The sequence below is a fragment of the Delphinapterus leucas genome, chromosome 1 (genome assembly GCF_059928025.1).
Source record: "Delphinapterus leucas isolate spDelLeu-1000000601 "Yukka" chromosome 1, BTC_Dleu_Yukka2, whole genome shotgun sequence".
Taxonomy (NCBI): Eukaryota; Metazoa; Chordata; class Mammalia; order Artiodactyla; family Monodontidae; genus Delphinapterus; species Delphinapterus leucas.
The window spans coordinates 85,483,482-85,713,499 of record NC_143129.1 but is presented as its reverse complement, the minus strand read 5'-3'; the positions used below and the strand labels follow the sequence as shown (position 1 = coordinate 85,713,499).

Genomic DNA, 230,018 nt, shown 5'->3' with positions numbered 1-230,018 from the left:
CTTATTTTCCTGTTGAACGATTTCTAAGCGACTCTGGTTAAGGCAAAACGAAAGAAACAACAAGAAAGCCTCGTTACTATCCGAGGTCTTGTAATTGAAAATATAAAAATCGCTTCGTCCTTCCAGCTCTACCTGGCAGAGAAGGAGACTAGGCGCCCTCAAAGCGAGAGGGCTGCGGTGGGACACCCGGCTTACCGCGCGCTCCTCAGGCGGATCCCGACTGGGCCCGCACGCAGCAAATGCTCTCCTGCTGTTCGGCGTGGATGCTAAGCCGGGCTTCGCCTGCTTGGGGCGCTTGCTCTGGAGAACCCGCCGAGAGGGGCTGGGAGAGGGCAGCCAGGAACTTTGACAGTGGAGAAGGAGCTTTTTCAAAATTCCCTTTAAATCCGATCACCTCGGGAGCCCGGCTCTCCCCGCCCCACTGATCCTCCCTCCACCCTTCAAAAAAAAAAAAAAATCTTTCAGGACAGTGTGGTCGTCAGGGATTTCTAAGGAACTTAAACCCAACACTTCTGGCCATTCTGATTCCCCACACCCGCTACCGGTTTCGGGCTGCTGGAGACCCCGAGCTTAGCCCAGCACAGAGCAAGTTCAGAGGGGCCAAGAAGTTGATCCTGCCAAGCTGGAAAAAGGTCTCGGATTTCGCGGACGACGGCCGAGCCACAGCCCTATCGCCCCAACGCCCTGGTCCAGACGCTTCTATCCCAGCGCGAAGAGGCAGGAAAGAGCCAGCTCCCAGATGCCAACGACAGACCGACAGGCCCCTGCAGACAAGTCTTGCCGACACCCAGGCTCTGAGCAGGGTCTAAACTCGAAAGCCTAGGGCAGAGGAGCACACGGTGTGTCACAGACCCCCCAAGAACGAACACCCATTGGTCCTTCCACCTTGGGGTGAGAAGGGAGGGCCTGTTGGACCTCTGAAAGGCCACATTCCCCTCCCGACCACCGAGAAATCCATATAGTTCTTGCTATTACGGTTGGATGTGCTCTGGTGCTGGAGACAACCGCGGAGCGTCCTGAATGTACCTTGGGCCTCTTAGGAGGAGAGCAAGAAAGGCCAGTTTGGGAGCCCCCTCAAATGGGCCTCCAGCCTGGAGGAGAGGAAGCTATCCGCGCAGCAAATGCAGAAAGAATAATGAAAAGCCACCGGATGAGTATGATTCAGCTAGGCTTGGCCTCCCAGGCATTCCAGGAGCCTGAGTCTCAGGCTTGGGGGTCCCCCAGCAGCACTCCAAGAACCCTGGGATCGGGCACTGAGCTCTTCAGCCTCTCCCACCATGCTGCCGGGCAAAAGCCTGGGTGGCAAGGTGCAGGGTCTCCCACCTCAGTCACCACTCAGGGTTGCTTTCAGGCGACCTTGCTGAAAGTGATGGCGCATTCACCACTGCCAGGCTTCGGCAAAGGAGCTGGAGACAAGGCAGGTCAGGAAGGTGCAGTTACCTTCCCCCCTGGCTCAGACCTCTCTTTCGGCTCCCAATTCTGATATTACCACCCTTGGCCGGAGCCTGCCAGGCCCAGGCCCGATGGAGTAACAACGGGGCAGGCCTCTATTCTTTCCCAGCATTTCCCTCCTCCCCCAGCACCTGTATGTCCCATCTCCCTCTGGTAGACTCTTGCCTTCCTTTCTCTCACAGACCTTCCTGGGTTTGAGAAGTAGATGCACCATAGGCCACACACCCTCCCTGAGGTCATGAAAGTTTCTCAGAAAGAAGACATTTTGGTTACCCACCACCTAGATGCAGGTCCCGAAAGCCTGCCTGATGTAAGTGTCACTACCCATGTGTCCACGAGTCATACGTAGAAAAACCCTGAGCAGTGCCTTCAACATCCTGCATCTGCACCCCACCCCAAAACATATGCTCTGCACAGAGTTCTCAGAGGAGCTCCTACACCCTGCCTTCAGGTTGCACATAGGTTGCCGCCACCCCCATCCCACATACACATACATCCTAGAATTGTGGGTTAGTCCATTAAAACAAATCAGATGCTAACGAAGCCAGGCTGGTTTAAAATAGTCATGAAAATAGGAGTTTTCCTCTAGGTAAATGGAGGGGCAGGGAAGTTTTCTTTCTGTCACTATAGGGATCAATTTAAGTTTTTCGGTGTGTGACCTTGTGCTGACAGGGAAGAAGGTCTGGAGAAAGATTCATCAGGATGGTTTAACGTCCGTGACTTAGATACATAGTTTTATGCAACTGGAGAGACGAAGAAAAAGAGGGTTAGGGGGATTAAATGTGATTATCTGGGAGTACGGTATGCATTTTCCTTCTCCTCATTGCATCAAGGGGCTTTCAAAATTTCCTCTCATTACCACAGTTTCTCTCTCCTTTAACCTTCAGGAATGAGAGTGGGGTCTCCAATGTCTGAGGCCAATTCCTGAGGCAATCCCCAGGTTTCCCCGCCGTAGGCTCCACCCTTGGGTCCTGGGTGGAATCTACAGGTGGTAAGTCCAGTTCAGGTCTATTTCAGGCTTGAAGATGACTGACAAGGACCAAGCTGGAAACCCTACTCTACACCCTGCAGGGCCCCCAAAAGGATGAAAAGGTTGTTAAGCGCCTGAGATGTCAGAGCGATGGGGGAGGGAGAAGGAGAACTCACTAAACCCCTCAATAAGAGAAGTGGATGTCCAGGCCTAGCCTTGACCAGAGGAAAGCCAAGAAGAGAAGGGCAGCATAGTGACTGCTCACCTAAAACTGACTGCGTCCAGATAATTTGATTTTCCAAAGGAACATCAGAGTTCTGCAGGATAGGGACAAGAATCCTAGAAATGGAGCCCTGCATCCTCCACATAGCTGTCCTTTCCTTTTGTTTCTCCACACTAAATACCCCTAAATACCACCACTGCTAATGCCTCAATACCAAGGTGATCCGCCAGATGCTGTGACTTTGCAGTTTTGAGTAAGTAACTGAAAACAAAATTAAAAAAACAGGTGGTGGGGCTTCCCTGGTGACACAGTGGTTGAGAGTCTGTCTGCCGGTGCAGGGGACACGGGTTCGTGCCCCGGTCCGGGAAGATCCCTCATGCCGCGGAGCGGCTGGGCCCATGAGCCATGGCCGCTGAGCCTGCGCGTCCGGAGCCTGTGCTCCGCAACGGGAGAGGCCACAACAGTGAGAGGCCCGCGTACCGCAAAAATAACAAAACCAAAAACAGGTGGCCAGCAGGACATGTTAGGCTGCCCTTACATGCCTAGGAGGACACCCTAGAGAGGTGGGAAAATTACAATGAATTCGGCCTCTCTAAGCGGGTTTGACACATTATAAGGCGGCGGTGGGGTGCGAGGAAATTATCAGGACTCCAAGGCAGGTGGAGCCTGGCGACCAGGTCCCATTCAGCTCTAAACTATGGGAGCTTAGGCAAATCGATGAACGGCCCCGAGCCTCAGTTTCCCTGTCCGCAGTGAAGGGGTCTTAAATACTTTACAACTAAGCAAAGCAGGCAAGATAATCGGTGGGAGACTGGACAGACCTGAGGTTTTGTTCTTGCTGTGATAGAATCTTCCGGGAACGTGAGGCCAATGGACCCACTTTTCACTTCTTTTCCTAAATTAGCGCCCAGTTATGGGGTGGCACAACTGGCCTGGAGCCCTCGCGTGAGCGTGGGCTGGGAATTGGTTTCTGGAAAGGCCTGCCCAGTGCCGGTCCCGCGAACCAGCGCAGGCTCACTCCTGTGGGCCGCATCTCCAGTCTTTCCGCTGTGTCCAAGTTGCCGGGAGCTGTGGGTCCGTCGTGCGTCTTTGACTACTCAACCAACCCCTCTCACTTTTAAAAAAACAAAAGTCCGTGGGGGCGAAAGGGTCTTTAATGATGTGTTTTTGTTTGCGCGAAATAAAATCTTTTGTTTTTATTTTCAACCAGCAGCGTGCCCACAGCTCGGTCCTTCCAGATGTTTGCAATAAAATCGCAGGTTTTGCCTTTGGGACTGGAAATAAAATTTAACGGCCTTTACCCTGTAATTATTCTCTTAGCTCGCCCTTCATAAATTTATCTGCTTTATATCGGACTTGAGGTAGGGGGTGAGCGTAAAGGGAGAAAACCCCAATTTTATATTGGCGACTATAAAAAAGCGCCACCCGGTTTCCTTGCCTTCGGCGGCCGTGGTGTAGCCGGGAGAGCCTGGCCCGGCGGGCGGCAACATTGCGCTATTGTTCGCCGCCTTCGGTACGCGCCGGAGCCGGGCCCCTCCACAAAGGGGTCCTTGTGCGGCGGGGCCGAGCAGCCGCGCCCAGGAGGCGAGGAAATCGTGTTCCTCCAGGCCGGGCTCCTCTGTCCCCAGGGCGTCCCGTGCGAGCCGCAGCTGGCCCTCGGCCTTCGGTGTGCGCCCGCCGCGCCGAGCGCCGGCTTCGGCCCTGACAGACTTCGCAAGAAGCGAAACCCCGAGCCTGCGCTGAGCCCCCTGAGCGCGAGGGAGGAGCCAGCCTCTGTACCGAGGCCCTACTGAAGGCGGGCCTGGGGCTCCAGGGAAGGGGGCTTCCTGGAAGGCCCTCCAGCCTCTATCCTTCGCCTTGCTTGGTTTGGCCTGGAAGGTAGCGTTCCGCACCCTCAGGAGCTCAGGGTTGTTTGGCCACCCTAGGTAACCCAAACCAAAGAGGATTTTGAGGCCGCCAGCTAAATTTCTTGCACCCCGAAATAAATGCGGGCACATCAGTAACTGCTTCATACTTTTATAGGAATCTAGTAAATACAAAGTTCATGCATTATGTTGCGTGACAGCACAAAGCCATGGTTACAGCTGTCTGGTAGCACACACATGCCCGTACACACAGTGTACAGCTACACACGTGTAGCCACATGCCTTTCTAGAATCAAACATGCATGTAGGAACAACACGTGCTTGGGTACGCAGGTCACACACAGGCATACGGGGAAACATCTTACCCACACACTCAACTGACCCCAAAGGCTGCAAAAATCTACAAGCCTTTGGCCCTTGGGCAGTTCTTCCCACAGCAGTTCCCCACTCCACAGCTCCCCGGGGCTCTCCCTTGCCTCCTGAAGTTTAATTCAGGTGGCTGTTCCCCGACCCCCTCTTTTACATCTGCCCAGAGAGACCTTCGTGGTCAAGGTCTCTCAGGCAAGGAAAGAAGTTGGAAAAATGAGGAGTACCCAGTGTCAACCTCTGAGAGAGCCACGGAATGCCTGGGTGAGACCAGGGCACTCTCCAAAGCCCAGGAGCCCCAGCAGGGACTGAGAGACGGCAGCAAGAAGCAGTGGGACCAAGCAGGAGCAATAGGGTTTCGTCTTGTTTGGTTTTAATTGTGCGCACTCCCTTACACCTTTCAGCCAGCCGGCCTCCAGCCAGCCTCCCCAAACCCAGGGAGCCAGATGCTTCCTAGGCAGAGCATTTTTCAGGGTTCTTTCCGACCTGCCGACTCCCAGGTCTTCCAGGTCTGCCCCCTGACTGTGACTGCATCTCCCCCTTCCTGCTGAGTTTGCTGGTGCTTGGCTAAGCAAGGTTAAGAGTTCTCTTTGGTCTTTCCACTGAGAGGAAGGATTATCTAAAGCTTGTGGGGGCGAAGAGGCGAGAAGTGCCAGGCGCTACAGTCTATCACTGCCGGCAGGGACCCTGGAATCTAGAGAGGTTACCTGGGATTCCTGGGTGGGGTGGGGTGGGGGAGCTGAGGTTGTCAATAGCGAGGCAGGGGAGAGGGGCGCCTAGAACACTGAAATGGGGCCGCCCATGAGGACCAGCAGGTAAAAGCAAACGATTTGAGGCATTAGGGGCTTGATGTGATGGCTTTTTTGCCAGAATTGTTTGGATTTCACGTTTTACTAATAAAAATCGGCCACCCAGGAGCAAAATGTCCTCGATAGAGCTATGTGAGCCAGCTGCGGGACCCTGAGCCATTACCCATAAAGGAGGAAAAGTAGATTTTTCAGCCTCCTTACAGATCAATTTCTCCCTCTCCACAAGGAGAGAACGAATTGTCCATCATACAAGGAAGAGTGGAAAACAGTTATCTGACTGCGAAGCTATGAGTAGGGGCTGGGGAATTAGATTCTCAGGCGTATGGAGGTCGGGGTAGCTGGGGTGGCCAGAGGGGTGCTTGCCTCTGTCCTCAGAGTGCAGGAGGAGGAGCTGGGGAAAGGCATTAGCTAGATCATGAGAGGCTTTTCCTTAGTTTTGGTCCATAAGTCATAGGCCATCTCACTGACCCTTCTTGGACAAAACCAAACCACAGGCGGTAGAAGAGAATCTGGAACTCCTAGGTTATATGCATTGAGTCCCTGGTGACCCCAAAGTGGGTACGGAGATTACCAATGAGGAAAACCCTATTGTTGGGACAAATGAGCCTTCAAAATTGTTTTTTATATATTTAAAAAACCCATTTGATATGCATATAGTATATGACATATTATACATAGGGTATATATTATATGCATCATATTATATGTAATACACCATATAATATAAAACCATGTAATATATACATATACTATAAAACCAATTATGTATATTGTTTTATAACTAAACAAACTATATGCTTTTTAAAATAACTCAAAAGGTCTTTGGAACAAAGACACACGTTGGGTGTCTGTAGAGAGCCAGACGTGGCCAGAGTTCCAGGGCCTGCCGCTGGGGAAGAGGTGGGGGGACGGGGGCAGTCCCACTGCTGGCTGCATTCAAACAACTGCAGGAGGCATTGCTTTCTGGCCCACAGCCGCCTACTCCAGAGAGCCAGGGGTGAGGAAAGTTGTCTATCCCTACTTAGGAAAAATATTCACTTAACCTCACATGCTTTCCAAGGACCTCACAGGACAGTCAACAAATTCAGGTAAATGAAAGCATTCTCAGGACAGAACAACCCATGAATCCACATTCTCCTAATTCTCAATGGTGTCTGCAGCACCAGGGGCACAGGAGGTTTGAGGTTTCTAAGGGGCAAAGGCCAGAGGCACTAGGGTGGGCTGGAAGTGCACCACTGACACCTGCTCCCAGTACTGCTCTCCTTGGCTGCCTTCACTGGAAAAGAGAACTTTTGACCCAGCTCAATAAAACAGCAGAAGGCAATACCACCCATAGGCCCCTGCTCTCAGGAAAAGCAGAGAGAAAAAATGAGAAGTGTTGCAGCCTTTCTCTCTTGTCACCATGTCTCATTCTGTATCTCCTCTCTTTCTGGTCTGCACCGCTTATGAAGAGCTAATATTTATTGACCCTTTCACTCTGTGTCAGGCCCTGTGCTAAGTGTTTTACATGCACTAACTCATTCTACCCATTTCAAGCTCTATGAACCAAGAATAGTGTTATCAGTCCCATTCTACAGATCAGAAAACTGAGGTATGGAGGGGTTATATAACTTGGCAGGGGTTTCACAGCTTTTAGTGCAGGTAATCTAACTCTAGAGCTAGAATTCTTAATCTCTATACCCCCAAGCCTTTCTAGGTGCAAACACACATAAATACAACTTGTGCACCTAGGTTCCCTCTTCCTGCGACTCGGAGGTGGGGGTGGGTTCAAGAAAGGGACTTTGATGGAATTGTCTTCTACTAGTCAAAAAAAAAGTATATACTCTCATTTAAAATACAATTAGGAGGCTTTCCTGGCTAGAGAGCAGCATCCTTTCCAGCAAGCAGATAAAAGGGCAGGAGGGCGCCCGGTGCTGAGCAGAACCGGAAAGCTGTCGCCCCCAGCAGGGCTCAGCCAACTAAGGTCAGGTTAGGCTCCGGTGGCTCCACGGTACCAGCCTCAAGCCGGCCTTTGCCGGGGCAGACTTGCCAGCCCTGGGCCAGCTCTCCCGGCGCCTCCCAAATCGGTCTGGGCTGCTTTACTAAAGTGTTGGTTTCCCTGGCTCCAACCCGTTTTTCGTTCAAGTCCCCAACCACCTATTCCTTAATGGCTTTCTGCCTGCGCTGCCCCACTCCTCCCGCCCGCCCGCCCGCCCGCCCGCCCAAGTAGTCTCTAGACTGCCGATCCTCCACCCACTTCTGGGCTGGTAACTGAGCGATTAGGAGGCAACCTTGGAGCCCCCAACTCAGTTCCAAGCATCTGTCTTTCTCCAGTGGAACCTGGTCCACGCCATCCATCGTGGACGGTAGCCAGTGCCATGCAGACGGGCTCTGCCCTCAGACTGGGAGCTTCTTGAGCACAGGGTGTGTTAATCCAGCGTGGGAGCCATCTCCAGGACTCCATGGTCACTAGAGAAATTCTGCTCCCCATGGCGGTCTGTCAAATGTCTCCAAACTGAATTTCCCTCCGTCCTGCCGTCTGCCATACACACATTCAGAGGGCTCAACTCCGAGGTGATCGAGGTCCTCCGTATATTGTAGTCGTTATTTCTAAGGCTCAGATCCAGATGAAATGCAGATAAGGAACAGGTCTTGAGCACTGAGTGGTATCAGTCATTTATTCCTCAGAATAACTGAGGACTCAGAAATCAGGTTTGTCAGGGAAGCGGGGATAGAGAGGGAAAACTCCTAGGCTCTTGGGGCCACAACTCCAGAGTTCCCAAGAAAGACCTCAGTTAGGGAGAGAAAGCTTTTGGCTTAATTTGGCGAGAGAGGGGAGTACAGCAGAGGTCTTCGGTGCCCAAGGAGGGCCACCTGTGTTGGGCAGGAGACACCAACTCCCCATCAGAGTCCTCACATCAGAAGTGGTGCCCCGGAAGTCCCTTGTGACCTTTGAGCTCCCAGGCGGCTCAAACTGAGTTGGGTCATATTTTTCAGCGCCTGTGGCTTCAGCCACCTCCCCTCGTCCAGGCTGCAGGCCTAGGTCCTCCCTCCCACTCCCAGCATAAGGCTGGCCTGGGGAACTGGGGCTGCAGGTGCTAAGGGAGCTGCAGGGGAAGACAGTCCCTAGGAAGGCCCAGCCAGCCATTTCCTGCGGGACCCAGAGAGAGGGAAGTGGGTGAAACGCAAGAAGACCTTACCTCCTCCTTCTCCCCTTTTCCCGATTTCAATTTCTCGGTGGAATGTTGGCGGCCTCTCTTCTTAGGCTATTTTTTTTTTCTCTCCCCCGATGGCAAATCCAGTCTCGCTGGCGAACTTGCTCTGAGCAAACACTGCTTTAAAACTCCTGTGCAGGCAATGGAGCGTTGTGCCGGTTTCCTTGGTGTGCGTATGACACAAGGCTTGAGCTCTCCCTGTTCTTTAACCTCCCTCCTGCCCTCACCAGTAATCTTTACCCATGTCCCACCCACCAGGGAGTTTCCCTCGATGCCACAGAAGCATTTTTCCACCCAACAAGCTGGCCTGGCCACTCTCCTACCTGCCTGGGAAAACTCCTAGCCGTCTTTCCATCTATTTTCCCTGAACTTTTACATGATAACTGGAAGCTGAGCTTCCATGTGTCTTGTGGGGAAGACTGTGGGGAGAAATGTGGGTGAGTGGGAGTGCTGGTCAAACAAGTGAGAGGAAAGTTGTGTACAAGGAGGACCCGGCAGGCCCCTCTCCTGAGCCCTCCAGACGGTTGGCTTCTGTCGTGCTCCCAGTTTCCCACGCCACCCCCCTGCAGGCTCTATCTGGGTGTAACAGTCCGGGTGGGCAGGCTGGCCATTGGCCTCCTTAGAGCCTGAAAAACATGGACTGGGGCTTTTAAGACAGAGAGGCTGGATAAAGTAAAAGCCAGAGAAACATGAGAGGGAAAGGAAGGATAGAAGGAAAAGATAAAACTTAAAGAAGAAAAAGAGAAAGGAAAGGGAAAATAACGAAAGGAAAGAAAAGGAAAAAGAAAGCAAAGGGAAAGAAAAAGTGGGAAGAAAGAGGCTAGGACTGCTTCAGCTTCTGAAAACCTAGCCCCAGTAGTGGTCTGGCCATAAAATCAGGGTCCTGCACCCTGACCCATCTTCACAAGGTAGGATTTGGGGTGAGTCAGGGCAGAGCATTAGGGAAGGGGCCTGGAAAATCAGTCTTTCCAGCAAGCACACCGTGCACTGCAGAGCCCTGGTGGCCTAGGTTTTGAAGCCCTCAGGTAAGGGTTCTTAAACCAGACTCCTGCAGAGAACCTGGTGGCCTAGCAGGACCAGCTTGCAGATTGAAGGGCAGGGTGACCCCCCACCACCACCAAAACACACACACCCCTCTTCCTCAAGTACCGGATAGAGAGTCTCCTGGGACCAGAGAGAGGGAAGAGAAGAGATTTCAGGTAGAGTACAGAGAGCACAGTGATGGGGAGACAGGGCTGAGGACCGCATGCAATCAGAGACCCCAAGCAGACACTAGAGCTTTGGGAATTTGGCCAGGTCTGCCCAGTCAGAGGAGGGAGGGCTCTCCAGATGCGTGTGAGGATGGGGGGAGTCGGTGGGAAGCCCGCCGCGGCGTTAGATTGGCGCTTTCAGTAGTTGAATATTCTCCCGAATCTTAATCCAGTTTGAAGTTATTAGGCGAAATGCCGGGAAACGTTGCGTTGTTTTATTTCAGTAAATCCCCACAGCGGGAAAGACCTATGGGAACGGATTGGTATTGGCCCTCCACCCACTGAGTCTGCAGCTGCCCCCACTCCCTCCTTTCCTGGCAGGGAAGAGGGTGGAGGGCAGCGGGCACCGAGTTCTCCCCTGGAAGGCAGGAGGTACTTTTTCCTCTGAGCTCCTCCTTCCCTCCCTCCCAATTCAAGTCATCTAAGTGGAGCCTCCGTCTTAGCTTTTCCGACAGCACCTCCCCGCCCCGCACCCCCCCCCCCACACACACACTGGCAGCTTCTCTCTCAGCTTCTCTAGGTCGAAGACAAATAAAGCCCAGCTGCCCGCCTGGGGTGAGTCACAGGGACCGGTCCGCCGAGGAGGGGAAGAAGAAACTCTGGCGGAGAGGAATGCGCTGCAAAGCCGAGCGAACAGATGTGTGCCTGGCGCCTCGGGCCCAGCCTGGCCCGGCCCAGAAAGACTCTCCTCAGCCCTGCGCCCGCGGAATTACATTATTTTCTCCCGGGTCCAATCATCTTTTTACAGAAAAAAAAAAATAAAGAAATATAAATCGCTGCTTTGCAAGATCAAAGCACCGCTTTCTGGTGCATCTGGCCGAGCCGGGAGCTGGGGGAGGGAGAGCGGTGCAGTCACAGATACCCAACTTCGAAGTGTTCTCAACAGCGAATTTTGACCAGTGTACTTGAGATTCTCTGCCCCTCCAACTTGAGGGGTGCCCAGCGGGGTATCGGGTAAGCTGGTCCTGGGCGCTCGGAGAAACCTCTCCTTGACCAGCTCCACACCCGCGCTAGAATCAGAGCCCTGAGGCTCCTGCCAAGACACTGACTCCGAACAGCACGTGGGGGTGTGATGAGCGGGAGGGCGAGGGTAGCTAATCAGCGACAGGACGTCGGGTCATCAAATATCCGAGTAAACCGCGGAGACACCACCAAATCGCCTTGTCCCTCCCCACGTAGCTACCGGAGGCTCCTTGTCAGCCTCTTCTGCGCTCCGGCTGCAGGTCGCTTCTGCTCTGCCGGAAGGACTGGAGTGAACCAGGATAGGATTCGGATTATTCGGGGTACCCGGGTCAATCCCAGGCTCTCCGGGCAGAGGGGAGCGAGGATCTTGACTGTGGATTTGTTTCTTTGTGACAGGCCACCTGAGAGACTACGCAGGCCTGGTCGATTTGACTGGAGCTCCCTCGGGCCCTCAAGCGCTTTCCTTAAGCGAAGCGCGGGGCTGGCGCCCGCTTCGCGGACAGCTCGGAAGTGTGGCCCGGGTGCCCGCGCCGCAAGGCGCGCGGGGTGCACCGCGGGTTCTCAGGGCTTGGGAGTTTGGGCGGCCGAAGAAGCTGAATCCAGGTTGGGCTGAGTCCCGGGGAGGGGCCGACCGTCTCTCAGCTTTTGCTGCACGGTTATCGTGCAGCCAAGCGGCAGAGGGTTTTTTCTCGCGCGTCTGCGGGACCTAGTTCCCAAGCAAGAAGCGTAGGGGCACAACCACGTACCCACTGGGCTCCCTGCGCCCTTTGGGGCGGGCCCTGGGGGCAGGCCGGAAGACTCGGCTTCTCCCAAACCGCCAAAGTCTTTCCTTTGCTGGAAAGACCAAGAGTGCAATATCACCTCGATTGCACTTGACTTCAATTGTTCCTGCATGGCCATTTCTGATGTTTCAAATTTCAGATTTTCGTGCCACGGCAGGAAGGGTTAAAACAGCCGAGAGCGCGCCTGCTCTCTCCAGTTCTGGGTTCCGTGTCTCCCCAGTCGCCCGAGGGACCGCATCTCAGAAAAGAGAACTGTCATGTCCCGCGGGTGGGTGGGCAACACAGTGTTATTCTCATTTCTCTCTGAGAAAACCAAAGTCCCTAAAACTTCGTTGACTTTTTCTAGGCTCCTGAGTGGCAAAGTTAGGACCCGTTACCAGGTCACATAAAAATTCTTGTTCTTCCCGCTCCCTTGGGGGTGATTCCACCCGCCTCGCACTCCCTTCTCCCGCCCGTCACTCGAGGTCATCGCCCCAGCGGCTTGAGCAGCTCTGCGCGGGCTTGTGCGCACCGCCCTGACCTCGCGCCGGGCATCTCACCTCAGCCAGGCAGGTGCAGAGGTGGCGGCGCGGCAGCCGTGGCTCGTCCGGCCGAAGGGCAGGAGTAGGCTGGCCGCCTCTTTCTGCTGCCCCGTGGCTAAGGGGGGCAGAGAAGGGGGGGGAACAGGGCTGGGGAAACCGCCGTCAGCGGGTCCCGGCCCCGCCTCCGGAACACAACGCCCAGAAAACCTCGGAACTTTCCACTGTCTAAAGAGCTTTACTAAACACATTGTCCCTATAATTGTGGGGCCACTCAGGAGAGTGGATAACTGAGAGGTTAAGGAGGAGAGCGGGCCTGGGCTGGCCCTGGAGGAGCCCAGTGCCCGGAGCCTGCCTGCTGGGCTGTGTGACACAAGCCCTCCACCACCTCGGGCCCCGCGAGGAGGGAAGCCCACAGCACCTCAGTGCTTCCCCACGCTGCAGTCGGGGAGCTGAACATCTGGCGTCGAGGCCCGGGGAGTTCGGGGCGTCCAGGCCTGGCCTCCTGGTTTCCGGGTGGGCAAGGGGCCAGAGTCAGGCAGCGACAGGCTTCTGGGAGAGCCAGGGCACTTGTTGCTTGCAAGACACGGTGCCCAATAGCCGATTTCGAGCGCCAGGCTTTCCAGATATTGAATTTGTAATCACTCCCATCCCGGAGGGTGGCGGGTGGTAAAGCTTTCCCTTCCTTTCCTGCAGAGAAGTTACACTCTCCACCTTCAGAACACATGCTTTCCTATCTCTTCAAATCTCTAGTCCCACTTTTCCTGGCACACGCCTTCCCGCAGTGCACTACCCTTAACCCCACCCCACCTTTGGAGGTGGATTCCTAAGAGGGACTCTCCGAACGCAAATCTTCTATTCTTCTCACCACACCGGGGAAAACATCGTCAGCCTTCTCTCAGGAAACAGCCGCGTGTGGGCTCAGACCTGGCTCATTGGGCCGATGAGTCGTGAGCTAATCTTGCACAAGTCTCTAGATTACCAAGTCCACATTTCCCATTTGTAAAATTAGGATGATTGGGGCAGCCTAAAAGAGCGTTACGGTTTTCCCGAGACGCGTCAACCGTGGCGCCCATTCCCAGTACATCCGACACGCGTGCACGTCTACGTTTGAATCCCGCCACCTGAGCCCGCTGAACACCAGCGCACAGACCCACACTTTCTTTCTGTCCCTCTAGCTACTTTTCCTGCTTGCCGGGCTGGTTTCTGCTGGGTGATTAACGACCCCAGATAGTGTAAGGAATTTGGCTTCTCAAGCTCAGCATTTTCAATTCCTTAATTTGTCCCTAGGTGACCGTTAGCGATCACGGCTGTAGATCACATGGGGGCAGGTCAGGTAGAGTGAGCAGCTGATTCAACACTGTTGAATTGGGGTTTGGTTTCGATTTTTAAAAGCGGTTCAGAAAGCAGCCCCTGGAGAACTTCAAGAAGGCGGCAGGCAGCAGGCTGCGGAGGTCCCTGACTAGCCTTTGGGTTGTCACCACTCTCATTCTTTATAAACTGTAAGGTGCTAGCAAAGAGCAAACTCCCCTTGGGCCTTAGTCTCTGATGTGGGTGGGGCAGACACGTGAGCAAAGGGGAGATCACAAGTGTCCTGCCCCAAATCCAAGGCCTCACTGGGAGAACTGTGCTCTAGGTCAGGGCTGTTTCTGGAACCTATTCACCACAGAGCTGCTCCAGATGCAACCTCAGTCTGACGTTCAGGATAGAAACAAGTTAGACTCCCCTCCACTTCTATAGCGCCCCTCTTCCTCCACTCCAATGAGTCCAGATTGCTGTCATCTCATTTAAAGAAGGGATACTGTCACTCCTGAGGGGCTGGGAGTGGGTCTGAAACATACCAGGTTGTCCCAAAGAGCTGCCACAGTTTCCCTGGCAGTTTGGCTTTAGAGGAGCTTTAAAAATACTCCTTTCCTACCCCTGTCCCCCACTCCTTCCTGAAGAAGCAGGCAGCTGCCCTGGGGGCAGAGCCTTTAGAAACAGCTCCCTTCAAGGACCTCCTGGACTCCCAAATGCTAGGGGCAGTGTGAGGAGAGAGGTGGGAGATGAGGAAGGGGAAAGGGAAGGGGAAGAGTCTCTGTTCTTGTTTTCCTGGGCCTTTCAGGCTGGGGCAGACTATTTCTGTTCAGAGGGGTCAGAAATTAGCTCCTTGCCTCCCCCGTGGTGACTAGGGCACTGGTTGGCTGCTCCTTCCAGTCTGCTATCCCTCTGAAAGGGTCTGGGGGCAGTGGGAAGAAGAGGGTATCTGCACCCTCTAGGTGGTAGCAGGCTGCCACAGGGCAAGAGTGTGACCCACTGGACTCTCTTCTCCGAGGTACCAGGTTTGTAATATCTGAAGTCACACACCATTGTGATTAAATACACGTTTTTGTAAAACAAACCCAGAACATTAGACTAGCCTCAGCCAGATTGGGAACAGTGGCTTTCTTCTACCCTTCCTGGAACTGACAATCCTCTCCCAAATGAAGACCCCAAGCTTTCCTGAGCACTTCAGCCAGGCTGTGAAAATGCTGACTGAGCCTGGGTGGGTTAACAGGGACGACCGGTCTGTCTGCAGGCCTGTGAAACCCAAGCAGTATACCACCTAGAGAGGGTATAAAGGAATGTGGGTGTGTGCGGGGTGAAATCAGTCAAAGAACCTTTATAGAAACATGAGTGTGACCTGTAAGGGAAGTAAGGATGTGACCAAAGTAATGCATTTGATTTTACTGGTTGACTGACAGGCTTTGGTGGGGGTCGGATAAGTTTACCAAGTGGTTGCAGAGACCTGCGCCTCAGGCAGGGACACGGGGAAGGGGACTGCTCAGGAGAACTGGAAGGGAAAAGAGGCAAATACCAAAAAAAGTTATCCTACATTCTGGGATATATGACACAATTCTTTGTCACATATGTATTACATACACATATACAAGCTCATTTAGTTTAAAAAAAAAACAAACCTTAACTTGAAAATAATAATTAGTCACGAGTTCATTCATTCACTCAGCAAAAATATCATTGAATGTCTACAGTGTGCAGGGCATTTTACTATGCTCTCCTTTGTAAAAATGAGTGTGTGTCTGAGTACAAATTCATCCAGCAAACCATGAGCTGGCTTCATGGAAGGTTTCAGCTCAACAATCAGAGTGATGGGGCTCAGACTTCAGGACACACACACTTTGGGTCAATGCCAGAGGTGGTAACCAGTCTGCTGGCGCCCTTGGAGTTCACACTTTTCCTCCTGTGCAGTTGTGGAAGCGGGGGAGCTCCAACTTCCAGCCCTACTACCTTGGGGGGAAATGCTGAGAAGCAGAGTATGCTAAACACCTTTTAAATAATGCTTTCCATTCCTAAAGCCTGTTCTCCTAGGAGCGAGAGAGGAGCGGTCTAAGGGGCTTGGGAATCACAAACCCTGCAACCAAAGAAATTCTTTTCGATGCATATGCCATTGAAAAGGAGAGACTGATTTAGGGTAATTTCCACAGGTGCACACTTCAATAGCACGCTCACACACCCAAACACATGTATACACAAATACACACATTACTATACAAGTTCCTTTACACAGTGTATAATCATACCTACAAAAAAAGCAAAATGGGAGAAGAGTGCCTTCAGTTTCCCTGCTTCCCAAATTCAGAAACTCTACAAGTAGGTTCAAAATATCACTTAGCTTTTTAACAATCTTTTCCATAAGTTCTTATCACCTTATCTGCTTTATCGGTGCGTGACCAGCCCAGCAAACACTATCCTGAAAGGGCAGCAATAAATGGGCCAGTGGCTCGTGACTTCATGGCATAGTCGGTGAAAATCAGATTTACACTCCTTGGTATCAATGCTCAGACCCTCTGATATCTAACGGAGCTGGTGAATGAGGCTCAGCAGCCTTGGCGTAGGTTTCTGCTTGTACAAGCATATTCCTAGGCTGTGACTTTGAATTCTATGATCCAAGCCAAGCGGAGAGATACCAGGGTACGGATTCTGTCTCCAAATGCCTTTTTTTGGGGGTGGGGGTCCAACTGGGGAAGAGTGTGACAAAGGGGTGGAGAGGAAGGTAAGATGACCCCAAAATAGAAAAGCTGGCCACAAGCCGCAGTAGAAAATAATGCTGCTGGAGGGACTGGGGTCAAAGGCGGGGGTGGGAACCATACGCCGCCACGGGAACTCGTCCAGATCCTGCTGCGTTCAAGCATAGCCGCACCAACGGCCGAGGCGGGTACAATTCCCCCAACGCGAAGGTGGGGAGGTGAGGGTACTGCGAACCGAGCTTTTCCTTTTACGGATTCAGAGGACAGTGTAAACTGCACACGACCTCCCTAAGTGTCCATTCGCCTTAGCTGTGACTAGTGAAGTAGACAACGGAGAAAAACATCCAGCCCCATCAAGCTGAAAACATTTTCACTTTCACCCTAAACAAGTGAAATAAACGGCTTTTCTTTTTCTGAACATCGCTCTTATTTTGCCATCTAGATTTTGGAAACGTAGACTCGGAATTAAACGCGCACAATCACTTCCACTGCACCTGTACAGGTGAGACACGCGCACACCCCTGCTACGTCGGATCTCTAAATGACCGAGCCGGGCGGCTACCACCCAGAAGGAGTCCTGGCCGCGAGCTTCCCCCCAGCCCCGCGGCCCGGGTTCAGGGGCAGTGGTGCGGGCCGCCTGGGAGAGGCAGCGAGGCTGCCTGCGGGCCCACACTTCCACCGGCGCCGGAGCCAGGCGGGAAGAGTCCAGCCCCGGCCGCTCGGCGCAGGAAGCGGGCGGTGCCCTTAGCGGCTCTGCGCTTTCTCCCCGTCGCGGGGGCGAGTGGAGGCTTCTTCGACTCCGGCGTAACTGCGATATTCAGACGCAGGCCAGGGTGCTGCGCCTGCCTTTGTTCCAGGAGGGAAGCCGCAGCGCGGAGCTCGGGTGTGGCTGGGGGGGAAAACAAAAAGAAAAAAGGGGAGGAGGGAGCGGCCAGGACCCTCTAGGAAGCCTGCTCTGCATCCCACTGAGCCTGTCGGTCCCGCGGGCTACTTGTACCGGACGCTACCCCGGGTTTCACACGCGTAGGGACCTCGAGGAACTTGGATCCGGGCGCCCCGGCGCCCTGTGACCCCTTGGGAGGTTTCCTAGCGCCCCCCACCCAGCCTCGCCGCCCACCGATCCCCTCCCCCCCGCCCCCAAGCGAGCGGGCAGCGAGGGCGTGTACGGCAGTCCGCGAGGGGGCAAAAAGGAACCCCCGCCTTATTTCTAGGAGCTAGAGATGGGGAGGGCTGCAGCTCCTAATCTACCTTAACCCGGCATTGCCCTCTTCTCCGTCTTCAGCAGGAAAAAAAAAATGCCGTTTGGAGCTTTCACACACCGCCCCCACCCCCCCACCCCCCACCCCCGATTCTGAAAAGAGACTGCCTCTCCCTCTTTCCGAACAAGGGTCTGCCCCGCAGGGCACAACTTCCGGATAAATGGGCCCACGCGGTGAATTCCGTGGAGCCGGCGGGGGGGCCCCGACCGGCCAGTTGGCGCCGCGAGGCCCGGCATGGGGCCTGGGCCGGAGGAGGCCTCGGAGCGGGCTCGCGGTGAAAGCCGAGGCCCCAGCACGCGCGGAGCCCATTTGCTCCGAGTTCCCGGCCTGACATTTTGTCCCTCAGGAAACGTGACCCCTTCTTCTGCACGGTGGGCCCGCGGGGTAAGGAAGTAAAGCCTCGAGGAGGAAGTCCTCGCTCATAAACCCCGAATCCCCGCCGCGGTTTTGTGGAGCGGGAGTCTGGCTTTGTTTCGGGCTCGGTGCTCTGGGCTTGTATTTCACACTCTCGCGGCCCGCACGGCCGACTGCGCTCGTGCTCAGCCGGTTCTCGGGCCGCCCCAGACGCTGCACAGAGAACCAAGCCCCCCAGGCCCAGGCGCTGGCCCGTGGCTCCGCTTCCCTTTCACGGCCTTTACCCTCTGGCGCAGGAAGGTCTTAGGGGCTCTTGATGCTAAGACATTAACCCCCTTGCGTCGCGCACAGCACGAAGGTTGCAGACAGTCTTGTGCCCCGACTGCGAAGGGTGCGGCCGGTGAGGCTGGATCTCGTCCCGCCGCGTGGGAGGCGGGCGACCTGGGCCGGCTCTGCGTCCCGGGGGCCGGCTGCGGATGGCCAGGTTCGGGCCGAGAAACGCCCCCGGAGCAAACCGAGGAGCACACTCGCTCGTGAACCGGAACTTCCGACTTATGTGGCCGCAGCTCAACTTCAGGGCAGGCCTGGGGGCCGGAGCCGGTGTTTCCACGGTTAGAGTCCGCGAGCACTTCGCAGGGTCCGCGCCCCGCTCCTCCCTTTGCTAACAAGTTCCTGCGCAGTTGTGGGCTGGAGCCGGGGGTCTCGGAACCTGAGGGGCTAGCCCGGCGAGGAGGGGCGGGGGCGCAGGTGCGGGCTCCGGGGTGGGGGCCTCGGGAAAGGCCCCGAATCGGGCCTTTCGCCCTCGCCGTCCGCGCTGAGGTCGTTAGCATCCCAGGACCCGCTGTCTGCGTCCCCGCCCCGCCGCGTCCTCAGCTTTTGAGGCCTTTCCATTTCAAGGAACCAAAGGAAAACTGTTGTGACTCTTCTGCACATTCTCGTGGAATCACCTCCTGTCTGAGGAGGGTGGAATGCTCAGTTCCTAAGCTGTCTTCCCCATTGCCCTTTTTTCTCACTCCTCAACCTCGGATAAAGAATCTGAACACGTCGAAGGGAAAAATTAGTAAAATCCATACTAGAGTGAAGCAGAGGAAATTTAAGTCACAAGACTGCCACCAGGTGATGGTTTTCAGCAACAGCATTTCTGGGCGACTTTAGGTCGCTTTATCTCTCTGCTGAGCTAATGTCATCTGTGGTAGAAAAGTTACTGAATCCAAACGTTTACGTTAATCCCCCAAGAAAAGGAGAAATGGCCCCGAGAAACCTCTTTCCCACAGACGCTGAGAAATTGTTCAATTTGTCTTTCTAGCCTCACTACCATTAACATCTGATAACTGCACTTTCAAAATCGAACTCTCCCCTCCCCAAGGTGCAGCCCTGCTCCCAGCCATCCCCTTTTCTTCCCCCCACCCCTTCCTCGCTGTTTCCTCCTTCTGAAACAATAGCACGGGCTGCTGGAGTCAGTCTAATGATATAATCCTTAAGGCATTCACAGGCAGACCAAGGGCCAAGCTATCAAAGGGCTCAGCTTCTTCTTTTTTTAAAAGCTGTGTACTATTCAGGAAATTTGGTAATTATTTTTTTTCTCCATGTAGTGGTATTACCCTCTTCCTTTTGATATTAGATCCTCTATGGGCCCCTAGCTTCATGCTGTAGAGACAGGGGAAAGATGAAGGGGCTGAATTCTGCATCAGAATGTAATTTTCCTTTATGTCATCATTGCTGCTAAAGACCAGCTGAGGGCTTCCAAAAGAACAGGAACCCCCAGAGCAGGCGGAGAGTCCTCATGTTTCTAGGAGCAGAAGAGAATGCCGATTTCATTTATTCCTTTACATCACAAACTTGGTTTATTTTTGTACTTCACTCTACCAAAATAATTTCAGTACTTTTATAGTAGGATTGAAAAGTCACCTCAGTGGGAGAGCCAAGTTCAGGACTTGGTCCACCAGAGACCTCCCGGCTCCACGCAATATCAAATGGCAAAAGCTCTCCCAGAGATCTCAATCTCAACTCTAAGACCCAGCTCCACTCAACGAGCAGCAAGCTACAGTGCTGGACACCCCATGCCAAACAACTAGGAAGACAGGAACACAACCCCACCCATTAGCAGAGAGGCTGCCTAAAATCATAATAAGGTCACAGACACACCACCGGACATGGTCCTGCCCACCAGAAAGACAAGATCCAGCCTCATCCACCAGAACACAGGCACCAGTCCCCTCCACTAGGAAGCCTACACAACCCACTGAACCAACCTCACCCACTGGGGGCAGACACCAAAAACAACGGGAACTACGAACCTGCAGTCTGTGAAAAGGAGACCCCAAACACAGTAAGTTAAGCAAAATGAGAAGACAGAGAAACAGAGTAGATGAAGGAACAAGGTAAAAACCCACCACAACAAACAAATGAAGAGAAAACAGGCAGTCTACCTGAAAAAGAGTTCAGAGTAATGATAGTAAAGATGATCCAAAATCTTGGAAACAGAACAGAGAAAATACAAGAAATGTTTAATAAGGACCTAGAAGAACTAAAGAGCACATAAACAATGATGAACAGCACAATAAATGAAATCAAAAATTCTCTAGAAGGAATCAATAGCAGAATAACTGAGGCAGAAGAAGAACGAATAAGTGACCTGGAAGATAAAAGAGTGGAAATAACTACCACAGAGCAGAATAAAGAAAAAAGAATGAAAAGAATTGAGGACAGTCTAAGAGACCTCTGGGACAATATTAAATGCACCAATATTCAAATTATAGGGGTCCCAGAAGAAAGAGAAAAAGATAAGGGACTGAGAAAATATTTGAAGAGATTATAGTTGAAAACTTCCCTCATATGGGAAAGGAAATAGTCAATCAAGTCCAGGAAGCTCAGAGAGTCCCATACAGGGGAAGCTGAGAGAGTCCCATACAGGATAAATCCAAGGAGAAACATGCCAAGACACATATTAATCAAACTATCAAAAATTAAATACAAAGAAAAAATATTAAAAGCAGCAAGGGAAAAACAACAAATAACATACAAGGGAATCCCCATAAGGTTAAAAGGTGATCTTTCAGTGGAAACTCTGCAAGCCAGAAGGGAGCGGCAGGACATATTTAAAGTGATGAAAGGGAAAGACCTACAACCAAGGTTACTCTACTGAGCAAGGATCTCATTCAGATTCGACAGAGAAATCTAAACCTTTACAGAGAAGCAAAAGCTAAGAGAATTCAGCACCACCAAACCAGCTTTACAACAAATGCTAAAGGAACTTCTGTAGGCAGGAAACACAGGAGAAGGAAAAGACCTACAATAACAAACCCAAAACAATTAAGAAAATGGTAATAGGAACATACATATCAATAACTACCTTAAATGTAAATGGATTAAGTGCTCCAACCAAAAGACATAGAGTGACTGAATGGATACAAAAACAAGACCCATATATATGCTGTCTACAAGAGACCCATTTCAGACCTAGGGACACATACAGCCTGAAAGTGAGGGGGTGGAAATGGAAATCAAAAGAAAGCTGGAGTAGCAATTCTCATATCAGACAAAATAGACTTTAAAATAAAGACTATTACAAGAGACAAAGGACACTACATAATGATCAAGGGATCAATCCAAGAAGATATAACAATTGTAAATATTTATGAACCCAACATAGGAGCACCTCAGTACATAAGACACATGATAACAGCCATAAAAGGGGAAATCGACAGTAACAGAATCATAGAAGGGGACTTTAACACCCCACTTTCACCAATGAACAGATCATCCAAAATGAAAATAAATAAGGAAACACAAGCTTTAAATGATGCATTAAACACGATGGACTTAATTGATATTTATAGTACTTTCCATCCAAAAACAACAGAATACACTTTCTTCTCAAGTGCTCATGGAACATTCTCCAGAATAGATCATATCTTGGGTCACAAATCAAGCCTTGGTAAATTTAAGAAAATCGAAATTGTATCAAGTATCTTTTCTGACCAAAATGCTATGAGACTGGATATCAATTACAGGAAAAAAATCTGTAAAAAACACAAACACATGGAGGCTAAACAATACACTACCAAATAACCAAGAGATCACTGAAGAAATCAAAGAGGAAATTTAAAAATACCTAGAAACAAATGACAATGAAAACACGATGAACCAAAACCTATGGGATGCAGCAAAAGCAGTTCTAAGAGGGAAGTTTATAGCAATACAATCCTACCTCAATAAACAAGAAACATCTCAAATAAACAACCTAACCTTATACCTAAAGCAATTAGAGAGAGAAGAACAAAACCCCCCAAAATTAGCAGAAGGAAAGAAATCATAAAGATCAGATCAGAAATAAATGAAAAAGAAATTAAGGAAACAATAGCAAAGATCAATACAACCAAAAGCTGGTTCTTTGAGAAGATAAACAAAATTGATAAACCATCAGCCAGACTGATCAAGAAATACAGGGAGAAGACTCAAATCAATAGAATTAGAAATGAAAAAGGAGAAGTAACAACTGACACGGCAGAAATACAAAGGATCATGAGATATTACTACAAGCAACAATATGCCAAAAAAATGGACAACCTGGAAGAAATGGACAAATTCTTAGAAAAGCACAACCTTCCAAGACTGAACCAGGACGAAGTAGAAAATATAAACAGACCAATCACAAGCACTGAAACTAAGACTGTGATTAAAAATCTTCCAACAAACAAAAGCCCAGGACGAGATGGCTTCACAGCCGAATTCCATCAAACATTTAGAGAAGAGCTAACACCTATCCTTCTCAAACTCTTCCAAAATATAGCAGAGGGAGGAACACTCCCAAACTCATTCTACAAGGCCACCATCACCCTGATACCAAAACCAGACAAAGATGTCACAAAGAAAGAGAACTACAGGCCAATATCACTGATGAACATAGATGTGAAAATCCTCAACAGAATACTAGCAAACAGCATCCAACAGCGCATTAAAAGGATCATACACCATGATCAAGTGGGGTTTATCCCAGGAATGCAAGGATTCTTCAATATACGCAAATCAATCAACGTGATAAACCAAACTAAGAAACTGAAGGAGCAAAATCATATGATCATCTCAATAGATGCAGAAAAAAGCTTTCAACAAAATTCAACCCCCATTTATGATAAAAACCCTCCAGAAAGTAGGCATAGGGGGAACTTACCTCAACATAATAAAGGCCATATATGACAAACCCACAGCCAACATCGTTCTCAATGGTGAAAAACTGAAACCGTTTCCTCTAAGATCAGGAACAAAACAGGGTTGCCCACTCTCACCACTACTATTCAACATAGTTTTGGAAGTTTTAGCCACAGCAATCAGAGAAGAAAAGAAATAAAAGTAATCCAGATCAGAAAAGAAGAAGTAAAGCTGTCACTGTTTGCAGATGACATGATACTATACATAGAGAATCCTAAAGATGCTACCAGAAAACTACTAGAGCTAATCAATGAATTTGGTAAAGTAGCAGGATATAAAATTAATGCACAGAAATCTCTTGCATTCCTATACACTAATGATGAAAAATCTGAAAGAAAAGTTAAGAAAACACTCCCATTTACCATTGCAACAACAAGAAAAAAATATCTAGGAATAAACCTACCTAAGGAGAAAAAAGACTGTATGCAGAAAACTGTAATACACTAATGAAAGAAATTAAAGATGATACAAACAGATGGAGAGATATACCATGTTTTTGGATTGGAAGAATTAACTTGTGAAAATGACTATACTACCCAAGGCAACCTACAGATTCAATGCAATCCCTATCAAACTACCACTGGCATTTTTCACAAAACTAGAGCAAAAAATTTCACAATTTGTATGGAAAGCCAAAAGACCCCGAACAGCCAAAGCAATCTTGAGAACGAAAAATGGAGCTGGAGGAATCAGGCTCCCTGACTTCAGACTATACTACAAAGCTACAGTAATCAAGACAGTATGGTACTGGCACAAAACCAGAAATATAGATCAATGGAACAGGATAGAAAGCCCAGAGATAAACCCACACACATATGGTCACCTTATTTTTGATAAAGGAGGCAAGAATATACAATGGAGAGGGGCTTCCCTGGTGGTGCAGTGGTTCAGAGTCCGCCTTCCGATGCAGGGGACATGGGTTCGTGCCCCGGTCTGGGAAGATCCCACATGCCCTGGAGCGGCTAGGCCCGTGAGCCATGGCCGCTGAGCCTGCGCGTCCGGAGCCTGTGCTCCTCAGCAGGAGAGGCCACAACAGTAAGAGGCCCACATACCGCAAAAAAAAAAAAAGAATATACAATAGAGAAAAGACAGCCTCTTCAATAAGTGGTGCTGGGAAAACTGGACAGCTACCTGTAAAGTAATGAAATTAGAACACTCCCTAACACCATACACAAAAATAAACTCAAAATGGATTAAAGGCCTAAATGTAAGGCCAGATACTATCAAACTCTTAGAGGAAAACATAGGCAGAACACTCTGACATAAATCACAGCAAGATCCTTTTTGACCCACCTCCTAGAGAAATGGAAGTAAAAACAAATATAAACAAATGGGACCTAATGAAACTTCAAAGCTTTTGCATAGCAAAGGAAAACATAAACAAGATGAAAAGACAACCCTCAGAATGGTAGAAAATATTTGCAAATGAAACAACTGACAAAGGATTAATCTCCAAAATTTACAAGCAACTCAATAACAAAAAAACAAACGACCCAATCCAAAAATGGGTAGAAGACCTAAACAGACATTTCTCCAAGGAAGATATACAGATCGCCAACAAACGCATGAAAGGATGCTCAACATCACTAATCATTAGAAAATGCAAATCAAAACTACAATGAGGTATCACCTCACACCAGTCAGAATGGCCATCATCAAAAAATCTAGAAACAATAAATGCTGGAGAGGGTGTGGAGAAAAGGGAACCCACTTGCACTGTTGGTGGGAATGTAAATTGATAGAGCCACTATGGAGAACAGTATGGAGGTTCCTTAAAAAACTAAAAATGGAACTACCATACAACCCAGCAATTCCACTACTGGGCATATACCCTGAGAAAACCGTAATTCAAAAAGAGTCACGTACCACAATGTTCATTGCAGCTCTATTTACAATAGCCAGGACATGCAAGCAACCTAAGTGTCCATCAACAGATGAATGGATAAAGAAGATGTAGCATAGATATACAATGGAATATTACTCAGCCATAAAAAGAAATGAAATTGAGTTATTTGTAGTGAGGTGGATGGACCTAGAGTTTGTCATACAGAGTGAAGTCAGAAAGAGAAAAACAAATACCGTATGCTGACACATATATATGGAATCTTAAAAAAAAAAAGGTTCTGAAGAAACTAGGGGCAGGACAGGAATAAAGACACAGACGTAGAGAATGGACTTGAGGACATGGGTCAGGGTGGGGGGAGGGGAAGCTGGGATGAAGTGAGAGAGTGGCATGGACATATATACACTACCAAATGTAAAATAGATAGCTAGTGGGAAGCAGCCACATAGGACAGGGAGATCAGCTCTGTGCTTTGTGACCACCTAGAGGGGTGGGATAGGGAGGGTGGGAGGGAGACGCAAGAGTGAGGAGATATGGGGATATAGGTATATGTATAGCTGATTCACTTTGTTATAAAGCAGAAACTAACACACCATTGTAAAGCAATTATACTCCAATATAGATGTTAAAAAAAAAAAAAGAAAGAAAGAAAAGTTACCTCAGGAAGGGAAAGTGAAGATAATAACCAAGTTAAAAAAATAATTTGTTTAGAATGCATCACAATGAATCATGTTTTCTCGGGGGTGTTATTGATAGGTATTAAATCCGTAATATGTTATCACGTCTACCAAGGTTTTCCCTGTGCCCAGCATAGTGCCGTTCTCATAACAAGTGTCAATGAATATTTGTTGAATGAATGGACAAATGAAGAAGTATAAAGCAAAGGAGCACAAAAGGGATTGGATATTTAACTTCATTCAGTTAAAAACCCCTCTATGACACATTTCTTTTGTTTGTTTGTTTTAATAAATTTATTTATTTTGTTTATTTTTACTTTTGGCTGTGTTGGGTCTTCATTGCTGCACGTGGGCTTTCTCTAGTTGAGGTGAGTGGCGTCTACTCTTCGTTGCGGTGTGCGGGCTTCTCGTTGAGGTGGCGTCTCTTGTTGCAGAGCACAGGCTGTAGCCATGCAGGTTTCAGTAGTTGTGGCACGCGGGCTCAGTAGTTGTGGTGCACAGGCTTAGTTGCTCCGTGGCATGTGGGATCTTCCCGGAGCAGGTTTCGAACCCATGTCCCCTGCATTGGCAGGCGGATTCCTAACCACTGCACCACCAGGGAAGCCCTATGACACATTTTTTGAGTGAATGTGTCATATAAAGCAAAACTATTTTTGTTGGATTGTGAGGGACTGACCATGTTTAATGGGTTTAAGTTTTATTTCACTGACTAAACTGTAACGTACAAGATCAGAAACTCAGTGCTAACACTTTCCTTATATACAATGTCTTTCATATTTCTGGGCACATTATGAATCATCTTAAAGTATGGTGAAGGGGAAGACTCAAGATGAAAAATGTTAAGAGAAATTTAATGTGCAGGCATCCCTTTGGGCAGTGTCAGGCAGAGGGACAATAGTGGTTCAGGGGTAGGGAAATTTCGGTTGAGACTGCTTCTTCAATCGGGCCATATATTATCTTGCCCAGGTTCTCTCGAGAACCAATATCCTCTCCTCTGGTACCTTCCCACATTAGGCTATGAAAGCACAGAGAAGCGGATGTGTTGACCTGAGAATGACTCTTCTGTTTTACCTCCTACCTCACCCCCACCACCCATAGCTATTTTAGTTTCTCTGTTGTAAGCTCAATAGGTTTGTGTGAGTACTAATGAAACCATCACAAAGTTTCCATCCACTTGGGCCCTAGTTAGTTTGGCCTTTTCCAAGCACATCCATGATACCATTTCCTATAAATTCATGCTATCGGGCCAAAGGAAACTAGGAAAGTGCCACCCTTAATACATTCTTACAGGAGGTTTTGTTTGGAAAAGGTATGCCAATCAACTGGATTTTTCCCATAGGAGCCAAGGTATCACATAGGTTTATCTGCCTGTGTAACATTATGTAATAAAAAAAATATATATAAAACATACTTTCAAGGAGCTTTCTGTTTTTCACTTCTTTTTATATTTTTCATTTAAAATTTCTCCATGGCAAGCATAGGCACTCAAGGTCAAGTTGTCCATCATTCCTTGTGGCTTTCCAAATAGAAAGACTTTCTGCTTTCTTGAGGAGCCATCTCATTATCACCCTGCACTTAGACATAAAGCACAGCGCACAAACGTTTAAAATGCTGGCCTTCCTAACCATGAATAGTTCATCCTTTGATTTCTCACTGTGTTTCTGCTTTAGCATGTTCAAAAGTCTCAAATATTTGAATTGAATGTTGGCTAAATTGGAGGCCAAAAAGTGTTGAGTTTGACCCTAAATCTACCAAGTCAGAAGTATTTTCTGTCTCAGCCACAGGTCCTGCCTGTTATCTCATAATGGTGAATAGCAACTGTCACTAGGCAGGGCTCTTTCCTTGGATCAGTTAAATTTTTTCTAAAGGATTAAAGGATTGAAAGCTGACTAGAAAGCAATGAGACTGATATATTCTTTTAAGTACCAGAATTTATTTATTCAAATTGGAGTTGTCCTTCAAAGAAGTAACCCTGGGATTCTACACTGTATTCAAATGATTGTTCAAAACATTTTTGGAATGCCTCTCTTGGAAATGTCTTTAGGGATAGCTTACCAGCCACATGAAAGATGGCATCATCACTTACTCTGATACTATTTTCCTCCTTGCTGGCTAAGATGAGTACAAAAGCTAGGAGTGTCAAGTGCAAAGCAGCATCTTTGCCTAGAGAGAGTGTGTCACTTCGATGGTGTCCTTGTGACATACACAGCAAGCAAAGTGGTGGCATAAAGCAACTGTGGGCCAGTCCCAACTACATCCAGTGGCTCTAGACCTCCAGAACAAAGCAGCTGCAGGAAATTAGCAGATTCCTATGGGGGTGCCTGGATATTCCAGATATTTCAAGGGTCCCTTTATTTGAGAGAGAGCTTGTTCCAGGACAGCATCCCTATTTTGAATTATCCTAAGATGGTCTCAGAGGAATTGGACTAATTGACTGTCAGGCCCTTCACCTTACCAACCCCTCTAAACAAAAACAAGCAAAACAAAACAACAAAAACACAGCATTTAGACTAGGAATCAGACTAGTAGGGCCAAACAGCAGAATTACAGAAGTTTGCTGATGGCTTAAATGATAATGGATCATCTACAGGTTAAGAAATAACTGTCCAGTGGCCAACCACATGTTTCTGAATGTGCCCAGTATAATCTTCCAAAGTGCAGACTGAGGAAAAACTTCATGCTCACTATCCAGCCCAGGCCTCTTACCTAGGAGGTGCTGGAGTTACAGGAAATCTTGTGATACAAGCCTATATGCAATATTGGCAGCTGGAGGTGGAATAAGTATCCCCTTTGCTTCTCATAGATACTTCAAGATCGTTATCTCTCTCTCTTCCCCAACCCCCTGGTTTTGGAACTCATGTCATTAGCTTATAGCCTCCTAAGACCACTCTCCTTCATTTCTTAAAGATTTAATTCCTGGCTTACACTCACTATTTCCATGCTACTCTGGGCATAGTCTTTGTGGTTGCACAGTGAAGTAAATGATCTTTGCAATATTGCAGTTTTGACCTTCTCTTATGCAGAGATAATATTTTCCTCCCTATATCAACAATCATTCCTCAGGCCATACCTCAAACTTTGTCAGTGTCAAGAAGTGCTTGCCCATAATCGTGAATTCAAGCTCAGACCAACATCTCCTGTCTTTCCAGCTCACTCCCTCAATTCTTTGACATCACCGGGACCTTCAATCAATTGATCTTGCCCTCTTTTCACCGTCTCCACATCCCTCACACTCTCACTTTCACCTTTGCCCAATTTGGGTGCCATGGCTAATTGTTATACATACTTAGGTCCTTTGCCGCTATGCCCTATTTTTGCAATTACCTAGCAAAGCCCAGTTATAGGTTAATTCCAAGTTTTCCTACACCCCACCTATACCCACACAGTGGAATGAGGCTGGAGCAAAACAATCAACTATGTTGGCTGCTCTCATGAATTCATGTTCCCTAGTCTCAAGAGAGCCCTTACATATGGCCTGGCAATTCTATTACGTTTCTCTGGTCCATTCCCTTTCCTTTTGTCTATGTGACTATTTTACACCTCCCCCTTCTCTCTCCTCAAACCTCCAAGACATCCTCCTTCATCCTAATTTTCTGTTCCAGACCTTGATTCCTTTTACACTAAGAAAATTGAAGCAATGAAGAGACCTTCTACTTGCTTTTCTACCACATGTAAAATCCACCTTCATGTGCATCCAGATATTCTTCCTTCTCTTCTCTGTTCTCCCATCTAATTCCAACCCGGTCTCATGTGCTCTGGATCCCATCCCTTCTTACTCAAGGACTTCAGTAATTGTTCTCACTCACTCCTGTATCATCAAATTTTGTTCTTCCCTGGACCATTCTCAACAACATACACTCATGAAATTATCGCCCCCCACAATTAAAAAGTAACAAAATGCTCTCCTGAGTCCATATCAATATCATACTGTTCCATTTCCCTTTTCCTGTTACAGCATCGCTGCTTGCAAGGGCTGTCAAGATCACCATCTCTCATTTCTCTTTTGCCATTTCCTCTTAAACCTATTCAACTTTGACCTCACCATCCACACAAACAGCTTTGATCAAGGTCATCAATGACCCCCAAATTGTTAAATCCAGTGGTGTTTTTTCAGTCCTTACCTTACTTGACACAGATTAGTCCCTTTCCAGAAAACATCTCTTTCACTTGTCTTCCAAGGCAACACTCTCTCCTAGTTTTCCTTCTATCATATTGGTCTTTCTCGGTCCCATTGCTGCTTATTTTCTCATTTCCCTCTACCTTGAAATGGAGTCTGTCCTTTGACCTCCCCTTTTCTCTGTCCACACTTACTTGTTTAGAGATTTCATCAACACTCTTGGCTTTAAATGCTACCTGTATATTGAAGACTCCCAAATTAATATCTCTTGCCTGGACCTCTCCCTGACCTCTAGTTTTAAATATCTAACTGCCCACTAAACATCTCCACGTGTCCAAAACAAAATTCCTGATCCTTACAAATTTGTTCCTCCTACAGTCTGTCCCATCTCAGCAACCAGGGACTCCATCCTTCTAACTTCTTAGGTCAAAAATCTTGAAGTTACCCTTGACATTTTTCTCTCTCTCAAATATCACAACCAATCTATCAGCAAATCCTGTTAGCTATACTTTCACAAATATCGCAAATTTGACCATGTCTTACAACTTCGATCACTATTACCCTACTCCAAGCCTTCCCTCTTATAGGGATGATTAAAATACCCTCCTAACTGGTCTCCCCACTTCCATCTCTGACCCCTATAGTCTGTTTCCTAACATAGTAGCCAACATGAAACTTTTATAACTTAAACCTGCAATGGCTTCCCAATTCCATTGCCCTAAAGTAAAAGCCAAGATCCTTACGATGACCTGTGAGACCTTGACCGTGCTACAGTTTCGATCTCATCTACCCCTATCCCCTATCAAGGAGCCACACAGGTCTCCTTGCTATCCTTTAACACGTCAAGCAGGCTCCTGTATCAAGGCTTTTGGGTTTGATGTTCCCTCTGTCTGCACTGATTTTCCCCAGATGTTACATGGCTGTCTTCCTCACCTCATTCAGTTTTCTGCCTAAATTTAAGTCCAGCACAACCATCCTTTATAACCCTATTTAAAAGAAGTGTTCCATATTAGTTTGCTAGGGCTGTCATAACAAGATACCACAGACTGTTAAACAACAAAAATTAATTTTCTCATAGTGTGGAGGCTGGAAGTCCAAGATCAAGGTGTTGGTGGGTTTGGTTTCTTCTGAGGCCTCTCTCCTTGGCCTGCAGATGGACACCTTCCCCCTGCACAGTCCTCACATGGTCTTTTCTCTGTGTGTGAGCATCCCTGATTTTTTTTTTTTACATGTCCTAATCTCTTCTTCCTATAAAGACATCAGTCAGATTGGATTAGGACTCACTCTAACAGCCTCATTTTAACTTAATTACCTCTTTAAAGGCCCTATCTCCCAATAAAATCACATTCTTAGGTGCTGGGGGCTAGGGCTTCAACCTATGAATTTCAGGGGGTGGGGGAAAAGACACAATTCAATCCATAACACACTCCACCCCCATTTTCTTTATATATCTACATAGCACTCATCACCTTATGACCTACCATTTACTTTCCTTGTTGGTTCATTGTCTGTCTCTCTCTGCTACAATGTCAATTCAGAGAGGGTAGGGATTTTTGTTAATTTTATTCACCACTGTATCCTCAGTGTCTAGGGCAGTGCCTGGGACATAGCAAGTAAGGAAAAAATATTTGTCAAATTAGTTAATGAATTTACTTAGTTATCTGTCTCATGGAGCCATTGAACTTGGCAGCCCCTAAACTCTCTCTCTCTTCCCAGGGTTGTTTTCAATCAATAAGCATTTATTTAGCATCTACTCTATGCCCAGTACTGTGCTCCAAACTATGAGTAGTTTACAAGACAAAAACAATAATAAAAAAAAAACCAATATTTTTGCAATGGTATGCACTGAAAGGCACTTACAAACAAGTACATATAAGATAAAAATAATAGTAATTTATGGCACAAACTTCAAGTGCAGTAAATAGACTAGGGGGTGTCAAAGTACACAGGGAAAACTTATTTGTAAAATGGGGATAACAGTTCTTATGCTTGATACAGGTTTGTGAAGATGAAATATGGTTATAGTTTATCAAACACTTCTTCATATGGTAAATTTGGAAAAGACTGAAAACTCACAAGAAAAAAGAGACTTCTAGAGTCACATAAACTCTCTCTTCTGGATGAAGAAGGAGTTAACCTGCCTGGCAGTGCACAGGGGTCTGGTGGGTCTGGTCAGCCAATATAAGCAGATTATTGTGACGTAATTCTTGTAACATGAGTCCTTGCTGGGGTGCACCGGTGGGGCATGCTGGAGCCTCACAGAGGAGCCCCTCTCTAGCCTGCCCCATGCAGTTCAATAAACTCTCTATAAAAATGTAGTAAAAAGCTCACTTGCCTTCACACTGCTGAATGCTTTTGACTCCAAATTATTTGAAATAGAAATCCTGACTGACAGTATTTAGGGGAAGAAGATGGATGAAATATCCTTAAAGGGAAAAAGGAGGAAATGAAGGAAATAAAATGGCCGTACTTTACCAAACTGGATGGTCGTTGAAAGACACTGCAAGATTTTGAAAACGTATCAGCCAGGGTTAACGTAATTTCTAGCAGCAAATGATGTTGTGTTCCTAATAGTGGGTGGGGAGATTAAACCCTTTCTTCTAAAGATTCAAATAACTTTGGGGAGGCTGGGCAACGCTAACTGCCACCTCTTCATTATCACAAAGAGTCTAGAGTTCCTGAGTCTCAAGACTGGCTAGTGTGGGGACGTGCTCACACTTCTTCAATATCAGTGCATTATCCCGAGTGTTTAGCGCCTGCACCAAAAACATAAGATCAGTTTGCTTTGTATGGTGGTAATAATACTTTATTTAGCTTTTGGATTATCTACAGATTTATCTGGACTGTCCCCCTCCCTCTTTGTTTTTGGCTGCGTGGCTTGGTCTTGTGGGATCTTAGGCCCCCGACCAGAAATAGAACCCAGGCCCTCGGCAGTGAGAGCGCTGAGTCCTAACCACTGGCCTGCCAGGGAATTCCCATGGATTGTCCCTTATTAATAAGAATAATGTCAAACTGGCTTTCATCTGAAATCATAACAAATTCTTTTATGAACTACATCAATTGTCTCCCTTATCTCTTCCACCTTTATCACCCATCAGATCTGAAGTGTGTATGGGTTTTATACAAAACGCGCTAAGTACAGGAGTCCTTACTCTCAGGCGCTCGCCTTTCCAGCCCACCACCGATACCACAATGGCCTAGTCTGGTCTAGTCTAGCGTTCTGGACACGGATGATAGGATGATAAGAGTGGTGACGGCAAACACGGTAGTTTGCTTTTATGACACTGACGTCTGATACTTTCAGAAACAATTTAAACATTCCTAACCTGTGCTTAATGTAATTTTATGACTTTCTCACTCATAAATTTAATCCACACTCAACTGTTTTTATTTCTAGGCCATATAACCCTCTATAGGGTAATAAGTAGTGTGATTTTACTACCCACGGTGTAAAATAACTCCCTTTTCTTAGGTCTCTCTTGCCTTCAGGAGATTCTCATTGCTTCTAATATTGATGACCAATTCTCTGTTTACTCTACAGAGTAACTTATCTACACTTATCTACAAGTGTAACTTCAGTTATTTTCCCTTTTAGGGTTTGCATAGGCCCAAATGACCTAAATGTTTAGGCTGTCTATAAATAATCACATATATAAAAAAAATCATCTGAGTTAAATTATCTTGAGTTAATCTGATGAAAAAGGTGAGCAGACAGGAAATAGCAGAAAGTCAAGACAATAATTATGTTTTTATGGCTGACTATCTACTTGCACCCCTTTCACTCCAATGTAAACTCCTTGACTGAGGCCGGGTTTTATTCCTTTTTTATCCCCCCAGTACAGTGGTTCTCAAACATTAGTGTGCGTCCAGGTCACCTGGAGGGCTTGTTACAACCAATTGCTGAGTCTCACCCCCCAGAGTTTCTCATTCAGCAAACCTGGAATGGAGTCTGTGGACTATCTAATAAGTCAACATATTTAACAAGTTCCCAGGTGAGGATGACCCTGCTGGTCTAGGAGCCATACTTTGGAAACCACCGCCTCACCACACAGAAGGCTCACACAAAATGCTGGTTGAACTGAAGTAATCCAGTCAGAGGAAGACATTAGACAAACAGGCCAGTAAGAATTAGCGTATTAGTTGGGATAATAGCTAAGGCACTATTACAAAGAGATCTCAAGTTAAAGTGGCTTAAATATGATAAAAGTTTATTTCTCACATAACAGTCCTGAGGTAGGTGGGCAATCCAGGACAGAAAGGCAGGGCTGCTTGCCAAGTTCAGGGACCCAAGCTGGGGTTTGACCCTCCCCATGTTTCTCTTGTGGCTTTCATCAATGGGCTGTTCCAGGAAGTGGGAGGCGGAAGCAATTTCCTTTAAAAAAGATGTGACTTGGAAATTGCACATATCACTTTTGCCCACGTACCACTGGCTAGAACAAATTTATACCTTGCTACAGGGTGGGCTGGGAAATGTAGTTTCTACATTTGAGACTATGTGCTCTACTAAAATTAAGGGTGAGAGTTACATTCCAAAAGGGAAGAAGCAGAGATTGGATACTGGGGCATAGTTACCAGTCTCTGCCACAACTTTATGGCAAACCCACATATAAAGTGACAAAAATCTGAACCATAAATACAATAAGAGTTCTTTGTGTATCTGCACATATTGTTTTCTGGGAGGGGTGGTGGGACGGGGTGGGGTGGAGAAGCATTTATGCTTAATACAGAGGTTGTTACTTCGAAATTAAGATGAATCAAAAGGCAACAACTCTTCCATTTACCTTGACACGTCAATATGCCAGTACATCAAAGGGACACCAGAATGTTCTTTCCTCAAAGGAGGAATATGGAGGAACAGGTGGTTTGATGAATATGAAATTCTGGAAGGTGTGAGAACGGCATTGAAGTCATGATAGTGGCTGGTGCCGAAAGGAGAGTGGGGCTGAGAGTGGGTAGGAGTGATAACACAGCGGTAGTTATTGCAGAACAGCGGGAAGGAAATAAGAAGGAATACACAGATGCCCAGACACAATATGAACCAGCGGAGGTAGCTTATGTTGGCTGTCGTGGTGTGAGACATGGAGACTTGAAGAGAAATGAAACCTACACAGGCATCAGGGAAGATCTTGAAACAGCAGGGGTGGGAGTTGTGAAGCACTGAGCTAGAAGAATGCCAAAGTTGAAAGGTGCCTTGTTTCTTTGTTTCTCTAGAAAATAAGTAGAAACAATAGGTAAGAGAAGCAGCAGCAGTAGCTAGGTTGGGCGTCCATTTAGATATGGGGAGTGGGGAAGAGACACCCCAGAGCAAAAGCTCATGCCCATTCTGCATGATGTGGTGCACACGAATCACCAGGGCATTCTTCGTCTTCGTACTGAGCTTGCAGGGTTTTAAAGATGACTAGAAAATAGTGAGTAGAAAAGGCAAGCATGAAAACAATGTAATATAATAATCATTGAGGAGACACCAAGCTCAGAAATTCCACTATTTGTTAATCTCAGGAGAGGAATCCATCAGAGAGCAATTTCTGGCCTTGAATTCCCATGAGTACTCACCTCCCCTTCTAGTGTAGGAATAACGCCTTTCTTGCTCACTGGCTGGCTGGTTCATGGTGGGAACACTTCTCTCCCCAGATCTGGCTCCCATGGTCACATCCGGACAAGCCACACAGTTTTTAAAAAAAAAAAAATTATCACAGGAGCTCCTTTTTGTGGTGGAGGCTGCTGAAAACTCAAGCTAACTCTCTGGACAAACTATGTTGCTGTTTTTTTTTAATCATTCAGCTATTTATTGAGCATTTATTTCTTGCCAATGTACTAGATAGACAAAGGAGTTATAGCCACGCACAAAAATGACAAGGTCATTCTGATAGCCACAGGAATAAACAAACAGAAAGCATTCCAACAGTAGGGTCTAACTCAGAAGGTGGGGGTAGAGTGGAGAAATGAGGGCCTTCCTCTGTCTGGTCCTTGAACAGGCCTGGCTTCTTCTCAGATCAAGCACTCAAGGAAAGATTTCACCCTTATTCCTACTGATCCTCAAACTATGTGTTTGAACTAACCATTACTGTCAGTGAGCTTCCCCGTGGGCCAGGCAAGTGCAGGGAGATGTGGTGGTAAATGCCAGGCACACGTGTTTCTTCACCCTGCACTCACAGATAGGACATGGGACGTGACTTTCTTCCCAGGAAGACTCTGTATCTGAACGTCTTAACTGAAAAAGGGATTAAGGTGGATATGATGAGTAAGACAGTGACCAGGTAAAAGCAGATTACTTTATTACAGAGCCACACAAAGCCATGTCATCGTCTGCTTTCCAGAAACACCTTCTAGAAAAGGGCGGCCGTCATCCTGCTTTACCGTGTGTACGTGGTGGGTAGGAGCGGGGAAGGAACATTTAAAAGACACGAGTCGCATTCCACAGAGCCAACATGGCTGTACCCAACACTAAGTATTCTATTCGAGAGCCACTGAGCGCAACACTTAGAAGCCGTATTTCAAATAATTAGAGTGAATGCCTGAGCTGATTGAGGTATTCCGGGGAGGTACAAGACTCAGAAGATTTGGTTCTAGTTGCTACTCTACCTCTCACTGGCTTTCCATGTTCACCTCCACACAGGCAGGGAGGATTCTGAGGCTGGGGACTGTGTCTCATTTCTAATTCTTGGTGTTTAGATGGTGCCTGCAAAACAGGCACTCCACAAAATGCTTGTTCATTGGATGCATCAGGTGGATCCACATGGAACTGCCAGCTTTGTTGGTAAAAAAGTAATAATCAAATACTGACAGTTTCATATGCTTCCACCTAATATTTCCATTCTCAGTTTGCTCACATACTGTATGGATTTGCTTTGCCCTAAAGCAAATTTCATGTTTCTGTGTCCTAGTTTCTGATAGGAAAGCCCTTTCTCCTATCCTATATCTGTCTTATTCCTTCCCTAAACATCTTGGTTAATTGCTCATTCCTGTGCTCGACCAACATGTGCTAGCTAGTATCTCTGTGTGCTCTCCTCTAAGTTATAGGCATATCGCATTTCCCCTGTGCTTTTCACAAAGCAGGCCCTACGTAAACTTTTGTCATAATGCTGAATTACATATCTGAGGATAAGTCACTAATGCTCTGAGCCCCAGTTTCCTTCCTAGAGAAATAAGATAATCCCAGCCTAGCCAATATAACAGAACTGTTGAAAGTTAACATATGAGGGCTTAAATGATTAACGGTGAAGCCTCTAGCTTGTCTGTCTAGGGGGGTGTTTGAAAATGTTACGTGCTAGCAATAGGCAATCTGTTTTCAGCTCAATTTTAGAGAGGAATTGACTCTTCCCAGCCAAAAATATTTCAAAAGGCCCCTCCAGCTGACAGAGTGAAAAGGGAATGTTGGTCACACAGGGAAAACACAGAGTCGATGAGAACAGACACAGTCATCATGTTAAAGAGGAGACCAAGCGCTATCCCATGGCACAGTCCCATTACCTAGTAACACAGGCACACAGTGCTGGACAGAGTGAACCGCAGGAAACAAAGCCTGGGAGAAAGCAGCCTAAAGACTGTGCTGTGTGCACAAACCAAGACCTTTGGGGGAATAATTATAAGAGCATTGAAGGAAGACAGAAGGCAGGGAGGGGGATGTGAGGGCTAAGACAATGGGACGTGCAGGAGAGGAACAGAATCTAGACTAGTCAAGAAGGGGCACACCATTTCCTTGGGCACACTTATAGTTAAGAGATACCACTGGGTTCCTAACTAGCAGAAACTACAGACTAATAATAACGTGTGGCTTTAGGCAAGTTACTGAGTCTTTCTTTACTTTTTTGAAGAAATAGCACTAATAGTTTCTATCTTATGATATAAATAGTAAATGAGATATCACATATAAACACACAAAGTACCCGGCATATAGCAAGTATGTAATATGTGCTCTTATTATCTAAGAAACTACAGATACTAATTTTGGGAAACTATAAGGTCTGTCATTCTCAACTAATCCTTTTACTACCTTCATAAATTCTCCAGTTGAAGAATTCTCCAGGGAGGGCTTCCCTGGTGGCGCAGTGGTTGAGAGTCCGCCTGCCGATGCAGGGGACACGGGTTCGTGCCCCGGTCCGGGAAGATCCCACACGCCGCGGAGCGGCTGGGCCCGTGAGCCGTGGCCGCTGAGCCTGCGCGTCCGGAGCCTGGGCTCCGCAACGGGAGAGGTCACAACAGTGAGAGGCTCGCGTACCGCAAAAAAATAAAAAAAAGAATTCTCCAGGGAGATTCCTCAACTGTATGTGCTTGACCTATTATAAGCAAAATGAATAAGCTGAATGCCTTACATTTGTGATGACTGCAGTCCTCTCGTCTGTGCCGTCCAATACGCTAGTCAATAGCTACTGAGGCCACTGGGCACCTGAAAGTGCTGCTGAGGAAATGAGTTTTTAATTTAGTTTTAATTAATTCAAATTTAAATGGGCATAGACCATATTGGACAGTGCAGCTTCAGAGCATATTACCCCACATACAGCAGGAGACATTGTGCAGGAGCCACTGTGGCCTAGTGGGACTCTGGATCAGACGACCTGACTAGCTCTTGGAAGCTGAACTATCTTAGGCAAATTACTCACCACCCCCTCAGCCTTGGTTTCATCCTTAGTAACAAGAGATTGATAATAGTTTCACTTTATTGTGTTATGAGGACTAAATGAGAGAATATATATAAAAGCAGTGGCTCTTTAAATTTAGCATGCGTTAGAATTACCTGGACGGCTGTTAAAACGGATTGCTGGGTTCATCTGCAAAGTTTTGCTTCAGTAGGTCTGGGGTAGAGCCAGGGAATCTGCATCCTTAATGAGTTCCCAGGTGATGCTCATGTTGCTGGTCTGGAGACCACACTTTGAAAAACACTGTTATAAGATATTGAGTAATGGTGCCTGATACATAGTGAGGACTCAGGTGTTAGTTATTGTTTCATGATTGGCATCTTTATGGTCTGCATCAAGAAGGTTTCTTACAAAAAAAAATCCATACTTCATTAGGACTCTCTAGCCCATGTTCTGACATTATTTTGATAGATGTTTGTGAGGCACCTACAAAGGGCAAGATACCTCCGCTGTATTTTGAGTGACAGTCTGTCAAGGTGGGTTTGAAGTATGGTTTGTCAGTAGGTGGAGCTACAGAGCACCAAGTTACCTGAGCATTATTACCACCATCTAAGTGTCTTTCATTTCAACTCTCCACAAAACATACAGAAAAAAACAATTAAAATCACCTAGAAGGTAAGCCGCAAGTTGGATTTCTCTCCAATTTTTCATCTCAATAAGAAGATTGTGCTGAGTCCTGTAAATGGCAAGTGGAAGGGGTGTAAAAACAAATCTAGGTTCTAGCCTTGGCTCTTTTATCAGCTTCCTGAGATCAAGGGACACCTCTCTCAGTCATTATGGACTTGGATATTAGACTTGATGAGTCCTCAGGTCACTTTCATACAACAACAGGATTCTCACAAGCCAACCTCTTCTGTACAGGGATTTGCTCCTTAGAAGTTACCACAAGTCATCTGGTTTTCCTCCTCTGAGATTCTTTCCACGGTGCCTTTAGTTCTTCGGATGAAAGGTGTGGCAAGGGGGTAAAGAAAACACACGGACAGTTTGATAGATCCACCTTTAATTTAGTCATTTTCCAGTATTCATACTAGGGTTTCTTTGAAAGGAAAAAACCAACCAAACAACAAAAAAAAGAGGCTTGCAGAAAATATGCCAAAGGAGCTCCTTAGATAAGCCCACTCTAGACAACCCATTCCAAGAAAAGATCCAAAAAGGGTCTTTTAATTTGGATTCTGGGATGCAGTGTTAGGTGTATTTACATCTGTTCTGATAAAAGGACCACTCTACTTTCTTCTCTTAGGAAATGAGTAAAAATTCTTTGCCCAACATGCTCGTCACTCATATATAAATGGTGACGATTGGCAAAAAACTTACAAGTAATTTCTGTTACAAAATCAATCAGGCCCTGGTGTGCTGAGTCACAATTATCATTTCCGCTTTCAGGTGTGGGAAAGGGATGTGCAGAGAAGGTAGTTTTTAGAGTGACTTGCTACTACTTAGACTGAGGTAAAGGTAAGATGAGAAGCTCCCGCTCACTGGGAAAAGCTGACTTGTCAGGCCAACTACTCTTGCAGTCGGGCAGAATATACTTTGAAGTGTCTCTGAAATAAGCATAGGAGACAGGACTTGGGACCGGCCTTGGGGATTCTGAGTAACAAATGTGACCAAGGTTGGCTGAATCCAGGTTTAAAGCTGGCAGCTAGTGGTTGACTTGCTGATATAAACAGTGTCAGTAGTTCAGGTCTTATATTTCCAGTACCCACTTTCAAAACAAGAATGCTTGTAGTCTCAAACATGTGGCTTCTCTGACTTCTGACTTCTGTGCTGATGAAAAAAGCGCTATTCTTAGGAATAAGGAGTAAAGGTTTTGATCTTGGATTTGCTTCTTACTCACGGAGAGATATTGTACAAGCTAACTGTACTCTCTAAGCTTCATGCTCCTCAGGTGTAAAACGGCAATTCCTCTCCTACAGATTTCACAGTGGGTTGGTGATGTTAAACTGAGAGACAAATGCAAGGAAGTACTTATTAAGAACATAATGTATGGACTCGGGCTTTTGTACAATAAATAAATCAAGCTGAAATAATGCAACCTTCTCAGAAGGTCATACCATGTATCTCTGAATTTAAAAAACAAACGAAAAACCCAAATAATACTCGCTAGAATAGTCAGTGTGGTCTCTTGGGAGATAAATAGATTAAATACAATAAAGCAGGTACCATCTCAGTGACAAATGAATGATAATCATCAACCTATTTTTATGAGATCTGAACACAAATTGGTTCAAATGGCATCCCAAGGATTATAAGCCTAAAACTTCTACATATTACTTTTTAAAAGGGGTGGGATAGAGAAAGTGAGCACCTGTGACAGTAAGGACTTCAGAGACAAAAATGAAACACGCACTTGCCAAATTGCTACTTACCTCAATCACATTTGTGTGAATAAATAAGGCCGAGTGTGCCTCACATAATTGAGGATTCAGATAGCTATGCCTTCTTTGTTTGCTCTTTTTTTTTCCCCACAGAATTTCGCTGATGGGATTTAGAACATTGCTCTATTTGAAGGCTACAAATCATTATTCATCAAATGAAGCCAATGATCAGGTACACCAAACTGTGTGTCCCCGAACTATAATTGTTTGCTTGTGAGGAAAGCTGCCTTAATAGGAGTGCGTGGACCACAAGATAGAAAAGACTTTTTGTGACTCGTTGAAACTTCCTATAGAAACCCCACCAATTTCTTCACCTCCTGGCACACGGGATATGCTAATTCTTTGGCTTTTGCTGACCCAGCTTGTAAAACCTTCTCTAAGTGGTCCTTGTTCGTCTTCAGTTTTTCAATTTCACTCTTAATTGGAGCAAATTTCTCAATCACAGCATCTGCCACCACCAGCTTGTAGCGAGCGGTGTCGATGCCAGCGCTGCGGCAGACCACCTCCTCCACAGGGAGCCCTGTCACTGCTGCATGGATGGCCACCAGGTTGGACACGCCCCCTCGGCTGGCTGGCTCGTAGGTGACCTCCGAGGTGAAGTCCGTCACAGCCTTGCGGAACTTCTGCACTATCTCCTCCGGGCTGTCTGTTATTCTGACAGTGGCCAGTTTATCAGGGTCTGATTTTGACATCTTGGCAGACGGATCTCGCAGGGATTTTACCTTCTTCATTGACGCTAGGTAAAAACACCAACACACACGTACCAGAAACAAAAATCAAACAAAAAAACAAAACCATAAAACACCAATAGGAATGTCAGTGTCTAGATCTTAAAAAGTACCAAGAACACCAAATAACTTTATTATTTTTATCTGATTATACTCATTGTAATAAATTAGCAATTTCTATAAGCATGAAAGTAAAGGTGTCTGAAATGTGCAATAAAATGTTAATATTTTGATCATATTTTCATGCATCTGTTAATGCATATATAAACATAAAAACATATAATCTTACACAAATGAAATTGTATCAATCATACTGTTTTTGCTGTGCATACCTATTAAAAAAAATATTGTCTATTTCCTTCTTCTCTGCTCTTCCTTATTGGCTAATCACCCCCTGCCCACAACCACTGCCCTTCCTACCCCCATGCCAGTTTTCACAACCTGTGGCATCTTTCCATTTCTTTACGCATGATTATATAAGTAATTACCAACACACACACACACACACACACACACACACACACACACGCAAGAGTGAAAGAAGTGACTTGTTTATTGCTCTGATAGAATCAAGATGTTAAGCTGTGCTTCATAAAACCTGTGTTATTAATAATTGCCTAATTTATGGCTATTACAGAAACATATAAAGTTGAAATAGGTAAAATAACAGTTAGCCAAAGCATTAAAATAGTCCCCGTTGCTAAAAGAAGGTTGATTTCAAAGCATGGGGTGCCCTGAATTTATTTGTGTGAACTGTTGGAATAACTTAGTAATTTGTATCCACCTTATGTTTCTAAATTGACACTAGGCACATGTTATACTCTTTAAAATGCAGCCACCTGAATAAAGATGGGCAGAGCTTAGGTTCAGTGATCTCCGCCCCTGCCACAAGTTTACACTGCTACCAAAATGTTGATAGAGATTTACAGCTTTTTTTTCTCGAGAAGATTCCAGACGAGCATAGCCTTGCAAGCAGATGAGGTTTTGGATTCAGTAGGTAGATTGTACATTCTATCTCAGTTGTATATTTAAGAAGGCAAAGTGCGAGGATGATCAATGCCCTCTTGTTTTATCTAGATTATGATCCAGCAGTTCTCACTCTTATGACTTTTGTTCTACTGTGAATAGAGAAGGCAAGGTCAGCTGGCTTTGGAACCAGAAGAGCTCAATGTAGGGCCCAGCTTTGCCACCAGCTAGATACGCAACTTGGATACAAAGTCAGGCTTGCCAATCCTTAGTTTACTCATCTATGAAATAGGGAAAGATACCTGCTCTACCAAATGAGATATGTTTATATATATACATACATATATATATATATGATACTCTATAATGAAAATGATTATTTGTAGTTTCTAGTCTCTCCCATACTTTTCAAAATTTTGGTTATTTTAGTCAATAATCCAATGAGGTCTACTAGTCCTACATTACAGAAAAAGATGGGATTCTCATTATAAATCCTGAAATCTGTGCACGACGAAGCCAAGTTTAGTCCCAAGAAAGTCCCAAGCTTCTCAGTCCGTTATCCAATCCTCTCTTCAAAATGCATCCTGATTTAAAAACTGTATGTTTGTTACTTACTCAGAATGGACCTGGGTACGGGGAAGAACTCCCCGTACTTCTTGTTAAACCCCTGTGCTAGATCCTGAACTAGCTCCATGTGCTGGACTTGATCCTCCCCAACAGGAACGTGTGTGGACCTTTAATAAAAGACAGACAGAGAAACTCAGCAAGGCTCCTGCTTATACTAAAATGATATTGCAAGCAGCTGCATTTCCCATGCCTATTTCACTGCTCATGTTCAACAAATGTTCACCAGCTACGGAGGGAGTGTTGAGACCCAAGTCTTTATCTGTGTATCAGACAAATGGCAAGGAGACATTTGTCTACTCTAGTTCTGTTTCTTCCATAGCAGAAGAATACAGCTTTCAACAGCAGGGTGACAGGATCTTGCTGGGAGGGAGGAATGGTATCTTATATAGCATATGTTCCAAGCCTAAGTGTATTTTAAACCACTCCTCTTTCCCTCACCCAGTTAGCACATATTATCCCAGCTTTGACCAGATGCTTTTTACTTCAGAGCTTGCACTCACACTTGAAAGACACTCCAGCCCACTCTTCAAATCAAAGATGGCAGAAAGCTCTTTGGGCAAGAGTTTTCCTTCCCTGTCACACAGCGAGTAACTCAAGATCTTTTTGGAATATGCTCTTTCGTTTTCAAGTAAATTGTAATCACAGAACAATTAATATACTGCAGGGAACTTAAATGAACAACATCTATTAGTACAATGTTGATGGATCTCCAAAACAATGTTGAATGAAAAAAGCAAGTCGCAGAAGACATGTAGAGTACATGAACATTTATCTTCAAAGTACATATGACAATATTATATATTGTTTATAGATGCATACATAAGTATAAAAACATACTGGAAGCTCCTCTACAAATTCATGATCATAGCTGCCTCTAAAGAAGGAAAGAGAATGGGTCGGGGGAAAGGAACAAAGGAGACCTTGATTTTAGCTGCAATATTTTATTTTATTAAAAAATGAAGATGGGGCTTCCCTGGTGGCACAGTGGTTGGGAGTCTGCCTGCCGATGCAGGGGACGCAGGTTTGTGCCCCGGTCCGGGAGGATCCCACATGCCACAGAGCGGTTGGGCCCGTGAGCCATGGCCGCTGAGCCTGCGCATCCGGAGATTGTGCTCCGCAGGGGAGAGGCCCCAACGGTCAGAGGCCCGCGTACCGCAAAAAAAAAAAGAAAAAAAAAAATGAAGATGTAAAATGAAAATTATCAACATATAAGGACTTTATTTATAATTAGTTTAGTCCCATATATAAAGATTGCAGTGTTGGATCATGACGAGGTACATCAAACAAGGGAAGAATTAACCATTATAGAGAAGTCTTGACGGGGAAAATGTTATACTGAAATATTAGTGGGGAAGGAGACAGGTGACTTTAAGTATTTAATGTTTGGCTGGGAGTTGACATTTGATAGTATAGTTAATAAAGTGCTGTAGTATCTTGATCAAGGAAGTTTAATATTCTGCCTGTGAAAGCAGCAGCCTTAAAGTAAACTTGAATATTTAAATGACAATTGTACATATGAGGAGAATAGCAACTTTTCAAAACAACCACAGAAAAGAAAAACTGCTAGAAAACTATGGTACTTTGTTATAGAGAGAACTTCCTAGCCTCGTGGTTAATTAGTGGTCCTTGAAAAACTGGAAGAGATATTATTTTCCTTGGGAATTACTGTCCACAGGCTACTGGTTTATTGAAAATAGTTGTGTAGAGCATGAGGAAGTGGAGATAGTTTTGACTATCATAAAGACTAGCTACTTTATCCCTGATTTAAAGCTATACTACAAAGCTACAACCATCAAAGCAGATTATACTGGCAGAAAAACAGACACACAGATCAATGGAACAGAATAGAGAGCCCAGAAATAAACACATGCATGTACAGTTAATTAATCTATGACAAAGGAGGCAAGAATATACAATTGAAAAAAAAAACTCTCCTCAATAAATGGTGTTGGGAAAAATGGATGACTACATGCAAAAGAATGAAACTGGACCAATAACTTACACCATATACAAAAATTAACTCAAAATGGGATTAAAGACTTGAATGTATGACTTGAAACCATAAAATTCCTAGAAGAAAACATAGGTGGTGATCTTCTTTACATTGGTCTTAGGGATATTTATTTTGGATCTGATTCCACGGGCAAGGACAACAAAAGCAAAAATAAACAAATGGGACTGCATCAAACTAAAAGGCTTCTTTTTCATTGACTTTCTTTTTTTTGTTGTTTTTTTGCGGTACGCGGGCCTTTCACTGCTGTGGCCTCTCCCCTGCGGAGCACAATCTCCGGACACGCAGGCTCAGCGGCCATGGCTCACGGGCCCAGCCGCTCCGCGGCATGTGGGATCTTCCCGGACCGGGGCACGAACCTGTGTTCCCTGCATCGGCAGGCGGACTCTCAACCACTGCGCCACCAGGGAAGCCCCCTAAAAGGCTTCTTTGTGAAAGAATTAAAAAGTAAAGTGCTGAAGGTGAGAGAATGAAGCAGGATGAGACATGGTAGCAGTGTATCCTGGTGACTATTCTTTTTCATGTGATACATCTGCTCAGAGAATGAAAGAGCCAGGCAGACAGGAGTAAGAGAAAATCTAAGGCAGAAATACTAACCTTAGATAGTATTGTTGCTAGTATTGTTGTGTTGCTTAGTTGAGCAACACAAACAATTGCGCTAGGTGCACAGTGCACCATTCTGCTCTCCTGTTGAATTCTGAGCAGGGAATTCAACTAGCGTCCAGGTAGACAGAAGGTGGACACAAGGGCCTTTCATAGATTTTGTCTATGGGCAGACACTATTTGAATATAGTTTTCTTGTTCCAATATGGATTTAAAAAACCCAACACATAAAAATCAATTGATCAAACAGACAAGTAAAAGGCCCCAATAACAGGGCCTATGAAAAATATCGTGGAACAAAGGAAGGGGAACTTTACCCTTCAGACCCTGAGGAAGGTCAAACATTTGAAAAGCACTTTTACAAGAAACAGTTCTGTCTTGTTTTTTTTTTTTTGTGGTATGCGGGCCTCTCACTGCTGTGGCCTCTCCCGTTGCGGAGCACAGGCTCTGGATGCGCAGGCCCAGCAGCCATGGCTCACGGGCCCAGCTGCTCCGCGGCATGTGGGATCCTCCCGGACTGGGGCACGAACCCGTGTCCCCTGCATCGGCAGGCGGACTCTCAACCACTGCGCCACCAGGGAAGCCCCTAGTTCTGTCTTGTTTTTTAAAGAAAATTGCTGGGTAACCTCAATAGGATTAAAAGACGCATGGCTGTTATGAGACATGAGCAAGAAATCACAAAAGGGGAAAAACATACGTGGTGATAGAACACAATAAAATGAAGGGAAAGTGAAATGATGAAATAAAACCAAACACATAATAGAAGAATTGGGAGAAGTAGGAGCAGAATCCTAAGGACAGGTCATATCAGTGACATGGATAAGAAACTTGAGGCTCTTCAGGAACTCAGAGCAAGAGGAAAAAAAGAAGTGTGATGAGCAAATGACAGGTTGGAGGACCATCCTCTGATCTAAGATTATGGTCCTCCTCAGGAAGACATCAAGATCATATGAACAAAGCAATAACCTCAAACAGAAGGAGGATTTACTGAATTAAGAATAAACAAGTAAGCAAACAAAACTGAGTATTGAAGGAACTCAACAAGTTTTAGGAAAAAAACACTGGAGAATCACACCAAAACACAACCCAGAAGAAATTTTAAATGACAAGTTAAAGAAAAAAATCCTATATGCCACAGTCAGAAAATAAAGACAAAAATAAGAGAAATCAGGTTGATAATACAATGGAACAATGTTTATAGGGCTGTGAGAAAAAAGTATTAAAAACCTAGCCAAGCTGTGTTTTATATATGAACTATAATAATAATTATGATGACGATAATGAAGTAGCTAATAGCTACTGAACACTTCCTATATGCTGTACACTTTGTTAAGCACTTTTAATGTATTATTATTGTACTTAATCCCATTTTACTGATGAGGCAAACTGAACAGAAAGAAATTCTCAGGCATGTAAAGGACTGGAAAAAAATTTGAAGCAAATCTACTGACTGAAGAACTCAGAAATGGAGATGCCAAGGTATAAGGACTGGCTGTAAAGACTAAAAACATAAAGTCTAAATTTTGGTTACAATTTGAAATAGAAAATGATGTAGTCTAAAATCAAGCCATTTAAATAAAAACAATCTATTGAAAATCCCAGGTTAGTTTACAAAATCAAAACGAAGTGTGAGTAGAGACTGAGGATCTACAAGTGTGATTAATAACCCATCTTACCACATGATATCACGATAACATTTATTTGGAATGATTAGCAAAAGATTCAAAAACACATTTTTGAAAAGAGAGAAACTGGCATATAAATGGACAATGGCCAGACATTATATGGCCAAAAAACTGACCCCAAACCTCTGGAGCAACTAGCTCAGGACCAAACCACAGTCTCTGCAGCAATGGGCCCAGCATGGTCAATGACTGCCAATGTCCCAGTTCTTTGTCCTAGCTTTGTCCAACTCAGGACCAACCAGAGAAAGTCAAATATGCTTCCCAAACCAATCACATAAGATGCCCCATTTCTAGTTAGTCAGCCTCCAGCTTCCCCGTGGCAACAACCTCTAAACAGAGCATCCCTGAAGACTTTCTTTCCTATAAGGCCTCTGTACTCCCCTGCTTGCCAGCAGAACACAAGTGATGGTGGCTGAGTCTCTTGCTGTGACAAGTTCTGAAAGGCTGTTTTCTCATTTGGGTGGTCTTTGTTTAAAGATGGTCACTGCTAGAACTAAAAACAGAAAGCACACCTTCCAAACATTGGAATACATAAAAGCAAAAAAACCACAATCTATATAGCAAAAGGCAGAAAACAAAGAAAACATTAAAATCAATAAAAACAGAAAACATTTAATGATGTGGGAAAATATAAGCCAAAAAAAATAAACAAAAACCCAGGATGCAAGTTTTTTGGAAAATACATATAATGTACATTCAGATAAAGGAGAGGCCACAGCGGTTAGAGGGGGCGCTCTGCTGTCAGGCAGTTCTGGGGTCAGATTCCTGCTCTGCCACTCACCAGTTGCGTGTTCCTGGGAGAGGTATTCAACCTAAATCTGTTTCATTTTTAAAGCTGACTAATAATAAGTTCCTACTCATGGGGTTGCTTGATGAGTGAGTAAAATAATGCATGCAAAGCTCACAGTTTGGTGCCTGGTAAACAGTGTGCAAACAAGGAATGTTAACTTCAAAAACTGGTTTGGAGGAAATGCACCAATATGTTAAAAAGAACAGAAATAGTAGCAGTGATTTTTAATTTTTTCCTGTTGAATAGAGAATGCTTAAATTATAATAGAACATTGAAATGAACCTGTGAGAGACTGTTGACTCTCCTACTACTAGACCCTATAAAGACAGAAAACAAAATGGTGTATCCTGGAAAGTTTACAATTCAAATGTTTAAGGCAGGGAGCTGGATCTATTGAACATATTGCTCTTCTATCCTACCAGAATGTTCCTCCCTTAAATCCTGCCTATTGTTGCCTTGATTTCAGGTCTAAGCTTAAATATCACCTCTTTGGAGAAGACTTTCCTAACTACCATCTCCACAGTTGGCTTTCCCCTCTTATTCTTTTTCACAGTATCTTATTTATTTTCTTTATAGTATTAACCCTAGTCTAATTATTTTACTTCATTTGTTTGTTTATTTAATTGTATGTTGTTTTCTCCCCTGCTATCAAATAAGCTTTTTGAGAACTTGTCTTGCTTTTCAATCTATTTCTAACACCTACTAGATTTGCCTGGTAGGTAGGAGAAGCTCAACAAATATTTCTTCAATAAATGAATGATCTTAAGAGGAAGTAAGTATAATGTATATAGTTATATACCACGAGAAAAATTATAATAAAATAAGCTTATGATCAGACTGAATCTAAATCATAGCTCCAACAGCTACTAGCGAGTTACCATAGCCAAGTGTCTTACTGTTCCTAAACCTCCATTTCCTCGACAAAATGAGGATCATAATGGTGCTTACCTCTTACTGTTGTTTCAAAGATTAGATGAGCTAACCAAGCATAGCACAATATTTGATAGTAAGAGCTCAATCAACACTGGCTATAACATATATTCATTAACATCTGATACCATGAAGGACAAAATGATACAAGAAAGGTATATTAGGGACCTTGATGGGAGGTACCTTGTGGCTTTTTTCAAACCAGGACCATTTTCCTTTTTGATAGCTGACTCATACCACGAACATAAATATCAACATAAAATCCCAGAGACAGTCACAGACCTGGGCAGCAATCCTGATTTGGGAAGAAGAAATATTTCAAACTGATAGTTCATATATCTGATTAGGTTATACCCCAATACAAATGGTATGTTATAGAATTCTAAGGAGTCTTTTAATTTAAGGAAAACAGAGACAGGATAATGAAGGCAAAGGGAAAATCCAGGGACCATGACAAAGGATCAGGAAGTAGTTTCTCTTCTTCTAAGGTCAGTAAATGAATTTAGGAAATTCTACAAAATGATTGTTAGTCCATGTCCAGTGCTCTCTTCCACACAGCCTGGAGAAGAAAGTCACTGGCTTGACAAGTGGCAAAAACAAAAATGTTCCTTTTTATGTTTCCCTCCTGTCCACAACCCTGTACGTGCTCCCCTCTGAGATGTATGTGCACACGCCCACCTTCCTAAATTCCTGTCCTTTGACTGGACTTTGCACTCCTGTCTTGTAATTATAGTGAGGCTGACACACAGAGGTTACCTTGACTCCCCCAAACCAAATTAGTCAACAGGGCAGGTTAAAAAGCAATTACAGTAGCCCATAGGAAATCACAATGGACTGCAACTAACACAGAAAAAACAATTACCATAATCAATACACTTTAAGCACATCAAAATGAATATTTCCACATGTCAAAATGGTTCCAGATTCACCAAGCAACCAAACTAAACAGAAAACACATTTAGTTTTCATAATGACTCTGCATGTGTCTTTTCCTTATGTCGGATCCTAGCCTCTTTTCTTACAATTCTGTGAGGTTTTGCTTTTTCAAAAAAGGATTAAAAAAATTTTAATTTTTTTCACCTGGACCTATTGCTCCACTTGGCTTTTTCATCTGATTTTAGTTTGTTTGTTTCTAGTCTTTCCTCCCCCTGCTCCAGCTGGTCCTTTCACCTCCTGTAATTTATCTTGGCCCTTACTTCTCATCCATTGAGTTTACACTCTACATTAATTCAGTCTGTCTTTGATTCTGCTCACTTATGGGGCTGATTCTCTTCACATTTCAACCTCTCTACTCACACTCTTCCTCTCACTTCAAATAATTTAGTGCTGTTCTTTTAAAATTTATACCCTACATAATGATCTCCATATTAATATGTCTTCTCTTTTTCCCCATTTTCTTTTTTTTTTTTACTTATCCTGACTGTACTTTCTTAGACACAACATAAAACAAAAGTCTTTCATAATTTTGATTGTTACAACTTCTGTCACACAATAATGCGTCTGATCATCTTCCTTGGTGACTAAACCATTTTTCTTTTGCTTAGTTCCTTGTGGCATCTACGTTTACTTGGGATCCACCCCACCCCTCTGGCAGAATTAGTGTCCAGATGAATAATCATTGCCTACAAATATCTGCTCACAGAGATTTGTTCTCTTATTTTTTTTCCTACTACTTTGGCTGTGTTTATGCATTTTCGGCGCTACTGCCTTTAGCCAGCCTGGCTGCGATAGGAGTTTGGTGCCGTTTTTCCTTTTGTAAAGGATGAATTCACCACCACTGGTTGCTTGTTGGCTATTCTGTAATGACTCTTTAATTTAGCAATTATTTATTGAAGACCTATGCTATGCAAGGCCTGGTGCCAGTACTATGAGAGATATAAAGAAGGTTTTAACTTCTAGGGAGTTAGCTTCCAAGAGGAGAGAGAACACCAACTGAAGCTATAAATTCTTCTGGCTAGTCCTCTTACAGTATTCCCTATCTCAATGAATGGCAACACCATCAATCTAGCTGCATAAGTCATAAGGAACCTGGGGACATCCCTGATAGCTCTTTCTCATACACATCCAATCCATTATGAAATCTTATCCACTTTACATCCTAAAATCTCTTAAATTTGTCTCTTCTCTTCATCTTCACTGTCACCATCATGGTCTAAATAGGCTAACGAAAGAGCCTCTTAATAGACTACCCTGGCTGCTCTTGTGCCCCTATAACTCATTCTGTGTATTTTAATTATTTCTTTTAAAAGTACAAATCAAATCATTTCACTCTGTCCTTAAAAGTGCACAAATAGCTTCCCCCTGCTTTTAGGAGAGTGTACTGGATTGTCTCTTGATCTCTCAGCATCATTGTTTCCTTCTACGTTATTTCTTGATTTTCAGGGGCTAGCAGCCTGTAAGCTACATTTCTCAGACTGCTTTCCAGTAGGGTTCTGGTTTACTGTAGGCGCTTGTCTGATAGCTCAAAAGTGAAAGAGAAAGAGAAGAAATGATTGCTTTGGCTGTTGTTGGGTAAGTATGTGAACCTCAGCAGAGTACTGAAATGACATTTGGCCAGCAGCTTTCAGAATCTCATAAACATTCAGGACACACTGACTTCGCAAAGAAAGAATGTAATGCAAAAACTAGATGTCTCCAAAGCAGTTTTAGGAGTGAATTATCTCAGCTGTTCTCAATGGCAGTGGTCTGATCCCCAGACATTACAGCAACTCAGCTTCTCTCTGGAATTACCAAGTCTGACGTTTCCGACCAATCATCTCACTCTCTGTACTCTTGGCTTGGGGTTGGTTTTGGTTCTGCTTACTCATAGTTCCTTGAGGCCTCTGTTTCCACATTTTCCTTTGTCATTTCAGCTTTTGCTTTCACTATCTTCTTATCCTCTTCCTGTATTTCTCTGTTCTAGTTCTTGAGAAAGAGAACCTGAGTAGCCCAGGTAATCACTCTCATCTCTAGTTGAGCAGACTTAGTGGTACCTCTCTAAAACTTCTTCTTTTTTTTTTTTTTGCGGTACGCGGGCCTCTCACTGTTGTGGTCTCTCCCGTTGCGGAGCACAGGCTCCGGACGCGCAGGCTCAGTGGGCATGGCTCACGGGCCCAGCCGCTCCGCGCCATGTGGGATCCTCCCGGACCGGGGCACGAACCCGCGTCCCCTGCATCGGCAGGCGAACTCTCAACCACTGCACCACCACGGAAGCCCAAACTTCATTTTTTTATCTGTAAAATGGGAATAACACCACTTAACTGTCTTGCAGAGCTGTTGTGAGAATCTGAATAGATAATGTATGTGTAGCAGCCAGTATGGCACCTAGCAAATAATGCTCACGTGTGAATTCCTTCTTCCCTTTCCCTCAAGTCCATGCATAGTGCATTTTTCTAGATTAGTGGCCTTACAGTTACTTAACAAGTATTTGCTGTATGTTAATAAAAACTATGTATGTGTGTATATATATGTGTGTGTGTGTGTATATATATATATATATATATATAGAGAGAGAGAGAGAGAGAGAGAGAGAGAAATATTTACTTAATATATATATCTAGCTATTAGAACTTAGATATTCAGAATAATAATGTAGATATAAAATAAAAAATTATAAACCCTTGTTATTTTTGAGTATTTTGTCTCTCTTCATATACCTGCTATTTTATTTAAATGCTCTCAAGCTTAAGATGGTCTCAGGTCTCCATTCCTGGGTTCCTTACGAAGTTCTGCCAAAACAATTACATTAATCTCTCATACACTTATCTGGAAGGCTCCTCTTCCATTCCCTTCCCTCTTGTTTGTTCTCCACCCCACCATGTACCACTCAATTCTAATGCTGATTTTGACAAAAGCAAACATGAAATCTATAACTGCCCTGCACATCAACATTTTATGAAGACGCCACATACACATTTTCTGGTGAGAGAAAATATGAATGTTTTTTGTATCTATTTTTATTTTTTGTATTTATCTATGTTTATAATGTATATATTCATAGACATTCTAGTTATGATATTTTTCAAAATCCAGAAATATCTGAAACAAAACCAAACAAAAAGTAACCCCAAGTGCTTGAGCTCTGTTATAGGCAAAACAATGGTACAGGCTAAAAATCAGACCTGGGTTTGAGTCCTGCCTCTGCTACTTATTTTCAAGCAATTAGGAAATTTCTAAACTTGGAAGGAAGCACAGTGATACAGATGAGAACTGTATGTTAGCCGAATAAATGTTGTAGTAGACAGAGCTGATTTTATTGTACTTGTCTGCACACTTTGCAGGGGTCCAAATGACACATATGCCCTGGTGTGGCAATGGCGCCCCGGGGAATAGTCTGAAGGAAGATGGCAGGAGGAAAAAGCTCAAAGGAACAGAGTCTATGGGATGGAGCATGGTGGCTGGTAGCAGTATGTCCAGCCTGAGACCAGACAGGAAAGAAACGTAGGGCTATCTCTCTTTAGAAAAGGAGCGTGCAGGTACCAGCTCCACATCTTTGATCTAATCGTGGCATTACAGGGAGATAGTTTCTAGTTTCTAGGCTAAGGTAGGAGACAATCATCTTGAATACTGATAATTACCTAGTTTTGTAGAAAAATACTTTTGTCTGTTTAACAAGTTATATATAAAATATCAGAAGCCTGATGGGGATAGAAAAACATATGTCATGAAAATTTTCTTTTCAGAAAATAGGAAAAAGAAAGGCATCTTATGGCATTCTTAGTACATATTCTAACCACCAAATAGATCAGTAAGCATTAAAGAAGGAATATTTATAGTATGGGAATTTTTTTGCTACTGGGAGTAGGCTGGGGTTACTGAGGCTGGAGAAGTACTGCTTATCCTTGGAAGCCTTAACCGACTGTGAGAACCTGCTGATGTTGGGCAGAGTAAGACAGACAGGAAGCTATCGGAAAGCTCTTGGTGTTTACCTGCCCCCTCTGAAATAATTATTGTTTTGTGTAAGAAAAGAGGACATTCTCAACTTCAGGCTTGGGTTGAAAGAAAGGTAGATGATACGACCGATTTGGGGATGTTAAGGAGATATTTCTGCCAATATCAGCCTTTTAAAATGTTGCTTGCACTCTTAAAATGTTTGTATTTATATACTAGGTGATATCAATTCATACATAATCTGTTTAATAACCCCCTGAGCTATGTCCCATTAATGCACTTTATGAATGAAAGAAACTGCATTCTGACAATTGTATTTTCGGGCACGTGATAAAAATAAATTCATCATCACTTTGTTATATATTATCTATATTGCTCTGGTTGTTCATGTGATGATCTTGTTTCCTAACACAACGACTGGCTCCTTAAGGAAGGTGAGCACTGGCCTCGGGAGACCATAATCACGCTCTGAGGCTCCTCTGTCCACTGTCTGGCTGCGTGGGTTGGGCAGATTGCTTAACCTGCCTGGGCCGCATTTGTAAAGCAAGGGAGTCGAAGAAGAGGCCCTTTAAAGCTCCTTCCCACTCTGTGCTCCATGGTATCACAGAGGGCAGTCATTCTTGTTCAAGTTTACTCTTTTTCACAGCCCTGAACTCAGAGAACTCCCCCATTATAGCTCTTGAACTGTTGAAGAAATCTGTTGTGCTTGTGTGCTTCCAAATCCTGGTGCTGAAAAATCAGCCTTTGGTTCTATGAAGAAGTAGCCCTTGAAAACGAAACTAGACATAAGATTGTAATAGTCAAAGACATCATCATCAATCATAGCCAAGTGACAGATTTCATTTTAATCCTTTAATAATGATTTTTCTCATCTTTACAGGTGACAAAATCAAAGTTCTTTACAGAACCTTTCTAAGTAAATATGCTACTTCACTGGGAAATATATTATTAGACCCTCATTAGACTTTCATTTGCTGCTCCTGGAGAAAAGTGTTCTAGATTTCCCAGGATAAGTCAAAAGTTACTTATTATAAATAATAAATGCTATCAGGGGTCCAGCATTCAAGTTAATATATCAAACAGACACATAATCCTAACACATAAGTTTGAATCAGAATTAAAGATAGATTGCATGTACTAATGGACATTCCTTATATGTAAAGTTAAGCAGCTATTCTTCTAGCTGTTTCCATCATAATTGCACGAGGGCTCTGAGGTCATGTCACAAGGTACATATACTGTCATCTCCATGCTATTATCACATTTACATGCAAAGAATTCTAGTTTTCCCACAGAAGAATCACTATTTTGTTTTTATAAATTTATTTTATTTTTATTTATTTTTGGCTGTGTTGGGTCTTTGTTGCTGCGCGCGGGCCTTCTCTAGCTGCGGTGAGCAGGGTCTACTCTTCGTTGTAGTGCATGGGCTTCTCATTGTGGTGGCTCCTCTTGTTGCGGAGCACAGGCTCTAGGCACGCGGGCTTCAGTAGTTGTGACTCACGGGCTCTAGAGTACAGGCTCAGTAGTTGTGGCACACGGGCTTAGTTGCTTCGCGGCACATGGGATCTTCCCGGACCAGGGCTCGAACCCGTGTCCCCTGCATTGGCAGGCGGATTCTTAACCACTGCATCACCAGGGAAGCCCAGAAGAATCACTTTTATGGGGTCAAGGTTTTAGGGGAAAGGGGTAAAAAAGACCCATATAGTTTCTCTTTTTCCTCAGAAGCTTTCACAGTAGCAAGGTTTGGCCATGACTGTATGCTGACTGGGAGGCTTTATCTCTAAAAGGCCAAATGGGGGCCGAGGGAGGTGATGTGGGGATAGGAGGGAAGAATCGGGAGAGGAATGGGGTCAGAAGCCCTGGCCAGCCCTCCAGAGAGTGCACGTATCCTCTAGCTGTGTAGTTTTGAGACCTGTAAGTAGCAGCAGTAGCTGGCTTACAGATTATGGGTCCGAGAAAAGTGAGGGCACCCTAAACCATGTTGAAAAACTTGATCTCAACCTGCAGGTCCAATATAGCAGCCACTACAGCAGGCAGCTATTTAAATCGAAATTAATGAAAGTTAAATGCAAGTTAAAATTCAGTTCCTCCGTCAACATTTCAAGTGCTCAATAGCCACATGTGACTACCGGCTATGGTTTTAACGCAGGTAGAGAACATTTCCGTAACTGCAGCAAGTTCTATGGGACAGCATTGCTTGAGAGTCTAGATTATACGAGAAATCAACATTTAAAACTCTTGAAGTGTAATTATTACTAGGGAAGGATATATTCTATAGTGGTTAAGAGCACAGATTTTGTACCCAAACTTTCTAGAGTCAGATCCTGGGGCCAAGCCTCGCTAGCACATGACCTCGAGCAAGTTACTAACCACTCTGAGCCTAAGTTTGCATATCTGTAAACTAAGGATGACGATGGTATAGTTTTATAAGGTTGTTGTGAGGATTAAATGGGTTAATGTATGTAAAGCACTTATAATTGTTTCCAACACATGGCAAGTGCTATTTAAGGGCTACTTCTCTTTTTTTTTTTGCGGTACGCGGGCCTCTCACTGTTGTGGCCTCTCCCGTTGCGGAGCACAGGCTCCGGACGCGCAGGCTCAGCGGCCATGGCTCACGGGCCCAGCCGCTCCGTGGCATGTGGGATCTTCCCGGACCGGGGCACGAACCCGTGTCCCCTGCAGTGGCAGGCGGACTCTCAACCACTGCACCACCAGGGAAGCCCTAAGGGCTACTTCTTAATATTATTAGTTTCACATTAAAACATACTTCTATAATTTAGTATTATTACCAGGGAATAGACACAAAGAGATTCATGTGTCTGATCCTTTCTGTACCCATCTTTCCCTGTGAACCAAATCTTTTTGAGATAGGTGAGACATTCTCTTGTCAGCATGACTACATCTAGGACGAGGGGTGAACTCTGCTCCTTACTTGTACAGCAGAACGTCAGCTGCCTGGAGTACTGGGTAGGTGAGCAGGCCCATGGTTCCATTCTGCTTCTCCTTGGCAGTCTTTGCCTGCGGGGGTGGAAAGAGAGGAGGGAAACAAATCCGACATGAACCTAATTATAATGCTAAATTAGGAAATCTTTAAAGCAAGCAAGGGGTGATTTGAAGCCACCTGTAACAACATTCTATCTCAGTTCCTGTTAGTAACTCTGGCCATCTTCTGGCTGGCTTGTCTCCACGCTCCAGCCTTGGGCAGGAATAAGGTGAATCCGCTTCCCCACTGCCCCTTGAAACGATCCTGCACTGCCACTATATCTTTTTCATTTTATTAAAGTAAGGACATAAGATTTTCTAGGTTCCAAATCAGATAGATTCTAGATTTCACAGGGAAGGTCAGAAAATACCATGAAATCAAATTTCTATAAATTAACATTAGTTAACATCAAATTGTTTGTGGAAACTTCCCAGAAAGTCTCACGCTCTGCTATTGACAAAACTGTAATGTTCCCTTAAAATCACATTAAAACAAAACAAAAAACCAGAAAATCATGGCATTAAAAACAATGAAGCTAGGAGAAAATTTCATCTAACCAATCCTAATTATCTGTCCTGAGAGTAAAGTGATCCAATAAACAGTACAGGTGGTATAAATCAAAATATTTCCTTAACAGGGAAGCTGATGGAAACACTGGAGGTGATACTAGAAATATTTAACAACTGGCGAGCACTGGGTGCTGAATGTGAGCCCTAGTGATACTAACTCCCTTGCTGCAGGGAATCTGGCTTTCTGAGCAGAGCTACTTATTAGCAGGGACTATTGTGTGCAGTTCACTGGTAATTGCTTCTAAGGCCTAGGTATATCATATCTTGTAAAATGATAAATGGATATTTTGGTATATTTTGGTGTGTAGATAAGTTTTATTTGTTGAGTTAATATGAATCACTTCCCTGAAATCCAAAGATTCCTGAATGAAATGAACAACTCAATTTATAAATTTGCATGATTCTGAGGACCAAACTCACATGCTCACAACTCGGGGTTCCCCAACCAAAATGCAGACACACCCTTTGAGACTGGGTCTGAAAACAACAGCTTCTCTCTTTAATCATCTTAATGTTCCATAATTTAGTTACAAATTTTTCTAGTTACTTCAAGTAGTTTCTGGCTTACAGCACTACTAATGCTATAGGCCATTCATAGGAAATTTGAAAGTTTGATCATACAATTCCTTCAGTACACCTTATTACTACGTTCATGATAAAGGCCAGTTTGCAATGATCGTAGGGTAATTATAATAAAAATTTAATTTGGGGGGCTTCCCTGGTGGCGCAGTGGTTGAGAGTCTGCCTGCCAATGCAGAGGACACGGGTTTGAGCCCTGGTCTTGGAAGATCCCACATGCTGTGGAGCAACTAGGCCCATGAGCCACAACTACTGAGCCTGCACATCTGGAGCCTGTGCTGCGCAACAAGAGAGGTCGCGATAGTGAGAGGCCTGCGATGAAGAGTGGCCACCGCTTGCTGCAGCTAGAGAAAGCCCTTGCACAGAAACGAAGACCCAACACAGCCATAAATAAATAAATAAAAATAAAGGAATTCCCTTAAAAAATTTTTAATTTGGAAATGAGCAAATGGGAAAAGAACCCAGTCTTTAAAAATTGCTACTGTCGGGCTTCCCTGGTGGTGCAGTGGTTGAGAGTCTGCCTGCCGATGCAGGGGACACGGGTTCGTGTCCTGGTCCGGGAAGATCCCACATGCCATGGAGCGGCTAGGCCCGTGAGCCATGGCCGCTGAGCCTGCGTGTCCGGAGCCTGTGCTCCACAACGGGAGAGGCCACAACAGTGAGAGGCCCGCATACCTCAAAAAAAAAAAAAAAAATTGCTACTGTATTAGATTTATAGTCTTTTTATATTAGAATACTGGACCTTGAAACTACAAAGGAAGTGGGGAGGTGTGGAGAGCTCTATTACTTATTGGATGCCTATTATGGGCCCCAGGTGCCTCACAACTGTGCTATCTCATCAATCCTCCAAATAACCCTGACCTCTCCAGCCCTGACCCTACCCTTCCTCCCCACTGTTTTGTCCCTCACTGCCCCAATCAAAACCAACCTAGGGGTTCTTATCTCTTCCCATAGAACTGGAACCTTTCCCTCCTAAAACTTTTTACACTTTGATTGTTTGTTTAACTGTCTGTTCCCAAATAAACTATAAGCCTCATGAAAGGGGCTGCATCCATCCATCTTGGTAACTGTAATACCTCCAGCCCTTAGTGTGATATGAGACTAGCAGAAGGCATCACCAGTATTTGTTAATGAAGGAATGACCACAGAAGGCAGTATACCATGCTCTACAGTTAAGACTGGCTTTGAAATCCATGTTTTCCCCAAAGATAAGAAATCACGGACTAGTAGAAGCCTTCTTCAGAATCATTCACTAGTAACGTGTTACCAGGAGGTCCTCAGACACTATTTTAAAGTGGGAGGGACTTCTCTGGTGGTGCAGTGGTTAGGAACCCACCTGCCAATGCAGGGAATACAGGTTCGATCCCTGGTCCAGGAAGATCCCACATGCCGCGGAGCAGCTAAGCCCGTGCGCCACAACTACTGAGCCCACGAGCCACAATTACTGAGCCTAGGTGCCTACAGCCCGTGCTCCACAAGAGAAGCCACCACAATGAGAAGCCCGCAAACCACAACGAGGAGTAGCCCCTGCTTGCCCCAACTAGAGAAAGCCTGTGTGCAGCAACGAAGACCTAACGCAGCCAATTAAAAAAAAAAAAAAAAGTGGGAGCATTTCCCATTAAATCAGTTCTTATAAAAGGATTTCAGCGTTCAGTGTTCAGCTTAGCATTACCATATTACGATAAAATGGGAAAGTCTTGCCCCAAACCAAAATACGGTAGAGAACATTACAAAATTTTGTTTCTAACTCCTGGCAGGTAACGATTCTGCAGCATCACCAGTACCTCCTATTTAGACACTGCCACATTAAAGCTCTGTCTGTTTCTCTCTGCAGCATATGTGAAGCCTTCTAAATAGGAAATCAAAGGCTTTTGAGGAAATCAATGGCCCTGAGAATATGCTGGAAATACGCTTGATACTGATATCAGTGTTGACATAGTGGCGGGCCACCTACCCTCAGGTTATCCAATTGCAAAAATACATGGGAGTAAAGTACTTTGAATTACCCAATTTATATTTCTCTGCTGAACTTCTTAGAAAAAGAATAGGCTTAATTTTTCTGTGGGTTTGAATTGTTGCTTGGACTCAACTTGTTTAAATATTAAATAAAATATGTTGTCTCTTCTCCCCACAATGAAAACATTCTGGCCTTAATGCCAGTTAATTCCGGTGGAGGCAACTTCAGAGTCCAGTAATCCAGAAATGGTGATTGTTTGTTAATTAGAATGTGGCACGTTCAAAGTCATTTACCAAGTCTATGTAAAGGTCACCCAGGACCGACCATGCACAGATAAAATCAAATAATTAATAAGCTGGATATTTTCATCCAGTTTTTCAGTTGGAAAGAATCTTAGAGAACCCTCTTACTATCTGTTTCATACCCTGAGGCGGTGAGGTTAAAGATGCTGGTCTAGCTAGCTGCTAGAGTAACAGACCAGGGAGGCCAGCAAACTCAGGATTCCCAGAGCCTAACACAAAAATAAACAGAAAGAGGAAAAATAGCTGCACTGGGAACTGAACTTCTTTCTGTTTATTAATCAGATCACTGGCATTTACCTTCCACTGGTGTAAATGTTGTAATCGGGGTAGTCTGACCATGCAGGTAAGGATCCAACTTAATTGTGTGTGTTCAGACACCTGAAGAAATAAAATAGAACATTAACAAAGGTGGTCAATATCTTCTTGCATATAAGGCAAAACCAAACAGACAACAGGTATTACCTTGGCTAAAAATACCCCAAATGAGGGTAATTAAAAAAATTAAGGGGGCTAATTCATAATGCATAGAATTTTAGATGAAGAAGACATCTTCAAAACTACCCAATACCATTACTATTCTAGTGTTTAAATCCTCTTCACAACATCCCTAGCAAGCAGCTGACAGTGAGAGGGTTTCATTATGTCCTGAGGCATCTATTTCAGCACAGGGCATCTAGTCAATATTTTATAATAACTTTGTATGATGTGTAATCTATAAAAGTATTGAATCACTATGTTGTACACCTGAAACTAATATAATATTATATGTAATATATGTCAATTTAAAAAGCCAATGTAATTAAGAAGACACACACATGCACACACACACACACACATGCACGCATGCACACTGGTCAAACCCTCTCTAAACGAATTCTAAATATATGAAAGCAGCTGTAATATCTTACATGTAAATGGCAAACAAGGGTACTGGACTTAAAGACTGAGTCCTTTAGACCCAGAGAAATTTGAAATTTAGGAATCACTTTATCATCTGAAAGCATGTTTTTAGATAGTTTCTATTTCTTCCTTTTTTTTTTTTCTTTTAAGAAGAGGTTTAGTCAACAAGAAAATATAACCTTTTCCCAATTTGTTTTTGTTTTAACCAAATTCAATCAAGTCACCAAATCTGGCAACAATTGGGATGATTCTTGGGTCCAGGCCAGGTTCTAATTGGTGACCTAGAATTTAAGGCCTATGCATCCTGTTTTTGGACCCTGGGGATTCCGAGCCCTTCATCCATTGTGGCTTTTTGTGTGTGTGCCCATCTGATTTCCTTAAAAAGCAGAGGCTGTTGCCAGCTCTGAAAAGTGGCCCCAAATGTGTTCTTTGTGGGTTTTGCAAATGGAACATAAAGGAATGAAGCTGAATCAGCCCAGGCCTATTTTACTAGCAAGGAATCGCCATCTGGCATAAGACAATTTCTCGTTTTTTTCCCTCAAGTCATGGAGAGGGAAGAGCTGTTTTTCACATGTTTGACAAGGAATCGCTTTTAAAGTTTTGCAAGTCGCTGGGTTGAATCTGTCATCTTTCTTCCAAGAGGCGTTTGGGATTCATTGAGGGCAGTGACTTTGACAGCACTGTCCATGCAAATTGCTAACTGCTGCTGTAAACAAACAGCTATCAGACAGAAACAGTAACCCTGGATGGAAGCAAGAGGATTATAGTTGCTTCCAATCACCAAGCAAAACACATTCCCATTAGAACTAATAAAACAAGAGCTGTTTTTTGACATGAAGAAGTATGAGAGATTTTTTTTGCTTCTTTACTGAATTGGGGAAAGGAATAAAAACACAGAATATAACCATGGACATGTGGAAAGAGACAAGATGATTCCTTTCCTTCAACTAGGGCTCAAGAGCTCAGCTTTGGTGATATGCAAACAGCTACCATGATGTCTCCATGAAGTCAAGTATTTTCCAGTAGCTTTTTATTTGGCTATATGGAATGAAACTTATTGAATATTCTGCAGAGATCTTCCTTGTGTTTCCAAATAATGTGGCATTAATTAATTCAATTATCCTTATTTGGAAAAAGTAAGTAAAAGGTCAAAGGCAATTAATTTTCACAATTTATCTATAATATTATAATTTATAACATAAATTAATGTATCATTAATAATTACACAAGAAAGTAGTATACTTTAGGATTTAGCTCTCTTAATTTATTCATATTCATGGCAACTGCTTGGAAAAGGTCAGATTTCTATCTGGAGAAAAGTGAAAATGGTATTAAATATAGTACATTCTGCCTTATGTTGTAAAATCACAAACAAAATAACAATATAATCTGGCTTAGCCACAGAGAAACAAAAGCATGGAACAATAAGGTGGTCTGTTGACCATCCACAAATAAGTCAGCAGTGATTAAAGGTTTCTGACCTCCTAATTATAACAAGTAAAGACATATGTATTCTTCAGTTAACAGCAGTTTTGCCCATCTTGTTCACTGTTGTAAAACAAGAATCTGGCACACTGGAGGTGCTCAATAAATATCTGTTGAATGTATGAACAATAACAAAGGCTGCAGAAAGAATGGTTAGGACCAAAAAGAATCCATTAGATTTAGCAATGGACTTGTTGGTGATCCAGGCAAAAGCAGGTTCAGGGGAGTGATTGGGATGAATGCTAAATCTATTATAGAGGGGTGGGTTGAAGCGTGACTAGGAGGCAGAATATGAAGGCAGACGTACAAGAAGTATAGCAGAGTGGATAAGAACTCTCTCTCTGAGCTTAGGCTACCAGATCTGAATGCTAGTTCTGCCACTCAGTAGCTGGGTAACCCTGTGTAAATGACTTAACCTCTCTGTGCCTCAGTTTCATCATTTATAAAATTTATAAAATGAGCACACAGTAAGCACTCAATAAATGGTAGTTATTATGACTATAGATAACTTTTAGAAAGACTCTTTTAACTTTTTATTCTGAGATAATTATAGATTTGCATATAGTTGTAAGAAATAATACTGAGAGATCCAGTAAACCCTTCACCCAGGTTCCCCCAGTGGCAGCACCTTGCATAAATATAGTGCAATATCACAACCAGGAAATTGAATTTGATACAATCCATCCACCCTATTTAGATTTTACCAGTTTTACATGTACTCATTGTGTGGGTGTATTTAGTTCAATGCAATTTTATCACATGTGTAAGACATTTCTTTTTTAAGGAGTACAGAAATGAAGGTAACTAGTAAGGATTAAGAATAAAAATTTTGTTTTGTTTTGCGGTACGCGGGCCTCTCACTGTTGTGGCCTCTCCCGTTGCGGAGCCCCGTTGCGGAGCACAGGCTCCGGACGCGCAGGCCCAGCGGCCATGGCTCACGGGCCCAGCCGCTCCGCGGCAGGTGGGATCCTCCCGGACCGGGGCATGAACCCGTGTCCCCTGCATCAGCAGGCGGACTCTCAACCACTGCGCCACCAGGGAAGCCCTTGTTTTGTTTTTTAAGGTGGGATAGACCTACATCTTCCACTGAAATAGGAGGAGGAGAAATAAATATAGATGAGGATCTATCTTGTGGGATAGGAGTGGAGAGCAGAAAGTGAGAGAACTTCAACTCTAATGAGTTCTGTTATCTCTGAAAACAGAAGACAGGGTGATTAGAAGAAATAAATGAGGTAAGAAATATACTCAGTGGAATTGCTGGGTTTGAAAGGAAGGAATAAAAGATATTTTGGAATAGAGCTGTCTAAGACTTGATGCTTTGCTGGTGTTTTTGTGAATGAAAGAGGACAATCATCTGTAAAATACACTCATGGGGAAATACTGGTATTCTTCAGGGTAGACTAAAATGTTCTGCCTAAATATTTAAAAATTTTTAAAAATTTGCAGAAAAAATTAAATCAGTTGATTCCATCTTTCCTTTGGTCAGTAAGGATTTTTAATACGATCTAAAAAGTACTAAACATAAAGCAAAAATCTTGATAAATGAAACTACATTAAAATTAATGATGTCTCTTTATCAAACACCACCATTAAAAGAGGGAAAAAAGGCAAGTCAGAGTGGGAGGAGCTATGTGCAAACCTATACAGAGTATACTGGTACACAGACTATGTAAAGAATTACCTACAGGGCTTCCCTGGTGGCGCAGTGGTTGAGAGTCCGCCTACCGATGCAGGGGACACAGGTTCGTGCCCCGGTCTGGGAAGATCCCACATGCCGCGGAGCGGCTGGGCCCGTGAGTCATGGCCGCTGAGCCTGCGCGTCCGGAGCCTGTGCTCCGCAACGGGAGAGGCCACAACTGTGAGAGGCCCGCGTACCTCAAAAAAAAAAAAAAAAAAAAAGAATACCTACAAATTAATAAGAAAAAAAGCAGATAACCTTACACAAATTGGCCAAGTGCATTAAATGCAAATTAAAGTCATACTGAGATACCACTACACTCTCACCAGAATGATTAAAATGAAAAACCCAAAATACTACCAAGTATGGCAAGGATATTGAGTAAACAGAACTCTTATACAGTGCTGTGGGAATGTAAATTGGTCCACCAACTTTGAAAACTGACTGTATCCACTAATGCTCAGCATTCATATAACATATGACCCAGGTATTCCATGTCTAGGTATATACCTAACAGAAATGTTTACATATGTTCACAAAAATACCTGTGCAAGAGTATGCTGTAACAGCACCATATTGTAAGTAATCCAAATGTCTACCTACAGAGAATGTATAAATTGTGGTATATTCACTCAACGGAATACTACAGCAATGAGGAAGACTGAATTACATTTAACAGGAAAGAATCTCACAAACTTAATTTTGAATGAAAGAAGACAGACATAAAAGAGTGTATACTAAATGGTTCAAATTATATTAAGTTTAAAACCAGGCTATCTTAGGGAAGGGATGTTTAGTGATTGGAAAGGGGCATAAAGAGCAATGCAAGTTACCCATGTAACTTGTACATGGGTGTGATCAGTTTGTGAAAATAGGTAAAAGGCTTGTAAATCTAACTATACTTGGCCTTGAATAAAAGTTAAAACATTTCTGGTGTTTAAAATAAGGTGGAGGGACTTCTGGAATAGCAGAGCAACAACCTCTGAAAATCTGTTCTTCCATAAAAGCAATGAGAACACAAGCAAAAATTGTCAAAGTCAACTTTTACAAAACTCTGGAAAATTAGCCAAAGGCTTGCAATAAGCTGAAGAGTATTTATTTAAGAAAAACATCCAAATCCCAGTAAAAACAGAGAGCTTTGTGGCATTTTAACTTGCCCGATTCCCATTAGCCTCTCCCCATATCTGTGGTAGCCATGAAAACAGCAGCCTAGCAGCCACTGGAAGGGAATGTGAGGGTTTGGAGCTCCTCATAAAGATCCAGCCCCAGAGAATCATCACTACTCGACCTGACAGCTCTCCATTTGGAAAATGGGGAAAAGCCCCATTTGCAGGGCTGGCTATTATCTGACCTGATTAGCGCTCACTCAGTGGGAAAAGCCCCAGCCCTAAGACACTTTTCAAACATATCATCAGCAATGATTTAATATTACAGTTGCCTGAGGTGCTGATACCAGTAGGAGAAAACAAGAGGCTGTCTAGAAAACTTAAGGAGAAAAGCTGGGAAATGATATGCTTACAGAGTACTTTTGAAAGACCTGACACATTCCTGGGCCTCCAGCAGGCCACAAGTATGTGCAGGGCTGTGCACACGTCCAGGAAAGATCTAAGAAGACCCTAATCTCTTACCTCTAGCTCACCTTGAGGCCCTGTGTAAGCCAGAAGTACATCCTTACCTTTATGGTCAACTGGTTTTCAACAAAGACGCCAAGACAATTCATTGGGGGAAAGAATAGTCTCTTCGGGCTTCCCTGGTGGCACAGTGGTTGAGAGTCTGCCTGCCGATGCAGGGGACACGGGTTCGTGCCCCAGTCCGGGAAGATCCCACACGCTGTGGAGCGGCTAGGCCCGTGAGCCATGGCTGCCGAGCCTGCGCATCCGGAGCCTGTGCTCCGCAACGGGAGAGGCCACAACGGTGAGAGGCCCGTGTACCGCAAAAAAAAAAAAAAAAGAATAGTCTCTTCAACAAATAATGCTACGGCAACTGAACATCTACAGGCACATATCTACAAGCAAAAGCATGATGTTGTAGCCCTACCTCTCACTATACATAAAACTTAACTCAAGATGGATCACAGACCTCAGTATAAAAGCCAAAACTATAAACTGCTTAGAAAAAAAATAGGAGTAGGTATTCATGACCTTGGTTAAGCAGTGATTTGTTAGTACATATGACACCAATAGTACAAGCAACGAAAGGAAAAAACAGATAAACTGGTCTTCATCAAAATTTTAAAATGTTGTGTTTCACAATAAATGCTGGAGAGGGTGTGGAGAAAAGGGAACACTCTTGCACTGTTGGTGGGAATGTAAATTGATACAGCCACTATGGAGAACAGTATGGAGGTTCCTTAAAAAACTACAAACAGAACTACCATACAGCCCAGCAATCCCACTACTGGGCATATACCCTGAGAAAACCATAATTCAAAAAGAGTCATGTACCAAAATGTTCATTGCAGCTCTATTTACAATAGCCCAGAGATGGAAACAACCTAAGTGCCCATCAACAGATGAATGGATAAAGAAGATGTGGCACATATATACAATGGACTATTACTCAGCCATAAAAAGAAATGAAATTGAGTTATTTGTAGTGAGGTGGATGGACCTAGAGTCTGTCATACAGAGTAAGTAAGTCAGAAAGAGAAAAACAAATACCGTATGCTAACACATATATATGGAGTCTAAGGAAAAAAAAAAAAAGGTCATGAAGTACCTAGGGGTAAGATGGGGATAAAGAAACAGACCTACTAGAGCATGGACTTGAGGATATGGGGAGGGGGAAGGGTAAGCTGTGACAAAGTGAGAGAGTGGCTTGGAAATATATACACTACCAAATGTAAAATAGATAGCTAGTGGGAAGCAGCCGCATAGCACAGGGAGACCAGCTAGGTGGTTTGTGACCACCTAGATGGGTGGGATAGGGAGGGTGGGAGGGAGGGAGACGCAAGAGGGAAGAGATATGGGAACATATGTATATGTATAACTGATTCACTTTGTTATAAAGCAGAAACTTACACATCATTGTAAAGCAATTATACTCCAATAAAGATGTTAAAAAAATTTTTTTTAAATGTTGTGTTTCAAAGGACACCACCAAGAAAGTGAAAGACTTTTCACAAAATAGGAGAAGTTACTTGCAAATCATGTCTGATAAGGTAGCTGTATCCAGACTACGTAAAAACTCATAATTCAACAATGAAAAGACAGATAATCCAATTTAAAATGGGCAAAGGATTTGAAAAGACACTTCTTCAAAGAAGATATACAAATGACTAATAAGCACATGAAAAAATGCTCAACATCATTAGTCATTAGGAAATTGCAAATCAAAACCACATTGAGAAAAACAACACATTGAGATACCACTTTACACTCATTAGGATACTTAAAAAAAGACTGACAACAAAAAAATTTGGGGAAAGAAATGAAAAACTTGGAATCCTTATACAGATCTTTCTCAACTTACAATGGGGTTACTTCCTGATAAACCCATCATTGAGTTGAAAATATCCTAAGTTGAAAATGCATTTAATACATCTAACATACACAACATCATAGCTTAGCCTAGCCTACCTTAAACATGCTCAAAACACTTACCTTAGCTACAGTTGGGCAAAATTAGCACAGAGTCTGTTTTATAATAAAGTGTTGAACATCTCATGTAATTTATTGAATACTGTACTAAAAGCGAAAAACAGACTGGTTGTATGGGCAACTGTCGTAAGTGTGTCTGTCAGTTGTCTGCCCTCGTAATCTTGTGGCTGACTGGGAGATGTGGCTCGCCGCTGATGCCCAGCATCATTAGAGAGTATCAAACTGCGTATCGCTAGCCCAGGAAAATAAAAAAGAAAATTCAAAGTTCGAAGTACCGTTTCTGCTGAATGTTTATTGCTCTTGCACCATTGTAAAGTCGAAAAATCGTATGTTTGAACCATCCTAAGTTAGGGACCCTCTGTACATTGGTGGTAGAACTCTCATACAAAGTAGTGCAGCCACTTTCAAAACCCTTTAACAGTCCTTCAAAATGTTAAATATAGAGTCACCATATAACCCAGCAGTCCCATTCCTAGATGTATACCAAGATAACCAAAAACACGTAACTATACAAAAACTTTATACACAAGTTCAGAGTAGCATTTTCATGTGGAAAACATCTGGAAAAGTGGAAACAACCCAAATGTTCACTGACTCATCCTGAATGAATGAACAAAATGTGGTATAGCCATACAATGGAATACTACTCCACAATAAAAACAAATGAAGTACTGATAAATATTACAACATAGACAAACCTTGAAAACGTTACGTTAAGTGAAAGAAGCCAATCACAAAATCCACTTGTATGAAATGTTCAGAAAAGGTAAACCCATAGGAGACAAAGTGGATTGGAGGTTGCCACGGAGAGGGGAGAGGGGCAATGGGTACTGGGTTTCATCACGGAGCGATGAAAATGCTCTAAACTTGATTATGGCGATGGATGCACGACTCTGTGAATACACCAAAAGTCATTAAATTGTACACTTTAAATGAGTGAATTGTATGGTGTATGAATTTTATCTCAATAAGGCTGTTTAAAAAACTATGCAGGTGGAATTCATCACAACTGTTCTTTGGTGCATCATCCATTACTTATTCCGTGGCAATAAAGATAATGTAGTTTGAGTAGTCCTGATTTTCTGATCTTTGGCATGATCTCCACTTTCCTCCAGACAGGAATTTTTCTCCCCACAGGAAAACATGGCCCTCAAATCAAAGCCAACTCCAGATCCTTTCAAAACGTGAGTGGGGAGAATGGGTTCTCATCAATGAAGAAAAAGAGGCCAGAGCTGCTGCTGTGTTTGACGAGCCTCCCCTTCTCACTTAAGCCCACTCCAATCAGGTTTCACCTCCACTGCTCCACTACAACCGCTCACCAGTCAGCAATGCTAATGGTTAAGATAAAGTTGTTATCTTACTGACATACTAAACAGCATTTGACACAACTAGTTACTTCTTCCACCTTGATTCACTTTCTTCACTTGGCTCCCCAGACACTGCATTATTGTAGTTTTTCTCCCAGTTTCAATACTTTTTCTTCTGTCTCTGTGTGGTTCCTTCTCTTCTCCCTGACCTTAATATTGCAGACACCCAGGTTTTAGTCCTTGTTTCTTTATTTACATTCTTTTTTACACTCACTCTCTTTGCAATTTCATCTCATCTCATGGCTTTAACTACGATCTGTGTAACTGATGACTTCTAAATGTATAACTCTAGCCAGACCTCTTTGCTGAACTCCAGATTCATATATCCAACTCTCCATTCGGCATATTTGTGTGGATATCCAATGGACATCTCAAACTCAGTCTACCCAGAACTGAGCTCCTGACCCTTCCTTCCCAAACCTGCTCTACCACAGCTGTCCTTTCTGTTGGTGGCAACTCTACCCTTGCAGTTACTTAGGCAAAAAACCTTGGAGTCATTCTTCGCTCCTCTATTTCTCTCATACTCTATGCCTAATCCATCTGCAAATCTTGTTGCTTCTACCTTCAAAATATATTCAGAATCTCTTAGCACTTTCACCTCTTCTGCTGCTACCACTCTGGTCTGAGGCACGATCAACTCTCACCTGGATTGCTAACTGGTCTCCCTGCTTCCAACCTAGCTACAATGCGGTCTATTCTTAACAATAGCCAAAGTGACCCTTTTAAAACATAGACTGTGGGCTTCCCTGGTGGCGCAGTGGTTGAGAGCCCGCCTGCCAATGCAGGGGACGCGGGTTCATGCCCCGGTCTGGGAAGATCCCACAGGCCGCGGAGTGGCTGGGCCTGTGAGCCATGGCCGCTGAGCCTGAGTGTCCGGAGCCTGTGCTCCGCAACGGGAGAGGCCACAACACTGAGAGGCCTGCGTACCGCAAAAACCCCCCCAAAAAACAACACAAAAAACCAAACATAGACTGCGTCACTTCTCTGCTCCAAATCCTGCACTTCCCATTTTCTCAGAGTAAAAGCCGAAGTCCTTACAATGGCCTATCATGATCATCTCCTCCCTTTCAACCCTGTGACGTCTGGATTCCAACCCTCCTCCTCACCCGCTTTGTTCCCTCTTCTCCAGACATGCTGACTTCCTTGTGTTCCCTGAATACACCAGGCATACTCCCACCTTAGGGGCTTTGCACTAACTCTTTTCTCTGATAGGAATTCTCTTCCCCCAGATATTCAGGTCACTAACTCCCTCACATTAAGTCTTTGCTCTAATATCATCTTATCAAGGGGGTTCACCAAACCATGCTGTTTACAATAGCAACATGTTTCCCTCAGTGCCACTCCCAATTCCCCTTAATCTTTTTCTATATAACCTATCACCTTCTAATATACTTTATGTTTGGCTTATTCATTATAGTTATTATTTATGTTGTGTTACCCCAACAGAATGTAAGTACTATGGTGGCAAAGATTTTTGTCTGTTTTCTTCACTGATGTAACGTGAGTACATAACACAGGACCTAGGACATGGTAAGTGCTCAATAAATATGTATTAAATGAATGCATGAATGAAATTAAAGGTTTATTAATAGGGTGATGTCTAAATAAAGTGTGGCCTATTTATATAATGGCACACTATACAGCAAATAGAAGAAATGAACTAGATTTAGATGTATGAACATGAGATCACAAAAACATACCGCTGTGTGAAAAAAGAAAATTGCCGAAAGGTTCTACAATACGGCACCACTTGTATCATTTTTTTTTTAAACCACACAATTAAAAATATTATATTTACTCATGGGATTACACATGAAAACAAGTGTGAAAAACTGGCTGGATTGATACAGGTCAAGTCCAAGATTTGGTTGCCTGGGGATAGAGAAAAGGGATGTAGGGAGGAGGGGTGAAAGGAGCGGGCAAGGAAAGAATTAAAGGGTCCTTCAACTTTGTTTAATATAGGAAGTCAAGCAAATATGACAAAATGTCAACAATATTCATCCTTGGTGTTGGGAACATGAATGTCTGTTATATTAGCCCCTGTGTTTTGCTGAATTTAAACTTTTTTCAGAAACATTTAATTAGCAAGGAGAGTACAGGATAGCATGATTCCAAAAAAATACAGCTGCTAGGTATCAATCAAAGCCATTCAAGCAATTAGCTGATTCAGTAAATCTTAGATCAAATGTCTAAGTGTCCCTTAGGATTTTACTACTTCCTATATAAATGTTATCTTCCCAGGAATCAGGTACTATAAGTTTTGGTTAGGACACCTGGAAGACTATTCAGACTCACAAATTCCCATTGATCATTTCCTCTCGAAAACTAGCAATTTCATGCTGAGTTATTTTTATTAGACTCTGATCATCCTCATCACAAATCCCCTTAACAGGAACCTTGTTTGGGGATCAATTTAAATTAAAAGAACTCTGTTATCAATGATAAACTCTCACTCACTCTTTTCAACTGGTCTGCCTCCTGTCAGTATTATGTTTGCCAATGAATATCTATCTGTACACGTTTGGATTCTTCTATGCTTTTTCTTAGTTCAATATTTCCAAAGCTAAATAAGTAGCTTCTATAAGCCTGCTCCAGACTTAAAAGTCACCTCCATCTAAGTCCTATTGCTTAGTGTGTATATGTGTGTGTATGTGTACACATATGTACCTCTTTACCTATAGCAGTATATTAGTCAGCTTTTTCTAGGCTATGCTGGGTAACAACCCTAAATAAGCGGCCCACAGCAATGGTTTCTTGCTCATTCACATCACATATTAGTAGCTGTAGGCTGGCTTTTCCTCTGCTTTACATACCTTCTCATTCCAGGACCCAAACTGAAGGAGTTAGAAGGAAGGAAGAGCAAGAGAGTTAGAACATGGAATGGCTTGTAAAGATCCTGCTTGGGCATGGTGTATAACATGCTCACTGACTTTCCATTGGGTAAAGCAAGTCACGTGGACAAGCCCAACATGAGTGGAGTAGGAACAGATGCTTCTCCTATCGAAGGCACTGTCAGTCATGTGGCAATGGATGAGGACATATAATCTTCATACATATGGGTTAGCAAACTGCTGCTCACAGGCCAAATCTGACCTGTGGATTGTTTTTATTCAGCCCATGGGTTAAGAATGGTTTTTACATTTTTAAAGGGTAGTCAAATATAAAAAAAGAGAAGAAGGAGAAGGAAAAAGAATAGGAGGAGGAGGAGAGGTGGTGGTGAAGAGGGTGACAGCACATGTGGCCTGCAAAGCCTAAACTATTTACTATCTATGCTCTTGCAGAAAAAAGTTTGCTGATCATTGACCTTACAGGAAATGAACATGAATAATTAGGAATGATAACAATCTACCATAAACACGCGCCCCCCCCCCCCCCAGCAATTCCTACCTTGAGGAAGAATAAGAGAGCTATCCTGTAGAGGACGAGATGGCAGACAGTTTATTGTTGTTTTTATAAAATTTATTTCTTGAGTAAATTTTATGTTAAATTTTCATGTGTGTATATATGATAGACCCCAAAACTTAGGTCCTAAAAAATAATGAAGATTTTGGGGACTACATTAAATTAAATACTGTTGTTCATCAAAGGACATAACAAAGTGAAAAGGCAACCTGTGAAGTGGGAGAAAATAAAGAACTAACTACCACAACTCAACAACAACAAAAACAACCTGATTAAAAAATGGGCAAAGGACTTGAAGAGTCATTTCTCCAAGGAAGTTATACAAATGGTCAACAAGCATATGAAAAGATGCTCAACATCACTAGTGATTAGGGAAATGCAAATTAAAACTATAAAATGAGATATTGCCTCATATCCATTAGGAAGGCTACTATTACAAAAATCCCACAAAACCCAAGAAAACCCACACATACAAAAAAGAAAATAACAACTGTTGATGAGGATGGAGAAACTGGAACCCTTGTGCACTGTTGGTCAGAAAGTAAAATGGTCCAACTGCTATGGAAAACAGTACGGTGATTCCTAAAAAAATTAAAAATAGAATTACCATGTGATCCAGCAATATCACTTCTGGGTTTATACACAAAAGAAACAACAGGAATTCACTGTATAGCACAGGGAACTATATTCAATAACTTGTAATAAACTATAATGGAAAAGAATTAATATAACTGAATCATTTTGCTGTACACCTGAAACTAACACAATAGTGTAAATCAACTATACTTTGATTAAAAAAAAAAAAGAATACAAAGCAGGATCTTAAAGAGCTATTTGTATACTCATGTTCACAACAGCATTATTAAACATAGCCAAAAGGGAGAAGCAACCCGAATAGCCATTGACAGACGAATGAATGGATAAACAAAATGTGATATATATACACAATGGAATATTATTCAGCTTTAAAAAAGAAGGCAATTAAGACACATGCTATAGCATAGATGAACCTGGAGGACAGTATGTTAGGTGAAATGAGCCCAGTCACAAAAAGACAAATACTGTATGATTTTACTCATATGAATTATCTAGAACAGTCAGACTCATAGAGACAGAAAGCAGAATGGTGGTTGCCAGGGTCTGGAGGTTGGGGGGAGGGGAGGAAATAGCTGTTTAATGGGTACAGAATTTCAGTTTCGCAAGATGAAACAGTTCTGGAGATTGGTTGCACAGTAACATGAATATATTTAACACAACTGAATTGTACACTTAAAAAATGGTTAAGATGGTACATTTTATATTCATGTATTTTACCTCAGTTTAAAAAAAAACGTCTGTGTAAAGAAAAACTATAAACATATATCTAAGGTTGGGAAAAAGTAGTTAATGTTATGTTATGTGAATTTCATCCCAAATTATTTTAAAAATTCAAGTGGAGGGGCTGGTTAGAGGTAAAAAGGAAAGATCTGGTTTCAGATATGTTGAAATTGAGATTTTGGAAAGATATCCAGAGAGAGAAGTCTAGAAGACTGCTAGAAACACAAAAAACTAGGAAGAAAGGTCAGGGAAAGAGACAAGATTTGAGAGAAAATGGCTGAAAGTTATAGAAGTAGATGAGACTTCAAGAGGGCAGAAAAAATAAAAAATATGGAATAGATCTATCTATGTATCTATCTATGTATCTGTCTATCTACCTATCTATCTACCTACCTACCTACCTACCTCAGGACAGAATTCTGGAGATTAAAAGGAATGAGCAGTTAATATATCAATGAATCAGAGTAGTAAAGAAGTATAAGAAGAAAAGACTAAGCACAGGTAAATTAGAGGTCACATTGTGTTTCATTAAAAAAAAAAACACAGCACAACCCTGGGTTGTGTTCTTTATCCTGTAGTATATAACAAATAAGTACAAAATATGTTTGTAAATGATGTCTCTCCCTACATATATTTGTTATTGTTTTGATTTGGATAAATAATGTTTAAACAAGGAAAAACATGAATTAAAAAATCATCTAAAAACAAACAAAAATGATGAAAGTCTTAAATCATAAGATGATTTTCATATTCTTAAACTCTTTTCAACTGTTGACTAAAATTCCCTAAAATTCTTGGCAGTAAAGATCCCTTCAGTCTAATTCAAAGCACTATCCTCGGCAAAGCTGCTCTCTTTATTTAAAAAATTAATTTATTTTTATTTTCGGCTGCGTTGTGTCTTTGTTGCTGTGCACAGGCTTTCTCTAGTTGTGGCAAGCGGGGGCTACTCTTCATTGTGGTGCGCGGGCTTCTCATTGCGGTGGCTTCTCTTGTTGTGGAGCATGGGCTCTAGGCACGTGGGCTTCAGTAGTTGTGGCACACGGGCTCAGTAGTTGTGGCACACGGGCTTAGTTGCTCCGTGGTATGTGGGATCTTCCCGGACCAGGGCTCGAACCCATGTCCCCTGCATTGGCAGGCAGATTCTTAACACTGTGCCACCAGGGAAGTCCCAGAGCTACTCTTTTTTAATACTTTCCTTGGAGCAGGGTCAACAGTTGCAACACTTGGTTTCATGGGGCTTTTTGCTGGTTTTACAAGTTTAGGGAACATGTTACAACAGCAAACAAATTATTAGTTTACTGACTAAACTTGTGAGCAGGTTGTTTCTTGGTTTCACTGTGAATGGGTGACTCAAAGCTCAGATGAAATTTTTATGCCATATTTATTTTGCCTTTGTATTTTAAATGCTTGAATGACAACTATATTGAAATACCTGTAGCGTTCTCACACAGTTCTGTGGGTTCTTCTTTTCTTTTGACTTATATATCCTAAGTGCCTACTCATTAAAAAAATTTTTTTAATACTAAGTCAACTTTAGTGAGGCATAAAGTGCAAACAATAAGATGGACCCATTTTAGCTGCTCAGTCCATGGAGTTCTGACAAATCTATACATGTGTAACCATCACACCAGTCAAGATATAGAACAGTTCAATGTCCCCCAAAAGTTCCCTCACACAGTTTTGCAGTTTATTCCTCACCCTTCCCTCATCCCTGCTCCTGGAAACCACTGATCTGTTTTTTGTTATTATGGATTAGTTCTGCCTGTTCTAGAATATCATATAAATGTCAGTATATAATATGAATTCTTCTGTTCTTGGCTTCTTTCAGCATAATGTTTCTGCTATTCTTTCATGTTGTTACAGACTCCTTTTCACTGTTTAATAATATTCCATTGATTGAATATTCTACAATTATTTATTCATTCATTGATGGACGTTTGGGTTGTTTTTAGTTTGGAACTATTGTGAGCAAAAACACTATGAACACTTACGTATAAGTCATTTTGCAGGCAATGTTTGCATTTTTCTTTGGTAAATACCTAGGAGTGAAACTGCTGTGTCACTTGGTAAGTGTATGTTTAATTTTATAAGAAATTGTCATTTTATACTCTTAACAGCAATGTATGAGTTCATGTTGTTCCACATCCTTACCAAAACTTAGCACTATCAGTATTTTTAATTTTAGTCATTCAAGTGGGTAAAATGGGTTTTAGAAAAAGAGTCATGCATTTGGAAATTAAAACACATATTTCTAAATAAATCACAGATCAGACAAGAAATAACAGAAATTAGAAATCATTTACAAATGAGTTATAGTGAAAATACTACATATCACAACTTTGTAGATGCTGATAAAACAGTACTTAGAAGGAAATGAGTATTTATAATTATATTAGAAAAGAAGAATGGCTAAAAATTAATGAGGTCCACTTAAGAAGTTAGAAAAATAACAACAAAGTAATTTCAAAGAAAACAGAAGCAAGAGAGGAAACAATGAAACTAATGAAATAGAAAAGAAAGGTATGATAGAGAGGCTCACAAAACCAAAAATGCAAATTAAAACAAGATAGCATATTCTATCCTTTATAATGGCAAAAGTAAAATGTCTAATTATACCAAATATTGCCATAGACCAAAAGGAACTCTTCACTTGTTGGGAATGTAAATTGGAATACCAATTTGGAGAGCAATCTAGCAATATCCACTAACACTGATGATATATATACATGTCATATATCCTCATGATTCCACTCTTATGTATGTACACCTAGAAAAGCCTTTCAGATGTACACAAAAAGCATATAGAAGTATGCCCACTGTAGTATTATTTGCAGTAACAAAAAAGTTGGAAAAAATCTAAATACGCTTTGCCAGGAAAATAGATAAATAAATTGTGATAGAGCCAGACAATAGAATATTGTAGAGCAGTCAAAATGAATAAATCTCGAACACATAACTAATGTTGCACACAAAAATATAGATGCAGGAAGATTTGTGCAGCATGATGCTATTTACATAAAGTTTTTAAACGTACAAAATAAATGATATGGATTGTTATGGCCAAATTATATGCAATACAAATAGAAACACGTACATGGGAATGATGAGTATTAAATTCAGTATAGTGGTTACCTCTGGGGAGGCAGGAAACATAATGGGGTTAGAGAGAGCTAAACAGAAAGTTTCGACTGTACTTGTAACGTTTCACAGACACATATACACTACTGACACTATGCATAAAACAGATAACTAATGAGAACCTACTGTATAGCACAGGGAACTCTACTCAGTGCTCTGTGGTGACCTAAATGGGAAGGAAATCCAAAAAAGAGGGGATATATGTATACGTATAGCTGATTCACTTTGCTATACAGCAGAAACTAACACAACATTGTAAAGCAACTGTACTCCAATAAAAATTAATTTTAAAAAACCCCAGAAACTACATGCAGCAACTATGCCAAAAGGTTAGCATTTCAAAAAGCAGCCATTTGCCTTCATACTTTTCTGAATGTCTGAAATATTTCTTAAAAAGTCCTGAAAAACCTTTGATAACAAACGCCTGTGAAAATAGTTTGTTATTGAGTATAAAGACAGGCACTGTCATTAATTTGATCTCCACCTTCGAAATCCGCTCTACCCTTAAACAAATCAAGGAGCCTGGGGTGGGGATAATATGTGTGTGGTGATGTAGGGTGAGAGAGAAAGTTAACATCTGCCAGGAATTATACATCATATTATTTAAATATCCCTATTATAGACATTAAAAAGGGGGTTCAGAGAGCTTCAGTAACTTGCCCAGTGTGTCACTACAAGAAGAGATCACAGTGAGATTCAAACTGTATGTGGCTTCAAAGCCCATACTCTTTCCACTACTGCCCTGATAGTAAAAAATAACTCTTCTTGGAGGTGTCATTAAGATATGGCCTAACCCTGTAGTCCAGGATGCAAGCAGCACAAATACTACAGCTTCTCATCAAGTCACACATGAGTATAGATCTAGGCAAGGAAGTGGTACTAGTGGAAACTTTTTAGAGAAGGAAATATAACATGAGGAGTTTGAGTTATATAATAATTTTCCTAACTTCTCTTTATTATTTATGCCATGGGCCATTTAGAACTTTTGTCTCTCCCTGGAAACTTTGGAAGTGACACCAATTTTACAAATAGATTCCTCAAGACCATTAACCTATATAGAGGTCTGTTTGCTTCCTTCCTATTACGAGTTGAATGTACACCTGTTGTTGGTAGCCTAACAACTTGAGAGTTTAACAAATACAAATATGTACTCAAATATGCTTCCAAAATTACTAGAATAAGTGAAAACACAAAAGATTCTCTGTCCTAGTTTAGGCTTTGGCTTTTTACCTCTAAGATAAGGGACAATGAGGGCTTCCCTGGTGGCGCAGTGGTTGAGAGTCTGCCTGCCGATGCAGGGGACATGGGTTCGTGCCCCGGTCTGGGAAGATCCCACATGCCGCGGAGCGGCTGAGCCTGCGCGTCCGGAGCCTGTGCTCCGCAACAGTGAGAGGCCCGCGTACCGCAAAAAAAAAAAAAAAAAAAAAAAAAATAAGATAAGGGACAATGAATGGGTCAGGTACAACTTTTGTTTGTATTCAGTGAGCCAAGATTCATGTAGTCAGTTCCTTTGGCCCTTATTCGGAAATTGGTTCCTCCATAGCCCCCTTTCCTTTATTGTTATTATTGATTTTAGTTTCCTGGGAAACAAAACCTACCTCTAATTAGAGAATGAGGCCACATTCCAAAGCTGCAGATTCCATTCTTCTCCCTCAACTCTTCCCTGGACTGTTTTGGACCCTCTGTAACATGATGTCTGATGGTCGAAAACTGTCCTTTTCTCCCAGCCTTGGCATAAAGCCAGTGCCTAAAGCTATGAACTCCAGCTTTTATCTTCCACCTGCAGGGTGATTCAATCCCAAGCAAAGTAACAACTAAAGATGTGGAAACATGCACCTCAGAGGCAGCTGTGGGAATCAGACTGGATCTGCACTCGGGCCTGCTAGAAATAAGAGACCACTGACTTTGGTATTGGCATGGAAACCTCTGCCAAGCACACACATAAGCAGGCAATCCCGCTCCCTCTCCCTCCCACTCTCTCTTTCTCTCACTCACACACACACACATGCGCACGTGCACACACACACCTTTCAGAGGAGAGGCTCTGTAAAATTCCCCACATATGGCAAACATACTGTAGGGGAAGCACCATGACTAGAGGCCGGTGGGAAAGAAAGAAAAAGAAAATAATGAGAAAAATCTTCAGTAAGTCTAAATCGTTCCAGTCAGACCGCTGAGAAAGAATGCAAAGGACTGGATAAAAATTATTGGTAAAATCAGCATTATAACATAGCTAAACTCTTTCCCTATTTCAAATAATTACTAGAACTTACTCTGGTGTCCAACAATGGCACCTGGGGAACTAGTCTTTATATTTATCTGTAAGTACTTTGCTTAACACAGTGGATATACATGAAAAGAGTCCTTACATAATATAAAAAGTATTTTTCTCTAACTCACAATTTCAAAAATTCTTCATTTTACTTGGAAATAATTGTCTGTGAGGAGATGTAGTTATAACTAATTTTAACTGGTATTGGCTCCCAACATTTTAATTCTAATTATTTTCTAAATTCCTATCATATTCAGTGATCAACTAAATGCTTAAATGTACTGCAAAATTCCCAATATAAAGAAATTAACAAAAAAACCTTGTTAAAATTACACAAATAACCTCTAATTTATGTTTTGTAAGTTAAGAATTGATTTATCAAATTTTCTCAAAATAAAACCAGAAGAGGGGCTTCCCTGGTGGCACAGTGGTTAGGAATCTGCCTGCCAATGCAGGGGACACAGGTTTGAGCCCTGGTCCGGGAAGATCCCACATGCCACGGAGCAACTAAGCCCATGCACCTAGAGCCCGTGCTCCGCAACAAGAGAAGCCACTGCAATGAGAAGCCCGCGCACTGCAACAAAGAGTAGCCCCTGCTCGCTGCAACTAGAGAAAGCCCACGCGCAGCAACGAAGATCCAATGCAGCCAAAAATAAATAAATAAAATAAATATATAAAAACAAACAAACAAACAAAAAACCCAGAAGAAAATACTCTAACTTCTGCTTTAAAGAATTATTGGTAAAAGTTAATCAGATCATTTGAACACAAAATAACCTGTGATAAAAAGTGGTGGAGTGGAAGAAACACTGACCTGATGTTCTCAGTGGCCTCATGCTTGAAGGGCTTTCTAGAAACTGAGTTTAAATTTTTACCTTGAGGGTAGGAGAGAGGTGCTGATGTATTTTAAGTAGAAAGATGACCGTGGCTACAATGTGGGGAATGGACCATCGATTTGTGAGACTGAAGCAGGAGTGAGAGGGTAATTTAGTAGTCCAGGGTCTTCAGGTCAGCTCTGGCTCTGCACTGCCCCTCTGCCATCAGCTCCTGAGGCAAAGGCATGGTGGGAGACCGAAAAATATTCTCTCCCCATGAGTACAGATCTTCCTCAACTTACAGTGGGGTTACGTCTTGATAAACACATGGTTAAGCTGAAAATATTCTAAGTTGAAAATGCATATAATACACCTAACCTACCGAACATCATAGCTTCACCGTGCTCAGAACACTTACATTAGCCCTATAGTTGGGCAAAATCATCCAGCACAAAGCCTATATTATAATAAAGTGTTCAATATCTCATGTAATTTATTGAATACTGTACTGAAAGTGAAAAACAGAATGGTTGTAAGTGTCTCGGTTGTTTACCGTGGTGATCTCGCGGCTGACCTGGAGCTGCAGCTCCCTGCTGCTGCCCAGTACCACAAGAGAATATCGTACTACATATTGCCAGCCTGGAAAAAGATCAACATCCAAAATTCAAAGTACAGCTTCTACTGAATGCATATTGCTTTCAAACCATCATAAGTTGAACCACTGTAAGTCAGAAACTGTCTATATAGCTTCTAAAAGTAGTGCCTTTTAGAAGAAGAAAGAGTCCTGGATTTGCCACCTACAAGCTGTTATGACCTCAGGTAGCTAATTAAGAAGATATTATTAAGCATTTACTAAGTACCAGGCACCTCTCAGATTTTCTGATTACTTAATCTCTTTATACCTTAATTTATTCATCTGTGAAAAAACAGTAATGCCTAACTCATGCACTGTTTTGAAGATTAAAAGAGAGGTCATATACATGAAACGGCTGGTAAATCTTACACGTTTAAAGATGCTCTATTTTCTTTTCAATCCTCCCTCTACTGAAAACTCCACAGGTTGATAAAGACAGTTGTTAATTAATTAACTTTTGGAAAGCAAGACATAAAATACAAACACCATGATGATTCTTTCACCTACTAGAACATGGCAAATATGGGGCCAGGTCTTTAAAATAATAATAGTTTCAAGGCGACTAGCTTAGTTAATATACTTCTACTTGAGAATGGTCCTAAGAAGCAAAAGCCAATACATGCCTTCACAGTTTCAAGATAAAGCATCAGGAAGAACTTCCCATCATCCTCCATGAACCGCTTGAAGCTTTACAGCATTCTAGAGGAACTGATATCTAGGCACTCCTTTCTAGGCACTCCATAGGCACTAAGTAAGCATCGTTTCTAGTCAAACTATTATAAATGGTGATAAGCAACTATGTAGGATGGCAGTTTATAGCCATTAAACATCAGCTAACACAGATTAGTGAAAAGAGGAAGCACAAAAAATTAAGGTTTACTTTTATGTCCAAAAGAGCTAATTTTATAGCAAATAAATGAAAACCTGATTAACATATCAAAGGCATGAAAAAAGTGGGAGCATACAAATGAACTTATCTACAAAACAGAGACAGACTCACAGTCACAGAGAACAGACTTGTGGTTGCCAATGGGGAAGGGGAGTGGGGGAGGGATGGAGTGAGAGTTTGGGGTTAGCAGATGCAAACTAGTATATATAGAATGCATAAACAACAAGGTGCTATGGTACAGCACAGGGAACTATATTCAATATTTATGTAATAAACCATAATGGAAAATAATATAAAAAAGAATGTATATATATGTATAACTGAATCACTTTGCTGTACAGCAGATATTAACACAACACTGTAAATCAACTATACTTCAATTAAAAAAATACATACCACATCAGGAAATAAAAAAAAAGAAAAAAGTGGGAGCATAAAAACCAAAGTTTAAAATTTTTTCTTAAGTGCATAAGGGTTAACTTTCCAGGAAATAAAACTTGATAAACAAATCAAAAGGCATGAAATAAAAAGAGACTTTAAGATCCATAATCAAATGTGATGCATAGACCTTGGTTGGATCATCATTCCAACAAGACAACATTTTGGAAGACATTTTGGAAGAATCAGCATAATTTGAACATGGACTGGGTATTAGAAGATAATATGGAATTATCATTAACTTGTTAGGTGTGATGACAGTATTGTGGTTATGTAAGAAAATTTCCTTAGTTTATAGAGAGGCATGCTGAAATATTTAGGGCATGAAATGTCATGATGTGTGGTATCTGCTATAAAATACTTCAACAAAGAAAACAACATTGGCGAGACAAATCACAAAATGTGAGTAAATGATGGGGGTAGAGTATACTCTTCTCTCTACTCTTCTGCATATATTTAAAGTTTTCTTTATTAAATATTTTAAAAAGGAAAGAAAATCTGATAAAATATCCAGTCCATCCGCTGAGTTGTAATAAGGTTGGTTGCCCGAGTTAAAGAAGGAAATGGCCCAGACCAAGCATGTCTTGAGGACAGAAAGACACCTGAGGAAGTCTTTAATACTGTCTTTGTGGGACAAATTGTGGAATGTGGGCTGATGAGTACTTCCTTCAAATTTTACTGGCAAACTATCGAAATTCCCCCAAGGGAGCTGAAGTCAGGGATGGTAGGAGGGGGAACTGGGAGCCAATTTAGAGGCCACTGAGGAAACAGGCAACACCAATTGCCTCCACTCTCTGACCTAGACCCACATAATGAGCTCACTAGTTTGGGAACCAGTGAGCTCATTTTGTAACATAAAAAAACCAAAGGGAAGGTGAATTTTTTTATCCCTCACTTATGAGAACGTGCTTACAAAGTCTCCCATATTGTGGGTTACTCTTTCAATTGCTATTTTGAACAACAATGTACCATGTGGAAGAAGATACCTCAATTACTGCAAATTTTATACATTTATGGAGGTCACAAAAATCCTTCACAAAGGAGAACAGTTTTAGAATATGGTAATCATTTCTGGGGCTATGAGCTCAAAGTGCAAGTACTGGATGTGACTGTAAATAAGCCTTTAATTTTAAAGGTCACTTTAAAAAGCAACTGACAAGTGGTTACTTTGTGGAGATTAGACATTTTCACCTACAAGAAGTATGGAAATAAGTACTGAGAATACAATTTTTAAAAAGAATATCACATAAGGATCAAAAAGAGCTTGTATCAAAAACAGCTAAGATGGAGTGAAGATGGTATGCTTTGGAAAATGCATTAGGTGACTCCAAAACTGGCTCTAAAGATGACCAGCATTATAATTTCAGAGATGGATGTGAAGAGTTTAGATAAACATTGCTTCAGGAAATATGAGAGGCACCTTCCTTTCAGAGAGAAGGTAGGAGTGCTTCTGAGGTAGGACAACCAAGAGGGTGAGAGATCTAGGGTAAGCTAATTTGAAGAAGGTAAGGCCTGTGGAACAAGGACCTGGAGGGTAAGGATGGTGCACAATTAATGTCTCCAAGTTTGGAAGAGCAGTCATGTGGAAGACAGAGTTGATTTATTATGTATTTTTAGCGAGGAGTTAAATGAGTGGCTAGAAGTTACAGGGAGGCGGGTGTTTGCTCAATATAAGCAAGTACTTGATAACAATTACATCTGTCCAAGATTGAATCTGAAAAGCCATACCTAAGGAAATGCTTCCTGACCAACTGTAAAAAAGGAAATTGAGGTAAATTGCTTTTATGGTCATTTTAATGATTAGATTCTATTATTCTATCACATTATCTCTAAGCTGGTAACAAGTTTAAGTTGATAACTGCATTTATTTTTTGAAGATACTCTTTTCATTGATTACATATTTTTAAATGGTTGCTCTGTGTGAATCATTACATTAAGTTCTGTGGGTGATTAAATAGATACAAAAATAATGATTGTCAGAAGTTTATGATCAAGAAAGGAGTTGTACACATGTATAACATGTTCCATACATGCATACATGTTAACACGTGCCAAAACATGTATAACATACCATTCCTTGGCTGGGGCTTTGTCACCAGGTTAAAGCAGACGTGTAATAAGGGCATGATCCAGTTAAAATTTTCACCTTCTTTGCTAGGGAGTCTCTTAAGCACCTTGTCTCTAGTCCAGGTTATCTGCCTGTCCAAGAGTAAACTGATTCATCCATAGTAAAGATATGAGTCAAATATTTTGGCTTTGTTCTAAAGCCTTTCTTGGCTTGGACTCAAGACACTGGACATTGTCTTCCAATTTCCCAGCTAGTTCTCTCAAATCTTCTCAAAAGTTATTATACGAAGAATGAACAATGGGAATTATCCAATAGGCCTTCCAAATGCAATACCCAATAAAGCAACATCGGAGTTACGTAAAACCATCAGTCGCTAAATTCTATCCCTCATCACCAGGAGACTAGTCAACAGCATGAATTCATCTGTTTGAATGCAACCCAGTACAGAAAAACAATTCCAGGGCTAGAAGTACTAATGGGATACAACTTTTCGGTTTATGAAGCATTATAAACTTACCTAGTACAGTGGAGGGAAAGTTGAAAATACTATTGCATTATACTAATACTCAATGATATGAATATAGGGAAAACATGAAAATGAAACAGTCGCACTTGATGAAGTCACACTTGAAGGGTCAAAAAAAAAATCAAAAACAGGAGTTATATAAACCATTCGATTTTTTTCCTCAATCTGAAAATAAATGTTTTCTCGGTTCTAATCTGAGAAGCTGACCTGAGATTGCTGGAAAAGGATGCTCTTCTCTGGGTTTATGCCGCAGGCGAGAAGAGCAGCCGTCATGTCCAAGATGCTCTGCCGGAGGACGGCTGGGTCTTGGGGGACAGTGATGGAATGTAGGTCAACGATGCTGTACAGCACGGAGTCATGCTCATCCTGTAATCTCACCCAGCTCTCAATGGCTCCCAGGTAATTGCCGAGGTGGGGGATTCCTGTAGGCTGAATGCCAGAAAATATTCGCTTCACGGAATCTTTCTGGAACAAAGGAAAACAAAACAACATTGCTTTTGAAGCAGAATCCATGAATCCTATGCCCATGTTTGATGGCTACGCAATTTTTTTAACTGCAATCTGACAGTCATCATCCTTAAATGCATTTATTTTGTAAAGCACTATGTTAGGTGCTATTAGGAGACGGAAATGATATTAAAAAAATCTTTTTTTGCACTCAAAAGCTTATAAACACAAAGGCACGTAAGAAAAGGTCTGTATCTCCAATCTAACTAGAGATAGAGGATATGCTTATGAAAATAAAAGTAACCGTACAGTATTACAACACAATTGTGACTGGTTTGGAAAGGTAAATAGTGGGGTACAGAAAAGAGTTCCCAAGAGGAAAAGATGACTGTGGTTCTGGTGGTCAGTTGCAGAGACTTCAGACATAGAATCAAATTTCACTGGAGATTAAAGGGGCTCCAGGGGTTTTTCACATGACTTCATTCATTTTGCAGTTAAGGCAATGAAGGCCTTAGCATTAGGGCTAAAGGCTACTCTTACTTAATTCAGTTTTCTTTAAAAATAAAAGAATTTGAAAAAGAAGAGATACATGTATATGTATAACTGAATCACTACGCTGTACACCTGAAACTAACACAACATTGTTAATCAACTGTACTCCAATATAAAATAAAAAAATAAAAATAATTGCTGATATTATAATTTAATGTGCAGGATCTGGGCTAAAAATTAGGAAACCTATACTCTATTTCTGATATTGCCTCTTGATAAAGTTATTTAACTTTTTCACGCTTCAGTATCCATTTACTTTTGATAAAATCACAGTTGGTTTCTTATTTCTTCAAACGAAGTTTTTAATTCTGCATAATTTTTTAAATTATAAAATCATTTTTGACATGGTCATGCTATCCCATTGGTCTATACTGTCTATTATTGAAGTTATAATAGAAAATGAGAAGAAAAAAAAATGTGCCTCTGTATTTGTAAGCTTTTGAGCACAACAAATTTTTTTTTTGTGTGTGGTACGCGGGCCTCTCACTGTTGTGGCCTCTCCCCTTGCGGAGCACAGGCTCCAGACGCGCAGGCTCAGCGGCCATGGCTCACGGGCCCAGCCTCTCCGTGGCATGTGGGATCCTCCCGGACCGGGGCATGAACCCGCGTCCCCTGCATCAGCAGGCGGACTCAACCACTGCGCCACCAGGGAAGCCCAGTGCAACAAATTTTTAAAAAATATTTTCTGTCTTTAATACAGATAAATGATAAAATACATCATTATCATTTTTAACAATAATAAAAAATTACTAATAACAACCATAATTTACTGGACAACTACTATGTTTCAGGCATTTATGCTCAGTGCTTTAATGCATTAATGTATTTATTCCTTATAATATATAATATGGTAGGCATATGATTACCTCTAATTTACAGATGAGAAAACTGAGGCTCACAAATATTAATAGATTGCCTTTGGCCACACAACTAATAGGTGGAACTGAAATTTCAAGTCAGGTATTACTGACTTCAAAGCTCATGTATGCTCCTTTCACTAGCTACCATGTTTTGCTTAAACACCATCTATTAAGACTTCATTACATTCATTGCATTATTTTAAAAAAAAAGTTATGGGGGAAGAAAAAGAATATTCTCTACACGTATATTTGTGTATTAAGTGCCAAGTCTCTCCAGCGTACGTAGCTAGGAGTTGAATTGCTGGATCATAAGGTATGCATATGCACCTTCAATTGTACTACAGCGTGCTAAACTATTCCCAAGTATCAGTACGTAACAACTTGCAGTTTCTACCACCAATTCCTATTGTTCCACATCCTCACCAACACTTTGCCAGTAGTTCTATTTTTAGCTAACTGAGGATATAGGGTAGAATCTCATTATGGTTTAACTGCATTTCTCTGATTATTTATTAGAGAAGTTGAGAACTCATGGTTTTTGGTATTTTTATTTCCTCTTCTGTGGAGAGGCTATTCAAGTTATTTTGCCTATTTTTCTCAGCTTGGATTATCTTTTCATTGATTTAAGAATTTTTGTATATTCTGGATCCTAATATTTTGTCAGTTACAGGTGTGGCCAATATATTCTCTCATTATGTGGCTATTTGCCTTTATGTTACCTTTTGGTGAAGAGATGTTCTTCAAATATATAATTTTTGACCAGATTTTTATGTCATAGAAGAAATCTTTTAATATCCTGAGTTCAGGAAGATATGTGTGTGTATATACATACATACATATATAAAGCATATGTATGTGCATGCTTTAAAGTTTTATCTTTCACATTTAAGTCTGTATCCATTTGGAGTTTTTTGCATATGGTGTGAGGTAGACATCTACTTTATTTTCTCTCCTTTTTTTCCCCCTATATGGATACCTAATTTTTCCATCGCCATTTATTGAAAAGATCCTTTCCCCACTGCTCTCTGGAATGCCACTTCAGCATAAACCAATTATCCCTATATGTCTGAGTCTGTATCTGGTCTTTCTATTCTGTCTCATTGGTTCATGGTCTATTTGTCTATGTCTGCACCAGTACCGCAGCTGCCTTTTTAATAAGTCTTGGGACCTGGTGGAGCAAGTCTTCCTACCTTCTTCTTCTTCTTCAAGAGTATCTAACCCACCCTTGGTCCTTTATACTTCTCAATACATTTTAGAGTCATCTTGCCAAGTTCCAAGAGAAAAAAAAAAGCAACCTGTTGGGGTTTTTGAATTGGGATTACATTGAGTCCATAGATTGCTTTGGGGAGAACCAACATCTTTATAATACTGGGTCCTCTCATCTAGAAAACCATATAGTTTATGAGGATCTAATGTAAAACACGATGACTATAGGATAACACTACATTGTATAATTGAAATTTGCTAAGAGAGTAGAACTCAAATGCTCTCTCACACACACAAAGACAAATATGTGAGGTGTTGGTTGTGTTAATAATTAACTAGGTGGGGGGGATCTTTTCACAATGTATATCAAATCACCATGGTATATGTACACTTTAAATATCTTACAATTTATTTGTCGATTATACATCAATAAAGTTGATTTTTTTTAAAAAAAGAATGTAACATTTAAAAAAGTCTTTATCTTTATATCTAATATTAGCTCCTAAGAGCTAATCTACTTTAGATGTGTGAGTGCCAAGACTACTTATATTTTGCCCTTCCCTTTTCCCTAGAATTTCAAATCCTACAGTCTATTTTCCTATATCTGCTTATTTTCCTCTCTATTACTGAGATAACAGCCCTAAAATAGAATGCTACATCATAGTTCCATGATCTAGAATTGTACTTGATATAAGCACTCAGGAGACCTAAGAGGTTTGTGGCTCTGAGAATATGAAAAATACCTTTTAAGTAACTGAGAACAAATATAATATTACCACTTAAAATCATACACATGTACATACACACATATGAGGCTCTCAAATGACTAACTCCCCAAATCATAATTCAGAGACATTACTCTAAAAATAGTTTGTAGCTGAGAACTGAGGCTGAGGGAGAGAGAGAGAGAGAAAGAGAAAGAAAGGGAGAGAGAAGAGTTAGCATAGAATAAGTACATATCAGTGAGGCTTCCTTCAGTACCTTAGGACCTTAACCAGCCCTGGGTTCCTGATATGGGAATAAGCAAAGGAGCTTTCAGTGAGGTAAAAAATGATTAATGGGCTTTTGGGACTGATTGATGAAGAGAGAAAGCAAAGCAGAAAAACAAGCTCTGAACTTAATAAATGAAGAGGAAAAAAAATGCCATCCAGAAATGCTTGACCTAGGATGAAAGGGGACTGTTTATGGTCATATAAAGGATTATAAGGGCCAATAATATCAAGCTGAGAAAAAAATATGAATATTTCCACACAAATTCCTCCATGTTCAAACTAAGGAATTATTCCCTGAGAGAAATGGAGAAACTAATTCTTGGGAAAACTAGAAGAGAAAAGCACTAGAGGACAGACTATGAGAAAAAAGAATTGTGACCGGTGGGAATGAACTAGACATGATCTAATACATCTTTTTCGTTCTCTAGTTTCTGTGATTCTATATATCCAGGCAGAGGGAATGATGTTATCAAGAAGTAAGAGCAACAAGAAATGTTTTGTTCAATTTTCAAGGAGCTATTAAAAAAATACAGGATCTAAATGAGAACTGGATTCCTGGTCTTAAAAATATACAGAGAGTGTCTTGCACTTCTGCGGTGAGTTTATGTTCCCGTCTGTTCCCCCTGCAAGAGTCAGCAGGCAGCCTGACAGCATGGCAGGGGAGATATGCCTGGTACCATGAAATCATGGGGCTGGAATGTGGAGTTTGGGTGGTGGGAGGATGGGGGTTCTGTGTTCAAAAGCACTAGAGTTGGAAAAGAATGAAAATGAAAGGAGCGTGGGCTTCCCAGTGGACAGGAGGCAAACCACAAAGAAAACAGCTTCAAGACTAGCCCACAGGCATTCGCTCATGGGGAAGTCTAGAGCATCAACCTTGAATCCCATCGCAACGCACAGAGAATAAAAAAAGGTGCATTTTACAAAATAGGTCTTCATTTTTATTTCAGGTGTATTTCCTTAGCAAACGCCACTTCCAATCAATACATGCATTGGCTCAATTTGTAACAGAATCAGCATTACCAATGGACAGCTTCAGCCCTGGGATTTGATATATTCCAGAAGACAGGGTGGGAGTTTGTATCAAAGAGAGAACAAATTTATCAATCTGACAGATGTAGCTAAAAGTGCTCCTGTCATAAGGTACTGAGCATATCCCAAGTTCATAATTATCATAATTTCAATTATTGCACCCAAAAGCAATTAAAAACTCCCAAGCTGCTAATCATGGCAAAAGATATTTTTTGTGATTAACTAAAGAGAGCTTCTGATTTTAATCCCAAGTGAATAAAAATACATCAAAAGAAGGCTGCCTACTAGCTTTGAAACACTTTCAACTTTGGTATGGTGGTGGGAACCAAAGACTTCAACTAAAGATTTCAAGATTCTTATTACAAAGTCCTGCTTGTGTCCAGCTGTAGCATCAATTGTGCATTCATCACACCTGTTTTAACTATAGTCGACGGCAGACCAAAAACTTGGCTGAGCAAGCACTATGTCTAATTGGTTCCATGAAAGGCATGTTATCATGGATTGCAATAAAAAAGGAATCAACAACATTAACAACTAATTTGGTTGAAAATTTCTTTTTGTAAGTCTATTTATTCTTCTAAATAAAAAATACAGCTTAAGAAGCTCTCTGTTGGTGCTTCTCAATTCTATCATGTATGTCACCCTACTATTTCAATCCTAGGCCCCTCGCATCTGTCTTCAACACTTTCTTGAAAATGTCTATACCACCAGTTAGTGATATAAGAGCTGAAACATAGGAGACCCGGCATAGAAAAATAGTACTTCGGTCCTGGCTGGGAGGATCCAGGTGCTTCTCTGAAGCTTTCTTTGGCCACAGCTCAGCATTGTTCTGCTACAGTCAGCTCTTTCTTCCAGAAAGTACAGAGGGCTCTGGGTCTGGAGAGAAAAAGCTGACTCAGCACCAAGAAAAAAAAAAAACTGGGTTCATTTCTGGTTAGAAATGAAACCAGATGCTCAGACCTAGGAATCAACATAGTAAATATTAATTCAATGTAAGAGAAAGCAGGTCTTATGTCACCCTCAAACAAGAAGCAATACGTCGGCCAACAATTAAAACTGCAGGAAAAAATTATTTTTAAAAAGAAAAAAGGAGAAAGGAGTGACTAATCCACTAGACTGTGAGTTCCATAAAAGCATAGATGAGAAGTACTTAGCAACGTATTATTAGGTCAGTGAAATAATTTGAAAGGAATAAACTTGGTTTTTTAAAAATGTTTTTTACAGACTTATTTAAGCCACTTCCAGATTTTAAGAGCTGTGCATCTATTTTCCTTCGGTGCACTGAGCTATCCTTCTATCCTGCAGTAGAATGCTTTTGCAGATGGATTTTCATTCTTGTGCTGAACTTTAGCTATCAGAAACATTCCCTGGCACTTGCATGGACCTCATCGGATGTGAAGGAGGTAGGAATTACTGGCCTTACTTTCCAGGAAAGGACACTGCAAGGTTAAGTAACCCTCACAAGATCACAGGCAGGTGGTTAGATTTGGAACCCAGCTCTCAGCCCTGGACACCGAGCTCTGTCCCCTTCCTGTGCACAGGGCTGCATCCAGTTTAGAACTTCCTGACCTCATGGTTGGTCTGGCCTTTAAGCATCCTCACTCCCACCCGCACCTCCCCTCCACACACACACGCTCTCAGAAAGGGAAGGTGTGCCACAGAGTCGTTTCCTGGAAGGCCCAGGCACACAGCTGGTGGCACACCTGGGACCAGAATCCAGACCTCCAGAGCTCTGCTCACCAGACCACATGACGCTTTTGCATATTTATCACGTTCTTTTCTTCTGCAGCTATTTCTTTTGTACCTCAGCATCTCTGTGGGCTTCTTTTCTTCAGGCCTTTTTTTCCGGTTTTCTTTCTTACTTGTCAAATATCACCTCAGTGAATGTCTCCCCATCACACAGAGATGATGAAATACAAAATCTGGGGACTTTGCCTCCTAGGAAAGACTGCATTGTCACCTCAGGGCAGCTAAGTTATGTTTAAATGCAAAGCTTATATGTAGGTACAGAATAAACTGGCAAGTCCTTTTAGTTTTTATTGGAAAAGTGACTAAAACTAGATTAATATATTATCTAAACACAACATAAATAATTATAATATGATATGTAGTGAGAAACACTTTTAATTTCTAATGACAATACTGCTTCCTAAACCAAACCATCCAGGGTCAAATTCTTGACATAAACATCTTAACCACCACTACATAATTTATTTTTTATATTGGATGGAACAGTAAATACAGGCAAGAGATCAAGAAGTACTAAAATTTTTAAAGTATAAAGAATGATCTGAAATGCTTATGAAAATACTAGTTTTTCCTCATAAGAAAATATGAACATTGATCTTAAAGTGTTAGAGAGATCATGCTGGAAAGATATGATTTTATCATTGCCTTTTGTGGCCAAATAAAGGTGTATCCTACCCATTATCTTTGGTCACAGATCCATGCCTGTCTGGCGGTCCCATCTTCAGCTGACTATCTGAGAACATTTATCCTTTTACAGCCGCTGAGAGATTTGGCTCTCCACACCTAAGTCCTCAGACTGTTACTAAATGTGTGGTTTTAAGATGTCTCTTTTTTAGTTACATGCCCATTTTCAAATGTAATATTCTTACCAGACATGTTTAATATGTAGAAGAGCCCAAAGAAATGCTTGGTGTATGGATAACAGGAGAGTCAGTGAGGGAGCCCCAGTAGGCAGCCCCCTGCGGGCTTGTCTGCCCTCACCCCTGCCAGCCTCTGAGGGGCTTCCTGGAGCACAGGTTTGAAAACAACTTGATTCAGGACATTTAAAAAATATTAATAGTTTGTTGAAAAAAAAAATGTTCTTCCTCAGGGTAGTGGGAAATATACAGAAGAAAGTTCTCAAAAAAAAAGTCTGGGACAAAAATGCACATACCACACACACAGACTTAGCTCTATGCATTAAGTCTTCTCATTTCTTCCTCTGGGTTAGGGTTCAAAGTTTATGTGGCAGTTAATCCCCTTCCCAGCTGTCCTCCATCATCCTCCACGAGAAGCTGACCTAGTTACTTGCCATTCTTGTATCGCTCATTCCCCTCTGCACTCAGACTGTTCCCTCATCCTGGATGTCCTTTGCCCCCTTCTCTGCCTGGAGAACTCCCCGTGGTCTTCAAGGCCTAACAATCTCTCCTTGATTCTAAACCTCTTAAACATACCTTCTCCCTACCAAACACACACACACACACACACACACACACACACACACACACACTGAGTCAGTCTCTCTCTCCAAGCAGAACAGATCCCTCTTTCATCGGTTCTTCATTATTGCACATATCACACGGGTAACTTGGTAAATATTTTCTTATTTGCTTAGGAAATATTTTCCCACCTAGAATATGAGCTCTCTAGGGCTGCGACTGCCTTTTTCATCTTTATATCCCCAGTATTTAGCAGTGTCAGGTACATTGTGAGGATCTAATAAATGTTAGTGGAATAAATGACAAATCTCCCACTCCTACTCCCCACTTTGGCTCCATGTAAAGGGCGAAATAACTATACACAAAATGAACCAGATGTTCCAGTTATAGGCAGTTCCTAAACAAGTTATGTTCTGAGAGCTCGTTTGAAAATTGGTTTTCTGAAACTCAGACACTCAATTCTTTAAATGGCAGTTACGGTCCTGGAAGGCTGCCCGTGGAAGCCTCACTGAACCCACAGTATTTCTGAAGAATGGTTTTAACAGCACCATTTCAGCTGCACCTAAACACCATTCATAAAATTGTTTCTGTGGGAAAGTGAAATCCAAGTTCTATTTTGGGACACTAGAGAATTACCTGCCCTGTGGTGGCTCTGATTTTAAAGCAGAAAGTGCTTAAGGGGAGCAATCTGGTAGGAAGAGCAGCTTGTATTTGCATACAGACTTTTAAAATTAGATGTATGATAATCTGGAGGTGGGGCAACATGTGGGCACTTCCTTCAGCATGATTAGCACTCCTAACACCGAAGTGTGTGTATATGGACTGTCCTGGAGGCGGCTGCCCCAGCCGCCATTGTTGGCAACAAAGGCGCAGAAGGAAGGTGGAAGGAAGGCATTGGAGCAGGGGTTCCCACAGTGTGTCTCCGTACCTGCAACATCACCAGAACAAGGACCTTGTTAGGAATGCAGATTCCTGGGCCCCAACCCAGACCTACTGACTCAGAAATTCTATGGGTGGACTTATCCCAGGACAAGAAATGACAAGAGTTTTGCAATCTGTCCTTTGACAAGCCTTCCAGGGGGTTCTGATGCCTGCTCCAGTTTGAGACGGGCTTTGGGACACCAATATCTAGTCTTAAAGTTCACTTCAACTATATAAAATGAGGTACAGATGAAAACCCTATGAATACAAAATAGAAGATACCTTCTAAGCCACCAGTTCTCAATCTTATCTGTACAGCGATCACCTGGGAGCTTTAAAAAAATACCGATGCCTGGGTCCCATCCTCAGAAATTCTGATTTAATCAGTTTGGGATTTGGCATGAGCATCGGGATTTTTTGTGTGTCCAGGACTGAAAAACCACTGTTCCAAGCCAACTACTACATAATTATTCTCCCAAACTGCCAATCTGACTGGAAACATGGGAACACACACACACACACACACACACACACACACACACACACACACGCAAATAGAGTGTAAAAATTTGAAAAGTTCACTTGCTTATAATTTATATTTCAAGGTAATAAAATCCCTGAGCATTTATGTATTAATGCATGGTCAGAGGCCCCTTTGACTTCAGGCAGTTCTAGTATCACATGAAGGTCAGCAGATTATTATGGTCAACAGCTTATGAAGATGTGGCTAGTGTGTCTACATTGGTGAGAAAAGACACCTGCGACAAGTAAGCACACCATCTTCCACCGTTAGGTAAATTGACTTAACAATGCCCAGTTCCATAAATCCTCATGGCTCAGACAGCACTAAGAAAATGATCCCACTAAGAAGGTTTTGACATCAGAATTGTCATGGATAAAATACAAAATTCTCTCTGCATAGGATGCTCTTTTCTACCCATCTCCCTGTGTGGCAAACTCTCTAACTCCCTCCAATCCCTACAGAGAGTCTGAATTCAACACTCAAGCAGCTGTAGGCAGGTCTCACGGTCAGCTCAGCTGGTTGAGGAAAGCCTGGACTAACAACTGATGGCCTTGGCTAAGCAAAGCTGAGATGCCAGAAATTTTTTTTTTTTTTGCGGTACACGGGCCTCTCACTGTTGTGGCCTCTCCCGTTGCGGAGCACAGGCTCCGGACGCGCAGGCCCAGCGGCCATGGCTCACGGGCCCAGCCACTCCGTGGTATGTGGGATCTTCCCGGACCGGGGCACGAACCCGTGTCCCCTGCATCGGCAGGCAGACTCTCAACCACTGCGCCACCAGGGAAGCCCTGCCAGAAATTTTTATACCCAACAAATGAAATAACTCCATGACTTCTCAAGTGTTCTGAACCTTTGAGAGAGACACAGTGTGAATTTCTTACAAGGTACTAATACTAAAAACAGAGAAAAAGTTTCTAAAGTTATTTTCCAGGCATAAAGATATTTCACCAAAAAAATCTTGTTGACTATCCTGACCACTACTAGGAGAAAGAAGTCTCATTTTCCAGTGAACCATGGCTCCCTTTCTCATCATCCAACCTGTAGACTGACACAACCCCCAGGGTTGTTTCAGCTGAAGCATTTGCTTCTGTTCAGACCCTCCTGTCAGCTCATATTGTTAAGTCAACTTTAGAATAAGTTAGAAAAATGACAAAGTCAAGCAGTAAAATATGACTGTGATAACTTGTCTGGTTATTTACCATGTTTAAGCAGCAGGATTTAGCACAGGTTGCCTGGGTTGAAGTCCTGGCTCTATTACTTATATGTTCTTGAGCATCTACAAAATGGGGATAATAATATACCAATCTCACAGGGTAGATGGGGGGGTATTGTGATGAGTTTATTCGTGTAAAGTGCTTAGTGCCTAGCATGTTCTCCATAAGTTATCTGATCATTTATGGGGGTCAAAATTTTAAGTGCTTAAATATTGTGACCCAACCATCCAACATACAGAAATCTGTCCTACAGAAATAATCATACTAGAATGTAAGGACACCTGGCATTCCCCATATGACTCTTTAACAACAAAAGAACTACAAGCAACTAAATGTCCATTAGTAGGGAACATATAAAATAAATAGTAATTTTATTTTTTATATGATGGAATACCATGCAGCAGATAAGAAGACTGTAAGTAGTGAGAGCAGAGTGGAGGTGAAGAGTCCCAGCTCTGGAGTCAGAGCACCAAGTCCAATACCAGCTCTGCACATACTAGCTGTGTTTCCTTGTGCAAGTCACAGAACCTCCTTATCTGTAAAATGGGTATAATAATAGCACCCTCCTCAAGGCCTGAGAACAATGCTTAGCCCACAGTGGTTCTATATAAACATTTGTTAAACAGATGACTGCTGACAAGGAAGAAGAATACACATTTAACTTACCCCAAGGATTGGGAATACACAATGACTACCTTTTCGACACTTTTGTACTATTTAACTTTTTTTTAAGGGCATGAACATTTTTTGCAGCCAAACTTAAAAAATATGCCTAGTTTTACTGCATATGACTTGATGATAATTAACTGACATATAATTACAAGAGTCTCATACCAGCAGGAATGTCAGTCAGTTATTATCATTTTCATTTTACATAATGGGAAATAAAGACATGAATAAAGTGAAGTGATTTATTAAGCTCACACATGAAGTTATTTGTAAGATGGAACTAGAACGGAAACAATATAGTGTAATAGAAAAGACATCCGTTTTGCGGATCAGACAGTGCTAGGTTCAAATTCCTTCTACATCTCCTAGCACCTTGCACAAATTATTTAATCTCTCTGAACCTCAGTTTTATTATATGAACAATGAGGTTAACAATAGTAATGGCTAATATTTATTGAGTGCTTACTATGTACAAAGTACTCTAGCAAGAGCTATGAATGCATTATCTCATTTAATCCTCTCAAAAAGCCTTATAAGGTAGGTAGTAGTATCAACTCTGCTTTATAGATGAGGAAACTGAGGCACAGAGGGGTTCAGTGAGTAGTGCATGGCTAATAAATAGTGGGGTCAGGACTTGAACATAAATAGATCAAATTCAGCTGTATATACTTCATTTGGTCCAGAGACCTGGTGTGGGTGAGTGAAGGCAAGGGATCCACTGCAGGACAGAGTGGACGCCTGGAGCCAGCATCCAGCCTCCCCTAGAAGCCAGACTCTCTGTAGATACTTCAGAGGGAGACTATGAGAATACAGCAAGGCACTCAAGAAATTATTTGCTTTTACCCCTCTGATCTAATAAATGATGCTACCTCCTAGAATGTACGACCTCAAATCTGCTTTAATTTTGTTATAATGAACTTCTAAGGAGACATGTGATTCTTTCTCTTGCACCATTCACAGTAAAGATAATTGCCCTGTGTACTTCTTATTTTCATTTAGAAGTGGTAGCCCGTACAGGGCAGGTGACAGGGACAGTGGTTCTTATTCATCTGGGCAGCAGCTTCAGTGCTAATTCTAAACACAGGTGGTGAGAGAGACAGCCAACAGGAAGGCGGAAAGAATCACTGCTGACATGTGCAACTGGGAAGATTGATGGTTTCCCTCTCTCTTTTTCCCCAATGCGTCGGCCTGGGGGCAGAGACGCAGGAGCTGCTGTGCTGGGGACAGTAAAATACACAGCACAATGTCTACCTTGCTGCAACGCTGATTAATGAGACTGAAATGACACAGAAAACAGGCAGTGCTTCGGAAGGAGAACTCACAGGCCTTTCTTTCTTTAATGATTTCAACAAAAGCAGTTCCCATAAACTGCTGGGTTTGAACTGGAATATCCCGTGGTTAGAGCAGGCAGGGGTGTATTTGGTGGAATGTGTGGAGCAAAGGGTGAGAGGGTAAGGGGAGTTTGTAATGAAGTAAATTCACTTGTGATCGGTGGGTACAAATCATAACAAATGAATTCCTCTCCTCTTTCTGCTTGGCTGAAAAATGCCATAAAATTTCAGGTAAAATAGCTATTTACTTACCTAACAGTGTAAAAAGGACATGAGAATACACCCAAAAAGATTTTTCACCCGGATAAAAGCACTCATTTAGTTTTTTAGAGCTCGGAGATCATATCACCAATTTTTCATGTTTTACCGCAGCTGCACGATGTATACATTAAAACACAGTATTTTCTTTTTGAGAAAAGATAAATTTTAACACTAAATATTATTTCTAGTACTTATTATTAACTACTTACAAGGCATATCCATTTGGATTTCCCACCAGCAGCTCTTCAAACTTAATACTATATCCAAAACCAAATCTATTGACTCATAACCTTCCAGTCTGCTCCCCACAAACCTGCTGGTCTGTATTTTCAATCCTGGCTAATGAGAGAACCATCCACAGTCTCCCAACTGTAGGAGTCACCCCAGATTCTTTCCTTACCCTCACCAGATTCTGTGAGTTAAAATCCTGCCTCCTTCAATCACTAGATATGTGATCTTTGGCAAGTATTTGTGCTTCAGTTTCTTCATCTGAAATCAACATTTTAATAGTACTATTTCATAGGATTATTATAAGAATGAAATACAGTAAGTCCCCTACATACGAACCTGCAAGTCTGAACTTTCAAAGATGTGAACATGCGTTTGCGTGTCCAATCACATAAGTTAGTTTGTGTGTCTGGAGTAGTCACGTGCGTGCATCCTCTACAAGTGGTTGTGCTTTTGTGTACTTTATTGTACAGTACTGTATAGATTACAGTACTGTACAGTATCTTTATTTCAAGCCCAGGATGTCTGGAAGCAAGCGTAAAAGCAGCTGTGATAGAGCTGGTACTACTGTACTTTTCAAGGTATTGTACTGTAAGATTTAAAATGTTTTCTTTATTTTGTGTGTCTGTCTTTTATATATTATTTGTGTGAAAAGTATTATAAACCTACTACAGTACAGTACTACATAGATGATTGTGTTAGTTGGGTACCTAGGCTAACTTTGTTGGACTTAAAAACCAATTGGACTTAGCACGCTCTCAGAACGGGATTCGTTCCTATGTAGGGGACTTACTGTATATTAGTACATAAAAAGTGCTTAGAGTAGTGCCTGGCACGTAAAAAGTGCTCAATAAATATTAGCTAAGATTGATCTTAAATGTGCTCACCATATATATATACACACACACATATATACAAATATATATATATATATAATTATATGGGGTGGTGGCTGTGTTAACTAACTTCATTGAGGTAACCACTTCACAATACACACATGTAACAAACCATTAGGTTGTTCACTTTAAATGTACAAAATGTCAATTATATCTTAAGCTGGAAAAAAATTAGCTATTATTATTAACATTATCTAATCAATTGCTAAATCTTCAGGGATGTTATCCAACAAAACTTCACTTCTCCCTCTCTATCAACATAGTCTAATCCCCAATCACCTCACCTGTGCTGTATCAGTAGCTTCTATCTGCCTTCTATATCCTCCATACCACTACCTGAACTATCTTTTTTTTTTTTTTTTGGTACGCGGGCCTCTCACTGTTGTGGCCTCTCCCGTTGCGGAGCACAGGCTCCGGATGCACAGGCTCAGCGGCCATGGCTCACGGGCCCAGCTGCTCCGCGGCATGTGGGATCTTCCCGGACCGGGGCACGAACCCGTGTCCCCTGCATTGGCAGGCGGACTCTCAAGCGCTGCGCAACCAGGGAAGCCCCTTATGTTTAATATTTTATAACATGCTATTTTTCATTCATCATCCTAGCATTAGAGCCAATATCATATTCAACTGAAACCACAAGTTATCTTTAGGATCTATAATTTAAAACCCAAAATGTAAAGAATATTTATGTATCAACTGATATTATTCTAGGTCAGATTAAATTTACAGCATTTCCATTGCTGGGTATAGTGGCTTGAATATGTGCCCCCAAAATTCATGTCTATCTAGAACCTCAGAGTGCGACCTTACTTGGAAATGGGGTCTTTGCAGATGTAATCAGTTAAGATGAGGTCATACTCGATCAGAGTGGGCCCTAAATCCAGTGACTAGTGTCTTTATACGGAGAGGAGAAGACACAATAGAGACATAGAGGGAAAAAAGGTCATGCCGAAGGAAGCAGAGATTGGAGTGACGTAGCTACGAGTCAAGGAATGCCAATGTTTGCAAGGAGTCACCAGAATCTAGAAAGAATCCAGGAAGGATTCTTCCTTAGAGCCCCTGCAGAAGAGCATGGACTTGCTGACACCTTGATTTCAGACTCCTAGCCACCAGAAATGTGAGAGAATAAATTTCTGTTGTTTTAAGCCATCTGGTTTGTGGTACTTAGTTATGGCAGCCTTAGAGAATACACTTGGCTAACGTGGTAAACTGATATGGTGAGTCTTTCAGGATCTGTAACTTGCCAGGTTACTGAGCATCTTCTCCAGAGCGGCACAAGCCCATGCTGGGGCAAGGCAGAGTAGAACATGAGCATTCTGCATTGGCTATGATGACTGGCCAAACCACAACCACATATATAATACATAGGTAGTGTGCTGAGGTGCAGGAAGCATTATTGGCTAGAGCACATCAAATAAACAAACAGCTAAGATCAACTACAGGGATGTAATCCTAAATGAGATGCTGTTACTTTGTTCTGGGAGAAACAAAATTCTAGGATCATATTTGCACTGATTCCATAAAATTACTGTACATAGCTAGCTTTGCTCCATTTATTCCTTCCATTTAAAAAGTACCTCTGAAATTTTCCCTGTGCTGTAATCACTCAGAAAAATGTAAATTTACACTCAGCAAATACCATTTCCTTTGGTCAAAAAAATATTGATTGTGCACCATTTTTCTGATGAAGTAGTATGATACACACTATTTGAACTGCCGTGATCTATTGTTGTTCTCCTCTGAAAGGACTTTTTTTCTTTGAAACCTTAAGAGATTATTTTTTGGCATAATTACTCCAGTCCAAATGGTTTTGAGATATAGGTTTTCTTAGATAATAAACTGAACTATTTATTTTAAAAACCAAGAAAACGTGTCTATAATTTTTCTTTGAAGCTGTTTAGAAATAATTTTTTTGGGGGGGGCGGGCTGTGCCGCACGGCTTGTGGGATCTCAGTTCCCCGACCAGTGATTGAACCCAGGCCCTTGGCAGTGAAAGCGTGGAGTCCGAACCACTGGACTACCAGGGAATTCCCTAGAAAGAATTCTTATAATGCTTTGTATGAAATAAGCCTGGGGGAAAAAAGGGAAAAATTCACATTGGGAAACCAGTGTCAGCCGATCATTAATTCACCATCCCTCTTTATATCTGAAAGATCTCTGGAAGTTATAGATGATAGCCCACAATGTCAGAGAACAAACAGTTCAACATATTTTTGACATGCCACACAGTTTTCTGCTTGTCACATCTTTGGGCCTCTTATATAAGTTCTGAAAAAACTGGTAACTTATGTAGATGCAGAGATTGTTGTCAAAGAAGTGTCAGTATGGGAGTCAATTCAGAGTTTCCAATTCCTCACACTTGTTAATAAATCTTAGAATTTTGCACAGTCAAGTACTTAGCTCTTCCTCTAAAACTTCACCACCCCACATTTGATTTTCTATTCATGTTTAATGGAAACGTCATAGTTCTGATTTGCACTCACTGTGTGTGTGTATACATGTACAAAATAATTCTACATTCCTTAGTTTTCCCATTGTGCATAACAAAATTCAAGAATATTTCTTTAATTAAGGGAGCCTTGCTTTTTCTGATTTGTTTATACAAATTGATGACATTTTTTGATTCTGCTTTAAATTGTCTCATCATTTATTGTTGAATAAGCTGAAGAAACAGTTATCTCATTTATAAGGTAAAGCTGCATCACAGTTTCATTTCTCTAATTCCAATTGTTTCATTTGGAATTTGTGCTTTTTTGTGTTGATCAAGTTGTGAATATATAAACCAAAATAATTATTCTCTTTTATATTTTAGTTTGATTTCCAATTCCAAAAACCTGCCTTTATCCACCAATGAATATTTATCATGTCCCTTTTACAATAAACACTGTTTTCCAATAAACTTTCAAGTCTGATTTTATTTTTATATATTTTATCTCTTTATATGGGTATATTCTATTTTGATAAACATGCCTTGATCAAAAATGAAAAATTTTCAACAACTTCACCACAAAATCAGCACTTACATTCAAACTGTAATGATTTTAAATGCACTTTACCTCTGCATTTTTGAGACTCCTTTTTCCTCCCCAATTGGAAATTTTTTATGTTGTACATAATTCTCCTTTATGACTAAATATTAGTAGGTAAGATAATTAGTGTAAATAACAGAGTATTGCTCTTACCTTCAACAATTTCAATCATATGGCTTGAAAGTACATCTTGAAAGTAGTACACTATTTTTCAACTACTTAGATGACAAATTACTATATGTTGAATAATGATGAGTGATAAAATACTTGCTACCACAAGTGACATTATTGCTTGCCTCAACTCCCGGACATTTTTGTGAAAAATAACACTGACTTATTTTTTGATATTACTATTAAATAATCATAGTTACTGAGAAAGTAATTGCAAATGCTTGTGTCTTAACCATCAAATAATGAAGAAGAGCAAGAAATGTATGTACCAAGTGAAACGGAGCTGTTTTGTGTAGACAGGCAGAACTCCAACTGGGTAAAAATGATGCTATTGAAATGTCATCAGTTGAGTTATACTAAAGTATTATATATATATATATATATATATATATATATATATATACGATTTTCTTTTTTTATTTTCCATCTTGATGACAATTTTTTTTAATAAATTTATTTATTTTTGGCTGCAATGGGTCTTCATTGCTGCGTGCGGGGTTTCTCTAGTTGCGGAGAGCGGGGACTACTCCTTGCGGTGCACGGGCTTCTCATTGTGGTGGCCTCTCTTGTTGCGGAGCACGGGCTCCAGGTGCGCGGGTCTCAGTAGTTGTGGCACATGGGCTCAGTAGTTGTGGCTTGCAGGCTGTAGAGTGCAGGCTCAGCAGTCGTGGCGCACAGGCTTAGTTGCTCTGTAGCATGTGGGATCTTCCCGGCCCAGGGCTCGAACCCGTGTCCCCTACATTGGCAGGCAGATTCTTAACCACTGCGCCACCAGGGAAGTCCAACAATTTTTTTTTTTTTTAAAGTACTATTGGGCTTCCCTGGTGGCGCAGTGGTTGAGAGTCCACCTGCCGATGCAGGGGACACGGGTTCGTGCCCCGGTCCGGGAGGATCCCACATGCCGTGGAGCGGCTGGGCCCGTCAGCCATGGCCGCTGAACCTGCGCGTAAGGAGCCTGTGTTCCGCAACGGGAGAGGCCACAACAGTGAGAGGCCCGCGTACCGCAAAAAAAAAAAAAAAAAGTACTGTTTCAGAAAAAATAGCCCAATGACCTATCAGATGATTTACATAACAAAGTATTTTGCAAGTTCTCTCATGTTTCGAGCAATTTTGCCTTTTTTGCTGGTCCCTATCCCACCAGCTCTGCTGAGTTAATAAGACCCAAGTGTACTTTTTCAGCCTTTTTCTTCCACTGCTCTACTCCATGAATTGTATACTCCTTTTAGTTACCTGAAGAAGCCATATTCTTTCTAACCTCTAACCCTTTGCCCATTCACTCCTCTCTGCCTGGTGTGCCTTTCTCCACCTGCCAAATTTCAATTTATCTTTTAAGACCCAGTTCAGATGTCACCACATTTATGAAGTCTTCTCCATCTTCCCAAGGTAAGTTGAGTCACTTGTTCCTATAAGTACCTACAGTGCTTTGTTCTCCCTCTATTACAGCATGTGGTTGTACTGTAATTTACTTTTCCTGCAAGTCTACTACCCTCACCAGTCAGTGAGATCCTCAAGGGCAAGATCCATGTCTCCTAACATTCTTAACATCAACAGGGTGGAGGTTTTATACATGTATATAAATGAGGTAGAAATGAATACTAACTATATGCCACTTATAGCATGCAGGAGCTGGAAGTCTGGTCTCACCTTCCCTGGCACTCAGTAGCCCCAGGGAAGAAGAGGATGAGGAAAGGATGTTTACAAGACTAGCAGGGCATTTTCAAATTATCCCCTCCCAGGTTACCTAGGTAAATGCCAGGCATCTTTTAGTCAACAATACCTACAACCATCAGAACACCTCTCCAAATTCTTAACGTACTGTAATTTTAGTTGAATCTATAATAAAATACTATTAGAATAAAATGTGCTGATAAAACTATTTTTATGAACCCCTTATAAAGTTGTTCAACTCTCCTCAGAATGCGAGCAATCTTACCTTAAGGTTGAGAGTAGATTTTATGTGATAATTTCCTGACATTTTATTTTAACAAGGTGCAGTTAGAAGGCATTCACAAGTATACAGGGAGCTCACAGTGTAAATTCAATTTGATTTTTGACTAGTTCTGCCCTTAGGTAGAGTGTGTCTAACCTATAATACAGCACTATTTCCTTTTTCTGGAAGACAAGCACTGTGTGCACCCCACCAGGCACCCAGGAGCACACCTAATCCAGCAGGGGCACAAACACAGCAGAACGCTGCAGGATCAGGATGTTTTGAGTTGAATTAGGGGATGGGATTTATGGGAAAACTGAGGGGAAATGTGGCTATGTTTTTTAATCTGAATCCTTAAAAAGGATAAATTAACAATCTCAAAATCAACATCAGATGTTGTATGATGACTTCAACACGACAAATAACCTCTTAAAACAAAATATTTTGAAACCTAGTTCCTCCTTTGCTGACCTGCTGCTGCTATGGTTCAAGGGGCCAGGGCTTCCACTGTGACACTTCCGAACAACCAAAAGCAACATGGAGAAAAATGCTTTGGTCCTACTAGTGTCCCTGGTAGTAATGAAATAGCAAAATCCTAATGTTAACTGGCAAGTGGAGGAGGAATGTTATGTTTCAGAATCATTTCAACCTCCCTTTATTAGGAAATAATCAATTTGGAATATTAGTTCACTGATTTAAAATCAAAACAAGCCCATGCTACTTTTTATAAAGGATAATAAAACAATTTTCCCAGTGAACAAGTTACCTTTTACTAGCCTCATCTGAAGGAGATGGCCTCCGCATACCACAGGTGCTCCATATATAATTACTGACTACATGAGAATGTCATCACCAGTTTCTTTCTTATTCTCTTAGAAAAATAAAAGACTGGAAGTCTTTTTTCTTTTCTTTTTCAAGTGCTGTCTGTCCCTGTCTTCCTTTCCCTTCAGTCTTCTACTGAAGTAAAGGCACAAGCCATTAAATGTGAAATCTGGATCTTCCCTTATTACATCTGATACAGGATTCCTAACATGGGTTCCAAGCCTCCCTAACACACATGCTAGTCATTCAGTTTTAAGTAAGGACATCTGAACTATCTAAGTTACCAGAATTTAGTAACTTGGATGAGGAGGCAAAAGCAGGAAGGTGCAGGTTCCTTGGGGGCCGCTGAAACTGCAAATATGGGCCCAAATATGACATTTCTGAACTTGGGCCAGAAGCTACAAGCAGCAGAATAATGTGTGCTACATCTAGCAACTCACCCTATCAGCCAGCATTGCCAAAACAAAATACCACTGCCATCCCTCATCCTAAGGAAAACCAACACAAAAAACTGGGGGCTTAGAGAAAAGGTTCCGTCTATTCAGTCCTGTTTCCAAACTGCAAACTGTTATGGGCTTAGTCTAATGATTATATTTAATTTCATCTAGGCCCTCATTAGGGGTCAAGAGTAGTTTAAATTCAATTAAAATAAACTTTCAATAAGCACATCTAGATAACAAACCATCTCTCCTTCCTTCCTTCCTGCCAACCATCCATCCATCCATCCTTGCACCCATCCATTCAAATATTTACTGAGCACTAACCATGCACCAAACATTGTGCTATGCAGTGGGGATACAAGAGTAATAAAATACAGTCCCTGCCCTTGAGAATTCTGCAGTACAATGACTATCAGCCCATGCCTCGCAATTCACTGGTCCATTTTATTTATAGCTGATTTTAAACCTCTAGTCTACTTAAGCCCCAGGAGCCTCCTTCCTTTTATCAGATGACTCCTGTTCTTTACTGAGTTCAATATGCGGCATCATCTTCTCTACGCTGTACTGCCAAATATTTCCATGTAGATAACCATCTTCTCCCCTCTTTTGTTTTAGAGAGGAAAATCCCTCTAAGATTAACCTTTTCCCACTGTGCTGATTTTATCCCTTCTTGTGTTCTTAAGACTATATCTCCATCCAGTTTTCTTTTGCTTTCTTCCATCTTAAGCCTTTATCTCTTTACACATTCTTTCCTATCGTGTAGAAATATAAAAAGAGGTCTAGCCCTATCTGGAGTTATTTCTCCCTTCCCTACTCCTCCCCAATATTGCCATGAGAACCCTGTTGCCACCACCACTTTAACTCCCCATAATCTGGTTTCTCACCCACCAAGTTACTAAAGCTTTTCTAAAACCAGTAATGGTCCCTTAATCTTTCACTCCAACAGCCCCTTCCATCTTGTTGTTCTTCAATGATCTCTTTGAATCTACCACCTGACGCTCTTTACTATCGTACTTTAAAAACACTCCTTCCACAAAACTACAGTGTTGCTTATATTTTAACCTATCTGGTATCTCCAATTTTGTCTCTGTTGGTTCCTGATTTTCTATTCTTACCTGCTAAATGGGGTCCTACCACATAGCAGCGGGTTTCAACTTATTTCTGCTATGACAGGTAATGCTCACTGAAAGGAGAGCCTCCCTTCTTCCCCTGTTCTTGTTCCCTACTTGGGTCAAAGAACGGCTCATTGAATTGATCAGCTTCAAGGACTGTGCCTGGGTCATGTTTGTTACCAGATGAATCCTGCCCTTTCTGTCATCCCTATAAGCCTGCCTGGGGGCCAGGTCTGGCTCCCCAGACTCTCTCTTCCCTCATTCGGTAGATCAAGTTGATCTCTTGCACCCTCTATCACGGGCAGCTGGTAACTCACATCCCAACTTTTGGGTTTGGATTTAGGTAAAGAGTCTCGGGCCTAATCAAGTTTACCAGAGCTACACACTGGGGTATCAGGCCCATGCTAAGTTGATAATAAAACAGTATTTTAATTCTCATAGGCCACCATATCCACCAAAGCTCACTCAGAGGGGATTCTTTAAAACTAAGAAGGGGTCCAGACAGATAATGGTAGTAAAAAAAATTTTTTTAAGGACAAACATAAATAAATATCTTTAAAAAAAAAAAAATCACCGGAGTCTGTGAGGGCCTGAGCTGAGATCAGGCACTATTCTAGATGCTGGTAAGACAACGGTGAAGGAAAAGATGTAATCCCTGCACCCTGGAGCTTACCTTCCAGCAGGGAATGGGGCCACTCAGCTCCTCCAACACACTGCTCTGCTGTAGCTTTAAAGCCACCAGGACAATAAATGTGGCCTGAAGGACCTCCCTTGCTCCAATCTGTCCTGCCTGCAAATCCCTGAAATTCTTTTGGCGGAACTCAAAACTCTTTTCATGTTCAATAGATAACAAAGGGCTCAAAATGCTAAATCCTTGGTTGAGGCAAAAATGATGAAGTCCATTCATACTAAAGTACGTCAAATAATAATAACAATAACAACGACAGTAGTAAACGTATATTGAGCACTCTGCCGTGCCAGGCTCTTTTCTTCACATTCCTTAACGGCCACAACAAACCTATAACAACAAAACAGCAGGTGCTATGACTAGTCCCATTTTACAGGGAAGGTGACTAAGGCACAGAGTGGGTGAATAACTGTGATGTCAAGTCATTATTAGAGCCAGAAGTCTGGCTCTAATAATGACTTGACATCACAGCCTTTCCCTTATTTTGTTTTTGAGCCAGGAAGGGGATCTGAGAGCAGGCAAAAAGTATAGGAAAAACAACTCGCCAACTACAGAAAGTGACAGTCCAGCCTGGGAGTGACCACGTGGAAGCCGAGAAGTTGTGAGCACGTGCACAAAGCCTAGCAGGGATAATGCTGCTAAGAGTCATCAACACTGCTTTGCTTGACCTATGGTTTGGAGATTGCGTTTGTGGTTCTTAGCGTAGGAGAACTATTTGTTGTTCTCAATACCATATCTGAAGAGAGCAAAGAAGAACAGGAAGATTCTGAGAGTAAAGTCCCTGGATGATAAGATGAGCGTGCGGACTGTACTAGTTTGGAGCAGAATAAATAACAACTTTGGCACAAGGCACACAACCAGAGTGTTGCTGTCCACGACACCCCCCTTCAGTAGCTGGCCAGAACCCAGACAGGGATTCTCCAGCTTCCTAGGTCAGCATGGGAGACTTGGGAGTGACCCTAGTATTTAGGGTCAGCTTGTCGACCATTCCTGTCCACAAAGAAAAGTAATGTCCATGGTTAGGGCTCTGAAACTCCTCCTGCCACCCCTTCCTGGCGTAAGAGGCAAAATGGCAATTCCCTACGATTTTACCTACTGTAGAAGCTATAAATTCATCCCTAAGTACATCCTGCAAAGACCCAAACTAAGCTTGCTGTATCAGAGCTTAGAGTTAGATGGCCTGCAGCTACCTTAAAACACAGCCATATGCTCCCTAATATTACAGGTCCTATTATGCAAGGCTCCTCCCCAATCCCAGAGGAGACCAAACGACATGCCATTGCTTGCTGTTGCTTCCTATCCACATTTTTAAATAACAGAATAAAAAGAAAAAAAAAATCCAGCCACAATTGGCTCCAGTTGGTGTGAATAATGAGATGTGGTTGTCAGAATCCTGGAAAGCTGCCAGCATGGTCATTAGCTGGCCAGATACTGGGCCCACATATAAAAAGGGTAAGGAATACAACTTTAAATGAGGTCAATTTTAAGGAGACTTTAAATTTGGCATTTGGGTGTGAGATGAAACAATCTAGGAATTAAAATCCTCCTTGCATTAAGTGCTCTCCATAAGAAAGGGTATAGGTTGTGATGAGATGGAGCTTCCTCAGTTTTGGGAATCAAGCTTTGCCCAGTTAAAACTGGCCCTTTTTTTGAAGTGTCTGATGGAAGAATCCTGGCTTTGACAAGTTGGCAGTAATCCTTGTGATCTATCTTACTGGGATATATATTGTCACTGCAAAAATAAAACATACTACAAAACTGGAGAGCAGATCCTGCCTGTGATCATTAGACAGACTGGACCAAGTGCCTCAAGCCTTTGATGCCCCTGACATATTATTTTCTGGATGGTGTCCAGCAACCCAGTGCAGAACAGCTTTTTCTCTACTGTATCCAGATGGCAAATGGAAGAGATCAAATTCAACAGTTTCAGAGCTAACCTTAATGGATGTGAAAGGCTGGCTTCTCTACCAGCTTTTCAGGGATCTACAATACAAAAAAGGCCTTTGAAAAAAGAGACAAATAATTGGCTTTTTTTTTTTTTTCCTCTCTTCAAAACTAAACCGTGGATGTGGTAATCTGGTTTAAATCCATCTTCTGGTTGAAAAGGACAGCCAAATATCTGATCAGTTCTAATCACTGGCACTCTCATGACACTTTCTGTGAAGTTCAGATGGGTGTTGCTCTTAATATTCTAGACAGTTGTTTTTTGTTTTTTTTTTTTACCTTTCAAGCAAATATTTTCAATCTTCCTCTATTTCCTTCAAACTTTAATTATATATATATATATATATATATATATATATATATACTTAAATGTTTAAGCAGCAGCATTTTATAGTAAGATTCACACACCCTCCACTAAAGGCTGAATTTCAGAATTGGCTATCATGAGCCTTACACATTTGTGTTATTGTATAAGCATACACTAGAACCTCACTATGAAGCCATTTAAACACGGAGGCATATGGTATGACAGTCTACCTCCCTCTTCAGACAAGAGATTTCACTTGCTGAAGTACCAGAAATACTTCATTATGAAACAATTTCACACAAAAGTCCTATGGTGTAGATCGTAAGACCAGCTTTGTAATTAGTAAGTGGTAGAGGAGACAATAAGGAAGCAGGCTTTGAAAGAAGAGAATAAGTTTACCTTCCATGAGTCAACAAAACAGATAGGTCAACTTAAAGTAGGAGTGCTTAACCTGGGTTCATGGCCTTGTAAAACTGTACACAAAGTTTTGAGAATTTATGTACATATTTTGCTAGGTAGAAGGTCCATATATATATATATTTTTTTGCTGTACGCGGGCTTCTCACTGTTGTGGCCTCTCCCGTTGCGGAGCACAGGCTCTGGACGCGCAGGCCCAGCGGCCATGGCTCACGGGCCCAGCCGCTCCGCAGCATGTGGGATCTTCCCGGACCGGGGCACAAACCTGTGTCCCCTGCATCGGCAGGCGGACTCTCAACCACTTCGCCACCAGGGAAGCCCAGAAGGTCCATATTTTAATGAAAGGAAATAGTGACGCCACCCCAAAAGCAGAAGAACTCTGAGGACAAGACTTAATGGAAACAAGATGAGGTACATTAACATATCTAAAGAAAGAATATGCCTCCTGGAGGCGTGGAAGCTTAGAAAAAGCAGTTCTTTTGGGAAAACTTTGGCCATGTGTTTTAAAGCGATGTCCAAGGGAAATGGTGCTATGACAACAGCCAGGAATATATTGCCCAAGGAGCATGTATGTTCCAAAATGGGGATGGAGCTTTGGGTTATCATACCTTACTTACACTAGCCAATGAGGTGATCGAATGAACACCCTCCCACACCTTGTTTTGATTCCACACCCATCAAGCTACCTTATTTAATAATGTGGCTTCCCAATTAAATTTTCCTGCACGTAGAGAAATTAAATTTTCCTGCAAGTAATCAGTGAAGAAAAGTAGCTGGTACTCCTGATCATTCTATCTTCATATATGATATATGGTGTGCATGTATGCATCTGCAAGCACGTGTGTGTGCACATGTGCACATATGCACAGACGCATGTGAATTGGACTCCTACCTACCTGGCTACTACTATCTTGGCTGGTTATTCTCATCATCCCAATCTCTTAATGTTGAAATGCTCAAGGCTCAGTACTTGGACATCTTTTCTCTTTCCAAAAACACTGCCTAAATGATCACACCCAATCTCATAGCTTTAAGCAGTCTGAAGACTTACAAATTTATATCTCTATCTAGACATCTCTTGAGGTTTGGTCTCATACATCCAACTGCCTACCTGACTTCTCCACTTAAATGCTCACTAGGCATCTAAACTCCACACATCTAAAACTCAACTCCTGATCTTCCCTCCCATCCCCAAAGTCTTACACCTCTTGCTGTCTTTACCATCTTTGTAAGTGGCAAATTCATTCTTCCAGTTGCTCTAGCCAAAAACCTTGGAATCAATCTTGACTCTTTCCTCCCATCCTACATCTAATCAGTAACAACAAAAAAAATCTCATTGGCTCTATATTCTTTAAAATAAATATCAAGAATGTGACCACTTCTCACCTTTGATGAAACCATCTTTACTACTCATCCTTGTCCAAGCCACCATCATCCCTTTCTCGGATCTTGTGCTAACGTCTAATTACAAGACGTTGCTTCTATCGTGCTCTTCTATTTTTAACATAACAGCCAGGGTGAAGTTTAAAAACTTGTGTCAGCCCACGTTCTTTCTCCAAACAAAGCCTTCCAATGGCTTTGCAACTCAATCCTAGTAAAAGACAAAGTCTTTCCAGTTGCTTCTAAGATTCTATACAGTTGACTTCTCTACTTCCACCTTCCTATTAGCCGTGTGACTCCATGTCCTACTACTATAATGGACAGCATAATGCAAAACCAACCTGAGGTTAGGACCCTGGCTCCTTTCCCTTTTTAACTATCTGCATTTTGTTCAGTGTGACAAGTTACTTAACATCTGTTTTACAGATCGTCATCTGTAAAATGGGGCCAATAATAGCGCTGCTTTATAGGGTTGTTCTGAGCATTATATGAGTAAATATGTACAAAGTAATTAGAAAAGTGTCCAACATAGTAAGTACTATATAGTATTCATAAAATAAAGAAAATGCTCATTTTTCTTAAGCCACACTGGTCTCCTTGCTGGTCTTCAAACATGCCAGGTAAGTCTCCCACCTCATGGCCTTTCCATTTTTGTTTCCTCTGCCTGGTACCATCTTCCCGCAGATATCTACCTCGTATATGTTCTCACCACCTTCAGGTCTTTTCTCAGATCTCACCTTCTTAGAAACCTTTGCTGACTTCCCAATTTAAAACTGTAATACCCTGTGGCAGTTACCATCTCCTGCCCCTGCTTTAGTTTTCTCCATATCAGCCATTATCATCTAACATACTATATATTTTAATTACTTGTCTCTCTCTCCAGAATGTAAGATTTTGTCTGTGTTCTTCATTGGTCTATCTCCAACACTTAGCACATAGTAAGTGCTCAATATTTGTTCATATATCAATATATGTACAATATTCATGACCTTATTACTTCCATGAATTAGAAATGAGGACATACTTCACCAGGTGACATATCCAAATAATATACTGAACAGAATCTTTTAATAGTTCAGGAAACATTGGTACAAATGGTCCAAAATGTCTGACATGACTATATAAATGGGAGAAGAATAGATGTTTACACTTACTCAGCACTTTGTTGTATTCTCCCCACCTCCTAAATTGATTAAAGGCTTAGCAAGCTGGCTCTCTTTCTACCCTAACTTCCATCATCTGAAAGAGTTCAATATCAGGGAGATTACCCATCCAATATTCTAGCATTCAAAACATTTGTTTGAACTCTTCAACCTCAACTACCTGGTCCCATGGTCACACCCTGGACCTTGTCATCACCCAGAATTCCTCTGTTTTTGAAATCATAAATGTCAATATTCTACTCAGTCCACGACCTTCGCCGTTCAACTCTTTCATGCTTTTATTCCCACTATACTTGCTCTCCAAGCTCACTTAGAAATCAGAGCCTTTGATTTTTCCATTCTCTCCTGGTGCAACAGTTCCCATCTGATCTCTCTTCTTCCCTACCCAGCCTGGCCCCAAGGTCAATCACATGGACTATGCTCTCATTAGCAACCTCAGCTCCCCTTGTCATAAATAATGTCGTGACAGCCATGAAAAAACTCCAGTCCTGGATCAAGGCTAGAAAGCTCATTCTTCACTTATATACTTTGGTAGCTGAGCACTTTAGGTGAAAAATCTTAAAACAATGCAGAATCTACCTATAAATTTAAGTTATAGTTCCTTAGGCCCTCAACTCTCAACACTGCTTATTGAACAATTTTTAAAAACTTATAGTACTCACAATGTGCCTGGTACTGTTCTAGACACTTATAAATATTAACTCATTTAATGCTCACAGTAATTCTGTGAGGTAGACACTATTATTGTCTCCGTTTTACAGATGAAGAAATTAAGGCACAGAAAGGTTACGTGACTTGCCAAAGCCATATTGCTAGCTAGTGGGGGAGTTTCCTAGCTCCAAATCTGGCAGTCTGCCTACAGAGGTCAAGCTTTTAACTCATCTTACAGATGAAGAAAATGAGGTAGAGATGTTCAGTAACTTGCCCAACGACTTCCAGTAACCAAGTAGAAGAACCTGACTTTGAACCCAGGCAGTCTGACTTTAGTACCCATCTACTAAAGCACTAACTTATTCCATCATCTCAGGACTGAAGCCTCCTGAGAGAATTATATCCATCAGGTTTTAGAGTTCCTGAACTTCCCATCCCATTCCCAGCAAACTCATCTAGACCCACAGCCATTTCTCCCAGTCTCAGAGTTGATCTGTCTCACCTAGTGTTCAATCATTTGCTCTGGATTGCATTTCTTTCCATCTCTTCCTGTATCTTCAGTCTCTCCATCTTCACTGGCTCCTATAGTCATGCTCAAGTCTGATCCATCCTAAAAGACCCTACCTCCAAAACATTCTCCTGGTCAGGCCATTCTTTAAAGCTCCCTTCTCCCTCTCTTGGCACTTCCTTCTCATTCAGGCTCCTCAAACTTCCTCACCTTTCATCTCACCATCATTAATCTGCACCAATAACTCTTCTAAAGCTGTTGTTGTTGCTAATGTCATTAGTGATACACCAATTATAAACTCTAAGGGATAATTTTTAGTCTTTATCATACTATAGCACTATCTTTTTTTTGAATTTTTTAATTTTTTTTTTATACAGCAGGTTCTTATTAGTTATCCATTTTATACATATTAGTGTATATATGTCAATCCCAATCTCCCAATTCATCACCCCTCCCCCACCCCCCGCCATAGCACTATCTTGCTCTTCATTTTCTCTTTGAAATTCTCTAGCCCTTTGATCCTTAGATCCACACTCTAATGATTCTTCTCTCGTCTCTCTCTTTGTTGGATTTTTCAGCTCTGGTCTCTCTCTCAATTTGAGACTACAAAGGGTTAAAACTCCCTGATTGTTAAAAAATTTTCCCACTTTACAGGCTTTTCTTGATGATCTCTCTAAAGACATAAATTTAAGTGCTACTCAGCTGACAGTAATCCCCTCAGTGGTCTTGGCTTTGTTACTTTTTTTTTGAAGAGCCACTCCTCTCTCTCCCCATATCTTCTAACATGTGGTCCACATGGAAGCTGGATGACCCTACCTCCACAGTCCGTGTAAAGGCAGGCATCTGACTCTCAGGAAGACAGGAGTCATGGAAGACTGACCAAAAGTCTGCTATTTAGACAGAAAAATAAGATGAAGGGATAAGCTGTGTCTCTATTTTGAGTCATAGATATGTTAATATATTCTCAATCAAAATTAAGGACACATGGTCTGCTAAAGAATTTCTGTTCCATTTTAGAATGTGAAAAACAATGTGGGAGATGTCATGTGGATGCTGAAACATTGGAATTTCCAAGACATTTTAAAGATTGATGGGTACAACTGGTTCTGGGTTTAACAAGATGTTTGGCCACTATAGTCACGGACTTATCAGGAAGATGCTGCAATCAAACCCCGTCTAACAGACATGACATTCTATAACCGTTCTATGATTAGGCTAGGTTGATTTCGGGTTTTATTAAACATGTAAATGATAAATTGGTAAGCAAGCATGACAATAAACTTTCCTTAACTACTAAAATGCCACTAGGCCACTTTAAAAGAAGAAAATGTAAGTTCTTTGTACTGTAGACATAAATTCTTGAATCATACTACTCTTCTCTTATCATGGTGCAAAGAAAAATGAAATAGCACTAGATGGGAAGCTTACAAATGGCCTGTCTACACAGAAGAACAGTGCAGTGAGACTTAGGGCTGTTTTCTATATCTCTGCAGAGCATACCAAAATCTACAGAGCAAAGGTCCTAGGCATGCCTTCACAGGTTGCTTTAAAGGGACTTAAAATGAACAACTAAGAAAAAAGGCAAAGTTTCCACAATAAATGAGCCTTTTACTTCCTTCATGCGCTGAAAGCATACTCTTGATAAAGCACGATGTCGGTTGTTGTATAGATAATATGCACATTTATTGAACCAGACAGCCAAAACTAAGGTCAAACTAAAAACTTCTCATCTTAATCCTCAGTCTACAAACTTTAGTATAATATATAGAGGTAGCAAACCCCAGTATAGTTAGATACACCTATGAAAAATACAATTAGGGCCAGAGTGACTGTAAAAGTCAGTTATAGCAACAAGTTGGAAATTCACAGCCTACTTGGAAAATTATTGAAATGAAACCGGTATTATCTCCCAGTCACTTATAAACATCTGGATACTTTAGGCAATAAGAAGATCACTTATTAACTGCAGCAAACATTGAAAATCTTCTGTATTTGAATACATAAAAATATACACAAAAGTGTGTGGTTTAAATTAACAACAGGCTAAATGCCAATGGTATGAACTTTCTCATGCCTTATTAGATTTATCTTTCACTGAATTCATTCACTCAATAGATACTTATTGACCTCTTTCTGTTACAGGAATTATTATGCCAAAGGTTTAAGTGATAACTCATTTTCTCTCACATTTAGTTATCATAGCCGGGGCTCAACAGGAAGAATTCTTCCTGTTTCGTCTTTCACAACTGGGGGTGGCCTCCAGGAACATTCCCCTGGTAAGGTCGGCCTGCTGAGTGGCAGCCTGAGGCTGCACCTGTGGAACAACGTATGTATCATAAACTATTTCCTGCTGCAGTGTTCACAAAAGGTCTAAATAAAAAACAAAAACAAACAAAACAAAAAAAACCCAGGCTCTCCATCTGTGCTAAAGCAAATGTCTATAAACAGAGAGAATATAAGGCAGGATTTGTTAATTTCTATAAGAAAGGTACAAAGTCCTGTAAAATTTCAAAATGGGAGCAATCATTTTCAGCTTAAGAACAAAGTTTTCTGGAACCTATCTATGAGTTTTGTTTTTGTTGTTTGCTTGTTTTATATTTTAAAGAATGGTGGCATACAGACAAATTAGAATGGGAAGAAAGGTCTTTCCAAGAAGAGACAGTGACATTAACAAAGAAGCAAAAGGAAACAGCTCTGAGCAAACCTGGAAATTCTCTTAACTCCAGGGCATAGGATCCATGTAGGACAGCAATGGCCTAGAGAAGTATTTTGGATCTGGGCTGAGGAAGGTCTTGAAGGTGGGGGCATAAGGAGTCTAAGCTTTATGAGAAGCCCCCAAAGGTTCTGAGCAAGGGAACAACATAATTAGCACACTGCTTTTGGGAGGTTAATCTGGTCAGACTGATTTTATTTTGCAGGTTGGGGGGAGGAGAGTGTGGGCATGGGAGGAATCAAAGGTTATTAAGATCGATAAGGGTAGAGGAGAGAAAGGCTGCTGAGGAGAATTATATATTATTGAAGAAATAATCATCAAGCACAGAGGACTCACGACGTGCTGTGCACTGGCCAAGGGCCTTTATACACAGGGCAGAATCTCGAATCCACGTAAAGTTCTTACCATGTGAGTATTACTGTCAATACTGTGCAGACAAGAAAACTGAGGCGTAGCGTGGTTGAGTAACTTGCCTGACGTCACACAGTTGGCATGTAGTGGAGCCAGGCCTGACTGATCCCAAAAGCCATGCCCCTTCTGCTCTAACACACTTTCTCTTAGTAAGAAGTCAGTCAACTTTAAGAAGACAAGTACAGGGCTTCCCTGGTGGCACAGTGGTTAAGAACCCGCCTGCCAACGCAGGGGACATGGGTTCAAGCCCTGGCCTGGGAAGATCCCACATGCCGCGGAGCAATTTAGCCCATGCGCCACAACTACTGAGCCCGCATGCCACAACTACTGAAGCCTGCGTGCCTAGAGCCCATGCTCCACAACAAGAGAAGCCACCGCAACGAGAAGCCCGCGCACCGCGACGAACAGTAGCCCCTGCTCACCGCAACTAGCAAAAGCCCGCGCGCAGCAACGAAGACCCAACATAGCCAAAATAAATAAATAAAAAGACAAGTATGGTGTTCATGTGACTGTTGATCCTCTAGACACTTGCTTCTCTGGGTTACTGAGTTTCACAGCTTGGTGGCATGGGGGTGTCTGGAAACATGCCAGACATGGGAGAAGCCAACGTTGCCTGCACAGAAGGATTTCCCTTCACGACAAAGATGGCCAGGTACCCAGTAACCACGGAGGGCCAACCTGGCTCTCTCCCCGGATTTGGCAAGGGCTCCATGTAGTCTGGTCCTTAACATCTCCCTCGGGACTCCACTTTCATGCTACACACTTACCCCCAGCCCAAGAGGCTCTTCTCTCTTCCAGCAAATTTATTAACTGGCTGCTCAGACCATTCTCCCCATGGGAGGACAGGAATTCAGATCAGGGATTTAAGTAAACAGCTCCATTTCCCTTCACAATTACATTCTCCTATTTTCCCAAAAGGGGCCCAAAGTAATATAGTAAGAGTGAGGCTGAGTGAATATAAAATAGCATGGTCTATGCAAAGTTCATGGGAGTATAGGAAATGTTCATGGGAGTATAGGAAATGTTCATGAGAAGCCCTTTGTCTGGAGTATAAAATAAACTCAGTGTTCATTGTTGCTAATTGTAAAGGCTCAACAGCATCCCAATTAATGTACTAATTGGTAATAATTCACTTTAACTCAATTAATTACAGACTCCTCTAAGAGCTTTTGGAATGAGAATCTTTTAGAATAAAATTCTTACTTATCCCTTGTTGAAATGGCCCACAACACTAATTAATTTAATCTTTCCCATCTTCTCACTTTGCACCTCTGTTACTTTTGAAGAAAGTACTCTAGCTATAAATCCCAACTAGACCCTAGATAGTGGTCCCCTGGCCATCTGTAAGCTTCAGCACTCACCACCTTCCCTCTGCCTGCAAAGCGGTGCACAGGTTGACCTTTTAGCTATAGACTGTGTATAAATACAACTTCCTGCACGCACCTTGGGACTTATGTGTTAAAAGCCCTTATTTTCACAGGGTAATCCTAGTGGCAGTAGCCAAATAGAGACACGGAGATAAATTTACAAGGCAGCTTTGCTCCTTTCTCATAATTCATTGAGCCAAACAAGACTGTAGGAACAGCAACAACAAAGGATGACTTGTAATTTCTACTCTGCATGTCACCATGGCAAGATATATAAATGGCTTTCATGGAACAGATTTGAAAGTTTGCATGGCAGTTATCAGCATATTAACATGGGTAATTTGTTTCGGAATTTAATGTATTTTATTACACCTAATACACAGTTTGGAATCAGACTACCTGGGGTTACATCTTGGCTCTAATACTTGCTATGTGACCTTGGGTGAGTTATTTAACCTCTCAGTATCCTCATCTATAAAATGGGGCTAATATTAACACTCACCTCATTGGGTTGTTAGGATTAAATAAGCTAATGCATGTCAAGTGCTTCAAACCGTGCTTGGTACATGGTAAGCATCCTATAAATATGTGCTAGTACCATCTCCCCCGTCATCATCGTATTTAGTAATAACTGAAATTATCACAGTCCTATCAGACCAGGACCCAAAAATGAATTAAACATTAATTCAATTTTAGTATAAATAAGAAAATAATATCCACTGAACTAAAACTTTAAAGAATACTGATATTTACTTATTTAGATTCATCATCACTATAAAACTGGTAAAAAAAAATGGGAAGATATAATGAAAACTTAATCAATGAGTAAAAGTTTTAGATGGCTAAATAGTGAAACACTGTGTCCTCAGGATTAAATGAGAATATGTGAAGCATTCTGAAAACTACAAAGTGTTGTATTAGAACAGAACATTATTATTAATGGAAATAATAGATTCCACTTGAAAATGTTTTACAAGGTGAGATTTGTTATTTTATTTTATGTTTTTGAATGCCTTGATGAAAAATCTACAACTATTATCCCAAGAACCTTAAACAAGGTCATTTAGGGCTCCATCCATGATGGAGTTGCCTGGCACTATAGAGTTACAGCCAGAACACCAGGACAGGAATGTGGAGGAGAAGCTGACATCTCTGTCTGTCCCCAGGTTGGTGTCCCAGCCTAGAGGGCAAGGAATGTAAAAGTGGAAGTTGTGAGAACCTCTGTGGGTTAGAAATCAGGGTAGCTCGACTGTGCTTTTGAAGAGACAAAAGGGCAATCAAAAAGGCAGTTCTCCTAAATGCCCATCAACAGAGGAACAGATAAAGAAGATATGGTACATACATACAATGGAATATTACTCAGCCATAAAAAGGAACGAAACTGTGCCATTTGCAGAGACATGGATGGATGCAGAGACTGTTATACAGAGTGAAGTAAGTCAGAAAAAGAAAAACAAATGTCATATATTAACATATATATGTGGAATCTAGAAAAATGGTACAGATGAACCTATTTGCAAAGCAGAAATAGAGACACAGATGTAGAGAACAAACGTATGTATACCATGGGGGGAAGGGGGGTGGGATGAATTGGGAGATTGGGATTGACATATATACACTACTATGTATAAAACAGATAACTGATGAGAACCTACTGTATAGCACAGGGAACTCTACTCAGTGCTCTTTGGTGACCTAAAGGAGAAGGAAATCCAAAAAAGAGGGGATATATGTATATGTATAGCTGATTCACTTTGCTATACAGCAGAAACTAACACAGCATTATAAAGCAACTATACTCCAATAAAACAAAAACAAAATAAACAAAAAAGGCAGTTCTTAGCCAACCAGAAGTAGGTTCAACGCAAGGAAGGCTGAGCGCCAAGAAAAAAGAGAGTTGTAGACGAATTTTGGTAAATAATTACAGGACCATTAGAAGTCAGGTGATGGGGTGGTATGAACCTAGGTATGACCTTGCTTTGTTCAGTAAGCAGGGAAGTTAAGAAAAAGTGTTAAGCCTTTGAATGGGAATAAAAGATAGGGTATTGCTAAGAAATGATATATAGAGAAAACTGTAAATGGCTGAGCAGAGTTAAATTCAGTCAAGCTGGAGTCGGTGTATCATCTCTGTGCCTATAAATTAACTCTCTGCCTCTAGTGTCTCACGTGGCCAGAGCAGCTTCTATCCTATGTGAGTACATTTGTCCTGTGGAAATTCAGGAAGAAGGCTTAGGCCTCATGCTGCAGTCTCTAGAAGAGAAATTCCTGAACCCCTGATTGGTGGTGGTAAAACAGAGTCAAGAGCAGAACTGGAGTAGTGCTCTCTGGGAGGAGACTTGAGGCCGGGTTCATCACAATAGTGACGGAGTGGTCCATAGCATCATCTTTGTGCACAAACATCAGCATATTATGCAGAAGTAAGCTGTGTTTGGAATGAAAGAAAGAAGTTAGAAAGGAAGGAAGGAAAGAAAACTGATTGCTATTATCTCAAGTTCTCTCATAGCTTAAGATAAACGAAGAAAGGTTGCATTTTATTGATAAAATACATACATACCAAAGTAAGTACTCCCAAACTACTCATTTACAGAGTAGCTCCTTAAAAATAATCCATCCAGGGCTTCCCTGGTGGCGCAGTGGTTGAGAGTCCGCCTGCCGATGCAGGGGACACGGGTTCGTGCCCCGGTCCGGGAAGATCCCACATGCCGCGGAGCGGCTGGGCCCGTGAGCCATAGGCCACTGAGCCTGCGCGTCTGGAGCCTGTGCTCCGCAACGGGAGAGGCCACAACAGTGAGAGGCCCGCATACCGCACAAAAAAAAAAAAAAAAAAAAAAATAATCCATCCATCATACGTGGTCCTAAGCCAACAAACTCACTAGGATGTTTAAGGAAGCTGAAGCATTTTTCAAACTTCATCTTAAGAAGTCCAACACTGTGTGGCACCATCTCGGTGGTCCCTGGTTGTATGTGGAGGGAAGGTGGTAGGCGGGGCTGGGAGGGGCCCAGCAAGCAGGGCTGTAGCTACTTTTCTATTCCTTAAATCTGAAAAGCTCTACTTTTATCTGTTTTATCTAAGAGGGATTCACATAAGATTTTATTTGATAAGAGACTACTACTGGTCGAGTGGGAAAAGCACAGGCAAGGCTGAGTGTGAATCCTGGCACTGCCATTTACTAGCTCTCTGACTTGGTAAAATTACCAGAATAATTTATAATTACTAAATAATCTCTCAGAGCCTTTGTTTCCTGTTTTATACAATGGATAGAATAATATTCACAGGATTTTTGTGAGAAGTAAATAAGATAAAGCGTGTATAGTACATAGCAAGAAGCCTTAGCACATAACAAGCCTTAGCTAAATGTTAGTTCCTTCTCTGAAAGACACAGGGATATGCATGCATACAGGCTTAAATATACAAATATATATGTCCTATATATATGCGTAAGCCTCCGCGGACTGTTCTGTAACCTGCAGCCATGCAACAGGTATACTGAGAAAGGATCTGGGGGTCAGCAGCCTCACCCTCTTCATAATTTCCTGGCTGTGGCTGCCATAAGACTTGCTAGCATAAATGCTCAGCATTTATCGACTGTTCCTCCTCTATATTTTTAGCAGTTACCATCAGTAGTTTCCATCAGCTACGCAAAGAGATTTCCAAATTGAAATAATCATTGTTTTGAATGAGCTAAGTCAGTTCACAAGGAAAAATCAACCTAAAAAGCATTTTAAACAAATGGACTCATAGACTAAGCTTAAAAGGAGCTTTAGAGTAGATCCACGCAACAACCTTATTTAAGAAAAGCACAGAGAGATGAGGTAGCCTGATCAAACTGGCACAGTTAGCAACTAGTAAAATTCCCAGATGGCCATAGCAGCTCCTGATAGCTTTCCAGGCTGAGTAGCTCATGTTGCACGTTGGATGAACAATACAAGGCAGAGAAAAGCTAAGGGAAAAGTCACTGGGAACATTACCCCAGCTTAATGCCAGTAAGATCACAGAAACCTATAACAACATTATAATTGCAAAATATGGAGTTAAATGCCAACAGTAAATTTTACCATCCCAATTCCATAATTAATTAGCTTTTACTTAACTAAAAGGTAAAATATGTTTTTACTTTTTTTCCATATGTTTAAAATAAGGTCTTTTACTTTTTTTTCCGTATGTTTAAAATAAGGTCCTAACACCTGCCTTAAAGCCTTGTTGTGAACAGTATCTCTGCTGGAGTATTCTTGCCAAAATCCATAACCTCAGTCTAATCATGAGAAAACATCAGACAAACCCAAATTGAGAGACATTCTATAAAATAATTGACAAATTCTCTTCAAAAAGGCCAAGGTCATGAAAGACTGAGGAATTGCCATAGATTGGAGGAGACGTGACAACTAAATGCAATATGGGATCCCAGATTTCATCATAAACCAGGAGGAGACTAGTGGAAAAACTTGTGAAATTTGAAATTGTCCCAAGTTAATTTCTTGGCTTTGATAATTGTATTATATTGTGCAAGAAGAAGCTGCTTGGTGAAGAGTATACAGGAATACTCTGTACTAATTTTGCAATTTTGTGTATCTCAAATTATTTTAAAATTTAAAAAATGCTAAAAAAAAAGAGAGCAATTTTTTTAAAAGCCTTGTTGTGAGAACTAAATACAAGATAAAAAATTTAATACATTGCCTATTTTTTTGCAGGCACAATTCCTTCATTGAATGGCTACATTTAGCGGCCATAAACAGTAGAAACAGTATGTTAATACTGGCCAAACCCAGGTTGGGACAGCTAATAATGAAGTGTGTTGTCCAACTGTGATAAAAATGTGGACACTTTACACTGCAACTGAATGATTACAAATATTCTTGCAAAAGTCTTCTAATCATCAATATTTCACTCTTTGCACAATACAATCATGAGTTAGTGCTTAAAGAAGTCTGGATTCTGTGTTTGGTCAATGATGACAGGCTTAAATTTACCTAACGCCATTATCGTTTAAACATAACATGTCAGATCTTCATTCCTCTGACTCTGTGACTACTCTCGTCTTGTCAGACCTCAGCGGTTTTCTGTGAGGTAACACCTGGCAAAATAAATCACTTTCATATAAATTGTAGACATCTCATAATGAGTATGCCTTGATACACTTTTATTTCTGTTTTCTCTCTAGTTTTTATTTTAAACTTGATTCTACATTTAGCCTTGAGGGGCAAAAGCCTGCTCTTGAGATAACTAAAGGTCCCCAATGCCAAGCTTATTACCCAAGATTTTGCTTTTTTAAGGAAACACTAAAACAACCTAGGAATTGCATTACTCTAGCAAAGTACTGCTGTGGCTCATACGCTTTTGCTTTTCACCCCAGGGAGTAACTGGTGCAGCCAAAACTAATAACAAGCAAATTGCTATTTGTTAGTTTTTGATAGAATCACTCATGTGATAAATATACATTTCTTTCCACCCCTGCAAAATAATTTTTGTTTTCTACAAAGGTTATGAGATATCATAAAAATGTCTAATGCATCTGGTTTAAGGATCCAATTCTTCCTTCACATATTTCTGCATCTGTTCACAAAATCTCTTTGACTTCAAAGGAAGCTTTTCAAGAGAAAAAGAAGATACATACAGGAAAAATGGCCATAAATTTTTAGTTTTCCAAAGCCATTTTAATAACTTTTCTAAGGCCATTTTAATAACAGCACTGTGGGAAAGCAAATATCACTCTCAGAGAGCTACAATATCACAGATGATATAATGACTATACATTTATCTGAAGATTTATGTTTTAGAACTTTATTCTGGGTCTGAAAGTGATATATCTTCAACTTAGAACATGTGAAAAATACAGCAAGCTTAAAGAAGAAAACTTAAATCACTTTTAATCCACTATTTAGGAAAACCAAAGAGAAACAAAAAATGTTAAGAATAGTTGTTTCCTTCCAGTCTTTTCTTCTCTTGTACATATATTTATATAAATATTTATTTGCAAATATAATATTATAATTACACTATGAATGCAATTTTATATCTTTTCTCAATTGGTCTTTCAAAAGACTGCACTAGTCTTTCAAACCATCATTTTTAATGACTGAAAATTATAGGGGGTGGGGGAGGGATAAATTAGGAGTTTGGGATTGCAGATACGAACTACTATATATAAAATAGATAAACAACAGGGTCCTATTGTGTAGCACACGGCACTATACTCAATATTTTGTAATAATCTATAAGGGAAAAGAACATGAAAAGAATATATATACATATATAACTGAATCACTTTGCTGTACACCAGAAACTAACACAACATTGTAAATCAACTATACTTCAATAAAAAAAAATTTTTAATTTATATGTAGAACTATGCTTTAAGAAGTGCTCTTGCTTACATTTAATTCGTATTCTACTCAAAGCTAAATTAAAGGTTTTGAAACACTAATCTGTTCTGGAAATTCTACAACTTGATACCATCTAGATTAAGAGTTGATTAAGATAACTGTATTCATAAATGCCACTGAAACAACAGTAGAGATTTAAGAATTCTATTCTTTAGCATTTATAATGATTTAATGCCCTAAACTTCCTAGGACAAGCATTAGTGCGCTGTAGTTTGTTTTTCTTTTCTTTTTGATTCTCTACTTCTTATGACATCCTCAACTCTTGAGTTTGTTACAAGAGGAAGTTTGGGTCTAAGACTTAGTTACTTTGTGGGGGGGGGGACTCAAGACAGAGGGGATGTATATATATATATACATAGAGTTGATTCACTTTGTTCTACAGCAGAAACTAACACAACATTGTAAAGCAATTATACTCCAATTAAAAAAAAATAAGACTTAGTTACTCTGAATCCACAGGTTCTAATATGCTACTATTAGCCATAAATATAATAACCAATTCTGGTTCTGTAGAATCCAACCTCAGACTTCAAAGAGAGGAGTATTTGATGTATTTATCTAATTTTGAATCAATTTTTACCTAACAATGCTGCCTGAAATTTCAAACAACATTTAAATAGTTGTTTTGACAAATAACTTTCCAGCGTAATATCCTCTATCCTTACAAGAATCTTGTGAGGCCCATATCAGTGAAGGACACTTAGGTACAGAAAGTTAAGTAATTTATGGGATGATTAAAATAACAAGTTGAACTTAAATCTTGTTTTTCATAATTAATCTCACTGCTTTACTTTGGCTTCACGATCATGGAGCCATAGATTTTCCAAAGCTTGAAGGAACACTGTCAGTCCAACCTTTCCTCCACCCATTTTGCTAAAGAAAATAAGTCCAGCGAGTTTAAATGACTTGTCATGCCACACAGCTAGCAAGTGGCAGACAAATCCCTTGACTTCTAGTTTCCTAACTTTCAGTCTAGTGCTCTAATACACCAGTTACCATACAAAATGCTCCTCACACTTACACATTATGACAATGAATATGCCAGGATGCCAGGAAATCACCTAATAGTCACAGAATCCCTAAGATCTCCCTAGTTCCCAAGAGCCATCTCCCAAGAGATGTATGGCAAAGTGCCTACCACTGAGATTGCACTTGCAAGACGTTTAGTAAATGTCTGGGTGAAGTAAAAATCTGAATAAGTGAAAGAGTGTGTGTGTGTATATATATATATATATATATATATATATGTTTGTTTTGTTTTTCCCTTTTGCTATGAGGGTAAAATTCTAAATACTGACGGGACGGGTTAAAGGCCGTGTCCATGCTCTCAACACTACAGAGTAATGGTAACAGGAGTGCTGCCAGGACGGGACGACGCCTTTGGCAGCTTGCTGAAATTCTTTCATAGAACCTCCTAGATACAGGTCTACTTCGCGGTAATGAGGAGAAATCAGAGTGGAAGATGCACTGACACTTGCTCAAGTACCGCACTGCCTGAGGGAGGACGTCAAGAGGGTGCACCTACTTAAACGGGTCGATTCCTAAGAGACATCTCTAATTTCTCCGCTGGACCCTTGGCTTGCTATTAGGGAAAGGAGAGTAAAAGCAGCAACGGGATCAAGACAAGGTGTGCAGTGCCGGAGGGACCGGACCTCTGGTATCGTATAACTTCACACACTGCTGGGCTCCCCGCGTTGCCGGGCCAGAGCGGAGGTGCGGCGCTCTCAGGGTGCTCAGAGGGGGAGGGGCTGAGACTAAGTGGGTAAGCGGCGGCGCGTTCCTCCCACCAGGGGCGCGTTACGTCACCGCGAATCCTTGCAACGTCGCCACGCTCCGAGTAGGAAGGCAGTCTTAGGCAAATCGACCTTAGGAACCGAAGGGTTTGGTAGTCTCCAGAGGAAACGGGAAGGGAGAAGCAAACAGAGGGAGGAAAGAGGGATGAGAAGGACCTAGCGGGATGGGAAACTAGTGGAAGAAGGGCCAGCTTCGGTTACCTGGGGAGCGGGAGCAGCTTCGGGTCCTTGATGAAGTGCCCGGATGAAGTTCCAGCACTCACGCGCCTTCCGCATTGAGTGCAGCGCCATCTTGAGAAGGGCGGAGCCGTCTATCCTTGAGTGACATCTGCTCAGAGAGGAAGTCCCAGATTCGCAGCGGTTTTGCTTGTTGCGCATGCGCACTTGCCCTCGGGGCGGGCCTTTGTGCCAGTGCCTGGGGGCATCCGGTCTTCGCAGAGCGGGTCGCGGGGTCAGGAACTGGGTGGAGCTTGGCTTTAGCATTTGCCCTGGAGACCTAATATTTGCGCAGGTTTCGTGAAGGGACAGTCTCCTACGAGGATATTAGTAGCAGTGTTTTTTAAACTGGAAGAAAGCCAAGTGAGTTGCCTTTCGTATCCTGGCCGTCCTGAGGCAAGCTTTTAAGAAGTTTCTCTAGGAGTGGGACCTCCCCAATCCTGTTAGAGGGCAGTAAGTGGTCTTTTGAGACCTATGTGGCCTCATTAATGCATTCTATCTGCAAACGTTTGTTGAACCCTGCCATCTGCTAGGTACTGAAGGTGCAAAGAAAGATATATCTTGCCTTCAAGTTGTGCACGGGCTAATGGGATAGCAGATAAATAAATGATGCACTGTTTGAGGTGTTAAAAGAAGCAAATGCCGAGATTGGGGAGGTGGGGTGGTTATGACTGTGGTGCTTCAGCCTGGTCCAAGGAAGGCTTCAGAAAGAAGATGACACTTGATAGAAGAAACTGTTCAGAGTTTTGCCTTAAATTATGAGAAGAGTTAGCATGGTACTCCTACTTCTGTTAGTGCACCCAAAAATCTATCAGTAAAAATATAATTGGGAGAGATTCGTCAGAATTCCTTTATGTGTTTTGTTGTATTTATTCATTAGGAAGAGGTAGGAGATAAATGCAGTAAGGATGCTGTTACTCTTAATGGAATTGAAATCTAACAAGGTAAGACAAAACTTATCAATTTATCAATTAAAAACATACAGTAAAAATCTCTTAAGAGTGGCACATAGTACTGGTGAATTTCAAGCATAAGTGATGTGATACAGAAATAAGCAGGGAAGGAATTGTAGGAATGAGGACAAAACTAAGGATAAAACTAAGGAAATCAAATGCCATTCTTCAACAAAACTAATCAGTTTGGTTTTGTCTCTTTTAAATTTGAGGTGCTTGTAGTACTTCCAAGTATGACACTAATTAGATAAGTCTGGACCTCAGGAGAGAGGTCTGAGCTACAAAACAGATGGTAACTGAATCCAAGGAAATCTTTTGAGACTACAAGGTACAGTTTGTGGAATAAAAGTAGTCGGATGATGGAAATTGAAAGGAGTAGCCAAATAATGTTTAAAAGCCCCCCAAATGAGGTATTACTGAAATCCAGGAAAGAGACCCTGCCAGTGGAAGTGATGATTGATCTTTTTAAAGATACAAGGTATCTCTTGTAAACATGCAGTTTTATAAATGCCTAAATGTTTTGCACTCATATATACAGCAAAGCATTAAAATACAGTTTTTTACAGATATATTAATTAGATTTGATGACCCTAGGAATTAGCAAGATTAGACTTCTGACATCCTCAGCCACCTGGATTATAAGATAAAGCCTAGCAATGATATGAGGGTTTCGACAGAAAGCTGTCACAGGGCCTGCGCACTTTATTTACTCAAGCAGTACGTTTAGTCTTTTATCTCCGAAGACTCACATACATGACTGATAATATTTTCATGGGAGATATTTGCAAGACACTCCCATTGAAGAAGGTATATCAGGACAGCTGTGTGTAATCACTTCAATATCTATATTTTTTAAAGTAAGTTATTTTCACAGGGAACTACTGTATAGCACAGGGAACTATACTCAATATTTTTAAATAACCTATAAGGGAAAAAATCTGAAAAAGTGGGTATATATATATATATGTATAACACTGAATCACTTTGCTGCACACCTGGAACTAACACAACATTGTAAATCAACTGTACTTCAAAAAAAAAAGTTATTTTCAAACTTAGAATAAATTGTGTTTCCCACCACAGTGGTGACCTGGTGACTCTTGAGTGTCACTCAGCCAGCATGATGATTTCTTTTGCGTTTCTTACATTTCCCTAGCACCTAGTATAGTACCTTGCACCAAGTAGGCACATCTTTTAAATCTAAATTTTATTTTGACAAAGTAAGCAATTAATTGACAGGTTGGTATGCTTTTAGCCAGAGGGACAGCTGACAGCAGAAAAGACACTAGACCTATTAAAAGCAAGCTAGTTTTGTCTGCTTTTGCACTTTTTTACAATGGCGGTCTGAAACCTTTTGGTGTTGGCAAAAGTATCACGAAAAAGCTCACCATCATCTAAGCTCACCATATTCTGCTCTTCTAAGAAGTGCAGTATATTCAGCATATTTTAATGAGTATTGTAAATGTTAATCCTGAATCTTCAGGAAAAGATGTTCTTCAGTGTACCTTTTAAAGAAAAAATTTGTAACTTTTGAGAAGTTTCCATATAAAATGGTTAACATTTTAAAGGTTTGTATAATGCAGGGTTAGTTTGATTACATGGGAAGTTCACTTATGGAATATTTCATTGTCCAACATTGTTGTTTAAATGAAGCACCACAGTATTTATTGGCAATATTTTACCATGGCTCTCATTTGGTAAGCCAAAGAGCTTTAGTAAAATGAGATATAAATGTTGTATTGAAAGCAGACTTTAGATATACTTAAAATGAAAACCTTTTATTTTCGTATACTTGTAGCATGCACTGTATGTCTACATATGTTCATGCTTAGAATTTTGAACACTTGTTTAAAATTTGATTTCTCATCAACAGTTTTATTTTATAGTAAGTTCTAGTAATTTTGCTCTTTCCTTAACATTCCCTGAAAATCCCATCTTACTTGAAACAATAGATTAAAACCAGACTGGCAGTTGGGGAACGCTTTCTATTGCAACCATGTGTGTCAGAAGAAAGGATTAGGTTTCCTTGACCAAGAACATCAAGGGGAACCTCCACCTCTGCAGACACACCTCTGTTCCTCAGTAATGGAGAGTTTATATCTAGTTAGATTTAAATGGGATAAGGAAAGAGTTTAAATCCACTCTTAGCTCTGGTAGTATAATCAGCCCTCCAGTCTCAAAGTATCCAATTTTGTTTCTCTAATTTAATTCTAAGTGTCAGGTTGGTATTAGATGCTGATCAAGGTAATGGAGAGTTACCCTACACATTTATTCACTTAAAGAAGAATTTTGCAGAATGCAAAGACTAGATGGCATCTATGTTCAAAACTTACTTGAAGCACAATCCATTCACCTCTGACCTTTCATTTATATTGAATATGTTTTTCAAATACAGAGGGAGAGATTCCACAATGAAGGCAAACCTTTTGCTTCATAGTCTGGGGTACAGCCACAGTTCTCTGGCCATACTGTCTTATGCTGGACTCATTGTGACCTAAATCGAACTGAGGCAGAGTCTCCCTTAGAGTGAGATAGTTTCCAAGAGTCACTAAAATACATGGGAAACAAAAATAATGATTTGGAGATTGTTCTTTTACACCTTTGGCTTAATTCTAGTTCTACCCCTCATTTTATATTTGATGAAACTGGTCCAGAGATATTAAGTACCTTAATGAAAAATCACACAACAAATAAGAGCAGGAATAGGAAGGACTTTGATCTCCAGATGAGTGCTCTCCTTTAAGCGACACCACTGTAAAGCTGAAGGAGCTAAGGCTGGGGCTGGTCCAAGCAAGGAACAGTTTGACCTAAGGGCACATCCTTGTCATGCTTCAAAGTCAGAGCAACTAAATGGCTGAGTTTTAAAGGGTTGATGCTCTCATCTCTCCACCCCTAACATTAAAAGATGCTGTTTTTCCCTAGTAATTTTTGGGGAAGCGCAAATTGTAGCATCTTCTTTGTATGAGGGTAGTAATCAGGAGGCTTATCTGGTCTTTGGGAAGGCTACTTAGGTGCTTGAAGGGTGGCATTACTATCACTTTTTTCCTGGAAGGTAAAAAAATAAAATCAAGGGAGAGGCTGGGTGATGTGGATAGCAAAGTAGAATTTTTCTCGGAGTACCTTTTTCTTAAAATTAAGGGCCAATGCCATAGTCTTTTCTAGATTCGCCTTCTTACCTTAAGGACTCTTTCCTACTCCACAACAATGAAGACATTTTGATCAGGGTTGGGAGAAGGTGGTGAGGATGGGGAGAGCCAGAGCAGACATAAGTGAATAATTTACAGTTATTGATCTTCAGACAACTGACTCCATTACTTGTAGAATCCTTCATGTGCGGTACCAGGAAGAAGACTGATTATATGGGGGTGTTGCAGGCCCTGGGATTCCTGTTCATTTTTCATGTTTTCTCTCCATACTCTTTTTCAAACTGCTTTTCAACATTAGAATACAGATCTTCAAAGAAGACAGAGAATTGCTGCCTTATTTAAGTATGGATCTAGAATGGAGAGCATAATTTTGGAGGAATGTAAGAGATTTTTTTCAATGTCCCCCATCCCCACTGTCCACCCGCAGTCTTAGGACATATGTTCCGTGGAGGAAATGGAGCTTAGCAATGAGCAAATTAAAGTTTTGAAGGAACATCTTACTTTGTTATCTCTCTTTGCATGCCATATCTTTTCCAGGTGGTATGGCCCTAAAGACAAGATCCATATGTTATCTGCACACTCATGCTATTTTTAAATTACCACCCTTTGCTCTCAGCTACTTCAAAACTAGGGTGAGTAGGCTTCCCTCTTCTGGATTTATGTTTTACAAAAAGAACTATAGCAAGGTCTTCAAAAAGCTTCCTGGAGTGTCTTTAGATAAGCTCTTTTCTATTTTGTCTATGTAATTAGACTACATCAGATTCCTGCCCACTCTGTACCTGTCTGGTGTGATTCTAGGATCCTAGCTGTGACCACTGAAAGTCAGACATAATCCTTAGGTCTTGATCTTTCTAAAAACAGCACCAAAAGATAGCTTAATCTCTCTAAAAACAGGGAGGGTGTTACCCTCACTGTCTCTGTCAAACCCCATCTCTAACCAGTTAGATTCTGTTGGACTTTCCGAAACTCAACTGACAGTTGCAATCAGTGATTTCTTTTTCACTTTTTGTCCTTAATAAGTAGAACTGAGCATGAATTTGGAGAAAATTTGTATGGTGGTTCCATTACTGATCTCAGTGAACCGTTTAATCTTCATATGCCTCTTTTCCTTGTGTAAAATGAGTAAAAAGTAGGAGGGCTAAGTGACATGAATTGTAACTCTTGTGATTCTAGAAACTAGTTTTTGTCCCAGAATCTAACTGTCCCAAATCAGACTCATTTAGAAGTATAGAGATGGGTATTAGAGTCAGGATCCATATTTCAAGCATATGCCCTGACCCATGTCCCTGGCAGATACTGACATACAGATATTGAGAACAGGCCTCACAATTTTTTCAAGACTGTGCCCCAGGCAGCTACTCTCAACCGAATAAAACTGGGCCTACTTGTCATCCTGGCATGGCAGGGTTAGGTTTACGAAAAACAGAGAATATGAACCTTTTCTCACCCAACTGTGAACATGAAGTGGCTTTTCGAAGATCACTTTTCAAAGGGTAGGTGGGAAGAGTATCTTGACCTGTCTTCATCCTCTGTAGCTACTTTAGGTAGCAGTTTGCTTACCTCCCAGCTACACTGCTTTTTGTTGTTTCTCAGAAATATACTCATTATTTTGTAATTGTCAATCACAATGACTTATAGGACAGTTGCTAATCCAAGAGTTTTAGGAAGGGTTACCTAACAGATGCTGTGATCTTTAGGAGAGGAATGTAGCCACTGTCCATCCACAGCTTGGCAGGTGTGGGGAATGGGAATAGCCCTGCCTGTCTCTCCTCCCACACTCTGATCTTCTGACCTGTTGGTTCCTCTCATTTGCTGAACTCCAGGGCAAAGGAACATGATTTATCTGCTCCATAAGGGTCAGTCCTTACCCCTACTCCCCAAGAAGTACACGACAGGTTGCAAAATGGTACACAGTGCATCTGGATGGCCAAATGGAAATATTCAGTACAGAACTATCCATTTATAGAACTAGAAATATAACTGTAAAACAAAGTGAAAAAACTCCCAGTCTTCTTAGGATAACTTTTTTTTTTAGGATAACTTTTAAGCAGGCATTAAACTTGATGGAAAACCATGTTTTCATCTCTAACTTAGCAGAGTACTTGGGACATCAGAAAAGGGCTCAATAAATATTGGCAGATTGATTAAATGAACAAATGAACACGTGAGGAGAAGGAGGGAGGTGTGCAGTGGGATATTTTAAAGATAGTGCAGGGAATTAGGAAAAAAATGTAAAGCCTAAAATAAGCCCTAGAAGCATTTTTTAAATCTCTGATATATGCTTGCTTTCTTGTGGTTTGCTTTTTCCACTAACAGGCAGAATGCATAAAATATTCTGATTAGTTGAGACTTATTACTTAGGTTCCAGCTAATGTTTTATATATAAATCTAAATTACCGCTCTTCTTCCCTTCTGCTTCTCTTTCTGTCTGGTCAAATCCCTGTGGGAGGGAGTAACATTCCTGTGGTGGGTAAAATAATTTCTATGGAAATTATTCAAAATGCAACTTCAGTAAACACTATGTGAAGCTATGATTTATTTCTGGATTCCGTCCTTGTGCTTGCGTCATCTCCCTATTTATCATCAAGTTCTCTGTTTGCTGGCATCTCTTTTTAAGGATTTGTCGATATCAGTTTTGCATCTCAGAGGATAAACTTCCGTCAGGAGGGTTGAAGCAACCGGAAGCAAGAGAGGAAAGCTTGTGTGAGAAGAGATTGTGTCCCAAGAGGCAATGGGTGTACCGAACTTTATTCCCAGTCCCAGCTCTGCCGTAACTTGTAAAGTGACATTGAAAAGTCCTTAACCTCTCAGCTTGCTTTTTATCTGAAAAAATGGGAGTGGTTGAAGCGGATGATGTTCAAGGTTCCTTCCTGCCCTTAACTATATAAGCTTACACTCAGGCAGGTGTTACATGTTTAACCCAAAGATCTCCCAGCGCTTTGGAAATACATCTACAGGCTGATAGGCTGAACTATCTTCACATTTTGACAGATGGTCCCACTGGGACCTCGGTGACTATTGAATCATTTCATTCTAAATCTGTGTAAGATCCAGAAACTGTGTCTCGAGTAGCGTGTTGGAGGAATCGAACCAAACTGACTAACTTGAAGAGTGTTGTTAGTGAGAAAATCATTAGATGATAAATCCAAAACAAAGGTGGAAAAAACGAGTCTTCTGATATCATCACATGCATTGGAGTAGGGGGAGATGGCGTTTGGAAGCTGGTGCCAGGGAGAGAACCTAGAGGCAGAGGAAGAACTGGAGGAGATGGGAGATCATTTAACTGTAAAGGTTGTCCAGCAAATGTGCTGTTACTTTTATTGATTCATACTATTCACTCATTCAAAAATCATTTAACGTATGCTTACTGCATGCCCATGAAACTGAAGGACTAAAAATGTAATCTTTGTGTCACTACAGGTACCATGCAATGCTTCTTCTATGTTATCACATGTACCACCTTCTTTTCTTGGCTCTAGTTTCTTAGTTCCCACTCTGAAACCTCAGAGACAAAGGACTTGGAAAGCCAGCATTTTTCCCTGCCTCTCTCCCACCCTTCCTTCCTACCTTCTTCCCACACTTATTGACCACCAACTGTTAACCTGAGACTGTCTAAGTTACTGGGGAACCATGGAGGATAAAGACATGGATTCCACCATGGAGAAGCTTGAGTATTGCAGGGAAGATTTCTTATAAACTTGCTAAAATACAATAGTATAGGTGCCATTCTAGAGCATGGACATGGTAGTGTAAACTCAGGTCCCCCAATTTCTAAAAAGTGGCAACCAGATCACTCAATATGAGTCCACAAAGCCCCTGACAGAACAAGGATGCACTTCTTGGGACATCCCTTCTGGTCGACATGCACAGCGCCCACACCAGCCCCGGCTACACCTGTCAATTCTATTGTCACTGTAGTCACCTAAATAAAAACAAAATCCACATGCCTAGGGCACAGGTCACACAAAATAGGACTGTGGTTCCTCCTCAAAGAATAACACCCCTTTAGAACTTATTTTATCCCTCTTGTCTTAGAACCACTAGGGAATCAAGGAGGGAAGGTAAAGAAGGGGGTCTCTGGCTCTGATATTTACTGGGTTAGGAGGATCCCTCTCCCATCCTGTTGTGGCTCCGTTTGTTAATAAGTCTCTCTTCCTAGAACACTCAGCCTAGGTCTCATAGATTCTCAGACATTTCCGTTTGTCTGACACTCAACACCAGGAGGCGGTGGGGTGAAGTTTGACAACATGATGCTAATAACACACACTCTTCAGGGCTTGACATTCTGTTATTTACTCATCTGGCAGAAACTTACTGGGTGTCTATCCCGTGCCAGCCACCACGCTAAGCACTAAGTACACAAAGCCGAATAAGATACTATCTGTGCTCTTCCAGATCACAATTTAATGAGGGAAACTGCAAACACAAACTATTACAGGGAAAGTGTCTTTATAGCAAGAAGATCTTTTAATTTCCTTCAAATCACGCTTTAGGGACAGCCCTGGGTCCACTATTTACTAGTTGGATGACCTTGGACAGGCTTCCGAAGGGTATTTGCCCCACTTTCCTCACCCAAAGATGCCAAGTTCCCCAAGTGCCCCGACAGCTCTGAGAGGAGCACTGAGCTGACTGGTGAATGGAATTTCAAATTGGAAAGAGGAGCAGGATGCTCTTAAGAGGGATAACTACATGCGTGAAGGAAGCATGGATATGCAAATAGAAAGGCGTACAGAGGAGTGAAGATAGGGGAATAAGGTATTAACACGTCTCCCTGCATCTGTTCTTGTCCCCTTCAGTTTATTCTCAACCGGCAGCCAGAGCAACCCATTAAAATGTGTGTTATTGGGCTTCCCTGGTGGTGCAGTGGTTGAGAGTCCGCCTGCCAATGCAGGGGACACAGGTTCGTGCCCTGGTCCAGGAGGATCCCACATGCCGCGGAGCGGCTGGGCCCGCTGAGCCTGTGCGTCCAGAGCCTGTGCTCCGCAACGGGAGAGGCCACAACAGTGAGAGGCCCGCGTACCCCCCCCCCAAAAAAAAAAAATGTGTGTTACTGTAAATCATGGTCACTCCTCTGCTCAAACCCTCCAGTGGCTTCCCAAGTCCTTCCCAAGACCTATAATGCCCAGATGATCTGTATTCTCCATCCCAGCCTCCCTTTCTGACTCCTTTGCCTATTGCCTTCCTTTTACCTTGCTCTGCTCTGGACACTCTGGTCTCCTCACCAGCCCTCAATGCTTATCACCATCTGACATATTTTACTTAATTTACTTTCTCATTCTCTAGAATGTAAGCATCATAAAAACAGGGACTTTTGTCTGTTTTATCCTGTATCTAAAATTTAGAAAGTGCATGACTAATAACATACTTGCTAAATGAATTTCTCCAGTTTGTGGCTTAGGAAACTAAGATCCAAAGAAAGAAAGTGAATGAGGTCAAAGTGCTCCTTCGAAGGAGAGTCTGGACTTAGTAAGACTTAGATCTTCTGTCTCTCTGTTCCATAGACTCTATGGTAGACAGAATAATGGGCTCCAGAGATGTCTACATCCTAAAGCCCAGAAACATATGGCAAAAGGGACTTTGCAGATGTGATGAAGTTAAGGATCTTGAGATGGGGAGATCCTTCGGATTGTTGGCTTAACTTCTGACATTCCTTCCCTCAGCCTCTTCAACTCTTAGATTTATTTATTCACTCATTTATTCACTCAACCAATATTTACTATATATATATTGATAGATCTGTTTTAGCAGAAGAAAAATGAGGATATGAAAGGGTCACTTTTACATCTCTATGTAGTGTTTTTTAAGCCATGGAATTTTACTTTGGGGATTTCTAGTGTTTTTTAATTTAAAAGATAGAAAAAAAAATATTTTCTGAGAGATACTCTGAGCCACACACTGTGGTAGATATTGGAGATAAAAGAAAAGTCTTGCGGGGCTTCCCTGGTGGCGCAGTGGTTGGGAGTCCACCTGCCGATGCAGGGGACATGGGTTCGTGTCCCAGTCCGGGAAGATCCCACATGCCGCGGAGCAGCTGGGCCCGTGAGCCATGGCCGCTGAGCTTGCGTGTCCGGAGCCTGAGCTCCGCAACGGGAGAGGCCACAGCAGTGAGAGACCCGCGTACAGAAAAAAAAAAAGAAAAGTCTTGAACTACACACACTTAAAGTTTTATAAGGGTGACAAGTGAACGGAGAATCAGATTGCCCCACCTCAAGCAAATGTTACCAGGGAGGGAAGCAGGGTTTCGGTGGAGGCCCAGAGGGGGGAATCTAACTCTGCCTGGAGGACAGCGTTGCAGTGGAGGTGGTGAGTAGAGAATCCCAAAAGTAATATCTCAGTTGAGTAGTCTGATCCTTATCAAGGTTTGCCTATCCCTGGCATCGGGTGTTTTGCTAACCAGAGCCAGCTCTTTTGTGGATGCCTTCTCCCCACTGTCCTGCTGTCCCTGCCTGGTCCCTTCACTCACTGCCTCCCATGCCCTGGCGTGACACAGGCATTTTCAGGCCCTTTCCCATGAATCTGTTTAGAGCCAGCACCCTGTACGGCTCAAGAGGAGTCACAGCTCATGGTGAGATAAGGGAGGGACTTGGAAGAAAACATGATGAACGTGGACAAAGCCAACGGGGAAATATGCATGTTTTCATTTGCTTTCCCCAAACAAGATGCTTTCACACCACTTTCCATAATTCAAACGTATGTTTCTCCTTAACATACTGTGAAGATGTGGTGGCTATCTATTGTAAAGCCACATGAGACATGTTTTTCTCCCAAGGTGGGGTTAGCACCCCTCCTGGTGCTTCCTTCAGCACCATGTGTGCCCATATTTTATAGTCTCTCATACCCTACCCCAATCCCAAGACTGTCTGTGTTCTCCTAAGGACTCCTAAGATCCTTCTAGAGCATCCACCAGCCTTGCCTGAGGTTGTATGGCACATGCCCTGCACACAGGGAATGCTCAATAAATACTTGCTTAATTGCACTGAATACTATAAAACAGTGTAGGTACTAGTTTGGGCAAATTTTGAAACATCTGAAGTCAAGCTCTCATTTTGGAAGGCTGAAAAATCATTTTCAATTTTAATTTATTATTTCTAAGAAAACAAAAATGTTCCCACAATTCTCAAATTAATATTCACCAGTGACATTTTCAACTTGATTTGAGAGGCTGAGGAGGGAATGTAGGTTGCGTACATATAAAAATTATATTTTAATTGCCCTCTAACTTTTGGCTGTGTGTAAAGAAGAAACGTAGGATATATGAGGGAAAAATGCTTTGAAAACTCTAAAGTGAGTTGCAGATGTTAGTTTATGTTTTCACACAACTAAAGCAGAAACCGCCTATGCCCTCAGTCCCTTGCAGACTGAAGCAGACATCAGTGTTTGGATGGGATACAGGAATGGTGGGAGGAATGGTTACTTTTTGCACAGAGAATTCAATTGTTCTGGGCTTAGCCAGGATGCAGATGGTTTTCCATTGCTGGAATTGGTCAGGGATGGTGGGGGAAGCGCTTAGGCATGGCTTTCACTGAATTGGCAATGCAGGCCTTCAAGAAATCTTTGAACAATAACACTGTTCAGGTACCTACTTGGAGAAGTCAACTGCTTGATTCGTTTTTTTACAAGTGACAGTGACACGTCTCGGTGCCATTTCATACCATCCCTGACTTCTCAGAAGCAGCTGGCGCCAGTTGTCTTCCCTGGCAGGGATCGCTAGCCCTGGCTTTGCGACAGTCCAGAGAGCCTGCAGTTCTCCAGGGGAATTGCAAAATACTTTTAAATATTCTAAAAATGAAATTAAATATTCATTTTATTTTAATTTACATATGCCATCCAGTACTTTTAGAAGATGTCAGTACTGTGGAATGACATGGCCAACCGTCATATGTTTCAGCTCTGAAATACAGCTGTGAGTTCTCAGAATAAGATGCTGATGGCCCTGTGTCCAGTGCTGTCCGATTTTCACCTTGGCTAGTGTGCGGGTTAACCCATATTTATCTTTCCATGTGGCTGTAAAAAATTTTATAGGTCCAAGATGGTCAGATATTATTTCATAAAGCCTTATTCTAGTGAGTCCTAGTAATTCTTAATCTTTCTCAAATAATCGTCAAATCTTCTCCAATAACAAAATAACTAAGCACATTTTACAATTGTAATGTAATTTTTGGTATGAGAAAACTATTTCCTGGTCTCCAGGGTATAGAAAGTAAACATATAACAAACAATTAGGAATGTTAGAATCATGGTGGGGGGGGCAGACATTCTGTGCATCTCCATCCCAAGCTCTCCACCTCAGATTTCTTGCTCTTTTTTACTTTTTGCTTAAGCTTATCTTGGTGTGTTGCCTGGGAGTTTAGATGTTTTATTATAACACAAAAAAATTACATGAGACAAAGCCCAACTTGATTTTCTTTTCCCTTCCAGTCCTACTATAATTTAGACAAAACTCAGCCATTTTCTTCCATTATGTAGAATGGCTACTGAAAAGGAAAGATGTAGAAAAAAGAAAACTTTCTGGAAACAGTGAGAAACAAATGCATCATGATCTACTTAACAGAGAACTGTGGGTAAGAGTCATGCACAAGAACATGGAAATGGCTTCTTGAAAATATCTTTTTTTTTCAATTTTAAAAGGAATGCATGCACATGGTAAACAAAAATAATTCAAATTGTAAGGAAAATACAAAACAAGATGTAAAAATTCTCTTCTCCAATATCCTATCCCAGATCCTGAATCCTGCTGCCCAAAGAACTGTTAGTCGTTTGTTATGCATCCTTCCGGAAGTATTCTGTGCATATGACAAAGATGTCACAAAACCCGCATGCTTTTCTTCCCTACAAGCTCTACAACTTCATTTTTTCCCTTATTGTGTCATGAGCATCTTAACGTATCAGCAAACGTTTATAACTCAGTTTTAAAGAAAATGATATGCTTCATAGTATTCCATTAAATGAGAGTATCGTTATTTGTTTATACGATCTCTTTTTGGTAGACATTTTGGACTGCTTTTAGATCGTTACTATTTCAAACATCACTTCAGTGAACACTTTTGTAAATAAGTATTTGTACACATGACAAAATAATATCTACAGGGTTAATTTCCAAAAGTGAATTCTGAGGTTATGTGTATTTGCATCTTGAAAACTATCTCCTCATTTATCTCCAAAGATGTTAACCTATATGTACACACAGCAACAGTGCATGAGAGTGCGTTTCCCACCTGCTCTCATCACTAGAAATTTGTTTTTAGAAATAACTATATAAACACTATCATAGGTTACATCTGGGGTTCAAGAAAGGACTTTTACTTTTTGCTTTCATAGACATCTGAACTATGTAAATTTAATACAGTGATGATGTTTTCTTTTGTAATTAAAAAAGATTAAAGATTCAGAACACTTGGTTGTAACTCTTTGGCGATAAAATTTCACTTGTAAAGTAAAGCCCAGAATATGAGACCATTCTCAAAAGAAGACCATGGGAGGGAGCAGTCAGAGGCAGAGTTCTGTTTGATACGAGCAGACTGATGGAGGGGAAGGGAATACACCTTATAGGCTACTCACCTGTGAGAACTAGAGGACGTAACTGTGGTATCAAGATGTAGGAGCCCAGAGATAGCTGTAAATCTCTTGCAATGTTACTATCTTTCCCATGAGGTCATAATCCCTGGAATGAGGGCTTATTTTTACAAGCTACACCTATAATGCAAAGGACAAGTCTAAGGACAATACAATCTATGCTTCTCATTTTAAGTTTTTTGGGAATAGAGTCTGCTCGGTTCCTCTTTTCCTCACATAGACTGGAAAACTTAGATCTATCCCCAGCTTTACAAATTTTCTTTAGTTTAGAAAATCCACATGTCCCACTCTCAGAATCATTACTGTAGTAGAAGAGTTTTTTTTTTTTTTTTTCAGGGCAAGAATTCTTTGTAAAACAGTATCCAGATTCAGGGTAAAACATCTGAGTCATAACAATTTAAAGCCCAATCTGGTCTGCTACCAAAGATGTTTCTACAACATCAAGTATCTCATATGCAATTGATAAATAAGAAAATAACGTGGAATTTGTAGAACTCAAACTTGATTTTCCTAGGGAAGGAGAGCTAGAATAGCTGGAATAAAATTATAACCTTCAGTATGAAAGAAAAAAATTTTAGTGTGGCTACTGCTAAGCAATAGTTCTTTCAGCTGTATTTTAAGAAATTTAAAAATAAGTGCTTGATTGCTGGTGGTAGTACAAAATTGTATAAACCAATGAAGTGGAATTTAACAGCACCTAGCATTTAGTCTTGATTTTAGGCCAAATAGTGTCCCCTCCCAAATTCATATATTAACGTTCTTACCCCCAGTACTTCAGAATGTGACTGTATTTGCAGAAAGGACCTTTAAAGAGGTAATTAAGGCAAAATGAGGTTCTATAGGTGCACCCCAATCCGATACAACTGGTATCTTTGTAAGAAGAGGAGATTAGGACACAGACAACAAACAGAAGGAGGAAAGACCATGTGAGCACACAGCAAGAAAGTGGCTATCTGCAAGCCAAGGGGAGAGGCCTCAGAATAAACCAAACTTATGGAAACCTTGATGTTGGATTTCTAGCCTCCAGAACTGTGAAAAAATTAATTTCTGTTGTTTAAGCTACCTAGTCTGTAGTATTTTTTTATGGCAGCCCTAGCAAACTAATACACTCTTGGATGTATACTCTGGAGATATACTGCCACAAAAAAAGAAACAATATATAATTAAAATTATTCATTGTGATAATATTTATGATAGCAAAAAAAAATGGAAACATCATAATTTCCTTCCACAAGAGACTGGTAAGCTATGGTATATCCATACAATGGAGTATGATGCAGCCATAAAGGACAGTGAGGAAGACCTCTGTGAACTGGTATGAAGTGATTTCCAGGATATACTCTTAAGTGAAACGAACAAAAAAATCAAGGTGTATCTGAGTATATGTAGTATATTACGTTTTGTGTTAGAAGAAAGGAGAAATAAAAATATGTGTATTTGCTTATTTTTGCACAAAACAGACACGGAGGAAAGATTTTGAAAAATGGCAGTAGTACTTGATATAGGGTAAGGGGTAGGTAATGAGCTCAATAAGATAGGGATGGGGAGTGTGATATCCCTGAGTATATATTTCATGTAGTTTGAATTTTTAAATTACATAGGTGTTTTACAAATTCAAAAATAAATTAATTTGAAAAGATTGAAAGTCTTATTTGCAAGGCAGAAATAGAGACACAAATGTAGAGAATAGATGTATGGATACCAGGGGGAAAGGGGGAGGGGTGGGAAGAATTGGGAGACTGGGATTGACACCTATACATTATTGATACTATGTATAAAATAGACAACTGATGGGAACATACTGTATAGCACAGGGAACTCTACCTAATGCACTGTACTAACCTAAGTGGGAGGGAAGTCCAAAATGGAGGGGACATCTGTATGTGTATGGCTGATTCATTTTGTTGTGCAGTGGAGGCTAACACAAGATAGTAAAACAACTGTACTCCAATAAAAATTAATAAAAAAAGAAAAGCCTGAAAGAAGTTAACCCTAAAATTGAATACCATCAGAAAAAAATAAACCTGTTTATCAAGTTGATAAACATAACCATGCAGCTAAAAAGAATTAAGGTAACTTTTGAACACAGTAACCTGAATGGGATGCAGTCTAAAGATCTTTAACAAAATCTGGAACTTAGTAGGTTTGTTGTTAGCATTGGTATTGGAGTACTGAAATAATTTTATTTGCATTGTAGGACAGAGCAAGAAAAAAGTGTAGCGATACTTGGGAACTCGAAATATGCAGTGAAGAAAGATAAGAAAGAACCCTGAAATTGGAGGACACCGTTATGAACTCTGTGTCTAGCACACCTAGAAATTAGGTCTTAGTTTCTAAATACCATTTGTCAAAAAACAACAAGGCTTCTTGGGCAGTTGGTCAGGTCTAGGTTTGGAGCAGGGAAAGCATAAGATAACCCCAGAATATATAGTACCAGAAATCAAGGGAGTGCTCAAAGACTAAAAATTACATGTCTGAAGGACACAGACGAGGTCTTGAAAGGACTGCTAATGGCCACAGTTGAGACAATTTGAGCATCCCAAAGAATAAGATACAACACATTAATATAATAATGTAACACATTGAATTTTTAAAAATCCTTATGTCCATAGTGATACTACAAAAAAGCAAGGCAGGAGGTGGGAGGAAAGTTATATAGAAGGGATGATAAAAGTACAAATTTATCATTTTGCAACCATCAGTGCAATAATTGAATCAGGTGAAGCTCATCAATGGTGGATGTTAACTAGACTTATTGTGAGGATCATTTCGGTATATATACATACATCAAATCATTGTTTTGTACCTCAGAAACTAATATAATGTTGTATGTCAGTTATATCTCAATTTTAAAAATAGACAAAAAAAGATCACCAATGGTAAACTGTTATTGGAGAGCAGAGTATCCATACAACTCAAAATATCACATCACAGATTGCTTATTAATTACAAAGGGAAAAAGATATCTTTACAATGAAGAAATTCAGCAAATGCCTCTTAACCAAATGATTAAACTTACCATGCCCAATGGGACAAATGACGTTAGGTATATCTACCATGCTATAGTGGGAACTGTATATCACCTATGTAGGATACATGCCAAAAATATCCAACCTGTATACAAACTTGAGGAACCAGTCAGACAAATCCAGATTGTTGAATATCCTTCAAGATACTGGCATGGATTGTTGAAAAAGGTCAATGCCATAAAAATTTTTAAAGACTTGGGGGAGGGGGACTCTTTCAGATCATAGGAGATGAAAACTAAATGAAAACTAAATGCAGTGCATAAGACTTGATTTGAAACCCTAGATTTCCTAGATTGAAAAAAAAAGCAAGATAAAGACATTATTAGGTCAATTAAGGAAACTTAACTATGGGCTGTATATTAGATAATATTATTGTGTCAGGGTTAATTTTATTGGTGTGATAACAACATGGAAAGATATTGGGTTGGCCAAAAAGGTCGTTCGGGATTTTCTTTAACATAGAAAACCCGCACGAACTTTTGGCCAACCCATAGAATAATCACCTAATTTCTCTGATACCTGCTGAAGTACTTAGGGTTGGATTGTCATGATTTGTGTCTGTAACTTAAATGGTTCAGCGAATAAATAACCTCTTGCAGTTTTATAATTTTATGTTTTACATTTAGATGTATAATCCATACTGAGTTATTTTTTAGTATATGGTGTGAGTTATGGATTGAGGTTCACTTTTTTGCATGTGACTATAAAAGTGTTTCAGCAGCTTTTATGGAAAGACTGTCTTTCTATGCTTAATTGCCTTTGTACCTTTAAAAATCAGTGGACCATATGCGTGTAGGTCTATTTCTGGCCTTTCTATTTTGTTGCATAGACCTATTTATCTTCCTTGACACCAGTACCACGCTGTCTTGATTACTACAGCTTTGCAAGATGTCTTAAAGTCAGGTAGCATAAGTTCTCCAACTTTGTTCTGCCTTTCCAAGTGTTTTAAGTATTCTAGGGCCTTGTCATTTCACCCAACTTTTATTATATTTTTTATTTAAGTATAGTTGACTTACAATATTATGTTAGTTTCAGGTGTACAACTTCACATAAATTTTGTAATTAGCTTATCAATTTCTACAAAAAAGCCTGTGGGTATTTTGATTGGGAGAACATTGAATCTATAGATCAATTTGCAGAGAAATGACATTTTTTCCTACATTTTTAAAATTGAAGTATAGTTAATTTACAATGTTGTGTTAATTACTGCTGTGCAGCAAAGTGATTCAGTTATACATTCTTTTTTTAAAAAATATTATTTTCCATTATGGTTTATCACAGGATATCAAGTATAGTTCTCTGTGTTATACAGTAGGACCTTGTTGTTTGACATCTTGACAATATTGAATCTTGTGACTGTGAATTCTATGTATTGCTCCATTTATTTAGGTCTTTAAAAACTTCTCTCAGCAATATTTTTCAGTTTGCAGTATATAAATATTAAACATCGTTTGTCAGGTTTATTACTATTTTGTATTTATATTAAATGGTATTTTAAAATTTCTAATTGTTGCTAGTACATAGAAGTACAATTGATTTTTGTGTATTGATCTTGTATCTTGCAAGTTTACTAAACTCATTTGTTCTAGTAGCTTTCTTGTAGCTTCCCTAGGATTTTCTACATAGATGATCATGTCATCTGTGAATAAAGGCAGTTTTACTTCTTCCCAAGGGAACACCCCTCCCTGCCTCCTTCCTTCCTTCCTTCCTCCCTTCCTCCCTCCCTCCCTCCCTATGTTACTAGTTAGAACCTCCAGTATGATGCTGAATAGAAGTGATGGCCCAGACATCTTTGACTTTTTTACTGATTTTAGAGGAGTAGTATTTAGTCTTTCACCATTAAGTATGATATTAGCTGTAGGTTTTTGTGGATGCTATTTATCAAGTTGAGAAAGTTTTCTTTTCTTCTAGTTTGCTGAAACTTTTTTTTTTGATCAGTAATGGATATTGGATTTTGTGAAATGTTTTTTCCCTCTATCTTTTGAGGTAATCATAGATAGATCATTTTTTTTAAACATTAGCTCAGATTCCTAATTTTTTTTAAATAAATTTATTTATTTTTGGCTGTGTTGGGTCTTCGTTTCTGTGCGTGGGCTTTCTCTAGTTGCGGCGAGTAGGGGCCACTTTTCATGGCGGTGCGTGGACCTCTCACTATCACGGCCTCTCTTGTTGAGGAGCACAGGCCCCAGACGCGCAGGCTCAGCAGTTGTGGCTCACGGGCCCAGTTGCTCCGCAGTATGTGGGATCTTCCCAGACCAGGGCTCGAACCCATGTCCCCTGCATTGGCAGGCGGATTCTCAACCATTGCGCCACCAGGGAAGCGCCGATAGATCATTTTTTAGTCTTTTTTTTTTTTTTTTTGCCTCTATATGTCTGAAAAAGTATTTTACTTTAATTTTTAAAGGAATTTTTATGGACTACAGAATTCTAGTTTAACAGGTTTTTTTTTTTCCTTTGAATACTTTAAAGATGCTCTACATTATCTAAAAATCTATGTCATCCTTATTTCTGTTTCTCTGAATGTAAAGAATCATTTTTCTCAGGATTCTTTTAACATTTTCCCTTTATCACTAGTTTTAACAATTTGATTATGTGCCTTGGTGTAGTTTTCTTCATGTTTCTTGTGTTTGAAGTCCATTGAGTTTCCTGGAACTATGGGTTTATATTTTTCATCGAAGTTAAAAATACGTTAGACATTACTTTTTCAGATATTTTGTATTTCCTCCTTGCCTTCTTTCCTTTAATAACTCCAATTTCACACATAGTTGGCTTTTTGAAGTTGTCCCATGGTTTATTTTTTTCTTCTTTAAAAAAAAAAATTCTGTGCTTCATTTTGGATAGTTTCTATTGCTATGTTTCCAAGTCCACTTACTTTCCTTCCATGATGTCTAATCTGCTGTTAATCCCATCCAGGGTATTTTTCATTTTAGACATTTTAGTTTTTATCTGTAGAAATTCAATTAAAAAAAAACTTCCACATCTTTAATATGTTCAATCTTTCTTTTAGTTTTTTTGAACATATGGAATACAGTTATAACTGTTTTACTGTCCTTATTTATTAGTGCTATCATCTATGTCATTTTGTAGTATATTTTGATTGATTGGTTTTTCCTCTTAATTATGGATTTTATTTTTCTGACTTTTTGCATGTCCGGACATTTTTGATTAGATAATGAACATTATGAATTTTATCTTGCGTGATGTCAGATATTTTTATGTTCTTTTTTTTTTTTACATCTTTGTTGGAGTATAATTGCTTTACAATGGTGTGTTAGTTTCTGCTTTATAACAAAGTGAATCAGTTATACATATACATATGTTCCCATATCTCTTCCCTCTTGTGTCTCCCTCCCTCCCACCCTTCCTATCCCACCCCTCTAGGTGGTCACAAAGCACCGAGCTGATCTCCCTGTGCTATGCGGCTGCTTCCCACTAGCTATCTGTTTTACGTTTGGTAGTGTATATATGTCTGTGCCACTCTCTCACTTTGTCACAGCTTAGCCTTCCCCCTCCCCATATCCTCAAATCCATTCTCTAGTAGGTCTGTGTCTTTATTCCCGTTTTACCCCTAGGTTCTTCCTGACATTTTTTTGTTTGTTTTTCTTAGATTCCATATATATGTGTTAGCATACGGTATTTGTCCTTCTTTGTTCTGGGATATGGTTAAGTTATTTGGAAACAGTTGATACTTTTGGGTCTTGCTTCTAGGCTTTGTTTGGTGGGACCAGAACAATATTTAGCTTAGGGTTAATTCTTGCCCATTCCTGAGTCAAGAATCTTATTACTAACCTCACGAACCTAGCTTCACGAATTATGAAATTTTCCACTCTGGATGATGGGAATGGCCACTCTCCTGACCCTGTATGAACCCCTGAATAGTTTGCTCTTATTTCATAAGGCGGTTCATTTCCTAGTCTCAGGTAGTTTACCCACTGACATGTTTAATCAGTTACCTACTGAAACCTCGAAAGGGACACTAGTTCTCAGTTCTCTGTGCAGTTCTCTCCTCTCTAGTTCTCTGCTCTGAGAATTCTAGCCACATTGGCTGACCTGAACTCCCAGCTCTATCTCCTCAACTCTTCTCTCTGCATCGCAGACTGGAAACTCTGTTCAGACAGTAAGCTAGGCAATCATAGGGCTTTCTCAGAGATCACTGACATTCATTGCTTATTTCCAATATCTTGAGAGCTATTGTTTGATTCATATATTTGTCCAAGCCTTTTGTTGTTACTGTTGTTGTTTTTTACACAGCAGAGCAAACCTAGTCCCTGACACTCCATCTTGGCAGAAGCAGGAGAAATTTGTATGCATTGTATGCATTTTAAAATTTCCCCTGAGGCAAACCTCCAGCTGATCGGCTTTTCCTGAGCTGTTCAAGTTATCTCCCACATGACTATTACTGTTTTTGTTAGTTACAAAGTTGAATATGTTATTTCTCTATTTCCCTTCTATTTTAACCTGCAATTTTATGGTATACAGTGTTTCTGAGGAATGAGTATATTGTAGTATAACAGTTATAACCTATACAATTTAAGGACATATGCTACGGTTGGCATATACCTTAAGCAAAAGCAGAAAATACAAAAAGATATGTTTTTACTAACACTTTCAAAACTGAAACTAACTGGTCAGATCTTTGAGGGTAGGTTTCATTTTGTGTGAGTCATTTTATTTCCTCCCCTGTAGTGCCCGGCACATAGATCTTCCAAATCATTTGTTGAATTGTTATAATAGATTTGTTGGTAGTACAGGAATATAGTATTATTTTCACTGTTAGGATTATGACTAGCTAGTGTGTATTAACTGTCTACTCTACGTTAGGCTCTCTGCCAGGCACTTTATATAATATCTAATCCAGTCTTCACTATTGCTCTGTGATAGAGAGATTTTTAGTCTCTCTTTATAGACAAGGAAATGGATTCAGGGGAGTGTAAATAACTTGTTCAGGATCCCACGGCTAGTAACTGACACTATTGAGATTCCAAACTCAGTTCTATCTGATTCCAAAGCCAAAGCTCCTTGTATTACTTCATATTACTTATGCTGTTTCATAACGCATAACGAAGCTTAGTGGTTCATTTCTCTAACAGGAACTCTCTTATTTTTCTTTCATTCTCTTACGGAAGGGAATAAAAAGAAAGTTGTTTTAGGACAAGGCAGTTGAGTAAGTATGCATCTTGAGTTTTCTGAATTTCTCAGGGATCAGATTTGAGTCCGGGGCGATTTCACATGGCTGTATTACACCTGCAGACCAGGAATAGATTACGTTCATTCAAGACAATAAACTAAGAATATGCCAGAATCCCTTGTTCCCTTGTAAAATAACCTTTGCAGTTTCTACCCATAGAGATGTATTTACTCTTCAAGCACACCCCAGTTCTTGCAGTCACGACAGGGAACATGGTTTCACCTAGAGACTCTTTCCGTAGCTACGCAAAGGCGTCTCTCAGGAAGGGCCTAAACTAGACAAAAAATTGAGTTCTGATCTCAAATCATTTTCCTAATAGTATTGTGGTGTGGGCTGAGCAGGCGCGTTCCCTGAGAAAGGGAGGATAAAATTATATTGCCCTCATAATGGTGCATTTTACAGTTCCCCACATGTTACTTCTCCACGACCAGGAAGCCAGATTTCATGTTACTTGGGGGTTGGGTTTGAGCTTGGGAGGGTCATGAACAGGGGCCTGTTCGTGGAGGAGATCAAAGAACATGAGCCCAGAGTGTCCTCACAAGGGGAAAAGGAATGTGGATTCATGGACAGGGCCCACAGTTTATCTGAATTGCCTTCAATCTCAGTCAAGGCTTAGCATCAGGTCATGGGTGCCTATCACTGTGGCAATGAGGGATTATTTTTATTAAGCATTTTGTGTTTGTCCAAGAGCTTTCGGTCATTAATCATTTAACTCTTGTTTCCCATGAGACTTTTGTGAAGTAAATGGGAAAGAAATAACACAATTCTTATTTTACAGAGAGAGATACTGAAGCACTAGTGCCACTAGTACACACTGAAATAGCTAAAGCCATACATTAGAATTTGGGAAAACCAGACTGGGAGTTTGATGAACTTTTGTTCCACCATAGAAGTGAGGTTTTCTGTTTTTACACAGAACGAATTTGCATATTTTTCATTTTGAAAGCAACATGATGGATACTGAGGTGTGCTAAGAAAAAAACAGGCTTTACTTCCTTACCTAATATAGTGTAAACATTTTACTGAGTTCCTACAAAAAATTTGGAAACCAAATACGCATTTACGTTTAAGTTGTAAAGATTGTAAGGCATTGCTAATCTTGAGTTTTCTAATAAGACAAAATATAAGCAAACACGTCCAGTGTGGTTGCGTTTAGCCAATAGCAAGTTATAAAGGGACTGTGAGAGGTTAGCAGGGGAATTTTGCTGCCTGGAATTAATCTGGTGGGCTTCCTGGAGGGGGGGCGGTGTTTTGAATTTCAATTAAAAAAAAAGATTTCAAAGACAGTATGCCCTTCAGCCCAGAAGCTTTGAAATATCTTTCTTGTCTCTTTCCAAGGAGCATAAACACTACCAAAAAATTGTCAAATATCACAAGAAGGAGGAATCAACTGAGGGGTCCACAAGGGCACGTTTCAGAGTAATGGAAAGGAAATGAAGAAACTTTTTCTGACAGTGAGATCTTTCAGATCTATTAACAATGAGGTAGTTCAGGGGCAGATGGTTAGGGTGGCAGGGGAGGCGTCAGTAGAGCCCATTTAAACCAGACTAGATAAAGCCCAGAATGGTGACTTCAGGAAGCAGTGTGCCCCCGGGTGGGGAATATGGTTAGGACTAGCATTCATTACTTCCTTTGGCATAAGACAGACCTTGGATTCAAATCTATTTAGAAGCTACATGACTAAAAGTCTCTGGTTCCTCCTTTTTAAAATGGTACAAACAAGGACTACCTTATAAGTTGATGAGTGAAATAAAAGAAAGTACGTTTACATGGTACATGGCACCAGAGGCAAATCTGGGTTATACTGAGTCTGAAGCTTTTACAATATTGGAGGCCTTCTTTAAGAAAAAGAATACACAATTCTGGTTATCAAATTAAAGCAAATATTTATTTAGAATGAGAAAAGAAATCAAACTTTTAAAAACCCCAACAAACCAATAAATACCACAAATATCACAGAATCCACAAACATTACATCATGATGTTTTAACTTATTAACTACCTGAAATATCTCAATTTGCTATGTGTGTGTTTGTATGTCTGTGTATATATTTTGATGGCCTCTTCATATGACCAAAATTTTGTAATACGTTGTATAGGGAGAATGGAAACATTTCAACTTAACCTCTATTATGATTCATCAAAATTTGTTTTTAACTACTGATAGTTTAGGAAAAGTTTTTTCAGCACAACTTGTTGCTTCTACTGTCCTGCAAAATTTTACGGTTGTTGTCAAATTTGGGAAAACTTCTACAAAGGTTTTTCATGAAAGTGTTGTAAGATTTAGTCTTCCTGGACTAGCTTCTGACTATACATGTCAAATCTTGTTTCTCCTCCATTATCCTCCTAATTTGGAGGCTGGTCATTATAGGATGCATTCACACCTCAGCATGACATACCTTGGTCTCAGCTCCTTGAGTGAACAGACAATGGTAGGAGTGTTTCTGGACTCCACTCCTATAACTGGGTGGCTAGGGTCAATTATACACAGAAGCAATGTGTATCACACATAATACATCCCACTCTACTCAAGCTGAATGTATCTTCAACTCAACTCTGAAGCCAACTTACACAAAAGCAAGTGTGACGGAGGGGACGTCAGAGCAGTATTAACTAGTTGGCGTTAAATACCTTAATTTTGTAAACTTTATAAAAACATATAACCATGCCCACACACTGATAGAGCCCCTAGCAGGGCCTTGGAAGGGTCTCATGCCATTAGCTTCGTGGTCAACTGCCCCTACATGTGATAGCAACGTGCAGAACAATTCTGTCCCCCCTACTGGCAAGTCTTCCTCGAAGTGAGCAAGATGGTGGTGGGGACTTGGGGTAACAAATTCAGGAGACTCCCTGAAGGCAACAGCTTGTCCACCCACAGATGTGGGATGTGTCCCCTTCAGCAGTGGGGAATCTAAATTAAATAGAGTCCTGAGGATCTGATGGTGGCACATCAGAAGGAGCTCTTTGTTTCTCTTGAATTTTGCTGTTTTTTCACCCCAATGTCAGCTGGTTACATTTGATTTCAAAGCTTTTGAAATTGCTGTGATTTACCTGACTCTGAACTCTGCCCTCTTTCAGAAAATCCGTTCTTAGAGCCCCATTACCCCCTTGGAGCACTGTGATACGTGGAGGTGGTGGAGGCATGCTGTACCTCAGGGCCACTCCACGTGGTCCCGGGCAGAGGTATTTTCAAGGCTGGTGCAAGCAGCCATTAGAAAACAGGGCCTAGTGGCGTGGTGGTCATTCCAGAAATGTAACCCCTCAGAAATGTGCTGCCCAGGCTCTCGTAAGAAGGGTAAAGCAAATAAAGTTGCTGCCTATTTGGAACATACGCTGGCTCCTTCCACATCTGCAGGACATTTAGCTCCTTGCATCTGGTAATGTTTGTGCAAATATAATTCCATATTCACTAATAATTCCTGGGGCTAAAGGCCCCCCCTCGGGTAACCTTGTTAATATTCTCTCAAGGCCTGGTGTGAACGCCTCATAGCATTTTGATTAGAATTCAATCTTGTGTTTTTTTCCCCTCTCTGTCTCTCTCTCTCCCTCTCTCCTCTCATGCTTTCCTGGCCCCTGGTTTCCTGGCCACCCACATCAGGAGACATTCTCCCTCCCTTCCACTCTCCATTCTCAGTTTCAAGGAATTTCCTTGTGTCAAAGGCAAAGTGTGATTGACATATTTTTCCCCTCTTAAGAGCAGTCATCTCAGTGTTTGATTTAACCATCTCCTTATGGGGCCTATACAGTCATTACCTGGGTGAAAAGAGACCTCCTGCTCACCCCCATGCTCAAGCACCAGGCTCAGACCCATGGAGCTCAGTATTTTTATAGACTTTTACATTGCTGCTCTCCTTCTCCTTCTGTCTACTTTTCTATCTTTTTCTTTTTGGTAGGCACTAGCAAATGATTCCCTGGTGTGTTGTACCCTGAGCCTTAAAGAATTTTAGTTATCTAGAAACAGGTAGACCAGCTGCCCCCTGCCAGTGCCCTCTGCCTGCCAAGAAAAGCATCTGCTGTTCTTCAGACCTGAGGGAAAGAATGGATACATAACGAGTTCTCTAGTTTTGAATTCACCATCTCTAGGCAGGTTGTCCTTCTTTGGTTCTTTACTCTTACTTGACCAGCTTATTTGTCTCTCAGGAGAAGAAAAGAGAAAACAAAAACAAAAGCAAATTAGCCATAGAAATGAAGAATTATGTTTAAATCCAAGAAGAATTTCTTGGCAGTGAAGTTCTTAATGTTGGAGTGATTCTGGAATGCAGGCGCCCTCTCTCTCTCAGGCTGCCTTATCCTCGAATTACTATGGAATCTAAGGGTTTCTGCCTGAAGGGGATGAACTAGATGACCTTGGAAGGTCACTTGCAGCTTTTAAATTCAGCAGCCATCCCCTTCTTTTCTGTGAAGGGCCACACTTCTCCCAGTGTTGGAGCAAAGTCCGTCTTAAGGGGATTTACTCATGTCTCTCCAGAGTATCCTGAATCACAGCCTGCTCTTCTCTTTAATGAATCATTATCTCTTGCTGCTATTATGATATGCTACCTACTCGAAGTCCCAATTGCAGGCAGCTCTGTTGTCATGCAATAATTATATTCTTCAGTAACCTCGTGTGTCCCAGATACCATTGTTTCAGAAGGAAATGCAGTGCTAGAAGATAGAGGCTTGGATTTGCAGTAACAAAATTCATCTTTTTCCTGCTGGAATTTCAGTAACAAAAGTAGTTTTAATAAAAACTATATGTATATAGCTATAATATGTTAATTCATTGTACAAAGCCAGCATTCAGTGACATTTCCCTTTTAATCAGGAGGAATGACCTGCCGATGGTGATTACTAAAAGCGCTCTTATTAACATAATGTGACATAAATACTTGCTTGTCGTAATTATCATCCATGTTATGATAAACAGAGCACAAAGCCAATCAAACAAATCAGGCATATATTCTTACACTGAGAGTAACAGCAGTATATTATAAATCGTGTTTTTGATTGATGTTATACCCCACTGCTTTAGCAAAACTTGGCTATGGAGGAAATGCCAGTACTTCCCATTATATACACGCTCATAAGAATCCATGTCAGTCTGTGGTCCACCCAGACCAGTATCTGAGTCTGAAAGTAGAATTATGGGATTGTGTGTGGAAAGTAATGATTACCCTACAAAATACTGGCCCCAAAAGGTTAGAATAGACTTCAAGACATTTCTAGCTTATCTCAAATTCCTGTTTCAGGTTTCCAAGAGCAATTCACTGAAGTCAGGACCTGAAGAACTGCTGTGGCCCATCGCGTATCTAGATCTTTTCTGTATCCAATTTCTATTTTCACCTTGTATGCTCCCTTGAAATAATAGAATTCATAAATTCGCCACCTGCTTTGTAGGGTAGTACTTCTTCTTCTTTGTGGTGTATCTGCTTCTTTCAAACTCAAGGAGTTTCATCAAGTTCTCATATTCCAGGATTTGGTTAAAGAATCTATGGTTCCCCATTTCTATATCCTTCATGACTTGGAAAACTTTAATCAGATTTTTATTATATATTCCACTCATCTGTCCATTCCCCCCACCACCACTTTCATCTTCCCAGGTGGGTAAATAGGAATTTTCAAAACTTGAATTCATGGAGAATCCCTTTCTCTCCTTCTAAATATTTTAGTTGATGATGTTCAGAACCTATTTTAGTACTTAAATCATGTTGACTGGTATTGCTTATCTCAGTTAATGTTGCTATAGGCTGGGTTTTTTTTTCTTAGAAGAGTAGGTATATTCATGTCCTTTTATTCAGTTTTTCTGCAATACTGCTGTGTTTAAGATAATTAGACCAGCTTTACTGATGATCACTATTAATAAGTTTAATACTTAAGCCAGTAGTTTCTAATTTTTTGAGCAGTGGAAATTGTTTTTCAAATACAAAGTTATGTGGAATGCAAAAACATGAATATCATGTAAGCGGTAGGAGTTGGGGACCAATACCTAGCTCATTTGGCCTCACTCTGGCCTCTGAGGTATTCCATGAAACAAGGGTTCCATGAAATGTGCTTTGAAAATCACCAAGTTTACCAATCACCATAGTGAGCACCAACTAGCACTCACTTAAAAAAGGCGGAACTTACTCTAAAATGCATGCCTCCACATTTTGTTAACCAATTCCTTCTTTACAAAACATATGATTTTGAAGTATGTCTTTTACTTCAAGTCACTCAAATATCCTCCAGGTCTCACCTGCTCATGGTTATAAATGAGGTCACATATGTGGTTCAGCACAAAGTTCATTGACCAGGTAACCCTCACCTGTGGGACAGTAGGACCCCAGCTGACTTCTGAGGTGGTATACCCTCTGGTATGTCTCAGGGAGTCTCCAGGAGATGTCTAGCTTGTGTCCCGCCCCCCCCCCCACTGCCATCAGTAGTAACAGTGTAGACACATTGTCTCTGAGTGTGAAGTGGCTCTGCTGCTCCAGAAAGCTCTCTGTGGCCACTGCAGCCACCACCAAAGCATCTGAGTGCTGCTCTCCCCTCTGCCCAAGAGTGGACACAGAAACTCTCTTTAACACCCCACAGAGCGGCCAAGAACAGAACTTAATATTACTTTTTTTTGTACAGGCTCAGGTATAACCAAAAGGAAGCATACACCAAAAGCATCCTTTAGCTGGCAACTATACATCCTCATGCAGTTTGCTATAGGCCACATTTCTGCCCAGCTACTGCAGAAAAACTCCATCCAATATCCATTCTCTCCTCTTCTTTCACTGTAGAAAAACAATTTCATTTGAGATGATGATGAACCAGACTAAAAGGATATCTTTCCCAGCCTCTCTTGCAGCTAGGTATGGTCACAAGACTAAGTTCTAGCTAATGCAACAGAGGTGGAATTCTGGAAAGGCTTCTTGCTGGAGCTGATACAACTAGGAGATGCTTCCTTTTTGCCTTTCCTGATACCTGAAATTGAGTATGTGAGGACAGAATTGATAGCAGTCATTTTGGAACATGAGGTGGTCTTGAGGCTGGAAGCAAATGCTGAGGATGGTAGAGCAGAGAGAAGGAGGTGGAGTCACCAGTTACTTGGTGAAGTCACCACAGAATCCTTGGAATAATTAATTCTGTACTTCTTCATGTGTGTGTGGGTTTTCTGTAATCTACAGGCAACCCTAATCATGGCACAGCAGTGATGAGCCTGCTTCCTCCCTTGCTATGAGGCTGCTTAGCTGCTGACCTGGTTGCATATGGCAAAGTCCAATTTCTCTCCATTGTTTAGGAACACGCTTCAGCACTTCTAGACTTTTCAGAGCCTCTTCCCAAGGGAACCAGAGCCCAGAGAGAACTCCTTACCCACAGTGAAGGGCCCAACTGCCAATTTTTCATCTCCTGATGCAGAAGCTGCCTCTTTCCTAGCATAATTGAGTTATAATGATTATTCCCCCAGACCCTACTTTCTGCCCACAGGGGTGTGGCCTCGCCTGCTTCTGCCAGTAATAAGCACATCGGGCTCACATTTCAGCCACAGCTCAATTCCTTCATCTGATAAATGGGGAACATTTAAAATAAATATAAACCACAAGTGGTTTTAAAATATCCTCTTAGGTATTAGTTTTGGGATCCCTACCAGAGTGCTTCTTGAATTTTATTTTCGACTCATCTTATTTTTGGCTCTTCCTACCCATACGTGCATTTTCTTAGATACACAGCAATACATGAATACGAGCCCAGAAATGCACACACAGACTGGTGCATGAGTATACATGCACACATAGATGCTTGTATATACTCCCTCATCAATATATACACCCTTCAACATACACCTTTCACATTGATACACAAGCTCAAAGGAATATGGATTGAAGTTTAGTTAATAGGAAAAGTAAGGAATGGAGTAGATATAGCAGCTAAAAAGGCTAGGCAGGGAGGTGACAAAAGAGCAAAGCAACCCCCATGGTACTTAATTTTAATGGCATTGCAGTAAAGTAAGTTTTGTATATACTCCAGCGATAGGCTTAGTAAGAGGCTGATGAGGGAGATGGGCTTAATGCACAGCCCAGTGCTGTTGCTAAGTTGTTCTGTGTCAACCTGGTTATCTCACTGGTCAGTTCTTGTTGGCAGAATTCTCATAAGCTGCTGTGAACTCCCTGAGAGTAGCAAGGAATGGCAATCTTGTTCTCCAGCCTAATTATAGGCACCCAGCAAGATTTTGAAATATGAATGAATGATTAATGTACTTTGCACAGACCCCCCACCCCACCCCAAAGACTGACCCTCATTGAGTATGCATGGGGAAGAGAGTAAAAGCAAGCAAATTGCCCACTTGGATCCAGGACAGCAGCGGTTCAAGGAGATGGGTAGTGGGGAAGGGGAGCTTAGCTAGAGATAAAAGGCTTCTGCGGTGACATCTCACCCTCTGGTCTGGGAGCTGGTGTGGGCCTGTAACTCTGCAAAGGAAAAACTTTCCTAGGATGTTATCCAAGGAACATCCATGGCTTTCCTGGAGAGGCTGCTCTGGAGATAGACAGAAAGATGGAGACACTTTGTTTTTCTTTTCATATTTTCGTCCTTCTCCTATTAACATCCTCAAATATTCCTCTGGTGATTGAACACTTTGGATACTTGTATGCTCTAACCACGGCCTGGCCCTGCTGTCCTTTAGCCAAATTACACACATTTAGGTCTTTTCATCTTTCTTTATGAACCAGTCTCTCCAGTCTATTTAATCATTTTGGCTGTTCTTCTCTGAATTCCACCCAATTTAAAAATAAGCTAAATTCTCCACCCCTGTGGATTTAAAAGCAGGCTATTGCAAACCCATGCAGAGTTCTAGCCTGGGTTTGGTGCGTACAGAGGAAAGATAAGCCCATGTTTTAAACTCTCTATTCCCAGTTTTCCTCAGCAGTGACAGCCTGGAAAAGGCCAGGGGAGGTAGGAAAAAGGGGCAAGAAACTTTGCTGGCCACAGCGGAAGACCATGCTGATTGTGCTGGGTTTGTTTTTAAATTTTCTTATTGACTGACTGATTAGTTGGTTGATTGTTTATAGGTGATAGTCACATTTGGTTCAGAATCTAGAAGGTATAAAAGTATATAAAATGAACGGAAAGTATTGCTCCTATTCCTGTTACCTAGTCACCAACCCTGAAGAAACAACCAAAGTTATTTGTTTGTATACGTATAATTCCAGAGACATTGTATGCACGTGATCAAATATATATTTATATCTGTGTGTCCATGTATCTCTCCACCTCCATTTTTAGACAAATGGTGATATACTACACACATTGCTCTCCTCTTTGCGTTTTCTTAACAATATATCTTGGAGACTTGGAGATTGGTCCGTATTCACACATAAATAGCTCCTTAAGTACTTTTTATAGCTACAAAGTATCTTTAATGTGCTCTAATTTTGTAGACCACAATTAATGAACATTTATATTCTCTCTGATTTTTTTTTTTTTTTTTTTGTGGTACGCGGGCCTCTCACTGTTGTGGCCTCTCCCGTTGTGGAGCACAGCCTCCGGACGCGCAGGCCAGCGGCCATGGCTCATGTGCCTAGCCGCTGTGCGGCATGTGGGATCTTCCCGGACCGGCGCACGAACCTGCGTCCCCTGCATCAGCAGGCGGACTCTCAACCACTGCGCCACCAGGGAAGCCCTCTCTGATTTTTTATGGTTACTATCAATGAACATTTAGGGATCTTACCATTCTTTTAAATTACTGACAGTGACTCACTGAATAACTTAAAACGTTTTACACATGTGGGAGTAGATACGTAGAGTGAACTTCCCTGTTTAAAAGGTACGTGCATCAGGCTGTCTAGCTCAAAGCTGGCCGATTTGTCAGTTTATACACCCATCACTATAAATGGGTGTTTTTCTATACCCACATAAATCCCGTTTTTCCATACCCACATAAATACAGAAATTTTAGAACTTTGACAATCTGATGGTGGGAAAGGTAAATCATTTTTGTGTATTTCCCTTATTGCAAGTGAGGTTGGTTTCTTTTCACAAATTTAAGAGCCACCTGAATTTCCTTTATAAATTAGGGAGATTAGATCCATGAGACATAATTTGCAAATATATTTTCCTATTTGTCATTCTTTTCTATTTACATATATTAATATATTCACCTTTTATTTCATGATTTCTGGGTTTTGGTTTTGTGACATACTTACATAAGTTTTTCCCACTTTGATATTGTTTTTAAGAAATTCCATGGTTTCTTCTGGTACTCATATAAATGACAAGTAAATCAAACTTTGTTTTTCCAGATGGCTACCCAGTTGTCCCAACGTTGTTTATTGAGTGCATATCTTTTTTTTTTTTTTAGTGTGTAAAAGTTTAATATACATCTCGATATAACTGAAAGAGTAAGTAGACAAAAATCCAGAAAAAGAGAGTATTTAAACTTATGTAGCACACTTTAGCTAATTGACATATATAAAACACTATATCCCAAACTACATATACCATTATTTTCAAGGGCACAAAGAAAGTTTACCAATATGAATAGATATCTTTTATTCACAGATTTGAATGTTACTTTTACAATATATAAAATCTCCATGGCATTTGTGCCTCTTTTTGATATTCCTAGTCCATGCCATTTATGTCATGCCAGTATCACATTATTTTAATTATCTATAGCTTTAAGAAATTGTTTTATTATCTAATAGAAATAGTTCTTCTTCATTAGTCTTCTCTTTCAGAATTTTCCTGTTTTCCTTGTTGGTTTTTTAAATGAATTTTAGAATCAGGTTGTCTATTTCAAAAAAAAAAAGAAATCGGAGGAGACCTTCAAGATGGCAGAGGAGTAAGATGTACAGATCACCTTTCTCCCCACAAGTACATCAGAAATACATCAACATGTGGAGCAGCTCCCACAGAACACTTACTGAATGCTGGCAGAAGACCTCAGACTTACCAAAAGCCATGTGGCTGACAGAGTCTTGGTGCTCCGGCCGGGTGTCAAGCCTGTCCCTCTGAGGTGGGAGAACCGAGTTCAGGACATTGCTCCACCCGAGACCTCCCAGCTCCATATATTATCAAACAGCGAAAGCTCTCCCAGAGATCTCCATCTCAATGCTAAGACCCACCTCCACTCAACAACCAGCAAGCTACAGTGCTGGACACCCTATGCCAAACAACTAGCAGCACAGGAACACAACCCCACCCATTAGCAGAGAGGCTGCCTAGAATCATAATAAGGTCACAGACACCCCAAAACACACCACCAGACACGGTCCTGCCCATGAGAAAGACAAAATCCAGCCTCATCCACCAGAACACAGGCACTAGTCCCCTCCACCAGGAAGCCTACACAACCCACTGAACCAACCTTAGCCACTGGGGGCAGACACCAAAAATATGGGAACTACAAACCTGCAGACTTTGAAAAGGAGACCCCAAACACAGTAAGATAAGCAAAATGAGAAGACAGAGGAACACACAGCAGATGAAGGAGCAAGGTAAAAACCCACCAGACCAAACAAATGAAGACGAAATAGGCAGTCTGCTGGAAAAAGAATTCAGAGTTGTCAAAGAATTCAGATTGCCAAAATCTTGGCAATAGAAGGGAGAAAATACAAGAAACGTTTAACAAGGACCTAGAAAAACTAAAGAGCAAACGAACAATGATGAACAACACAATAAATGAAATTAAAAATTCACTAGAAGGAATCAATAGCAGAATAACTGAGGCAGACTAACAGATAAGTGACCTGGAAAATAAAATAGTGGAAATAACTACAGCAGAGCAGAATAAAGACAGAAGAATGCAAAGAACTGAGGACAGCTTTATAGACCTCTGGGACAACTTTAAACACACCAACATTCGAATTATAGGGGTCCCAGAAGAAGAAGAGAAAAAGAAAGGAACTGAGAAAATATTTGAAGAGATTATAGTTAAAAACTTCCTTAAAATGGGAACAGAAATAAGTCCAAGAAGCGCAGAGATTGCCATACAGGATAAATCCAAGGAGAAACACACCAAGACATATTAATCAAACTATCAAAAATTAAATACAAAGAAAAAATATTAAAAGCAGCATGGGAAAAACAACAAATAACATACAAGGGAATCTGCATAAGGTTAACAGCTGATCTTTCAGCAGAAACTCTATAAGCCAGAAGGGAGTGGCAAGACATATTTAAAATGATGAAAGGGAAAAATCTACAACCAATATTACTCTACCCAGCAAGGATCTCACTCAGATTTGATGGAGAAATTAAAACCTTTATAGATAAGCAAAAGCTAAGAGAGTTCAGCACCACCAAACCAGCTTTACAACAAATGCTAAAGGAACTTCTCTAGGCAGGAAACAACAAGACAAGGAAAAGACCTACAATAACAAACCCAAATCAATTAAGAAAATGGTAATAGGAACATACATATTGATAATTACCTTAAATGGATTAAATGCTCCCACCAAAAGACATAGACTGGCTGAATGGATACAAAAACAAGACCCATATATATGCTGTCTACAAGAGACCCACTTCAGACCTAGGGACATATACAGACTGAAAAGGAGGAGATGGAAAAAGATATTCCATGCAAATGGAAATCAAAAGAAAGCTGGAGTAGCAATTCTCATATCAGACAAAATAGACTTTAAAATAAAGACTATTACAAGAGACAAAGAAGGACACTACATAATGATCAAGGGATCAATCCAAGAAGAAGATATAACAATTGTAAATATTTATGCACCAAACATAGGAGCACCTCAGTACATAAGGCAAATGCTAACAGCCATAAACAGGGAAATCGACAGTAACACAATCATAGTAGGGGACTTTAACACCCCACTTTCACCAGTAGACAGATCATCCAAAATGAAAATAAATAAGGAAACACAAGCTTTAAATGATACATTAAACAAGATGGACTTAATTGGTATTTATAGGACATTCCATCCAAAAACAACAGAATACACATTCTTCTCAAGTGCTCATGGAACATTCTCCAGGATAGATCATATCTTGGGTCACAAATCAATCCTTGGTAAATTTACGAAAATTGAAATCATATCAAGTATCTTTTCCGACCACAATGCTATGAGACTACATATCAATTACAGGAAAAAATCTGTAAAAATATAAACACATGGAGGCTAAACAATACACTACTTAATAACCAAGAGATCACTGAAGAAATCAAAGAGTAAATTTAAAAATACCTAGAAACAAATGACAAAACACGATGACCTAAAACCTATGGGAAGCAGCAAAAGCAGTTCTAAGCGGGAAGTTTATAGCAATACAGTCCTACCTCAAGAAACAAGAAACATCTCAAATAAACAACCTAACCTTACACCTAAAGCAATTAGAGAAAGAAGAACAAAAAGCCCCACAAAATTAGCAGAAGGAAAGAAGTCATAAAGATCAGATCAGAAATAAATGAAAAAGAAGCGAAGGAAACAATAGCAAAGATCAATAAAACTAAAAGCTGGTTCTTTGAGAAGATAAACAAAATTGATAAAACATTAGCCAGATTCATGAAAAAAAGGGAGAAGACTCAAATCAACAGAATTAGAAATGAAAAAGGAGAAGTAATAACTGACTCTGCAGAAATACAAAGGATCATGAGCGATTACTACAAGCAACTATATGCCAATAAAATGGACAACCTGGAAGAAATGGACAAATTCTTAGAAAAGCACAACCTTCCAAGACTGAACCAGTCAGAGATAGAAAATATAAACAAGCCAATCACAAGCACTGAAATTGAGACTGTGATTAAAAATCTTCCAACAAACAAAAGCCCAGGACGAGATGGCTTCACAGCCGAATTCCATCAAACATTTAGAGAAGAGCTAACACCTATCCTTCTCAAACTCTTCCAAAATATAGCAGAGGGAGGAACACTCCCAAACTCATTCTACAAGGCCACCATCACCCTGACACCAAAACCAGACAAAGATGTCACAAAGAAAGAGAACTACAGGCCAATATCACTGATGAACATAGATGCAAAGATCCTCAACAAAATACTAGCAAACAGAAGCCAACAGCACATTAGAAGGGTCATACACCTTGATAAATTGGAGTTTATCCCAGGAATGCAAGGATTCTTCAATATACACAAATCAATCAATGTGATAAATCACATTAACAAATTGAAGGAGAAAAAACATATGATCATCTCAATAGATGCAGAAAAAGCTTTCAACAAAATTCAACACCCATTTATGATAAAAACCCTCCAGAAAGTAGGCATAGAGGGAACTTACCTCAACATAATAAAGGCCATATATGACAAAGCCACAGCCAACATCGTTCTCAATGGTGAAGAACTGAAACCATTTCCTCTAAGATCAGGAACAAGACAAGGTTGTCCACTCTCACCACTATTATTCAACATAGTTTTGGAAGTTTTAGCCCCAGCAATCAGAGAAGAAAAAGAAATAAAATGAATCCAAATCGGAAAAGAAGAAGTAAAGCTGTCAGTGTTTGCAGATGACATGATACTATACATAGAGAATCCTAAAGATGCCACCAGAAAGCTATTAGAGCTAATCAATGAATTTGGTTAAGTAGCAGGATACAAAATTAATGCACAGAAATCTCTTGCATTCCTATACACTAATGATGAAAAATCTGAAGAGAAATTAAGGAAACACTCTCATTTACCATTGCAACAAAAAGAATAAAATACCTAGGAATAAACCTACCTAAGGAGACAAAAGACCTGTATGGAGAAAATTATAAGACACTGATGAAAGAAATCAAAGATGATGCAAACAGATGGAGATATATACCATATTCTTGGATTGGAAGAATCAACATTGTGAAAATGACTATACTACCCAAAGCAATCTACAGATTCAGTGCAATCCCTGTCAAACTACCAATGGCATTTTTCACAGAACTAGAGCAAAAAATTTCACAATTTGTATGGAAACACAAAAGACCCCAAATAGCCAAAGCAATCTTGAGAAAGAAAAACGGAGCTGGAGGAATTGGGCTCCTGGACTTCTGACTATACTACAAAGCTACAGTAATCAAGACAGTATGGTACTGGCACAAAAACAGAAATATAGATGAATAGAACAGGATAGAAAGCCCACATACATATGGTCGCCTTATTTTTGATAAAGGAGGAAAGGATGTACAATGGAGAAAGGACAGCCTCTTCAATAAGTGGTGCTGGGAAAACTGGACAGCTACATGTAAAAGAATGAAATTAGAACACTCCCTAACACCATACACAAAAATAAACTCAAAATGGATTAAAGACCTAAATTTAAGGCCAGACACTATCAAATTCTTAGAGGAAAACATAACCAGAACACTCTATGACATACATCACAGCAAGATCCCTTTTGACCCACCTCCTAGAGGAAAGGAAATAAAAACAAAAATAAACAAATGGGACCTAATGAAACTTAAAAGCTTTTGCACAGCAAAGGAAACCATAAAGAAGACAAAAAGACAATCCTCAGAATGCGAGAAGATATTTGCAAATGAAGCAACTGACAAAGGGTTAATCTCCAAAATTTACAAGCAGCTCATGCAGCTTACAAGCACCTTATGTAGCTCAATATTAAAAAGCAAACAACCCAATGCAAAAATGGGCAGAAGACCTAAATAGACATTTCTGCAAAGAAGATATACAGACTGCCAACAAACACATGAAAGGATGCTCAACATCACTAATCATTAGAGAAATGCAAATCAAAACTACAATGAGGTATCACCTCACACCAGTCAGAATGGCCATCATCAAAATATCTATGAACAATAAATACTGGAGAGGGTGTGAAGAAAAGGGAACCCTCTTGCACTGTTGGTGAGAATGTAAATTGATAGAGCCACTATGGAGAACAGGAGGTTCCTTAAAAAACTAAAAATAGAACTACCATACGACCCAGCAGTCCCACTACTGGGCATACACCCTGAGAAATCCATAATTCAAAAAGAGTCATATACCACAATGTTCATTGCAGCTCTATTTACAATAGCCGTGACATGGAAGCAACCTAAGTGTCCGTCGACAGATGAATGGATAAAGAAAATGTGGCACATATATACAGTGGCATATTACTCAGCCGTAAAACGAAACGAAATTGAGTTATTTGTAGTGAGGTGGATGCACCTAGAGACTGTCATACAGAGTGAAGTAAGTCCGAAAGAGAAATATAAATACCGTATGCTAACACACATATATGGAATCTGAAAAAAAAATGTTTGTGAAGAACCTAGGGGCAGGACAGGAATAAAGACGCAGATGTAGAGAATGGACTTGAGGACGGGGAGGGGGAAGGGTAAGTTGAGACGAAGTGAGAGAGTGGCATGGAGTTATATATGCTACCAAATGTAAAATAGATAGCTAGTGGGAAGCAGCCGCATAGCATAGGGAAATCAGCTTGTTGCTTTGTGACCACCTTAGAGGGGTGAGATAGGGAGGGTGGGAGGGAGCCACAAGAGGGAGGAGATAGGGGGATATATGTATATGTATAGCTGATTCACTTTGTTATAAAGCAGAAACTAACACACCATTGTAAAGCAGTTATACTCCAATAAAGTTGTTAAAAAAATCATTTTGGCATTTAAAAAATCAGGGGCATGTTAAATTTATAGATTAATTTAGGTAAAGTAGGCATGTTTACAATATTGCTCTCTCCTTTCCAAGAACATGATATACTTTTTCATGTGTGTGTGTTTCTCAGTAAGACTTTAAAGTTTTACTTTTGTAAATTGTGCCCATTTCGGGCTTCCCTGGTGGCACAGTGGTTGAGAGTCCGCCTGCCGATGTGGGGGACGCGGGTTCGTGCCCCGGTCCTGGAGGATCCCACATGCCGTGGAGTGGCTGGGCCTGTGAGCCATGGCCGCTGAGCCTGCGCGTCCGGAGCCTGTGCTCCGCAACGGGAGAGACCGCAGTAGTGAGAGGCCGCAGCAGTGAGAGGCCCGCGTACTGCAAAAAAAACAAAAAAAATTGTGCCCATTTCTTGGTAATTTTTAATCTTTTTGGTTGCCACTATAAATTGAGATCTTTTATCATCTCTTCTAACCAATTGTGTGTGTATGTGCTTTTGCGTTCTCCTGATTTTGTAATCACCAGGCACATTCCCAAATTCTCTTCTGTCTGAGTTTCTTTCAGAGGTTCTTCTTGGCCAGGGTTTCTCCACTCTGCATTATTGGCATTTTGAGCCAGATAATTCTCATTGCTGGGGTGGTGGGGAGGTGGGGAGGGAGGTCTTGTCCTGTGCATTGTAGGATGTTTAGCAGCATTCCTTACCTCTACTGGTTGCCTCTAATTAAGAAGCATTGTTTTAGTCCATAATCCAAGGAAGGTCTTCATTATTTCCACCTGCTCCCAACCCACTGCGCTGTTAGACAGTATTGGGTCTAATCACAACAATGCAAATAGCTAAAGCCCAATGTTCTGTTATAAGAACAAACAATGCCTAGAGGTAGCCATGGAAGTGATGATTATTCATAGCTCATGGCCAAGCTACACGTGTTAGTCAGTCACAGATAGAAATCTCATGAATTTAAAAGTTAAAAGTAGGGAATTCCTTGCGGTCCAGTGGTTAGGACTGTGTGCTCTCACTGCTGAGGGCCTGGGTTCAATCCCTGGTTGAGGAACTAAAATCCCACAAGCTGTGTGGTGCAGCCAGAAAAAAAAAAAAATTAAAAGTAACAAAGAGAAGGAGGTGGAATCTATTGCTTCTGTATCACACACCTTCGATTTTCATTGTATGGTGTCTGGCATGTTCTCTAGCTGTTCAGCGGTGTGATCACCATCTTCTCCACTGGCTTGAGTAATAGCATCTCAGGCCTGAAGGGATAGTGACATGTTCCTCAAGGCATGGCATCATGTCTGTAATCCTCTTAACACTCTCAACTGTGTTGTGCCATTTTTACATTTTCTACAATATGTACAATTGTGCTGGGTTCGTGACAGAGTGTTTGAAATATAAAAGATCTGTATTCAAATCCTAGTTAAGAGTCATTAGATTATTAGCTATATATGCAAGTTACCTAATCTCTGTAAATGTCATTCGCAAAACAGTTATGAATATTACATTGTAGGGTTGCAGTGGCGATTAGATGAGATCACATATACGATGCAACAAGAATATAGCAGGAACACAATGCATTTTAAACTCTCATTAAAAACTCAAGCACTCAGTATGTGATAGCTATTATCTTCATTATTATTATGTGAATACAAGTTCTTTATCTGAAAAATTAAGACTAAAATTAATCTAAATCATCTATTACAGAATTTAAAGTATTGATTGAAATATTGGAAAACAGGTTGAAAAGACTGGCTTGATACTGTTGAAAGTCAGATATTTTTGTAGGAAACATCCGTTCCTATCATTTCTTATTTATTGGATGTAGACTCTTTGAGAATCTAAATAGTCTGGGCCTTATCAGTCAGCTTTGTGGGTGATTCCTGTCTGTGGAATTCAGTGTTGACTATAGAATAATATATGATGCAAAGGGGCAAAATTTGTTCTGAATCATGTTTTTATGAAGTGAAGCAGAATTCAGTGATAGTGTTATTTAGCTGGACTGGCTTATTTTTTGTTAAAGTCCTTTTCAAGTTTTGGAATGCCACACACATATAGAACCATGTACAAAACTTAAATGTATAAAAATAAGCACATAATGGGTAACCTCTGCTCAGATTAAGAAATAGCACATTACCAGCCCGCAGAACAGTGTATACCTTTCTCATCACAATCCTCCCCCTCCTTGTTTTTCTTTATAGTTTTATATAAATATAAAACTTGTGATAGACTCTGGTTTTGTCTAAAAATTCATTTATTTTTCATTCTCAAAGGATGGATTTGGGGGCTAAATAATTTTAGGTGGGCAGTTATTTGGTTTTCTCCTATTAAAGTTATCATTTCACTGGCTTCTGGTTTCTGTTATTGCTGTTGAAATATCAGCTGTAAGTCTAAGTCTTTCTCTGGTGCTTTAATGATTTTTTTCATTATTTTTTGATGGTCTGGAGTTCCAGTATGATATATCAACATTATATATAAACTTAAAACTTATTTCATTAAGGAAGCGTTGGACTTCTTGAACCTGTGGATGGTGTTTTTATCAGTTCTAGAAAAATCTCAGTCATCTCGTTCCTTTCCTTATGGGCCTCACAATTAACATCTTTTGGACCTTCTCACTATATTCTCTATGTATCTTACCATCTCTTGTGTATTTTTGCATCATTTTGTCTCTCCATTTGTATTTCTAGATAACTGTGCACAGAACCATTTTTTTTTTCCTAGTTCAGGAGTCAGTGAACTATGGCCAATGGCCAAACCTGAATCACTGCCTCTTTCTTTACAGCCCATGAATGAAGACTGACTTTTATATTTTTAAATGGTTGAAAAAACTTTTAAGAAGATAATGTTTTGTGATGCATGAAAAATACATAGAATTCAAATTTTAGCACCTATAAATAAAGATTTTATTAGTACATAGCCACACTCACTTGTGTTTGTATTGTCCATGGCTCTTTTTGTGCTACATCAGCAGAGTTGAATACTACTTATGAAGAAGCCTGAAATATTTACTATCTGGCCTTTTATTAAAAAGATTTGCTGACCCTGATTCTATTTCATTGTAACACTCTCTTCAGCTGTGTTTAATCTATCGTTAAACCTTTGCCAATTTTACCTCCCTGCAAAGACTACCTAAAATAACCTGTTGATCGACAAAGCCAAGTTTATTGCTCATTACTTGCTTGTTAGTGTGGGTTATTGAGTAAAGTGATCCAGATAAAATAGGAACTGAGGAAAAATCTCACTCAAAATCCAATGAACTTATGGATCTCTCACTTCTAGGGAATGAATAGGTTTTGGTTGTGTGTTTTTACAAATTGGATAGAGTATGACTTGAGCCCATATTTTAGCAGACATACCTAAGATGCAATTAGAATATTTTCCAAAGATATTTACCATTTCTCCAAAATCACAGAAAGAAGTTTGTGTGCCTGGTTCTGAGAATATAAAACTAAATAAGATATGGGCCTAGCAACAATGGGTCCAGAGTTTAGTGGGGAGATGGACATGTAAACAGGTAATTTAAGTAAACTATAACAAATGTTATAATAAATAAATGTATATAATGCCAGGTTGACATGAAAGAATAAAATGACGAATAAATCTAAAGAAGTCTTCATGAGGGAAGCACCATTTGACCCAGTCTTAAAATATTATCAGGAATTTTCCAACCGTGAAAAGAATGGAAGCAACTCATGGCAGAGGGAATAACAAGTGCAAGAGCCTAGTGGTGTGAAAACATGGGGACATGTGCTTGGCGACAAGGAAGTAGTTCTAGGAACCTGCAGCTTAGGGCAGGTGAGAAGGACTGATGGGAGATGAGTCTGGAAAGGTATGTAGAAGCAGATAATTTAATTCTTTGAATGATAAGCTAGGGAGGTTGGCTTTTTATTGTCGTTGTTAACTATGAATAGACATCAAGGGACTTTAAATATGGAAGTAGAGGGAACAGATTTTTTTTTAGAATATTCTAGCACCAGTGTGAAGTATATCTTGGAAGTGAGACAGACTGGAAGATAATCATGAAGGTACTGTCATAGTATAGTTGTACAGTCAGACAACCTGAACTAAAGCAAGTGGATAAGAAGGAGAATGATATTAAAAGGTGACTCTGCAGTTTCTATTTGAGCGACCTAATTGATAAAAATACAAGTATAAGGAAGACAAAAAGAGGAGCTGGAAGATCGATATGGTTTGAGATTTTTGGAGTTACTGGTTTGGTGACCAGGAAACACCCCTTTGTAGATATTCACTGAAGAGAGTATAAACCTAGAGTTCACAGAATAAGCAGGGTTAGAGATGAGTGGCATGGAATGGGACCTCACTTCAGGAGGGGCATGGAGATGGAGAAGAGGATCAGTGATGGAATCTTCAGGAACAGCCCTTTGGAAAGGGTGACTGAAGAAAGAAGAATCTGCAAAGGAAATGATAAAAGTCTAGTAAACGAAGTGGGAAGAGAAACAGAAGAGTGTCTTATAAAAATAAACGAAAGCACTTTAAGAGGGAGGGAGTTATCAGAATTAATGCCACAAAGAGATTTAGTAGGCTAAAGTTTGAAAACAAACTTTTGTACTATTTCGTTGATTGAGCTAGAGAGTAGAAGCCAGATTGCAAGGTCTGAGAAATTAATGGGAAGAAGTGGGGGACAAATAAAAACCTATTTAGGGGAAGCAGTAGTTAAAAGCACAGACCCTAGAATAAGACTGCTAGCATTAGCATCCCAGCTCCATTGTTTACTAACTCTGTGATCTTAGAGTTAAAAGGGACTTAACCTCCCTTTTCCTCAGTCTCCATATCTATAAAATATAGTACCTATCTCATCGAGTTGTTTTGAGGGTTAAGTGACTTATACATTAAGAATTTAGACTACTGCCTGGCACGCAGTGGGTGTTCAATTGGCTGTAGCTATTATCATTCCATCAAGAAGTGAAGTGGTGAAAAAGAAAGCAGTAAGAGTCAACAGCTTGGGATGACAGGGTGGGGACAGAAAGGAGGGCAGTACTTTTGGATGAGCACATTTGTAGGTAGATGAAAATGGCCAGAAGAGAAAAAGAAATGACACAATAGAGTGGGTAATTAGGGATTAGAGTCCAAAGGGGGAATGAGTTTGTGGAATGAGGAGAAAAGGTGGAGAAGTTGACCCTGTAAAGGCAGAAGAAAGCAGAGCTGAATGTGTATATATATGTATGTGTGTGCATATATAGTATATATGGCAGCATGCCATTCTTACAATTTATACCTTGATTTTCTAACCTAATAATATATCTTAGAATTCTCTTTTAATAGCTGGCTAATGTGTCAATGAATGGGTTATCATAATTCATTTGAGTCTAGTACTCAAGGAAGAGGCATTGAAGCTGTGTCCAGTTATTTGCTTTTACAAATAATACTGTAATGAACATTACTGTGTGTATGTGTACTTGTACAAATATATGCATAGGATAAAATTTTAGAGGTTGCATATCTAGGTGAAAGCTATCAGTAATTACCCCTCCAAAGTTTATACTCCTATCTTAGAGTGAGCGTATCTATATGCCTATTTCTTCACATCCTTTGAACACTGCTAAAACCAGACTTTTTAATCCTTGTCAGTCTAATATATGAAAAATATCTTTATTGTTGTTTTAATTCATACTTCTTTAATGATGTGTGAGATTAGGCAGCTTTTAATATGTTTATTGGCCGGTTGTATTTCTTGATCTATGAACTATGTGTTCATATTTGTGCTCTGCAGCTTCTAAAATGGCCTTAAGATCCTCAACTCCTAGTATTCAGACCCTTGTATAGTACTTCCCACAATGTACCAGGGTAGGTCTGTGTGACTAAAAGAAAGAATATGGTGGAAGTAATGGTGTGTCACTTCCAAGATTAGGTTAAAAAACACATTGTGGCTTTTGTCTTGATATCTCTCTCTCTCTTTCTCTGTCTGTCTGTCTCTCCCTCATCACTCACGTTGGGAGAAGCTTCCATGTCATGAGGACACCCAGGCAGCTTAGAGAGAGGCCCATATGGGAAGAGGTTTCTGGCCAGCAGCCACCAAGGAACTAAGGCCTGACAACAATGCTATGAGTGAGCTTGAAGCAGATCCTCCCCCAGTCAGGCCTACAGAGACTATGGTCCTGCTGACAGCCTGACTGCAACTTCACAAGAAACACAGAGCTGGAACCTCCCAGATAAGGCACTCCAGGTCCTCAAGCCAGAGAAGTTGTGAGATAGTAGATGTTTGTAGGTTGTTTTAAGCTGCTAAATTTTGGGGTAATCCATAGTACAGCAATGTATAACTAATATAAGATTTTCCCCCAATTTTTCCATAAATTGCTCATGTTTTTCCTTACTGATATTAAGAAACTTTATCATTTTAGGCTAACCCTTTAATTCTTAAATACATTGTGTGTATTTTCAACACATTTTGTTATGTGTTTTTAAAATTTTTTCTTCAGAGGAGAAATCAAGATGATGCAGTAGGAGGATGCTGAACTCACCTCCCCCCACAAACACATCAAAAATACATCTACATGTGGAGCAACACTTGCTGAAAACAAACTGAAGACTGGCAGAAAGGCTCTTCTGTAACCAAGGCTGTAAAGAAAGATTCACATGGAGTCAATTGGGAAAAGAGGAGAGCAGTCAGGTTGGGATTGCACCCCTAGCAGGGGACACAGAAGAGAAAGGGGGAAACAGATATCTGTTGCTTTTCTGTACACTAATAATGAACTCTCAGAAAGAGAAGGCAAGAAAATAATCCTGTTTAAAATTGTATCAAAAAGAATAAAATACCTAGTAATAAGCTTAACCAAGGAGGTGAAAGACCTATACTATGAAAACTAGAAGGCAGTTGAAGGTGATACAAATAAATGGAAAGATATCCCATGTTCATGGATTGGAAGAATTAATATTGTTAAAATATCCATACTACCCAAAGCAATCAGCAGATTTAATGCAATCCCTATCAAAATACCCATGACACTTTTCACTAGAACAAACAATCCTAAAGTTTATATGGAACCACAGAAGACCCCGAGTAGCCATAGCAATCTTGATAAAAAAGAACAAAGCTGGAGGTATCACCTTGCCTCACTTCAGACTATACTACAAACCTACAGCAGTCAAAACAGCATGGTACTGGTACAGAAACTAACCCATAGATCAATGGAACAGAGTAGAGAGCCCAGACATAAACCCACACACATATGATCGATTAGGACAAAGGAGACAAAAATATACAATGGGGGGAAAGATAGTCTTTTCAATAAGTGGTGCTTGGAAAACTGAACAGCTCTCTGTAAAAGAATGAAATTAGAACATTTCCCACACTAAATACAAAAATAACTCAAAATGGACTAAAGACCTAAATGTTAGACCAGAAGTGATAAAACTCCTAGAATAAAACATAAGCAAAACATTCCGACATAAGTCATAGCGGGTTTTTTTTTTTGGATCTGTCTCCTTAGGCAAAGGGAAGAAAAGCAAAAATAAACAAATGGGACCTAATTAAACTTAAAAACCTTTGCACAGCAAAGGAGAAAAACATTGACAAAACAAAATGACAACCTACTAAATGAGAGAAAATATTTGCAAATGATATGTCTGACAAGGGGTTAATATCCCAAATATATAAACAGCTCATATAACTTAACATAAAAAAACAAATAACCTGATTAAAAATGGGCAAAAGGCCTGAATAGACATCTTTGTTTTGTTCTTTGGGGTTTTTTTACTTTTTTTTTTTTTTGGATTGAAGTATAGTTGATTTACAATATTCCTGAATAGACATGTTTCCGAAGAAGACATACAGATGGCCAACTGGCACATGACAAGGGAACCCTAGAACACTGTTGGTGGGAATGTAAACTGGTGCAGCTATTATGGAAAACAGTATGGAGGTTTCTCAATAAATTAAGTATAGAACTACCACGTGATCCAGCAATTACACTCCTGGGAATATAGCCAAAGAAAGTGAAAACACTGATTAGAAGAGATATATGCATCCCAATGTTCATAGCAGCATTATTTACAATAGCCAAGGTAATGGAAGCAAGCTAAGTGTCCTTCAACAGATGAATGGATAAAGAAGATGTGATGTGTGTAGTAGTTTTCACCCCTAGAAATTTGATTTGTGTCTTTTTACTAGGTCTCTACCTGCAAGGGGACCCTCTGAAGATCTCCAGAGCTCTTGCTGTGCAGCTCTTTTCTCTGTAGTACTCCACCCTTAAACTCTAACTACCTTGGCCTCCCTGGACTCCCAGCTGCATCTTTTCAATTCAGAGAGATCACTGGACTATAACTGGCTTCCCCTTCCTTATTCTGCAGCCTTGAAACTCTCTTCATGCAGTGAGCTGGGGCAGTCTTGGGACTCATTTGTTTCCATCTCAGAGACTGCTGTCTTCTGTTGCCTGATAGCCAATGTTTTAAAATCATTGTTTCCTATATTTGTCTTTTTTTTTTTTTCAGTGTTTCAGGAGATAAGGTAAAGTCTCTGTTATTCCTCATGCTTTCTTCCAAATCTTTTGTTTTATACATTTATATCTTTAATCCATCTGGAATTTATTTTTTTATTGAGAGAAATATAGTTTTAATATTTGTTCCAATGGTTAGCCAGTTGCCCAAAATCATATTTTGAATTCTTCCCTTCCCTCCTTACCCAGTTGGAAATGTCACCTTTATCATAAGCCAGACTTTCATGGATACTTGAGTCCGTTTCTGAACTCTTTATTCTGTCCCTTTGATTTTCCATTTTATTGAATAGCAAACCTTTTTACTTGTTGAAGTTTCAAAATATATTGCATTATCTAGTAGAGCTAATTATTTCTTTTTATTTTCAAGATTTCCTTGAGTATCCACACGTTATTTTTATACTTGAACTTTAATATCATTTTCAAGTTTCTTCTGATATATATGTTATTTATTGGGATTGCATTAAAAATGTATGATCTAGACAAATTCGAAGGTAGCAAAGTGAAGAGTCAGGAGAGTACAAGTTCAATGACTTTAATTTTCATGGTGAAGTACGAGGCAAAGACAAGTTGGGAGTGAGTAGGGCAGTGGAAATTTGAGTGAATCATATTTACTATAAATGAGGTTATTGGATCCCAGATAAGGAAAGCACTATGGGTATATAAAACATTGACTGAATATCTCAGGACTAAGAGTGAAGATTCTTCAATGGCTATTTGTACTTCTATGTTTCCTTTCTCTGAAAATATAAAACATGCCACTAAAAGGTCCCAGAATCAGTGTTTGTTACTACCAAATCGAACAAATCTCTAGTCATCCAATTTCTTTGAAAACACATGTCTCTCTGGTTTGCTGTCGTATCATCAGTGCCAAATATATTGCCTGTCCATATTTGGCACTGAGTAAATATTAATGGAATGAACTAGTTAATTTCTGAGTGGTTTCCTCTGACTTCTGCTTAAGATGCTGTGTTGTTACCTCTGCCAGTCTGTCTTCAGATTCAAAATCCAGCCCAAAATCCTAATGATCAGTTCTCCAATAGCCTAGAAATGGAGAACTTAAGGTGATTTCTTTTTTTATATATATATATAAGTAAATGTTATCGTCTTCGTAATTTTTTTTTAATTTATTTTTTGGCTGCGTTGGGTCTTCCTTGCTGTGCATGGGCTTTCTCTAGTTGTGGCGAGCGGGGGCTACTCTTCGTCACGGTGCGCGGGCTTCTCATTGCAGTGGCTTCTCTTGTTGCGGTGCACAGGCTCTAGGTGCGCAGACTTCAGTAGTTGTGGTGCATGGGTTCAGTAGTTGTGGCTTGCGGGCTGTAGGGCGCAGGCTCAGTAGTTGTGGTGCATGGGCTTAGTTGTTCCACGGCATGTGGGATCTTCCCGGACCAAGGATCGAACCAGTGTCCCCTACATTGACAGGCGGATTCTTAACCACTGCACCACCAGGGACGTCCCTATGGTGATTTCTTCTGCTATAGAAACTGGCACAATGTCTTAAACTGTTGTTTGAAAAAAGGCTTCTTCAATCTTAGACTTCTTAAACCTTCTTTCAGAATTACCCAAGTTATGGGAGAGCTAAGATAAAGGAGGGTTTAAGGCAAAAGTGACCTGATTTCTTTCAACCATTCAGAGGTGTTCATCTCAAAAATAGTGATAAAGAAGGGAAGGAGTCCACATTGTATTAACGTGTGATTTTACTTAATTTGGCCTTTAATAAACTGCACACTTCACTATTTGAACCACTTGATGGCTTTGTAAAAGTAGACTCTCTTAGGTACAATTTTTTAATAATTGTCTCTTGGATTGTTTATATCCAATCTCTTAGATTGGATGTAAACAAGCATATGGTTTAGATTGGTATAATACTTTCACCTTAAAACACCTCAAGGTAATTTCTGATGGAGAAAAACAGGGTGTTCTGTTTTCAGGGACAAAGTTTATTCTTCTGATAAGAAGAGATTTTAAGCACTCAAGTCAGTCTCCACAACAAGGGTCAATTCTTAACAAGAAAAGGAGAATTTAGAAAATTCAGAACCACTTAGACATTTTAGATCTTGGACTGACGAGAATTTTTGTAGACAAAGTAGAATCGTTTGGAACCTACCTCCTCCATTTTAACATTTATTTTATTGTTTTATTTAAAGGGAAGCAAGGCTTGAAATACTTTAATACCCCTTAGAGACTGTTTTGCTATTACATAGCCCATAAAAAGTAATATTTGGATGATTTAAAGGGAAATGAATCACAAGTTTAAAGTTTCAGTTTTCCTAGTATGCAGCAAGACTTCCCCCCCCACCCCCAGAGGCAGTAGAAATAGCCCATAGGGTAAAATCTTAGATTTTATTGAAACAAAAGTTATTATCTATGCATGTGCAGATAGTAATATCTGTCCCCAAATATTTTTATTTTAAAATATTTAGACACCCAATCTTACTATTTCCTATTGAATCAACAAGGAATCTAACAGCTTTCCCAATTTCTTCACGAAGGACAATTTTCTTACATCAAACCTGATCGATTAAATTCTCATTTCATAACCGAGTGGAAATGGGATCTCAGTTTCCCAGTTTCATAAGGTTTCTCTCAAAAGCTACTTCAGGCTTCTAAGTTACACACCCCAAAGGGGGTGATGGTGGTATAGTCCAGGGTATCCATGTAATGGGTTGGCAATATTTTCAATGTGGTTATTCATCATACATTTAATATTTACTTCCTTTTACATATTTAATCTTCTTTAATCAAGATTTTCATTTAGGCATTGGACTTATGTGATATAAGCATTTCTCTGTAGGTTAATAAACGGCTTCACCCTTCACTGATATAAAGGCAATGGGAATCAACAAACCTGGTTGTCTCTCCTTGCTCTGCCATTACCTCCCTGAGTGCCACTGGGCAAATTCCATCATATTTTGGGCCCTGGTCTCCTCACCTGTAAATTAGGGTGGTTAGATGATCTTTAGGATCCCTCTCACAGCTGATTTGCAATTTTGGCATAGAAATCATTCATTAAAAGGTAAAATTTATTTTTATTGATGAGCTTCCTTCATGGTGAATATTGGAATATCTTAATTTTAGAATCCTAAAGAGCCTAGAAGTTGACTCAAAAGTCTTGGACTTCTGTCTTGTCTCATTATTTACTAGCTGTGTAATCTTGGGAAATTTTCTCCATTTTTAAAGACTCAATTTCTTCATCTGTAAAATGAGGTGAAAGTAATACTGTTAGACACAGGTCTTTGTTGCAAATAATAGAATCCACTCTGCTAGTTTAGGCAGTAAAAGAATTTGTTCAAAATATTAAGCAACTCACAGAATCCTCTGGAGGCCAAGAGAGCCAGACTTAGAAATAGTGAGGCCAGAAACCACACCAAATTACGCTGTAGAACTTGCTCCAGTGAAAACACCATTGCTGCCAACACTTGGCAACAACTCTGCTTCTCAGAGAGACATTTCCGTTTGCATTGATAATGCCAGGAACTCAACCATTGAGCCCCTGTGGTCCTGTTCACCTGGGATAGATGACATTCATGTCAGCCTCCTTGTAGCATTAGCTTCCAAGCTGAGGACTCACATGGGTGCATCTGGTTGGCAACACCTATCACATGTCTGATGTCAGCGACGAGGGAGCCTAGGACAGTGACTTCTAGCTGTGTCTTGGGGGTTACAATGTGGGAAACTCTCCAGAGCTCAGAAATTATGTTCAGAAGATATTGGGAAGCCTCCAACTACTACCTAAGAGAAAAATCAGTGCCCCAGGTAAGAACCCCTGCACTGTATGAATTGTGATTGCTACCTACTGAATAGAAAGAAAAATAAGGCAGATGGAGCTTGGAAATGAAAATTGCAAGGAAATCTAGCCAGATGTGCTTTCTTTTTTATTGTGAATATATATATGTATTCACATAAATATGATTGTGAAATATATTCTCATTATAAAAAGTTCATGAAGTACAGACAAAATCTAGGGAAGAAATAAGAATCATCCAATAATTCTACCAGCAGATAACTACTCTTACCATTTTGGTTCATACTCATCCATTCATCTAATAGAGTTATAATTATATAATATGTACATTATTCATGTATATGTATTATCATATATAGATATATATACACACAAATTTGTGTGTAGATACACATAATAATTACATATGATTTTGTACCCAATTTAAAAATTTTAAACAATATGTTTTGGGTATCTTTTCATGCTAATAAATGCTGATCATTATTATTTTTAAAGGCTGCATACCGGGCTTCCCTGGTGGCGCAGTGGTTGAGAGTCTGCCTGCCGATGCAGGGGACACGGGTTCGTGCCCCGGTCCGGGAGGATCCCATACGCCGCGGAGCGGCTGGGCCCGTGAGCCATGGCCGCTGAGCCTGTGCGTCCGGAGCCTGTGCTCCGCAACGGGAGAGGCCACAACAGTGAGAGGCCCGCGTACCGCAAAAAATCAAAAACAAAAACAATAAAGGCTGCATACCGTTATATAAATACGCAATTTTTTCACTAATCACCTATTCACAAATTATCTATTTTTTCACTAACTAATTTAGGGAAATAAAATTTCTGCTTCAAGTATATTTAGTGTAAAGAATTTTGAAACATGCAGTGAAATTGGCTTCAAAAAATTAGTAATAATTTGTACTTCCATGTGCAACGTTGAGTATGAATTTCCTCACATTGTCACAATACTTGATACTATCAACCGTTTTTATTTTAGTCATTTGTTAAGAGAAAAATATCTCAATGTTTACCTTGTATTTTTTAGTTTACTACTTAAACATATTTTATATATATTTATTTTCACTTATAGTTCTTTATTTTTAAACTGTGTTTATGTCCTTTGTCTACAAATAGATTGATTTTTTTAACTTTATTAATTTTTAGGGCTCTCTATAAAGATATTATTATTTTTATCTTCTACATGTCCTCCAAATATCTTTTCCAAGGTTGTCATTGCCTTTTATTAAAATCATGGTAAAACATATATAGTAAAGTGCACAGATCTTAAGTTTACAGACTGGTTTGTGTATATCACATAACAATCACCTAGATGTAGAAAAATAACATTTCCAGCACCCAAGAAGGCTCCCTCCTGTTCCTTTCCAGTCAGTACTTCCCCACAGAGTAACCCCTATCCCGACACCATAGATTAGTATTGCCCATTCTTGAACTTCATATACTAAATGGAATCATATGTAGAAACAAGTACGCAGAAAGAAGTCTCTGGCTTCTTCTACTTACCATTATGTCTAGGAGAGTCATCCATGTTGATACAGGTAAAGTAGCTCATTATTCTGAACCACAGTTTACCCGTCAGTAAAATGAGGACAGTAATAGTACTTATGTTGTGGTTGTGGAGATAAATGTGTTAATATAGCTAGAACAGTGTTTGGCCCATGGTAAATATATATGCTTAATACATGTTAGCTACTAGTATTACACTAGGATTCAATTTGCTAATTTTTTATTTGGAGCGTTTGTATTGATATTCAGAAATGAGTTTAGTCATGCTTTAGCATTTGTGCATTTATGTGCTAGTCTTGTATTGTTTGGATATTGTGTTTTGCTAGTAAATGCTACCTTCACCTACCTGGGTGCTTTTTCCAAAAGTTGTGAAATGAACCCTTACCACTCACATCCACCAAAGATTCCTAACAAATCTGCCTCCCAGATACGTCTCAGATCTGCTGACTTTTCTCCATCACTACCTTCTCCACTGTGGTCCATACCTCCATCATCACTCTTTTTGTCCACTGTGCTAGTTACCTAACCAGTTCTCCAGTTCTAAACATGTGCTCCTTCCCCTTGACCTTAGGTAAACAATCTAAGACCTTATCAAGGTCTACCAGGCTCTTCATATCATGACCCTGCACCATCCCTCTCCATCCCTGGCTTGCACCATTGTCCCTCTCACCCTCATGCTCTGGACACACTCCCTGCCCAGCAGCACACTCTGTATCCCTAGGCTGACCAATCCCTACTTATTCTTTCTCACTGAAGTTTTCCCTGATGTGGCAATATCAAACAGCTCTCCTTATGTAATCATTCATCTTACCTTTTTTTTCTTCCTTCTCAGCATTCGCAACCTGTGTAATGATGCATTTATTTGTATATTTGTTTAATATCTCTTAGGTCTGTGAGGTACTATTTTGTTTGCCACTTTATCTAGCATCATGCTTTGCACATAAGAATGCTCAGTAAATGTTTATTGAACATTTATTGTTTACTGAATGGCTCCCAGTCTGGCTGTGAACACAGATACCTAGACAATAGCAATGAAAGGAAAAATGGAAACAGATATATGGACATAGAGGTTGAGGGCACAGAGGAGGAAGAAAGAAACTGTGCCAGGGTAATCCTCCCACTGACACGTTACAGAGAGTTGCTCACTGATGAACTAACCTCCCCTTGAATGTTATTCTCTCAGAGTTGACATGTCGATGGCACTATGTTACCATTTAACACACAGGGAAGGAGTTGGGTTCTTGCCAGATATTAGATGCACAAGTCCCAAAGGAGTCAAGGAGGCAAACATTTGCCTGAGCTCTTGGCTCACACACAGAGCACAATGGCAGCTCTGAAGGGGGCAGGAGTCCTCTGCACCTACCAGCCCTGTTTATTTTCTCCTGCAGCAGAGGGGGTAGCATAGGTCAGCTGAAATGGTGCATCCTAGTGAATATTTATTGACCCAAAATATCATGCTGACAGACATGCGGACAGGCAGACACAGAGGCCTCGCTTCTGTGCTGCCAAGGTTGTGACACGGCTGACATTTCCCCGCACGGGTCCTGACTTCCCCAGCTGCTCCTGGGGAAGCTGGTGTCTCACTGGTGGGGGTCACTGCAGATACTGTGCCATATGCCTTCCATGCTGCTGCCCAGGCCTCTACCAAATGGTGGTCTCAAGATGTTTCCCGTTCCCCCAGCCCACACAAACGATCACCTAGCCAGTCTCTGTTTCAGTCTCTTCCCTACTAACCCTTCCATCTCCACCTTAACTCCATTGCAAGAATTCTAGGTGGCTAAATTAAGTGTGCATTTCAAAGAGGGAAGCCCCCACCAACAGTCCCCTTTGTAGTAAAGAAATGAGTTCTCGCTTTTGCCATAAAAAGTAATGGTGTCACATAAATGTGACTCTTAGTATCATTCTTTCCATTTTCTGGGTTTTCTTTCCCATCTCTCCCATCATAGCTGACTTTAATTAATTTAAATTTTATTTAAAACTCTTTGTTCCTGTTATAATAAGTATCAGAAAACCATAAAAAGCAAACATGCAGGTTAAAATCACTGCTTTAAGGCTGGGACTCTTATAAACACTACCCATGATAAGAGAATTTTTCCAGTCACCCCAGAAGCCCCCTAAATGCTCCCCTTCAACCACGGCCTCTCTCCCTGCTAGAGTAACCACCATCCCACCTAACTTTCACTGCAACCACTTACCACTTTTCTTTAGTCTTATCACCTAAGTGTATGTTCCTAAACACTAGTTTCATTTTACCTGTTTTTTAAATTATCTTTTTTTTAAAGATTTTTTTTTAATGTGGACCATTTTTAAAGTCTTCATTGAATTTGGTACAATATTGCTTCTGTCTTATGTTTTGGTTTTTTGGCCGCAAGGCATGTGAGATCTTAGCTCCCTGACCAGGGGTCGAACCCGCACACCCCTGAATTGGAAGGCAAAGTCTTAACCACTGGATCGCCAGGGAATTCCCCTAAATTATCTTTTAAACATCTTTTAATGCATAGGTTTTCCCCACCATGACCTTATTTTTCCTTACAATTCACTTAATGAAGAAATTGGATCACTTTTCTGCAGTTTCCTACAGTCTGAATTTTACTGATTGCTTCCCCAGAGCAAAGCTTAGTCTGTTCCTCTTCTATGTTTCCACTTATCCAATCCAGGTTCTCTCTTTTTTTCTTTTTCCTTTTTGGTCATGACAACCTCGTGGGTGATATGTTCTTCATCAGGAGGCATATACATCTCAATGTCTATCCTTGTGGTATTAGTAGTCATTGATGTCCAACACTCTATTTGTTAGTTCATTAAGATTACACTGACTTTCCAATTCTATTATTCTTTCTTTGTGAATTTGTTAAAATATTCTAATTAAGTACCCAGATAGTTTTGTTTTCTTTAGTGGTACGATTTGCATAGGAAAAGCAAGATAAAAGCTATTTTCAAAAAAAAAAAAAAAAAGTGAAAAAGTTCCCTAGCCTCTTTTTTTTTTTTTTTTAACATCTTTATTGGAGTATAATTGCTTTACAATGGTGTGTTAGTTTCTGCTTTATAACAAAGTTAATCAGTTATACATATACATATGTTGCCATATCTCTTCCCTCTTGGGTCTCCCTCCCTCCCACCCTCCCTATCCCACCCCTCTAGGCGGTCACAAAGCACCGAGCTCATCTCCCTGTGCTATGCGGCTGCTCCCCACTAGCTATCTACCTTACGTTTGGTAGTGAATATATGTCCATGTCGCTCTCTCACTTTGTCCCCTAGCCTCTTCTAAAGATATCATTTTGGTTTTTTAGAGTTTAACTTTAAAAACTGTTAAATAAGCAACTAATCATGCGATACACTGGTATCCCTTCAGAGGATGTCACACATCCTAGGAGAGAGAAAGGGAGAAGTTAGGCCAGCAAAGTGGGAACCCAGGCAGGAGCCCAGCAGGCAGACAAGCCTCACATTTGCTCAGAGCTGACCTCCCATCTTCTGTCAGCTACTTTTGTGTCTAAAGCGGATTATGCTGGCCACACTAATGTAGAGTCAACACTCGGAGAGGGATTCAAGTGAGGCCTCTCTGGAGACACTGCCTTCCTTTCACACTCATTGTGTGGCCACTTCTAGGGATTTGGCAGTTCACCTTCCATTATTCCTCTTCCTCTGTCCAGCCTCCTCCCCACCTCCGCACAGGGAATGTCTGCAAAAGTCAGATGAGTCTGAATTCACCTCCAATTGCTGATTGACATCTGTCCTCCTGTTTTTTTCCTTTAGGGGTAGATAGCTAGGGATTATGGATCTGGGCTGCATTGGGATTGGAGTTGGGGGATGAGGGGTGAGGAGGCTGGTGCTCACTGGAACTAGAAAAACTTTTCAAGTTGATATTAGAGTTCCCAGCAGAGTCCTTAATGTCCTTTAAGAAATACCAGAATCGGGCTTCCCTGGTGGCGCAGTGGTTGAGAGTCTGCCTGCCGATGCAGGGGACACGGGTTCGTGCCCCGGTCCGGGAAGATCCCACATGCCTCGGAGCGGCTGGGCCCGTGAGCCATGGCTGCTGAGCCTGCGCGTCCGGAGCCTGTGCTCCACAACGGGAGAGGCCACAGCAGTGAGAGGCCCATGTACTGCAAAAAAAAAAAAAAAGAAATACCAGGATCTTTTAAAATATCTTTTTTATTGATATATAATTCACATACCATACAATTTACCCTTTTAAAGTGTACAATTCAATGTTTTTTTTAAAATATATTCAAAAGGTTGTGCAACTATTGCTACTATCTAATTCTAGGAAATTTTCATTACTCCTGAAAGAAACCCTGACCCCTTAGCAGTCATTCTGCATTATCACCTCTCCCCAACCCCTGACAATCACTAATTTACTTTCTGTCCCTGTGTTTCCCTATCTGGATATTTCATATAAATGGATCATAGAGTATGTGGACTTCTGTATCTGGCTTCTTTCACTTATCGTCTGTTCAAGGTTCATCCATGTTGTAGCATGTATTAGTACTTCATTCCTTTTATGGCTAAATATTTCGTTGTATGGATATAGAACATTTTATCTATTCATCAGACGATGGACATTTGGGTTGTTTCCATCTTTTGGTTATTATGAATAGGACTTCTGTGAACATTTGTGTACAAATTTTTGTGTGTACATATGTTTTCAGTTCTCTTGGGTATAAACTTAATGGATTGCTGGGTCATATAAGTTTGTGTTTAATTTTTTAAGGAACTGTGAAACTGTTTTCCAAGGAAGCTGCACGATTTTATATTCCAACTAGCCATATAGAAGCGTTCCAGTGTCCCTGGATCCTCATCAACACTTGTTATTTTCTGTCATTTTTACTTTAGCTATCCTGGTGAGTGGGAAGTGATATCTCATTGTGGTTGTGATTTGCGTTTCTCTAATGACTAACGATGTTGAACATCTCTTCATGTGCTTACTGACCACTTATCTTCTTTGAAAAATATTTTTTACAATACTGTACATGTTCCTAGAGGGATTTGCCTTTACTAGCTCTGTCTAGTTTCTTCTTTTGCCTCTCCTCTGCCCCTTAGAACATGAGAGGAAAGTCCTAGCGTATTGTGCATATCTTCCCCTTGATCACATCTTTACTTGGAGAGGACTGAACAGCAGCAGACTCGGAATGGGAGTAGGTTGGGGAAAGGGGGTGATGTTCTTTGTGTCATTTGAAAAAACTCCCTAAGGGAGAGTGAAAAACATTCGATATGTTAGTGCTTATCTTTCTCTTTGGGTCCTATTTTTGAACAAAGTCCCCCTTTGATGTCTGTAAGATGCTGAGGGAAGTAGAGGTCTTAGAAATCATTTCTTTGTTTTAGAAGAAGGAGAGAACAACAACAACAAAAAATAATCCACGAAGAAGTTGGTGGGACATTCATGGCCAGGACTGGCTCCAGGCACCTCTTCCCCTGTCTGCCTTCTTTCTTCCCCAACTCTTCTTCCTGCTCTGGCACTGAAAGACTTCCAAGTGGCTTTCAGTGTCTTCTCAGCAAGGGACTCGGTGAGCTCCTTAGCCTAGAGTGGTAGGGGCTCCATCTTGTCCCCATGTTGTGAACAAGGCTCAGATATTATCTGTGTGCTTAACATGGTGCTGGGCGCTGGGGTGAGTTTACAGGAGTGATAGTTTCTTTTCCCCTCATTTACTCAAGAAGCATCTTTGAGCGCCTACTATGTGCCCGACTTGGTGCTTTCCCAAAGGAGACCAACTTGGGGAAAAACAACTTAGAACCCAAGTCAACGTTTGATGCATTCCATGTGGATGGTCCCCATGTGAAGAAGAGCCTGAGAAGAGAAGAAGCAGGTGGAGGGTTGAGTGATGTCCCACTGAGATGCAGAGTCACGGGGGAGTGGCCAGTTGGTGCAGCTCCCGCCATTAGCCAAAGAAGCTTGAACAGGGAGACTCAAGTCAAGGAGGGAGGACTATCATTATCCTGACATGCAGGCGGAAACAATGTTTTTGAGCTTTTGCACATTTTCCCACACTCCTCGTGCCTTACAGGAGGCTATCTAATTCCATGTGCTAATGTTATTTATGGAGGCAAGAAGTAAACTTGATCCGTCATCAACTGCTAGGAGGGTATTATCACTTTAAATATAATTGAGCTTCCTGCACCTTTTCAATTGCCATTTCCTTTCTAGTCAGTGTCAATTAATTCTCCATTGCTGGTTTTAGTTTTCTACTTGATAAGCAAAGGTTTTGAATCCATCTTGATTAAAGCAGTGGGGCCCCAACTCCATCCTGCCAGCTTTCTTTGAAGTTCACGTAAACTCTATATTCAGATCAGCTGCCCAGGGCACAGAGAAAGATGAGCTATGAACTGTGACAACATGAGGGCACCAGGCCAGATGCTTTAAGACAGTCCGCTTCCTTCTGGGAATAGAATCACTAGAGAGTTTCATCTCTCTGGAATGGTTTAGGTGTGGCTGGGGGAAAAAACCCCACAAAAATCAAAAAATGAAAAGATGATTTCTCAGGTCTCTTCTAGACTCGGTCCAAATTAGACTATTTGTTAAGATCTATTTGTTAAAGCTGGTGGCAGGCTTTCCAATGCTTGGGATTGCCCAGAAATCTGGATTCTTCTGAGATATGCCATCTGGCAAGTTGGAGGGTTGGTTAACACACAAAGGAAGTCAAAGAGGGGAAGCGTGGGATATTGTTAAATATACACCATGGCCTTTTCCTCCTATTTGTGCAACAACCTCTCTGCCTCTGCCCTCTTACAAGACTGCCTCTTCTTTCTCTCAAGTCTCTTAGTTTTTTCTTTATTCTCCCTCTCTCTCTCTCTCTCTCTCTCTCTCTCTTTGTCTGTGTCTCTGTCTCTTTCTGTCTCTGACTCTCTCTCTCTTCAAAACCAACAACTTCCTTCCTTTGCCTCTTCCTCTTTCACTTATTTTTCCTCTTTATACGTATTTTCAAGTGGAAGTCATGGCTCTGATACTAATACATTTCAAATAAGCCACTGTACCTCTTTGGAGAACAGTTTTTGTCAGTAAAATGTAACGATTCTTAAATTTCCCTCAAATGCTAAAATTCTGTGATTCTTTGGAATACCTATTTTGTTCAGGTAACACAACTTTCTTGCCCTAAAAGCTGTGGAAATTGACCATATCATGGATGACAAGGCACGTGATAATTCAATCCCCTTTTCTTTCTCTTTGGGGAATCACTTTACCCTGCGTCAATATTAGAAAGTCAAACACAATCTCTGACACTCCTGTGACCCCACCCACAAACCAAGAAGCCTGAGAATAACAGTGTGTGTCCCTGAAGCAGCAGCTTCAGACATTTTATCAGCATCAGAAGCTCAGGATCTGGGAAAGAAGGATAAAGAAAAGGAGAAATTTGGAAAACACAACTTTTAAAAAGGAGAAATTTTTTTGTGGTGTTGAACTCCCGAAGTTTATTATCTGTATCTCAGATTGCACACCCTACTTTCTATGCCATGTATTTTCAAGCTCTTTCTCAGATAGAATATCTAAGAGAGCACCCCTCTCTTCCCCCAAAAGAATGAGTTTATTTTCCATATGGTACATGCTAGCAATCCTGGCATTTGACCACATTTATGTAAACATGCAGAGATAACTATAAATTATTGGACTTATCCCAGTTTGAGTTTCCAACTATGTACTACAATCATTACAGCTGTTCTTACTTTAGCCTAAGAAGATATTTTGGTCCATTATATGGCTGATTAGTCATTTAGACTGTAGACTACATTTACATTGTTTGCGGGTGGGGAACATAACAGATATTCACTGGAGGCACCAAAAATCTATATATAAGCCAACAGGTCTGCAAACTGGTAGAGGTTCCCTAACCCCTCTCACACTCCAAGTAGTAACTGACCATCAGTCACCCAGGGCTACCTGGCACTTTGAGAGGACTTTGGGAGAACCTGGGATCTCCCCCAGAGTATTTAGATCAAAGAGAGCAAGAGGCCAGGATAACTAACAGCCTCACTTTTAAAAATCTGGGCCCTTTCCAACAGATCTGGGACTTGGTGGGGAGGGGACCCCGGTGGGCCTTAATAGCATTGTAGGAATCTTGGCAGTAAAGACTAAGCTGAGCTTTCTCACTCAGCTCCCCCCCACTCATCCCCACCACAGGTCTCGCTGCTTAGCACAAGCTGAGCTCAGATCCCCTGAGGGTCCCGTAGGGCTGGAAATCTTGGGCTGTAGCCTGGTGCCAGCATCTGGGACAACCTGCAGGGGGCGCCCTACAGGCTCTGCCTTCCACAGCTCTTTCACTCTAGTACTTGGAGGAGTTATTCCACTACTGTTATTTGTAATTAACCATGCAGTTTATTCACATAGTATCTTAGGTTTTAGGCACTTTTTTTCTCAAAGAACTTTTATATGTTTCATTTAATTTTTTATTCGTGCCTCACAATCACCAGGCGAAGTAGCCTGGGTAGAGGTGAAATGATCTTAAAGTTTAGGTGGGAAACAGTGGTACAGACTATATTGGAAGGCAAGCGTCTTGATTCCTAGACCTGTGCTGTTTCTACAAAAGTTCTTTACAATGAGGATAATAATAAACAGAAAACACTTCTGCTATCCCTTTTATTTTCATTTTCCTCTTTAAAACTTTGACATGTTTTATTTATGTCAGTCCTCCTGAGATCAGTTTTCATGAAACCCTAGTACTTTACTGGCTGTCCTCCATGCTCAAACAATGTCGGGTAGGATCTCCAGCCTTGTTCTGATTTATTCAGCAGATGGAGAGTTATTATCAATATTTCTTCAGAGTTTGAGGGGGTACTTTTGGATGATAGAGTTAGTTTCCATTTATCATCATTTTATCCCCAGTGCTGGCTTTGGGGGCTCTGATTTTTGCCGTACAAATGTGAACCATGAGGTTGCATTCAACTTGGTCTATTTCAAAGCCAGAAGAATAGAGACCAGAACATAGAAATATATGGTGGCCTTCGGCAACTTGGTGGAAATGTCTACTTACAGCATTGACTCAGATCTTTATTTGTCCCTCTTTAGACCTTGAAGAGGTCATAGAAAACATTGAGTAGCTCTGATTCAGGGCTCTTGTTCTCACTGATGCAGAAAGTGAGACTCAGAGAAGTCAGGAGACTTGCCTGAGATCACACAGCTGCTTGGTGGCAGTGCTGGAACTAGGTATCAGGTCATTTGTTCTGGGTCTGAGGTGTTGTCTGTGAAACCACAGGACCTCTCAAAAACAAGGGCTGGCTATGAAGAATGCTGAGGGGGATTCCATGTGATTAACTCAGCTCAATAAACACGCACTGAGGCCACCACAGGGAAAACCAGCGAGGTGTTGTGTGGAACCCCACACAGCTCGAAAGGGCTGACTGGGCAAGTCCAACTCTATTTGTTCCTCTGTTCTGTCCGAGGGGTACAAGGGTCAGGCCTCCTGAAATGCTGCTATGTCTACATTGAGAAATTCACTCTGAAGACTAAAATCTTTTGTTTGGATGGATGGGACCCAAGCTTTTCCTTTATTCCCTGCGGTAACAAAAAGGAAGGCCATGGAGAGGCTTTCCTACCAAACCACAGGAAGATTAAAGGGCCAGGGAGAAGGAATGCATTTTGGATGAGGAAGTCGGAGAGTTCTTGAGCCCAGAAAGGAGCCTTCTCGTTATTAATGGTGGCTCTACCACAGCTGTGGCTTGGAAACGGGAAAGACAGGAGGCGGAAGAGACCCACGTATGGGTCTGTGTCTCTGACTGCAGACGTGTGCTTTGGACACTGTGTCCCACCGGCGCTTGGAAAGGGGCAGGAATCCTCGCTGCCCACGTCTCACAAGAGTCCCTGGGCTTCCCTGGTGGCGCAGTGGTTGAGAGTCCGCCTGCCGATGCAGGGGACACGGGTTCGTGTCCCGGTCCGGGAAGATCCCACATGCTGTGGGAGCGGCTGGGCCCGTGAGCCATGGCCGCTGAGCCTGCGCGTCTGGAGCCTGTGCTCCGCAACGGGAGAGGCCACAGCAGTGAGAGGCTCGCGTACCGCAAAAAAAAAAAAAAAAAGAGTCCCTGCTGGCCACCTTCTCCCTGTCTCAGAGGCAGTGAGCACCGTGGGGGAGGAGTTGAAATTGCTAAGAATAGCCATGGTCTTTGAGACATGCTCTTTTCAAGGAATCAATGGAATTAGAAATGAGATATTAGCTCTAATCAGTCACATATGTTGGGTTCTTAGCCCCTAGGAAAAGAATTTCTGACTGCGGCTCCTCACCCAGTGGGGAAAAGGCATCTACACCTGTGGATCTGGCAGGGCCCCTCTTCTGTCCTCTGGAGGGTCCAGCACAAAACTACCCCTTAGTATACGCTGTCAGTCTGTCATCTGGTCTGATCTAAAGTGGCCAGGCTTCTGACTAAGCATCCCCTATGTGGCTTTTCAACAAGTGTAGAAGAATTTCAAGGCACACATAGATCCGGACTGAGCCAAGAATTAGGGGCTGGAGGTAAATTCCAGCTCCCCTTTGTCTTATTTGCTTATGTTTCTGAGATGTGGAGGTCTTTGGAGAATTAGGCACATAGTGAGAGGATGGGTTTTTTGTTTTACTTTTTATTTTACAAAAATTTAAACCTAAGAATAAATTGCAAGAATAATCACATGAACCCCTGTGTGCCCTTCATATAGACGGAGGATTGGGAGCAGGTTTTCACTAAGCATGTGAGTTTCTCAGTATGGTCCCCTGACCACCTACATCAGAATCACCCCCAGACCTCTTCACTCAGGACCTCAGGGCAGCCTGGGATGCTGCACTCTGCACAGTTCCCCAGGGAGTGTTTGTTGATAGGCTGGTACCTGTGAACTGCCCTGTTGTGATCCTCAGGTGTCTGTTAACTTGCCCCTTCATTCTTTTTTCTTTTTTGTCTACGTTGGGTCTTTGTTGCCGCACGTGGGCTTTCTCTAGTTGCGGCAAGCGGGGGCTACTCTTCGTTGCGGTGCACGGGCTTCTCATTGCTTGGCTTCTCTTGTTGCGGAGCACAGGCTCTAGGCGCGCTGGCTTCAAAAGCTGTGGCGTGTGGGCTCAGTAGTTGTGACTCGTGGGCTCTAGAGCACAGGCTCAGTAGTTGTGGCGCACGGGCCTAGTTGCTCCACGGCATGTGGGATCTTCCCGGACCAGGGCTCGAACCTGTGTCCCCTCCATTGGCAGGCGGATTCTTAACCACTGCGCCACCAGGGAAGTCCCTGCCCCTTCATTCTTTGTGTTACCAACTCCACCAGCTCCAATGAGTGGTCAGAATATTGTACTAATTGATACCATCTCTTTAGACCCTGCATTATACCTTCGAAAATATAAACAAGAGGAATCAGCCCCTTTTCCTTTTCTGACATGGCACTCTTCCGCTTAGCTACTACGCATGACCCTTATTCAAACTCAACAGACTTGTAATGAAAATAAAATCTCGTGTTAAGATTCTTGCCAACTTTTTAATACTTAAGTTTAATTTATGATTCACATTGAAAGTTGGTTTTATAGCCCTGGGCCTGTGCTTAACTAGAAACATCCCCTATGAATTATTTGTGTATGGGTGATGGGTGTGAATACAGACACACTCACACAAAACACTAGTAGAACTTTTATTTATTTATTTATTACTATTTTTTTTCGGTACTCGGGCCTCTCACTGTTGTGGCCTCTCCCGTTGCGGAGCACAGGCTCCGGACGTGCAGGCTCAGCGGCTATGGCTCACGGGCCCAGCCGCTCTGCGGCATGTGGGATCCTCCCAGACCGGGGCACGAACTCGTGTCCCCTGCATCGGCAGGCGGACTCTCAACCACTGCGCCACCAGGGAAGCCCAAGTAGAACTTTTAAATGTCAACATTTAAGTATTCCAAAGGGAGCAAAGAACAAAGTTAATTTTCTGGAGAGATTTGAAGTCCAAGGTCTAATCTACAGTTGTTTCTGTTTTGGGGTCTGCATTATGTCATTTAAAATAAGAAGAGTTAAGGAAGCAGGGATGGGTGAAATGGAAAAGGATGGGGACAGGTGGTCAGGGAGCAAATAGCAGATTAGGTGTTGGCACATTGAAGTCGTAGTCAGGCAGCGGAGTCGTGGCCAGGTAAGAGACCCCGCATGCTTCTTCAGATGGGTGAATGTTTCTTGTACATATTTGCATTCCTCACAACACCGTGCCCAAGACTTGCCACAGAGCAGGTGCTTGGCATTTGCTGAATGCTTATATGAATGTCATCCCTCAGCTTCTTATGAAGATGCCACTGGCACAATTTCAGGGCTTAGAGAGGGCAGAGGTATGAACCTGCCCCTGGGGCTCACATTTTGGTCTCTCCTTTAGCTTCTGCTGCTCACAAGCCACCACGTTGCAAAGCTTCAGGAACCACGTCCACTTATGTAGAGCAGAGTGTGAATGGAGGCCCTAGAATTTGGCCCCTAGCAGCTCTCACTGTGCCCTGGGCACCTTCTGGGAGGATGCTGTGACCGCTATGGGCACAGCCTCCCTCCCGGAGTTAGCAAATTGGATTAGTGTGTTCACACTCCCTCCTATTGTTCACTCACTCACAAATGCTGCTCATCTACAGTTTTGTGCTGCTTTCTCAGGGAAGCCTAGCGGCCAGATCCCTTTAGGAAATTGACCCCCCTCTCCCCGCACAATACCTTTTATCCGCAGCATTCCTAACCCTGTTCTGTAAGTATCATAAATGCCGAGAGTATCTGGGACCCTTAAAGTTGAAGACATTCACTTTATTGAGGTTCTAACGGAAGGCCTTAGAGTTATGGCTCTTGGAGAAAGGAAGGATAAATGTGATATTTTGGGCACACGCTTTTCCAATTATGGGCAGCTCAAACCCAGTATTGCGCCTCATCCATCTCAATCTGAAGGCTGTGGGGAGGCTGCTCCTAGACATCTTTGCACACTTAATCTCAAACCCCACTCATGCAGCTTCTAAATTTTTTAAGATTAATCAAATCTAAGTCTTGCAAAGTGGTACACTCTGATTTATATGAGTTTTGGCAAACAGGCCCAGCGAATAAAAACTTTCTTAGTTGGAAATGACAGCATTAGGGGGACGAGGGCTGGAGAACCATACCAGGGCACCCTGTTTTGATGAGCCGGTGGCAGCTCCTGGAACTCCGTTAAAGGACTCTTAACTTGGTGTGGTGCTAAGGCGGGAGCCTCCAGGTAGCATGTGAGGACTGGTGTATCCTCCTACCCTTAGATTTATTTTTGAGCTCCAGTTCCCGTGAAGGAAAACCTTAGAAAGTCTTGTCTCAGAGGGACTGGCATTAAGCTGTGCAGGATTCTGTGGTAGGGGCTGGAGGTGAAAGTTGAGAAGCTAGAATCAGCTCTGGCTCAGGAGCTCATCAGAAAGATGCCCAGCTACCCACTGCAGGGGTCAGTGAATTCATACTTGACTCAAGCCATTGCTTTCTAAGAAGGTCCAGTGTAATGAATCAATCTGGCAGCAGTCAGTATAGCATAGTAACATACAGTTAAGCTTGGTTCTGAGTTCCTGGTTCTGGGTTACTCTTCCATCATAAGCATTTCCCTGCAGTGAATTAACCTTGATCTTGGCCTTAATGTTCGGTAATCTTAGCTTGTCCCATAAGAGCACTGAAAGTTGAAGCCTTTTTTCTGGCAGTGCCTTGCTCCCCTGCCATGGAGGGGGAATGAACAGAGTCAGGCTGGCTAACTAAGTGAGCTGGGGCACCAGGAAACATGCCAGCGCACAAGGGAAGTATTTTGTAGGAAACAGAGGGAGAAGCCCCGTCACACAAATTGGGCCTTCTGATGGGAGAAAGGGATAGCTATGGCTTGTCAGGCTCAGCATCAAGTACACCAGATATGGTGCAGATGGGTAGCAACAAGACAGGTTCCAGACCAACAGGTAAGGGTCTGAGCCCCTGGGAAAACATTGGTCTTTGTCAGACTGGCTTCAAAACTTGGTGGGACTGGGCCGTGCAGCTATCTGGGAAGGAAGAACTCTTCCTTTCTAAGACATATGTCAAAGGAGCAGTACCCTCTGTGGAAACAGAAGAGGGTTTAAAATTAACACCTAGGAAAAAGTTATTTAAAATAAACATCTGGACAATACCTGGTACGTGTTACTCTACATTTTCTTTTAGGGTCTTTTGTAAAACATGACTAGATTCTCTCAACCCATCACAGGCACTAAATATTTTTTCTAAAGAGACAGCGAAATATCAGAGTAAAATCATGCACCTCCTTACAGACAGGCAGCAGGATTTCAGAGCACAGATTAACCTGGTGCACGAGGCAGGTGCTTGGCCTGCCTTTGCAGAGTTCATTGCTCTCTGAGAAATAAGATTAACACACAGGAAAGTACAGGGACCTGTATAAGCCAAATGATGAGTGCCATACGGATGCAGACAAATGAGTGATAAATGAGGTTCATGGTCACAGGGAAAGGGCTAAAGGACCCAAGGACAAGTGGGATACAATTGGCAGGGGAAGAATGAGGGTGACAACGGTCAGAGAGGCACAGAGCGCTCTCAGGCACTGGTGAGGTGGTCTACAGCAGAGGGAGGGTAGAGTGGAGATGGATGGGAAAGAAAGGGGGAGGGCTCAATTTTTAATCTTTCACTTTATCCAATCCAGAAGGCCCATTGGAGATGTGGAAAGATCTCCAACTACTTCTGAGGCTTCAGATCCACTCAAGGGCAAAGTCAAGGATACCTAATGATTTCCTTTAGTATTCAGGTCTGGTAATGAAATCTAGGTCAGTAAAACAAAATGACTTTGGCCTAGAATTTGGTTGAGGTTGGCGAACATTTTGCATCTTCCCCCTGAAATTGCCCTGTTGTTCTGTCATTAATAACAGCAGCAGCAGCAACAACAATAATAATGAAAAGCAAACTCTTACTCTATGTGGCAGACACTGTTTTAAGCTCTTTCAGTATATTAGCTCATTTAATTTTCACGTCAACCTGATGAAGTAGTTACAAGCATTATTCTCCTTTTTTAGGTGAGGAAACTGGAGCAGAGGCAGTTCCTGCTTTAACCACTGCTTTCCCTGCCTCTTATAAATTACCAGTAGGATGATCACTGTGTAATATAATAGCAGGGCCCAGCTCACACGTACTTTGTTTGGTTTTACCTTTGTTTGGTAACAAGTGGTTACCACTTGTTCTTAGGTACCTTGCGCCATCTTGGAGAAATTATTTGAAACTAGTGCCTGGTCAGAGCATTGCTTCTTTCCTGGCATAGTGGGGGATTTGGGATGGTGAGCTGCAGAGCTGCCAAGCTCCCTGCGCTGGGCTTTGCATTCCACAATTGGAATTGTGTGCCCAGGTGTTTCTTACCTGGGCACACTCTACAAGGTAAGGCTTCAAAGTACATACGCCCTTTGACCAGAAGACATGAAATTTAATTATTATACTTCACAATTCTCTTCATGTAATTATTGCATATCTTTATATTATATTAAAGAATTCCCATTTCTTGAATGTTATTGTGTGTTTATTAAGAACAAAGCATGGTGAGTGCTGTCAGGGGTACGGTGATGAATAAGAAAAGGACTCTGACCTCATTTACAGTGCTCTGGGGTAGACAGAGTATATGCAAATAATCGTAATGACCAAAATACGTTCTTCCAGAACCAATTCTGTTGTGGTTACACAATTTTTGGAACATTCAACAAATTCAATTCAATAAACATTTATTGAGTATCTACTATGTGCCAGGTGCTGTGATAGATTCTGAGGATACAAAGGTGAAAAAACTTTTGTTCCTGTCACCATCTATAGTTACTCTAGTTTGAAGCTGTGTGAACACACTCTAGGGAAGCCAGAGGAGGGAAGGAATAATTTTGCCTGGCGTGGGGCTAAGAGGAAGGCTTTCTAGAGGGAGCAGCAGTTGAACTGGACCTTGAAAGTTTTATGGGACATCACTGGACTAGAAGGGACACTTTTAGGACAGGAAAAGGTGAGCAAACCCACAGAGGCACAGGGGAGTACAGTGTGCTTGGTTAATGTGCTCTACCAGGCTGGAAAGAGAAGCTGGAACCAAGCTGTGAAGGCCTTTTAATAGCCATAATACATTGTTCGGACTTTACCTTGTGCAGTGGTGGGAAGGGGGTGGGGAATCAGATAATAAATTGGGTAGTCAGTTCCTGAAATAGTCAATACTGAACTTAATTAGATTCTGGCGACTGCATTGAAAAGCATAACAGATTTTAGAGTTGAAGGACCAGGCTTGAATCCCAGTGTGTTGATTATAAGCCATGTGGCCTTGACCAGCTTATTTAACCTCAGCTGTAAGAGGAGGCTAATAAGTATATCAGCCTTACAAGGTCATTATGAGAACAGAAGGAGACATTAGAGAAAAATGGTTTCTATACTGTTAAGCACTGTGTAAATGTTAATTAATAATGTTATTTGGTGCCAGAAAAAGGGAGATGCTGTGAAAGTGCCCGTTTGTTTAATATCTTCTCTCTGTGTTGTAGAGAATTCTTGGTTTTTCAGCAGTGTAAACGCCAATGGTTTGCTTTCCACGTGCCATGAAAACTGTTTTTAGATGTGATGCTTCTAAACTTGGTATACAGCCTCGCACAAACGAGGGCAAAAGGAAACTAGCATTTTCTGAGTACTGTCCTGTGCCAAACACTTGGCAAACATCGTCTCTAATCTTCACTGTAACCCTTTGAGGTAGTTATTATCCCCATTCTACAGATTAGGAAATCAACATTGAGAGTTAACTTGTCCAGATTAATTAGGAAGTGGCAGACCGTGGACTTGAAAGTTTTATCTATGCTGTCATGCTTGTTGTGCCTCACTGTGCTGTCCCACAGAGAGCAAGGTGGGCGAAGGGCTGTCTTAGCCCCCAGTGGCCTTCCAATTTCCAGCTCCAATTCACCTGAGATCTTGATATCCTTACAACTATCTCCTTCTTTATTTAAACTAGCTGGTCCTGCAATCAAATAGCCTAGATCAAACAAGCACACAGTAAATTCTTGCAGAATGACTGGCCAATTGGTGTATCTTTTGTCACTTCTCTAGATGTTTTCACCCTGAGCACCACCTACTACACTTTATTGATTTCACTGTATTCTTTGGTCTGCCATTTGGTTCTGAGGCCATTGTTCTGGAAGAGTGAGTAAACAATGCTTTAGAAATTACTCACCAAAGAGATGAAAAGATACTGGAACAGAGGTATTGATAAAACATTCATGGGAGGGAGGCTATTTTAGATGGTCTGAATACTTGTGAATGAATTCTATAATGTCTCTAAAATCTGTATGATGATTTATTTCAATGTATTGTAAAATTTAATTCTGTTATAGGTTAGGATTTTTGGTTCCACTTTTAATAATAACAAAAAGCCTTTTATATAAAGGAGAAAGGGCACACACTGAAGAGCAAAGAACAGTCTTTCTTGTTGACTAGCAGCGACATACTTCCTTAGAGGAAAAATCCTGCGGCAGACTGAGTGTCAGGAAGAAGAATAATTTATGACGTTAATACTCTAGCTGAAAAGAACAGTTAACCACTCCTTTTTGAAGCAGAGTATGGAAAGAGGGAAAGGTTTAAGTTTAAGAGGTTAACTCATCTTTGTTTTTAACTCTTTTTTTAAATCTTGCTCCAAATTTTATTAGCCTTTTAAAATGTGAACTTATGCTAATATAAGTAAATCTGTAGTGTTGCTGCTTAATGAAAGTTCTATTTTGTGAAGGGAAAGCCTGTCATTATGAAAGTGGGCTAAGGGGATCCAGAGGGTTTGAATATTGAGGCTGCAAACCAGGCAGCTGCATTCATAGTCAGTACCTGGGCTGAAAAGGAGCATCACCTTTGGAATGTTGACCAAATAAAATAATGGCAGACATCGCAGTACCAAAATGGAAAATCCAACACACTGACTTTATCTCCAGTGTGAATTTTGAGTCAGTGGAACCCTTGCCAGTGGTGGAGAAACGGAAAGAGCATTGAACCTGGAGGCAGAGGACTGGGTTGCCTGTGTTGCTGCCACTTGTTTGCTGCGTGGGCTTGTGCAAACCATTTAACTTCTCTGAGCTCAGTTTTTTCATTGATAAAATAGTGATGATACGAGAAAGGTCCTTGGAAAGTCTTCATTTTCTAGGAGTGTGAGGCTGAATCTTCTAGAGAGGTTATGGACAGGATTAATAAAACCCCATATTTGACCATGACTAGCATAGTGCCTGGAGCAAAGTGAGCACTCCAACACTGCTTGCTACCTTCCTCGTTCCTTCACTCGGTGCTGAGCACTGACAAGACCACAGCAGGTCCCTGTTAACCGAGAATAACATGTTCAACAGCCCCGCCACCGCCTTTCTGTTGGTGGGTAGCAGAAGGTATGATGCTACCTGAGCATGTATAATCCATGTCTCCTGGGACTTAAGCACTTGGGAAGCAACGGATTTTCTCCATATTTGGGTTTCAAAATAAACTTCTAAACTAGATAGAGGTCTAATTTAAAACTGGAATGATCATGTGGTTCAAATGATCAGTGTCTGCTATTTACCATAGCCAAGACATGGAAACAACCTAAATACCCATCGACAGACAATTGGCTTAAGAAGATGTGTGTGTGTGTGTGTGTGTGTATGGAATATTACTCATTTGTAAAAAAGAATGAAATATTGCCATTTGCAGCAACATGGACGGACCTACAGAATATTATACTTAGTGAAGTGTCAGAGAGAAAGATAAATATTGCGATACTATATGATATCACTTATATGTAGAATCTAAAAATAGTACAAATGAATTTCTATACAAGACAGAAGCAGACTCACAGACATAGAAAATAAACTTATGGTTACCAAAGGGGAGAGGGAGGGAGGGAGAGAGGGAGGGACAAATTGGGAGTATGGGATTAATAGATACAAACTACTATACATAAAATAGATAAGCAACAAGGATTTACTATATATAGCACACGGAATTATATTCAATATCTTGTAATAACCTATAATGGAATATAATATGAAAAAATAAATGAGTCACTTTGCTGTATGTCTAAAATTAACAATCTTTTAAATCAGCTATACTTCGATAAGAAAAAAATTGATCAGTGTTTGAAAAAGAAAAGTCAGCTTCCACAGAAATACTTAGAAAAGGAGGCACTAGCTAGGATGAGCTCTGGGCTGGAGGGTGTCAGCCTGCAGGTGGGGTGTGGAGGTGGGGGCCAGAAGAAAAGGCTGCCTCAACATTCCTTCATCAACTGCAAATTGCTCTGCCAGGGAGGATTCCCCACTTGGGATCAATAAGCTGTTCTCAGCTGATACTCTTTAAAGCCTAGAAAAGTGTGGAAGCAATCATACCGTGGGGGAGTTTCCACGTGGCCCCAGGCGTGCTGAGGTAGAAGAATGAAAGCTGCCCTAGAGAGCTTAAGACAGAGGAAGGGAAGCAGCTGTGAGCATCTCTGGACAGAAGAAACCCGTGACAGACGCACACACGGTGAGAAAGAGAAAAGGAGCAGGGAGACAGGGCAGCAGGAAACAGCACATTTCCATTCATTTCATCTTAAAAACATAATGGTCTTTTAAGAAAAAAAATTCAGGAACTGGTTCACCCTGTATGAAAATTTGTTTTTAGCAAGTGAGTAAACAAGTCAGGTTTTAACTTAAAAATTTAATTCTCTCCTGTTCACTGTCTCATCAATGTAGGCTTGATAGTACATAGTAAAGCTACAGAGTTTAATACTATAGTGGATAGTAGAGTTTAACACTGCATGTGTGGAATTTAACTTGTGACTAGTTTAGGATTGGATGAAACTGGACAGATCCAAAGATGGAAATATGGTCTTTATTGCTTCTTCTTTCACGTGGGCTGGAAGACTGTTGGTCTGTAAAGTAACCAAGATGATAGGAATATATGTTGGGAAACTAAATTAAAAGAAATATGGAAAAGGGGGAGGTAGCTACCACCTATTATGCTGTGCATCTCAATCTTTCTGATTCTTTGTTTCCTCATCTGATAAATTAGTATAATAATGCCTGTGGGCTTGTGTAAATAAGATTATACAGCTCATATAAGAGGGCTTGACCTATAGGAGTAGATAGTGGATGCATCAATGTTGGTTCACTTTCTCTGGCAGAGCACCACATTCTCTGGTGAAACATTTGTTGACTGCCATGCAGAAATGCGTTTCATGTCACCTAAGGCAAATGGGGTGTTGATGATTGAGTTTAAGTTTTCTTTTCCTCAACCTTGAGGGACAAGAGTTAAGTTAGGAGGGTAGATATTTCGTGTTTCTTGCTATGTCAGAGAGTTTGCTGGGGGGGGCGGTTGGGGAGCGGGGAGGGTGATGGCTTTTCTGGTGCCTCTGTTAATCATACACTAAGTGGTTGCCAAGCAGCTGAAACAGCTACATTTTCTGGCATGGTTTACTTACTGCTGGCCTATAGAGAGGTAGCCTTAGAGAGGTTCCCAGAAGAAACTCAACAGTAAGTGTCCACTCCGCTTGGATACCCTGCTAAGCACTTTCAAATGCAATACCCCATTTGCTTCTCAGACTTACTCTAGGAAGTAACATCCCCACTTTAAGGAAGGGAGATCACAACTGAGAGAGATTGATTTGCCTGCAGACTTATTACAATCAGCACCCGTACCCTGAGGCTAGAGCTAAATATTGAGCCTGAGTTCCTTGTGAGCTGGTAGAAGGGGAAGGAGAGAAGAAAAAGGACCAAGTCTGTCAGTATTGATTTAAACTCCTCATTGCTTCTGTTGTGCACATCTCTGCAGTGTTCTCAGGCAACCTCTGGAGGAATCCAGCACACACGAAATATCTCCAGCCACCCCACAGCACATCTCCAGAGCTTCAGCTCAAGAGGTAAGCCGCAGCCCACTCTGCATGCCACTGCAGACGGCTACTTACAAAAGGGACTGTTTCAGAGTTAACTTCATTTCATTGATGAGTTTCATTTCATTGTCCAACAGACTTGCCTAGGTTGTCCACGAACACTCCTTCATTTAGGAGCCAAGTTGTGGGGTAATTTATAGGGATGTTGTTACTTCACATTATTGCTATTCTTACAGTGATGAAAGAAACCACCACTTCTTAAACATTTGCTGGCTGTGGACCAGCATTTCACATATATCCTCTCTTTTAATTCTGACAACTCAATGAAGTAAATATTATCATTCTCATTTTACAGACAAAAAAATTCAAGGAGGTTAAGATGCTGCACAATGCCCTCTTTTTTTTTTTTTTTTTGCAGTATGCGGGCCTCTCACTGTTGTGGCCTCTCCCGTTGCGGAGCACAGGCTCCGGACGCGCAGGCTCAGCGGCCATGGCTCACGGGTGCAGCCGCTCCGCGGCATGTGGGATCTTCCCGGACCGGGACACGAACCCGTGTCCCCTGCATCGGCAGGCGGACTGTCAACCACTGCGCCACCAGGGAAGCCCTATGCCCTCCTTTTAATACTCAAGAATGTGGTCTTTCCACCTCACCATAGTCTCTCAAATAATTATTCTCTGCATTGAAATGAGGCGTGAAGACTGGGCTCTGGGATTTCAAGACTGCTGCACTCCTAAATGAAGTTCGTCCTCTATAAAGTTAACTTCCATCCCCTAAACCTTTACACTGAGATAAATTAATGGATCAAAGATAGGAAAGATGATCTCTGTCCCTTTCAAGGCATCTCAAGTTTATGATTCTGAAACCAGGGTACTCCTGCTGGATTTAGCTTTGAATTGTTCCTCACACTCCACCATGGATGCTCACAAGATTGTTGACTCTTTCTTCCTAATGTTTCCTGTATTCATTCCTTGTCGTCTAATTGCACTGTCACCACTCTCCTGTATTATTTCAATAATTTCCTAACTTCTCCTTGCCTCCAGGCTTTTCCCATTCTAAATCTTGCTCCTAGATCAGTCTTCCCAGAGTCATTTTGTACGTGTCAGTTCCCATTCAGAAACATTCCATTGGTATGATGCATCCATTTAGTCTGATGTTGGAGAAGAACAGTTAATGACATGATATGGAAAAAATGATCACAGTATGTTATTAAATGAAAAAAAAAAGTTACAAAATACACCCCGTGTTACTATGGGTGATCTATGTGTGGTGGAATCATGGATGACTTTATTTTCTTTTTGCTTATTCAGAGCTTTTAAATTTTTGGCAATAAACATTATTCTTATAAGATAAAAAACTAGAAGTTACAGTAAAAAATAATGAAAAGGTATTCAGGATAGTGTAAAAGAGAACAATAATGAGATTCTATTCCATTTTTTTAAATTGAATATATTTGACATAACATTGTGTAAATTTAAAACATGTTACTTTGATACATTTATATATTGTAGTATGATTGCCTTTGTAGCTATATTTATCATTACATAATTATAGTACAATATTGTTGTCTATATTCATTATACTTGCATTTGATCACTATGGCTTATTTGCTACTCATTGTAAGTTTGTACCCTTAAAAAACATCAATCTTATCTCCCAAGATTCTATTTTTTTACCATTCAATTAGCAAAAAAAGTAAAAGAGTTACAATAGCCTGTGTTTCCAGGGGTGTGAGAAAGGGCATGCTCATGAACTGTAGGTGGGGAAGTAAACTGATACAATTTTTGTGGAAGATAATGTGCAGGATTCATTAAAGTGAAAAATTTGCATATGCTTTTACCCAACAACTCTAATTTTAGGAATCAATCGTATAGAAAGACAGTTCTCAAAGTTTGAGCTAGGCCAACAACAGTAGCATCACCTGAGCAATTTTCAGGTGCAACCCCTGAGCTACTAAATCAGAAACTGTGGGAGTGGCATCCAGGATCTGTGGTTCAACAAATCACCTGGAGAGGTGATTCTGATGCATGTTGAGATTTCAGAGCCACTACAAGAAATACCCTTCCTAAGGAGGTACCTTTGTGTGAACAAGGGCACAAGGGTTACTGTACAATGATATACATTACTACCTTATTTGTAATGTTGTAAAATTAAAAACAACCTATGGGGACTTCCCTGGTGGTCCAGTGGTTTAGACTTCACCTTCAAATGCAGAGGGTGCAGGTTTGATCTCTGGTCAGGGAGCTAAGATCCCATATGCCTCGCAGCCAAAAAACCAAAACATAGAACAGAAACAATATTGTAACAAATTCAATAAAGACTTTAAGAATGGTCCACATCAAAAAAATCTTTAAAAAGCAAACAAAACCCCCCCTATGTATTCAGTAGGGAAACTGCTAAATAGGTTTTATTAATTTATCCTGTGAAATACTTATGCATTGGTTAAGGAGGAAAAGTATTAGCATGGAAATATCATTAGTACATATGGCTTAATTTTTTTAAAAAGTATTGGGTTGGACAAAAAGCTCATTCGGGTTTTTCCATAAGATCTTACAGAAAAACCTGAATGAATTTTTTAGCCAACCCAATAATTTGCAGAAATAAATATCTATCATATTATTAACCACAGTTTATATTGTTTAAAAACAATAAATTCATTTATTACTTATGAAAAGAAAATCCTCCCACTGGCTCCTATAATATAGAATTAAAACTTCTTAGCCTGGTAATGAAGGTCCTTCGTTATCTGCTTCAGACCTGATTCTCCAGCTCCATGCTCCCCACCCCCAGTATATCCATAAAGAAACTCTGTTACTATCAAATTATTCTGAGAATGGCTTACTACTTAGCCTTATTTCCATTTTTAGTTGAGGAAACTGAGAAATGTAAAGGTTGAGTGATGACTTGCCTATGGTCACATGGCAGCATTTGAACCTGGATGCCTTTTACCAAGTTCCAGCTCAAGTGTTTGTTCCACTCCTCCAAGCTGGTTGGCTAATTGTTCCCCAGTCTGGAACATACCTCTTTGCCTTTGCTCATGCCATTTTCCTTTCTTAAAGTGCTCTGAATCAAGTCTTACGTCCTCCATGAAGCCTTTCTCCAGGACCCTAATCAATGGGGGATCATCCTGAGGCCCTAACCTCCATGTAGTTAAACCTTTCATCAGGTACTGAGCCTCCCTCACCTGTTCTGCAGCATTCCAGGTCTATTCAAGGAGACTCTCATACCTTGGGACAGGGACTGCTCTGTTCTTTTTTGTTCTCAGTAATTGATCTGCAATAAGTGGTTGTAATTGATGAAAATGATGATGGATTTGTACTTGGATATTTGCTATCAATGTGTCAAAGATTTGACTTACGTAGCATCAGTGACAGCAATCAGAGAAGCCGGCTCCCAGCACACCAGTCCTTGGAATTTAGGAGTTGGATTAGGGATGCAAATGAGCCTTCTCTAGGTATATCTTTCCGAATAGTTTTGGCTTCTAAGTGGTATAAATGTTTTACTTATTCACAAAATAAAATTGTGTGAAAAGATAAAAAATAAAATAAACTTTACATTTTAATACAAACAGAAACAAATGCATCAAATTGTTTATCAAATTGACAATCTAGGGCTTCCCTGGTGGCGCAGTGGTTGAGAGTCCGCCTGCCGATGCAGGGGACACGGGTTCATGCCCCGGTCCGGGAAGATCCCACATGCCGCAGAGCGTCTGGGCCTGTGAGCCATGGCCGCTGAGCCTGCGCGTCCAGAGCCTGTGCTCCACAACGGGAGAGGCCACAAAAGTGAGAGGCCCGCGTACCACAAAAAAAAAAATTGACAATCTAACCACACTGAGAAAAGGATTCAAGTAAAATTCTGAACATAGTGCTCTATGTGCAGTTTCTCAGTGTAGGGATAAAAAGGACTTCAAAGAAATTTTAATTTTACTTAGTTGGTTATTTGTTAATAATTATAATGCTATTGGAATCCTAAAACTATTCTATGCATATTGTTGGACAAAGCAAATAACTAAATGTATTGATGTCATCATGCAGTAGGCAAAATAACGCCCCCCTTCCCAAGTTGTCCACATCTGGAACCTGTGTTTGCATGGTAAAAGAAACTTTGCAGATAGAATTAAGATTAATTCTTAATTTAGGGAGATTATTCCAGATTATCTTGAGTGGGCTCAGTGAAATTGCATGGACCCTTAAACGTAAAAGAGGAAGGCAGAAGAGCAGGTAAGGGAAGGAGAGGCAGGAGAGAGTCAAGTTGTGAGAAGGACTCAACCTGCCACTGCTGGTCTTGAAGTTGGAGCAAAGGAGTCATGGGCAAAGGCATGCAGTCGGCCTCCAGAAGCTGGGAACAGCCCTCAGCTGACAGTCAGTAAGGAAATGGGGACCTTAATGCTCCAGCCACAAGGAACTGAATACTGCCGACAACCTGAATGAGCAAGAAAACAGATTCTTCCATAGAGATTCCAGAAAGCCCTGCTGATACCTTGATTTTACGCTGGTGAGATTCATAACCAGCCTTTGACAGAAGTGTGAGAGAACAAATATGTGTTGTTTTAAGCTGCTAAATTTGTGGTAGTTTTTATGGTAGTGTATTGGTTTGCTTGGGCTGCCATAACAGTGTACCACAAACTGGGTGACTTGAACAACAGAAAATCTGGCAGCCGTGTCCAAAATCAAGGTGTCGCAGGCTTGGTGCCTTCTGGGGGCTATGAGAGAAGGATCTGTTCCAGGTCTCTCTCCTGGGCCTGTAGATGACCGTCTTCTCCCTATGTGTTCACATCATGTTCCCTCTGTATGTGCCTTTGTATCCAAGCTTCACCTTTTCATAAGGGCACCAGTCATAGTGCATTAGAGCCCACCTTAATGACTTCATTTTAGCTTCATTACCTCTGTAAAGACCCTATCTCCAAATACGATCACATTCTGAGATACTGGGGGTTAGGGAACTCAATATGTGTGTATATGTATATATGTATGTGTGTATATATATATATATATATTTGTAAATTATGTATATACAAATTATATTTTGTTTATAAATTACACACACACAGATACATATATATATATCTGTATGTATTTCCCCCTGACCATGTGAACCAAAAGGATCTAAAAGCAGTAACACCACTGCAGCAATGAGCACACCTTGCACCCAGATCTTGATTTCTAAATATCATTTCCCACTAAAGAAATCAGGGCTCTTTGAAGAACTAACTGCTTCTGTTTCTGGTGCAGGGCAAACACAAGTGAGCCTGGGGAATCTTGGTGTGCCAGAAAGAAAGGAAATACTAAAGATTAATGAGGTCATGTCAAAAGGACACAGGATCTTGCTTGAAGTGGTTCCCACTGGCCAACTTTGGAATAATTTGAACATCAAAAAGAAAATGACAGTAATGGATTAAAATCCATTGAATTTTTTTTGAAAAAATCCCATGGGTCCACAGTCATACTGAAAAACAAAGAACTTAAAAAAAAAAAGGATTCTACCTAATAAATGCAGAAAGAGTGATAGAATTAGAGAATCATTATATTCCAACCCCTACTGTAATAATAGATTCAGGCAAGTACCATCAGCAGATGCTAACCACTGAGTAAAACGTTCTTGAGAAACAAGATGTTCACACAGAATCAGTATATTTCCCCACAGATTATTAATTACAAAGGGGAGAAGGTTTGGTTTGGAGAGATTTGGTGGTAAGTGATCAAACTGAGCATCGCCAATAGTGGAACAATCTGACGTTATTCGAGCCTTTTGATGTGAAGCCCACCTTTGGATTATTTTTACTAAAAAATATTTAACTTAAATCTAACCATAAGAAACAACCTTATAAACCCAGACTGTGGCACATTCTATAGACCGTTGGTTTGGACTCTTCAAAAAAGTCAAGGTCATAAAAAAACTGTAGCTGAAAAAGCAGTCGGATTAGATTAAAACAAACAAACAAACAAACAAACAAACACCATATGCAATATGGAGGCTTCATTGGATTCCTGATTTTTTAAAAAATGCTATGAAAGACATTTGGGAAACAATTTGGAAAATTTTAGTAGGAAATGCATATTAGATAATACTATGAAATATGTTGCTAATTTTTCCCTTAAGTGTGATAATGATGTTGTGATTATGTTTGAGAATGTCCTTATTCTTAGGAGACACATGCTGAAATTATTTGGTTCAGTGCCATGATATCTGCAAGTTATTTAAAATAGTTCAGGAAAAATATGGTATACTGGAACCGGCTCTTACCAGCTCCTGAGAGCAGATAAATATTCAGGAGTTTTGCAAGCCATTTGCTAAACTAATGGTTTAAAATTAGCTTGAAATCAGTCATGGTGAGAGTTTTTTACACCACAGAAACTGGCACATGCTACAACTAGGGCTTCCTCCCCTGCCCCCAGAGACCAGCTTTATCAGCACACCACTGAATATGGAATCAAATTTTAATAACTGGTGAAACAGTTCAAGTGTCCCTTGTGTTCAGTATGGTATTCTTTCAACCTTCGTGAAGATTTAAAAATTTTCAAAATAAAAAGTTGGGAAAAACAGAAAAGGAAAAGATCTTCCTTCCTGGGAATGTGAAAATCACAGAGTGAAGGATATGGCACAGAGAGAGGGCGCTTGGGAATCTACCAGGTGAGACTGGGATGTGTCCGTGACCTTAGGTGGGTTGACTGGGAACCTCTGTCTGAGGCCAGCCTGGTGCCTTCAGGAGAGAATAGTTGCCTGTTTTTGCTCAGGGTGCACTGAGCTGCTTCCCCTTCCTTCCCTCCAGGCCTGGAGCTGAGCTGCTGGGGGTGAGTTTACTGGATCCCATAGGAAGTTTCTAATTCTAATTCCTTTGGATAAAAGTGTTAAGGTAGTTGTGGCTTGTGTGGTAACTAAGGCAGCTGTGGGTGGCAGACTTCATTTTCCTTTCCTTTCTATTTGTCTTTTCATTACCCGCTGTTCCCCTCCTCCCTCTCATCCTCTCCTCTCTCTGTACTACCAGGAATCCCCACCCCACACCTGTGCCTAGCTCACCTGCCTTCTAGAAGACTCTCAGGACCCACCTCGTCTACTAAGCGTCCCCACGATAACCTCTGCCCTTCTTTCTCATGGCACTGATGTCTGTTTTACGTCCTGACATATTCTGTTCCAGGATGAGTTTTGTGGCCGATATTTTTAACTGATCTGTAAGCTCTTTGGGCAGGAACTGGATTTGATGTATACTTTTTATGTAAAAACGCTTCTTTCCCCCAGCTGGAGGTTAGCGTAAAATATCTATCAGATTCAATTGAGTTGCTTTCCTCTCCATCTCTTCTCGATTCTCTTTTTCTCTTTTTCCATTGTTCTCTCCTTCGGTTCCCCCTAGTTCCCTGTGTTTGTCCCAGGCCTGCGCATGCTCTGTTTAGCTTCTTTCTTTCCCCTTCTTTTATCCCTTTATTTGTCCTGCCAAGGCTGCAATTGTGGCTGCCTCCTAATTCTGGACCTCTTCTCACGACTTCCCCTTGGTCATGGAACTTTTGCACACCTACTTGCTCTTCAAGAAGAAAAGCTGCCTCTGAGAAACGTACACTGTCCTCTTTCAGGCTATCCATCCCTCAAGATTCCCGGCTTCACAAAGGAAGTGGTGCTGGGGCAGCACATAACTCTCAGACATCTGCATCCCACATTTTTTTCTCTCCCATCCCCTCTCCACCCACTACCCACCCCCCACTCCCCGCCTCGAATTCTCTGGACTGATTCTTGTGGTAAAATCTCACACGTTTTCTCAATCTATATGCAAACCAGGTAGGATTGACAGCTGAAGAAAGCTGCACATTGCCTGGGCTCAAAGTTATCTGTTCTCCCTCTGAGGGAAAATCTTTGAGCTCCGTGACAGTGCCTCGAAGCCATGGCCCTTGTCCTAGACTCTGCCCCGGCCCAGGCGAGCGCCTGACCCCTGCTAATGTGTGGGACCTTTAGCAGCAGAGAGTGGGGGGAGGTAACCAGAGCCCCCCGCATGCCAGTGATTCATGTTCTCTGAAGGGATCAGAGTGTTATTAGAAACCTCGCCTGCCAAATGTGGGGCAAATGTAACCAATTTATTAATGCCGAAAAACCAATGTGTGAAATTGGACCAAGAGGAGAGGGGCGCCAGCCCCTCTCCCCACTTCCTGCTCTCTGGCAGTGACAGAGGGAGGGTGGTGGACAAAGAGTTCTGTCTTCTGCAGGAGGACGTTGCTGTCATAATCACATGTGATAGTGACAACAGATATTCCTGGCTGAAGCTTCAAAGGGCTGGGAGATAATTGCATCCACCATCCTCAGCCTGGCTGTGATGCCTCAGCCTGCAGCTGGCAGGTTGTAAAGCGCATTGGGCAGGAAGATGGGGAGCTTGGTCTTGGTTTCCCTCTGCCCAGTTCTGCTCCTCAGTACTGGGACCAGGTGAGAATGGGGAAGTAAGAATGCCCTGCCATTTGTGTGCTTTTTTGTTTGTTTGTTTTCACATCTTTATTGGAGTATAATTGCTTTACAATGGTGTGTTAGTTTCTGCTGTATAACAAAGTGAATCAGCTATACATGTACATACATCCCCATATCTCCTCCCTCTTGCGTTTACAATGTCTCTCAATTTCCAAACTGTTGTCGTATGGTGGTCACTTAGCCCTTTTCTATGAATGGTCTTAGACTGATCTCTCAAGGTTTCCTGGGTGGTTGCAGTTTGTCTCAAGCAGAGAGGGTTCCTTCAGAGCAGTATGCATTTTTATATGCCTCATTGCCATGGATTGCCCTCTAAACAGGTGGTTGAGTTGAAGACATTAGCAGTCCCATTTATTAAAGAATTACTCTATGGTATGTTATCATTATACGTTATTTCATTCAGTCCCCACACAAATACCCTCGTGATGTATTGTTATTCTTGAGGAAACTGAGCTCAGAATGTTAATGAACTTGCCCAAGATCATAGGGTTAAGTGCACAGGATTCAAGCCCATGTCTGTTTAACTATGCTCTTCACCACCCAAGTTTAAGAAGTGGAAACCCACAAAATCCTTCGGTAATCTGGTGGGATAGTCAAGAAGCAAATATGGGAAATTTTCTTGCTAAAGCTGCCTTGAAAGTCTCATATTTCAGATTATTAATTTTCGAAGAATCAGCTTACCATAAAAACAATGAACACACATTTCACAAGAGAATAAATAGATGTTTATGATGATTTGGAGAAACTTTAGAAACTTTCAAAATGTCAGGCCTTTTTGGGTTGGCATCATTATCATTTTACAAGACTATGGGGTGGGAGATGAAATCTGGTTATTTTAGATTCCTAGCTATTTAGATTCTGGCTAAACGTCATTTATTTTGTAATGTGTCACCACATGTCATGTCTCAACACTAAAGGCAACATAATGTATAGCGGGGAAGTCTGATTAGTAAATCTTGAATTAGTGTCTTGTTAATAGTTCTGTTAATGAAGGAAAGATGCTGATAGAATCCCCTGTACCCGAATGCCATTAAATTCACATGTTCTTTTCTGCTGGAAATGTGCTTGATGCATTACAGTGTCTTTCTGATTGGCATGCTATGCCTAAAGGGCGGAGCTGCCTTCCATTTCTGGGAGCTTTTTCTCCTCCTCCACTTTCCAGTGATAGTTTAACTGGTCTTGAAGCTGCTGTGTGTCATGAGGCAGGAGTAGTTGTCTCTTCAACTGAAGGGAAGGAGGGTCAATGCTAACATCACTGAGATCTAGAAGCAAAGTTCAGTCTTCATTTTGAATTAAAATCCAATCAATTCCTCTTGCTTATTTTGGTATCTAGAAGAGTGTCCCTATTTCTTCCTTCATCTCCTATAAGCTGCAACTCCCCCAAATCTTCTTAGAAGAATAAATCACTCACTAAAAAAAAGTCTGTAAGCCAATGAAGGTATATTTATGTACTTAAAAACAATTTTTAATGTCTGAAAAAGGTGAAAACAGCTTTTTTGTCCCTATAATTTGGCAGCAGTAAAGGACCCTTTAAGGATTTGAAAATTGGGTTGTCCTCTGAGAGTTGAATTAGTAAAATTCATACTCAGTCGCAGTGATTAGCTGTGTCATATAAGAATAATGACAACTCCCAAAAAAATAATGGCAGTAATAAGAATGCAGGGGACTGACTATATACGTGTCAATCCAACCAAAAGTTGAGCCAAGAATCCTCCCAAGGAGACATGGCTGAAATGTAGGTGTAATTTAGTAAGAGGAAAGGGAATGGAATATACTCTATCCTATCTGGGGATCGACTATAAACAGAGATTGATCCCAGAGGATAAAAAGGAAAATCTAAAGAGTGCCGATCTTAATCTTTTAGAGGCAAAGAAGCCTTTCTAAATGGCTCTGAGCTTTATGATTTTCTTGGTAAAAGAAAATCTTTCATTTTCCTATAGTGAAAGCTCGCAGACTGGCACCTGATAGGCCAAGTCTGGCCCACATACAAATTTTGCTTTGTCTACACTGTACTGAGTTACAGTATTTTTAAAAGTTGTCAATTAATTTCACATAGGAAAATATAGGATTCTAGCTTTTATTGAAAAATGGGGAAGACCTGGCTTAGCTAAACTGTCCACAATGGGATGGAGCTATAAAGCAGCAGCTGCTCCCTTTAGAAGAGGGTTCACTCTCCGGATTGCCACAGTCTCCACTCTTCCCTATCATACCTGCTCCCTGACCTGCTCGACTCATCTATGTTTCAGTCTTTTGAGCCTCTTGGTTTTTGAGTGTGTGACCCGCCTAGTGGGTAAGTTGGCCTTCAGCTACTTGAGCTGAAATTAGCTTCTTAAGACCCTGAACCCTCCTTGTTCTGATTCCATGCTCAGCATGCAACCTTGTGAGAATCTGGCTTCCCATGTAATTTGCCTATAAAGAAAGAATGCATTGATCTTCTGCCCTGAGCATCTCGCGCTATATGAGGTGGTGGCTAGAGTAAATTTTAAAAGGTTTCGGCTTTGGAGTCAGACAGGCCTGCTTCCAATTCTGGCACTGACACTTGCTAGGTAAGGTCACCACGAGGCCTCTTGGCACCCCGCCAGTTATCTTCTGGAGATGTCACCCTGGGTCACCTTGGGCCACATACCAGAATATTCAAATTGAAAAAACATTTTATGAGCAAAATTGATACCCCTAAGTCACAAATTATGGCAACCCACATCTAACCAACCAACCAACAAACTTAAGTTTCTCTAGAGATAGTACACATAACAAAAGGATAGAAAGCTACTGATCTGAAACACAAACTCTGATGGCTGTCTGTCCTAGAGAGCCGGAAGGGGAAATGGTGGCTAGAACATGGATTTTGAACTTAAGAGACTTGTATTCAAGTCCTAGTTCTTTCCTTTATTAACTGTGTGAACTTTAAAAAGTCATTAACAGCTCTGAGTCCCCAAAATAAAAATTCTCTCCCTACCTACCCCATTGAAACTTTGTGCGGATTAAATAAAATAAGGTGGGGAAGATACTAGGTAAACTGTCAAATGTATGGAATTGTTAATATCAAATTTTTATACACCTCAGTGAACATAAGAGTAGAAGTAGGGGCTTCCCTGGTGGCGCAGTGGTTGAGAGTCCGCCTGCCGATGCAGGGGACACAGGTTTGTGCCCCAGTCTGGGAAGATCCCACATGCCGTGGAGCAGCTGGGCCCGTGAGCCATGGCCGCTGAGCCTGCGTGTCCGGAGCCTGTGCTCCGCAACGGGAGAGGCCACAACAGTGAGAGGCCCGCGTACTGCAAAAAAAAAAAAAAAAAGAGTAGAAGTAGTAGAAGAACCCAAGAGGCCCAGACCTGGAGATTCTAGCCTGCCAAAGCAGCATTCACAACCTAAAGATCAGTGCCAGGTTCAGAACACCCATAACCTGGAGTGTACATCGAAGCCTTGAGTGCACATCAAATTAGACTCTGGTTTGGGAAATAAAATAATATCCAGTGATGATTAGGGTGGGGGGAAAGAGTCTCACACACGTTGTTGGTGAAAGTATAAATTGGAACAAAGAAGTCACGTCAGCAGTACCTATCAAAGTTTTAAATACGCACTCAGCAATTCCCTTCTAGGAATTTATCCGATGGAAACACTCTATAGTGAGCAAGAATACCTGTACGAGAATGTTCAAGGCGGACTTCCCTGGTGGTCCAGTGGTTAAGACTCTGCGCTTCCACTGCAGGGGGCACAAGTTCAATCCCTGGTCGGGAAACTAAGATCCCACATGCCACTTGGTGTGGCCTAAAAAAAAAACTAAGAGAATGTTCAAGGCAACATTACTTATACTATAAAATACAATATAAAATTAGTGCATATTCTTGTTATGACGACTATGCAGCATTAACAAAAATGAAGTAGATGTGTGTATATACATATATATGTGTGTATATATGTATATATACTGAAATGGAATGGCTATCTGTAAGGTATGATTGAGTTACAAAAAGCAAGCTGCAGTACAGTATAAACAGTGTGACCGTATGTTTTAAAAATAACCTAGGTATATATATGTACCTAGAAAAAGTCTAAACATATACAAATCTAACTTTTAACATTGATTTCCACTGGAGAGGGTGAGTAGAATGTAAGGAAGTGACTTCACTTTTTGCTTTACATACTTTTATGTTACTTGAATATTTTATAATGATCAGGGATTACTTTTGTAATTTTAAAAACACAACTAGAAATCAAAAAAGAAAAGTTAAACCAATATTTAAGCTAGGGAAAATAAAATAAAATATAATTAAAGAGCTCTAACCAAGGGTAAGAGTAAGGCCAAGGAACAGAAGCAGGGGCACAGAGCCCAGAGAACGACATGCCTGGGGTCTCCCCAGTAGCTGTTCCCACATACACCTGACCACTGATGTTTCAGGACCACGCCTGCCCTCCTGGACTTGTGCTCTGCTGGCAGAGTCGGTCTGTGTCTGCATAGTTGCCGCTCCTACTGCAGTGCTGCCAGCAGTTTTCCTATTTCTGAAGTTGAAGGTTGCAGCAAATGCCTTCGAAATTAAGAGTCGTGCCCATGGGGCAAAGCACTGGGGCTTCTAAGAGAGACTGTTCTGTTCCTGAGAATTTAACTGGACTATCCCTGCTCCTTGACTTCTGCACTTTGTTTTTGTATTAACTCCTTGTGGCTTTGACCTTGGATTTGACCACAGATTCTGATTCTGCCTCTGCTCCAATCTTGTGTCTTCTCTTATGGTAACCTACTGTCCAATTCTGGCCAATTCCATGACTTGGGTTTTCTTCAGGGGCTGGATTTGGGCAATTTCTTCACGCTTGCTTCCAGCACCTAATCCTCTTCTAACCCTACTTTTAACTCTGTCATCCTGTCTCAACACTGATGTCACCAGCAAAGAGGCCAGCATGGGCCCAAACAGAACTACAGACATGATAACTACAAGACATGATAACTCACGATAACTGTACATATGGGGCACTTGGGACACTTGCTGTCTGGGAAGAAGCTGTCCTTAACTTCACATGTGGTTCTTAATGAGATGATAGGAAATCAGTGGGAATGATCATGCTGGAGTCACAGTGCTGTTGTTTCTAACAGCCCCCAACACTTTGGGAGCAATGTGCCTAAGGTGGTGTGTGTTTTGTAAGTTATGACGGTATAGAGGGAGATGGAAGGCCAGCAGCTTGAGCCAGTCTATCCCTTTTAACTTGCCTGGACACTGTCTTCTCCAAATGATGATCCTTATTTATTTTTCATTTCATGACATAGAACATGTGGGAAGATTCCAAGAGTGAACTTAACTTTCTTTTGAACCATCCAGTGTGAGTCAGAATTGTGGCTCCACATAGCTAGGGACCTTTCCTCTTCTCAGACTTCTCAGCAAGCAGGCTGGGTGAGATCTGTGCATTGACAAGGGAGATGGTTAGAGAGATACGGCTTCTCCCAAGGCTGGAATTGAAACCCAACCTCAATTAAGTTAAGAAATCCTCAATTAAGACTGCCTGGCCCCCTTCACCCTGCCAGCTTTTAGGAGCTGAGACAGGATCTCCTTAGGACCCAGAACAGAAGCATTTTGTAATAAAATTCCTTATACATTTTCATTTCTCCATGGTTCTTAAAATAATCCTTTAGCATGAAGGGTGATTTTACCTTCTTTTTTTTTTTTAATGTTGGGGTAGGAGTTTATTAATTAATTAATTAATTTTTGCTGTGTTGGGTCTTCGTTTCTGTGCGAGGGCTTTCTCTAGTTGTGGCAAGCGGGGGCCACTCTTCATCACAGTGTGCTGGCCTCTCACTATCACGGCCTCTCTTGTTGCGGAGCACAGGCTCCATACGCGCAGGCTCAGTAGTTGTGGCTCACGGGCCTAGTTGCTCCGCGGCATGTGGGATCTTCCCAGACCAGGGCTCGAACCCATGTCCCCTGCATTAGCAGGCAGATTTTCAACCACTGCGCCACCAGGGAAGCCCCTGATTTTACCTTTTGAATCCCAGGTCTGCTTTTCCTGCCAAGAAAATAGACATGCAGCACACACTGTATCCAGAAGCCATAAAGGAAACTAGTATATTACACTTGAGAACTTTAAAACATTTATATATAATCCACAGCCAAAGTCCAAGGACAAATAATACATTGGTAAAAATATTCAAAACAAACAAGACAGATGAATTGTTAATTTTCTTACTTCAAAGAGACAATTAATTAATTAAGTTATAAACAGGGAGTTCTCAGAAAAAGATAAACATAAATAAATAAATGTGTGTGTGTGAGTGTGTGTGTGTGTATTTATAAACAGGGAGTTCTCAGAAAAAGATAATATATATTATCTTTTTGAATATAATATATATATATATATTGCTGTGAATATATTTTGTAAATGTAATTTAAGTCTACAGTCAGCCGACTTTAAGTAAGGGCTATCACCCTAGATAATCTGGGTGGGCCTGATTCAATCAGTTGAAATTGCTGATGACCTGCACCATGGATTTCGGACTTGCCTAGCCAGGTCCCACAATTGCAGAAGCCAATTCCTTGCAATAAGTCTCTTAATATGTATCTTCTGCTGCTTCTGTTTCTCTGGTGGGACCCTGATAGGGTGTCAGAGGATGGGGTAAACAGAATTAACAGGGAAAGGGAAACACGTATGTGATCTCACCCAGTAAATCTTCATTGACTGTAGTTTTTTTCTCTCTTCCTGGGCAGCATGAATCTTCCTCAAATGTCCCTTTACTCAGACACCCAGGAGTTTGACTGCTATGCATTCATATCCTACCCCAAGTCAGCTCCACAGGTCACTTTCCTGGGCTGTCCCAGTTCAGTTTATTACAATAAAACTTTTAGATCAGTTGGGACTCTCTTAGTTGCAAGTGACAGGACCCCAAGTTAAACTAACATAAGCCAAAAGAAAGGGATGAATGGAAGGTATGAGCCACAGAAGCTCCAAGAACCTCAAGGACCAGAACTAGGACACTTGAACCTACTGGGACCCTGTCTTACTTCTTTGCCTCCTTCTGCGTGTTCTCTACCAGTTTCTCTGAGATGGCAGGTTTCACGGCTCCTGGAAGTCCTTAGCTCATACATTCCCAGCATTTGTTTATTCATTTAACAAATATTCATCGAGACCTTCTGTACAAACACAGAAACTCTGCCTTATGGCAGGGGAATCAGATAATGAACAATATATAATATGATATTCTTATTGTATTAAAGTGCATTTTGGAAGGGGAAAAGAGGCCTTCCAGCTTCAATTTTTTAAAATTGCAGAGAAGGTTCTGATTGGATAGCTTTGAGTTCTGTCCCTACCTCTCCAGTGTGACAGGCAGTCCTCACTCAAGTTCCATGGTGATAGTTGGTGTGGGGGGCGGGGGAAGCAATTCCTAAGAGAAAGAAGGTACTTTCCCAGAAAAGAGGGAGTTAGTTGACCAGGTAGACAAAAACATTTCATATCTTTCCACAACCATTATATTGGAATTACTGGCTTACTGTTTCATTGGCACTCAAAAACGTATTTCCTATGAATTTAAGAGTAACATCCTTTGGGGAGCCAAAGTAAAAGGAACAAATGCAAAGTTGTTCAATAATCTTATTGTTTTAGACGACACTGTGTGTGTAACATCACAGAAAGGCCATCCTGGGGCCACCTAACCTGGGATGTGAAAGGTAAAATTGAATTCTATGGCAACGGCTTTAAAGATGTGGGTTGTTCACATATTTTTTCATTCACTAATTCATCCATACCCATAAAAACAGAGTATATATTTTATTGAATATATGTTATATGCAAAGTTCTGAGAACAAAGGTGCAAAATGCACTGTCTCTGTCATCAAAGATAGAGGGAAAGGCAGGTGTGCTCTGATAAGTTCCATAGTGTACATAGTATGATGGAGACAGCGGAGACCGTGCTAAATTCTTAGAGGAATCAGAAAATTCTCTGCAAAAGTGGGACATTTGAACCAGACCTCAAAAGATAAAAGGAGCTCTCTAGGTGAAGGAGAGGAGGCTGGCATTCCAGAGATAGAAAACAACAACTAAGCCACAAAGGGACGGAAGTAAGTAAAAGCATGACAAGGAGAGAAGCTAGGCTAGAGGGTTGTCATGCAGAAGGGAGCAGAGATGAAATTGTGAAGGATGCACACAAGCCATTCAAACGACTTCAAATTTTTCAATCCATAGGCAACAGGGAGCTACTGATTGGCAGCAGGAGAGGTGTCATGTTCTAGAAAATCTGTGTTCTAGAAAAAAATTCTGGAGGGCTGTCGAGAAGGAGTGAAGTCTGCAATTAGCCCTTTGGGAGCTGTCAAAACAGTCCTAGTAAGAGATATTAAGAAAGTAAATGCAGTCCAGGGCCACAGGATTAGAGAGGACAGAAGAGATCTGAGAAACAATTACAAAGAGGATAGAAGAGGAAACGATTTATTGTATTTCTACCTTCCCCCTATGACCTGAGATACTTTACACACCATTTCATTTACTCTTTACAGCAACCCTGTGAGGGTGTAACGTCCCCCTCAAGAAACTGAACAACAGAGAGGCTGTCTCACTCAAGGTCACAGAGGCATTAAATAGCAGAGCCAGAACCTGAACCAAGGTCTGCTGGATCCCAAAGCCCATGCTCATTCTCCCTACTCACAAGGAATCAAAAGGACTTGGTGATTAGTGTTCCATCATCCCTCACTTTCCAAAACTTTGTGGGAAGCAGTGTGTGTGCACCAGCCTCTAGCATGCCCAGGGAAGAATGTATTCTGTTAGATTACATCATGCTGAAGGAGGGAGGACTTCTCATATCAAGTGGAATTTGGAGGCCCAGCCAGTGTTCACCCTGTCTAGGTCTGTATTAGTTTTCTATTATTGCTGCTGTAACAAATTGTCATAAGCGTAGTGGCTTAAAACAGTATGAACTTTTCATCTTCCAGTTCTGTAGGTTAGAAGTTCAACAAGGGTCTCACTGGGCTAAGATCAAGGTGTCAGCAGGGCTGAGTTTTTTCTGGAGCCTTTAGGGATTAATTCTTTCCTTGCTTTTTCCAGTTCCTCAGAAGCCACCACTTTGTTCGTGGCCCCCCTCCTCCAGCAGTGACAAGTCCGGTCTTCGTAGCACATGGTTCTGATCTTTCCTCCTGCCTCTCTGTTCCACTTTTAAGAAGCCCTCTGATTACATGGAGCCCATCTGGTTAATCCAGGCTAGTCTCCCCATTTTAAGGTCAAGTGATTAGCAACCTTAATTTAATCCGCCACCTTAATTCCCCTTGGCCATTAAACAGAACACATTCACAGCTCCTGAGGATTAGGACGTAGACATCTTTGAAGGACCATTATTCTGCCTACCGCAAGGTTCTTTACATGATTTTAGATTTGAATCTTGCTGTACTAGTTCTGAAAATTTACAAGGAGAGGCTCAGGGAAGCAGTGGTGAGAAAAGAGTTAACTAGCCATCCAAGAAACACAATGACCTCTTGACGATGTTGAGTGCGGTGTAGACCTGCAGGCCAAGAGCTGGGCTGTTGGGGTAGGTGGCTCACATCTTCGAAGAAAAGCTCATCAAGCAGTGACCAGGAGAAACCAGGACACCAGTCACCTGGGAAACCAAGGAAACATAAACATACAGCCATCCATCACTGCCATCTGGAAAAAATTGGGTAGCGAGGGTCTTCCTGTTAGGCCCTGCTCCAGTATTTATTTGTGTAGCTGGAGTTCCCAGACCAGCCTTTCTGTCAGCGATGCTTCAGTGAGGTGTACGGGGCTGAACCTTAGCCCGGAATTAAAACACACCACCTTTCTGTGTGAATGTGGATGTAAATATTACCAGCAGGTTACTCAAGAGATAGGTGTCCATATTTCCAAGTCTAAACGATCTCTGTCAGTCAGACACGAAGACCCCATGTGCTTGTTGGCAATATCATCTTTAGGAAAAAATCTGAATTCCCAGTGAATGCTGCATGTGTTCTGCTCTGTCCAGGAGCTGTGATCTCCAGGAGCCTTGTCCTACTAGCTCCACCCTGGTCAATGATTTCACGTAGAGATGTGAAGGGGAAAAATGGTTTTAATTGGGTCCACTGTGCAGTGATACACTAAGTTACATGGGCCCTCCTCCCAAGAGTCCTCACTGTTGGTCAAGAATGTTTTCAGCTGTTGCTCCAGCCATGGTGAGAGATTTGCCCTGCTCCCTTTACGTGCTCTCATCCTGTCCCCCAAGTGATTCAAAGATATTTACAAGGCAGCTGGATGGGGTTTGCAGGGGCAAGTCTGAGGCATGGATCAGAGCAAAGTGAAGTGACCCGTATAGGGAACAAACCTATGACCTTGGCCTCTCAAGCACAGTATCCTTACAGACTCAGCTAACAGTGCCTCCTGAAAGCCCACCCTTCACTCAGGTCCATATGCAACGTTGAAACACTCAAAGGCCGCTGGCTGCAGCAAGAAGAACATTCAGACCAAGATAGATTTCCTAGCATCACGTTGTGTCCTCTTACCTTGAGGATATATTGGGGTGCTACCCTGTCAGAACCAAACACATTCTTTTTTTTTTATTTTTATACAATTTTTAAAGGTTACTTTACATTTACTGTTATTACAAAATATTGTCTATAATCCCCGTGTTGTACAATACATCCTTAAGCCTGTCTTACACCCAATAGTTTGTACCTCTTACTCCCCTACTCCTATGTCACCCCTCCCCCATTCCCTCTCCCCACTGGTAACAACTAGTTCTCTATATCTGTGAGTCTGCTTATTTTTGTTTTATTCACTAGTTTGTTGTATTTTTTAGATTCCACATATAAGTGACACCATACAGTATTTGTCTCTATCTGACATATTTCACTAAACATAATGCCCTCCAAGTCCATCCATGTTGCTGCAAATGGCAAAATTTCGTTCTTTTTTATGGCTGAGTAGTATTCCATTATATATATATATATATATATATATATATATATACCATATTTTCTTTATCCATTCATCTGTTGATAGACACTTAGGTTGTTTCCATGTCTTGGCAATTGTAAATAGTGCTGCTATGAACATTGGGGTGCATATATCTTTTCAACTTAGTATTTCTGGGGTTTTTTTGGTATATATACCCAGGAGTGGAATTGCTGGGTTGGATAGTAATTCTATCTTTAGTTTTTTGAGGAACCTTCATACTGTTTTCCACAGTGGCTGCACCAACTTACACTCCCAGCAACAGTGTAGGAGGAGAACAAAACAAACTGATGACTGTGGAATGCTGTAGGCTGCATAGGAATTCCCCAGCCTCATTCATATTCACAGTGTGAGCTCCCAAAGGGCACAACTAGGCTGTATCCAGTCCTTGGCATAAGGTAGATGCTCAAAGCGTGTAAGTGAAATGAATTTTAAAAGTGGATGAATTCGTGAGATAGATAAATATGTCGTATATATCCTGACTTTACTTTGAAAGATGGTTCTCAGAATCCTCACATTCCATATCACTTGTTTCATGGACAGGAAACACCCTAGTTCAATACTGCCTATTGGAAATGTAACACAAATCCCCAATGCAAGCCACAGTCATACTTTTAAATTTTCTAGTAGCTACATTAAAATAAGTAAAAAGAGACATAAGAGATTAATTTTAATTATATTTCATGTAACACTATATATCTAAAATATTATGATTTTACATATAAGTTATGTAAAAATCATTGAGGTTTTTTTTTTTTTTTGGTGCCAACTCTAGCAACATATATCAATTCAGACTCACCACATTTCACATAGCTACATGTGGTTTGTGGCTACTCTGTTCAACAGTTTAGCTCGAGATACTATCAATATCTAGTCAATATTATTATTAATTAACATCTGAGCAACGCTTAACAAAGAATCCTTACTTTTATTAACTAATTAGTAATGAGCATGTTGATAAGTGCCATTATTTCCACTTTATAGTTGAAGAAGCAGGCTTAATTTCAAGCTAGTAAGTAGTCGAGCTAGGACTTGAAACCAGGTGTTGTTTAAGTCTCCTGTTTCCCAATGCACCAGGTACTGCCATTCCTGCAGGGAACCTCAGCACAATGAGGAACAGGTGGGGTTGCTTCTGAAGACTCCAGGGAGGTACCTCTTAGTTTTACTTCACTATCATGTTACAATTAATATAGGTCAAATGGTTTAGGCAGACACTGCCACATTATAAATGTCATGTCAGCTGCGCCAACTCTGACTGGGCACCTTCTGATTCTGGAAAGAAAAGCAAAGCTTGTGGAGAGACACTTTTCCTGTGCCATTACATGCAGCTCCCTATTTTCCACTTTTTTGTTCATTTCAGAGCTCCAGAGAACTTGCCTGAACCTCTTAGTTCCCAAAAGAAAAATGAATTCTATCTTCATTCTTTTCTTTCTAATTTCCAAACAGTAATAGTATTTGATAACACTTCCAAATTTTACTCCCAGCAACTATGGCCTCAACTCCCTTCCCAGTTATGCTGGCAGAAAGACTTAATTATGGTTATTTCGCAGCAGTAATTTTTGTGCCCTCTGACTGGCCTGTAATGCCCCTTTGCTTGGAACTCTGATGCTGTGATTTTCCTCCTGAAATCCAAATTGTCTTTGGAAAAGACAACCGGTTTCTCACCCAAGCCATGTCCAAACATGTCTGGTCCCCAGACCGTATCTGGCATGAAAAGAGGTTCAGTGCAGTGCACAATAGATGACTGTAGTCTAATTTTAGACCAGATGGTTCTCAAGACCATGTTTCTTCTCTGTTGACCCCGCTTCTTATCCCCATCAGACCACCTCCTCAGGGAGGGACCCTGACAGGCATCAAGAACATACAGGAATGAACATCGGATTTTCCTAGAACACATATATGGTCCTGCTATCCTCCTGATTAAGACACTTTAATGGCTTAGTACACTTTGCAAGATGAAGTCCAAACTCTTTAATCATGCAACAAAGCCCTCCTTGTTGGGACTCTTTCCTACCTCCCCAGCCTCCTCCCCTGCCACACCTCTCACTCATGCTGCAATGGCACCAACATCTCTGCAGTTTTTCTGAAAACACCAGATGGGTTCAGGCATGTGATCTCTATACCTAAATGGCTAGTTTTCCCATCCTCATCTCTGTTCCCCTTGCCAATGCGTACTCAAACAGAGTCTCACCCGAACCCCCCAAATGGAATTGTCCACTCTTTCCTTTGTGACTCCCAATACTGTCCACCCCTCCAGCACAAAGCTTGTAACATGTTGCTGTACTTTTTGTTTACATGGCTAAACAAAAGGCACCTGGGGGCAAGGACTATGTCTTAGCTATCATTGACCCTTCTTTGCCTATCAAGATGTCTGGTGCATGAATAAGCATTTTGTTTATTGATGAAGGAAGAAAGAATAGACAGGTATTACAGATGTAGAGTGAAGCCCCACTGTTAATCAATTTACCATTCTCCTCCTTATCTTATTTGGAGATACTTAGAAATCTAAACGTTCTGGGACCTTTTGGTGGCCGGGAAGGTAGAGCAAACCAGATGGACCTGGAGTAAAGAAACAAGTCTCTGATTGTGTAGAATTCCTTCTGGGCTTAAGGAAAAGTGAACAAAGGGATCTTCAGATATCCTTTTAGGTTTCCCAGCTTAGCCCAGCAGGGAAGGACAGGAAAGGAGGCAGGATTCAGGGTAAAAGCCTCTCTCTGGTATAAGTTTCCATGTGACTGGAGTATTTCTTGTACTGTTTCCATGAAAGCATGATGCAAAGAGCAATAAAGTGAGAACTCAAACTTTATTCCCTTTAAAGCTAGAAAGAGAGGTTCCTGGATCATTACTTGAGGCCCACAGTTTTTTAATGACTAAAGAAAATGCTGCAGAATCTGAAATTATTGGGATGATTTATCTTTGATTTATAGAATCTAGGGAAGACTTCTCTCACGGTCTTGATCCTTTAGAAAAGGATTATACTTCATATGGAACAGACTTAATAATTGGGGTTATAGTACCAGTGATTTTAAAAAAAAGAGTACAGGCTCCACCTCCAGTAATATCTGAGTATTTATTAACAGACCAACCTATGTGCACACGCGTGCATACACACACACTCATGCACATGTGCACACACACACACAACATGTCAAAATGTGTTTTAAAAAATGCTATCTAAAGGCACTGGAGAGCTATTATAAGCAAGAAGCTACTGGAGAGAGTTAATACATGGAAGAAGAGCTTCCAGATTTTATAGTTTTCAGACTTTAGTCTGCACCAGGCAGAGTGGCTAAAACTCCAGTATGAAACCCACAGTCTTACTGGAGAAGAACCAGAATATGGGGCAAGCACAGCAGTAAAAAGTTAAGGGGAATCCCCAAAAGGGCAGCGACCAAGAGGGGGAAACCCAACTGCCTACAACTCTGAACTTTGAACCACACTTACATAGGGCAGACACCAGGCCACCTAGTAAAGCTAGAAGAGCTGAACTGAGATTTGAGCGGTTACCCTCAACATGGGAAACATTAAAAGGATAGTAAGGAAATATGATGCACACTTTTACACCAATAAATTTGACAAATTAGATAAATGAACTAATTCCTTGAAAGATGCAAATCAGCAAAGCTTACTCAAGATAAACTGTACAGTCCTATACTTACTTAAAAATTTTGAATTCATAGTTAAAAACCTTCCCAAAAGACAACTCCTGGCCCAGATACCTCACTGGTGAATTCTGTGTTTAAGCAAGATGTCATATAAGTTCTAAAGAGAAAAATAAACATAGTGGGAAGAAAAACTTCCCAACTCATTTTATGAGGCCAGCATTACCCTGATATCAGAATCAGACAAAGACATTATAAGAAAATAAAACTACAAACTAATATTCCTCATGAATACAGATGTAAGAAACTTCTACAAAATATTAGCAAATCAAATCCAGCAATATATTAAAATGATAATACACCGTGACCAAGTGGGGTTTGTCATTGGAATGCAAAATTGTTCAATATTTGAAAGTCACGCAATATAATTTACCATATCAGCAGATTAAAGGGAAAAAACCATATGATCATTCACTAGGTGCAAAGATCATTTGACAAAATTTAACAACCATTCATGATGAAAACTCTACGTAAACCAGGAATTACAGGTAATTTCCTCAAGTTGATAAAGGACATCTATGGAAAACCTACAGCTAAAATCATACTTAATGGTGAAAGACTGAATGCCGATACTAATATCAGGAACAAGGTAAATATGCCCACTCTCATCACTTTGATGCAACATCATACTGAAAGTCCTTATCAGTGCATTAAGGCAAGAAAATGAAATAAAAGGCATACAAATAAAAAAAAAATAAACAAAACTATCTCTAATCACAGATAACATGATTGCCTAAGCAGAGCCTGCATAGAAACTTGAAATACTTAGGGAAAAATCTAACAAAATATGTGCAGGATTTGTATGCTGAAAGCCTAAAAGTATTATGAGAGAAACAAAATACTTAAAATAAATGGAAGGGTACGCTGGGATGAAGTGAGATAGTAGCATTAACATATATACACTACCAAATGTAAAATAGGTAGTGGGAAGCAGCCGCATAGCACAGGGAGATCAGCTCAGTGCTTTGTGACCACCTAGAGGGGTGGGATAGGGAGGGTGGGAGGGAGATGCAAGAGGGAGGGGATATAGGAATATATGTATACATATAGCTGATTCATTTTGTTAAATAGCAGAAACTAACACAACATTGTAAAGCAATTATACTCCAATAAAGATGTTAAAAAAATTTTTAATGGAAAGATATATTGTGTTCATTGATTGGAAGACTCAATATTGTTAAGATGTCAGATTTTCTCCAAATTGATCTACAGAGTCAATGCAATTCTAGTCAAAATTCCAGCAGGTCTTTTGTAGAACTCCATAAGCTGACTCTGAAATTTATGAGAAAAATCAAAGGAACTAAAATCGTCAAAGCAATTTTGAAAAAGAAAAAGTTAGAGGACTCACATTACATGTTTTCAAGACCTACTAGGAAACTACATTAATCAAGACAGTGGGGTATTAGTGAAATGAAATACATAAAAATCAGTGAAGAATTCAGAAGTAGGCCAAGGCAATTCAGTGGTGAAAGAATTGTCTTTTCAGCAAAGGATGCTGGAACAGTTGGACATCCATATGAAATAAAATGTATGTTGACCCATACATTAAACTATATACAAAACTTAACTGGAAAATGGATCACAGACTGAAATGTAAAACCTAAAAGTTTAAAACTTCCAAAAGAAAACATAGGAGAGAATCTCTATGACCTTGGGTCAGATAATATTTATTAGTTAGGATACAAAAAGCACAACCCATAAATGAAAAAACTGATAAAATGGACTTTATCAAAATTAAAAATGTATCATATTTGAATACTTTTTAAAAATTTTAAATATAAAATATAGACTAGGAGAAAATACTTTCAAAACACATATTTAAAATATATGAAGGACCCTTACAACTCAGTAATAAGAAAATAAACAACAAAAAACTGAGCAGAACATTTGAACAAACATTTCAATAAAGACAATATAAGGATGGCAAAAGAAGCACAGAAAAATGTACTCAACAACATTAGTAATAAGGGAAAGGCAAACTTGAACAACAATCAGATAAGCACCTATTAGAAAAGGGGCTGGCAAGAATGCAGAACAATGGAACTCTCATACATTGCTCTAAATTGTACAGCTACTTTGGCAGACAGGCTAGCAGTTTTTATAAAACAAAATATGCAATTACCATATGACTCAGCAATCCCAATCCTAGATATTTACCTAAGAGAAATGAAACTGTATGTCCACACACAAACATATGCATAGGTGTTTATAGGGGCTTTATCCATCATTGCCAAAAACTGGAAATTATTCAAATGTCCATTAACTAGTGAATGAATAAACAAAATGTGGTACATCCATACAGTGGAATATTACTCAACAGTAACATAGAATGAACTACTGATATATGCAACAACATGAATCAATCTCAAATGCATTATAAGTGAAAGAAGCTAGGCTCAGAATGCTACAAATTACATGATTGCAATTTCATGACATTCTGGAAGAGGCAAACTATTATAGGGATAAAAACCAGATTAGTGGTTATTTGTGGACTGGAAATGTAGGGAGGGATTTGACAACAAAGGAGCATAAGGGAACTTTTAGGTTGAGACAAATGTTCTGTATCTTGATTGTAGTGTGGCTACTGGACAGTCTGAGTTTGTTAAAATTTATTGTACCTAAAAAAGGTGGATTTTACTACCTTTATTGAAGAGTAATGCAAATTACTCTTCAATAAACCTGACTTAACAAAAAAAGAAAATAGAGTAATGTCCTTTGTGATAAAGTAAAGCAATTTTTTCATTAGACTGAAGAAGACACAGACCTAACCTCATTCTTCCTATTTGACCTCACCCCTTGATAGAAAACAGGAATGGTGAAATTGATATTTGCTGAATGGAAAAGAAAACATGAAGTTATTTTAGGTGTAGAAAACTAAGTATAAGTTTCAAATAATGAATTAAGGATTCATTGTGATAACTGAATTATGGGTAATGACAAGGGAATGAACAAAAGATACTTGAGAAGTGTATGAAAACTTTCTCTTATTGGGTATCAAGTAAAGTTTACCTCCCAGATGAGGTTACCATGGATTGTAACTTGAGAATTAAAATTCACAGAACTAGCCTTTTAAACTTTTATTTGATTTTAAATCAACATCTTTTTGCTATTTTTCCTTTTGGCTAGAAAAACTGGAATCTAGATTTTACAAGAAAACTACTTTTTAGGTAATATACTCTAGTTCATTTATAATTGAACTATAGTACCATTTTCAAAGGACTTTCTTTATTACTAAAGAGAAAAGTACAAGGCTTAGGTAATTTCAGGATACATAATTTATGAAGAGGGCAATCCAACCATATTTTGACTTATAGATAATAATATTTTTAAATATTAGAAATTTTAAATAGCCAAAACTTTTACAATTTGAAAAATATATAATTAACATTTTTTGTCATTTAAATTTTATCAAGTTGAAGTGAAATGGATAATATAAAAATATAAATAAACATCACAGACACTATTTTTAAAAGAGCTTTTAGATTTAGATTTGGGCAGTATTATGCAATTTTCTCTAGTTTCCTACTCAGTTACATATAAATTCAAAATATTTAATCTAATTTTAATCTAAATATTTAATATTTAATCTCAGTTACATACAAATTCAAAATATTTATTATTTAATCTAATATTTAATCTAATTCAAAATATTTAATCTAATAGATAACATCTATTTTATCTCTTATTTGTAATAAGAGATATTACAAACAACTTTATGCCAATAAATTTGAAATTTTCAATTTAAATTCTTTGAGTAACATGATTTATCAAATGTTAAATAAGATAAGAAAAAATAAGAAATCTAGATAGTCCTGTACCCAAAAAAGAAGTATAGTCCATAATTTGAAACCTTTCCCTTAGTTCTACTCCAATAATTTTGGAGTAACTTATATTAAATAAATCTTTCTGTAGAAAACAATGATAAATTATGGAGGAAAAAACCCCTACTTGAAGGCACTGGATAGTGACCAAAAGCAGACAAAAACTGGAATGGAAACAGTCCTTTCCAGATAGCATTTTTTTCTGGAGGAGATTTGCCTTTATATGCTTTTTGCCTGAGGGTACTCTTCAGTCCATCCAGTGTAGGGCAACAAGAATCCAATAAGGCAACATCAGTCTTACTAGTCTGAAGAGTCATTAAATGGAGTTCGGGACTACTAGAGCAGCTAGAGAGAAAGGACATCTCAAAAAAGTGATAGCAAAGAGAGGAGCCCCAAAATGTGCATTTAAACTCTGCTCAAATCCCTGGATGACCCCTGAATTTTCCATGTGTGGGGCAGACTCCAAGGAGCCCAGTGAAAAGCAACAATGGAAGTCTGAAAGAATTTAGCAGAGACTTTAGCTACTACACATCATAAGCGAGAGAGTTTGGAGTTTGAGTCCAGCCAAGTTAATTCCTTGATAGGAAAAAACCAAAAACAAACAACAATAAAAACTCTTCAGAGGAAGATAACAATATCCATTCTCTACAGTGTGATGAAAGATTGTTAGACACACAGGAAAATGTGATTAAGAGAAATAGTAATCAATAGAAACTTACTCTAACATGATCCAGATATTGCCATTAACAAAGACTTTAAAGTAGCTCTATAAATATTTCCAAAGACTTAAAGCATGAGTACAATTAATGAAGAAATGTGGAATCTCAGCAGAGAGATGGTAACTATTTAAAAAGTGCTAAATGGAAATTCTAGACCTGAAAAGAAAAACACCAGAAATGAATATGCAGAAAATCCACAAACAACAAATGCTGGAGAGGGTGGGGAGAAAAGGGAACCCTCTTGCACTATTGGTGGGAATATAAATTGATACAGCCACTATCAAGAACAGTATGGAGGTTCCTTAAAAAACTAAACATAGAACTACCATAGGACCCAGCAATCCCACTACTGGGCATATACCCAGAGAAAACCATAATTCAAAAAGACACATGCACCCCAATGTTCACTGCAGCACTATTTACAATAGCCAGGTCATGGAAGCAACCTAAATGCCCATCAACAGACGAATGGTTAAAGAAGATGTGGTACATATATACAACGGAATATTACTCAGCCATAAAAAGGAACGAAATTGGGTCATTTGTAGAGACGTGGGTAGACCTAGAGACTGTCATACAGAGTGAAGTTAGTCAGAAGGAGGAAAACATATATCGTATATTAATGCATATATGTGGAATCTAGAGAAATGGTACAGATGAACTGGTTTGCAAGGCAGAAATAGAGACAGATGTAGAGAACAAACGTATGGACACCAAGCGGGGAAAGTGGCAGGGGTGGGGGTGGTGGTGATGGTGGGATGAACTGGGAGATTGGGATTGACACATATACACTAATATGTATAAAATGGATAACTAATAAGAACCTGCTGTGTAAAAAAATAAATAAAATAAAATTAAAAAAAACTCTGTAAGTTATAGAGGAATATAGTAATTCCTAAAGCAATCAATAAAAACAATGTAGACACCAAAGGCAACCATAAACAAAACGAAAAGAAAATATCTGCAAACTGGGAGAAAATATTTGCAAACTGTGCAAATGACAAAGGCTTACTTTCCAAAATATACAAACAGCTCACACAACTCATTATCAAAAAAACAACCCAATCAAAATATGGTCAGAAGACCTAAATAGACATTTCTCCAAAGAAGACATACAGGTGGCCAATAGACACATGAAAAGATGCTCAACATTGCTAATTATTAGAGAAATGCTAATCAGAACTACAATGAGGTATCACCTCACACTGGCCAGAAGAGCCATCATCAAAATGTCTACAAATAATAAATGCTGGAGAGGGTGTGGAGAAAAGGGAACCCTCCTACACTGTTGGTGGGAATGTAAATTGGTGAGCCACTATGGAAAAAAGTATGGAGGTTCCTTTAACAACTAAAAATAGAGTTGCCATATGATCCAGCAATCTCAGTCCTGGGCATATATCTGGAAAAGACAAGAACCCTAATTCAAAAGGATACATGCACCCCAATGTTCATAGCAGCACTATTTACAACAGCCAAGACATGGAAGCAACCTAAGTGTCCATCAATAGATGAATGGATAAAGAAGATGTGAGATATATATATATATATATATATATATATATATCATACCAAGTGAAGTAAGTTAGAGAAAGACAAATATTATATGATTTCACTTATATGTGGAATCTAAAATATAATACAAATGAACTTATTTACAAGACAGAAACAGACCCACAGACATAGAAAACAAACTTAACCAAAGGGGAAAGGGGTGGGGGGAGGGATAAATTAGGAGTATAGAATTAACAAATAAACACTACTATATATAAAACAGATAAGCAATGAGGATTTACTGTATAGCACAGGGAACTATATTCAATATCTTGTAATAACCTGTAATGGAAAAGAATCTGAAAAATATATATATATACACACACATACACATATATCACTTTATGGTACACCAGAAATTAACACAATATTGTAAATCAGCTATAGTTCAACCATAGTTCAATAAAAATAAATAAATAAAAGCAATTCAGAGAGGTGCAGCTAAAAAGCCAACAAAGAGATTATAAAGAAGTGCTAAAAATATTGAATTAACCCCTACTCCTGAAAAAAAAAAAAAGGGAGAAAAAAGAAACAAAAACAGGACAAAAAAAGATAGACCTATATCCTACCCTATCACTAATTACACTAAATATTAGTGAGCTAAGCACTCCATTTAAAAACATAGATTGTCAGACTCTGTAAAATGGTAAGACCGGACTATATGCTGTCTACAAGAAATGCACTTTAAACATAAAAACACAGATAGGTTCAAAGTAGAAGGAAAATGATGTTTATTCAGACATTAAGCCTAATAAAGCTGGATTGGCTATATTAATATCAAATAAAATATACCTCAAGACCAGGAGTGTTACCAGAGATAAAAAAGAGCATTTTATCAACATGATAAAAAGTGTCATGTTGAGGAAGACATACAATCATACATGTGTATGCACCTAACCAGAGAGCTCTGCAATTCATGAAGCAAAAATGGACAGAACAAAAGAAAGAAATAGAGAAGCCCACAATCATAATTCAAGATTTTAATACTCCTCTCTCAGTAATTGGTAGAACAACTAGACAAAAAGATTCATAGTAATAGAGATTTGAAAACCATTATCAACCATCTTGACATAATTGATATTTATAAAACACTATATTCAACTACACAATACATATGCAAGTATAAATGGAATGTTCACACACACACACAAAATAGACCATTAAACAAGCTCAGCAAATTTTTTAAAAACTGAAATTTTACAGAATATATTACCTAGTAAAAGAATATTAAATTAGAAATCAACAATACAATTTCTAAAAAAGTCCAAATATTCTGAAATTTAAAAACATATTTATAAATAGCCCAAAATTAAAGAAGTACTCACAAGAGGAACTAAATTTATTTTTATTTGATAATAAAAATACAACATATCAAAATTGGAGAGTTGTAACTGAAC

General features: G+C 40.9%; 1 protein-coding gene and 1 long non-coding RNA gene across 3 annotated transcripts; one reads left to right on the top strand and one right to left on the bottom strand.

Annotated features, from left to right (window-relative positions):
* Nucleotides 1-39,476: 39,476 nt before the first annotated feature.
* On the bottom strand, nucleotides 39,477-126,836 carry WARS2 (tryptophanyl tRNA synthetase 2, mitochondrial). 2 transcript variants are annotated; one of them, XM_022583944.3, is made up of 6 exons: nucleotides 126,717-126,836; nucleotides 85,206-85,463; nucleotides 60,768-60,848; nucleotides 57,013-57,098; nucleotides 43,181-43,299; nucleotides 39,477-41,607 (listed from the first exon to the last, which is right to left on the bottom strand). In XM_022583944.3, exons 1-6 carry the CDS (start codon nucleotides 126,804-126,806, stop codon nucleotides 41,159-41,161), a joined length of 1,083 nt encoding a protein of 360 aa, XP_022439652.2. In that variant the 5' UTR covers nucleotides 126,807-126,836; the 3' UTR covers nucleotides 39,477-41,158. The 2 variants fall into 2 exon arrangements, with proteins under 2 accessions (XP_022439652.2, XP_089773144.1); XM_089917018.1 differs by lacking the exons at nucleotides 85,206-85,463; nucleotides 126,717-126,836 and adding an exon at nucleotides 66,209-72,868.
* LOC111179966 (uncharacterized) lies at nucleotides 125,992-204,461 on the top strand. The gene is made up of 4 exons (XR_002646047.3): nucleotides 125,992-127,094; nucleotides 127,612-127,675; nucleotides 199,472-199,559; nucleotides 199,948-204,461. It is a non-coding gene; the product is annotated as an uncharacterized LOC111179966 (long non-coding RNA).
* Nucleotides 204,462-230,018: the final 25,557 nt, after the last annotated feature.

Excerpts from the sequence above, each read along its gene's own strand:
- WARS2 (XM_022583944.3), bottom strand. The coding sequence starts at position 126,806 with ATGGCGCTGCACTCAATGCGGAAGGCGCGTGAGTGCTGGAACTTCATC. Across the intron at positions 60,849-85,205 it reads TCCTTTTCCAGCAATCTCAG|GTGTCTGAACACACACAATT; the intron begins GTCAGCTTCTCA and ends TTATTTCTTCAG. Across the intron at positions 43,300-57,012 it reads GCTGACGTTCTGCTGTACAA|GTCCACACACGTTCCTGTTG; the intron begins GTAAGGAGCAGA and ends CTTTTATTAAAG.